The following is a 288358-nucleotide window of genomic DNA, read 5'->3' as shown; positions in this document are numbered from 1 at the left end:
TCAAGATATTTCGTTGTAATCAGTAGCCTATTTTAAATAAATTAAATAAATATGCATCTACGTTTTTGTTTTGTTTAGAATTTGTTTTGAATACATATTTTATAACAAATTAGCAGTTGCATTTGCAAGTCTGAAAAATCATGTAATAGCCTATAACGTAATAAAAGAATACTTAATGGAACTAAAATCCTTACATTCTTTACGATTCCCAGCTTTACTCTCCAAAGTTACCAAGCAACCTTCTTATTACCTAATTAATATTCATTGGCCAAGCCTTCGCCATAGTAGGATTCGCAATTTCAAAGATCCGTCAAGCAGTGAGATTCCGAGTCCATATCACTCCGCCGCAGATGCTCGCATCCCAAATTGAGCTGTGGATGTGCATTTTTTAAGCCTAAAATGACTCGGTCAGATCCTGAAACTGTGCTGCTTTTCAACAGAATATGCCGCTGGATGTTGTTGTTGATTATTGTGCAAGGTACTATTTTCATGTAGGGGGCAAGGATAAAGATGTAAAGGGGCAAAGCCGGAACAAGCCGCTTTTCGAGGCGTAGGCTGCATGTATTTTAAAGAGACAGAAATGCTTTAGTTGAACGTCAGGACAGGAGATCATGTGAATATGTTTGTTCATGCAGCTTATTTGCCTCTCTGTGAAATAAGAAATCTAATGAGTATATCTTGAAATGGTCCATAAAGGTTAATTTGCCTCAATTAGACAGAGCATCCTCATCATGTGAACCTACTGTCTTCCTCCACTTTAGCCAATGAAAGAATCCTTTGACTCTTTTGCAACCGTAAAGCTCAGTCCTCAGCACACTGGTGTTTTTTTCACGAGTGTGAATTCAAGCACACACTTTCTATTCCTGCTTTGAGATTCAATGTATTGTAGGCTACAGTAGGCTAGGTGCTCACAGAGAAAGCAAAAAGTAGGCCTATGTTATAAAATAATTTATATTCTATTTGATAAAACCCTGACAAAAGTAGCCTAATATTGTCTTTTTTATGCATATGTCTCCTGAACATATGCATTACAATTCTAATTGAGGATATTCATAAAGGTATTTTTGTGAAAAAATTGCATTCAAAGTCACAGTTTGCTCTTAAGACTGTCACCATGTTAACACATCTACCCTAATTCACTCACTTTTCATTTGTATTACAGAAAAACCCAAGTGAGGGAGACATTATTGATAAGGATATTGGCGACATCGTCTGGTCATAAAAAGACACTACATTCATATTGTACACATTTAAATGCGTTAATTAACCAATCAAACACTGTAGTGTGTAGATCATTTTGTCATTCGTATTTTACCGATATCTAAAATGCATAATATACTTATTTAAAATTCTTACTTATTTGCAATAATGAAAATATATTTTCCCCCACAAATAAGGTACAATAAAGGGCCCGAATCTCTTAATTGTAAAGGAGGCTTAAAAAATGTTGATCATTAACCTCAAGAGGTCAAGCCTAAAATTGTATGAGCTATTTTCTTATTTTCTGTCAAACATCTAACAAAATTAGTTTATTCATAGTTTTAACGAATCTCTCATATTTCAGTCCCACAGACTTTTTAAACCAACCTGGTCTCATTGTGAAAATGTACCTCTGGCAACGTTTTTGCGAACCGCCAAAATACGTACCAATAAGTACATATCTCTGCAGTTTCAAAGTGAAATGAACACTAGAGGCAGTAAAACAGCAAGCACTTTTCAATCGTTTTGTAAATGAATAAATTTTGGAGTTTGCGTCACTTAATCTGCTCCATATGCTCGGCTTTTTTTATATAATAAGTTTGCTCAGTAGCTCAGCTGGTACAGATGTGTACTTGTAATAATGAAAGCTCAGGTACAAATCCCGTGAAAGACAAGTCATGATAAAAGAGCTCAAAGATGAGTTCACACAAGCTAACAAGACATGGTTACTATTGTATTTTTGTCACATTTGCTTTTGTTAACACTATCGGTTAGGTTTAGGGTTTAGTGTAGGTGTACGTTAAAAAAACAATGTCACAAAACGTCAGATTGACGCTCATCTGTTCCGGGGAAAAAAACGAAGCTTTTGGCGGCACCCAGTGGACATATCACTTTGAAACTGCAGTGATTTGTACATATTGGTACGTATTTTGGGGTTTGCAAAAACGTTGCCAGAGGTACATTTTCGCAATGAGACCAGGCTGTTTTAAACTGGTGGTTCATCAAAATTAAATGTTAAAAGCTTTCCAAAATACTTTGGTATGTGAATTATAATGAATACAAATAAATATTGCATTTAATAATTTATAATAAAATAATGTATTATTCCCAGTGGAAATGGCCGAAATTCACTAGGCGGACTCTAGTTCTGTGTCAATAAAATTAAACATACATTGTGTGGGAATGTACATATTTAGTGCATGCACAGTTTGAGAGGTCAAAAAAACCTTCTAAACAAATTGTCCTCGGGTTAAAGAAAACTGTAGAATATTTTGGATGGTTACTTTACTTCTCAGTTTAGTGCTTTGAAAATTAACTATTACATTACACATGTAAAGGTGAATCTAAGGCAGAGGGAATAAGGAGACAAGAAGTTCTTCTCAAAGTGTATTGACACTTATCAGTAACAACAGAACATTTCAAGCAACACTAGATATTGCAAACTAGAAGATGAATATAATGCAACCATGAATTTCCATTAAAACTATGTGACAGGGTTATGGAACAAAAGCTTAAAATGTCCACCAAAGATAATGTCTGAAAAAAACATTTGAGGAATCTATCCAATATATGAACATTCAGATTTGTATATATTTATATATTGTATTAGTTAGGTTTAGTTGTAAATGGGTTAGAAAATATTTGTTTTTGTTTTATTTTTTTAATTATTTTTTTTTAATTTAGCATGATCCAGTTCCCTTTGTTCTCTCCCCAGTTTCTAAATATTGTAAATTTGCCGGTGTGTTTTGTTATTGCTTTGTGGAAATAATTTTTCTTTCTATCTCCCTTGTAAATAATTATTCTCTTTATATTTTTCTAGTTAATAAGTTATCATTGCCTGTCTATAAATAAACACAAGTTCACTTGTACATGCCTCGCACTTATATCCTACTTATCTTAATCATTTTCAGTGTTCAGTGGTGACAAATGGTCATGACTGACCTAATGTTTCCCTTATTCTCTAGACGTTTAATAGACAAAGAAGGGTTGTAACATGCAATAAATAATAGTCGCAATAAAAAAACGCATGATGGGGGGGGGGGGGGGGGGGTTAATTTGGAACATTTCAGACTTGTGTGGGAAAAGGTTACACAAACGAGGCTTTGTTACAGTAAAATTATTTTGAAATTCTAATTTTACATTATTTTCTGAATTACAGCGTATCTTTGGTTAGTTTAATGATATAGCCTATAAGCATCATTGATAACCCATTGTTATAAATAAAAAGCGGGAAATTATTAGTAATCCTCTCTAATAATGCAACTTTTTATTTAACAAAAATATCACATGCTTTATTAATGTTTTACTGTAAAGTTGTGCAGTTTAAGGGGGATTTATGGTAATTTTTTTTATTTATTTGCCTCAATTTGTAATAATTTAAATATATATATTTATATAAAATGGCAACATTTTATGTAAAATCTAGTTTAAAAAAAGATCTACATTTCTAATTTACATCACTCATTTATGGTCATTTATGGTGATAACATCTACTGGAAAACAAACACTTTTAAAATTAAAATATCAAAATTATTTACCTACAGTACTACTTAATGTTTTGTTTGTTTGTTTGTTTGTTTTATGTTAGACATTTCTAAAATCATTATTATGAGATTAAAAATGATTTATTTTCGGGGTGCGTGGTGAGATTTAAGCTAAACATTTAATATTTGACAATGGTTTACGATAGATGTATTCAACAACCCACATTAATAAAAAAGTGATGTAAAACGTTTTGCACATTTGACATAATAGTGAATGTGTGCATATTTTAAATAAATTACTATTTGCAAAGAATTTAGCCTAAATGGCTACAATTAGACTAGAACTTCTTTTACCATTCAAATTATTTGTTTTCTATCTCCCTTCATTTCCTTTTAATCCTTATTTAATTTTTTAAGGTATCACATGCTTGGCCTGTGTTTTCATTGCATTTACAGTTTTGAATAGCATGGGTCGCCATTTGTGTGTTTTGTGCATATCTCGCATGTATTTCTGGATTACAGTGTGCGTTTCTGGATCTGTTACTGTTTTCACTTAGCCTGGTTAAAACCAGACCATTCTCAGTACAGTAACTGAGTTATGGTCTGGCAAAGCTTCATAGACAAATCATTTCCAAAGGGGCCTCACCAACGGGTGTCGCTCAAATGCCTCTCAGCGCAATTGGATAGACCTAAAACCAATCAGAGCGATGAGGGAGATGACGTATGCAGAGCGGCAGAGAAACATCTGAGACTCTGGCCGTTTCTCATATGCGTTCTTGTCTGTACTTGTGTTCTCAATTAGGAAATGTCCCCGGTTTCCATTTCAGAAATCTGGTCACCTTACCTAAACCACGTATTAATGTTTAATATATTATTTTTTAAATGTAAACGAAAAGAGGCAGGGTGTTTTATACTTCGTTTTATTATAAATATATAAGATAATCAATGTAGGCCTAGCTACGCGTTGCCTGAACCACATTCGTGTGGCTATTATTATTATTATGTTTAATTTTTATTTTTTTATGAAATGAGGCAGTGGTGTTTTATGACATATTTCGTACGCGAACTTCTGACTTGCGTCCGTGACTTACCAAGTTTGACTCCGGAGAACTAACTCCCGAGGACGAGAGGACACTAGTCCGCCTACAATGCTCTTGACAGTATCACTCAGTATATATGTAGTGCAGGCAATGCATATTATCTTCAATGCATGTTTATAACAAAACTAAATATAAAAAACCCAGCCTCTTTTCGTTTACATTTAAAAACACACACACACACACACACACACACACACACACACACACACACACACACACACACACACACACACACACACACACACACACACACACACACACACACACACACACACACACACACACACAATATAGGCTATGATTATCACTGTAATAAATTAAATATGACACAAAACACAACCCAGTCTCTTTTTGTTAAATGTCAGTTTATGTGTGATCATCAATAGCAATTATAAAAGTATAAGTAAAAGGTATAAGAAGCTATACAATAAATAAAGCAATTCAGTCAAAGTCAGCGCTAGGAGACTACAACGGTAAGGTTTAATATCTTAAAAATATAAAGTTATGGAACTTCACTTTGCCCTCAGACAAAACGATCTGTCTAGGAACAAATTATAGATTAATGATTGCAAAGATCAGCCGTTAGATCTACACAAGACCAGACGGTTAACCACTACAGAGACATCAGAGCCAGCGGCAGACGGCAGAAGGACTGGCCGAGGAAAGGCGCCTCTCGGCGGGCTCAATGATCGATTGAGCGCCGCTGAACCACTGGAACTCACAACTCCGAAAACGGCAGATCAAATTTACAAAAAAAGGCGCTCTCTTTATAAATAAACCACAGATTTGAGCTTTAAACATCTTCATTCACTCCTGAAAAGGACTTAAAACTATATTTTGTAAAACATTAACACTACCAGAGGATAGTGATGGGACATCTGAAGCGAGGCTCCGGAGCTTGTGTCAAGCAAAAAGGGGCGTTCCAGATGAAGCCCCGATTCGAGGCTTGTATCGTTTCCGTGAAAATCACGTGACGATGACAAACGAGGCCTCGGTTTCTGTTGAATACGTCATTGCTTCATTCTGAGCCTATATCTAGTTGTAATACCTATAATACGTGTATGTATATATATATATATATATATATATATATATATATATATATATATATATATATATATATATATATATATATATATATATATATATATATTATTCATTTTATTTATAGGCGCCTTTCATGACACTCAAGGACACCTTACAAAGTTCACACAAAAGATAAAAGTTTCATCAAACAATAAAGACAATACAGATAGAAATATATATATATATATATATGTATAGCCTCCCAGTTCCATGCACTATTGCACTCCCAATCAGCACTGCACACACAATAATTTCTTTACAATCATTTGGGCCATTCACTGTCATCACTAACCCAAAGAACTACTGAATAGTTGAACACAAAGTTGTGTGTTTGTGTGAGTTGTGTGTGCATAGGTTAATACAAGCAGAGTAAAATACTTTATTTAATACACAGGCAATTGAAAAAGGGTGTGCCCACACTATGACAATTTGGTTGCTCAGGATGAATAGATTTGTGTGCGATACATTGCTTTGCACAGCAGGTGTCACTAGGGAGCACACTGTTTCATGAGGCTTCAGCTAAATGAACCTTTTGGTGAACCAATGGGCTGGAAAGCCTCAGTGGTTCAGAAAGCCTCATTTGGCCATCACTACCAGAGGACTCTCGCTAAGACCCATTCGTTTAGCCACCAAAGGGCCAAGCTGGTATCAGACTTTTGCCGAATCCAGTCGGTAAGACAGCGATAACATCTTTTTCAGATATAAAGGCTTCGAGTGTTGTTCTTTGCTCGGGTTTTAACGAAAATGAAAAGTTTAAATCGCTTAAAACAGACGCGAAAGCTGATTCGAACGAGTGATGCTCCACAGCAGCGGAAAATCTGCTTCAACGTCGCTGCGCTGTCGTCTACTACGTCGACTACTTGCAGAGCAAATCTAAATTTGCCGGAAGTTGTCTGGGTTTTCCCAGGCTAGTTTTCACTCGATATATAACGGAATTATGAAAGCACCCCACGTGTCATCGCTTACCTCTCTCCGCTATTCGCCCCCGCTGACCAATCACATCGCTCTCCAGACCAAACTGACATGTGACATACCCAATCAGAGCCTGGATAAACCCTACACTTTTAAAGTATGTTTTCAAAACACGCGAGGATTAGCCTAAACCTACACAATATAAAGTACACAAAATATAAACACAAAAGCAATATAAAGATAAACCTTGATGAAAATAAATAATTTATAGATTAATTTTTTTCTACAGGGGTACATAATGTTTTTCCATATTAATAGGTGAAGTGACATCTTCAGTTCAGCTGGAGTGTGAAGGCCGTCCTTTGTAACGTTACCAGTGTCAAAAGTTCTTCGAACGGAGAAAAGTCAGTTAAAGCGAAACGCTTGTACAGCTGGCCAAGCTTCAATCCAATCAGGGATGACACTGGCCAACCCATGGCTATCACATAGCTATGCCAATGGTAATGACCGAATGAGTGCGCTGCTGGGTATACATGCAGTCCTGATGCTCCGGTATTGAGTTGCAGGTGCGGTGATTAGAGCTATACGGTGATTGCGCGCGAGCTGTGTGTGAGGGTGGAAGGTGTGGAGAATCTGGTGTAGGCCTAGTTGTGACAATCCACACGCACTGTTGCAGTGATGTTGTGTAACGTTATGTCCGTGTTTAATCCATCGAAAGATATGGATAAGGTATAGAAGCTATTCCGGCATGCAGGTAATAAAAATAAAAAAAACTAAACAAGGTAATTGCGAGTTTATATCACTTCAATTTTTTTTTTAAAAGAGTCGCAATTACGGTTATTCACCCCCCAGTTGGAAATGAGCGTCCGAAAGCACTACTCCCGATCAGATAATAGGGTTTATGTTTATCGGTTTTGTCATCTGTTTTATCCTTGCTTCTGGTCAATTGAATTTACTTCTAAAGGATTTATGAACAGGTCAAAGCATAAACTGTTTCGTGGAGCAATGAAGGTCTATCAGATTGTACTGCTACTCTTCAGCTGCCAGTTCATTCACACTCTGGGTGAGCTTCTAATGTGATGTATAGGCTTATCCCAAAGTATTCATTGTAAAAGTATGTGTATTTGCAATCTCTTATTTTGCACCATGTGTTCACAGCTTTATACTGTGTGGATGTGTGTGGCACCCTGAAGCAGATAGACGCTGGGTCCGGTTCAGTGGTTGGAGTGAACAAGCAAAACGAAGCGTTTGTCCTAATTAATAATGTCTTCACAAGGATCCACACATCCCTAAAGCACCTCAGTGTTGGTCCTGCTGGTCAGCTCGGGGTGGATACAGCAGACAGGATCTACAGGCTGCAGGGTGACAGCTTTGTGCAGATTCCAGGTGAAGAGACTGACTGTGCAGAGCGCAAAATATACAGAATTCATAATGTTTATTGTCATAAATGCATGATTTTCTAATTTGTAGTGCTTGTTTTAAAGCCACATTCCCAATGACATCCATTTATTATTGTTCCAGTTACTCTAATCTGTCATCCAACCTGTTGTTTGCACGTTAGGCCTTCTCAAACAGGTGGATGCTGGAGGTGATCAGATCCCTGCAGGTGTCAATGTGAATGATGACATTTATTGTTCAAATATGGATGTTATCAACAAATGGCCAGTCAACGCTAGTCCTTGGGTTCAACTTTCTGAGAAGCTGAAGTATTACAGCTGTGGCCCGTACAGCTGTTGGGGGGTGAACAGCAATGACAAAATCTACATCATGAAGGTACTTGTGTCACAATGTTAAATACAAAGGCTTCAGTACAAGTTGAAATACACCAGGTTTTTAAAAGCACCACAATAGTGACCACAGAAGTTTTCCTCTTTTCCTGACCTTCCTAAAGAAACTGATGTGGAAGCAGCAAATGGTTTCTTGATGTGACTATGGTTTACTGGTTTGTTTCTTTGGGTCTTGCAGGATGTGTCTAATAATGCCTGTTCCGGGTCTGGCAAGTTTGAGAATATTGCCGGACTTCTGTCCATGATTGAAGTAGCAACTGATGGCAGTGTCTTTGGTGTCAACTCTCAAGGGGCTTTATACCAAAGGTGAACTGAACAGTCAACATATTAAACTTCGTATGAACAAAAGTAGATGAATGATCTGATGTAAACGTAAACCCAATTTTGTCTGTTGCAGAACTGGCATCACTCGATCCAACCCCGCTGGCTCCGACTGGACTGCTATCGTCGTCTGTCCCAATGGTCACAAGCATGTGAGCTTTGACTTGGGAACGCTGTGGGTCGTCTGTGTTGATGACTCCATCCGTAGATGTACTTTATAGTCTGTCATGAGTCACTGCAGTAACAGGAGCTCAATCATTAACAGAAACCTGTTTTCAGTCAATGTAAACTGAAATCTACAGCTAAAAGCTGTACTTTTTCTAGTTTTCTGTTGAATCAATAAAGCATTATGATGCCATCTTAACAGACTCTTTGTAGATTATTTGGTTCAGTGGATCTCAGAGTGCATCCTCGGGTGAACTGCAGCTTGACCTCGGAAATTAAAAAATGTATATATTCATATGGCTCGGTTTTTTTTTTTTAAAGACTAGAAATGCATGTTTATGACTATTGAATGACATAAAAAAATAACAGCCTGACTACCTTTTCTTCTAGTAATTAATCAGTTAAATGTCACAGACCACATGCTAGAACTGCCTGATCTTGCAGATTTGTACAGCATTGGGATGATCAGGCCATTCCTATTGGAGCATGCCACACAACTTGTCATCCAAGCTCTTGTTCCAGATTGGACTGTTGTAATGCTCTCTTGGCCACTGGCATTAAAGTCAAGGCACCGTTTTCTTCCAGAACAACAACTGGCTCTGCACCCCTACACAAACTCACTGCTTCAGATTTATATGCCCTCCAGAAGCTTGTGTTCTGAAGGTGAATGATGCATTGTGGTGCCATCCAAAGAGGCACAATCACTTTCACAGACCTTTTCCTGGACCATTTAATGCTAGTGGAATAACCTGACTAACTCCAACCATTTTCAGGAGACTGCGAAAGATGCATCTTTTTGTGAACATTTGACCCATTAAAACTAGCTCGTTTCTGATTAACTAAACTGTGCTAGACTAACTAGAATTTGTCACTGCACTTATTGCTGCTTCGAAACTCCTAATTTGTTCCTAAGTTGCTTTGGATAAAATGTAATTGTATATGTATAAAATAACTTCAATGTTATAGTATAAAGATATAAGCCTACAAATATATGTAAAGATAATCGTCTTTTAATGTAGATATTTTTGCATATTCTAAATGATATACTAAGCTTGTATTTCCTATAATTCAAGCAACTTAACATGTTGTGTACAATAATAACTAATACTGTGAATGTGCAGGTTCCTTTGATTAAATGTATTCTGTACAATATTTTATAAATGTAACAGAAATTGGCTGTAAAGGTTGCTATTTTTTATGTATAAGTACTTAATTTAGAGGTTGAGTGGTTCTGTAAAAAAAGATTAATACTGTAAATATGCAAACATTTGTTTTTGAATTTATGTGCTTATTGCATTTTTAAAAATAATTTATTAGTTATTGTACATGGAAAACGTCTCGGTTACGGATCCCTGAGTATGGAACGAGACACTGTGAACCGTCGCTATGGGAACACCTTCGGTGTGACAAACCAATTGATTTGCCAGTGACGCTTAGCACCACCCCGAGAATACATCACGTTTGCTTCATATCAGCCTGCTAGGTGTCATATCATCAAATTTTAAAGATGATGGAAGCTACTACTCAAAGATAGGGAATGGCCGGAATCTCAGTGTCGCGTTCCTTACTCAGGGAACCAAGGTTACATACGTAACCGAGAAGTTCCCTTTCATAGGTTCATTCAACACTGCGATCCGTTGCTATGGGAACGATATACCATAACGCCTTCTACATGGAGACTGTGGAAAGCGTCCGCTCAAGCAGATAACCTGGGAGCCAGGAGACGTCTTCACGTATTTAACAAAGGTGTTAACAGAGGACCAGCCTTCTGCAAAACAAATTTCCTCCAAAAGAATAGCCTCTTTAAAGGTCCCGTTCTTCGTGTTTTTTTGAAGCTTTGATTGTGTTTACAGTGTGCAATATAACATGTGTTCATGTTTCGCGTGTAAAAAAAACCTGTATTTTTAACACAATTTACTTATCTGTACACCGCTGTTTTCACTGTCCTACAAACGACTGAAGACTTCCTTTATTCTATGAAGTCCCTCCTTCAGAAACACGTAACGAGTTCTGATTGTGTCAGCGGTTCCCGTGTTGCGATTTGACAGCAGCTTAGCGAACGTAGCACGGTCCTGTGTTGTGATTCGACAGCAGCTTAGCGCACGTGGAAAGGTCACGTCTCTTAACGGGAGATATATACGCGCTTAATAATCTCTACAGCGTCCCTGGGAAAGCCAAACAAAGGTGATTTGACTCCGGGATGAAAATAACAGCGTCTCGACGACATGGCGACAAACACACTGAAACGCAGCACTTCCTTTTCTCCACGCGACGTCCTCTTCTTCTCCACGTGGGACAGCAACAAGACCACGCCCCCTTTTTTCGCGTTTTCTTGTGGGCGGAGGTTAATCTGTTCTACTGCTCTACTGACGTAATTAAAGCAGGAAATACCAGGATGTAGTCCTAACCAGCCGTTCGCTGTAGGCTTTGAAAGGGAACTTCTGTTAAGTAAAATATCTCGCTTGGCATTGAACTTTGAGCTTTATCATTTTACAGGTATTATTTATGCTCTAGCAGCAACATTACACACTAACTAAAGTTTGAACAATGGGATCACGAAGAACAGGACCTTTAAAGAGAGCCTTATGACGACACCATTCCTGTAGTTGAATGAGCGTGACACCTGGAGGCAAAGTGAAGCGACGCGAGTCATAGGCCACAGAATAGCCTCAATCACCCAATGAGACATTTTTGCTTGATGACGGCAGCTCTTTTGTTTACTGCCAATCACGCGAATAATTGTTTCAATCTATGCCACTGGGATGTACGGTTGACATAAATCTTCATCGCCCGCACCGGGCAAGACCAAGGGGTCGTACATTGCTCCCAATCTCTACCCCAGGAGAGGAAAAATCCTCCAAAACCACTGGCTGGGAATGAAAGGGCGTCAAAGCGACCTTGGGAACATAACCTGGCCTCGCAAGTTATTACAGTTGATGTGTTTTGTTGTTTAATCATAACGATCGCGTTATTGGAGCTGTTGAGAATCGAATCTATTGAATTTACAACACATCCACTTCTGCCAAAATACTACATGAAAGTAAGTGGCCGGTGAACTGGGAGAAGAATAGAGGAAACTTTAAAGTTACTTACACAATGTGTATCTGATATGAATAAACCTCGTTGTCTAAGTATAATGGAAAAAGGGTTGTTTTTACGGCTTTTATAGACATCGGCGTGTATTTTACAAACTCTACATCTGCATTGGTTTGCTGCTACTTATGTGTATTTAATAAATGTCTGAAACCTATAATAAACACGCGGTTGAAAACAGTGAATAGTTGTATATGTGACGAGCGTGCCTGTCGCTGGCCCAGCTGGCATTGAGTCAATGCGGCGCGAGAGAGCGTATGGATTTAGTAGTTGATCTTGTGGTGCGCTGACCGCTCTAACCACAACGGTGTGGGACCAGCCTCAAGACTAGTCGGACCTGTGTGGTAGTACATGCGAAAGAGTTGAACTAACTTCACAAAAGCTAAAGAATCTTTGTCCATTTTTCTGCTTCGTATTCGTTATCACTAGGTTTGCGCCAATAGCGAGGCTGCGTGTTTGCATAAGCCGCAACGCATTGTGGGTAATAGGACCGTTGTGGATTTAAAAACGGCATATTAAGCAAATAAACGTAGAATTTGCATTCGTGTTATGTTTCATATGTCTATATTTGATTGGTGCGAGTGTATCAAACGTGTAAAAGTCGCAGGTTAAATTGTATGTTACCGTCAAAGAGAAACAAAGCTATTTTCAGGGCTTTATATACTTGGCGAAAATACAATGTATTTTGGTAAGGGACTTTATGCAGATGCATCTGGACCCCACGATCTCCCTGCAAGCAAAAATGATTGGGATAGCGCAAATCTCGTTGCTTGTATGATGGATGATCTGGCCTGTCCTCTCCCTTACTTATGCATTTATATACATATGTATATTATATTTAATTAAATTAGCTATATTTTTAATTATTCTGGTTAGGGAGTTTATGTTGTTGCATTCGGGTTGTTGTCCCTCTCCCTTACATTTTTATTAACTCATAAATAAATACTGTGTTTTTAGCTTGCTGCCAAAGCAACATTTCTCATTTTAATTTAACTTGACGCGCTAAAACAGTGGTTCTCAAACTTTTTATACCAAGTACCACCTCACAAAATATTTGGCTCTCCAAGTACCACCATAATGACCGACATTACAATACAGTAGTGTAGTAGGCCTAACTATTCAGCTACAGCTCTGCACAGTTAAAAAACGAGGCAGTTTTTTCCTAATAGGAATATTTTTTTGTTGTCAGCCACTTTAACATTGTAAATACACAGTTTGTACATTAACACTGCACTGTGCTTACATACAGGTAAATCAAATAATTAAATAATGATTCAATTAAAATGTGTTAATCTAAAAGTTAAATTAAAACTGTAATGTACTTAAATGTAAAAAAAAAAACGACTTGAATAAAGATAAAATTAAAATGTATTGTTTTAACATTAATTTATATTTAAAGTCAAAATTCAATATTTGTTCTGAGTTTGTCACACCACAGAAAACATTTATTATTAAATGTGTGCCAAATTTTAATTATAGACACTGTCTGCACTGAAACTACGCCCACTAGCGGGAGAGCAGCAGTAAGAAGCACACAAGACAACTGGCCACTAGTGGCACGTACTGCAATGATGGCACCAGATGTTGGCGGGACGGGCGGATGAAGTTCTGTGTCAGTCCGGCAGTGGATTATCAGTGAATCCTAGTTGTCTCCGATGAACGTTTGTAAAACTATCCGGTGTAAAACGATCACTGCAGAGGCAGGTGTTTGGTAGGCATAACTAGCTAGCTAACTGTAGGCTGTAGTAACCAGAGGTGGGTAGTAACGAATTACATTTACTTGAGTAAATTTTTTGGGTAACTTGTACTTTTAGAGTATATCTAAAGATGGGTACTTTTACTCTTACTCAAGTAAATTTCTTGTGAAAAAACTGTACTTTCACTTAGTTACATTCGGTGGCGTTCCTCCGTTTCTGTCAAATGGTAATAATTATATTATATATTTCAAAATAAGTTAATATGACTTTCGCAAGTCTCGCGAAACGTTGGAGAGGCTGCTTCGCGAGAGGTGGCTACGCATCACCCGCTTATAATTAGCGCGCGTTTAGTCGGATGATGATGGCCGAAGCAGAGGAAGATGTGTGTGAGCTACCGGAGGCAGATCGCCCGTGGCCTCAAGTTCAGTCTATGTTTTCAGCAAGATGTCAAAAAGAATAGTTTCATAATGCGATGCATGTTGTGTGCACCAAAATGAACTGACATCTCAGCAGGGGTGCCGCTAGCAATTTTGGGCCCGATGAAAGAAAATGATTTTGGGCCCTCTACCGCACCAACCTAGCTATCCAAAATCTTTGTCTGCTATTTAATAATACTGACCATTAAGCTCCGCTCGCTCAACCCAGAATGCCCCAATTGGCTGATGAAACATTGATTAAAATTAAGATAAAATGTATACAAAATGAAATTAACTTTAAAGAAAGGCTTTCTACTAAACAAAACTTGATGAAGCTGTCAAAATCATCTGACCCACTCCGTGTCTTCTGGCATTGAGCATCTTACGATGTGTCCTTTCTCACTCATGCTATTCACTTTTCATAATCAACATAGATTGACAGATTGACAACATAGATAGACATAAAAAAAATAACATTATAATATTTAAACATAAATATAAAACAAAATACCTTTTCTTAATGGCTACAACAATATAGTAGCCTACAGTACCGAAACATTTCATGTCGGAGTGGGATTTGAGCAAATGTCGTTTTACCTGTGAGCGTTTCATGAGTGGAGTGTTTTGCTGGATTTTGCCGGAAATGCAGAAATAAGCCATAATTTTGTTATATTTGTACCTTTTTGGTAGATTATACATTTAAAATGTCTATTACTACTAGTACTGTTACTACTAATAAAACCAATCTCTGGGGGCCCCAAAAGTGCGTGGGCCCTTAGAATTGTCCCAACTTCCCCCCAAGCAGCGCCCCTGCCCATGGAATGTCCAACGCTATCTCACGACCAATTCGTTTTCAATTTGTACGTTTTGTCTAAACCCCAGTGACGGGTAGGTTTAGGGGCGGGGTTTGAGGTAGGTCATTCGTAAGAATTCATACGAATTTGTCAACTCGTCAAATATGTACGAATTAGCAAAAATCGTACACATTCGTACGAGTGAGGTCGTACAAATTCGTACGAATTAGCCACCTCGTAAAATATGTACGAATTGCCGTGAGATCGGGTTGGAATGTCACATAACCTGCTTTTTTTTTTTTTTTTTTTTTTTTTTTACAAAAATAGAGACACGATTTGTCTATGTTTAACTTCAGTCCCATAAAAATGTGAAAATAATCATAAATGTTAAATTTTCAGTTATTTAATTGTTATGAGAGACACATAAGCAGTAGATAGATGTTTGTTTTATAACAAGTTTTCAGTAAAATCCTTTTTAATCCTTGTTTAAATTTGAAAAAAAAAAGTAATAAAAGGTCTTTAATGCTTGAAGTGGGAAAATTATGATTTGTTGGAGGTTTGATATGATCTTAATAATATAGGGTTAAAATGTAGTTTAAAAAATGTTAATGTTTAAATATTACCGAATCCCAGGAATTAATATTTTAGAAAGGATTGAGAGTTTTATTTAAACACAAGAGGGCGCTCTTCGGCTATGGTGAGTAGTCTTTCATGTCAGTTTACTATGGTTCACTGGAGCACTTTACAGTGTTTACTCTGCAGCTCCTGCAAAGTGTTTGACAATCTTTAGTCTCTAGTCGTTTGGTGTAGTTTCCACTTCCCAGTCACAAAAAGAATATCTGGCAATGGGACATATAGTTGCCTTCTGTTTTGTGCATGCAGTTTTACTTAATCTTTAACCTTCATCCTATAACCTATAAACCTAAGAAATCATCTATTAAATGTGGAGGTTTTGTCTATATACACACCCATTCAATATCATGATTATTTCCACATTTTATGTTTGCATTAAAGTTTTTTATTTACTTGTTTGTCTAAAAAATGTTTCTCAATTAATCTGGACATTCAGGACTATGGGGCGCCATTTGTAAAGCGGCTCACGCTGAAAAGAACAGCAACGTTTTGTCACATTTAGCTTCAAACAATGTTTAAAAAACTGGTATGAATTTTTGACGGTCACTTTTTAGAGTTTTAGATAAATGTTAAATCTAAATCTAAATGTTAAAATCTAAATGTTAAATCTAAATGTTAAATCTATAGAAGCTAAATCTAATTCTAAATGTTAAATCTAATTCTAAATGTTAAATCTAAATCTAAATGTTAAATCTAAATGTTACATCTAAATCTAAATGTTGAATCTAAATGTTTCGCGTGAAACTAAATATTTACCTAATATGCAAATTCAAAATGCCGATAACCGGGAGTGCCAAAATAAAAGCTCGAGGAGGTCAGTAGTGTGTTTTTATAGCTGATGGATGACAGAGGCACAATGATAAAGACATTGAATTTAATGTGAATAAGCAGAGTCAGAGTGCATACTTTAAAAAAGCATAAAATGTATCTCTCTTTGTTTCCTTTGCCAATCTCAAACCTGTTTTTTGACTGCTGGGCATATAAACATTAAAGACACATTAAATATACAGAGTGATAACATGATGAGTGAGGACATAATATTCAGTCAAAGTGAGACCCGGTTATTATGGCTACAGGTCATAAGTCCCGCACTTTTCATAAAAGTGACACTAGCCTACTCTTCAAATACAGTTTCTCCAAACGTGTTTATTATTTTAGGTTGTTATTATCACAATAATCCATGTCTAAGAGTCAATTTCCTCGGATGAGATGGTTTTTATTTGTTACTTATTTGACAAGATGCTATAAACACACACTAACCTCCTCAAGCTTTTATTTTGGCACTTCCAGTTATCGGCATTTTGATTTTGCATATTAGTTAAATATTTAGTTTCACCCGAAACATTTAGATTCAACATTTATATTTTATTTAACATTGATATTTAACATTAAGATTTAGATTTAACATTTAGATTTAACATTTAGATTTAACATTTAGATTTAGATTTAACATTTAGCATTTAGATTTAACATTTAGGTTTAACATTTAATATTTAGATTTAACTATTTAAAATATCTCTAAGTTGACAAATATTGTTGTAAATGTGCTAAAAAGTGACCATCAAAAATTCATACCAGTTTTTTATCCCTTGTGTGGTGTTCATATTTTTGTTATTCAGCCAGTGTTCGTGGGTCTGGTGGACCCGCTGCATTTTTGGGTTCTTAATTCAACACAATCAAACTATTTTATGCTAAAATACCCTACAGATGTTTACTTCATCCCAATTACAAGCAATATAAACAACATATATGGTTTACATTTGCCCTTTACCGTTGTTAGATCACATTTATGTATTAAAGTGCTATTCGTTTTTTGGTTGTTTTTTTAATAAAAAAAGCAATTATTATCAAGATATTAGTGGAAAGAATTGAACAAATTTACAAATGAAGCAAGGTTTTTCATAACTATTGATTTTTATTTATTTGAACTTCATTAGAAATTTAACCCATTCAGGTAACACACACACACACACACACACACACACACACACACACACACACACACACACACACACACACACACACACACACACACACACACACACACACACACACACACACACACAATTACACACACACACACTCACACACGTACTAACTGCAGGTCCATACTGGAGTAGGACAGAGTGAAGGCAGAGTGAAGGCAGAGTGAAATGAAGCTCTTCTTCATTTTGGAACTAGCTGATGCTCAATCTCATCCTCTTCTTCAAAGTCACTGTCAGACTCTGAATTTTCAGAAATGTGATCCTCACATACTGAAAGCTCTTCCTCTACAGCAGGGGTGACAAACTCCGGTCCTGGATAGCCTCAGTCCTGCAGAGTTAATTTCCAACCCTGATAAAACTCACCTGCCTGTAGCTTTCTATGCTGCCTTCACGTGCCATCGGAATTATCGTAAATACGAGTTTCCTAGGTAAAAATTGCACATGAACGCCCTCTGATGTCGTGTTTACCACTGGGAAGTTCGGAAATAATTTTGATACCCCAATTCCCGAGATGGCCGTGTCATAAGCTTTAAACATGGTGGCGGGGAGAACTAGACTGCTGTGGCAGGTGTGGTTTTATTGTTTTCTTTTAGGTCGTCTTGTCTTGACATTAATGTAGTACATATTTACATGTAAGAGTAATCATATGAAGCGTGTTGTATGTTTGGTACACAGCGAAAATAGCCTGCATTTGACTGAAATTACAGAATCATCAGAAATCGGACTATCTGGAATGTTTATATGGTTGTCGGTGCATGGGAGACTACATATGATGTTGGTTTTAATAAGATTTTCCCAATAAATAGGCAAGAATGACCATGATTCCTGTTCACTCCGACAACAAAGCACTTGAATGCAACAAGCTCGTAATCACGACTTCTAAAGTGGGAATTAGGAAATTTCCGATAGCACGTGAAGGCAGCACTAGTAACCCTTCAGACCTTGATTAGCTTGTTCAGGTGTGTTTGATGAGGGTTGAAGCAAAACTATGCAGGATTGTGGTTCTCCACAATTGTGGACCGATGTTCGCCACCCCTGCTCTACATCATCAAACGCTTCACTCTCTTCCAAAATTAATTGCAAGGCCCTCAGAGCATCAAATCTTTTGGCCATCTTGATCAGTTGTGATAAGGAACCACACTGGCAAAGCTATATTTATTGTGTCCTGCTCCCAATTTGCAGCTGGGACAGAGTTTGAGAAAATAAAGATTGGTTCCCGCAAGACAGAGGGTAAACTGTGCGGGAAAGTGAGAGCAGACTGTGTTGGTGTTTGAACAACCTTGTGCGGGTACGGCAGGGGCAGAAACATAAAACACACTCAAACACACAAGTCTGGTTCACTATCTTTGTGGGGACTCTCCATAGACGTAATGGTTTTTATACTGTACAAACTGTATATTCTCTCTCCTTGAACTAACCCTACCCCTAAACCTACACACACATAAGGTGTTTCTCAATGTCAAGGATCCTTCCTCTGCAGGACTGATCCTTCCAAGTCACTTCCTTCAGAGGCTAGGCGAGGAGGTGGGAAACCCAAAACTACAGACATTTAAAAAAAACAAACATTTATAAGCTTGTTTCCTCATGGGGACCTCAATTTATGTCTTCACGGTGACATGGTGAGTCCCCATGGGTCAGTGTGCATTCAGGTTGAAGTCCCCACCAGGATAGAAAAGCATGAACACACACACACACACACACACACACACTAACATCAGGCCCTGGCCCATATTATGTGATGGTACAGGACAGGACCTACAATTTCATTCCCGAACATCCTGTATGTAATATAAATGTGTAGGGGGTGTACAGTGTGTGGTAATTGAAAATGTGTTCTGATGTATGTTCTTCACTTAAAATGAGCCAAGGCCAATGAGTCTGAGTTTGAAAAAATAATGAATAGCATAATTTTTCTTTTGATAAAAAAACGAAAACGGGTCCCACAGACCCGAACACCATACTTAAACATTGTTTGAAGCTAAATGTGACAAAATGTTGCTGTTATTTTCAGCGTAAGCCGCTTTACAAACGGCGCCCCATACTGGGCTCAGATATAAAAACATCAGAGAAAACTACATTTCAGTCTAAGATTTGAAATTTAATAGGTGAGTAAAAAGACCTCTCGTGACCACAACCACTTTCCAAACCCATTATACACCTGGAATACGATTTCCCTGACAATGTGTCATTATTGGCTAAGCAGAGGCATTCACAGCTGGACAAGAGATAATTATAGGGCTCCTCAAATCAGTTTGAGGACAGAATGTCACTGGAACGCTAATGACACACATCTACTGCGTTTGAAGACAGCTTTGAGGAAGTGAGTTTTACCTACAACCTGATTGGACAGAGAACACAACTTTACATTTGTTGTCTTGTCTAGATTGAAGGATGTACAGTAAATCCTTAGAACACATCTCTCTAATCCCATCTGATGGATTGGCCAAGCAATTTTTCCCCTTTAAACTCCATGAAGAGCTGTTGAGAGACTCTTTGCTATTAGTGGCCCTTGTGATTATATGAGGGCCCCTGGTTTTCTTGATCTTTTTCAGGTGGGAATGCGTCTGTTCCATAGGTTTATGCTTAAGCTGTTTTGGGTTAAAATAATGTTTACTTGCACGTTTTGTTCACAAAATAAATTAAGCCTATATACTCATACCTCTTAAAGGGATAGTTCATCTTCATTTACTCACACACCCTCAAGTTGTTCCAAACCTGTATAAATCTCTTTCTTCTGCTGAACACAAAAGTAGATTTTTTTAATATTGTCTGTAATCAAACAGTTGTTAGTTGTTACCCATTCATTGCTCAATGTTTATACTTTGGGGGAGATATACCCATGAATGTCATACAAAATAGTAGTCAATGAACAAAAAAACCCCAAATAAATCCAAAATAAAAGTTTGTGTTTGTTTACATAATATATGTGTGTTGTACTGTGTATAATTATTATGTAAATGCAAACCCATTCATGTATATATTTAAGAAATATTTGTAGGCCTACTGTGTTTAAAAAAAGTTGGTAATAAGTTGCTATACATTAATCAATCATGTAAACTCAAATGTGTGGTACTTGTTAGCAATTAAGTTTTAAAATGTGAGGTATGAAATGATGATGACTAGCTTATGATAATGTTGCTATGTTGCCGTGGTTGCAAAAAAGGTTAATGACCCATTTTACTCAAAAATCAAAAACTACTAGCCTAAAAACCCATAAGAAATTTCAGAGGGAACCTATGGCTATAAAATCACATACGGTCTAGTAGGTAGGTCTACTACATTTGCTAAGAAACACAGTTTGCGACTGTTAAAAAAGTATGTCTGAATTCGGAAAAGCATACTAGCATACTACTTATCTTCACCATCTTTCTATTGCAGGAAAAGTAAGAGTAGTATCTACAGTATGTGTATGAATAAAAACCCGGACATACTACAGCTACAATGTTGTCATTGTCATGTGACCTATAGTGTCAGACGTCACTTCAGTGGCTTTCACAAATCCTCTCCCGTGGCCTCATGGGATAGTAAAGTACCTACTGTTCAATGAATATTGTGAATTTGAACATACTACTCTTGTCACATACTGTTTTTCGCCAACTATATGGAAGTATGAATATTCAGACATAGGGTCTTTTGGACTGTGGCGTCTAACATTTCCGTCAACAAAAACTGTTAAACTGGGGTTAAACTGTTGCCATTCATCTGTCTTGTTTACAATGAGACACCTAAACATTGTTGGGGTTATGTGATTTTAAGAGCAGCTGATTATTTAGAGAATTCACTTCATTTCAAATCCTTTGTAGTGTGTACTTCATCTATGCTTTTAAACCATAGGTAGCTTTTGGAACAGAGTTATAGAGTGGACCTACAATTTTCAGAAAAACGTGAAATAATGGTTTATCCTGCACATCTGTCTAGACCGTGCTTATGTAAGGCTGTTATCATAGCATAAGCCTGTGCTAATCTTAGCGGTGGAGCTAATATCTCCAGTGGTTTTTAAAGGCTTAAAAGCTGTTTAGCAACAGTAATTTGTGGGGTTTGTGTATTATAGTCCTTATTCTGCATGTTGGTTTGACAGGGCAGTATGGATAGATGTTGGGGATTTCCCCCATAAAGTTCAGCACTTTCGATTATCAAACCATAATAGTCTTGACAAACACTGTTATTGTCTCATTTCAGGGCCGCAGGAAAGTTAATGATTACAGTCCCTGTTGCATCTCACCGGTACATGCTTGTGTCACGGTGAGTGATTTTATTTAACGCATATTAATTATGTTTGCTTCACTGGTTAGCCTGTCATTTATCTGTGGTCTTTATGACGTTTTTAATCAGCTGTGCTCACATACTAGCTAAATGTCTCTCTCACTCTTGCATATCATATTAAAAAAGAGTCATGGCACATATTGGCAGAAGTTCATACAAGCGAATTATACTAAACAAGTCGACTTAAGAAAAATTTGTGGCGTTTAGCATTATTAGCTGCCAACTTTTGAGTTTAGCTTAGGTTTGTAAAAAAAAAAACTTTGAAACAGAATTTCAAAGCACAGGTGGGCGGCAGTGACTCAGTGGTTCATGTAGGTTGTCTACAAACCGGAAGGTTGGTGGTTCAATCCCCAGTTCCACCTGACCAAGTGTCAAGGTGTCCATGAGCAAGATAAGCAAGACACCTAAATCCAGCTACTCCTGATTGCGCCATGGCTGACACCGCCGTCGGTGAATGAATGGCTGAATGTGAGGCAATATGTAAAGCGCTTTGGATGGCGATGGGTCCTTTGAAAGCGCTATATAAATGAAGTCCAGTCCAAGACGAAGCAGAAAAAGTGATAGAAGATTGCTTCCGCAAATGTAAAATAACACGATCAACAAACATTAAACACAATTAAGTTCTAAACTGCCTGATATTACCAAATTAAATGTCAAACCCATGAAGAATGAAGGACTTGATCTACTTCATATGTGTTTTGGTCACCATTCTGAATCCGATCCAGACATAGTCAGCGTTTTGTTTAAAAAGTAGCTTTTTTTATTGAACTTACCCATATTCAAGTAAATAAAAAACAAAAACAAATTAATACCTAAATAGGAACATAGTAGTATCACGCATTCCACGCACCGCCCCGCGTTGCGGGTATAAATAAGGAAGTGGAAGTGCCGCATAACCGTTTTCAACTGAGGAGCCGAGATAAGTGGCTCGGGCCTTCAGCTGAAGCACAGCACCTGGCGACGGGACTCCGCTACCTCCTTCAGGGAACGAGGGTTACATACGTAACCGAGACGTTCCCTTTCAGTCGGTCACGTTCGACGTACGTCGGAACTGACCGACGAATTGGGATCCCTACCAACACGCCAGGAGGCTGGCCCTTCCAGCGTCCTGCCTGAGCTCGCTGGACCACTCCTATGTTAGAGTGGGAGTCAGGGCTCCGGGCAGGGAAGGACAGTCACTGCTGTTCCTGCTCCCGTCTCGGGAGATGGTACGCTGCGGACCACATCCTTCAATGGAAGGAGAGGTGGAATACACATAAGGACTAACCTAACAGGGTAGTGCAACAAATGGCAGTCTCTGGAGTGGACCCAACCTGGTTCCAGGGGGGGAAGAACACAGCCAGAGACGACAGAGGAAGCTCTGTCGAGGGAAAGACACGGGGCTAGCCGAGTAGGGTAGCTGGTACCGTGGAAGATACACATATGGGGTAGCCTTGAGGGGACCGCAACATATGGAACCCAGCCTACACACACGTTCCACAAGCATACGGGTGCAGACCAGGCATCAGACGGCCGCCACCTCTGACACCGAAGTCTTGGGACTGGTAAGCCAAGACAATGGCATCCACTATCCAGTGGGCCAACCTCTGCTTGGAGACAGCCTTTCCCTTCTGCTGGCCTCCGTAACAGATGAAGAGCTGCTGTGAGGATCTGAAGCTCTGAGTCCGGTCAACGTAAGCGCGAAGAGCGCGGACGGGACATAACAAAGCTAGGGCTGGGTCTGCCTCCTCCGAAGGCAGCGCTTGTAGGTTCACCACCTGGTCCCGAAAGGGAGTGGTAGGAACCTTGGGCACGTATCCAGGCCGGGGTCTCAGGACAACGTGAGAGTTGGCCGGCCCGAATTCTAGGCACGATTTGTCGGCCGAGAGTGCATACAGGTCCCCTACCCTCTTGATTGAAGCCAATGCAATCAGGAGAACTGTCTTCATGGACAGGATTTTTAGCTCAACAGACTGCAAAGGCTCAAATGGGGGACCCTGATGTGCTCTGAGCACCAGGGCTAAGTCCCAAGAGGGTATCGAGGTAGAACGAGGAGGATTTAGTCTCCTCGCACCTCTGAGGAACCTGACGATTAAGTCGTGCTTACCTAAGGATTTACCATCTACTGCATCGCGATACGCCGCTATTGCTGCAACGTACACTTTGAGGGTGGAGGGAGACAGCCTTCGATCCAACCCATCCTGCAGGAAGTCAACTTTATTTTTTTTTTATTTATTGGAAGATATCTGAGAATATCTGGAAGGAAAGCACAACGTTAATCAAACACTTTCGGGGGTCTTCCCGGCGGGAAGAGCACCACTCGACGAACAGGTTCCACTTCAGAGAGTAGAGGTGCCTCGTAGAGGGGGCTCTAGCTGAAGCGATGGTGTCTACCACTGCTTGTGGTAGGCCACCTAGAACCTCCGCGTCCCGTCCAGGGACCAGACATGGAGATTCCAGAGGTCTGGACGCGGGTGCCATAGAGTGCCCCGCCCCTGAGAAAGCAGGTCCTTCCTCAGGGGGATCGGCCAGGGAGGGGCTGTCGCGAGGAGTGTGAGTTCTGGGAACCAGGTCCGGTTGGGCCAGTAGGGCGCAACTAACAAGACCTGCTCCTCGTCCTCCCTGACCTTGCACAGTGTCTGTGCGAGAAGGCTCACTGGGGGGAACGCATACTTGCGTAGGTCCCGGGGCCAGCTGTGCGCCAGTGCATCTATGCCTAACGTACCTCCGGTCAGGGAGTAGTACCACTGGCAATGGGTCGAGTCCGGAGAAGCGAACAGGTCTACCTGTGCAACCCGGAAGTGGTCCCATATCAGCTGGACGCTCCGGGGGTGGAGTCGCCATTCGCCCGGAGGTGTCGACTGGCGAGAGAGCTCGTCGGCTGTCTGGTTCAGCGCACCTGGGATGTGAATGGCACGAAGTGACCTCACAAACTTCTCACTCCACAGGAGGAGATGGCGGGCGAGCCGGAGCATGCAACGGGAGTGTAGACCACCCTGACGGTTGATGTACGCAACGGCCGCAGTGCTGTCCGAACGGACCAGTACGTGCTTGCCCCGAAGCGGTTTCTTGAACCGGGCCAGGGCAAGACGTACCGCCAGTAACTCTAGGCAATTGATATGCCAACGCAGTTGGGGTCCCATCCACAGACCCGAAACTGTGTGTCCGTTGTACGTGGCCCCCCAGCCCGTGGATGAGGCATCCGCGAAGACCACAGCTTGCCTCGACACCTGTTCTAGGGACACTCCGGCCCGGAGAAACGAGGGGTCTGACCACGGACTGAAGGTTTGGCGACAGTAAGGAGTAACTAGGACCCGGTACTGACCGCTCTGCCACGCCCATCTCGGGACTCGATCGTGCAACCAGCGTTGAAGCGGTCTCATATGAAGCAACCCGAGCGGCGTTACCGCGGCTGCAGATGCCATATGCCCCAGGAGCCTCTGAAATAATTTCAGTGGGACCGCTGTCCTGCCTTTGAACGTATTCAAGCAGTTCAACACTGACCGGACGCGCTCTGGAGTGAGGCGCGCTGTCCGGCTGACCGAATCCAGCTCCATACCGAGATAAGAGATCCTCTGCGCGGGGCAGGATGTCGGGGCAGGATGTTCTTGATGGCCTCCGTCTGCTTGTGTGCCACCGAGAACTGCTGGGCGAAGCTCTCAATGGCGTCGCCGAAGAGGCCGGCCTGACAGACAGGGGCGTTGAGGAACCGCACTTTGTCGGACTCACGCATATCTGCCAGGTTCAGCCATAGGTGGCGTTCCTGGACCACCAGAGTGGACATCGCCCGACCCAGGGTGCGTGCGGCAACTTTCGTCGCCCGGAGGGCGAGGTCCGTTGCGGTACGCAGTTCCTGCATAACCCCTGGGTCGGAACTACCCTCGTGCAACTCCTTGAGCTCTTTGGCCTGGTAGACCTGCAGGAGCGCCATGGCATGCAGAGAAGACGCGGCTTCTCCACAGGCTGTGTAGGTCTTGCCCGTTAGGCTGGACGAGAACCTACACGCCCGGGAGGGGAGACGCGGATGGCCCCGCCAGTCAGAGCCGGTCTTAGGACACAGTTGCATCGCAACCGACCGTTCCACTGGAGGGACCTCCACGTAACCCTTAGCCGCGCCTCCATCGAGGGTAGTGAGGACGGAGGAACTCGCTGATCGTGAACAAGCGCTGTAGGGCGCCGTCCACGACTTCGTGAGCTCCTGATGCACTTCCGGAAAGAAAGGCACTGGGGCGGGGCGCTGACAACCAGCACGGGCCGTCCCGAGATACCAATCGTCCAGCCGCGAGGGTTCGGGACACGGTGGAGGGTTCCACTCGAGCCCGACACTCGCGGCGGCCCGGGAAAGCATAGCCGTGAGCTCTGGATCAGACTCGGGCAACGGTGCCACACCCGAAGGGGGCAACGCAGCCGAATCCTCATCTCCAGAGTCCATTAGCTCGTCCCCCGATGCAGCTATCGATAACATGTCCTCAGCAGGAGCCCCGAAAGAAACGGGCGGCCCCCCATGGGAAGGACCACCGCGATCTTCGGGGAACTGCGCCGGCGCAGCGGAGGGGGGAGGGGCCCGAGCAGCCTGTTGACTGGGCGGGGGTGCCCTGACCGTCACCCTCAGATCTCCACCAAAGGCATCAGCCAAAGTAGCAGCCCTCTGCTTTGCAGCGGGAGGACCACTAGATCGGGGGATGCGCAATGGGACTCCACCCCTTTTGAGGTATTGGAGCCTAGACCGTAGCACTGCGATGGTCATGTTCGCACAGTGCGAACATGACTCATCCACGAAAGCCGCCTCTGCGTGCTGAACGCCCAAACATGAGAGACAGCGATCGTGTCAGTCAACTGGGGACAGAAACCGACGGCATCCAGTTTGAATGACATCTTGAAAAAGACGCAGGGTCAAACCTTGTTGCTCTTTTAGTGAGAGAGAAAAAGAACCGCTCCGACAGTGCCGAGGCACACAGGGGAAATGGCCGCGGCTCACAGCGGTTCAAAGGTGCAAGCCCGCTGTGAGCACTCAACGGGAAAAACGCCCAGCGAGCTGTGGAAACAGCTGTTGTTCTCCTTGGAGTCTCGCGACCACCGCTGCAAGGCACCGTCACACTGACACTGGACCGGAACAGGTAGGGATTTTTTCTCTCTCCGCTCGTAGACAGTTGAACTCTTCGTAGGAACACCAGGAATGTCTGAAATGCTCGGCTCCGAAGTTGAAAGCGGTATGCGGCGGTTCTTTGACTAAGGTGCTATATAGCACCTCTGAAGAACCGCTGAAGAACCACTGAAGCACCAAAATTGGTGCTATATAGCACTAAAAAAAGGTTCCCCTATGATTACGAGCCAAGAACCATTTTTGGTGCAATATAGAACCTTTTTTTTTTAGAGTGTACTAAACTAGTAGTTTACGAGTATACCTCAAAGTGTACTTTAATAAATTAAAAAAAAATGCTACAAGTATTTGACTAGTAAACTACCAGTATAACTATAAGTTCACTTGTGGTATAGTTGCTGTACAAACAAAAAATGTTGTTGTAAACTTGTTTAACTTAAAAGTATACTTTTATTCACTAAAAGTGGGCCAATTTAGTCCCAAATAGAATTAAAACAGTACATTTACAAGTATACTTTACATTGATATTTGTATACTTGCTACATAAAGTAGGAGTATACTTAAATCTTACTTAATTATGTTATAAATTAACTTAAAGTATACTTATTTATTTACAAGGGTTTGTTTCATATCAAAGTCTTGTCCTCTTTGCTTGTGATTTTTCACTGCGTGAGAAAGTGAATGTATGGCGTGAGAGCGTGAGAGCGTGAGAACAGTGTCAGTTGCATGAGTCGCAGCCCTATTATTACTGTTATTCAGGTCAGACTTCACTACCGAGTCAATCAATTGCTGAACAGACAGCATTTTAGTATGAAGGCATTTATTTAAGGAAACAGACTGCTTTCAAAGGCACCCAACCCAATCTCATGAGAAAACATAAGTATTTGTAGGATGATGATTTCGTATGAATTGGTACAGTGTGATCCGTACAAAAACAAGATCAAGTCCACCCCTAAACCTGACCATCATGAATGAGACTGTACAGATACAAATGAATTAGCCACCAATTTGCCAAAACGTAAAATGGTTACGAATTGCCACGAGAGTGCTGAAAACACCACATGGGGACCAAGTGAATTTCTCTGTAAATAAATGTTGAAGAAAAAAAACTCCACAGATTCAGATTCCTTGGATTATGGTGAGACACTTTGTGGTTTTAACTTCTGCCTTAATAATTCATCCTTCAGGTTTTTTTATATTTGTGCGCAACTCAATGAATATGATGGCGATCAAACAGGAAACAAAAAACATGGACCAAGTATTTTTTAAAGTCTTTTTTGCAGAAACACATTTGAGGCTTGCAATGTTTTCCCACCATCTTGAATTGATTTATGTACCATTTGTGGTGACAGTGGTGGCTGAATCTTCATCAAAACTGACTCATTTCAAGGTAGGAAGGCATCAAGGCACGTCCGGATCCAATGTTAGCTTCACTGTCTGCCTCCTGAGAGACCTTTATCTAATCGATTTTTGAAGGTAACATAGATGAACGACATGTTTCCTGGAAACAGTGTGCAATGGGGTTTGAGATACGTTTTCTCTTGTTTGGTGGGTGTGTCAAAAATGTCAGCCCAATCTGCAGCAACATGTATATAAACCACGTGGGATTAAAGAGACAGCTCGCACAATGGGTCCAAGTAAAGTAGTTTACAAATGTGTCTGCTGCAGCTCGGTAAACGCAACAATTGAAGATATTAGAAGACTAGTATGTCTTTTCATCCTGAAATGCGAGGCAAATGTTGGATCACAATAATTAAATTCCTTCACTCGATTGGGATGTTCTCTTTTATTCTGGATAGCAAGGGCAGTGACTGTAATATTGGGGGTATTTTGCAGTATTAAACACATAATTACACCGATTTCATTAGGCTCTGAAAATTCTTCAAAAAGAACACAAAGAATGGCCTTCTCAGCTGCCATAGTTGCAACTCTTGCGTCATCAGAACAGGGTGTTCAACGCACCACCGTTTCCGTTTTAAAAAACCTTTGTAACGTTTTGTCAGGGCTGAACGCAGCCATGATGAGCAAGGGAAACACGTGACAAACAGGAAACATGACCATGACCAAACTTCAAAATAAAAGACCTTAAAAAGAGAACATGAACAAAACTACAAAAAGAGATAAAAACATAAACTTGAACCAATATCAAATGTGACAATATATTATAATAACACAAAATTAGGGTGAAGTTCTCACTATTAATAACTAACTATTAACTACAACTCAATAAACTGCTAATTACTGCTTATTAATATGTAGTAAGGTAGTTTAGGTACTGGGTAGGATTAAGGGATATAGAATATGGTCATGCAGAATAAGGCATTCATATGTGCTTTATAAGTACTTATAAACCAATATCCTAATATCCTAAACCCATTATACTAATATTTGCTATTTTTCCTGTATTTTTTATCAAAAACATAAAAGTGAACATACAAGACTTTCAAAATTGTAATTATTCGAATCTTTTGAATGGGAGTGTATATACAGTATCAATGACATACAGAAATATCCACAAATTATATTACAGTGCCAGAAAAGTTACAATGTTTAACCCTCTGGTGCTCTTCGGTCATTTCTGACCGGAAAATGTCCTGTTTTGAAATGTTAAAAATCACAGCTTCATCAGAATGATATGAAACTTGGTGACTTTTCTATAGCATTAGGTATGTAAACACAAAAAAAAATTGGGGTCATGATTCGAGCATGCTAATTGGTCGTAAAAAAAAAAAAGTAGCGTGCATTGTCTCGGAAATGAATGGGAAATCGGCAAAAACACAAAAATTCACTGAATATTTGTGTGAACAATCTACAAATCGGCCACGATGCTGAAAAAAAGTACACAGCAGTAAAGGGGTGACACTCTAAAACAGGGGTCTCCACACTCTGTCCTGGAGGGCCACAGTCCTGCAGAGTTTAGCTCCAACCCCAATTAAACACACCTGAACCAGCTAATCAATGTCTAACTAGGGCCTTGTAAGACACTGATTAGCAGGTTCAGGTGTGTTTATTTGAGGTTGGAGCTAAACTCTGCAGGACAGCGGCCCTCCAGGACCGAGTGTGGAGACCCCTGCTCTAAAACATCAAGAGTGTGATATTGACACATCCACTCACACACACACACGCACACTTATACACACACACACACACACACACACCTATGAAAAACTGAACCTATGAACATAAAAATCACAGCTTCATCGGAATGATATGAAACTTGGTGACTTTTCTAGCATTAGGCATGTAAACACACCAAAAAATTGAGGACATGATTCGAGCATGTTAAGTGGTCGTAAAAAAAATACTCCCACTTGTGCTCTTCGGTCAAAAATGACAACATAGGAAATGAATGGGAAATCTGCAAAAACACAAATTCACAGAAAAAAATCTATATTTCTATCAAACAAAAAAATATCTAAAACTTTATAATAAATAGTCTTTGAGATTTTTTAAATATATATTCAAATCCATTAAAAAAATCATTAAATGTGTTCAAAAGAGAACTAGGGAATTCTCAAGCCTCTCCATAGAGACCTCTAGTGATTACACCCATGGTTGCATGATTTCTTAAATAATTCCAAAAGAGGGCGCTAATCTGCCTTCAAAAAAAATATTTTGAAAGACTAGTCTCTATTTTAACCTGAAATACTGCAATAATAATAATAATAAAAAAAAAAAATTGTATAATTTTCAATGGCAAAAATAGACCATAAATATTGCATAAATATTCAAAAATACCATCAAATCATCTCAAAATACAAAATTAAAAAGAAAAAATATTATTGAAGAAAAATAAATTGCATTGGTTTTACTGGGGTGGAGGAAGTTTAATTTTTTGGTGTCTGGTCACTTATGACCGGGAAGACAACCAATGCAACCCCTAAACGAAGAGCACCAGAGGGTTAAATAATAATAAATCCATTCATAGCCTTTCCCTAAAATCATAGTGGTGTGCTGTGACCATAAACATGTACTCAACCCATAATGTGTATGTCATTGATGTGCTTGGTTCTGTAATTGTTGCTTGCAGCTGTATTATTATGGCTGTACCTGTTTATTATGTTTTCATGCTTAACATTTTTGCATTTACACTTTTTCCCCGAAGTCTTCATAAAACGTCTGGAATCCAGTTGTGCCCTAAAGACATTGAATCCAGAAAGAATCTCGCATTGAGATATAGACTTTGAGGCTAATGACTTCAGACTGCAGGTGCTAGCTTTAGCATACAGATACATCAGTCTGAGCGAGACAGTTTCAAGAGACAACATGAAAAAGTCAGATTCAGCAGTGTCTCAGCAAAAATCCCAGCATTATTTAGAAAACTGGCAGGCTGTGTAAAGCTATTGAAGATGGAAAAGTTTGACAGATGTGTAAGTCAGCTTTTGTGGCATCATGCATGTCAGTTTGTATGTTTTAGGTTCAGGGTGTGTCAGGGGAAGTCATACATTCACTTTATTCCTACAAATCCCCCTCTTGAAGAATCATGTTTCAATGGATGTTTCATCAAAAGAAACAAGATAGTCTTTTTATCATGATTACATTGATCATTTTTGACCCTGATTAGTTTCCATAGAGACAGTGTCAGTGTGGGCAAAAACAAAATTGCTTTGAGTTGTAAGTGGTTAGTGAAATCCATGTTCTCAGCCATCATTGTGTCACGGCTGAACTGTTGGCTAACGTTCCCTGTCCTGTTTCCAATACATTTTTATTCTTTTTAGAGCGTTATTATGCTGCAAAACAATTTTTTTTTTACATTCACTGGGAAAGCAATTATTGGTGTTTTCCCATGTAAAACTCATCACTACAATGCTATAGTGTTTGCCAGGGTTTCTAAGGTGTTTGAAATGGTTTTGCACGTTGCTGTTTGGTTGCTAGGGTGTTTTGGGTGGTTGCTAGGTGGCTGCTGCCTACTGTCAAAAGAACTGATTTTTTTTTTTTGTATTGCCCACCAGAAGGAAAGATCAGCAAGCATTGCTAGTAAAATAAAAAGAGAATTTTGTGTGTATATATAATCAATTAATCGCAATTAATCACATCACATACACACACGCACATATATATATATATATATATATATATATATATATATATATATATATATATATATATATATATATAATATATATACATATGTAATACAAATGTTTTGTTACATGTGATTAATTGACAATACTAAAAATAATAAAAACATAAGTAAAAAAAACAAAACATAAATAATATAATAAAAGTTAAAAAATGTGTTGCTTACTGGCCAAAAGAACCAGTGCATTTTATTTATTTTATATAACAATAATTACGGTAATATAAATTACGTTATTAAAGTAAAAAGTAAAAAAAAAGGTATAAATAGAGGTAAAAAATTAAAACTAGAACAAGTCTATAAACAAACCCTCATGGATCTATAAGGCATTAAACATAGCACTTCAGTCTAGAATCCTATTGGATTCAGGACAGGTTTCTCAGGGCTTCTTAGTGAACATCCTCTTGTTCTGCACTGACAGATCAGTGCAGGGATCAGTTCACATTACTGAAGTCTCTAGACGGCCACAAATGCCAAACCGCTCTTCAATCCTCACCAGCCTATCCGATGCTGCGTTCACTGGCCAACAGACCAGATCATCTGAATGAGTCCATTTAGGTGAAGCTGAGGACAATCAGGATGGCGTCACCAATCAGGAAGGTTCTTCCACAGATCCAATTAACCATAATTCCCAAATTGTGCCATGTGAAAGAATAAGAACCCTGGAGCCATTTTATTTCTAGCTGTGTGACTCTGAGATCATTACTTAAAAATCTCTATAATACTCTACGAGTAAATATCAAGTCTAGTACAGTAAACTTTGATAGCCCAAAATGGATAGCTTTGTTGTCCTGATGTGAACCAACCACTTGATTTACATGTTTGCAAGTTTTTACATTCAAATCATATAATTCAAAAATGATTTTGGCTTGCAAAGTGAAAGTTCCCCGGAGGGCGCAGGTATTGCTACATCAAGGTATTTTCTAGTTTCATACTTGTTGTCACTGTATGTATTGTGTTATTATTTCTGTTATATGTTTATATTTTGTATTTGCCTAAATTATTTTTTCCTACCCTGCCATGCAAATCCATTTTCTACAGATGAAAGGCATGGGTAAACGTCAAATGACCAAAGAGGACTTGAATGAGACATTGCTCCCTTGTCTTGTCTTAAAGTTGCCCGCACTGTTAACCCCAGCATTAAAATTAACCAAATTAAATGAGTTTATTTCACTCAAATATTACAAAAAATTCCTTGTACTTAATAGAAAAAAGTTAAGTGAACTCAATATCTGATTATAGTAAAATGAATGAGTGCAGCAGTTACAAATCCCAGCATTTACCGTCCTCCCAACGCAACCCCACCAAAAAATGGTAAAAAGGAAACCGAAAAATGAGTCCTTAGAAAATGAGTCCTTAGAAAATGAGTCCTTAGAGTCCTATAGAAACTGATAAAACATAATGAACAATCCATCTAAAAATAAGTTATTGAAAAGTTGAAATCATTGCCACTGATATGGTCACTTTAAATATGATTAATGTTAATAGTGTTTCTGCAATTAACTGTATCCTGAAAATGGATGCAAATAAATTATACATTTAATTTAAAAACATTATTATCTGGTGTGCATATATGTGAATAAAGAGTAGTACAAAAGCAACTATAAGGCCATGGGTTCAATTCCCATGCACCGTATACTTTGGATAAAAGTCTTGTGAAAGTCATAAATGGTGCAACAAACGCAGTTTGCATGTAATGGTTTTATTATGGATAAAGAAGAAAGACAGATGACAGATAAGCAAACTCTAAAGGTAATACATTCTTCCTCACTCTACACTATTTGGAAATAAATATTGCATGCAGAAAGAATAAAGAGTTTTGGTCTGATAACTCCCTAAAAGCAATAACAGGAGCACTTGTTTCTTCTTCAGTTTCCGCTCTAATTCTGGTGGCTTTCCAGTCATTTCAGCTCTTTTGTTGCTTGAGAAAGGAAAGCTGATCTCTTTGAAAGACTGGGAATGAAACAAAACTCAGGGGCCCTGTGGGGCCCAAAGGTAATGCGGCTCCTAAATGGACAATAGATGCTTTTATATGGAGAATCAGACAGACAGTCTTGTTCTTGTTTTACTTCTTTGTCTCTTCAATCTGTTCAACTTCACTGGATTCGTCCACCACTTTACCATTGATCATGGTTTGCGTTACCACCTTCACTATCTTACGGGTACGGACGTCAGGCTCCTCTGTGGATAGAAATACAGAGAGAGAGAGAGATGTTAGCGATATGCCAGATTCCTTTCAAACAAACAGACACCGGACTGTACGCTCTGTGTTGCTGTGGACGGCTCTGTTAAGAGAGGTTGCTCTGTTTGGAAGTGTTTAATGTGTCATTAGTTTTCAGTCACAGCCGGTGTGGAGCCCAGGTGAGAGGACAAACGCACCCCCAGAACATTCCAGAGCCACGGTCTGATATCTGATGAATGTTTACCCAACAGTTCAAGCCAGCTTATACTTAAGCATCAGACTCGCTATCACGGTCTTTCTACTGTTCTGAATGCAGTTCTGTATAATTCAGGCTTTTTTCTTGTAATTGTGAGTTTATAGAAAAGTATTTTTTTCCTTTCTAACTCGCCATTGAGAGTTTGTCTCACAATTCTGAAGTTTTCTAAAAAAAAAAATTATATAAACGCAGTTCTGACTTTTTTCCCTCACAATTGCGAGTTTATATCCCGCAATTCTGAGAAAAAAAGTTGCAATTATCTTTTAAATTGTTTTACTCTTTGGAAGAAACAAGCTTCCATAAGTTTGTGTCTCTCATAAAAAAAACAAAAAAAAAACCCTTTACCAGTTTGATGCTGATGGAGACTTTATCATAGCCATTTTTAAAATGCAACAAAATTTTTGTAACTTTATTTTTATTGCTGCTTTATTTTATTTAACTTCTTGTTTTGGCAAATATGCACATTTTGATGAAAACAAAAACACTATCAAAAGTTTGGCGTTAGTAAGATTTTTGTTGTAAAGAAAGTATTACTTTTATTCTGCAAGGACACATTAAATTGATCAAAATTGATTTCTGTTTCAAATAAATGCTGCTCTTTTGAACTTCATCAAAGAAAAAAAATGTATCACAGTTTCCACAAAAATGTTAAGCAGCACAACAAACAAAAATAAGAAATACAGAATTATTAAAATGGAAATGATTTTTAATTGTAATATTTCACACCGTTTTTACTGTATTTTTGATCAAATGAAGCATTGGTGAGCATCAGAGACTTCTTTCTAAAAGATTCAAAAATCTTACTGACCCCAGACTTTTGAAAGGTATGTGTATATGTAAATAAAAGCTCACATTTTTCTTTATTTTCTGTATTTCCCCCATCCCCATCCAAGGTCTTCCCCCTTTTTTCTTTCGCCATTGCGTGTTTATATCTTGCAATTCTGACTTTATAACAAACAATTGCAAGTTTACATAAAAGTGTGTCTTTTTTTTCTCAGAATTGGTCTTTATAACTCGCCATTGAGAGTTTATCTATATCTTGCAGTTCTTACTTTATAACACACAAGTTTCCCCCCCATCCAAAGGTCTCCACCTTTTTATCACTCATCTTATATTTTGTGATGTTTGTCAATAGAGAACAATCCTAAAATGTCATCCTGTAACCATGATTTTCTATTGTAATCAACACCGCAGGTACAATTGCAAATTGCTCATAACAATTTTACACAAGATGTGCTACTGTCATGTGGTGTAAGAATTACTGTAATTTGAGATGATAACATCTGATTCTACCCTCTGTTATTATGGCAATATTTGTTAGAGCTATGCAAATTTTCTCAAATGTTTGTTGAATGCAAAATGAGTTTGTGCATATTTGTTGTAGTGTTTGCTGAATGTAGCGTGTGACAGTGCAGTACTCACTCTTGGGTGGTGGAGGAATCTCTTTAACCCTGTGAAATAAAACAAGAAACATGAATTATCAAAACAATCATTAAGATGCAAAAATCCCAGACACCAATATCATTGTCACAAAAAAAAAATACCAGCATACTGCTGACATTACAGTGAGTAAATAATAACAATTTTCTAATGTTGACAACGTGTTAGCAATTAATGCAGCATCCATTTTTTTCCTGACATCCTTTGGCGGCGTTACATTATATGATCACCCTATCAATTTAAGTGCTTTTAAACCATTCAAGTGTGATTAGATGTGAAAAAGAACTCAAACCTGTATTGGTGTGCGTCTTTGAAGCAGCTCTCTGTGAACACTAAAAGAGTTAAGCTAAAAGAATCCCTTGCACTTACGTTTCCTCGCCCTCCAGCAGCCTCCTGTAGGTAGCGATCTCCATCTCCAGGTTCTGCTTGATGCGCAGGAGCTGCTCGTAGTCCGTCTTGTTGCGCTGCATATCCAGGCGCAGCTGCGACAGGTTTTCCTCCAGCTGAGCCAGGGTAGCCTGCAGTCGCTCCATCTCCATGGTGTACTTCTGCCCCGTCTCACCCAGGTTACCCTCCAGAGCCGACACCTGTCAGAGAGGTTAAATGAGAATTAGTAAGCCTAACAAGAGTTGGTTAACACAGGGGTTTTCAAACTTTATGAAGCCAAGGACCCCCAAATTCAATGAATCTTTTATGAGGGACCCCAATCCTAATTTCCATCTATTTTTATGAAAAAAACATTTAAACTGTAAGATAAATTGTGTGACATTATAAATACAAAATATTGTTTCCAAACTTAATAAATTGGCTGTAATTAATATTGTATGTATAAACCTGAAGAAGAACATTTTTCACTTAACAATTATTTTTATAAGCAACTTTCACAATAAATGTATGTAAGCAGCTTACTGTGTTAAGAATACTGCCTTATACAACCCCAGTGAGCAAGATAAATGGGACTCAGTTGAAAGATACAAAGAAAACATACAATTCTGGAAAGTAGCCTATACGGCAAGAAAGGAGAGAAACTTTTAGAAATTAAACAGAATAATCGGTAGACTTTATCCATATTTGCTTTGTCTTTTTATTAGGGCTGTCAAAAGATTAATCGCGATTAATCACATCCAAAATAAAAGTTTGTGTTTACATAATATATGTGTGTGTACTCTGGTAATTATTATTTATATATAAATACACACACAAGCATGTATATATTTAAGAAAAAAATATTATTTTTATATATAAAACATTTATATTTATATATATTATAGATTATATAAATGTATATACAGTATATACATGCAAATATTTCTTAAAAATATACATGAATGTGTGTGTATTTATATATAAATAATAATAATAATTGCTGGGCAATCGATTAATCGCGATTAATTGCATCCAAAATAAAAGTTTGTGTTTACATAATTATTATTTTTAATTCATTTTTTTTATCTCACAATTCTAAAACAATTCTCAGAATTACGAAATATAAACTTTTAATTAGTTATTATTATTATTATTTTCGTTTTTAAATAATTAGCTTTACATTTTGATAAACTAGTTCGATTTTGAAAAAATGAATTGCTTGACAATAGAGGGAGGACGGAAAGTGTTTGGGAAAAGAGATGAAAACAGGATCCAGAATGTATTCCAATTCAAACTTGCATCTTCCACTTGAACACCATTGCTCCATGTGTTAATGTATGTGTTAACCCACACTGTAAAAAAAAAAAATCAGGTCTCCAATTGAACATTTTCTAGTTACTGATCACATCAAATTTTTTAGTTGACCAAATTGAATTTCTGTGAATTTATGTACATTTCTGTGAAATTCAATTTGGCCAACTGAAAAATGTTGAAAATTTAAATTTTTCATATATATATAATAACATATATATATATATATATATATATATATATATATATATATATATATATATATATATATATATATATATATATATATATATATATATATATATATATATATATATATATATATATATATATATATATATAACATATATATATATATATATATATATATATATATATATATATATATATATATATATATATATATATATATATATATATATATATATATATATATATATATATATATATATATATATATATATTGCTTAGCTGTATCCATTTGTAATGGTTTCAAAAGGAATTGTTGCATTATGTAAAATGTTACATCCCAAAATGCATGTAAATGTGGTTATGTGGGTGCGTGTTGAAAATTAGCATGGAAAGGAAGCCATCAGTACATACATCGATACTATTTATTTTACATGTAATCATGTTTAAACTACCAACCACCAGTTAGTGATAAGGTGAACCGTCCAGACAATGAGGCTTCTTTGACTTCTGCTCACATGCTGATGAGGAAGAAACCTTTAATACAAACACGTACAGGCCACTCTTCCTGCAAAAATTCAATACACTATCCGCTTTCGTTGTCCTTTTGTGTTCCACAGAGGAAAGAAAGTCCATACAGGTTTGGACAGAATTGAGGGCAGATGACAGAATTTGTATTATTAGGGCATTAAAAGGTACAATGGCTTTATGCACCTAATTTCACCCTCAAAATATAACAGTACCAGCATGGAAACTACGAAACAACCCCTATGTGAACTCACATCTTGGCTTATTTACACAAGTGTGACCTGTTGATATCTACTACTCACTCTGAGATGCTGGGAGTAATCTTGGACTGGCATGAGACTCAAAGGTCATGAAAACAAGCAAACTTGTTTCTGATTGAACGTTCTAATGGAAGAGTTCCTCTTTGGAGATCTAAGAGTGTACTACTTTTAGTAGGGTTTCAACATAATCCAACAACAAACTGTGTCTGTGCTTCTTTCAGTGCACATTTGACTTGTGAAAGTAAGTAATGGCATGTGATGGAGCATTTATGGCTTGGGTCATTCAAATAGCCTCGACATAAAGGGCAGGGTTTTACTTTCCAGTGGTAAGCTGTAACTGTATCTGCATTGGCCGCGGCTCTAGAAGTTCACTCAGGGAACAGAAATGGTTTTTAAAAGGTTCCTCCTGCCTGGTTCTGACCTGTTTGTGAAGGCTCTCCAGTTCCACTTCCAGTGTCTGCAGAAAGCGTTGCCTCTCGGTAAGTTCACTCTGAGCCCCTCTCAGGGCTTCATTACTCTCGCGCACCTGCATCTGCACCATCTCCAGCTATGCACACACATATACATTGAAGTGGGTTACTAAAATGTTCTGCATACAAGACCACCATGCAACAGTAGAAAGTAATATCCTGCTAAAGGTTACTGCAGCACCAATTCTTACATGACGATGGTATCAGTTATCATAACATGGAACCATTTACAATAAAGATGATTACCATATTCATTTTCAACATTTTTTTTTTTACATACATTCAAATAACACCATGGTATTATCATGGTTACATATCCAAACGTATTTGTGTACTATATACATATCTTGATAATGTCATAAAAACATGAATTTTAAAGCTACCTCATGTAAATTTCATGGATTCAATTACCAACAATACTATGGTATTACCATGGTTCTGTGTCCAAAAGTATTTGTTAAGTACTTTAACCATAAATCACTTGGTTTCACATACAAAAACATATCATGGTATCAGTTTCATGTCCAAAAAACATGTTAACACCACAGTATTTTTGAAGTACCTTGAAATAACTTGTAAATACTTTCAAGTATGTGAGTTCACATGCATTAAAAAACGTATTATTTTGGTTCCATATTTTAAAAAAGATGGTAATAACACAAAATGTTTTAAGCATCATATGTAAATTACATTACAATAGCTTTGTGTCCAAAAGTATCTTGGAAGTACCTTGAAGTACCATATAAATACCATTGTGTGTGTGTGTGAGCGTGTTTAAAAAAAATTATATTAAAGTGGCTCCCTATTCAAAAAAACATGGTAATACCACAGTATTTTTGAAGAACCTTCAAAACTGTGAATCGAAAATGTTTTGTCTTTGCATTTAGCCTCTAAATAAAGTATTTTTGTGAGAAATCTTCTATGTGTGCAAACCTTATATAAATTCCATGGTTTTGTTTTCCAAAAATATCATCATATTACCATGGTACTAAGTCCAAAGAACATGTTACTTTGGAGTAAAATGTAAATACCATGTTTTAGTGTACAAAAATACCATAAACCATTGTACAAAAGCACATGGTTGTACCAGGGTGTTTTTGTAAGTGAAATGTCATTTGGGTCTAGGAAACTCTAAATGGGAGCTGGCAGCCAAGGTACTATGACCCTGTTCCCCTGGGAGCACCAACCTTTTTACGGTACCAGTTCTCAGCTTCCTCCTTATTCTTCTGGACAATGCCTTCATACTGAAACCTGAGGTCGGAGAGAACCGTCCCCAGCTCTGGCCCACGGGCCGCATCCACCTCCACACTGACTTCCTCTTGAGCAACCCGGGCTCTCAGGCTGTCCAATTCCTGCAGAGACAGTGGCAAAACTAATGAGAAGGATGTGGTACAACTAAACAAAGTGTGTGCTATTCTGTGGAACTAATAAAAAAAAAAACTGTTAGTCTTTGACTAATGAGACATCTATCAAGTTTGTTTATGTTAAATGTGCGTGTATTTTGTGTTTGAACATTGGGTTGTGGTTTGTGTGGTGATTTGAGACTGCAGAGTGAATTTGGGGAATTTGATTCCACGTGGTGGCACACGGTAGGTGGAAGTTACTTCATTATTAAGTTCTTCTCAATTAATATTGAATAGAGTTGATCTTATGTTACTCACCAAGGAAGCATGCAATGTGCCTCTCACAAAAACAGGCAAACACTCCAGATATATTTTGAATATTCTACAACCATGACACCACACCCTTCTGTCCAAATATACCCAGAGTGTATGTGTGAGAAAGTATGAGAATGGTACTGTACTTCCTGAATATTATGTCTTTTTTTCTTACATGTTGTGGTTCGTCAATGCGCCAGTGACTATTAATGCTTAAAATTAACTCTATGCAAATACAACAAACACATATTATTTCCGAACGCAATTCACAGTGGCCATTATCACAGACTGCCTTTTAGTACTTTTCTTTTTCACGTCAACTATTGTCATTTCAGAGCTACACTTTGAAGAGCAAGTGAGCAAGTTAGTTAAACTAGACATATTCATAGCTAGCTACCTGAATACCTTAATCTGGTTTAATGACACAGACCTTTAATGGTAACTCTATTGCCCTCTTAAGTACTGGGAATTCAAGCATTTGTATTTATTCAGGTTTTTTACACTTGGAATTTGTTGGCCAAGCATTTGCATCTTTGTGTACTTGTGTGAAGCAAGTTTCTGGCCTAAAAATGCCAATCAGGATTTGACTTCAAGCCAGGAGGTTAGCTGCGAGGCACATATTAGATTTCATTTGACAAAAGAACCACATGGATTGGGTTACAAGTGATTCCAAGCATGGTCCTTGTCTATCCAATACGATATAGGTCACCACTTGACACTCTTCAAGGGTTTGACAAGCCAGTTACAATCCATTCCCCCATGAATATATGCAGAAAATGGGTATTACATTAACAGAAGTTTGGAAGGAATGAAAACCAATGAACTTTGGACTGGCTCACATCCTACTCTTAATGGACACTTACATGATACTTCTAACCAGTTTGTAGAATAAGGGAATGCTGCACTGGGGAGAAACAGTTGCTTCTCTACAAGGTGCAGCATTCGTCACTACATTTACACTTCCTTACCTCCTCATGATTCTTCTTCAGGAAGTAGAGTTCCTCTTTCAGGCTGTCCAGGTCACCACGGAGTGAGGCGATGATCTGGTCATGGTCTGACTTGGCTTTCTTTAGGGCCACACAGTCCCGCTCCACCGACTGACACATCGCGCTCTCCGTCTCCCATCTGCAAGCACACATCCAGTACATGCCTCCTAAATTTCCTCAACAGATGTTTCAAAGATGTTTTGAGAGGTGCGGGCACTCACTTGATTCTGAAATCATCTGCAGCCAGCTTGGCATTATCGATCTCAAGCATGATCCTAGCGTTCTCCAGGGTTTTCTTCCTTAACTGTAAGGTACAGCATGTAAAGATAAATGTCTTCATCTCAAACACATTGAAACCACAAATCAAATTATTATAGTGAGAGTAATTGATTATTGAAGACATCATTTTGCATGGCACAATTACAACCAGAGGTAACCAATCCTGCTCCTGGAAGGCCACCTTCATGCAGAGTTTGGGTGCTTCCCAATATTCAAATGGATGCTTCCTGGTTCCACAGTCCAGCCTGTGACCTGATCAAAGTTAGTCAATTTGAAGGACATCTCAATTGTTCAATTGCACCATGAGGAGGTGAGGAACGAAGACGCTTCGAAAGGAGCTATAAGCGAGGATTTACTGGTGTATCCCATTGCGAAGTCTTTCTTGTCAAAAAACCTGATGCATAAATGAATTCTCCACCCCCATCTGTTACAATTATTTGAATTTATGTTTCACCTTTACAGTTTAAATAAACCAACATCTCACATATTTCAACAGGGCATCTTGCTTTACTATTATTTATTATGAATTTCTTAACCTTAATTTTCTTAACCTTAAACATCATAAGGGAAGCGCAGCTGATGATGCTTTGAAGTGATGCTTGAGTGATCAAGAATATTCCAATATACAAATAAGCTTTCCTTCAATTAATGCATCCTCATTTTCTTTCCTTGCATCCCAAGGGGAGTGGAGTTAGGAAGTGAGGAAAGGAAGTGAGGATAATAAATGAGAAGGAACCATCGTCTCCACCCCTAATAAAACACAGCTAACCAGCTAATCAAGGTCTTTAGGATCACTCGAAACCTTCAGGCATGTGTGTTGGAGCACGTAGAAACAAAGCTCTGGGGGAAGGTGCCCCTCCAGGAGCAGGATTGGACAATCCTGTCATAGACAGCAACCATGGGAACCCGGGATTATGTTGTTTTTCTAAAGAGACACAATAGGAACTTAACTCATGGTGCTTTTTGAAATTAGTACCCTTGGGTAACCATTTGAGAGTTTCGACCATTAGACCCCTTCTACAGAGCTATTTATTCAGATTTAAGTATTACTTTCCTTCTTTGTTAAAAAGTAACTGTTTAGTCTGACGGTAGGTAATCATTTAACTAGTGTGTCTGCTATAGCTAATGATCAGAAACATTTCTGAGCACACTTTCAGAGCGTGTGTATATCTACACACCACGCGCCATGCTAATAAACTTTGTTTTCATGGAGTTCAAGGGCATTGACCACATACTTCCTGTTCTAGGGCATGGGCTTGGGCCATCATGGAATCGATATCGTGCCCTTTCGGCACACGGTCCAGCATCAGTTGTTTGATTTTCAGCTCCAGGTCAGCGTTGGACTTCTCCAGAGAGCGGACCTTGTCTAGGTAGTTGGCCAGTCGGCTGTTGAGGCTTTGCATGGCCTCTTTCTCATTGGTGCTGTTACCATGAAGGCCGTTGAGGGACAGGTTGCTCATGCCGTTCAGATCTGACATGCTCAGTGAGGAAGAGCGAGACAGGGGCTTGGAGGCAGCGAACGAGACAGAGGCTTTGGACCGGGCTCGTCCACTGTCCCTAAGAGACATGCTGGAGAAAGACGGCTGCCGGCCCAGAGAGAAACTCCGTACTGAGAAACTAGATGCCATGACCTCTGAGGACGGGAATGAAAGGAGAAGTATTTCAGTATGTCACAGCGGTATGCTCAGCATTTTTGATGAATATCACCAAAAGTTAAATAATATAATATATAACAAGAGCTCATATATACATTTAAGAAATGGATTGCACAACATTGCTATATTTAAAGATATACTACCACTATATCCAAATATACACTTGGGTATACAACAGTAAAAGTATTGTGTGCTTTTAGAAAAATTAAAATAAGCTTAAAACCTCCATCATAGCCACATATTGAGAAACCTTTTGCAGAGCAATACTAGTAACAACAATATGCAAAGAAAATCAAATTTGGTGTAAAAGAACATCCATCACACATCTCCACCTAGCCTCAAGACATCCTGCTTAAGATGCAAACTGACTTTTCAAAAGACGCTTTTCAAACCAAGAATTTTCCATTGCTCCCCCATGCTGCATTTTACATCTAGAAGTAAATGTCCAAACTCAGTAAAAAATGACTTCTCAACTCTGGGCTGCTTAACAGAGTTGGTTCACACCTTCCTAATCCATTTATCTCCTGCCATAAAGTGATAACCGTCTGACAGCCTGCTACTGTTAAAAAACTCTGGTCTGAAGGAGTTCTTTATGCTGATCTGGGACCAGAATCACAACTCTGACAGTGATGTCAGGGGTTATCCTGACAAAGAAATGTCCGGTTATATTTCACCAAAAAAAATCAAGCCTTATATAAGACCATTTTGCAATGTGACATTATTAGCATGACAATATATATATATATATATATATATATATATATATATATATATATATATATATATATATATATATATATATATATATATATATATATATATATATATATATATATATATATAGTCAGTCACTAATGTAAAAAAAAAAAGTAAATATAATAAATATAATAAAATAAAATAAATAAAAAAATATTGGTAACTCTTTAGTAATGGGAACACATATTCACTATTAACTATGACTTTTGCCTCAATAAACTCCTAATGTACAGCATAATATTAGTTAGTAAGATATTAGGTATTGTATAAGATTAAGGGATGTATAATAAGGTCATAGAGAATAGGGCATTAAAATGTGCTTTATATGTACTAATAAACAGCCAATATCCTAGTAATATGCATGCTAATAATTAGCTTCATGTTTTCTACTGTTTTCTAGTGAAATATTAAGGGCATCAGGCAATAACAAAACTTCAATGAACGATAAAGATCACATGACATGTAAATGGACACTGTATTGTTGGCACATCAAACAATGAACCTTCTTCTGATGTGAGGTTTGTTGTCTTGGATACTACGCTTCTTGACTACGATTTGAGTTACTCCAAAAAGACGATATGATTATTTTTTGGAGGTGCAACAACTTTAAAATCAGTTAACAGTCACTACAAAACACCTAGATATAAATTAAAAAGGAAGAATTTTCTCAAAGCCCCCAAGAATCCCTGTAATTTAAGTATATATAAGTGAATATTAATATTAGTACCAAAAATAATGTGAATCACAACAAATATAATTCCAAAGACATTTGATATTAAAAGTTGATTTATATGGTAAGAGAATAAGTTCCACAGAATGCATACCTGATGGATGGCTTCTGTGGTGAGGGATGTGTAGAAAGTTAACCTGTTGTCAGTTCCTAACGGTGCCTCATATAAAGCTCATGGCATTGGCAGGGCTTAAAGTACCTGTACATGTGGGTGGAGTCCATCTCTCTCTCTCTCTCTCTCTCTCTCTCTCTCTCTCTCTCTCTCTCTCTCTCTCTCTCTCTCTCTCTCTCTCTCTCTCTCTCTCTCTCTCTCTCTCTCTCTCTCTCTCTCTCTCTCTCAAAAAAAAAAACCCATCACTGTAACTCAAGACCCCAGAGATCATGGCATGAACTATTCAACAGGTTTCTGATGTAACATGAACAAAGAGTATGAAAAAAACAACGCCTGCTCTATGTGCCTGCAGGACAAGTTCTATGAGCCAGAACAGTGTTTACTATATTATACTATGCTTATTCTCTCTGAACTAGATCTGAAGGATGGATCTTTTCAGTAGTTTAGTTATTAAACTGGGCTCTACTGAACAAAAATGATTGTAGCCTGGCCTAATTTACTGAGGCTATATTCACACAGAAACAGTATATGGTTTATTGGTGTATTTGTGTGCTTAATGTTACATAACAGAAGGGACGGAGACAAGAGATACATGTAAATGGTGTTTATTGAACAACCAGAGGAGTTGACGGCAGTGCAGGTGAGTGAGCTTGGAATTGGTAAGAGTCTGATGAGGATAACTAAATGACATAGTCTTTGTACTTGCAGATGCAGCGAGCTGGAGACAGAACTGGAACGAAGGAGACTCTGGAGGATAACACAAGACGAGGGAACATGATGGTGACTTGGAGAAACACAGGAGACAGGTAAGTAGGTTTTGGCAGTCCTTAAGGTAAGCATGAAGGTAAGTTTCTTGGTGCTAACGAGACCGGACAAAGACTGAGTGCTTGAGTGTGTATTTTGTGCTGCTGGTGATTACTGTGCTGATGATGAGGTGCAGGTGTTAGTGATCAGTAGTCTGGTGAAGGAGTGCGCTGTGATTGGGTGATGGTGGAGTCTGGCATGTCTGTGACATCACCCGTCCCCCTCCCCCTCCACGGCACCGCTCCTGACGTCGTGGTGGTCGTCCTCTCCCCCGAGGCGCAGGTCTATTGGGATGAGTGGCGTGGAAAGTGTTGAGCAGGTTAGGGTCAAGAATGTCGTTTCTGGGTACCCATGAGCGTTCCTCGGGTAAGTAGCCCTCCCAGTCCACAAAGTATTGCAGAAAACCACCACGGCGCCAGGAGTCCAAGATATCATGCACCTGGTAAGCAGTACCGTCCTCTAAGATGAGTGAAAGGGGGGCTTCAGCGGCTGCACCAGGCTCTGTGGAGACAGAAACAGAGGGATAGTGAGGCTTCAACAGAGAGACATGGAAGGTTGGATGGATTCGGTACTGAGGAGGTAGCTGGAGTTGATAAATGACAGGGTTGATCTGCTTCACGATGGGGAAGGGACCAATGAACCTGGGACTTAGCTTCCTGCATTGCAGACGCAACCTGATGTCCCTGGTGGACATCCGGACCTTCTGTCCTGGTTGGTACGTGGGAGTGTTGGAATGCCGAAGGTCGGCTGTCATCTTGCGTCTGCGCAGGGCCTGTTGAAGCTGATGGTGTGCAGAGTCCCAGACCCTCTCGCTCTCTCGGAACCAGTAGTCGATCGCTGGAACATCCGACGGTTCCCCGGAACAGGGGAACAATCGGTGTTGGTAACCGAGCACGCACTGGAAGGGAGTAAGACCGGTGGTAGGTTGATGTAGGGAGTTCTGTGTGTACTCGGCCCAGCCGAGGAACTGGTTCCAAGAGTCCTGGTGGCCGTGACAGAAGGTACGGAGGAAGCGACCGATCTCTTATATCTTCCTCTCCGTCTGCCCGTTCGATTGTGGATGATACCCAGAGGAGAGGCTGACGGTCACACCTAGTAGTGAGAAGAAGGCCCTCCAAACCCTGGAAATGAATTGAGGCCCTCTATCCGACACAATGTCCTCCGGAATCCCGTAATATCTGACGATCTTGTTGAACATAAGTTCGGTAGTTTCCATGGCTGTAGGCAGTCCTTCCAAAGGAATCAGACGACATGACTTTGAGAATCTGTCAGTCACCACTAGGATACAGATGCATTTATCAGAAGCAGGGAGGTTGGTGATAAAGTCGACTCCTTGGTGTGACCAGGGTCTGTTGGGAACAGGCAGAGGATGGAGTTAACCGGAGGGAAGATGTCGAGGGCTCTTTCGGATGAGTGCACAGAGACACATTTTCTCACAGCGCGCGTGACTTCTCATTCGCGTCTTCTGGCACTACACCCGGGTGATGACAGTGAAAATGACTGGTCATATTCGAACATACGGCAGCACTTGCATGCATTGAACAACGTTTACAAAGAGAGAATTATTTGAAAAATATGAAGGAAAAATAATTATTTAAAGGACTTTTACACGGCACCCCTGCTCTCGTCAGTTTTTGTTTCTTTATTAGATTGTCATAGGTCACTCTGTGTTTAATTTTCAAGTGGTTAAACAAATTTGTGGTGTTCCCTTGCATTGCAGCCACTGCCATGTAGCAAATCTTGGACGTATACATGTTTCTGCTCGTCGTCTGATTCCTCGAAGCCAAACTGTTCCCAGACAACGAGTTGGTTTTGCCTTTTTTGCTCACCAAACGCTGCTGTAACTGCCCTCCTTCTGCCATCTTTACTCGCGCCGAGTTTTTAAATTCCAGTAGATGATATGCACACGAGTCACGACCTGAGAGAGTTTGTGGCTTCGGGAGGGGCGGATGTGCGCGTGCGCGTTTCATTCAGAACACAAGACAAAATAAGAGTGTTCTTGCAAAACAGAACATGGCAAAATAATAGTTTTTTCTCGATTGTACTATTTTGGTGATCGTTGGGATCGAAATCGAAATCGAAATTCAATTAATTGCACAGCCCTAGTGGACATGAGATGATACTGTAATCTTGGATGAATCAACGGTAGAAATGGGCAAATCCTAGAAATCTCTGGAGTTCTTTGATGGCTGTGGGCCAGTTCCTCTTGTCCATCCGGATGCCACTGCTGTCGATGTTGTAACCAAGGAACGGCACTGAGGGTTGGTGGAAAGAACACTTCTCGGCCTTTAAATACAGCTGGAACTCCCTCAGGCGTTGCAGGACCTCCGCAACGTGGTGGCGATGTTCGGCCATACTCCGGGAGTATATCAGGATGTCATCTATATACACCAAAACGGATCTGTGGAGGAACTCCCGGAGTACCTAATGAATGAAATCCTAGAATACGGAGGGGGCGTTGACCAGTCCATATGGCATGACAAGATATTCGTAGTGTTCAGTAGGGGTCACGAAGGCTGTCTTCCACTTGTCCCCCTCACGTATACGGATGAGGTTGTAGGCGCTGCGGAGGTCCAACTTGGTGAAGACAGTGGCACCACGGAGATGTGGATAACGGAATTTCACAGTAATTTTGTTGAGGGATCGGTAGTCATTACAGGGCCGCAAGCCTCCATCCTTCTTAGCCACAAAGAAAAAGCTGGAAGCAGCAGGGGAAGTAGACAAGCGGATGTAACCTTGATCTAGTGCCTCCTGGATGTATTCTTCCATGGCCTTCTCCTCTGGTAGACAGAGGGTATATCTTCCCATGGGGCACTGACTCACCCAGAAGCAGATCGATGGCACAGTCCCATGGCTGATGTGGAGGCAGCTTGGAGACTCGCTTGGGGCAGAAGACGTCGCTGAAGGGGGTGTAACATGGAGGAATATCTACTGAACGATTCTCTACCCGGCTCTCGATGGATGTTGTACACACTGACAGTTCCTCGGGACGTGGAGTGGAAGGAACAGGGAGAGCAGAGAAGCAGTTCGGGAAGCAGCTATTGCCCCACTTCAGGACCTCACCGGTCTTCCAGGAGATGACAAGAGATGAAACTTGAAAGAGACTGAATTATGGGGTTATTGTGGGTCCAAAGGGTTTCAGCCCATCGAAGCCCTTTGCCACTTAATTGTGAGAGAATGAATGCTACCTTGGAGCGATAGTCGGGGTACATGTGTGGTTGCATCTCCAGGACCAGCGAACACTGTAGAATAAATCCGTTGCAATCCTCCGCTGAACCAGAGAAGGGCGCCGGTTTGGCCATGGGACTGGCGTAAATGGGAAGGGAAGGAGAGGTGATGGTGTTTGCGGAAGTGCTCGCTGATGGAGGTGCTCGGCGGACAGCACCCACGAGAAAAGGGATCTTGAGTGCTCATTCTGGTGTTCAGCGGTATTGGTCCGGTCTTCTGTTACATAACAGAAGGGACGGAGACAAGAGATACAGGTAAATGGTGTTTATTGAACAACCAGAGGAGTTGACGGCAGTGCAGGTGAGTGAGCTTGGAATTGGTAAGAGTCTGATGAGGATAATGACACAGTCTTTGTACTTGCAGATGCAGCGGGCTGGAGACCGAACTGGAACGAAGGAGACTCTGGAGGATCACACAAGACAAGGGAACAGGGGCTGCTGGTGATTGCTGACGAAGTGTAGGTGTTAGTGATCAGTCTCTGGTGAAGGAGTCTACTGTGATTGGGTGATGGTGGAGCCTGGCGTGTCTGTGACACTAAAAGAATTAGTTCTGCATTTTTTCAGTTCAGAATTAAAAATTCTGTCATCATTTATTCAAACCTGAATGACTTTATACCTTCTGCTGAAACATAGAAGATATTTTGAAGAATGTTGGTAAGCAAACCATTTCAGTTACCATTGAATTCCACTGTATGGACAAAAAAGGCATTTCTCAAAATATCTTCTTTGGTTTGTACATTATTACAAAACTATGAAAGCTTGTTTCTGCCACAGAATAGAAAATAAAATAATTGCAACTTTTTATCTCGCATTTGCATTGACTTTATAACTCACAATTGTGACATTATATCACGCAATTCTGACTTTATAACTAGCAAATGCGACTGGGAATTTTTTATAAAGAGTTTTGAAAATGTACACCTTACTTGTGAAAATAGTACCAAAGCAAATAATAAATAAAAAAAAAACCAGTAGGATCAGTTGGATTAAATTACAGACAATTGTGTTAAACAAGATGCAAATCAAAAGTTTGATAGTAAGAGCTTTATGAAACATTTATAAAGATGAAACACTTATTTTGTGTAGTGAAGAGGATTCTTTGTGGTTTTGTGTATTGTACTAACACAATTGAAAATATGCTGAAATGTTTGAAAAAAGTGCACTTTTGATGATCTGTTGTGATATTAGCACTATGCATTTTGAAAATGTACACCTTGCTTGTGAAAATAGACCCAAAGCGAATAAAAAAACTGTAATGGTTAATCAATGAATCATTTGGTACACCTATAGATTTCTTTAGATATTTATTCTATACAAATAGTTTTTACTTTGTTTGCAATTTCCGATATGAACCATATGTAATTATTGTAATTAATTCATTATTTTTTACATTATAAGCAATTTATTTTAGATTATAACTACTATGTTCAAAGTGTGTGTGTGTGTGTGTGGCCTGGTAAACTCTACATTATGGGGACAAAATATCCCTATAAAGATGGCAATATCCTAAATCCTTGTCTTTGTGGGGACATTTTTTGGTCCCCATGAGGAAAAAAGCTGATAAATCATACAGAATTGAAAATGTAAAAATGCAGAAAGCTTTGTGTTATGGGTAGGTTTAGTGTAAGGGGAGAGAATATACAGTTTGTACAGTATAGAAACCATTATGCACTATGGGTGTGAGTGTGTGAGTGAACAGAGCAGAATAAAGTATAAGGGATGGATAAGACAGATGGCATCAAATACAGCATTTTACATTACAGTATGCCAAAGTGATAGGCTACTTTATATGATACGCACAATCCGATTAAGTCAAGCTGCTCTGGTTAACACCTTTTAAATGTTCACAACTCCAGTGTAATCCTTCACTCAAACTGTGTCATGGGAACAGGAGTTGAGTGGCAAACAGAGATCTTTTGTGTCAGCTCTTTAAACACAATGAAGTATCCAGATTCCCAAGGTTGCACTCTCAGAGCCGAAGCCAAACTAGATGGCACCACGGCGATTGATTCGATTCACAGATCCATGTGTTTCAGGTTACATGTTGTTGCCATGTCTATTTCCTACGTGCCTATGTAAACACACATTCTGACATGGCAGCTCACCGCAGTGACATTCCTAATCCTCTGCTCACTTTTGCTCACACTGAGGTTCAGTGTTTCTGAGCAATGGTGAAAGAGTATAAAGAAGTACTGGTTTAGTCAGTACAGTATAGATTTTTTGCATTGTCATGAGCAGTGCTGGGTGTAATTCATTACTAAGTAATCGAATTACTGTAATTGAATGAGTTTCCCCTTGAAAAAGTAAAGGGATTACTCTTAATCATTTAATAAAGTACTTCTCATGTATTGCATTAAATACTGTAAAGACTATAGACTAATCTATATTAAACAATAGGATTTAACATCAAGCTTTAATGTTAAAATGTTAATGTAACCGTTTACACATTTTCGTCAGTTCCAGAATAATTTATGCAATTTTATATTATTTATTTGAACTAATTAAAAGAGCAGTTTCATGTCTTGTTTTGTTCAACTGGTTGAAGTTGATATGGAATTTAGAAAGTTATTAGTAAGTAATCCAGTACTTTTTAGAGAGAGTAATTAGTACAGTAATCAAATTACACTGTTGAATATATAATTAGTAGCTATGGGTGGTGCACAAAACTGACGGTTCGGTACATACCTCGGTTTTGAAGTCATGGTTCTGTGGACACTGAATTATTACCTGAGTTAAATGTGATGCAACATGACATTGTTTAATTTACAAGCAGTTATTGACGTCTTTCCGCGGTTGAAACACTGATTGACCGATTACACCACATATGATACGTGACAGTAAGTTGTAATGTATCCAGTAAGTTGTAATGTATATGTTGATTACCATTCATGTTTATTCTTTAGGAAGCGATGATCTCACAACTCCACAAACACAAGATTATTTTTTTTTAAATAGGCGCTCTCTTTATAAATAAACCACAGATTTGAGCTTTAAACAACTACATTCTCACCTGAAAAAGTCTTAAAAATACATTTTGTGACACAATAGTAGTATTTTGAAATAACGCAGGGTTTCTCATCACGTCATTTTACCACGTGACCACGGCGAGCAGGTTCCTGATTGGTTAACGCGCCGCGAATTGACGCCAAAGTTCACATTTTTCAACTCGGGCGGCAGACGCGAATTCGCTTCAAATGCCTGAATGCACAAAAGCACCACTCGCGTTTAACGCGCGTATCGCGCAAGACGCTCAATTCGCGTCTGCCGCGCGAACTGGACTCGCGAATGAGGCGGATTTGCGTCCTTCGCGCCTTCCGCGCCACAGGACCTCCAGACATGCGTCAACGCGCCTTTCCATTGACTTAACATTGAAATCACTCGCACCAGACGCTCTATTCGTGTTTGATGTGAACGCAGCATTAGTATCTTGCTCAAAAATAATCAAGAGCTTTGAGCCGTCCCATGAGTGCAGTGGCACAATGATATTACACAGCGCCTGAAAATAGTCCCAGCGCTCCCTGTGTAAGCCGGCGGTTACGTTGGTTATGTTGACAGAAGTTAGCCTATTTTCAGGTGCTGCACTCATGGGACGGCTCACAGCTCTTGATTATTACGCAGGAATGAGAGTGTAGTTCCTAGCCATATTTGCCTAGAAAATCACAACTTCTCATTTTCCGTCGGTCTTAGTACACGATGGAACTACAGAAGAGTGAAGTTTTAAATAGGAAAAATATGGAAACTCTTTGGTCATTTTTGAGCGAGATGCTAACGATCTAATCAGATTCAATGATCTATGCTAAGCTATGCTAAAAGTGCTACCGCCAGACCCGGAGATCGGCTGAATGGATTCGAAAACGGTCAAACTCAACTGTTTAACTCTAGGGGAGTCGGAAAATGAGCCTATTTTCAAAAATAGTGGAGTGTTCCTTTAACAGTGCCGCCACTCCCACCACGGGCACCAAGTGGTCAGGGGGGCACCACAAGAAAATGCTCTCCCAACCTACACGCGTGCACCAAACCGAAAGCCCCGTACCGAAACGGTTCGGAACGAATACGTGTAGCTAGTAATTAATTACTTAATTACACATGGTCTTGAGAAGAAAATTCTTGCCGATGCAAAACTTGGCAATAAAAAAGGTTTTAATTTAATTATAATAATTTAGTTATTTATAATATTGTATTATAAATTATTATTTACTATTATAATTATATTGTTTATTATTTTATTCTTTTATATTATAATTTATCTTCATGCATTTATTACAATTTACTTCATGTAGTCCATAAAAAAACAAAAAAAATTTTTAAATATTTTTAAGTGGCTAAAACATTTTAAAAATTAAAATAAAAAAAAATCATTTTATATTATTATTTATTCACTTAATTATTTCATAATAATTATTAATAATTATTTAAAGTAATCACTATTTGATAATCTCTCTTACTTTTTTACGGCACTGTGGGTGGGCAAATAGATCCGATCCACAACATGAAGACACTGCAAGGGATGGAAAAGAAAGACAAATAAGCAGTAATTCATACAGTATATGAGCTTTTCGAGCAGCTCTGTTAGATCACAGGTCCTTTCTGTCTGAGTAATTACTCAACATATGTTTGCTCACATTCATCCCCGTGTCTTTGTTCTAGAATACCAGGAGCTTGAGTCATTTGTCATATTGAATCCTTTCCTACAACTTCCTAAAGGAACAGCTCACACAAAAAACACAGTTCTGTGAATTTTTGAAGAATATTCTGGCCACTCTTTTCCAGGCTGTGTCTGTCAGGCCAACCCATTCTCACTCCGTCAACAACTGCATGCCTTGCCCAAAGGGTTAGTTCACCACAAAATGAAAATTCTGTCATTAATTACTCACGCTCATACTGTTCCAAACACATAAGACCTTCGTTCATTTTTGGAACACAAATTAAGATATTTTTGATGAAATCTGAGAGCTTCCTGACCTCCAAAAGTCAAACGCAAAAAATAACGACTTTATTCAACCATTTCTTCTCTTCCATGCCAGTCTCCTACAATGTTCACGTAGTAAACACATAGACAGTAAAAGAAATGGACACAGCGACCCCATAGACTTCAACGCAGAAAAGTGAAGTCAATTGGAAGCACTCACTTCCTGATGGCTGAGCGTACTGCGCAGCCTCAGACTGAGCTTGATGGTGTAGATGTGACTTGAGTAACCTGTCTGACAGTTGTAAGTCTTCTAGTAGTTGTGCAAAGTGAAATCTGAATCACCGAATCTTGCAGAGACTGAGAGCGTGAGCAGGAGCAACTTTTGGTAAATATTCTGATGAATTATTTTGTCATTTTGCATAGTATTTATTTCTTTTAATAAATTGCCTCATAGACAGTAAAAGATTGCCTGCAAGCTTCTCCTCCTGTCTATACGGTAATTTCTCTACGGTGCGACAGAGAGTCGCATGGTTATGATGCAATCGTTAGCCTATTTTTACAAAAACGGCTTCTACGGGGCTATAGTGTAAGATACAAGGTAATGGAGCCTTTTATACATTGTCGTGTTTCTTTAGAAATAAACAATGGACAAATGGAGTCTTTAAACGCCTCAGATGTAAAGTTATTCGCTGTCAAAGTGACGGCAAAATGAATGGGAGTCAATGGAATGCTAACAGTGTGATGGCTTGGTTAGCAATGGCTGCCCCTATGGAAGGTACGCTTTCCGGCGCTTTCCGTTTTTGTAGTTTACATGGACACGTTAAAGGCATCGTTTTCAAAACCTTGTACTTTGAAATACGTTTCCAAAAATGTGCGTTTTCAGGACCCGAAAATGCTGTTTTTAAGTAAATCAATAACCAAAGCACAGAAAAACTGCATGGAACTGTTCCACTCAACGACAACGTTTTCAACTGAAAACAGAAAAAGTTCTCTTACGAGAGGTTCTCTCGTATTGCGTAAGTTCCTTACGCTACGGGAAAGTATTCTTTCTTCGAGATTTCTGAAAAACCCAAAATTATCCTTAATTTTGTAACATTGTCAACGCAGTGCGGCAGCCTGGCAGACCATAGCAGGCTATTCCAGCGTGCTATTGGCTGCTCTGCTGGCAACTGCAGCAGCCTATCGGTGAGCCCGCGTGACGTGGCGACCAATGAGGGCGCTTCGCGCCCACCTGGCTTCATTTGCCTACAGGTGGGGCGTGGCCACGTGTATATAAGCAGGGCTCACGGGCTGCATATTCGATTTTCTTTTCTTCAGCGAAGCCCTTCGCATCGCTGGATCTGGAACCCGCCGCCGTGACCGCGCAGACAAGCAAGCAGAGGACAGCGCCTGAGGAAGCCGGCAGCATCGCGCCACCTTCAGCCTTCCGTGCCTGCTCTGCTATCCGGCAGCCCCATATCCTTTTACGCTCAAAGTGTTGTCGCCGCTGCGTCACGCTTTTCACAAAAAGAGCCGAGCGTTGATACAAATGTCTCGTTCCACCTGCGGCTCGTGTCACGCGCAGCTCAGCTCCGGGGACCGCCATGTGATCTGCGCTCTCTGCCTGGGCCGTGATCACGCCGCCGCCGCACTCCACGCTGGCGGATGCCAAGAGTGCGAAGAACTGACGATGTCGACCCTGCGGGCTCGACTCGTCCTGTTCGAAGATGATATCCCTCCAGTCCCTGCCACGCCGCGCAAGAAGAAGCGCCGCTCGCAGCGGACTCCGGAGCTCGCAGAGAGAAGCTCGCCGGAACCTTTCCCGCCCGCTTCACTCTCGCCTTCCCCGCCCCCACCCCAGGCCGCCATTTCTGTTGCCGCCTCCGGGGATGAGGCGGATGCGGCCGCGGAACGCGCCGACAGCTGCTCCATCATGGCTTCCGACAGCGAGGACTGGTCTTCCGCGTCCTCTTCAGTCCGGGGCTCCGGACGCTCTCGAGCGGGTGAGGACGCCGAACTCTTGCGCCTTCTCACCCGGGCTGTCGAGCAGCTAGGCCTCGAATGGGCCCCGCCCAAGGTGGCAGCGCCGAACCGACTTGACGGATGCTTCCTAAACAGTCGCCGCCGTGCGCCCACCTCCAGGACTGCACCCTTTTTGCCGGAGCTTCACGAGGAGCTCGCAAAGTCCTGGAATGCGCCATTCTCCGCGAGGGTCTCGTCTCAGGCTTCTTCGACGCTCTCACAAGTTGACGGCGCGGCCGAGAAAGGCTACAACGCTATCCCTCCGGTGGAAGAGGCGGTCGCAGCGCACCTTTGCCCGCCTTCTGGTTGGCGCTCAAAGGCTGCCCTCCCGTCTAAGGCCTGCAGAGTGACGTCATCGCTGATCGGCCGCGCTTTCGCTGCCTCCGGTCAAGCTGCGTCCGCTCTGCACTCTATGGCCGTGCTGCAAATCCTCCAAGCTAATCTCCTCCGCGACATGGACGAGAAATGCTGTGACGCTGAGTTAATCACGGATTTGCGAAGCGCGACGGATCTCTCCCTTCGCGCCACCAAGACCGCAGCACAGGCCCTCGGACGCTCTATGGCCTCCCTCACGGTAGCTGAGCGCCACCTCTGGCTCACGCTCGCGGACATGCGAGAAACAGAGCGCGCGGCCTTCCTAAACGCCCCGCTCTCTCCGTCTGGGCTTTTCGGACCAGCGGTCAAGGGGATCGTCGACCGTTTCTCCGAAGTGCAGAAAACGACGCAGGCCATGAACCTTTTCCTGCCTCGACGCCCCGGCGCTAGCAATAGCTCCGCTGCTCGCCGTCCTCGTGACCAGCCAGCAACGAGCTCCGCGCAGCGCCCAGCGCGGCCCCCTTCATCTCAGAGAAGACCGAGCGGCCGCCCCAGATCGCGCTCTTCCAGCCGTGGTAAGCCGCCTCCACCTCGGGGCCCCCGGCCTAGGATCACGCTGAAGCCCGAGCCTCCAAAGTCCTCCTAGCAAGAGGCGAGAAACGACGGTTAAGTCCCGCCGCGGCCGGACCACCGTCAAAACTCTTTTTCCTGTCAGCCCCCACCACTGTGGCTGCTGCAGATGGATTTCACGCAGCCAACGAGCCGGCAAAAATGCCTTCTCGCCTGTCAATAACCGCCGTTTTTACGGCGAACCAGAGAAATCACAAAAGTTGCATTATTTCTGGTCGCACGGCTCGCGCCGTATGTGTTTCAAATGCAGTAAATGTGCCCACTTTTCTGTGTTCACCCCTGCACACAAGCACTATAAACCCTGTGTCCCCCACTCACATAAAGCGGCCACCGGCCGCTCGAGTGCTAGAGTTAGGTCACGTGTCCGCTTGTTTGCGTCCACGACTAACCACCACACGCGCTGTCACACAGCCACTCTTAACCGGTCATGTTCCACGCGTAAGAGTTGTGCCCGCTCAAACGCGCTCACACATTTGCGCGAACATTATGCCTCAGGCGCCACGCGCCACGCCACACACCATTTATTTTCCGCCCAGGGTGGCCGGAGCGATGAGTGTAGGGCCGCACACAAGCCACTCCCCGCTCGAAGCGGCAGAGATGCAGTGTGTAGGGCGGCCAGCCATCGCGAGCGATCGGCTGGCCCACAGCACAGAGAGCGCGCGCACTGCGCCCGCCCCTCCTATACGGGCCGTCAAACCCGCGAAGCGCGGCGTTTCGAGCCCGGAGGCCGTTCTATCCCGTGTGGCGCACGCGAGAGCGTGGGAAGCCATTCCAGGTGTATCAGAATGGGTGCTGAAAACAGTGAAGCACGGCTACACTCTGCAGTTCGCTCGCCGCCCTCCGCGCTTCTGTGCGCGTACAGAGACGAGAGTGAGCGAGGAAGTAGCACATCTACTTCGAGCAGAAATAGCCACGCTGCTGTGCAAAGGGGCTATAGAACCGGTTCCCCACTCTATGAGCGAGTCAGGCTTTTACAGCCGGTATTTTCTCGTGCCAAAAAGGGATGGGTCGCTCAGACCGATTCTGGATCTGAGGCGTCTGAACAAAGCTCTTATGAAAAGATCGTTCAAGATGCTCACGACCAAGCAGATCCTCGCGCATATTCGCCCGAGAGACTGGCTAATCTCCCTAGATTTGAAAGATGCATATTTTCAAATCAAGATAACGCCGCGTCACAGGCCATTCTTACGATTCGCCTTCGACGGCCAGGCTTATCAATACACCGTCCTTCCGTTCGGCCTGTCACTAGCACCCCGTACATTTACGAAGTGCATGGACGCGGCCCTCGCTCCTCTGAGAAATCGAGGGATGCGAGTATTGAACTATCTGGACGATTGGCTCATCCTGGCGCAGTCGGAGGCCGAGCTCCTCGCCCACAGGGCAATGCTGCTCAGCCATCTGGACAGCCTAGGGCTCACGGTCAATTGGACCAAGAGCTCATTAGTGCCCACGCAATCAACCTCATTTCTGGGTTTGAATCTGGACACTGTGGCAATGTCAGCCCGCCTGTCACCCCATCGCGCGCGCCAAGTTCGGCGCATGGCTGCGTACTTTCGGCCAGGCAAAATCGCACCTCTCAAGCTGTTTCAGAGGATGCTGGGACGTATGGCCTCAGCTGCAGCTGTGCTCCAGCTGGGCTTAATGCGCATGCGCCCGCTGCAATGCTGGTTAAACGCCCGAGTGCCTCACAGGGCCTGGGCGTCCGGTGGCTTCAGGATCAGAGTGACTCAGGGCTGCGTGTCAGCCCTAGAGCCCTGGTTAGTAGCCGACTGGTACCAGAGGGGAGTGACGATGGGAGCCATCTCACACCGCAAGGTCATCTCGACGGACGCCTCCACCACGGGTTGGGGCGCCGTTTTCGAGGGCAGATCAGCCTCGGGCCTTTGGTCGAGCGAGGAAAAACTCCTACACATAAACTGTTTGGAGATGATAGCGGTAGAGAACGCGCTCAAGCAGTTTCTCCCGCTTATACGAGGACACCATGTGTTAGTCCGGTCGGACAACACCACAGTGGTGTCCTACGTGAACCGGCAGGGCGGTGTCAGGTCCAGAGGTCTGGGCAATCTGACAGAACGCCTGCTCGTGTGGGCACACAGCTCGCTGCGCTCGTTGAGAGCTGCGCACGTGCCGGGCCACCTCAATGTGGGCCCGGACAAGCTGTCCAGGGGCCTCATTCTCCCAGGAGAATGGTCCCTGCACCCCCAGACAGTCCAGCTGGTATGGCGCCTGTTCGGCAGAGCGGAGCTCGACCTCTTTGCAACAAAAGAGAACGCCCGCTGCCCGACGTTTCTGTCCAAAAGCGAGGATGCGCTGTCCCAAACTTGGCCCAGCCTCCCGCTGTATGCTTTCCCGCCGATCTCCCTATTGCCCCAGGTCATAGCGAAAATCAGGGAAACGCGCCGTCCGGTGCTCCTTATAGCACCGCGCTGGGAGAACCAGATTTGGTACCCAGAGCTGGTGAAGCTGTCGCACTCACCCCCCTGGCCAGTTCCGCTGAGAGCAGACCTTCTCTCTCAAGCAGGAGGCTCAGTTTGGCATCCCCATCCAGAGCGATGGTCTCTGCATGTATGGGTGACCAACGGATACCCGTTGACCTGCCCGAAGGGGTTATGAACACGATTTCACACTCTAGAGCCCCCTCGACGAGGCGGTTATATAGTTCTAAGTGGTCGGTGTTCACTGAGTGGTGTGTTTCCAAGGGATTGGACCCACAGCAATGTGGGGTCCAGCGGGTGCTCTCCTTCCTCCAAGAGCTTTTGGAATCGGGCAGGTCCCCTTCCACGCTCAAAGTGTATGTGGCGGCTATAGCAGCGTTCGCTCAGACGACGCTAGGTAGCACGCTAGGAAGGAACGAGCTCATCGTCCGTTTCCTCAGAGGAGCCAGACGGATGAATCCCCCGCGGCCCCCGTCGGTTCCTATATGGGATCTGGCCTTGGTCCTAGAGGCCCTGAAGGCTCATCCCTTTGAACCGCTCGAGACTGTGGAACCAAGGTTCCTTTCGCTGAAAACCACGTTTCTGATAGCTCTGGCTTCAGTGAAACGCGTGGGGGATCTACACGCGCTCTCAGTGAGCCCGACGTGTATGGAGTTCGGTCCTAATGACTCTAAGGTCATTCTCAGACCGAGGCATGGTTATGTCCCCAAAGCGATCGGCACTCCCTTCAGGGCGCAGATTATCTCCCTCTCGGCTCTGCCAGCATCCGATGAGGGGGACGGTGGCAATTTCCTCTGCCCTGTCAGGGCATTGAGGGTTTATGTCACACGCTCCGCCGCCTTCAGGCGTTCTGAGCAGCTATTTGTTTCGTTTGGTGGGCGCACTAAAGGTCTCGCCTCCTCGAAACAGACCCTGTCCAGGTGGATAGTGGACGCGATTGCAACTGCATACGCTTCCAAACACCTGCAGTGCCCGCTAGGTGTCAGAGCACACTCCACCAGAGGCATGGCCTCTTCGTGGGCTTGGGCCAGAGGGATTTCCATCCACGATATCTGTATGGCGGCAGGCTGGGCCTCCCCGTCTACGTTCGTGAGATTTTACAATCTGGAAGTTCCTGCCTTACAGGCGAAAGTGTTATCAGTTCAATAGGGCCGTTGGTTCTGCCCAGTGATTCTGCGCAGACATAGCTCACATACTGGTAGTAAGTTCGGTACTAGGCTCATGTGAATTTGAAGGAGACCGGCGGTGCCGTTCCCTCATTTACGAGACGAGCTGTTGTGAGTTTGAAGGTGACCGGCGGTGCCGTTACCTCACTCATATAACAAGATATTGTGAATTTGAAGGTGACCGGCGTTGCCGCTCCCTCATTCATGAGACAAGGTGTGGTGAATTTGAAGGAGACCGGCAGGTGCCGTTCCCTCATTCATGGGACAGGGTGTTGTAACCACCCGTCGTAAACCACCCGTCAGTTCGAATGAAGTGTCTGTATATGTGGTGGCCCGTTTTTTCTTTACCGGCCACCCTGCCCGAGCAGTGTTATGGTCCCCGGTTCCCTGAGATACATATGCTGTATGCGAGGCGCGCACGGCGTTGACAATATGTTCCCGTAGCGTAAGGAACTTACGCAATACGAGAGAACCTCTCGTAAGAGAACGATACTCGGTTACTTAACGTAACCTCGGTTCTCTCTAGAAGAGGGAACGAGTATTGCGTTCCTTGCCGTGCGCCCCGCTGGCTTTTACGCTTCAGAACTAAGAAAACCGAATATGCAGCCCGTGAGCCCTGCTTATATACACGTGGCCACGCCCCACCTGTAGGCAAATGAAGCCAGGTGGGCGCGAAGCGCCCTCATTGGTCGCCACGTCATGCGGGCTCACCGATAGGCTGCTGCAGTTGCCAGCAGAGCAGCCAATAGCACGCTGGAATAGCCTGCTATGGTCTGCCAGGCTGCCGCACTGCGTTGACAATGTTACAAAATTAAGGATAATTTTGGGTTTTTCAGAAATCTCGAAGAAAGAATACTTTCCCGTAGCGTAAGGAACTTACGCAATACTCGTTCCCTCTTCTAGAGAGAACCGAGGTTACGTTAAGTAACCGAGTATCGTTTTATGCTATAGACGCGTAGTGTTTCTTTACAATGAGACATCACCAACTAGCCTACTGGTCTGGCAGCATAATACATCATTTTCACCGATCCATGTGAACGGTGAGCGTTTTGACAATGTTGTACAAAAACGTTTTAGTTTTTAATACATCGTTGTTGTGTAACCGTACCCTCAATTTTCAATTCATGAAGCGATCAAATCTTTTAAATGATTCAAAACTGGTCTGAATAATTTGTTCTTGAATTGAATTGATCCAGTTCTTGAGTTCAACTCACTGACTCAGAACAGTCGTTTAAACTAATTTATTGGTATGTTTATGGTGCTTTTCTGTCTTTCTATATAATAAAAGCTCCAGTCTCCATTCACTTTTATTATATAGAAAAGAGTGCCCAAGAATTTCTTTAGAAATTTACCTTTTGTGTTCCACGGAAAACAAGAACACAAGTTTGGAACGACACAAGCATGAGCGTAAATAGCTAGAGTTGTCATTTTTGGATGAGCTAATCCTTTAACACATAATTCACTCACGGTATCTCAACAAGAGATGGGACACGGCTTATGATGACAGGTTAAAGACAAACATGTGAGAGACAAGATAAAGCAAACTCAATAAAGAATTACCATAAAGAGTCGCCACAGAAGACAGCCTGAACACAGACACGCAAACAAAAACCGCTCTGTATGTCTGCACTTCTTTTTTAGGCATGTGCCTGTTATATTTGCCTCACATTTTGGGCACAGATTTCACATTTCTCTGAAAAAAGGACATGTGTTAGCCTGATGTACTGCTGGCTCAGTGTTGAGTTATGAACTGTCTGTCCACACCTCACATTTACATGTTTATCAGTGAAGTAGGCTACAAGAAAAAATGTAAATGATGTGGTTGGGTTGAGGAGTGGTGAACTGTTGAAGCAACGCTTTATGTTTTTAGTCTCAGCAGAAGGCAAACAGGATGAGTTTATAATAGAGGGGGTGTACAGACAGTGGAAGTCGGCGTTTAGAATGGAGGGGGCAACGATCACCTTGCTTTTCTAATATACCTGTCTCCAGTGTTAAATATCTGGCAAGAAGTCATACTACTATGCTAGTCTCTTTGCATGTCGCAGATGTCAGGTTATTGTGTAAAAGGAAACAGGATACAGTGGTTTTGGCAGCCAACAACTTTAATTTTAATATATTATTTTAAGATATACAATTTATGGGGTTTACACTAATGGGGTTTTGAAAAGTATCCACTAGAATAGAATAGAATAGAATAGAATAGAATAGAATAGAATAGAATAGAATAGAATAGAATAGAATAAAATAGAATGTGTGTACACAAGTAAATTGAATTGTGAAGAAATGCTCAGGGCAACATTGCCACCTTGTGGGGGAAATAAATAGTGCATTTCTATTTAGTGCGTTTTTAAGTGCCTGAACTAAGTATACATCGATCAGGCATAATATTATGACCACTGAGAGGTGAAGTGAATAACACTGATTATCTCTTCATCACGGCACCTGTTAGTTGGTGGCATATATTAGGCAGCAAGTGAACATTTTGTCCTCAAAGTTGATGTGATAGAAGCAGGAAAAATGGGCAAGCGTTAGGATTTAAGCGAGTTTGACAAGGGCCAAATTGTGATGGCTAGACGACTGGGTCAGAGCATCTCCAAAACTGCAGCTCTTGTGGGGTGTTCCCGATCTGCAGTGGTCAGTAGGCCTATCTATCAAAAGTGGTCCATGTAAGGAACAGTGGTGAACCGGCAAAAGAGTGGCCAAGGGTGGCCAAGGCTCATTGATGCACAAAGGGGGCAAAGGCTGGCCCGTGAAGTCCGATCAAGCAGACGAGTTACTGTAGCTCAAATTCAGCATTTTCGGGTCCTGAAAACGCACATTTCTGGAAATGGATTTCAAAGTAGGCTACAAGGTTTTGAAAACGATGCCTTTAACGTGTCCATGTAAACTACAAAAACGGAAGGCGCCCGGAAAGCGTACCTTTCCATAGGGGCAGCCATTGCTAACCATGCCATCACACTGTTAGCATTCCATTGACTCCCATTCATTTTGCCGTCACTTTGACAGCGAATAACATTACATCTGAGGCGTTTAAAGATTCCATTTGTCCATTGTTTATTTCTAAAGAAAAACGACAATGTATAAAAGGCTCAAGACGTTAATGCTGGTTCTGATAGAAATGTGTCAGAATTGGCTACACAGTGCATCGCAGTTTGTTGCGTATGGGGCTGCATAGCCCATGCTGACCCCTGTCCCCCGCCGAAAGTGCCAACAGTGGGCACATGAGCATCAGAACTGGACCATGGAGCGTGTGGCCTGGCGTGTGCGTCGCTTACCAGGGGAACCAGGTTTTGGCCGCAAAAGGGGGACCAAGCAACATAATATTAGGAAATAATGTTATGCCTGATCAGTGTATATTAACAATAGTCTAATTTGGTGGGTTCATTTTCAGAAGTATTAATATTACTTAATCTAATTTACTGTTTCGTTTTAGATAATTTAATTTTGTAAAACTACAACAGTTTGATGGCTATTGGTTTGTCATCTTTTGAGTAATATTATTATATCTTTACACATTCATTCATTAATTCATTCAGTGTGTGTGTGTGTGTGTGTGTGTGTGTGTGTGTGTGTGTGTGTGTGTGTGTGGGCATGTTTTCGTGAAATATCAGGACACAAATGTGTATAATGACATGGGTATGACATAGGTATTACAAAAAGAGGGTGAAATATGAGGACGTTCCCCATGTCCTCACTTTTCAAAATGCTTATAAATCACACAGAACAAGGTTTTTTTCACAGAAAGTGAACTGCACAGTCTCCTGTGAGGGTTAGGTTTAGGGGCAGGGGCAGTGTAAGGGGATAGAAAATACGGTTTGTACAGTATAAAAACCATTACGCCTATGGAATGTCCTCACATTTCACAAAAACAAACATGTGTGTGTGTGTGTGTGTGTGTGTGTGTGTGTGTGTGTGTGTGTGTGTGTGTGTGTGTGTGTGTGTGTGTGTGTGTGTGTGTGTGTGTGTGTGTGTGTGTGTGTGTGTGTGTGTGTGTGTGTGTGTGTGTGTGTGTGTGTGTTATAATCCCCTTCATGTAGGCAGAAAGCAGATATGTTTTGTTTCTTTTAGGAAAACTGAAGTGCTTTACTCAAAACACAGTGATGATTGGTTATTATGGTTCACGCCCAAATTTGCATAATAAGATCAAGACTCAAACTTTTCAAACCTTCTTCAAAGCATGTAGGCCTCTGTCCAATTATTTAATTGGGATTTGTTCATCAGTAGTATATTTAACTATTCAAAATAAGATTACTGTCAGTTATTAATAATTAAATACTTCTGGATTTGCAAGAGAAATGCTGTTTGACTTGAGACAATTGTTTTCTGATTTTCTAGACTTTGAGTTTAGGTTTCAGGAAATCGATTGTTTGTAATTACGATAAATTGATTGATGTTGTTTTAAAAATCCACATCTTGACCAGCAGGCATGTGTTGGTGCTGAAAAAGTAATAAAACGATGTTTTACCCACAATTAAAAATAAATAAATAAATAATCAATACCCAAGCAGAGCCAGCAGGGGTCACTGACGAGCTTCAGTCCGAAGCTAAAGACACTAGTGTTCATGTATCTGTCCTTTGTGCTGATCCAGCATCACTTCATTCTCTATCCTCAACTGTTCAACAGTCATATAGTTCATATATTTTCTAGATCAAAATATCTGTTCTCTTCCGACAAAAAGAAAAATTGGTTAATGATGTCTGCATTAGATAACAAAATATCAAACCATTTGCATTTATTTTAAAGAAAGACAGCACAAGCACCTTGGTTTGCTTGGTTTCAAATATAACAAACAAAAAATGCAGTCAAAAGATCAGGTTGTCGGATGTTCGTTAATGTGATGAACTATGAACTATGGATTTGAGGAGAGCTGACTTCATACATCCAGTAAAAATCACCTTGACAACAGCCGATTAAAGGTAATTGCAAAAAAGACTCAGAACATGTTTTAGAAAAAGCTCTAGTAGCATTTGTTTGCAGTTATTACTTTCCATTTTTATAATTCAATGATATTTAGATATGCTGAGTGTGACTTAAAGTGATAGTTCACCCAAAAATGAAAATTCTGTCATCATTTACTCACCCTCAAGTTGTTCCAAACCTGTATGAATTTCTTTCTTCTGTTGAACACAAAAGAAGATATTTTGAAGAATGTCGGTATCAAAGAGTTGATGGACCCCATTGACTTCCATAGCATTTTATTCTCCATACTATGGATGTCTATGGATGTCATCAACTGTTTGATTACCCATGTTCTTCCAAATATCTTCTTTCATGTTTCATACAGAAATTTGGAACTTGAGGATGAGTAAGTGGTGATAGAATTTTTATTTTTTGATGAACTAACCATTTAAGTGTCCAAATCCTTTCAACCTGATCTCACAGAAAAACGTAACTATTTTACTTCGAATAAATTCGTATGACGAGAACAGTACAAAAACGAACGTTTTTTGGAAAAAAGTAATCATGAAGGACCAGTCCTAACCCCACCTCTATACCCGTCACGGGAGTGTAAACAAATCTTACAAAAACTTACGAATGAGATCATACAAATTCATACATATTCACCAAAATGTAAAATAGTTACAAAATGCCAATAGATTGTGACATTTTCATAGGAGTGCTAAAACCCAAGCAGAAGCATTATTCCTGGTAGGTCGTGTCAAATAATGCCACCTAATAAAAGTGGAAATATTAAATATATAAAAGTGGGTCAGTGAAATCAGCTAAATCAATAATAGACTGATCAGTGAGTGCAAAGTCAGGATGCAGCCTTTGACCCCACTTGACCTCTGCTGACCTCTGTCACACTTGATTAGCCTGGACAGACCCCTGTAGCCTCCCTCTCACTTTCCAACACCATGCCAACCCCCTCTGACCAATAACAGTGGCGTGTTTACTTCAAATCAAGAGACTGGACATGAATAGTGATGAAATCTGAATGATGATTCAGAGGACTAAAATCCCCTTGGAAATTTCATTTAAAGATGAAGTTTTGGGATTTTGAACATATCTAAAATATTAAAAGTTACGATGTTTATGATTAATGAATTACAATATTGTGCTTAAAAAGTAACTTATTGTGTTACTTTTTATGAAAAGTAATGTGTTTTTTTGCTTCATTGCTTTTTTCACCTGGGCTGGGCTTGCTTGTTTTTTTTTATAACAAAAATGTTGAAGGAAATACAAATTCAGGCGCAGCTCAAACAAATCTTTCAACACTATAATCGTCCCCTTGAAGTGAAACCGGAGAACGAATTGATGTGACGTCATTTCGAATAAAATCAGCCCAAAACAAACTTTGTTTGGAGTTCATTTTGGGAGTTTGAAACAGCTTGCCAGTTAAACACGCTACCATTGGCCCATGCCGATTACTTAATAGGTAGGTGTGCGCGGAGGCTCCGCCTTCTTTCACATGGAAATCTTCTCTGGTTAATTTCTTCTGTTCATTCCGTCGAGTTCTGACGTCCGCGAGTGAAAACATGAACACACTGGAGAGCTGCTTAATAGCAGAAAATTCAGTTGTATATTTGATGAAACGAGATATTGACAAGGTTTTCATGTTTAATATGGTAACGCTGCTTGATTTTACGGAGTGCTATATAAATAAACGTGACGTGACTTTACTAGTGTGCCGAATTGCAGAGCTTGTGCAAACATATCCACGTTGATCAGATGCTTTTCTTATGCTTTATTAAAATGCTTGCTGTTTTCTCAATGTTGTTATGTTTATTTTGTTATTGAGAGGAAAGCACGCAGAACATATTTACACATTCAACTAAATGCAACTCTCAGCCGTGTGGGCGGCGTTGGATGTTCGCTAACAGTATATCGCTGCTCACGTATTTCAAACTTCCTTTTAACTCTATACGAAGAACAAAAAAGAACTTCGCTGTGAGTATATCAGGGCCTTTACACAGTTTCTACACCAGACGCGAGCGGTGCGACGAGATATGACAAATAGTTATAATCAGTGATGCCGTCAACACTGGATACGGCGTGATCCAAAGCGACACAACAAATTCCCAATAGTAAACTGATGTACTGCAATGGTCGCTTTGTCAGTGTCGCCCTGTGCAGACAGCCTCAAGGGGCGTTCACACAACACTTTATTCCACTGACTTCCATTCATACGCATGCAAATGCGTCAGACCCGGAAACGCAAGCTCGTGAGAAAAGTTTCCCATTCCGTTGAGTTGAAGTTTTGTGAGCACTGACCTGCGAATTTACATCACGTGAAGACGTGTCACCAGTACAAGATCGATATGTCATGGTGTGACCTGAATTAAAACACTGATTTAAAAGAATGCATATTTTTACATTTTCAATGTATTACTATTTGTTATCTGTTGAATTTATGTTTATAAAAGAAAGATTGTGATTATTTCACGACCGTTGCAGTGTCCGTAGAAATTTTGTTTGCTCATAGTCTAGTGTGACTGCGGCATCAAGGGAAAAAAAACACACAAATGTGATGCTTATCTAAAATAGTTTTTGCTTATTAGCAAGACATTGGTTAATAAAGTGAGATTAAATACATAAAGTACACTCACCTAAAGGATTATTAGGAACACCATACTAATACTGTGTTTGACCCCCTTTCGCCTTCAGAACTGCCTTAATTACGTGGCATTGATTCAACAAGGTGCTGAAAGCATTCTTTAGAAATGTTGGCCCATATTGATATGATAGCATCTTGCAGTTGATTTGTGGGATGCACATCCAGGGCACGAAGCTCCTGTTCCATCACATCCCAAAGATGCTCTATTGGGTGGATATCTGGTGACGGTGGGGGCCATTTTAGTACATTGAACTCATTGTCATGTTCAAGATACCAATTTAAAATGATTCGAGCTTTGTGACATGGTGCATTATCCTGCTGGAAGTAGCCATCAGAGGATGGGTACATGGTGCTCATAAAGGGATGAACATGGTCAGAAACAATGCTCAGGTAGGCCGTGGCATTTAAACGATGCCCAATTGACACTAAGGGGCCTAAAGTGTGCCAAGAAAACATCCCCCACACCCTTACACCACCACCACCAGCCTGCACAGTGGTAACAAGGCATGATGGATCCATGTTCTCATTCTGTTTACGCCAAATTCTGACTATACCATCTGAATGTCTCAACAGAAATCGAGACTCATCAGACCAGGCAACATTTTTCCAGTCTTCAACCGTCCAATTTTGGTGAGCTCGTGAAAATTGTAGCCTTTTTCCTATTTGTAGTGGAGATGAGTGGTACCCGGTGGGGTCTCCTGCTGTTGTAGCCCATCTGCCTCAAGGTTGTGCGTGTTGAGGCTTCACAAATGCTTTCCTTTAGGTGAGGGTATATTTGTATTATTGCAGGTTTGCATAATATTCTGAGTTTGCGTTTCACAGTTTTTAATCAATTTGAGGAATACTGAATCTGTAAGATGTGTAAATGCAACGCAAGGCCTCAGCACTTATGCTGCCTTCACGTGCTATCGGAATTATCGTAAATACTTTCCTAGGTAAAAATTGCACATGAACGCCCTCTGATGTCGTGTTTACCACTGGGAAGTTTGGAAATAATTTTGATACCCCAATTCCCGAGATGGGCGTGTCATAAGCTTTAAACATGGTGGCGGGGAGAACTGGACTGCTGTGGCAGGTCCAAAACAGCTTGGTCGTCTTGTCTTGACATTAACGTAGTACATATTTACATGTGAGTAATCATATGAAGTGTATTGTATGTTTGGTACACAGCGAAAATAGCCTGCATTTGACTGAAATTACAGAATCAGCAGAAAGCGGACTATGTGGAATGTTTATGGTTGTCGGTGCATGGACACTACAAATGATGATGGTTTTAATAAGACTTTCCCAATAAATAGGCAAGAATAACCTGGTGTCCACCATGATTCCTGTTCACTCCGACAACAAAGCACTTGAATGCAACAAGCTCGTAATCACGACTTCTAAAGTGGGAATTAGGACATTTCCGATAGCACGTGAAGGCAGCATTACTCACGATTTCTCCCAACATAGAGACAGGAGAGCTATCAGTCAATAATTGGGAAAACAAAGTAACTTGCACTACTTATTTGCGAAAGTAACTCACTTGATATTTTGTTGTAAATGTAATAATAACGCATTGCTTTACTAGTTTCTTGACAAAAGTAATCTGATTACATAACTCACATTATGCATTACTTAATGCATTACCCCCAACTCTGGTTAGGAATTGACATTAGACTGTTGGCATGTACCCTATACATGGAAAGCCTTATCAGCCTCTCTTCCACTCTCAATTTCGTGGCCAAACTGTTGTAGTTAGTGCGTTTTTTCTTATCTTTCCCCTCATTTTATCTTAAGTCATTCTTTCCTGTTTGACCGACTGCAGCGTCCCCGTGTTTACGCGCACAGATGCTGCCAGGGTGTTTACTGTTTGTCTTCCAAACTGCACACAGTGACCACTTAGCGGAATTAGTCTGCTGATATCCAGAGCCCATCTAGAGGGAAGTGGAAACGTTCAGAACACAGTTCAGGTCCTTTGAATAGCTGCCAGTGCATTCGGCCAGGAAGGCCCGAGCCAGAGACTGCAGTACATAGCTCAATTGAATCAATGATAAAGATCACTAGTGGTGAAATTGCAAACAGATACGAACAGATGTGTATTACACTGGGGGTCAGCACCTGCATCTGCCTTTCGCTCATTACTTTTTTTTTCTTCTTTTCAAGCAGTTTGTGTTTCCTCTCCCAAAGCACAGGTTGCTTTTGTGCTTCAAACGGCCCAACAGAGGCAGTCAAAATGTGAATGGACATGTCTGAGGGAGAGATCGCTATCTAGAGAGGGCCCGTGTGTGAACACTTTAACCGCTGGCCAGCTTACAGCGGCTTTTAAAACCACTGCTTTTAATATAATTTTCCATCCGTTCAGCGATGAGAACCCTGGGTACAAAAAACACAGGCGATGGTGAAAAGCTTAAAGGGAAATTGTTAAAAGACTAAGAGAGTTAATCAAAGGGAAGTATGTATGCCTTCAAAAATGTCCTTAAGTCAAAAGGAGAGAAATTGAGTTGCATAAAATGAGGCTATGGTTAATTGTAGGATTTTTAGCGTGATATGGTGTGGCCAAGTTATTCTTAGGCTTCAAAAGGTTCACATGCTTAGTTTGGCAGATGTTTGTTGTTTCAGTTAAGAATTTAAGCAAATGGCAATGCAATTATCTTTAGAGATGGTCATTTCTAAACTAATATCTATGACACTTATCTATTGATGCTGCCTTTAAAAAGCAGATTGGCTATATAACATTCAAAATCACTGTAATACGGTTTGTTGTTATAGGAAGAAGGAGGCGGGAAGTGGTGAAAGTTAAAAGGCTTTAATAAATAAATGAACACGGACGCGCGTACACACATAACAAAATATAAACAAAACAACGTTAAGTCCAGGCCTGGTCCTCTCTCGTCCTTCACTAGTGCCGCTCGTCCTTATATGCCTCCGGGCTTCCTCATGAGAGGACTCGAGACACTCATTCTCATTCACGCACCAGTCTTGCTCGCTCCTCCCACGACTCTCGCTCGTCAACCTCGCCACTATCACTCTATGCTAATAGATTACTGTGGAAATATAGAAGAACCTAGCCTGGTTAAAACCAGACCATTCTCAGTAGTAACTGAGTTATGGTCTGGCAAAGCTTCATAGACAAATCATTTCCAAAGGGGCGTCACCAACGGGCGTCACTCAAATGCCTCTCGGCGCAATTGGATAGACCTAAAACCAATCAGAGCGATGAGGGAGATGACGTATGCAGAGCGACGGAGAAACATCTGACACTCTGGCCGTTTCTCAATATGCGTTCTTGTCTGTACTTGTGTTCTCAAATAGGAAATGTCCCCGGGTTCCATTTCAGAAATCTGGTCACTTTACCTAAACCACATATTAATGTTTAATATATTATTTTTTAAAAGTAAACGAAAAGAGGCAGGGTGTTTTATACTTCCTTTTATTATAAATATATATACGATAATCAATGTAGGCCTAGCTACGCGTTTCCTGAACCACATTCGTGTGGCTATTATTATGTCTCATTTTTTTTTTTTTTTATGAAATGAGGCAGTGGTGTTTTATAACATATTTCGTACGTGAACTTCTGACTTGCGTCAGTTGTGACTTACCAAGTTTGACTCCGGAGAACGAACTCCCGAGGACGGGAGGACACTAGTCCGCCTACTCTGCTAATGGACAAGCAGCGTTCTTGACAGTATCACTCAGTATATATGTAGTGCAGGCAATGCATATTATCTTCAATGCATGTTTATAACAAAACTAAATATAAAAAACCCAGCCTCTTTTCGTTTACATTTAAAAAAACACACACATAATATAGGCTATGATTATCACTGTAATAAATTAAATATGACACAAAACACAACCCAGTCTCTTTTTGTTAATTGTCAGTTTATGTGTGATCATCAATAGCAATTATAAAAGTATAAGTAAAAGGTATAAGAAGCTATACAATAAATAAAGCAATTCAGTCAAAGTCAGCGCTAGGAGACTACAACGGTAAAGTTTAATATCTTAAAAATATAAAGTTATGAAACTTCACTTTGCCCTCAGACAAAACGATCTGTCTAGGAACAAATTATAGATTAATGAGAGCATAGATCAGCCGTTAGATCTACACAAGACGAGACGGTTTAACCACTACAGAGACATCAGAGCCAGCGGCAGACGGCAGAAGGACTGGCCGAGGAAAGGTGCCTCTCGGCGGGCTCAATGATCGATTGAGCGCCGCTGAACCACTGGAGCTCACAACTCCGAAAACGGCAGATCAAATTTAAAAAAATGCGCTCTCTTTATAAATAAACCACATATTTGAGCTTTAAACAACTACATTCACACCTGAAAAGGACTTAAAACTATATTTTGTAAAACATTAACACTACCAGAGGGCTCTCGCTAAGACCCATTCGTTTAGCCACCAAAGGGCCAAGCTGGTATCAGACTTTTGCCGAATCCAGTCGGTAAGACAGCGATAACATCTTTTTTAGATGTTAGCTTCGAGTGTTGTTCTTTGCTCGGGTTTTAACGAAAAGGAAAAGTTTAAATCGCTTAAAACAGACGCGATAGCTGATTCGAACGAGTGATGCTCCAAAGCGGCAAATCTGCTAACGTCGCTGCGCTGTCGTCATCGTGTAAAGCCCGCCCCAACGTTTCTAATTGGTGCCGCGATTTCTAGGGTTTAGAAATGGGTTTGAATGGGGTCTTTGCCAGACTACTTGCAGAGCAAATCTAAATTTGCCGGAAGTAGTCTGGGTTTTCCCAGGCTAAGAAGAACCACTTTTATTTTCCATAAAGGATTACTTCACTTTTAAATAAACTTTTGCTGATAATTTACTCACCCCCATGTTATCCAAGATGTCCATGTCTTTCTTTCTTCAGTCGAAAAGAAATTAAGGTTTTTGATGAAAACATTCCAGGATTTTTCTCCACATAATGGACTTCAATGGGCTCCAAACGATTCAAGGTCCAAATGACAGTTTCAGTGCAGCTTCAAAGGGCTTTAAACGATACCAGATGATGAATAAAGGTCTTATCTAGCAAAACGATCAAACTTAAAAAAAAGTTTAAGTTTCTCTGGGCATTTATTTCTAGCATTAATTCAAACTTAAAATGATTAATTAAAAGAAGTTATTACGCCACCGCCTGCGTGGAATCATTGTAGCAGTGAGTTACGTCATTGTACGGGAAACGCACCCCAGATTTCATAACAAACACAGTTAAAGCAGCAAAAGAAAGTCAAGAGTAAAACTGCCCAATTAAAACAAACACTGATCACAATGATGGTGACTACAAAACAAAACAAAACAAAACATTTTCAACCAAACATTAACATCTAAACCTAATTCTCAATAAGAACTTCTGTAGACGTCTGACAGAAATAAAGTTAATCTGGTTAGTAATGAGTAAAGCTGGTACATTTACATTTACATTTATGCATTTAGCAGACGCTTTTTTTGCATTTCGGATGGAGGTGGGAAGATCGTTCCACCAGCCGGGAACGGTGAATGAAAATGTGAAGGATTTCATGCCTCTCTGTGATGGTACCACAAGCCGTCGTTCCTTAGCTGAGCGAAGGCTTCTGGTGGGGGTGTAGACTCGTAGGAGCGAGTCGAAGTATGCGGGTGCTGAGCTTGTGGTGGATCCATAAGCAAGCGTCAAAGCCTTGAACTTGATGCAAGCAGCGAGTGGTAGCCAGTGCAGAGAGATGAAGAGAGGTGTGACATGGGCCCTTTTGGGCTCGTTGAAGACAAGACTGGTAATAAGTGTACTGCCATGCATTTCACCTTTTTTACTTTTTGTTGTTGTTGTTGTTGTTTGTTTGTTTATTCCAACCAAAATTCGACATCTGCTCAAGATTGGAGCTTGACGTCAAACAAACGTTGGATTTAGATGTCAAACCGACTTTCATTTTCAACCAAAATCCAATGTCTGACATTGGAATCTACATCCATCCGTTTGACATAAACATTGGATAACACTTTATTTTACAGTATCTTTGTTACGTTACATTTAGTTACTATAGTAATTACTATAAAGTGTGCTTAACTATGTGGAACTAACCATGTAGTTAAGTGGTGAATTGCCCTAAAGTGGGACACTGCCTAATGGGGGACACCTAAGGTCTAGTGTTTGTAGGTCCCCCCATAAATACATGAATGTCGGTGAAACTATGGGTTAGCCATAGCTGTGGTGTCAAGTGACCTCTCAAATGTCCAGTCATATATAAGGGTGTAGCCATCATCAAACAAGAAGCACCTCATGTGAAGTCCACCCACAGTTCAGTGACAGAGTTTTGACAAACTTGATATTAAGGAGTATAAATTAATTTTAAACAAATCGTGGTACTTTTTGGCCTAATGTGCTAATTAAATGTTTGTCCACAAAAAAATAACTTTGTTTGTATAAACTAAAAAAAAAAAAAAAAAAAAAAAAAAAAAAAAAAAAAAATGTAAAATGTGTACCTTCAATGCAATGTAAGTCGCTTTGGATAAAAGCGTCTGCCAAATGCATAAATGTAAATGTTAAAAAAGCTTTCCTGTAGCTCAAACAGTAGAGCATGGCGCTAGCAACGCCAAGGTCATGGGTTCGATTCCCAGGGAAAGCAAGAATTGACAAAATGTAAGATGTGTACCTTGAATGCAATGTAAGTCGCTTTGGATAAAAGCGTCTGCCAAATGCATAAATGTAAATGTAAACTATATATTTTATATATCTTTTAATAAAATTTCCTGTCCCACTTTAGGAAATGTGGTTGCGAAAAGTGGGACAGTATGATTAGCCTAATATGGGACAGTACTTTAGTCAGTCAAAACGTGTGGAGGGGCATGGTTTGTGGGACAAAAATCGTTATTTAGAGTTTTTTTTGTGATTTTATGCAATATTAGAACTGCAGTTCACAGCATGTTCATGAATTCTGACTCAAGGTTGAATCTAGCCTAAAGTTTGTTCAAGCTGTGGGTTTTTTTTTTTTTTTTTTTTGTGCAAGATTTTATATTTTGCCTAGGCTACGCCTGTTGTGATTGTATGTGTTTGTTGAATGGAATTCTGACTCTAACTCTACATAACATAACATAGGCCAATGATAATAGTTGCTTAATATCTTTATAATAAATGCATCAAAACTCATATTCTCTTATTTGTCAGATGATGTTCAATTATCCATGTTTCAAGCATCCATAACCAAGATAATTAATAAGTTAAGATTTTATTATTCTATGAATCAAGGTGATTTGGGCCTTTTATCATAGACTGTTCAGTGTCCCACATTAGGAAGATGCAGATTCTCTCAGACAACTTGCACGAAGAGCACTAATATGTCTATCATTTCTTTTATGAATGTGTTATCTGCATTTTCTCTTTTGATTTGATTAGGACACATCCTGTGTTTTTAAAATGGTATTAGCTGTAAATTTAATATTTTGACTATACACATTGCAATATATCACAGAAGTCTGAAATGCAAAAAAATGTCCCATATAGGGCGATTCACCTTACGTTATTACAATTGTTATAACTCAGTACTTAAATGTATAGCTAAACACAGTAAGATCGACACCTTAAAATAAAGTGTAACCAAAAATGGGTATCATTAAATGTAGACGTTGCCATATATGAATAACCAGTCAGCAATTACATTCATTTAGGTTTTATAAACACATAGGCACTTGGGCAGTAATGATAAGCCTACCTTGCACAGTTTGATGTTGATGTTAATTCAGGAACCGCTCACATTGATTCAGCGAGTTCATTTAGCGAATGATTCAGCCTGACAGAGTACTCAATTCTTTTTGAATGATTTGAATGAACTCTTCTTTTTTTGGCGGTGCACAGTCTTTTTTCTATCCCATTCAATGCTGACTACAAGCTCACAACTCTGGTAAAATGTGGTTTATTTTGCTATGTGCCCAGGAGATTCATCGAAGGGTGTGATGATGAATGTATGAAAGCAGACACTATATAAAAAAATCTCATTATGATATAACTGTAATTATAACCAACCACATTGTTTTAAAGCCTGTTCCCAACCTACAGAAGGCCACTCATTCTGACTCGTCTTGATTGCACAATGCGGCTCTTGGCAGCATTCACACTTTCCCACTGTTACTAAATGTTTCCTCGATCTATCCTTTCACATTTTCATATTGAATAGGCTGTAAATCAGATTCACTATGCAGGAAGCGACTTTGTGGTGTGGGACACAATCAGTGTATGTAAAGATTAACCATTGGTTTATTAAATTTTAATTACTCCGGAGGACATTAATAGGTTATGAGACTCGTTCAATGCCCGAGTAGCCTAAGTCAAAAAATAGGATTCCCTGCAAATTAATAGTCAAATCCAAATTATTTCTTTTTGTGAGCAATTTATAAAATGCATGAGTTGGTAAGATAGCCTACAGTTCTGAAGATAATAGTTAAGTTAATTATGCCTCAGCTACAAGCCGTTTGCTGTTATTAACTTATTTAGCTAGTAAATAAAATAGGCGAATTAACTGCTGCCAAATATAAGTAACTGAATGCAGGCTAATTGTGATAAGAGCATCAGTTGGGTCATACATATTTTATATTTAAACTCGTATTGTAATACAAATGCCTGGCGAATAACTGTTAATGTGTCGTGCAGATTTGGACTGAAATATTTCTGCTGCGCTTCCGAAATGTTGACCTGCAATGTGCTCATTAGAAGCCTATGGAAAAGAGCTGGAACTTAAATGCTGCATGAAACACGCTTTGTGGAATGCAAAAGTCTTGTTACCGCCAATTACGAACCCCAGGAGAAATACCTTCGACTTCCGACCAAAGAATTTTTCAAGTCCTTTCTAGCTGTTGGTGGGAGAGCTGAAGTTGTTGATCAATATGCAAAACAGGGTGATGAATATGCATGAAGGGGGGCCGGTAATTGCACGTCAGCGTGGCGGCACTGCTAATTTACGGCTCGGGATCCTGCAATCAGCGCGCTATTCATTAACACTGCAGCCGTTTCATCCGCGCGCACTCGAGTCTGCCAATCACCGCCGCAGACACAAAAGCCGAATAAAAAAAGTTTCAATTACCAGCCAACAACACTAAACACTATATTTACGCCGCTTTATGCTCTGAATGGCTGTTAACGCATTGTGGAAGAGAAGGGAGACGAACTTAATGAAACAACATAATCTTATGCATTTATATCACCTTTTTCCCTCGGCGGGCGCGTGCTCGTTAGAAGCCGCTTGTCTCGCGTGGAGAACAACAATTAGCCTACCTCTCCGTCATAATGGGAATATGAAAAATGTCAGATGGAAAGATATAGCAGGCTACAGAATGTATGGTAATTCCTGCAGCTTGTGTGAAGGGTGGACTTGAGTGTTTATCACTTGCTTTTTGCTCTTGGGGACCCCCTCACCTCACCCCAAAAAACATTTCTATCCTTAATGTCTACAATTCTATAGAAATAGGCTACAATTAGGAAGAACTTTTTAGATATAAATTTAGTACTGAAAGACATTTTCTGAAATGTGAGTAGCCTAATCACAAATCTACAGTGTGTGGGAGGTTGCTAGGGTGTTGCTAAGTGTTCTACATAAACGACACAAGGGTAACACTTTACAATGTGACCCCATTGGTTAACGATAGTTTATGCATGAACTAAAATTAACTAACAATGAGCAATACATTTGCTACAGTAGCCTATTTATTAATCTTTATTAACATTATTAAAATACATACAGCTGTTCATTGTTAGTCCATGTCAGCTGAGGTCCATTAAGTGACAACTTTAATAGTTCAAAGGAACAATAACTAGATGAATTTACAATAACTAGATTAATAAATGTTTTATAATTATGTTTAATTGATAGTTCACGTTAACTAATGTAGTTAACTAACATTGTAGGAAACTTATTGTACAGTTTTAAAGCAGAACTACACAATTTGTACATTTAAATCACACTTAAATGTATTAGTCAACTAAACCAAGTGCCATCTACAATTGATGCTAGAGCTTCACTTATGCTGTTACTTTTAACCAGCTGTGTTGCAGTGAATTTTAGTGGACATCAGTTCAGATGTGTTATATCAGAGTAACTTTGGGTGAGCTAATAACATATTCCACCAACTTTTGACAATTAGAAACGGTGCACACACTTTTTGTCTTCGTTTTGAAGTGTTGTTTTATCATTTAAACCCAATCTTTTTGTGAAATGTTTTACTTAAAGTGCATTTAGACTATCCCAAAAAGATTTGATATTTCATTTTCTAATGCAGTGACAAATTGAGAATTGCTTACTTTTTGGGGACCTGTAGTCTGTGTGCCAGTCAGTCCTGACATCTGACAGCAGGGGCGCTCTTGAGTGAAATCAGACACATTGCAGTGCCTGAGATGGGCGGTGCATCTCAATATCAAGAAATGGGCAGCAGGCCAGAATAGACAGGAACTCCAATGTCTCCACGTGGGGGCTGGTGAACCCATATATCAGTATGTGATGACCTACAGGCGTGTGCTGTCAGGTCTGCGGCAGACCCCCTGTCAGATGTTGATCTCTCTTTTCTCTGGGTCTCTCCTGCTCTCTCTGGCTTTTCTCGCCACTCTGTAGGAAGGGAGTTCCTGGCTAAGGGGAAAGAGCCCTGGTTAAAAGTAAGTGTCTGTCCTAGGGACATCACTGCTGTGTGAATCCCCTATTGTTCTCTTTGACACCCGTTTCTGTTTCCTCTGCAATAAATCTGCCCCTTCAGCCCTGGAACGTCCCTGCGCTGCCCCCCTATTGTCTCTCAAAGGAAACCTGCGCACGAGTGAGGCCTGGCTACGTCTTCACTCCATCCAGGGGCCACAGGGGCAGCAGAAGAAAGCGACAGGAGGGAAGATCTGCAGATGTTTGCAAGAGCAACAGCAACTATGAAAACAAAAAGAGTAGCATTTACTCAACCTTATGGCATTCCAAATCTGTTTGACTTTCTTAATTCGGTGTAAAACTAAGGGGAAAAACTCAGGCTTCTCTTTTCCATACAATGAAAGAACATAATGATCAAATGTCAAACTCCACAAATTGTTGCTCCAAGTCATAAACTACTTAATGATCATTTAAAAGACTACATAAAATATGGCAACACAAACCTCAAATGTCACAATGTGTTAGAACCAAAGTGGTTTACCGATAATTGATCATTGTTTGTATCGTCATTGTGTGCATTGTTGCATGTTTTGATCTGACTTGAGAGTGAATAAAGACGTACATTTTGCGCTGTTTTCTATACAAAATTATTATATGCTTCATATGATTGACTATACATTTGAGTACATATACTATATTGACAAAAGTATTGGGACACCCCTCCAAATCATTGAATTCAGGTTTTCCAATCACTTCCATGGCCATAGGTTTATAAAATTAAGCACCTAGGCATGCAGACTGCTTCTACAAACATTTTTGAAAGGATGTGTCGCTCTCAGGAGCTCAGTGAATTCTTAAGCGTGAAACCATGATAGGTTGCCACCTGTGCAAGTCCATTTGTGAAATTTCCTCACTACTAAATATTCCACGGTCAAGTGTTAGTGGTATTATAACTGAAACAATTGGGAACAACAGCAACTCAGCCATGAAGTGGTAGGCCACGTAAAATCACAGAGCGGGGTCAGCGCATGCTGAGGCGCACAGTGCACAGAAGTCGCCAACTTTCTGCAGAGCCAATAGCTACAGACCTCCAAAGTTCGTGTAGCCTTCAGATTAGCTCAAGAACAGTGCGTAGAGAGCTTCATGGAATGGGTTTCCATGGCCGAGCAGCTGCATCCAAGCCTTACATCACCAAGTGCAATGCAAAGCGTCAGATGCAGTGGTGTAAAGCACGCCGCCATTGGACTCTAGAGCAGTGGAGACATGTACTCTGGAGTGACGAATCACGCTTCTCTGTCTGGCAATCCGATGGATGAGTCTGGGTTTGGCAGTTGCCAGGAGAATGGTATGTGCCTGAGTGCATTGTGCCAAGTGTAAAGTTTGGTGGAGGGGGATTACGGTGTGGGATTGTTTTTCAGGGGTTGGGCTTGGCCCCTAAATTCCAGTGAAAGGAACTCTTAATGCTTCAGCATATCATGTCATTTTGGAAAATGTTATGCTCCCAACTTTGTGGGAACAGTTTGGGGATGGCCCCTTCTCTTTCAGGTCCATAAGGACATGGATGAGTGAGTTTGGTGTGGAGGAACTTGACTGGCCTGCACAGAGTCCTGACCTCAACCCGACAGAACACCTTTGGGATGAATTAGAGCGGAGACTGCAAGTCAGGCCTTCTCATCCAACATCATTGCCTGACCTCACAAATGCGCTTCTTAATTTTCTAAAAATTCCCATAAACACACTCCTAAACCTTGTGGAAAGCCTTCCCAAAAGAGTTGAAGCTGTTATAGCTGCAAAGGGTGGGCCAACTCCATATTAAACCCTACGGATTAAGAATGGGATGTCATTAAAGTTAATGTGCATGTAAAGGCAGGCATCCCAAAACTTTTGGCAATATAGTGTATATGGATTTTTTCCATACTATCTTAATGTCCTTAAGTTTTGGGTCTCATTGACTTTCATAACATGAACAAAACAGCTGAAACATTCATAAAATATATTCTTTTGCGTTTGGAACAACATGACGATGAGTAAGTGATGACAGAGTTTTCAATTTTAGGTGAAGAATCCCTTTAACACCTGACAAAACTCATGAGCCAATCACAGCTCTGGAAGCCATCAGCAGGGGCCATTCATCATGTCTTGTTCAACGTCACTCTGTTGTATTGGGGTCACCATGAAGAATAAGCAAACATACTGGATATCAACCATCAACCAGTAATGTCTGCAGTAGCTATGCTGAAAATAATTATCTCCAATGTCCACTCATCTGTGACGTCTTCCAATGTTAATCTGCAACAGATTAAAAAAAAGAGAAGCTGGTCAACAGAAACATCATTAAACTCACTATTTCATTGATTAAAGCTACAATATTTGTACACATGTTTATTTTAGTTTGAAAATGTGGTAAATGTGCATACTGTTTGCAGTCTTGCACATGTGAAACAGACTTCATGTTTAATGATAACTATTACTTTGCCATCAAGCTGCTGGTTGTAATGTAATGATCTCACTTCGGTAAAAGCGAAAAATAAATTATGTTTAAAGTTGTTTAATTACATCATTAAACATTGTTTAATTTTGTATGTATTCTAAAATACCTTTTTTCTATCCCAAAGACAACTGTAAGTGAGCCATTTGTAGGTTGATCTCCACCCAAAAGTGTAGCTGTGTCCCAATTCAGAGGCTGCATCCTTCGAAGTCTGCAAAGGTCGGACCGAGTGTTGTTAAGCGGTTAGTTCAAATTCTGTCATTAATTACTCACTCTTGTGTCTTTCCACATCTGTAAGACCTTTGTTCATCTTCAGAACACAAATTAAGATATTTTTCATGAAATCCGAGAGCTTTCGGTCTCTCCATAGAGATCCTATATACAATCGCATCTTAGTAAGATTTGTCAACATTTGAACAGCTTTAAAGTCTTTTTTGCACATTTGTATTGTTAGATATTTGAGTAAGCTGAAACTCTTTCATGTAAAAGTGTAATCCAGCATTTTCTCTAAAAAAAATCCAGTCATCACTGGTGCATGGTGAATCTTGGGCTAGGCTGCGTTCGAAGGAGCCTTTGAATTGGGACAGCCTTCGTTACGCCCAGGGGCGATTCTAGGATTTTCATTTTAGGGGGGCTCAGCCCCCAGTGAGGGTATGAAAAAAAAAATTTAGACTTTAGTTTAGGGTCCAATTCTCACTATTAACTAGTAGCTTATTAGTATGCATATTAGGATATTGGCTGTTTATTATTTTGTTTATTAAAATTTTGATTTCTTGATCTACATATGTGCATTTTAAGAATTTTTTTTGATAACAATAGCTTGAAAACCATGTCAGTGGGCAGATATGACTGAAAATTATGACTTTTCCATTTTTGTCAGTGAAGAAAGTAAACATGTTTAACTGATATTTATGTTTTATGAATCATTTTCGAAGGCTAACAGGAAGGCTAGGTAACTAAATGTATTAAATTAATTCACAATATGCACACATTCACTAATCTTATGCCCAATACAAGCTGAAAAAAGCTTAACTTTTTTATTTACTGAGAGCTACACATGAATGGCCCACATTCATTACTATTAATCTTATGCCTATTCTGAAGAAAACAGCTTTGTTAATATTTCTTGTTTGTTAATTATAAATGACATTAGGCTACATAGGCCTATTTCAAATCAAATTGGCGAAATTAGACAAAAGTTTATTAATTTGGCTGAATATTTTTGTCATTTGTTTAACTTTTCTGACTTAAAGAAGCAGCTGTCAAATATGAAACGTTTATTTTAGCTACATATCTCGCACTTGACGTCGAGTCCTGCTGCTAAAATTCGTGCTCAGCCTCAGCAGCTTCTGTGTGAACATAAAGCCCGCCTACTCTGATTTGATTGGTTTTCTCAAATATTTTGACATTGATGAGCAGTGACAGACCAATGAGGCTCAGATCAACGCACACACCTCTGCTTCTGACGTGCACTCTATTCGCCGCCACAGCGGATTAAAGAACACACTGATTAACACAGATTAAAAAACGGGACGAAGCCGAAGCCTCCCGCCTGTTTCATATGTTTGAAAGGTTAATCACACATTTCTTAGGGGGGCTGGACAGATTTTAGGCTGAAGCCCCCCTAAAAAGGGCCTAGTGACGCCCATGGTTACGGCGCTGTGACACATTCGGTCTTCAAATTCAGCCTCTGAATTGGGGCCCTGTCCCAAATGGCACACTTCTTGCAGTTTTGTGGACTTACCACAGGGTGTCCCATTTGTCATTTTAGGTTTCAGAAGGGTGCTCGCGAGTGCCCCCTTTGCATGCGATATGCACCCTCGACACACACTTTTGCAGAGCCCATAAGCTATTACTAACGACAGTCAAAGCGTCATTACGTCACGAAAGTGTGGACTCGGAGGAAGATCGCGAGGGCTTAGGGTTCCAATTTGGGACAGGGCCTGGGATGCAGCTCATTACTCACTTTCAAAACATTGCTCATTTTGGTTGTGCATCAGCATTGCAACAGTTGTTCAACCAATGGCGTGAGTTTGGGGTGGGGCCATCAGTTTTTCTGACCAATGGAAGATGGGGGGAGTATTAAGGAAACCTGTTTGGTATTATCTCCCTTTAAGTGGAGTTGGAAAAATGTCATATTTACAAATGGCTCAACGAAGTAGTATTTAGGAAAGTTGGAATTCTTGATGATACACAATTTGCAGAGGGGTGTGTCGATTTGAAACATGGTGGAAAGTTTTTTTAACATAGACACTATAATATCTATAATATATATAAATCAGTGAGCAAAAAGCAAGTCAGTAGTGAATAGTTTTAAATTTAGTGACTTTCATGTTGTACATCATTTATGTAACAATAATATTTAGTTGTGATGTATAAATAAGTGAGAGGAATGGATTTTTCATTATTTTGAATTCAGATTTAGTCATTTGGGTTTACTTCATAATTACTTACTTCATATTGAAATGGATGTTAATTCCTTGTTTTTGCGAATGCTTTTTAGAAAAATTCATTGCTATCTATGAATATCACACAAAAATAGCGTGTAGATTTGTATACGTCACTGACAAAGGAATTAAAGCTGTTGAAACTAAGTTGTTATCCTCTATCTCTCCGTACGGGACAGGAAAACAAATTGTGTGCAGGAGGTACAAGAGGTGAGGAAGAAAGCACAGAATTTATGACATTCCTCACAGTGTGTAACAAACCACAGGAAGGTGTGAACAGCACGCCTTCGATCCGCTACCTGGCAATGAATAGGACACTGTCGTCCACGGTCACTGCAGGAACCCTTGACGTGTCTTGACATTTGCCTGTCAATTCCAGTGGCTTAGTGGGTGGCGCTGGAGAAAGATTGTCCTATTTGACAGCAGCTATTTCACTAATCCAAAACAACAGCTGTAAGGTAAAAATGAGCAGGATGGGGGCTTAGAAGGGAAGGGTAAATTAAATCCTCATGTTGTCGAACAGAGATGGAAAATAGCACTCCAGATTAAAAAGAAAAAAAAGATTTGGGGGGAGAGTCAGAAAAAAGAATTTAATGTAGGCAGGACTGGTGACAGACTTTTCTCAGCTTGTCTACAAAAGAGGCGTAGCTCTGGGCCAATGACACATACGGAAATGAGGGTGAAGTTTGCGAGGTTCATGCGGTCTCCGAGGAGCAAAAGAGGGCCGCGGTGGGGCTTGCACATATTAGCATCTACACGGGAGACTGTCATAGGACAGGTGAAAATAATTACTACTACTAGCGCAGCGAAGCTCATTACACATCTGGTTGAGTTTTGGGGGAAACTAGTGTAGGGGTGGTCCTCTCACAACAAGGAGAATGCCCTGTTAGCACAACACGTTGCTAAATGTCCGCCCCCAGTATGCAAACCTAGTGTTAGCATCTTCCTGAATGTGGTTTCTCCTGCCAGAGAAGAACCCAGATCAAATTCCGTTGGTTGATCCAAAAGCGTCTTTCAATTGAGCTGTACTACTAATCAATGGAATGCCAGTAAAATTGATTAGTTCATTAGCCTTCATCAGGACTACAGAAGGTACTGTGCCAGTAGGAAACCACAGATGTACATCCTTGAGACAGACCTAGCTGCCAAAACTGATAAATCGGTTTTCGAGATGTTCCCTTGGTGACAGTATTGGCAGAGCCCAGAAGGGTTTTCCTGTGTGGAAGTGCATACATTTCAGTTCAAGAGTGGAAAGACGAAAGCACAGCTTGTGGATCTTGCCAAAAAGTAAATTAATAAGCTAACTGAGGCATCAGCTAAGTGAGCCAGTGTTGTCAAGCACAGATCTCGAATTCATTAGCCTGTCGATAGAGCCATTTGACAAAATGATCGTCTATAAAACAACTCCTCCTTTTAGACGGGATACATCTGTGATGTTCACTCTTAAAAATAAAGGTGCCAGGAAGAACCAAAAAGGGGTTTTCACAGCGATGCCATTGAAGAACCAATTTTGGTTCCCTGAAGAACCGTTTTGGGAAAGGTTCTTTAAAGAACCTTTTATTTTTCTAACCATTTTATAGTCTAAAGAACCTTTTGTGCAATGGAAGGGTTCTTTGGATATTTACGGTTCTTCATGGAACCATACGCCTCGCCAAAGAACCATTATTTTTAAGAGTGTTGTTGAAATGGTTAATACAACCAGGACATGTATTTATTTATTTATTTATTTTTCATTTTTTCACTTTGCTCAAATAGCAACAGAAAAACTCCACAACAGTGATTTCACAACTTTCAAAAAGAGGGAAAAATAGAGTGGGGATTGATAACGGCAGTGAAAAGAGAGAAAGATGTTAATTTTACCGTCACTCCCATAGACTCTGTATTAGAAACACCCTCACAGCAGCGTAACTGTTTTTTTTTGTAATTTGGTGCAAAACTAATATAATACAAAGTATTAGTGTTGTAAATGTACATAAAAATAAATAAAAAATTTAAATACAAAAAATTTGGCAGGATTTTACGATATTGATGACCGTTAAAACGCGTCATCACCGTCTGTTAAAAGGGTCCATTTATCATTGGAATATATAGTTGTTTTAAGTGTTATATTTGTTTTTGTCCCGTTTTTATGCTGCTGTAACACATAATTTCCCCTTGGGGATAAATACAGTTTTATCAAATCAAATCAAAGGTAAATACAACAAGAAAATGTGAGTAGTACTTGTGCAAATTTGCCATCACAATACTAAGGTGTTGCCAGGATGTTGCTATGTGGCTGGGTGTTCTGGGTGGTTTCCATGGTGTTGCTAGGTATTTTACATGTCAAATGATATTATGGTTTCTAGAAATTACTTAAGGTCCCTACTTCATTATAAGTGGGATTTTAAATGGCATATATTTGTATGTGTGTATATATATACAGTATATATATATATATATATATATATATATATATATATATATATATATATATATATATATATATATATATATATATATATATATATATATATATATATATATATATATATATATATATATATATATATATATATATATATATATGCGATGCTTACCTTAACATCAAATAAAAAAACACTGTATTAATGTCTCACAGAGGTTTCTCACAAGGAAACTTTAATTGAAATGTTTGTCTAGCCTTTTGTGACATTTTCAAGCAGTGCAGATCATCCAGGCACTCTTTTTAAATGTCTGTCTTTCTTCTTCTTAGAATTCCTATTTCATAATTTTATGTCATGTTTTCTTTTTTCATTCATGATGTCTTTTTAACCATTTTTGGTAAAACAGGATTTCTAAGAAAGGGACAGTTCACCCTAAAATGAAAATTCGATTCTATTTATTCACCCTCATGTTGTTGCAAACAATGACTTTCTTTCATCTATGGAGCACAAAAGGAGATACTTTGAATAATGTTAGAGAATTCTTTATTTTGTTCCATACATTGAAAGTCAATGGGGTCCAAAACAACACTGGAGCCCCATGGCTCTCATTGTATAGATTAATATTATCTATTTGCGTTCTGCAATAGAAAGAAATACATACACATTTTGAATGAATGAGGGTGAATACAATTTTTAATTGATCCCTTTATTAGTAAATATGCAGTGAAGTTGGACAGTTACATTCACATACCCAATCATCTGGCTTGACGGTCTCATGAGGTCTTTGAAGATGTGACCATTCAGAGGTGATTGTGCAGACATGGTTTCCCTGGCAACCAACACAAAGCAACGCATGCATCTTGGACATAAGTAGCAACAGATGCTGCGCTGACCTCAGCCACTTCCTGGAAACACAAATTTGTCAAAATACGAAAAATAAAGCAGTTAGATTAATGCAGAAGGTCCTTCACTCAGTGTTGGAGAGGAGTCAAAATTGTGTTGTAGTACTCCATGGTTTTACTAGATGTATACAAAACATTCCCCGCAAGATGAACGAATGAAGATGGACGAAAAAAATGGATTCAAAGAACTGTTTGGACGGAGTACTGAGTGAATGTAGTGGGACTGCGTAAGAGCCAGAAACTTGACTTGCCGGTTCCACCAAAGCAGTGATTCCTTCTGAAGCAAACCCTTTGAAGTCTTCATAGGTATTTATCAAATTATAATTTCTTTGGCTCGGAGGAAAGTTTACTTGTATAAAGCAACACTGTGTTCATGTGAAAGAGCCAACACGTGCACAAGAGCAACAGCTGGGCGTCCCTAGTCGAAATTTCCCCCTTGATTTTTGTCTTGAAAACATCTTGCAGGCCTTCAAGCTTAATTGTAGTCAAATTTCCTTGCCACGTAATGTTGATGGCAGACACCGCATACTCGCTGAGTCCATGTGGCCACAGTCCCAGCAGTTTGCAATAGTGATAACGGCTCACTTTGATAAGAGCAGTGGCGTAATGCCGCCATCTCGCTGCCCTGGCCACGGCGAAGGGAAGCAATCACTGTATCACAGGAAAACTCTGACCGCATGATATCACCTTCAAAATGGAGGAAACACGCACCGGCACACTCACATGTGATCAATTATTTCACAAAAACTTATGCAGGGAATTTCAGCCATTAGCTCCAAAGTGGGATCGTGGCCAGGGTAATGGCGGCTCCCAGAATAAACACATTTAGGTAATAGGTCACAAGGAACAGACTTGCTGTGAAGCCGGTTGTCGTTTTAGAACCGTTAAATGTCTGAGCGTGTGGCGGAGTTCGATGTTAAGCAGTCGTAATTGCTCGTAGGCCGGAGGGGCTTCCAATATCCTGATTGCCGTTGACCTTATGGCTTGGATAATTGAAACGAAGGTATCACCACAAACGCAGTGCCATCCCGATCCACCAATCCTGTACGTAATACACACAATGATGGATGATGAAACCCCTTAACAGCTGTGTGACGGGTTCCCGCTCTTGAAAGTCCTCGGCCGGCTGTGGTTTCATCCTGTTGTTGTGTTTATTCTTGCAGCGCAGCCAGGCCTTAGAGCCCAGAAGGTCTCGTTTCTCAAGCGCAAGTCAACTCTCCACAGAGCTGATATCAAAATAGTTTAAAAAGAAATCGTCTGATAGCTCCCAGCGAGCTAACCCACCAAACGCTTCCAGATTCCTCGGCTCTGACAGTATAAACAACAGCACACTGGGAACGACTTTGCACATTGTGTCAGACTAGAAGTGAGTAGAACAATGAGGGTGCAAATTTGCTGAATTCATTTTCCTAACCAATGCTTGTCAGTTTTGAAGGAGAAACTAAGTTGATTCGATGATTTTCCAAAAGCATGTTGCATGGTGGGTGGCTTCACTCCAAAGGATACATTTCAAGGTCTTTTGTGGGTGGCAATCCAAGAACTGGAACAATATGGAGAGATCAGAGCTGAAATAAAGCATGTAGTCCTCTTTGTAATTATGCAAAAACAATTACTAATTGCAAAAGAGCTTCATTTCAGAGCTCTGAAGAGCCATGAGGTAATATGGGCCCACTGGTTATGGGCAGGGGTGACTTGTGCAATGAACATTACCACTTATACGATTATCACCTGTCGGATGATAAAACAGGGCAAGTAATCCCATAGACCAACAATCTTTTTTTTACTTTTAGTCAGGGGCGGCGTTTACGTAGTTGCCATACCCTGGCGTTCAGACAAGCAGAGGAAATAAACAGCTCATGATGCTGCTCTTTAGTTACGTTGCAGCTTTGAAAAGCAAATTTAAACAGCCTTTTAAACATTTAAATTGAAACATCCTAACCACGGATTTTCAATCCAGACCATTCAAATCACAGCCAATCAGAAGAGCGTGTGGGCGGGCTCTCTGCAAGCGCAACGAAATTGATATGTACAATATCGAATTCCTAAATCATACACAATTTTAGCATTATTAAAATTGCATACTGAGGACTTTAAATCATAGAATACACTTGTTTGTTCACCTTGACAGTTTGAACATAGTTGCTTGAATTTATTTTCAAGATTTGAGGTGTCTATAAAGGTCACGAAAAATGATATTCAAACTCTTTAAATTCTTTTAACATTAAATAAAGCACATAATCTGCACTTGTCATACTTTGTATGTTGTTCCAGCCACAAAGCCGCAGAAATAAAAACAGTAAAATAAATATATTTTTTCTCACGTGTCGCGTTTGGTTAGGACACAGTGAAGGCTTCTGTGACTGTTTCAGTTCTTTTAGTGGATTTTTACCCACATTTTGTTTAGATTTAATGTGATTATTTGGGAATGTCGTTGTTGTACGGCCAGTGAGACTCATGCCATATGGCTATACCCTAGCTTTTTGTGAAACGCCGCCGCTGCTTTAAGTTGATCTCAGTAGCAAACATATGTTAACATGACAACTAAAGTCTGTGGTATAATTTTATACTAATGCTAAAGTAAGCCTGGCTTGTATCAGAGTGGTCCATGGAGGTTTGTCAGGTCCAGTGGGATGGTGTCACTGTTTGTATATATATACAGTATGTATAAATAGATTTCTAAAGGATCATGTGACACTGAAAACTGCCGTAAAATTGCTGAAAATTCAGCGTTGAGATTACAGGACTAAATTACATTTTAAAATATATATATAAATAGAAAACAATTATTTTATTTTATAATAATATGTTGCAATATTACCGTTTTTACAGTATTTTTGATCAAATAAATGCAGCCTTGCTGAGCATAAGAGACTTTCAAAAACATTAAATAAATATTTTAATATGTCCATTTAGAATATAATTATTAGTTTACAATTTTTAATGACACTCTGTTGTCAAACAAAGGTAAAAAAAACAGACAAAAGAAAAAAAAACTACTATATTTTTATTGATTAGAAGAATATTGTCTATTAAAATTGTCTATTATTATTATCCAAATATTAACATTGTATATAACATTAATCCACAAAATTAGGTATTAACCTGAGTGGTTTCAAACAAATCTGTTATTGAAATGTTAAAGATATCATTACTAACTAAGCAACTTTTAAATGTAATAAATGATGCAACCTGTTTACTAAAATTGTTTGAAATATATACATTTCTACATGTGCCAATTTTAGGGTGCATCACTGTGTCATTGCAAAATAAATGCCTCTGTACTCCTGTCCAGGTCTAAGGTTGTCTTTTCGTCTATTACTTGTCTCAAGCTGGACAATGCACAACAGGGGTCTCAGAGGTGAAGGCCAAGGACAAGCATAGGAACTTTCCACCATTTTCTCTCCCCTTATTTATTTTTGTCTGTGTTGTTTTCTCAGTATTGCAATGCATCACTTGACATTACCCAAGCAAGTTTGAGCTGCAGAGTATCAGCTGAAAGCAATTTGGTACCGAGCGCAGCTGCCAGGCGGATAAGACTCTCCCTCTTTCGTTTACTTTGAAATGCTGCTTTTTTTTAACATCCAAAATACACAAGGCAGCCAAATTGCTGACATGTGTGCGAGGAGCAGTGAAATCCTGCATTCTTTCATGCCCCTCTATGCAAAACTCCCCATTGTTTATTTAAAGAACACAGAACACTTTAGCACTATTAAGAAACATGTCATATAGTAAACTAAAGGTTTCCTCCCAGGAAAAATCCCCCGTCGTTTATTTTTCTTTGCAAAAAGTTATTTTACTAACTATTCGCAAACTCACCGCATACACAATTAAAGCCATGGTGGTTGTAATTGGGTTGTGTACGGCTGGACACTAACAGGCAAGGCAAACGTGGAAGTGAGGTGCTTATTTGTGTTCAGGAAGTTGGACGGGTGGACTGGACTTCATCTCTAATTCACATCACATCACATCAATGTTCACACAAAACACCCGAACCATGCAGTTGCCTGGCATGAACTGGGGACTTTTTTTTTAAGGTGCGGTTCTGCGTCAAACCTCAGCTACTGTCTGTGCCGCTCATGTCCCCAAACTGGTTAACTAATCTCACCTCAGAAGTGTGATTATATAGTCATTGATTGTATTGGCTAGTCACACGGATGCCCCATAGTGTGCATCAAAATTGAAAATGCGTAACCAAACCCACTGGGACAAAACACGGAAACAAAAATGCTCATTTGTAAAAAACTACAACTTTAAAATTATTATATTACAAATATTAAAGGGGCTATTGTCACAGTTCCCCTGTATGTGGTTCCCTCATACTCCATTCACACACAGCCATATCACTCAAAACTACAATTCCCAGGATTCCTCCTGCTCATCATCTGCACCTGATCAGCATGCTCATCACCACAGTATTTAAGCACACACACTCATTGGGTGCGTCTCAATCAGCTCCCTGGTTCAGTAGTCAGGGCACTGATCAGTTCAGGACATAAGTCAATGGGCTGACTCCCTGATCAGTGCCCTGACTACTGAACTAGGGATTGAGACGCACCCATTGCCTGATCTACTACTTGGACTACTGACAACTTATCTAATGTAAATCTCACTCCCCTGGCTTCTTAGCATGCTGGCGACTGGCTCTAAAGGCTATGGTTTTTAGTGTCCTTGTTAGTGCACATGCCTGCAACCGGTTCAAATCCCACTCAAAGCGGGTCGAGTAGGACCAGTCGCATTTGGTGCCGTGAGGGTGAGTTTATTGGGGTGAGTGTAATGTAAGTCAGTAAGAGCTGTGCGTGTAAACCTCACTCTCCTGAACTCAAGAGGCGTGCTAGCAACTGACGCTAGAGGCTGCGGTCTTTAGCGTCCTTGTTAGCACGCCAGCCTGCAACGCGGGAGAACCCGGTTCGAATTCCGCTCAGAGTGGGTCGAGTAGGACTGAGATACCTTCTAAGATTTCTTCAAGACCCTGTCTTCTAGTTCCCTCATCTGTTCTCCACCTCCACCGTTCCTGCAATCCCTGTAAGCAAAGACATTGTTTGTTATTCATCTGTTTGTAACTCACCTGCTATTGAAGAAACTGTTCAATAAAGACAATTCTAGGGAAACCAGGACATCTGTTAGAGGCGATTGTTTAGTTCAATTTAAGAAAACTGCATTTGGACAATCAGCTTTCATACAGAGCAGCAGAAAGATGGAATTCAGTGTCTGTTTATATTAGAGAGTGCACATAATTTAGTATTTTTTAAAACGGAACTTAAATTATGGTTTAAGAAAAATATATCATGTGATCATTATTTTCCCTCTTTTTTTTTCTTCTGTGTGATTCAATATCTGTGATATAATATTGTTATTTTCTTTCTTCTGGATTGTAATGGAATGCTGTAATTTTACGTATAACATCATCCTGCCCAGGGACCACAGATGCAAATGAGCTATTTAGCTAACTCTGGCACAACATTTGTGTTGTGTATGGTCCCTGTTAAATAAATTAAATAAGCTAAACTAAACTAAGTTTACGGTCGTGCAGTGTAGACGGAGATCATTTCTGAAACGCAATGGAAGGATGAGGATCGTTTACATTTTGAAACAAAAACGCACTAGTGTAAATGGGGCCTTAGTGTAAAATAAGTGTATTGACCAGGGCTGACAATGTTAAGACAATTAAACATTTTAAATGAACACATTTAATCATGCCCCATGAACCATCAAGCTACATGGCTATAAGACATTCGGAATTGTATGCAAGTAGCAAACAGGAAGCAGAATTGCCATTTGAATTCAAATGTATGGAATCATGGCTATTGCTGGGAATTCTGGGCCCCGTGAATTTATGTTGCTATTGGGCCCCTTATTCTCCGTCGGACTGGGTGTGGGGGGAGAGGAGGGGGTGCTTTAGTCCCCAAGAAGTAGTCCCACCATTCATTAGTGACAATCCTATAAGAAGGTAGAATTAAAATGAATTGAAAGTCATTCGTATGTGTAAGTTTGAACTAGGTAAATTCACTTTCAAATTCCTGTGGAGTGTGGCCAATTCAAATTCATACTTGTGAATTAAAAGAGAGCCAATTGTTCAATTCTGAACATCCCACCCCTAATGGCAGCTGGTGAGGTTTGTTTTTACTTTATTATAGAATATAGAAGTCTGCCGGTTTTTCCCTTGAATATTCTTGAATGAATTTGTGTCAAATATATGTTCATTTAGTTTCAGCAATTATGTCTATGAATAGACCATATGGGTCGACCACGCAAGTCAAGTTCTGTTAGTTGTTACGGCAAAGATCGCTATAAGATCTGTTGTCATTTGGCGTTAATCTAAATAGCTGGTGGAAGTGGAAAGGGTAGGAAGGTCACGGTAAACAAGAATGATGTCATGAGACCTGATGAATATGGTTGTAATCATGTCAAAAGCACTGACCTTTACATTGAGTGACAAAACTGAATTGGATTCAGGATCCTTCTACCAGCTAAACACTTCCAGCCTTCCTGTCACTGAATGAGGTCTGCAGTGTAAATATAATCTGAACCTTTAACACACCGACACACAGCGCGAGCATGAACTGATCCTCACATCCTTCTTTTGATTTCCAGGATGGCTGAGTGAATCCATCATAAACAGAGGAATTCATCCTTCATTACAGTGTGCAGAGGTCTCTGCAGACAATGCGCTGGAGAATCCAGATTCTTTCGCATTCTTATGTCAAGCGCCAAGACTATTGTGTCGTCCAACCAGTGACTAAGCGCTTGACTTCCCTGGATTTGCCTCTTGTTCCCAGTGAGCAGCTGCAGCAGTGTGGCTTTCAGCAGTAAACAGGATTCCTCCGACCCACACTATCCTGTGGTTACCTGGAAAAAACACACCTCCTTCGACTCCTTGGACGTCCAGCACACGGAAACACGGGGGTTCTGTTGAATGAAAGAACCACTAAATAATGTCGCAGAGCCAATACAGCTGGAAAACTCCACAGAAGCCCTGAATGACGTGGCGGTCAGGACCGTATGAGTCAATAAATCCTGGAAGTTATAGGCACAAAAAAGAAGAGGAGGAAAAGTGTATAAAATTAAAGGTTCTTTATGGGTCTTTGGAGCATTTTAGGTTCATCAGAGAATTCATGCAAGACCTGCAACAGTGGGGAAGATTTTCAGGGAAGAGCGTAAGAACTTTATTACGGTCTGGTTCAGTGCTGGTCTAGTTGGTTGACCAGCATGGTCTATCTGGTGAAACTGGTTAACCAAGGAACTTTGGATGGGTAGGATGCTTCCCACCAACTATGCTTGTTTCTTTTAATAAGTGTGATTAATTAATTAATTAATATAAAATTATGCTGTTTTCATCAGGGTGGAACTTTTGATAAATTTGATATATTTATTTATTTGTTTATTTTAATGAATTTGAACTAGTTTCTTTATAAATAAATGGTATGCTTATTAAGGTTCAACCCCTGCTAGAAAACTAATTTAAAATGAATTTATAAATAAAAATAAATTGCAAAAAATTAAGAATTAATCAAACAAATGTAATTAATTCTAAGATATTTATTATTTGATTCATAAATTATTATTATGATTTTTTTTTTTTAAAACAGGACAGTAAAGAAGTGACAGACCAAAGCTATTCCGTATCCCCATGAGCGCAACATGGAACCCTGTATTTTTTAAGAGTCTAATTGCAAAAAAATAAAACCATGACCATATATCTTACATGAATCATTTTGACACATACAGTCAAACCAAAAATTATTCAGACACCAGATATATAATTTTTTACTAGTGGGTGCAGGACACTATAGTTCAATTATGTAAGTGAGAATAGCAAAATAAATTAAAATCTGACATATTATACCCAAAAATTATTTATACGGTGGACTACCAATAAAACTGATAAAACATTTGGGACCAAAATTATTCAGACACTTTGACCTGGCCATAACATAAGGTTAACTTCAGTGATTATAATTATTCTTTAATTGCTAATGCGACCTTTTACACCAAAGACTGAACAAAATTAAGCATTGCTTGGTCAATGGTTGACCTAAATTGGTATTATCTAATTGTGTACTTAAATTTAACAGCTGATTGGTTGATTGTAATCCATTACATACCTTTCTATCAAAGTTATCTGACATTATCAAGATGAATTTGTTCCATGATGAGTTCTTGTCATATTTTATTACCCTTTTCTAAACTACAGCGAATAAACTGTGATAATGTGAGAAAATGTTGAAGGTGTGTGAATACATTTTGGTTTGACTGTACATATTAGTAAGTGAAGAGATGGATTGGAACCATGGTCAACTATTAAAACATTAGATAAAGAAAGTCATGAAAATGGACAATAGAAGGTGAAGGGTTTGGGACTCCCAGAGCTCAGCAGCGTGTGGATCAGATCCAAAGTTGGAGTGAGAGGTGGTCCAAAGTGACTGATGGCCCACCACGGCCCAAGAAACTCGAGTTGCAGGGAAAGCTTAACACACCTTGACATCCATAGGAAACTCAAGCCCAGCTCCGAGCAGAGTCAGATACGTACCACCAAAGGAGCTCGGCCGCACCGCTCAGCACAGCTTTTAACTCAATCTGTTTAGATGAGCGCACAGAAGAAGAATGTCTCCGTCCTGCACCTCCTCCCCTTCACCGCTCTCCCCAAAAGCCCTGAAACCACATACACAAATGCATTAAAATGACATGTAGGCAGATACGTATGGGAAATGAGCAACTGCCTTCAGGAAGTATTCAGTGCGGTGCCAACCAGGGAACTGACATGAGATCTTGCTGTGTACGTTTGCTTGGGAGCAGCAAATATATGTTGTTGCCTGCAAGACGGTGCCAAGATGTTTGGAGAAATCAAGGAAATAACCCTAAAGGAATGTGTCGGCATGGACAGAAAGACAGTGAATAGTTTGAATAAAAAACTGCAGAGGTTTATTTGATGATTGCATGCATTGGCTGGAGAGCCTGCATGATGTAACTCCATCTCAGAATGAAAAAGAAAATCAAAGGAGTGGATGGAAAAGATATAGTCCACAGGACTCTCTCAAGAGTATGGCGAGTTTAATTGCAATGCACCAAAAATAATTGATTATGTCATTATTCACTCATCATCATGTCGTTCCAAACCTGTATGCTGTTATTATTTTCTTGTGTAACCTAAAAAGAACATTTCAAACAAGAGTTTTCCAAAATGGAGAAAAATACCTTTAAAACACCATAAAAGTTATGACGTGCACTATATTCAAAATCTTTTCATAGTGGTGTCATGCACCACATTTTTTTTTTATTACTTAAAGGTGCAATATGTAAGATTTTTGCAGTAAAATATCCAAAAAACCACTAGGCCAGAGTTATTTGTATAATTGAGTACTTACAATATCCCAAATGTTTCCAACTATTTGTAAATCGTGAGAAAATTGCGATTTTAACCAAGAAACTGGGATGTGTGAGGGAGTCGTCTGTCAATGGCGTCATATCTGCGTTAATCTTGGTTTGCTTTTACTGACGTAGAAACCATGGCAACAGACGTTGACAACTGCGTAACGTCTAGCGGCACACTGTTGTAGTTTCGTTCAAACATTATTGACCATGGTAAGCAGACTTTGGAGCAAAATGAGAAATCAAAAGAGGACCAGTATCGACATGGCTTTTTCGAGATGGCGAGAGCTCTGCAACAAACTTCGACTTGACAGAGATGCCGTTCTTGCATGTGATTTATTAGGCAGGTGAGCAAATGTAGCTCCATAAAACGAATCAATATTATGTAGCTCAACACGATGATATATTAGAATATCATCAGTACGATGTTCTAATGTTGATGTAGCTTACTGCTAACTGCTAGTCTCATACAGCCAACAAACTAATACAGAGAATAACATTATAACTTTCAACACACTCAAATGCAGTTTAGATAGTGTTGACCAAGTGAAACAGCATTGCGTTTCCTCACAATTTTAATTTCGGCAAATAAACTGACCTGTATGAGTTGTAATTCAGCACTTGCGGGTAATGTAGTTCGGTAGAATGAAATGCCCTATTTTCTTTATATCCCCCGGGACTCGCACGTGTGGCGCTGATATCTGTCTCTTATTAGTAATCGCGCTCTGCTTCATACCACAGTCATGTTAAAAAACATGAATGCATTCACTCATCCATAAACACTATTAGATCCATCAGTATGACGACAAGTTCCATGATTCCACGCTCATTCACTGTGTCATCAATATACGCCTTTGTTATTGTTTTGAAGAGGTTAGCGACCCCTAGCAGCGAAAAATATATAGTGTAGCTTTAATTTTTTTTAATAAACCAAGCAAAATTAAACTTGACACCTGATCAGCAAGCATTTTTGTTGTATGAAAAAGAAGCTGTTTTCACATTTTAATAATTTATTTTGTGTTTTAAGTAGGCACTAGTCTGAAAATCCCAAATGGTGATTGAGATTTAAAGGCTGCAGTGGAGGGGACTATTTTCATTAAAAAACTCCTTCAATTTCTCATAATAATGTATGACTTCAGAAGACTTGGAATATAGTGCACAAGTAACATGAACAACTTTGTTCTTGGCTCCCTTTTTTCTTTTCTTTTTGAAGCTGACAGACGTGGTCACTAGGAACTGTCATTGTGTGAAAAAATGAAGTGGGAAAGAAATAGAACCAAGAAATAACAGCAATGACATGAGGGCGAATAAATGATGACAAGAAGTTTAATTTCTGGATGAACTATCCCCTGAACATCTCAGTTCATCATCGGCCAAGTCTTGCCTGGGGATACTGTGATTATTCTCCCTTCATTGAGCGAAACCAATGAATCGAGGTTGAAGTTTCAACAAACAATGCCATATATAACACTGCCCTTCTGACAAGAAATGGGGGTAAGGAGTGAGAGAGAAAAAAAGGAGAAAAGGATTTGGTGCTTGCACGAACCAGGGCTGTAAATAGTCCTGAAAGCTGTATCTCAGAAGGAGAAATGGGAGGCTGGTCACGAGCCAACACAAACACAGGGCTGGCCCAAGAGGATCTGCACCGCTGGGCCCGTTTTCCTCCTTTTCAAATCCTGAGCCCCATGCCCTCATCTGCTGCCCTACTCCACATCCCCTCGCAGCTGTCAACAGCTGGGCCTGTCATTCACTGGAACCTCTTTTAATGAGCAATCAATCACTCTGCTATTTGTTTATCTATCTATATACAATATGAAGCCAAGTATGGAGCCTCCAGCCAGGCTTGTTGCATTCAAAGCATGTACACGGTTATGTTGCCAAAGGGATACAGTGAATTTTTGGAAAAAGTGTGGCGACACCTGCAGGAAGGCCGAGATGCGTTTAGACGTCGCGTGTCATCACACACTTATGTATCGGTTTGTAAAAGATTTGAGACGCATCGACACTTTTCAAAAACGTTACCAGCCCAACGCAATTTCGCATTATGCAGCCAATTCGGAAAATAAACAAGCGTTCATGCGCTGACACCTTTGAATTTCAACATAATGGTTACTGCGAGAGTGCGCGATTGAAACACACAATTATGACCGTTTTCTGCCCTGGTCAGGATAGTGCACACTTGTGTTGTCTTGTCCAAGTTGTACCAGTTTTAGTTCAGTCAGGACCACTTTTGAGAATGAAATTTATTGACAATCTTTGATTTGGCGAAAGGCTTAGGCTCAAAGATGCTCGAGCTGCCATACAAGACAGCTTGAGATACATCCCTGAAACATAATCCCCAGCCTTCTTAATAACCAAAAGTTTCTTAGCACGTATTTACATAAAGAGATACAATGATGACAATAGATTTCTACACAGAATCCAATACTCTATAATAAAGATACTAGGAGGTGAAGGGGTGGAGGTGGGTGTAAATGTCTGTGCGACAGACTGAGGAACATGAGTTTGAATGAGCTTAAATACTATAGTTGATTAGAGTAGGTGGAGTAACAAATCAGCTGAGCGTCAGCTGACATCATTTAGCGATCAGTGGTCTGCCTGAACTACGCTTGAATTCCATTCGATCACTCAAGCTCCATTTGTAAAAAAAATAAAAAATAAAAATAAAAAAATAAAATAAAGTCGCTAATTTGGCTATAGCTCACTCGAAGATGTCACAAGCTTTTTCAAAACAGAAGCCTTCACACGCAGTGTAATGCAAAGAGCTAAGTGGCCTAAAGTTACAGTCATATCAGATATCTTAAATTGTAGCAAGGATACATGCTAAATCACCACGGGAGGTCGAAGGACAGTGCGCAAACACAAACGTGTCTGTCAGCTGACTTAAAGGGATAAGTTAGTTCACCCAAAAAATGAAAATAAACGTTACCCCATAATTTACTCACTTAAGCCATCCTAGGTGTATATGATATTCTTCTTTCAGACGAATACAATCGGAGTTACACACGGCTCCGGGGGGGTTAATAAAGGCCTTCTGAAGTGAATCGATGGGTTTGGGTATGGAAAATATCCATATTTAACAAGTTATAAAGTAAAATATCTTGCTTCCACCAGACTGCCTTCCATATTCAACTTACGAAAAAAGCGTAAGAGGCACGTTGTAGCCTATGACGTCAGATGTAGTGTAAGCGTTTTGAACTGCGAGAGGCGTTACACTTTCTTCATAAGTTGAATACAGAAGGTGGCCCACCAGAAGCTAGATATTTTACTTTAAAACGTGTTAAATATGGATTTTTTTCTTACACAAACCCATTGATTCATTTGGGAAGGCCTTTATTAAAGGTCCTGTTCTTCGTGATCCCATTTTTCAAACTTTAGTTAGTGTGTAATGTTGCTGTTAGAGCATATATAATACCTGTAAAATTATAAAGCTCAAAGTTCAATCCCAAGCGAGATATTTTATCAGAAGTTCCCTTTCAAAGCCTACAGCGAACGGCCGGTTTGGACTACATCCCTGTACATCCTGCTTTAATGACGTCAGTAGAACAGTTTGTCGACTAACCTCCGCCCACAAGAATACGCAAAAAAGGGGGCGTGGTCTTGTTGCTCTCCCATGTGGAGAAGAGGAAGTGTTGCGTTTGTAGTGTGTTTGTCGCCATGTCGTCGAGACGCTGTTATTTTCATCCCGGAGTCAAATCACCTTTCTTTGACCAAGGACGCTGTACTTTGAGCACATGCATCTCCCCGTTATGGTAAGAGGCGTGACCTTTCCGGGCAACGTGCGCTAAGCTGCTGTCGAATCACAACACGGGAACCGCTGGCACAATCAGAACTCGTTACGTATTTCTGAAGGAGGGACTTCATAGAACAGGGAAATCTTTCAAGCCGTTTTTAGGACAGTGAAAACAGCGGTATACAGATAAGTAAATTGTGTGAAAAATACTGTTTTTTTACACGCGAAACATGAACACATTTTATATTGCACACTGTAAACACAATCAAAGCTTCAAAAAAACAGGAAAAACGGGACCTTTAATCCCCCAGAGCCATGAGGATTACTTTTATAATGGATGGATGCACTTTTTTGGCCTTCAAATTTTGGGCTACCATTGACTGCCATTGCTTGGATAAGCCAGGACATTTTTTAAATATTACTCTGATTGTATTCGTCTGAAAGAAGAATCTCGGTAACACTTTAGAATAATGGTCATTAGTTAACATTAGTTAATGTATTATCTAACATGAACTAACCATGAGCAGTACATTTGTTACTGTATTTGTTCATCTTTGTTAACATTAGTTAATATAAATCCAGCTGTTCATGGTTTGTTCATGTTAGTTCACAGTGCATTAACTAATGTTAACAAGATTTTAATAATGTATTAGCAAATGTTGAAATTAACATTAACAAAGATAAATAAATGCTTTATAATTGCAGTTCATTATTAGTTCATGTTAACTAATGACCATTATTCTAAAGTGTTACCAGAATCTCATATACACCTAGGATGGCTTGAGGAGTAAATTATGTGATTTATTTGTGATTTACTTGTTAAACATGCACAACTACGTACATTCACTACAATGTAAATATCCATCCATATAGTAGAAGAGTGGCATATATATATAGTAAAAGTAGTATATTGTCTTAGATGTACGGAGCCCCACCATGACATGCAGGGGGGAAGTAGATATCATAGCCACAAATTAAGATTAATTCCACAATAATAATTAAACTATAACTATTATCACTATTACAACTTATTAACTTGTGGCCATGCATATTAATTAATTCCCTTGTTTTAAATCAATCGTGGCCATGTTGTACAACTTGAATTAAGTTGTGGGAACAAATCCTTTATTTGTGGCCACAATATCCTGTTTTTCCCCCTCATGTCATGTGCAGGGCTATGAAATTATCTGCAATATTTCCATGTTCTTTAGTAGGCCTACATGGTCCCATGGTCCATTGTTTTTGGACACTATAAAAAATATTCCCTCACAAAAATTACACTGGCTGCACCATGGTACAGTGACGATGGTACTTTGATGCGTATACCACTGCATTGAATTTACATTGTACTCCAAGAATACCATGGTACAACATGGTACATGTCCAAATATATGGTAGTGCCATGCAATCAAATTCGAAGATAACATGATATTTTGATAAATAATGTGGTACTGAATGATTACTATATTCATGTAAGCATTTCAAAATAATACGCTGTTATTAATGTAGATATCCAAAAATCCATGGTATCACCATGGTTCTTTTTTGTTTAGTGCACAATGTACCAATTAAGTACCATGTAAATACCATGCTATATGAATTTGGTAATCATATGGCACCATGGTATGAGCATCTTACTGTTGTACCTTATTACAGTCACAGCCCTTTTTTTGGTGGAGACTGTCAAGGTGTTCAGTGTGTTTCTTGTTTTCTGCCACTTGCCATTTGAGTTTGCATGTTTTCATGAGTAAAATCAGTCCGTCCTGTCAAACACATGACATTAATCCCATTAAAAAGCAGGGCCCATTATAGTTATGGTATGGATCAAGTGGTGCGTTATCCTGCAATATGCATGTATTGTTACACACAGTGACATCTGGAGCGCTAGTCTACAGACTGTGGCAGCCTGTGTATTTTACTTAGACCTGCATGCGAGTTCAAAGCCACTCGAGTGAGAGGCCATTTTAAGTGGAAACATGAAAGCGCCTCTCAACACGCCAAATCAGAGACAAGGAGAAAGCTTCAAGTAAACATATAACATGCAGTCTTGCTGTAAACAGACACAACAAGGAGTTAAATCTACAGTTAGCCGCATACACCAAGACAAAACCACAATCGATAGGTTGTTTCAGCATCACACAGGCGACAGGTCCTGGTTCTGGGGGGGCCTCCGAACAGGTCATAGCTCACGCTTCATAACATTGTGTCCCTTGGCTCGCATACATGTGGCCCGATGACTGAATGATAAGGTAACGCCAGGCAACAAGCGGTTTGTGCACATCACCACCTCAAATATTTATTTGATCCTGTCAAAGTCTGTGGCGAACAATAGGAATATTGACAGTATAGGGATGAGAATGAGCTAGTTTGTTTGAGTGTTTTAGCACCGTGGACTCCCGTGCGGGCTGTTGCTTTGTGAAAGCCCAGTATTGTATTTCTTTCCGCTGCCAAAGCGTGCTTCCTGCGCTGGGGCAGAGTCGACCAACACTGACCTCCATTTCCTTTGTTGAGGTCTGAACTAGCGCTGCCACGAGCCCTCAGGCCCTGCCTCCAGACTCCGGCGTCCCTGTGCGGACCTGCGAAGCGGCCCGGGTCACCATCACCGCTGCCGACGTTTCCTGCGGGAGCCCGTGGATCGGACCGCACCTATGGATATCTAGAGGGAATTTTGCAGTTAAGACACTTTTGGCTCAATGATAACAATGGTGATTGACTTGCTAGTCCTTAAAGGGATTATTAACCAAAAAAGACATTGTTCCAAAAACCTGTATGACTTCTGTGGAACAGAAAAGATGATATTTAGACAACCCCCCCCCCCCCCCCCCCCCCCCCCCCACACACACACACACATTGAATGGGGTCCAATGTTGTTTGCAACCTAATGTTCTTCATCCAGGTTTGGAACAACACAAGGGTGAGAGTATGGAAGAATTTAAATTTTTGGGTGAACTATCCTTTTCAAATTTTGTCATCATTTACTCACCCTCATGTTGTTCCAAACCTGTATGAGTTTCTTTCTTCTGATGAACACAAAATAAGATTTTTTTCAAAGAATGTTGGTAACCAGACAGTTGATGGACCCCATTGACTTCCATAGTAGGAAAAAAATACTATAAAAGTCAATAGGGTCCATCAACTGTTTGATTACAAACATTATTGTTTAGTTTTCTTGTAATATCTTCTTTTGTGTTCAGCAGAAGAAAGAGATTCATACCGGTTTGGAACAACTTGAGGCTGAGCAAATTATGACAGAATTGTCATTTTTGGGCAAACTATCATGTTAAAGGATTAGTTCACTTTTAAATAAACTTTTGCTGATAATTTACTCACCCCCATGTCATCCAAGATGTCCATGTCTTTCTTTCTGCAGTCAAAAAGAAATAAAGGTTTTTGGATGAAAACAGTCCAGGGTTTTTCTCCATATAATGGACTTCAATGGGTCCCAAATGGTTCAAGGTCCAAATGACAGTTTCAGTACAGCTTCAAAGGGCTTTAAACAATACCAAACGATGAATAAGGGTCTTATCTAGCGAAACGATCAGTTTCTGCGAGAAACCAAGCAGTATTTATGCTTTTCAGACGAACGTGATCATCTCTGAGATCAGCCATTACTTCCGCTAAGTGAGGTCAAAATACATGCGTGGTCATAGATGTATACGTAGATACCTCATTAGCGCTTGTGCGGATCAATAGAATTAGGGATCTACGATCGATATATCTATGACCAAGCTCGTATTTTGACCTCACTTAGCGGAATAAATGGCTGAGCTCAGAGATGATCACGTTTTTGTCTGAAAAGAGGTAAAATAATAGCATAAATACTGCTTGGTTTCTCGCAGAAACTGATCGTTTCGCTAGATAAGACCCTTATTAATCATTTGGTATCGTTTAAAGCCCTTTGAAGCTGCACTGAAACTGTCATTTGGACCTTGAACCGTTTGGGGCCCATTGAAGTCCATTATATGGAGAAAAACCCTGGGCTGTTTTCATCCAAAACCTTAATTTCTTTTCGACTGCAGAAAGAAAGACATGGACATTTTGGATGACATTGGGGTGAGTAAATTATCAGCAAAAGTTTATTTAAAAGTGAGCTAATCCTTTAAGTAGTAAACAATGTTACAAATAGATGTTCAGAGGACGAAATACCAAGCAAAATACATCACAGACAGGTCAATCAGGTCTGTTCTCTTGGTTTTAGAGTGGTTTTTAATGTACACTATAAGTGTACATTTGAATCTAAACCTCTAACTTAATTTGAAGGATTTGCAATGATTAAATCATAAACCCTTAGTTTGAGCAACAGTTTAGTAAAGCTTGCAAGTAATAATTGACATGCATTTGACCTAATTTGGAGTTCAAGAAGAAAAAATGGCCTTCAAGAATATGGCCAGGAAGAATATTTTGTTTAGTTTTTTGCTTTTGCAGCTCTGGTTAAGGGTGAAGTTTTAAATAATTGAATGAGTTCCTACATCTATCACTGTGTTCTTGGGTGAACACATTATAAATGCTTACGGCATGAAAACAGGGTAAAATGTGGACGAATGTGTCCATGAGCATGCAGTCCAATTAAAGGGATAGTTCACCAAAAAAATGAAAATTTACTCACCCTCAAGTTGTTCCAAACCAGTATACATTTTTTTGTTCTGCTGAACACAAAAGAAGATATTTTGAAGAATGTCGGTAACCAAACACTTGATGGACCCCATTGACTTCCATAGTATTTTTTTTCTCCCTACTATGGAAGTCAATGGGGTCCATCAACTGTTTAGTTCCCCATTTTCTTCAAAATATCTTCGTCTGTGTTCAGCAGAACAAATACATTCATACAGGTTTGGAACGACTTGAGGGTGAGTAAATGACATAATTTTCATTTTTGGGTGAACTATCCCTTTAGATGTCATATATTTTCCACTAAGTGAATCAATGTCACATATTAACCAACAAAGACTAAAGAAATAGCATCTATCTTCTGTTTCAATCTATTTCCATCTAACTTTTATATTTAAAAGTGACAGTTCCAACTCTCTATTCTGATTGGATTATCTGACGTTGAAGCCATAAACAGCTGATTTACACAGATGAGATACTTGTGATCGCAGTAGAATTCTGTATTAATTCGCCAAGTTATTGCCTTGCAACCAGCGATTCTACAATTAGGCCAAACCATATTATTTCAATTTATCAAATTTCTGTCACCGCTTCAAATCATATTTTCCATTAGCAGTAAAATCACTGCATTGGATGACCTCTCATGGCTTATTGTTTTATTTTATCTCAAATTAAAGTTTACGGTAAAGCATCATCATCAGTGATGAGCATTAGGGAGACCCCCAAAAAAATTGGTCCCAGGCCCTGGTAATTTTAGTGACTGCTGTAATATGAACATTTTCAAGGCAACATTATTGTACAAATCTTGTTAATATCAGTATAGTTGTTGTTTTGCCCCAGTGTTAACTGGTACTCTTATTATGTGTCATGATACCCACAGGGCTCATATCCCATAATTCCTCTGTTACTGGCACAAAGCTGGCCCTGCTCTATTCTGACTTTCAAGCCAAGAAAACGTCAGAGCAAATTCAGCTTTGCCTCTCAGGCAGCAATCTGACATCAGTTTACTTTTGTTCTTCAAAGAGTATGAGTTTCATCCAGAATGGCGTTTGACTTGTATGGGGCAAGAGGACTCTGGAGCTAAATTTGCACATATGAGGGAAAAAAAGAACAAATTTAGTTTCACAGTTTGATTAAATTTCACATGTGGGACCTCCCAGAAAACGCTCCACAATAGTTTATAGAAAATGAGCATCATTTTACCAGGACAGTAAGGGCCTTTTACCTGCATGTCATAAAGGTTAACATCGAAAACTTGCTGCAAAATTGAGCTTTGCACACAGGTTTATTTACTTAAGGCAGCAGTGCTGTTGCCTGTAGGGCCAATTGACCTGTGCTGCTCTGTGGCAGTGCACTACTGACTCTTTGAACTTGTAGTGTTGTTCAGACAGTCCTGCTCCAGGGGCTGGTAAGGAAGTGAGGAGGGAGCTCAGGGGGAAATTGGGCTTTACCCAAGGGGGCCGGGTCTCCAGCCCCTGAGGTCCATGACACTACACAGCCACAATCTGGTTTTAAAACACACACTGGATTAAGACAGGAGGTGGTGTCTGGCCAGAACAGCAGTCCAGGTGAGTGAAAGAAAGCACCTTTATAACAAGCTTTAAGGGTGGATACGTGACCAAACACAGAGCAAAAACACATACCGTGGAAGGTAGAGGTAAATTCATAATTGTATTTAATCTCCAGTATCAATAAAAGTGTATGCTATTTATGGCATGCTGTCGATTAGAACAGAATCATCTGTCACTTTATAAACCAACAGATTTTAATGGATTGAATGGAAGTCTATGGGTCCAGGCCTCACACTAAATAAACATTAAAATACACTGCCATTTTGAGCTTTTGTATTTTCAGATTGGCTAAAGATTACAATAAACAGCGTTAATACATTATTGAAAGAAGTCTCTTCTGCTCACCAAGACTGCATTTATTTAACCAAAAATACAGTAAAAACTGTAATATTGTTAAATATTATTCGAATTTAAAATTGTTTTCTATATTAATATATACAATTTTTTTAAATTAATTTCTTTGATAGTAAACCATAAATTTTAGGCATCATTTGCCACCCAAGAAACATTCTTGATTATTATTATCAATGTTGAAAACAGCTTTGACGAGAAACTTATGGTAAACTATATCAGGTTTTTAAAATCTGTTTTTGCTGAATACTCAAACTTGATTCACTATATAAAAAATATATTAAAAAGCTTCCATAATAGCCGAAACAGTAATAGCAAATTACTGTTTACATCATATGGAGCAAATTCTAACCACTGAAAACCAAAAACAAAAGAATTTTCCTAGAACAGTGGGTCTCAACCTTTTTGACTCGAAGGATATTACATTGTCGAACACAATATTTGTAAAACCCTCTCCATATATGCCACGTTTTTTTTGTATTTGTGATTAAATGATTAAAAAGCTTATTGTTTTCCATTTTCTTATTGATATACTGAATTATAGTATGATTGCTTTATATGAACAAGTTTAATTTAGGTTTTTATTCACATATAAACATTGATCAGCGAACATAACCAGAAGCTCAACCATACGTGAAGCACGAGAACAAACCTCATTGATTCTTGTGGAAGCTCAAACTTGCTGCGTAACATGAGAATGAACCTCATTGTTCTTGCAGAAGCTCAAATGTGCTGCGTAACACATGATAATGAACCTCATTGGTTCTTGCTGAAGCTCAAACGTGCTGCGTAACATGAGACTAAAACCGCATTGTTCTTGCAGAAGCTCAAATGTTCTACGTAACATGAGAATGAACCTCATTATTCTTGCAGAAGCTCAAATGTGCTGTGTAACACACGATAATGAACCTCATTGTTCTTGCTGAAGCTGAAACGTGCTGCGTAACACGAGAATTAACCTCATTGGTTCTTGCAGAAGCTCAAATGTGCTGCGTAACACATGATAATGAACCTCATTGGTTCTTGCTGAAGCTCAAACGTGCTCAAAACATGAGACTGAACCTCATTATTCTTGCTGAAGCTCAAATGTGCTGCATAACACATGATAATGAACCTCATTGGTTCTTGCTGAAGCTCAAACGTGCTGCGTAACATGAGACTGAAACCGCATTGTTCTTGCAGAAGCTCAAATGTGCTGCGTAACACGAGAATGAACCTCATTGGTTCTTGCAGAAGCTCAAACGTGCTGCGTAACACGAGAATGAACCTCATTGGTTCTTGCAGAAGCTCAAACGTGCTGCGTAACACGAGAATGAACCTCATTGGTTCTTGCAGAAGCTCAAACGTGCTGCGTAACACGAGAATTAACCTCATTGGTTCTTGCAGAAGCTCAAACGTGCTGCGTAAGATAAGAATGAACCTCATTGGTTCTTGCAGAAGCTCAAACGTGCTGTGTAACACGAGAATTAACCTCATTGGTTCTTGCAGAAGCTCAAACGTGCTGTGTAACACGAGAATTAACCTCATTGGTTCTTGTAGAAGCTCAAACGTGCTGCGTAACACGAGAATGAACCTCATTGGTTCTTGCAGAAGCTCAAAAGTGCTGCGTAACACAAGAATTAACCTCATTGGTTCTTGCAGAAGCTCAAACGTGCTGCGTAAGATAAGAATGAACCTCATTGGTTCTTGCAGAAGCTCAAACGTGCTGTGTAACACGAGAATTAACCTCATTGGTTCTTGCAGAAGCTCAAACGTGCTGTGTAACACGAGAATTAACCTCATTGGTTCTTGCAGAAGCTCAAACGTGCTGCGTAAGATAAGAATTAACCTCATTGGTTCTTGCAGAAGCTCAAACGTGCTGCTTAAGACGAGAATGAACCTCACTGGTTCTTGCAGAAGCTCAAATGTGATGCGCAACACAAGAATGAATTTCATTGGTTCTTGCAGAAGCTCAAATGTGATGCGTAACACAAGAATGAACCTCAATGGTTATTGCAGGAGCTCAATTGTGATGCGTAAGATGCGAATGAACCTCATTGGTTCTTGTGGAAGCTCAAACGTGCTGCGCAACATGAGAAGTCAAGCAAGCATGCTTAAGCTTCCTTTTACCATAACTGATGTGTGCGTCAATGAATGTTTACATGTGAATAAAAGCCTAAATTAAATCTGTTCATCATATCCACCTTATTTTTCAGGAAAGCATGGGTGTGGCATTTTGTCACTGTAATGTGTCTGGCATCCGGTGTTATTATATAACAGCCTGTTATGCTGATTGATATTGCAACCTGGTATTTATTACCATATTATTTTAATGTATTGTCTTAGTTATTAACACACTGTTTTGTAGCGCAAAAAGTTTCAGTTTACTGCACTTTGATATATTAATATATGATACTTTCCTGTAGCTCAAACAGTAGAGCATGGCGCTAGCAACGCCAAGGTCATGGGTTCGATTCCCAGGGAAAGCAAGAACTGACAAAGTGTAAAATGTGTACCTTGAATGCAATGTAAGTCGCTTTGGATAAAAGCGTCTGACAAATGCATAAATGTAAATGTAAATGTAAATGATTTCCCTATAGTGTGTAATCTTATAGTGCCTTATAGTGCCCTTCCCTAATATTGGCACCCTTGGTAAACATGGGCAAAGAAGGCTGCGAAAAAAAATCTGCATTGTTTATCCTTTTGACAAAATTCTAACCTTTCATTGAAGTAAAACAATTGAAAGTGGCGGGAAAATCACACATTTTGAAATAATGCATTTTTCTCCAATGCCTCCAGTTCCAGTCAACTAAAGATGTTACAAATCTGCCTGGAAGAGGACGCGTGTCTATATCGTCCTAATGCACGGAGAGGAGGAGAGTTTGAGTGGCCAAAGACTCTCCAAGGATCACAGATGGAGAATCGCAGATTAGTTGAGTCTTGGGATCAGAAAGATGATCAAACAGCCCCTACATCATTCACCACATGATGTTTGGGAGGGTTTCAAGAAAACTCCTCCTCGCTCATCCAAAAACAAACTCCAGCATATTCAGATGTCCGACATGACTAGAACTTCAAAAGGGACCAGGTTCTAGATTTTTTTTTAAAAGAGCTTTTGATGGGTTTGGTGCAAACGGATAAAAATTACCCCATGCCCACAGTTAAATATACCACTGTAACTTTAATGATGTGGGCCTATTTTTTGCTGAAGGTCCTGGACATCTTGTTCAGATACATGGTATCACGGATTCTAGCAAATACCAACAGATAAAAAAAATCAAAACTTGAAGGCCTCTGCTAGAAATCCTATAATGGGCCGTGGTTGGATTTTCCATCAGGACAATGGCCCAAAACAAACATCAAAATCAACACAAAAATGCTTCACTGAGCAAAAATTAAGTTTCTGCCATAGTCGTCCTAGTCCCCTGACCTGAATCCTATAGAAAATGAGTGGGGTGAACTGAAGACGAGATGCAACAACATGGAGCTGGAAATATGAAGGATCTGGAGAGATTCTGTATGGAGGAATGATCTCTGATCTCTTGTCAGGTGTTCTCCAAATTCATCAGGCATTTTAGAAGAAGACTCAGAGCGGTTATCTTGGGAAAAGGACATTGCAACAATTGAGTGCCAATAATTGTGGCCAACATGAAGAGAAAATTTGGGCAAAACCATTTAATTCACTTTTTTTACAATCTCTTCATGAACTCTTTGAAGCGACAAAGTGGACAAAAATCTCAGATTTAATTAAAAGATCTTCATTTGTGTTTAGAAGATGAACCAAAGTCTTACAGGTTTGGAACGACATGAGGGTGAGTAAATGATGATTTTCATTTTTGAGTGAACTATCCCTTTAAGGTGTACTGAACCCAGAACATTCTTAACAGTCGAAACGATATCAAGTACACAAAAAGCAACCTGAAGCCAAGTTTAAATTAAATCTTTTTTAATTTGATAACATGTTTCGAGTGCACAAAATTTATTAACATTTCTACACAATATTTTAGGATAACAGCGCAACCACTGGCAAACGGTCTCTGGTCAGGAGCATGGAGAAGAAGAACATGATATTTATAGGACAGCGATTGGCCCTTTTTACCAGTTCCAGAAGAACAAGCGGCTGCCATGCTTGGATGGCTGTAGCTCAGCCTCAATTGGAGGGTTGGGCTCAGGTCTAGGTCTTGAATGGTAGGGGTTTTCAGGCACGGGTCGAGAGGTTGCCACCTTGGTCACCTGAGGGAGAGGTCAAAGGCGTAAATTACAGGATATGGAGGAAGACCAAAATGACTTGAAAATCACTTCTGATAAAATAACAAAATAATTAATATTTGACCCACTTTGGACAGATCTCCTAGGTCAGGCCTCTCCCAGCCCAGCTTCTCCAACACACAGCTATCAAACTCCTTCTGCTGCTTACGGCAGTGGCGCAACTCAGCCAGGTTAGAGTAATCCAAACAGGTCCAGTACTCTGTGAAGGACTCTGCACAGTTTCCCTTTATCTGCCTGTAGGCCAAACAAAATGTGATTTTAAAAACTAATAACATACAAGTAGTGGGGTTCACACCATGTCCTAACCAGCCACGACGCAACTCCAACTGTCCATGCTGAAAGCAAAAAATGCGGAGGGATATAATAAAATGATATTTTGACCTTTTATTTTCATGACATCCACAGAACTTCTCCAGACAGCATGCTTTTTATGGTTGCCCTTGTTGTAAAATATCCAATAACACCTGAATAATGTTTTTTGTAAAATTTTCAAGTTTAAGAAAAATTAAGGGCTTGGGTTCAATAACTTTTCAGGAATGGATGATGCTGTCCGGCTTAATGCCACAGAACAGAAAGCAAGATGCCATTCAAAATGTAGCATTGCTTGTCGTTTCTTGTGTCACGCCTTGTAATTTGGCAGGCCAATATAGTATTTGCTATACTGCAAAGACAGATGTCCTATGTTTACAATGATTTTGATTCTATTTCTTGGAATAAGTTGATATATATCTCATCCCCATGGTCATATTTTGGTCATAAGCTTATCCATCTATAGACTTGCCCATTCCTGACAGAAAATGCCACTTTGCACTGTGTGCAGCTGCATTAAAATATGAAAATACAAGACTAAAAGTTTGAAGTTTGATTGACAGGTGATCTGACAAATCATAACGCCGAATCCGCCATCAGTATTGCTTTTTTTTATTAAACTTACCCACATTCAAGTGTTGATGATAAAAGAATGTATACATTTTATTTGTTTGTTTCGCTTAAAAGCAGAGGCTCACTTTGTTCTTTCTTTTGATATACCGCATGTTCAGATATTCATACATCTAAATATTCTAGGGGTCAAGAAACTTTCGTGAAAATGATCAAAAATGCTGGCAGAGAACAGCAACTTTAAAAAAAGAAAAGAAAAAAAAGAAAAACCCTGGCATATGAATATTCTTCTGTTCTATTTAACATCTCAGAATGGGTCACACCAATAAATTAGAATGATAAATACAGAGAAACAAAATCAGAAGGAATTGCTAGTTTGCTAAAAAAACATGACGTGTAAATTGCTTCACAATGATAAATATGCTCATAATAAAAACATGATCTATCTATAAAACTCTGAAGCCAAATCAGGACAAACAAGTGAAATTGTTGAGTACCTAAAGAAGTTGACTGCACACTCATTGACTTTCTTCCCTTCTTTGAGACACTTTCTAGGGTCCTTCTCCTCCCAGCGGCACAACATGAACTCTTTGTTGGCCTTGTCACATTGAGAGCCATAGTGATGAGCAGCCGCCTTCAGTACGGCTGATGATACAGTAACCTGCAGAAAAAACAGCAGAAAAAGTCCTGAGAACAAACATAATGTAGGAGAAAATTATTTGACTTTAAGTCGATGCATTATTTCCCCCAGCAAAAACAGTGTGTGACCCTGGACCACAAAACCAGTCATAAGTTGCACGGGTATATTTGTAGCAATAGCCAATACATTGTATGGGTCAAGATTATCGATTATAAATATAATTTATAATCGATAATCAAGATAAATATTATTATTTTTCTTATATGACAAAAATCATTAGAATATTAAGTAAAGCTCATGTTCCATGAAAACATTTTGTACATTTCCTACCGTAAATCTATCAACAATTTATTATTAGTAGTAATATGCATTTCTAAGGACTTTATTTGAACGATTTTCTCAATACTGAGATTTTTTTTACACCCTCAGATTCCAGATTTTCAAATAGTTGCATCATGGCCAAATATTGTCGTATCCTAACAAACCATACATCAATGAAAAGCTTATTTATTCAGCTTGATCAATAAATGATGAATTTAAAAAAATGTACCCTCATGACTGGTTTTGTGGTCCAGGGTCACATATGTATGACATTAGACAGATTTTGGATACTTGTGCAAAAAGTCTTGTTATTGAATTGGATATTAATAAGATCTAGAAAACAATAGGAATTGCGAAGCATGTCATTTCACCCATGTCTCTAATAAACTTGCTAAGAAAAAAAATGTTTTTTGTTACCCATTATATTGTTATTCTTAATAACACATTTGAAAATATGAAAACACTTAGCAAACTGCTAAAAACAAGACCAACGTAATCAACAAATCAGTTATCGAGTACTTTCAAATTCCTGCTTTCTTTTTGATCTTCAATAACCAGCATACACTTCAATGCTAGTTAAACACATTTAAATGAACTTAACAGGTTAACGTTAGCAGTGCGACTCCTGCTGCTTAAGGCTAACAACTGGTTGTGTTTTTCATTCTTTCAGACCTACCTCTTCGACGTTCAGTTCCTGCAACGTCGGAACCTCAACCACACCGGGCATGGTGCGAATTTTACTGCACAAAAATTAGCCAAAATTAGGTTGACAGTTCACACTACAACACAGCCCAATGTCCTCGTCTGCAGCAGGACGAGGCCCACGGAGAAGGTCAGATGACTGCGCATGCGCGAAACATTACAGGCGCATTTAGACAACGTCATGCGTGTGGAAACTGGGACGCTCTGGCGCCATTTTGGCTCCAAGCTCAACGCAAAGTTATGCGACTGCTTTTCTGCTGATTTCAGAACCTTTTCTTAATTCTGAGATTATTAAATATTAATTTAACACTTCATTTATTCATGACAGTTTGTTCTGTCTCAGAGGAGTGTTTTACCATTACAAGTAGAGTCTCGGCTGTGTTTCCATGGAAACAGTATCAACATGGAGCTCATGGGTAGCAGTTATGATGGAGATTACAAAAATGGCAGGTAATTTGATTACATGCATATGTACTACCAAATTGAATCGAATTTGTGAATGCCATATACTTGTGTTATGTAATATTTTATGTGTATGATGTGTTTAAGATGTGTCCAGTTCCTGATTAATGTATTCATGAGCAAAGCTAACGTTACTCATATAAAGGTCATCACAATCACATTCATAAAACAAAGTCATTAAAACAACAAATAACTGTAAATGACAGACCAGATTAGGCTGGAAATGTATTATACCAGGCACCTGGTATATTAAAATATTTTAATGTACAAAACGATATGAAGTTAAACTATTCCATATGATTTAATAAAATGTAAGGCTAGGGAATGGTGAAATTTATATGTGGTTTCCTGGATATTTTAGATCTATTTAATGACTGAAAAGTTAAAAATGACAATTTTTTTTCCTTGTAACAAAAAACAATAATGTAATAATTTTCCTTTTTTTCAATATGCTCATCACTCTTGAGATATTAAAGGTACAATCATTTTGATAAGTTATAAGTGAGGCAAGCCATCTCATTTCCTCTCATCGTGTTGTCTTTAACAGGATGGAGGGGGTGGGCGAATACACAATTCCCACTCACACTAGATATGTTGGAGAGATGAAAGACGGCATGTTCCATGGAAAAGGAGTGCTGCATTTCCCCAATGGAAGCAAATATGAGGGAACTTGGGAGAAAGGAATATCCAAACAGGTCTTTCTCTGCTCCTAATGTTAATCAAGCATAGCGTTAGTTCTGGCAGGTCACGTCAGTCAAGCTCACATCAGCTGATCCACGTCTACCAATAGGAATTTGACGCCTATCACAGCATCCATATATAAGATCTATCAGTATTATCAGGAGCTTATCGTGTTGCTCAGGAGTTAATTACCCCCCTCCATCCCCAGATCCTCCTCTCGTCCAGTCAGGACTTGGCATTCCGATTCCTCTTCAAAACATAATTCTTGAATTATGTTACATTCAATTATTGAACATGAATGATATTTGCAATACATTTATGCTGGTTCTGTTCTGTTTACCCTAAGTGGGGTTATCGCTGCTCTCCCTGCTCTTATCCATGCTAGGCTGCATGGATGGGCAGGGAGTTCTTGCCCAGAATAGAACCATACCGCCAATCCAAACTGTATGCTAATGTCAATTATCTTTGACGATAGTGGTCCTGATAGAAATAATACATGTCAAGCGCCACATATTGATATTTAACAAAATATCAGACATATACAGCAAGTGTCATATATTTTAAAGAAAGATAATATAAGCACACTTTACAATGATAAAATAATAGCTGTACTGATCAGAATGAAGACAAAGAGTATCGTGACACATTCTGGTTGTTAACATTTAAAGGCATAGTTCACCCATAAATGAAAATTATCCCATGATTTACTCTCCCTCAAGCCATTTTAGGTGTATATGGCTTTCTTCCTTCAGACGAACACAATATGAGTTATATTAAAAAATATCCTTGCTCTTCCAAGCTTTGAATAACGCTTCTGATTTTGAATTCCAAAAAAGTGCATCCATCCATCCATCCATCCATCCATCCATCCATCCATCCATCCATCATACAAGTAATTCATACTACTCCAGGGAATTAATAAAGGCCTTCTGAAGCGAAGTGATGGGTTTTTGTAAGAAAAATATGCATATTTAAAACTTTATAACCTAAACTAGCTTCCGGCAGACAGCCTACGCAAGTCGACTTGCGCCAAAAGAGTAACTTCTGACGCAATGTATGACGTAGAATGTAGGAGTAGTGTAAGCTTTGACGCCTCTCGCGGTTCAAACAAATAGAGCTGGGCAACAAACTCAAGCTCCTCTTCTCTTATATCAAAATACTCTGATATTTTTCTTTAAAAATTCTGTTTTTAGACTTCTAATTCGTGGCTGGTGTTTTGTTTTGCTTTATCCTCTGCGCTTCCGTATTTGTCAATGCGTCATGTCAGAGGTTACTCTTTTGGCGTAAGTCGATTTGCGTAGGCCTTCTGCTAGAAGCTAATTATTTTATGAGATTTATATATGGATATTTTCCTTACAGAAATGCATCGCTTTGCTTCTTAAAATTTTGGTGCTTCAGTGGTTCTTCAGCGGTTCTTCAGAGGTGCTATATAACACTTTAGTCAAAGAACCGGTGAAGAACCGCTGAAGCACCAAAATTGGTGCTATATAGCACTAAAAAAGGTTCCCCTATGATTACGAGCCAAGAACCATTTTTGGTGCCATATAGAACCTTTTTTTGCAAAGGTGAAAGACCATTGGCAGATAATTGAGCTTGTTTTAAGCAAAAACAAAATTTTGAAAACAAGAAAAAATATATTTTGTCATTTTGCTTATCTAGTAAATACAGAAACAAGACAAAAATACTAAGTAAGAAGAACATTTTTTGCAGTGCGATTACATTTAGATGAATAGCCTATGTGAATATGTGCTGCGCACTTATAAAAAAAAAAACACACAACAAATATGATCTATAAGAAATGTAGGCTATTAAAAACAGAAAGACGTAGCCTATCGTTTCAGACTTAAAGGCCGCGGAAACAGGCAGGTTTCGTTACGCACGTCAATCCATTCCCGACGTTCTTGGTTGGTTTGCTTCTTTATTGATTAAAGTAAAGATACAATTTAAACGAAACGAAATTCACTTTAAAGAAAGGCTTTCTGCAAAACAAATGTAATGATGTCAAAATCATGTCTGATCCATGTCCCCCGACATATTGGGCATCTTATGATATGGCTTATGATGTAGTGATCTTGCTCAAGCTGTTCACTTTTTAACATAGATGAAATAATAAAAAAAAATTATAATATAGGCTACTATTTAAACATAAATATGAAACTAAATAGGCTATACGTTTTCTTTAACCCTCTGGTTGATGAAGGCCGCGGAACATTCTGATGGATTTTTTTCCTAATGACAGCGGGAATAACTCACAATACTCCTTCATTTTTGGCCATACAGATAAATGTGCTTGTGAGACATAATTATAAATCATAGATTGTCTACTTTTATTTGTGTACACGCTCACAATAACGACAATGGTCGTCAGTAAGTGCGCCATTAATGCGCATTGTGCGTCACAAATCCTGCGGAGTCACTTCGTCGTTGTATTAACGGATTAGATTAGATTTAGTTAGATTAAGGTGTGTACACAGTCCCTCCGTTGGCCGTTTTGATGCCCTAAGCGCGATCACTTAGAGTCACTTAGGTAGAGAGAGCATTTTCTTGTGGTGCCCTACACGCAGCGTGTGATGCGCATGGTGGGAGCGGCAGCACTGTGTGTAGCTACATGTCTTTAACATAATGGCCTTTGATAAGGGCATTTCTCTCTCTGACTCCTCTTTCTTTTCTCCTTTTGGACCCCATCATAGACAGGGTTTCCTACCTGTACTCTGTATTCTTTATCAAAAAACGGTCCATCTGATTCTAAACTGCTTGGGGGGCTAAACCGGGGCTATTCAAAATTCTGACAGGGGCTGTAGCCCCCCCTAGTCCCAGTGTAGCGCCGTCACTGCAAAAGAAGATATTTTGGCAACCAGACTGTTGACCCCAGCCATTGGCTTAGTATTTTTTTCCTACTATGGAAGTCAATGGAGTCCATCAACTGTCTGATTACCAACATTCTTCAAAATATCTTCTTTTGTGTTTAACAGAAGAAAGAAATTCATACCGGTTTGGAACAAATGATGACAGAATTTTCATTTTTAGGTAAACTAACCCTTCAATGTGATGAACTACATCTTTTGTTATTTTGCTAGGTCACCTGCGTGATCTGTTGAGTGCATATGAACACAGATGACACTTGCTTTGATATTTTGTATTTAAAGGGTTAGTTCACCGAAAAATGAAAATTAGCCCATGATTTACTCACGTCATCCTAGGTGTATATGACATTCTTCTTTCAGACGAATAAAATCGGAGTTGTATTAAAAAAGTCCTGGCTCTTCCAAACTTTATAATGGCAGTGACTGTTGCTCTGTTTTTGAAGTCCATAAAAACTGCATCTGTCCGTCAAATAACGTGCTCCACGCGGCTCTGGGGTGTTAATGAAGGCCTTCTGAAGCGAATCGATGCATTTGTGTAAGAAAAATATCCATATTTAAGTAAAGTAAAGATTCGGCCGATCGCCTTCTGTATTTAATTTATGGAAAAAGTATTGAAAGGGCCTCTGCCGATCAAAAGGCTTATGCTACCAATTACGCTCGTCAGACGTCGCGTACGTATCTTGAAAAGGCAAGAGAAGGCACTTTCAACACTTTTCCACGGAAGGCGATCGGCTGGAACTTTATAAAGACTATTTAACTTTACTAAAGACTACTTTATAAAGTTTTAAATATGGGTATTTTTCTTACACAAACGCATTGATTCGCTTCAGAAGGCCTTTATTAACCCCCCAGAGCCGTGTGGAGCATGTTATTTGACGGACAGATGCATTTTTATGGCCTTTATGGACAAAAACAGAGCAACTATTACTGCTTTATAACTATTATAAAGCTTGGATTAGCCAGGACTTTTAATGAACTCCGATTTTATTCGTCTGAAAGAAGAATGTCATATACACCTAGGATGACTTGAGGGTGAGTAAATCATGGGCTAATTTTCATTTTTGGGTGAACTATCCTTTTAATACAATGACATTTTGAAATGTGTCTTGAGCGTCCAAATACTAAAAAAATTTGTTACACGTATAGGGAAAATACAAATTTTCTGATGGCCTGGAGTATAAAGAGACTGACTGGGATTACTGTGATGGCAAAGACAGGCGGTTCTACTCTGAGAGGTGTAATGGCCTCAAACCAGCAGGTATGGTCTGAAATTACTGGAATGACTATTGTGTGGGATTGATTTATAGCCTAGCGGCGTGATTCTCTAAAAATATAAGAAAGAAAACAAATCTCATCATGCATTTGAATAGGAGAATCTCAGTTAACTGATCAGGACCCCCCGCGGCTTATACCTGATGGTTGCTATGACAGCGGCGATGGCTTTTATGATCCCAACACCAGAGTCATCAAAGACTATGATGGCAATTTTCTCAGGAACGCAGGTAAGAGAAAGTGCAATAGCAAGTGAGTGTGTGTCTGTGTGTGTGTGCTACCAAGTCATTCACAATTTCTTACACCGTGTTCCATTAAATCCACAAAATCTCAATATATTTAGTCCAATCCTTTTCTCAGTCCATTATCTGAAGTACCTTTTAGTAAACATTTGCTTTTGGTCCTTCCACCTGGAACACATAAGACCACAAGCATTCGAGTGGCATAAATGGATTAGCTAAATGCATGTAGATAGTGTAGGGCTGAAGATTGAGCAGCGAGATTGTAAGATAACTCATCTGTAGGTCTTTTCTCTTAGCCAGACATGCCTCAGTTCTGTAGTCATTTGAATTGTTTTCAAGGAAAATGTAAAACACATTTTCCAGTGCCCGACGTGGGATCTTTGATTTGAGGTGAATTCATTATGTCAGCTTTATAGATAGGAGGCCAGAATCCCCCAAGCTGCGTCATTGATTAGACAAGGTTATGGAATTAATAATCCCTATGTTACCCAAATTATTTTATTGAATGTACAGTATGTATATGTATGTATGTTGGGGAAGCTATACGCTACTTATAATTGAATACAGTCTATTACTTAAAAAAAAAGTGGAGCTATTTAAAGGGGCCGGTGTTTAATTTTTTTTTATTATTAACTATACCACAAACATTTAAAAGTCAGAAAGACATTTTGTTTTCCAAATATAAGGTTTTCCACATATTTATAATGCTTTGACAAAAGATGTATTTTTCAAATAAATGTTTTTATTATTATTATTATTATCTTTCTATTCCTCAAATAATTCTGGGAAAGAAAATGTATGGTTTCCACAAAAATATTAAGCAGCACAACTGTTTTTAACATTTATAATGTAAAGAAGAAATGTTACTTGAGCACAAAATCATCAATCAATCAAAATCATCAGCTTTGACATCACAGGAATAAATTACATTTTAAAATATATTAAAATATAAAAGAGTTTTTTTAAATTGTAATACTATCTCCACAATATTACAATAATTTTTTTATCAAATAAATGCAGTGTTGGTGGGCATAAGAGACTTCTTTCAAAAACATTAAAAAGAAATTGAACAGTAGTGTAGAGTTTATCGTTTATTTTTGCAGGTGGACGATACATTATTCATTGTTAATTGTGAAAATATGATTATTATCATCAGTACAAAATGGTGGAATTACATTTGATAAATGTAATCTATAATAGTATATTTTAATAGCGCAATTTATTTTTTAATGTAATTGTAATAGAACCTAACCAGTCATACTGTATGTGTTAATATGCAATAACATAACCCAGGATACAGTTTTTAGGAAAATTAGCATGTTGATCTGTGAAGGACAATTTAAGATCTATGCAGATTTACATAGCTAGTTTTACTTGGGTTCATCTGCAGTAAGTATCAATACTTGAAGAAATATATTTATTGAGGAAATTTTTTTTTTTTTTTTAAGTGACAAAAACTACATCTGTTTGCATAGGACGTGTTCTTGTATTCCATCTATGCTATTTTTAATTATTGGTCTACAGATGTGTCAGACTTACATCTTTGGCTGTTTACACTCATTCTTTCCTAGTCCGTATCAAGGTATCTCTATTTAGAATGTTGCTTTGGAATTATTTGGCAGTTTGCTGTATTTTCCAGTATTGCGAGATGCATAATTTAGTAAACACTGTCTAGAGCAAATACATGCAACACGATCTGCAGCCCCACCTTTCGTCACAGTCTGATTGTGAGCTTGCATGTCTATTTCATACATCTACAGTTACTATAACATAGGAAGACAGACACATCCTGAACAGATGTCAAAATACTTGCGTATGGAGAAACATGCATAGATTTCGTAAATTGGAAGCTGTTTATTGGTATTGTTAGGAAACACAATCCGTGTGTGGGAAAGAAATAGTAGCAACGTGGTCTTTGAGCAGTTCTTTCTTTCTTCCTTATGTCAGTTTTTATCATTCATCAGCTGGAAAAGTTCTGAAAGTGATTCCAACAATTGCGTTATCATCATAGTTGAGTTGTGGTGTGGACAATTTTTAGAACTACATCTTTATCATTATCATTGTTGTGAACGAGCTTATAACACATTTCCTGCCCTTTGAGTGTTTGCGGCCACTCTATATCTATTAGTTTTGAGGCCAACTACATTGGTCAGAATATTGATATTGTAAAAAAAAACAAAAAAAAAACATCATGAGCTTAGCGCATTCTCAGTGCTGTGATATTATATGAACTTAAAGGTGCAGTGTGTAGTATTTATGAGGCAATATAATATACATAACTATGTTTTCAGTGGTGTACAAAGACCTTACATAATGAACTTTTATGTTTTTATTACCTTAGAATGAGCCATTTCTATCTACATACACCACGGGTCCCCTTACAATGAAATCGCCATTCTGCACCGTCATGTTTCTACAGTAGCCCTAAAAGGACAAACTTCTCTACAGAGCGCTAGTCACTCTCTGCTCTCTCTGACAACAACATTTTTGTCCTGTGTCGGCCCCCATAGCTTCTCTACTTCGAAAGGGAGTGGTGAGCAGTGGATGATTTCAACTCACAACCTCACCACTAGATGGCGCTAAAATTTACACACTGCACCTTTAAAACACTGTTCATATTGGACAGTTATTTGTGTTCCTAAATATTCATACACATTTCCATGTGTCAATCACACCATGCCTCTATTCAGGGTTTGCAAACACACTGTCACTTCTGCGTCAGTGTGGTATATGTTCAGTCTTCAGATCAGATCATTTCCAGGCCTCTGGGATTACATCCTTACCACATGCGGCTGGAAAGTGAGAGCAAACATCAGAGACTGAGACTTGCACAAGAGCGCAGACCTGTCACATTAAACCACATCCTGGTTGACTCCCAGAGCCAAAGCCCACCCGCTTCTACAAGAGTCCACATCACAGACTTCATTTGCATTTCCATTCATGTTCTAAGTAGAAGCTTTCTAACCAAAGCCACTTACAATAAAGTGGATATATCAAGTAAGTCGTAGTTACCAGTAGTGACTACTCGACATAGCAACATTGGCTCAACCTCAAGGGATAGTTTCCTCAAAAATGAAGGATAAGACTCCCGAGTCCTGGGTAAGGCTAGATGCGCTTCCTCCTTAATAACACATTTAAATAGAATGTCATAAAATAGTCCGTCATCATTATGTTCAGTTTAGCTTTGAGTTCATTTTTATGGACTTGTATACGTAAAAATGTTGTATCGTATCAGCGTTTCATCCAGACGGATCCAGCGTTTTAGGAGCCTGGTATTTTTTGAAACTGGGTCCCAGTGGATATATCTGAAACCGACACACTTGCTTTTTCGTGTGTACAGCCAATCAGTATATTTTGTGAAACGGTGAAACACCACGTCCCGCATAGTAAAAGGGATACAGCTACGGCCACTGGGCATGCGCAAATCAATATTGCATCATTTAATTACTGTATTTGCATTATTGTAAGGGTAGGTTTAGGGTTGGGGTAGGTGTAGGCGTTAATAAAACACAATCTGGTAAGTAGCAAATTTATTTATTGTTATTTTATCATGAGATTTTTACTCGCTTCCAACCGTTGCTGTACCCCTTCGAGGCACAACACTTCTCCGTTTTTAGTGTGTTTCTGTGGGAGAATTACAGCGCCACATACTGGTCTGGCATGTATACTACATCATTTTGAGTCGGTTTCCGTGGTTTCCTGTGTACATAGATATTTCTTGAGACGAGGGGAAAAATGTATTGGTTAGGGAAAGCTCTGGCTTCGTGTGGATGTGGCCTTAGTTTGTCATTTTTTGTTACCTGTTTCCTTAGTTCTAGTTTCCCACCACCTATCAGTTGTCATGGACATTCATTTAACTAGCACACCTGTCTGCATTTGGTTCATCAAGCATTGTGTATTTAAGTTCCTCATTAATTCTCAGTCTTTGGCCAGTATTGTTGTGTTTTACACACTGTTATGTTGACCATTCTCTTTTATTCCATTCTCTTCGATTACTTGTTTCTGTTTTATTTAATAAATACTTAATTTTATTGAACTTAATCGGATCCATCTTCCTCATCATTGGACCAGATTGTGACAGAATTATAGCAATGCACCAATATGACCATTTTGCCCAATGCCGATAATTCTTTATATTTGAAAGCGGATAACCAATTTATTAGCATATAAATCTAAATTCTAATTTTTATATAATTTTTGAGCCCGATTGTGCATATCTCAGTTGAAGGAAATATTCCATTATTTATCGGCTTTATTATATATCGGCCAAATTTTCTTATTGGACAGATAACGTAAAAAATGAAAATATATGAAATTGAGTAAGAAAATGGATATTGCAGCCCAGTTTATTGAACTTATTGAGTTTATTGAACCAAAAGAACCTCTCTACGTGAGTCCAGAGCAGAAAGTAACGCCCAGTCTGACCAGGTGTGTGTGCCGACTTCTACCTACGAGCCGGTGGAATATAGAGAAGAGCTTGAAGAGGATAACTGCCTCCCTCCACTGTTTCCAACGTATCCTAAGCCTACAATGCCGCTGGCTTGCCCAGCTTAAAGACTTCTATGCCGTTGATAATGCACCCACTAATTTTCTGTGGCTCTGCACTGCCCTCCAGGACCTCCGTTGTCGCCAGGTTCCTTTAGTCTCTCGGCTACGCCACTGGTCATCTGACCTCTAATTCGCCTTGGCTCCTCCGACCATCGATTCCACCATGGGCCTTTGTACCACCTGTGTTCTGGGCGTCCACCTTTTCCATTCTGCCATCGCCTCCTCCCTGGTTCCTTCCACTGTCAGATCCTCCATTGCTGTGTCCACCATCCGCTCCTCTAGGGGACCTTGCGCCAGTTCCTTATGCCTAGTTCTGGTTCTTCGCCAGCACCTTGTCCGCCTCCAGAGCCCCCAGAGCATTATGTTCACCGTTATATTCAGCCTAGCTTTGGTTTCGTTTTTATGGACTTTTAGTTTGTAATTTTTTTGTTACCTGTTTCCGTTGTCCTAGTTTCCTGCCACCTATCAGTTGTCATGGGCATTAATTTAACGAGCACACCTGTCTACATTTGGTTCATTAGCACTATGTATTTAATGCTGCGTTCAAGGCAGGTTTTGAGCCCGTAAATTACAACTTCAAACCACGACTCACGACTTTGTAGTGTTTCAGGCAAAGTCACGCCAAACTGCCTGAGCGCAAGGAATTGTGTGGTAGTTAGATGTAAACAAAGCATGGCGGACCGTACGGGGTGTATGCTCATTTACAATCATTTCTATCGCCAAAGGTGCTTACTCCTTGCTTATTTGAGGGAAACGGAGAAAAACGGCGCAGACGGCAAGAAAAGCTGTTATACCTTTTATTTTACGTTGTTTGTATATTTGTTTCATAAACACTGCATCCTTAGGGGGCTGCAATTGTTGCTTTGCGGGCTATGTGACGTCAAAACTCGTAACTGGGAGTACATCGATCTAGTACGAGTTCACGGGTGGGAAGTCACGGGTTTGGCTGCCGTTACAGTGCACTTTCACGGGTAGTAGGTTGGAAAAAAACGGGTTACGGGTTGCCTGGAACGCGGCATAAGTTCCTAATTTGTTCTCAGTCTTTGTCCGGTATTGTGTTTTACACGCTGTTACGATGACCATTCTCTTCTGGGGATTACTTGTTTCTGTTTTATTTAATAAATACTTTATTGAACTTATTAGGATCCGTCTTCCTTATCATTTGACCAGATTGTGACAGTTTGAAGTTGTCACCTAGCAACAACTTACACTTCCCAGTGTAAACGCTCTTGATAAATTATGTAATTAAAGCGGCTATGTTTTCAAACCACTATAATTTGAACAGAAAAGCAAGCATACTGTATGCATGATTTGATATGGCAGTAAATTTGAATAATAAATAACTATTGCCTTACCTAATGGATTATATATCAAGCACTCTCTTTATAATGACTAAAACACTGTCACTCATCTCAATTCATGGAGATCTCACAAAGTTTTGCCATAATCAATGACTGCACTATTAATCTCTTATTTAGCATAATGTCTACACATAAATTAACTTATAACGAGAGGATTTGCAAAAGTGCAGAAGTCAGCACTGAACGGATTTTTTTTTTTTTTTTTTAAATCTGCAGATGAAAGTCTTGGATGACATGATATAATTTTTGTGGGGTGAACAATCTATTTAAATCCCTGGTCCTTTTCTGATTTTTGCGGGTTGGTCCGACCAATGGCAATTAAGCATGTCATGTCTACCCTGTCTAATTCGTATGGAGCAGGGATTTTTCATACAGACTTCATAGTGGATTTCCCACTCAAACATACATCTGGCCTTTAAATCAACTGCATCTCTTATGTTGGAGCGTTTTATAACATGGAATATTGTGTATCCTATAGATCTATTTTTATCACCTGGAGGTGGCGGCACATTTGTCAAAATGGGTGTGAAGACAGAATTTATTGCCAGTAGCTTCCCTCCAGGATGGAGGATCACAGAGGGCGCAGATGCAGAAGAGGCAAACGAAGAGGAACCACATTCCCTGCAGGAGGATGTTTTTGGGAGGAGAGGAAAGAGGGACAAGTCCAACTACAGCTGTGGGGCTGAGTAACAGTAGGATCCAGGAGGCAGGCATGATAGGGGGTGGCAATCCCAAGCAGCAGCAGCCCAGGCTGGACAGGAAGGCCTGCGTAAATGCCCAGGCTGCAGGCCAACTCTGAAGCTGGTTAGAGAGCACAAGAAAAGCAGATGGGAGGAAGCCCTGAAGAATCTCAACATATTGGTCATTTGAAGTCAGGGAGGGTGGCAGCGTTTACTGGTGTATTTGTAGGACTGCCCCTTGAGATGGGCACAAGGCAGACTGAGTCCCCTCCATATGTCCTGTTCTGCCCCAGCTGACCAGCTTCTCCTCCTCTTTGTCTTGAATCCAAGCACACCAAAGCACAGTAACTGTGTACTCCAAGCAAAGTTTAAGCCATAAAATTATATGACCAAAAAAACAACAAGACAAAAACATTTAAATTACCAAAATAACAGTAAATTAAAGTTAGTGGTATTTACTCTTTTACTATTGTCTGATTTAAACCTCTAACCCCAAGTATTCAACATTGGTGTGTAACCACTTGTGGAGAGTAATTATACCTCAAATCCTTCAGCTTGTTGAAGAGAGGTGTGCTGTTACTTTTCTATGGCTAGAATATACATCTTGACTATTTTTGCCCTGATTTGCAGTCTGGCCGAGTCAATGCTAGTTGCCAAAAGTCAGAGCCAGTCAGAAGAGTTTGGGTTGTTGGAGTTATTACAGAAAATCGCGTAGTGTTTGATGGGAACACATACCAAATGTTTTAGCTTCAGACTATGATTCCATCCAGTCTATCAAAACGCCAATTTCAGAACATACATCATAGTGCATGACGTACCTTTTACACTGACTTCCAACTCCCTCAACTCCCACTGCTAATCTTACAATGTCTACCAACCCAAGGCTGCATCCAAATGAGCTTTGGCTAGTTTTTTCGCAACTCAGAGTCGCTACTGCAGTCAGTTCCTGTACATCCGTGTTTGTATTTATTACCACGCATCTCCTGTCAGGACTTGACAGAAGACTTGAAAGTCTGGTAGTGTGAGATCCTCAGTCGTGACTCATTTAGTGTATGATGCCCCGTATTTTACATTTAGTGTATGATGCCCCGTATTTTATTTTCAAATTTGGCAAGTGTATGATGCCTTGTTTTAAAATGTGTTAGTTGTGAATAGTATTCCAACCAAAAGTTATCTGACTTGGAGCTTTCATCTGCATAAAAAGAGGGACCTGAACCATAGGAATCAGAACAGCACAGAGACTTGGAAGGTGGGCTCTTTTGACTTAAACCAGAAAGTAACCAACTACCACCTTGAATCACTGTGGCATCTTTTGCACAGGCAAGCAACAACTCATGTTTGCTTCCGAAAATGTAAAAATAGTTTTAATTACAATACTCAAATCCCATGAGCACCTACTTGTCTCCTCTATAAGATTCTTGGAGAAAAGGGGAGGATAAAGTTTGCCTGAAAGAATGCTGTAAGAACATGCGATGATTCCTCTGTTTCCTTTCTGGCTGGAAAGGCTTTGAAACATGAGTGGGGGTGTCACTAAAGCCCCTGTCATTACACAGAACGTTTGTAATGAGCATTGCCTAGCAGAGGTAGCAGGATTAGAGGCTTTAGGGACTAGGGTTTCTAGGTTGCAGTAAACCTGAAGCCAGGCAGGCGTTTGGTTTACGTTGGGACTGGAAATCCTGTTTACAACCAGCTTTAATAACACTGTGTAAATGAGCAAGGGGGTTGATACACTCCATTTACAGTAATTAAATTTGATTGACCTGTCAAGACGTACTAATATATAGTCCATATTTCACCATTTATCACTCTTGTAGAAAACTACAAGTTACTTTTAGTACTATGAAAATAAACTTTGCTTATTTTGGGTGTTTTTTAGTACATTGCTATTTGGTTAATATGTGGTTACTGCTCCAAGTAAAAATTATCCACCTCCAAATTTCTATAATATTCTTGTCTCTAGATATAACACAGATCCCTTGCTCAGTGTGTCTATGGGAGTTGTTTATTGTCTCTTTCATGTCTGGAGGAGGACAAGTTAAAGTTCTGAATAGTTAGAATAAAGGATTTAGAACAAACAATATAACAAACAATACTAGTAATTCTTGGTTTAGCAAATATGTTGCTCTATCCTAAATATTTGGGGTTTTGAGTGTGATAATGCACTTTGAACTAGACTACTATTGACTTTTGTCTTACTTTAACGTCTGTTCCTTGGTAAGACATAACTTCACTTGAGCCAGGAGCTTTACTCCCATACGGTTTGCAGTGGTTTCCTGCTTCTATGATAATTGCTTAGGGTTCACATTTAAAAATCCCACCGGCAATAAAACAGCCAAGGCCTGAGCCCCTAGTCAGTAACATCAAACCTTGTCATGATCATCCACCTGGTGGGAATACACACACATAGCTCATCGAGCCTTGGAATAATCTCAGACGATAATCAGAGATCCTTAATCCATTAATGAAAAGTGCGGCTCTGTTTGGAAGGAAACACTTTTCCTTTTGATTATATTTTAGGGATTAACATAAACACCTCCTAACAAGGTACCATTACTGCTTCCCTTCTGACTCCTGGGCTTTGATCGTGGTATGTGTATCATATTCATTAGGCCACCTGAATGAGGGCTCAACGTGAACATGTGGAAAGGAGACTCGAGTGAAGTGAGGAAGGAAGAAAAAGTTTAATTTTGCGATTTGCACAAAATACAGGCATGGAGCTGAAATAAATTCAAGAAAAAAAGCAAATGTTGGGAAAGTAAAAAAAAAAAAAAAGCCAACGTGATTACTTTCTCATTAATACAAAATATATATTATACTACCACATAAACAAAAAAGACAAGGACAAAAGGGAATAAATTGATAAGGGGAACAATCAGAATAAAAAAGCCAAGAAAAAGAAACTAAACATTAGTAATGAAAACAAATAGACGGTTATATGGGTTACGGAAATTCAAGGAGATGAATTTCAGCAAAGTTTTTGGAAGTATGAGGGCTAAGACAGTTCTTTAAACAGCGTTCCCACAATGAATGTGCAATTGTGAATGACTTATGAATGAATGAGTATTCCAGTCATTTGTGGTTACTGGACAAGGATTTTTTTAGAAATCATTTTAGAGATTGCACTCAAAGAGACAAAAAGCTTACGTGAAAACAAATTCCAGGTATTTTATCATAACCGCATGAACCCCATCTAAACAAATGGACAAGAAGGACTTATACTGCTTGTGAATTTGTTGTTGTTCAAGAGAGCAACATGTGCTTGTTAAAAGATAGGCCTAGCCATTTTATTCTAGCTGGAGCCATATTTAGGCCTGAATGCATTTTGTTGTTGTGCTTGTTTCCACCCATTCACACGGTATATTATAAGCACTTTGCTTTTGTAAGCTTTACGACGGACTTACCTGTTACACAGTTCAATTTGAAGCACTATTGTCATGTAAATCGCATGTCAAAAGTAACTATTTGCAAGCCCTTTAAGCCCTCGACAACTGATACAGAGGAGAATTTATTTGAGGTAGATTTGATGTGAGTGACACGTCTGCTCTGAAATAGGATTGTATTAGCCTATGAATTTAGCAAGTGTATGAATGCCAGGCAAACAATAAGTACCGAGGTGCTAATTTCGTGCAAATATAACCGTGCGAACTCGGACCATTTACCGAAATGTAATTGTAGACCGATCCTGCCCATCAGCCATTGGTTGAAGCGTCCACGGAGGTATTAATTGGTTTAAAATAGTGATGAAATGTTCCTCTCGAGTGTGACCTCCATGTGGAGAGCGTGAGGTGGGAGCGACTGAATAAAGTGAGACGTTAGCATGCAGCTGTCGCAGAATGGACCGGTCGCGTGCTGGAAAAGTCTCAATTGCTGCGCGCGGGAAACAGGTAGAAGTGGCGGGAGGCGCGTGGAGAGGCCGTTTAGGGCCATCGCGTGCAATTATCGACAATCAGAGGAGAGCTTAAGACCTGTTCTCAACAATGGGCCCAGTTCGCCACGTTCATGGGGGTGAGCGCTCAAGTGCGTGCAGCTGCGCGCTCACATTCAGCACCAGCAGCAGAACTACCTCGCGCTCCGCAATTAGCAACTCCTTTCAGTTTTAACCATTTAAAAAAGCAGTATATTATCCACTGTTTTTGGTTGCGGAATCATCTCTGGGAAAGGGAACGAAAAAAGGGAGTGATTGATTGTCGCGTGAAGTAGGCTGCTGAGAGCGAATTTTCATAATTGTTGTCTTAATCCCGCACGTAAAAAATGTAAATTGCCTTTAACCGCATATGAATGAGTTTGACATGCCTTTTGGAGCTCGATTTTTGACCAAACAACCAGAAAGAAAGAAAAAAACACCACGTATCGCATTTACAAGTAGCCTGTGCTGTGCGCATGAATACATCATGCTTTTATTATCAATATAGAACTTATTTTCCTGATCATAATGAGTGAAATATGTATTATCTGCCCTTAGATGACCAAGAACACGAGTGGATTGTGCGGACATGCAGGAAGAGCCGGGATGAATTCATTGGCCACTGTCCAAGAAGCAGAACACAAGAGAATACGTGAGAATACTCACACACAGTTCATTGTGGATGTCATCTGAACATTAATGCAGCTTTGTAACATCAATTCGGTTTTTTTTTTCAATCCCGTTATACTTTCCAAAAATGATAGGCTATTTAAATTTAAACAGAGTTTCCCATTTAAAAAAGTGATTATCAGTATAGCCTACTGACAACTGTTAAATTGTAAACCCACAGAAACCCTCAGACTTTATGTATTAATGAATGACTACTGTTATGAATGCTAAAAATAAAACATGAGTTTGCATTAAGTGATGAGCATATCTACTGTATATTAAAAAATCAACTATTTATTGAGCAACCTTTAACACAATTAGCATTATTGTTTTTATTATTATTATCATAAGAAGTGACTTTTTGTCCAATCAGAAAAAAAGATCTCAACTGAACAGCTACATAAACCACGAAAGAATCAAATCAGAAGAATATAATTAAATGAGTTTAGGTTTTAAAGGTCATTGCATACAGTTTATTTTAAAGACGAATTCATGTTTGCCAAGAAAATTGTGGGGTTTGGGTACAAACTCGAGTGAGAAATGTTACATCATTGCTGTATTCTGTCCAAGTAAATGATCGGTTCTCTGCTGAATACTGACGTAAATGAGACAGATTCTTGCTCAGCTCGAAAGCAATGAGATGCAAAGTTTTCTTCACTTAAAAAAACTGCGTGTGCTTGAGTGCAGAGAGGATAGGTTATAGTCAAAGATTCTGTCTCAGTGTGTCTTTTGAAAGAGAACACGGGATACGAGATCAATCCTGTGATGTGGCCTGACAGGGAATTCCTGTGTGTGATGCTGATGGAATCAGTGATGGAGTCATTACTGCACACACTGACCCGTGAAGGGTCTGCCAGCTCCTCCATCAGCCTGTGATTGCTTCCTGCTACACTCGTGCACACACAGGCCCATATACCACAGTCAGAAATTAACCAGAGCTCAGGGCAACAACAACAAAAACAACCAAAAAAACCCTCTGAAAGTGACAAAAATCATCCAGATATTTGCCAGATATATTTTTTTAAATGATCTGTAATATTTCATACATGTCATAATATCCTAACCTGTCATAATAACTTGTAGCAGTCAGATATAAAATCTGCGTTTCATGTTATAAAAGAGTGTTTATAACATTTTATGACAAAATACTGTGCTGGTATAAGATGGTAATACCATGGTACTGAATGAAATATATTTACATATATATGTGTGTGTGTGTGTATATATATATATATATATATATAGGGCTGTCAAACGATTAATCGCATCCAAAATAAAGGTTTGTGTTTACATTATATGTGTGTGTACTGTGTATAATTATTATGTATATTTGAATACACACACATACATGTATGTATTTAAGAAATATTTGCATGTATATACTGTATATATATTTCTATAATTTACAATATATTTATTTATTTATAAAAAATGTCTTAAATACATTCATCCATGTGTGTAATAATTATACACAGTACACACACACACACACATATATATATATATATATGTATATATGTACGTACATATATACTTACACATACTTCAAGGAATACCATAAAAGCTAAGTAAAAAACAATATTTTTTATCAGTCAAGAAAATGTGGTATTGTATTTTAATATAATAGATATTCTGATTGAAATTGTAAATTAATTTGTTAAAGTATTTGCCATAAACACACAGAGAGGAGAGAGAGAGAGAGAGAGAGAGAGAGAGAGAGAGAGAGAGAGAGACTTCATGAAAATGTTATATGTAGAATAGATGAAAAGTTGTGGGAAAAAATCTAGCAATCTAATTTGCAAGAGCAAATTGTTATTTTTTTAAGGATTTCAATTAATTTCATTTATTTAAAAGAAAAACATTTATGATGCACAGCCATAGAAATAGTTAATTATTTTATTCTTTTTTTATTTTTTACAAAACAGACATGTGGAAGTGGGGGAAAGTGCTTACAGGCTACCTGTCATAATAAATACAAGAATGTAGAGGCCTTGTCCCTCATTCAGAACAGAACAAGTATTTCTCAAATTTAAGTTACAATTTCAGACTTTTCCCCCCGGTTTCAGACCTGTACACCTAACACTCCCGCTCTCTGGTCACAGCTGAGGCATATACGGCACACATGTATGAAGAAAACAATGAAACACAGACACATTCGTCTCAGGACACTGCTTAAATTAAAAATACATTACATGTACATTTTCTTTACATGTAGCTATCTTTACATTTTACTCAAGTGCTCTTTTAAGTCTCAGTCTTCCTCTTCCTTTCTATCTTTTGCACAAAAGATTGTTGTTTGTCTTTGAAAATCCCTTCTTGATCCTCATGTTTGATATTTTCGTTCTCTCGTAAAAATGTTGAGAGCACTGTTCAGATCAACGTTACTTGTAGTTTATGATTGGAGGTAAACTGGTAAGACAACAGTTATTGCAAAGCATTTTTGAAAATATTTCAATTAGGGAAGGTTTAGACATCCTCCTTGAAAAATGAAACCAGAAATTATTATTTAACGTGTCACTTGGATCTAAAATGAAACAATCAGTTTCTAACAAACTATCTACCTGCTTTCAAAACAACATGGCAGCAATTATTTATACAATTAAATGATGGGCTTAAAATTTAAGAACCATTTAAATTGAAGAAAAATCAACCCTGCTGGCTTTTTAGGCCATTGAAAACACGGATGCTTTGCATATGGGTGTAAGAACAAGACGGCAAGCAAAAGTGAAGTGAACTTAAGTTCTTTTAAGTAGCATAAATTCGTTTCACCTGACTTCCATGTTCAACCGTGGCGTGTTTCGGTGAGGAAAAAGAGATAAAAATATGTCTTACCACCTGGTCCTATGCCACTTATTTCCCATCCACATCTCTTGTGCTTTTCCCTTTTTCAACCTAAATGTTTAACACTGATGCTGGTAACTTTACATTCCTTTTGTTTGCATTCAGAGTCTCCAAACGCTGAATAAGAGTCGAGACTATCAGGAGAAGGGGTGAACCAAGAGCGCTAGTCTGTTACAGTGTGTGCTCGAGTCTTTTTTTTTTTTTTTGTCCAGAAGTCCAGATCCTGGTCTTGGTGACGCAAGTCCAAAATTCACAGGTCACATTATGCGGTTTCCCTTAACCGTGCGTGACTAGATGCAGATGAGTAAAATCCCGTCCAGCGAAACCAGAGAGGAAACAGTCTCTCTCCTTGCGAGTTCAGAGGTCAAGAGCAAGTGGGACCGTGACCTTCTCCTTCAGCCAGATCCGGCCTGTGGGGTCGGCGCAGGAGTGATTGGAAGTTTGGAGCAGGAGGTCAGGGTGAAGGGGTCAGGGGTCAGTGCGAGGTGGGGGCGTTAGCGGCTGAGAGGGAGCTGCGGCAACGTCATGGCCTGATGAGGGAGGCTCTGTGTAGTGAGCACCGAGAACGGATGACCTGCCATGCCAAAACACAATAAACAGATACTAATATTAATCTCGAAATATCTTCAGGTCAGAGAACACGCTAGATAAAAAAAGCGTACAATTTAGTGAAATATGCATGTACACTCTAAAAAATGCAGGGTTAAAAACAACCCAAGTTGGGTTGAAAATGGACTAACCCAGCAATTGGGTTGTTTTAACCCAGTGAATGGGTCGTTTTAACCCAGCGGTTGGGTTAAATGTTTGCTTAAAACAACCCACTCGCTGGGTTAAAACATTTTCCATTGTTAGTCCATTTTCAACCCAACTTGGGTTGTTTTCAGCATTTTTTAGAGTGTATATAACAGTAAAAAAGTTTGGAATAACTCATATTTTTAAAATGTTTTTGAAAGAAGTCTCTTATATGCTCACCAAGGTTGTATTTATTTGATCCATACAGTAAAAACAGTAATATTGTGAAATATTATTACAATTTAAAATGACTTTTCTTTTTGGATATATTTTAAAATATCCTGCGATGTAAAAGCTGTATTTTCAACATTGTTACTCCAGTCTTCTGTCACATGATTTTTCAGAAATTCTTCAAAAAATATATATGCATGTATGTATACACACACACACACACACACACACACACACACACACACACACACACACACACACATATATATTATATATATATATATATATATATATATATATATATATATATATATATATATATATATATATATATATATATATATATATATACCGTATACAGTCAAACCAAAATTTATTCAGACACCAACATTTTCTCACATTATCAGTTTATTCGCTATAATTTAGAAAATGGTAATAAAATATGACAAGAAGTTAAACTGTGTCAGAAACAAATTCATCTTGATAATATCAGATAACTTTGATAGAAATATATGTAATGGATTACAATCAACCAATCAGCTGTTAAATTTAAGTACACAATTAGATAATACCAATTTAGGTCAACCAATGACCAAGCAATGCTTCATTTTGTTCAGTCTGTGGTGTAAAAGGTCGCATGAGCAATTAAAGAAAAACACTTAAAATATGGTCAGGTCAAAGTGTCTGAATAATTTTGGTCTCAAATTTTTATCAATTTTACAGATTTTTGGGTATAATGCGTCACAGTTTACTTTATTTCGCTATCCTTGCTTACATAAATGACCTATAGTGTCCTGCGCCCACTAGTAAAAAATTATATATCTGGTGTCTGAATAATTTTTGGTTTGACTGTATATATAGTGCTTGGCTTGAGCAGCACTCGAGGAAACACTCACTTTCGATATACCCGTGCAGGGCCACCATGCGCGCTCTCTCAGGACTGCCGAAAGGGGAGTAATGCAGCTCGTCGGGCAGCGAGGGGGGCATGCGGGCCTGCGGGTGAGCTTGAGGTGGGCCGCTGTGCTGTGGAGTGTGCTTTTTATGTCTCGCTCTGCAGTTTTGAAACCAAACCTATGAAAATACAACCAATTGTCAAAACAAGCTGTCTCTATTTACTGAATTTAAACGGATCAAGCATTAAATGGGACAATAAGAGAGATTCATCACCTGTATGACTCGTCTACTCAATCCTGTCATGTCTGCCAACTTCTGCAGGGTCTGAGCGTCAGGGTTGTTGTCCTGTGCAAACTGCGCCTGCATTACCTGTGTATGAAACAAGTGTCATATTAACATTAGGTCATTTACTAGTGAGAATCGTCCATTTGTAAAGTTTTAATAAATCAAAATGATAAAATACATTTAAAAATATGGTAACAATTAACGTTAGTTGATATAAATCCAGCTGTTCATGGTTTGTTCATGTTAGTTCGCAGTGCATTAACTAATGTTAACAAGATTTTAATAATGCACTATAAATGTTGAAATTAACATTAACAAAAGATAAATAAATGCTTTATAAGTGCAGTTCATAATTAGTTCATGTTAACTAATGTTAACTAATGAACCTTATTGTAAAGTGTTAAAAAACATAATTAAAAATGATAAAAATCATCAATACAATATATATATATATATATATATATATATATATATATATATATATATATATATATATATATATATATATATATATAATTTATTTTTAATGTTTTTGAAAGATGCTCACTTATGACTAGAAAATATTACAATTTAAAATAACAGTTTTGTATTGTAATATATTTTAAAATGTAATTTATTTCTGGGATCGAAGCTGCCTTTTTAGCATCATTACTCCAGTGTCACATGATCCTTCAGAACTCATTCTAATATGATGATTTGAGGCTCAAGAAACATTTACTATTATTATCAATGTCGGAAAACATGATACATGTTTTTTTTTTTTCTTCAGGAAAAAAATAAACTTACCACAAACTTTTAAATGGTAGTGCATCAAGCTTTCCTTAAAACATGTTTAGCAGCACAACTATTTTCAAAAGTGATAATATTCATAAATGTTTCTATGAGCATCAAATCAGCATAATAGAATGATTTCTGAAGGATCATGTGACACTGAAGAATGTAATGATGCTGAAAATTCAGCTTTGATCACAGGAATAAATTACATTTTAAAATATATTCACATAGAAAACAGATTATTTAAATTTCAATAATGTTTCCCCAATATTACAGCTTTTTTGTTGTTGTTTTTGTTACTGTATTTTTTAAGCAGCCTTGATGAGCACGAGACTTCTTTCAAATATATTTAAAAGAAAAATCTTATTTTTTCCATTCCAAACTTTCTGTAGTGTATATTTACATTAATATCATAGTATCGGTTGCTTGCTGAAAGGTAAAATGCTGCTCCATATGCGTTTAACCCGGAAGCTTTGTAAACATTAAATGGAACTGAAAAATGAATTCATATTGGACAAAAGCAAAACCAAAAAGGTTGTTTTGCTTCCTCATCTCAGACATCCACATGCCACTGTGTGTTTGATCATCTTACCTGCAGTTGTTCCGCAGTAAAGGACGTTCGTGCCCTTTTGGCCGGTTTTGGTTGACTATCCTGTTCCGACGGCACCGCCCCCTCCAGAGTGAGTCCGCTTCCTGCGTGAAAACCCAGGAAAGGGTGGTTAGGAAATCTTTTCAGATCGATGAGACTTAAAGTGTAATGCATCCGAAACACACGCACCACTCTCCGCGGCCCGTTTCAGGTTCTCCACCATTGTGTCGTAATGGATCCGACAAAGTACTTTCTCCTCCACCAGCCCAAACTCCTCGCCTGTGGACAGCTGACGTTTGCAGGAGAAGCAGGCGAAGCAGGCCAGATGGTAGGCATTGCCCCTGGCTCGCCGTACCCAGTCGCTGGCGTAGATCTGCCGGCCACAGCGGGCACACTTTGTACCAAACCTACTGTGAGACAGAGAAGGGCTTGGGCATCAATACTCTTCCCATAAACAATACAGCATTTTATACATGTGCTTATCATTGCAACCCATACCCTATAATAACAGAAGCATTTTGGTGTAAATGATGTTGTTTTAAATTCATAGTGTAATGGTATAACATGCATTTCAGTGCAACAGGTATTTTCTCTCCCCGCAGAAAGCTCTCGCCAGCAGAAGACAGAATACAGATAGGCTGAACCGTGTCCAAAAGATAACCACTAAACGTGTCAGACACGGCAGTAAAACTCTCAGCACAAATAAACCACTAGTAATTCTCTGAGCCGCAGGTCGGCAGGAAATGTCTGCTGATAAACTGTGCTGATAGGATCCATAAACTCTTGATTTTATCCAACAAAGTGCGTAATGCATCTAAGACATCTATTTTTAAATCACCTCCACTTTTTTTGTGAGTCTGAAGAACTTCAAATATCATTTTTTGGTAACACTTTACAATAAGGTTGTATTAGTTAACATTAGGTAATGCATTAGTTAACATGAACAACTCCTGTTCAGCATTAGTTCATCTTTGTTAACGTTAGTTCATAAAGATCCAGCTGTTCATGGTTTGTTCATGTTAGTTCACAGTGCATTAACTAATGTTGACAAGATTTGAATAATGCATTAGTAAATGTTGAAATGAACATTAACAAAGATAAATAAATGCTTTATAAGTCCAGTTCATTATTAGTTCATGTTAACTAATGTAATAATGAACCTTATTGTAAAGTGTTACCAATTTTTTTCACACATCTAAATTAATGTAGGCAGGGTTGGGAAATATTACATTGTTTAATATATACTATACATAATTAAACAATATATTATAAATAATTGTTTTAATAATTCAAAATATATAATTAGTTTATAATAATAATAATAATAATATAATATATATTATATATATATATATATATATATATATATATATATATATATATATATATATATATATATATATATATATATATATATATATATATATATATATATATATATATTAGGGCTGTCAAAAGATTAATCGCGATTAATCGCATCCAAAATAAAAGTTTGTGTTTAAGTAATATATGTGTGTGTACTCTGTTAATTATTATTTATATATAAATACACACACAAGAATGTATATATTTAAGAAAAAAATATTATTTTTATATATAAAACATTTATATATATTATAGATTATATAAATGTATATACAGTATATACATGCAAATATTTCTTAAATATATACATGAATGTGTGTGTATTTATATATAAATAATAATTAACAGAGTACACACACATATATTATGTAAACACAAACTTTTATTTTGGATGCGATTAATCACGATCAATCTTTTGACAGCCCTAATATATATATATATATATATATATATATATATATATATATATATATATATATATATATATATATATATATATATATATATATATATATATATATGTGTGTGTGTGTGTGTGTATTTTCAGTTGAATATCAGATCAAAAAATTTCTGAAATATATATATATATATATATATATATATATATATATAGAGAGAGAGAGAGAGAGAGAGATAGAGAGAGAGTTTATAATAAATATAACTGTCTTTTCGGTTGATTTTACAGGTTAGTATTTATCAAACATTTCCTCCAATAAATGAATCTCAAACTGCTTAAATGTACACGCATAATCCAAACAGGGTTTAAAAAAAAAAAAAAGATAATTTCAGTCTTGTGTGTTTTTTCTTTTTTGATTTTATAAACTAGACTTTTTAAGATTATTTATATATTTATTTATTTATTCGTTCATTCATTCTTGCAGTGATCTGTCATTCTCCCTCTTTCGATTGGTTCTTTTTTTGCGTTTATTAGCATACCGCATAATAATTGGTCTTTTCTTTCTTGCGTATGCATAATTATTTCTAATCGTATAACACACTGCAACGCTGATGTTATGTGTTGATTCTCTTGTGCAGAAATGGAACTGCTGACGGTACATGTTAATCGTCAAATTCTCAGCCAACTATGATTTGTAAATGTCTACGCGTTCCATATTTAATTTAGCCCTGCATTTTCGGCAGCCATATGGCCGTGCAGTGGCTTAAAGCACCTCTTCTGTTATTCTGTGATCAACAGGACTTAATGAACAACCCTGCAGCGATACAAACCAACAGCAAATACACAGAGCCTGCTGTAATTAAGTGTTATTTTGACTGGACGGGGCTGACCATGCCGTGTGTTTTTGACCCAGACATCACATTCGGGTGACCAAAGAGGGTTCCAGTGTTGAGAGGACTAGGAGAGACTAATGCTCTGCAGATGGCCAGTCGCGGCCCTTTTTTGGCCTGAATCTGAGCCCCCCTTCCCTCCCTCCGCCACCACACCTCTGTCATTTGGAGCTCTTGTGTAAACAAAGTGTCATACACAACCTCCTCCGACTGCAAAGAAACACGGGATATCAAGATAGCCATGTTTTCCCTGTATACGCTACTGAAGAATGATGACACCGTCCCCTTGGGGGGTTCATCCACTGGAAATGACATCATAGCCCACCAGGGAGCCCCACGGGGCTCAACAAACCAGGGAACTTGTGTGCATGTATAATAATTTGTCTCTGCCAATCAGCACTCGAGCAGGATGAGCCAAGCAGCAAAAACAAACCTGAATCAAAAAATATTTACAGTCCACTTATGTGCAAAGTATCAATACATAAAACACGGCTCATGTATTAATGCCTGCAAAGCATGCAAAGGGGTTTCTGTGTACACTGCGCACCATATTCTGACAGCGTCATTCCAGACAAAGAATACAACGTTTTGAGTAATGATGCATTTCAGACGTGTGTTTAGAGGAGAAACATTGTGGAACGGAGCCGTAATCTGTCATGGCAGTTCATTTACCGCAAAACCTTTCAGAAAAGCCATAAAGATCTTAAGGGGGTTTTGTTTTTGTTCAGATCTGCCGCACGTCTGATTGTGCGTTGTTGTGCTTATACTGGATTTATTTCTGTCCAGCATATCATAACTCGCCGGGGAAAATTCCTGCAGCCGCAAAGCGTTTCCCTCAGTCCTGAAGAAATTCACCTTTGGCTGGAAAAGAGAAGCTTGTGGAAGCATAAATTCTGTTGATTAAATTCGATATACTCTTGGAGTTTTATAATCTGGGGGCTAATCTCCCTCTCTGAGAGACTTATTAGTGACGTTTGCTATGGCGAGCATCGCTATTACTATTGCTCATTGAGGTTTTTCCAAACCCTGAACCATGAGTATTACATTTGGTGTGTAACCAAACTGTTTGTGCTGTGGCCATATATGATACCGCCAATGGTGTGCTTTTCCATTCCTTAGTGATCGGAATGGCGATTCCTGGTGTGCGATAAATTGTTCAAGAAAAATAGTAGACCTATAGGTCTACTACTATGCCTACTTCCATACTATATATTAATCAAAAAGGCAAAGGAGTAGTATTTCCACATTTGTACACTGTACTTCAATTTTTAAGTACAATCAACTTGGACGTTTTAGTCATTTCAACTTAAATGACATTAAACTGACTTTAAAAATGAGTTGAATCTTGCATAGCTTAAAAAAGTAGAAAATTGCGTAACTTATCTCGATGAGTTGAAGCAATGTAAAAACATTTTGTCATAACTTGATGATGATATCATTTTTTACAGTGTAGTATTCGAAAAACAGTAGGTGAAAAGTACCCGGATCACTTCTTCGGAAGCCCGTATGATGGACACGACTATCCCATGAGGCCACGGGAGAGGATTTGTGAATGCAACTGACGCCGTGGGTCACATGACGATGACAACATGGTATTTAGTACGTGCAAACTTCATTCATATCAGTACGCGATTGCAGTCACAGAACTGGACTTTGATTGGTAACTAACAACCTAGCAACACCTTAGCACCCATTCAAGCAAATTATTTTGTAAACCGCACAACAAATATTTTCCTCTTCGTTGGGGCCTTTATTTTGATATGTCTTCTCTTAACTCATATAATTTCCCCCATTCTTCACCAAGTTGAGTTACACAAGCTCTGTTTACTTCTGTTTGCATTTAAACACGAGGAGTCTTGCACGCGCATATAGCCATTACAGTACGTCATCTCCTGCAAATCTACCGATCTCTGCTCCGCACAAACCCACTCGGGTTACCGCCTTACTCCATCACCCTGTCCTTATCCTTTGGTTGCTCTGATTAACAGCCTCCTCTGACTTCCTGTGTGGCCTGATGCTCGTGCCTTTGTGGCTGTTTCTCTTTAGTGTAGGTACAGTCTCCGCTCTGACCCTTACCGCCAAATCTACCTCTCTCCTCCACCCCCCCTACGGCACACAGAGCAAACCCACTTTGATTTCCTGTAATTACACTCTATTAGAGCAGCTGTCAATCTAGCCCAGATGAGAGACTAACGCAAATGAAACATATCTCCTATTTTGTTTTGCTTTCTTGCAAGAAATCAATGGAGATCCTTTGCCTTTCAAGCATATGATGGCTGTCCTCTAATGGTGTTGTGCAGCACCAGCGAAACAATCCAGCTGCCAAAGAACAAACATGGCATTGCGTTCATGAGCTTCAGGTACACACAACTCTCAACGTCACTACAGCCAGTCATCTGAGCATCAGAAAGAAATGGAAATTGAGTGTAATTTGACTGAGGCCAGTGCATGATATCTAACCGTAAAAAAATGATTTTGTTTCAAGTATGTCAACTTTCTACTGACTGTTAGAGGTCATGATCTCGACCTCTTTATATGAAAGATATAATCGGGTAAAAAGGCTCAAACAGACAAAAAAAAAGCTTGTATATGCATACCAAAAACACTTCTGTTTGCAGAAGTGAGACGTTTCAGTGCCACCAGAGAAAAAACACACATTCAGTCTACTTCAGATCTCTAAACTCGACTCCACAAGCTTGGAGTTATTTCTGTCTCTTTTACAGGGCAAACGTGAATACATTATAGAGTCATTCACTATTCCGCGTTCCTGTGATTCCATGTCAGAAAAAACATATACACCATCCTGATTAACTTGCATAAATAGGGAAAAAAGCAGAGGCTTTATTTTGTTATGCAGAGACCAACGTAAACCCCTATAGTTGCTGTTTTGACAAACAAAATTGTACGAAAACTGAATAAAATACAGTTTGAGAGCAATGTATAGCTATTTGAAATATCTGACAATTTTATTTATCTGAATTATTTATCCTTTTTATATAAATATTACAAATCACATGAAAATCACACTTCAAGAAATGTGAATATTGTTGGCATATTTATGATTTGTTTGTTTTTTTACTTTATGTTTATTGATGATTTTTCAACATTTTCCCATACAGCATTTGGAAAAACGGAAAAAAACAACAACAACAAAAAAATTTGAACGGGGTATACATTATGTTTTGAGGCAAGTAGGCCTATAGATTCACATAATACAGTCATGCAGTCCAATATTTTAGAAATATGTCCTTTTTAAATCTCAAAATAAAAGTAAATTCTTCCATATTATATATACATTTAGCAATTTCTATCCATTCACTAAATTAGGAGATGTCCTGCTTATATTTATAATATTTAATGCTAATAAAATAATACACATTAAATCACTGGTAAACCCTCATTTAACAGTCGTCAGTGAGCTTTTTCTCAAAGCCTTCCTCTCATTTCAGATTTCAATTGTACTGAACCACAACTCGCCATCTTCAGAAGATGCTTTCATCGAATAAGATCTATAACACCCTAAAAATCCATTTTGTGGCAGGCTTTCTTGCATTCATTCAAATGTCCTTCGCGCAACCTCTGTGCCAAAGTTTCCTCTTGAAATCTCTTGTGTGTAAACATCTCTACCAGCCACTGAGAGACTCGACCGAACCGCTGTTGCTCTCTGAAGATCAAGACATTGATGCACCATCTTGTGGAGCATCTCTTCAGATTATTGGGTTTAACGTAGAAAACAAACCCTCTCCTGCAGCATTGACTTTAAAGGGGCCAGTCATTCACATTGACGGGCAATAAGCAGGGAAGGCTGGCCAATATCATACTGCCATTCACAGGCCTCTCGTTGAGTGCTCTGCAATCATGCCATATCGCAGCCCTTGTACCCTCAGTGCAATTTCACAGCTTCCCTGTCGGATCTCCTAAACTCCATGCCTTCCCATCAGCTTATTACTGGATCTCAACCAGAGCTTTTTGAGATCTTGATTTCTTTAACTTGTGTTTGCTTTCTAACACTATTCAATTGCATACAAGGGAATAGTGGCAAATGTAACTCAACTAATAATCAAGTAATCAAGTTCTATTTAGACCTCTCATTATATTACTATTGGCATCATCTCCATTTGTGGGCCTTTTTATCATAATCCAAAAGTGCACAGCACAAAATGTGCTTCATGTGCTAACATCTCCGGTCAGAAATATTATTTTATACTGAATCATAAGCCACAACGTTATCTTGACCACAGATAAAATAATTTTTTATGCGTTATTATTAATCAGAAGACACGTATGGAATCTCTAACCGATGCATAAATTAGCTACAAAAACGAAATGCTTCTAATAAATCGATTGTCATGAATGTGAGATTATGATGCGAGAGGTATTTTTCACTGACTTCCTACAATTACAAACGGCGTCTTGTGTAAATATCTGCAGCCTATTTGTTTTGGTTTGAATTATATCGCTACTTTTTTATTATTTAAGAAATCATAGCCTATATTTAGCATTGAACCACATCACGCTACACTCACGCGACACATTTTCAACCACAAGCAAATAGTTAGGCAGTTTTTCGTTTATGCGACAACCTTATATTTTTGAGGACAGAAAGTGAAAAACTTACCCTACCTGAAATAATCCATTTTACAGAAGATTTCCTTATTTTTAATGTAGCAGCTGCTGTGTTGACGTAGTGAAGTCCTGCAAACGGAACATTCCAGACACCTCACGTGCCAGATCAGATTATTAACCTGTAACAAACAGAATAGCGAAAATTAAAATATAGTAATAATAATAATAATTGAAATGAATGAAATTAGGATATTTATTTAAAAAGGCTACATTTATGCAAAGTGGATGTCTTTTCTTTTTTTATTTAATTATTTTTGCATTTAGTAAAATTCGTAGTAGGCTACTGTAATGTCAATGTGCATTAAAATTATTAGGTCGAAGCAAACAGGTTTTTAATTAATCAATTCCAAAATCAATGCCTTATAAATATGTGATAGGCTACTAAATAAAACGTTTAAGTTGTGATTTAAAATAAGATTCTGTTTTTTTTTTTTTGCGTTGTATAGCCTACAATTTTTTTTAATTAGCTATAAATGTCGATGCACGCATGTTAAGTAGCCTAACCTATTTTTTTTATTACACGAGAAAATATATAGGCTATAATAATTCAATAATAATAATAATAATAATAATTTTACAATGCTAATGAAACCTGCAACATATTCCTTCTAGAAATGTGATTATTGATATTCTAAATCGGATTATTAATATTTTAAACCTAATTATTGATATTTAAAAAAAAAATTAAAATATATGATTTTAACCGTTTTCTTTGGAACATTTATGACAGGTGTAGCCTATCCAGACGGAAATGTTTATTTAAATATTCTGACGGGGGGGAAATGAAGAGCAAGGCTGGCGTTTAAAGGTTTTAAATGTTTTACTCGTTTGATGCATTTTCAGACCCTCAGACCTCGAGCTGAGAAAAGGGAAAACTTACACAGGCGGCGACTTAAGGTCGTTCATCCTGACTAAACTGTAATAAACTCACTGTAATAAACTTTATTAGTTTCCGCAGAAAAAGCAAAACATACGCAGACAGATTGTGCTCTAAAAGATCCTCGCGCGTAACACGCGCACTTCCTGAAAAACAAACAGGCCGAGAGCACATGCACGCGACGATACTGTCAACATCTTCACACACACACAAAAAGGCTATAAATGTTTACAGCCAACTATTATTCGTAAAAAAACGGCAAATAGCAGAAAAATCTAAATCTATTAGGCTATATGATGTAGGCTAATAATAATTAATTTCAAATTAACCTCTTTTTTTTACCATTTCCCCTTGACATTATTTTAACATGCTCCTGTGACCTAACTAAAACACTGTAGGAACATATTACAGAAACTTTAATCAAACTGTTATATCAAAGTAGACATGCATTGCTCATAAATATGGCTAGTTTAGTACGTTTCTGCTTGTGACCCCATGCAGCAAAAAACAAACAAACAAAAAACATAACAAGTAGGCCTATATATACAAAAACAAACCAAAAATTAGCATATTTACTCATGTTTTAAAATATTGTTTTTATTAGAGCGTTGTAGGCCTAACAAAATTCTGCTTAGAATCAGTTTTCACAAGATTACGAAAAATCATAATTGTTGAAGTAGGCCTATTTAGACAATCGTTGTTAAGTAGCTTATATGCTATAGTCGATCTATTAAATTGGCAGCGGTGTATCACATCCCAAACATGAGGGTTAAAATATACAGAAATCATTTCAATAATTAAAAACGAAGGCAACGATTATTTAGCCTACTAAATTATTCCAACCTACATAATGTTGTTAGCAAAAGTTTTAAAGAAACTCAAATTAAAAACAAAACATTAGCCTATATCACAGTCAGTTCACTCGTCACATGAGAACACACACACGCGCGCCCTCGTACCTTGAGCAGATATCTGTCCAGGATCTCGAGCCCGCAGCTCGCGCACACGTTCTTCCCGGTGGACGGCACGGACGAGACGGTGGACGTGGGCGAGCAGATGGACGGAGTTGAAGGCGGACTGGGCGAAGAGCGCGTGTCGTCTTTCTCCATATTAGATCTGTGAGATTCTCCGTCAGACTGTGACTGCAAGAGCGGCATTGAAAATAGCGCAATGAATATGGCATGATGTTTGGAAGGTTATTTAGCTGACAGGAATATTCTGAGAAAAATGATTCAACCCACTGAAACTGAAAACGTAAAAAAATAAATCACAGCCTGCAGCGATTTGCTTGCCTATTCAGAACATTTCGAATTTCAATAGACTAGTTATGAAGAAAAGTTGGAAAGCCTGAAATACTCGTGTAAACTTAAATGTACAAATGTAAAAAGCTTTTCCAAGAGCTAAAGTTGTTTACTAAAGTGAAATAGTCCAAGAACACACACACACACACACACACACACAAATGCATTATACCAGTAAAGAGTTTTGTATTCTGTGTGAAGGCCTTTTCTGCAAAAGCTCAACACAGAGACGCAATAAAGGAGCACGATCGCTCCGCGCGCTCACCATCGCGTGTCCGTGTTGCTCGTCCACGCAGCGCGACGCTCCCGGTGTGCTGTGCGAGTCTGGAGAGATCACCTACAACACAGTCAAGCCACAGTGCTCCATGTCAGGCATGTTCCCAGCTCTATATATGCGTCCAAAACAATAAAAACGCTTTTAACTGTGCATTGAGAGCCTCGCGACAAAAAGCCCCTATTTTAATGAAGCGATTTCAATTTGGATTGATTTTTTTCCCCACACTTAACCCGTGCCTCTTCCCATAATCGTATTTCCACGCAATCCAGAGAGCTGAAAAAAATAAACTACCTGCAATTACAAATAGCTTGAAATGCTCGCGATAAGAGGACCCCAGAGTGTCAATTTCAACTGCCAATCAGAGAAAGCAACGGGCCACCCAAAGAATTGCAAATTTGATTTTTAATGGCAGTAATTAAAATCTAATTTTTCCTCTGCAGACTTGGCATGTGAAGAGGATGGACCGCAAATCACACTATTCAGAATAGATCCTGATTCTCATGACATCACTTTAAGGTGAAGATGTTACAGGCTGCAGGAGATGATGATGATACACAGGACTTTCACATCCAGTGAAAACACCCGACTCTTTTCCATGCAGTTTGATAACAACAGCTGCATTACGGTGACACACACTTGAATACACGATACATGTCTTACCTGTTTTGAGGGAATTCCTTCGGAGAGAAACTGATTTCCCTCTGACAGAGGGGCCAAAGCCTCATTTTTCCAATACATTTGACGGTTTAACCTTCTCTTTAGATAGAAATTGCTTCAAGCGTTTTTTGTTGTTGTTGTTGTTGTTGATGTTAAATATTCCTTATCCCATGCGCCCTGCCCGGGAAAACTCGGTCTAATGTGAACCCTAATCGACGTTTCCTCTCGTATAGTCAATCAATAACGATCAATAATCTCGAGAAGAAAAAAAAAAACCGTGTAAAAGAAGTCTTCACATTCGTGTTAGGTCAGTAAACCAGGAGCAGACGCGCCGAGCGCGAGCGGTTCGTCGGGACGCCTTATTTAGAACGGTTTGCAGGATATTTCCTACTTTTCCCCTCTTTTGGGATGCAGTTGCTTGAGTACAGGAAGTGGAGAAAATTGAGGGGCTGGCAGGTTTTGCTCCTGCTCTCCTCATAGGCAGTCAGAGCACAGCCTACCTTCTGAAAGTTTACAGATCAGAGGGGAGGGAAGAGATGTGGCCTGAGTAGCTATGCATCGACATTTTGTGATGCTGTTTGGGCTTTAATTATCTGACAAATTAGCGATTAAAAAAAAAGAATAATACTGGGCTTAGAAATCAATATTTAACTGGGCTGTTATGGGTATCGAGCGTATTAACATTTACTTACAAATATATAAAATGTTTATTCTTTTAAATTTCAAATAATTGTACGTTTTTTTTATATATATATATTAGGCTATAGGCCTACATTTGATTCATACGTTGACCTATAAAATATGCATGGTGTTCCAGTTTATAGAACATAAAATAGGCTACCTACCAAACATTTATTATTCTTAATTTAAAAAAAAAAGTAATTAAAAAGCATTATTTGAACCGTTTTCTCTTTTAAACACCAGAATGCTCCAAATTAATATTTTGTTTGTATTTGTTATAGTAGTTGGATTGGTAATAATGCCTTGCAAGCTTTTGTGACAATATATTTTGACAGCGCACTGCAATTAATGCAATGTCCGAACGTATCATTTGATTATTTGTATTATTGAATTTGTTTGTAAATAAGTAGCCTACACTCAAGAAACAGGGCGTCGTAATCTGTCTTTTCTATTGCAACAACATTGTGTTAATGTATCGTTAAGCATAGCTATTTAAAAAACTAATACTACATAATAATCACCTTATTTTGATGCAGCTGACTCGATTGCAAACTTTGCATTCACAGTGCCATCTCTCCTTGAATTGGTTTTAAATGAACACGCGAGATAAAAATAAATAAATAAATAAATAAATAAATAAATGACCAAGCCTGAAACAGGCACGCTATTATTATGTGGGGGAGAAACGGGGAAGATGAAAATACATATCCATTAGGTATTCAGATATCCGGCGTTCCTCTTTTCCAACAGTTGCATTAGGGAAAAGAGATTGTCTGTATTCGCGTTGTAAAATGTAGGGTTGCATGCAAGATATTATAAAGGAAAGCGTTCAGGTTCAATGGGGACAACAGTTACAGAACCCAACTATTACTCTCCTTCATTTGAATTTGAACTTATTGTTTATCTTGGTCTGGAAACGTGACTAGCCTATATTAAACGACAGATTACACGGCGGAAACTTGCCTCGTTAGTCGATGTGACCGATACATTTTTGTATCACATAGGAAAAATGGTAGTGAACCCAGTACATTAAAAATAAACAAATAGGCTAACAAATTAAACAAAAAGCAGAATAAAATAAAATGGACAGGGGTCCGCTAATGACGTATGTTAATTCGAATTTAAAACCGGTTTTAATTCATTCAGACATTTTTTTTAGGGTTACATTTATATTTAAATAATTGAACTTATATGGCAAGATATTAACTACCGTAGTTATTCCTGTTCATAGGGCCTAATTGAAAACGGTCGCAGTCTTATAAACGTAATAAGACAACGGTGCTATTGTCACTATGTTAGGTATTATTAATTATCGATCATTACAGACAGTTCAAATCAACAAAAGCAACACACTCACACTCTGAAAGCACTAGAATCCAGTTTGGACATCTCATAGAAGGACCATTTAATTTATTTTTGGACACGACATGAGCAAAATCTATCAAAATACCTGGATATTTACACTTGAACCAAACTGTCTATGACATCCACTGTTGTGATGCCCCTCTCCGGATCATGTGATACAAGCCCTTATCACTTTAGACTTAAAAAGGCAAGATATTAATAGTTAAATAAACAATGCAGAATATTGTGCTTCCTTGACACATACGACTCCAACAGTGTAACAAAGAATGGTACGGTCTGAATAGTATGTAGATTTTGGATCATAAGACTCACACAACACGCAACAACACTTTCGCAAGCAGCACATGGGGTAGTTTATAAGTGGATAGAAAAACAAAAAAACAAACACTATATTCTGGAAGGATGTCAAGGAAGGGATGTAAATTGAGAGGTGCAAAACTCTTAAAGGGACAGTTCAGCCAAAAACTATTTATTCACCCTCATGATGTTCCAAACCTGTGACAAAAGAGTATATTTTGAAGAATGTTGGGGTTCAAACATTGGACCCCATTGACTTTCATTTTTATGAACATAAAAAAAAAAAAGAAAATCAATAAATTTATCAAAAAATTCCTGCCACAACATGACTGAACTATCCCTTTAGAGAACTGAAATTACTTAGGTAACATCAATATCCAAAAAAAACTTAAATTTCACTAGAATTTTGTGGTTAGGTTCTGCTTACATCAGCGGTCTTTCAAAGTAAAAAGACTCCTCCGCTGGCCGAGAAACAGAACAGCACTACTAATCAAAGGTGTTGGAGTCCCTCTTCTCATGACTTATCACAGTCTCACACTGGCCAAGAGACAAGAACAGCTTATCTCCACACATCTCACAGTCTGTTCGGTGCAGCGACACTTGGCCAGTCGTTGGAGAGGTCATCTCCTGAATTTGCGGAACTGCTTGCGGTAGGGCTGGGACCTCTTGTCTCTGTTATCGGGGGGCTTGTTGTAGATGTATGCAGAGGGTCCGGAATAGTCGTCGGGGTTTTCTTCCATCATCTGCAGCTTGGCCTCAATGGCACGGATCTTTGCATTAACACTTTAAACAGCAGAAGAAAAAGAAATGGAAACCTTCTTATCCAGTCCAAATGGGTCACTTTAATCAATTTGAGCATAAGGCCATTTGGAAAGGGAGCAGATGAGAACAATAACAGGAGGGAAACTAAAGGAGAAATTCAAAACCAGGAAGAAGAGAAATAGGGAAAATGAAAGGAAGCTTAGAGGTAATGTCCCAAACCTCAGTGTGGTTGGCATCTCCTCTGCTTCACTGGACGAAGGATCTAAACTGGCCGGCACATTTTTGTCTCCTCTGAAGGGTTCAAACCTCTGAAAGCCAACAAACACACACCAGAATGGATACAAGACAGTTTGTGAGACATTGAGACAACATGCACTGAGGGGTTGTTTAACTTAAACACATTTGGTTGCATTAGAGACCAGAACAACGAGAGTTGGCTGCTTATTAGTCATATGCTCCCTTGGAATATACTGTGGGAAAAGTTGGGCTACGCAACATCATAAACATTCATTCCACTCAAAAATGTCCCTCCAACCACCCTTGTGACCATGAGGATGATAGCAGCTCATGGGAATCTGTGGGGAATAAAAACAAAGAGTGATTAGAAAACGTTTTAAAATTTGTGATGGCACACATTCAGCCATTATATTTACATTTACATTTATGCATTTGGCAGACGCTTTTATCCAAAGCGACTTACATTGCATTGAAGGTACACATTTTTACACTGTCAGTTCTTGCTTTCCCTGGGAATCGAACCCATGACCTTGGCGTTGCTAGCGCCATGCTCTACTTTTTGAGCTACAGGAAAGCCTTATATGATTATATGTTATATGATTCAACTGACAAAATGACAAGAAAATATTTGTATGATCAACTAAAAAATCTTTGGATTGTATCAAAGTACAATAAAAGACGATGTGAAATTGCTTTCGCAATGCATTTAAGTTCCAAAACGTGACGCTAACCTGTTAAGTTAACCTGAATATTAACTGGCAAATGTGTGGGCTGGGACTTTATTTCTTTTTATCAATTTGTTTGGATCATGAAGAGTTAGCCAATGTTGATGCTATTAGAAGGGCTTGCTGTTCCAAACCTTAAATCCAAAGTAAACTTTGGCACGTAACTACTGTACATGCACAAATTATACTTCATCAAAACATTCATTTTGATCAGCGCTATTACTTTTCAAAGCAACCGGACCTGGTGGATGATAAAACAGGTGAAAAAAAAACATGGACTTTCACTGAATGACCACATCTAGGGACCAGAATATCAAATATATCAATATCACCCTCCTTGAAAGATAAATATAGCTATAAACCACGTACACACACACACACACACATTACAGAATTCAATAATTTAGCTTTAATTACATTTTTTACTAATAAACTGCTGTGAATAAACATTAATGTCATTTTTTACAGCTTTAAATTTTCTCAGAAAAAAATGTTTTTATTGATAAAAAAAACGAATGAAATTGTTTTTTAAATAACAAATTCTACAAATAAATGAAATGAATAGTCTTTTGTGTGAAAAAAAATCCAAGATTTAAGTTGTTATTCACTGAAAATGTTGTCCTCCTCCCATTCGAGACTGGCATGTATACAAGAAGGTTGCATGACAACGTACAAAAAAATATTGTTGGTTTAACTTTAAAAAGTAAGTAACCTGGTTGCCTTAAAATTTTGAGTTCAATGAAATAAAATTTTTTAGTTAATACAATGAAGGAAATTGGTTTAATAAATAGAAACTCAAAATATTATTGTATCTGAACCACATAAAAAAAATGTGATAAATCATGAAAATAGCACAATTTTGCATGTTTCACTGCATTATAAAAAATAAAACACACAACAATATGCTTACAAAATCTTTTAATAATATTTGAATAAGGGTGATGTTGATTCTCAAAAATGTTCATTGTATTAACTAAAATTTGTAATTTCAACTCATTTTTAAAATATTTTTTTACAGTGTACTTTGCACAGGCAAGCATAGTTTCCTCTAGAAAATGTAAAAGTAGTTTTTTCATTGGCTGTATAGCCTTGGTTTAAGCAGAAAATACATTGTGTAAATAATGTAATGAAATATTGCAATAAATAATGCATACTTATGAATCGTGAAATAAGACCAGGAACATCTTTCAAAGTAAACTTTGATTTCTTATCTTGTCAAATCACATCCTTTTTAATTGTTCCTTTTCGAATACAGAAAACCATAAAGCAACGTTCTTACAGTCTGTTTCTGATCTTATCCATTACATTAAGTAACAATCAGTTCATCATTTTCCTTTAGATCGCTATACACTCCACCCAAACAACTGAGCTCATGTATAAAGGGCAAACCATTTTTAATATACACCACATTATCAGACAGCTCCAGGAAACCAGGGGGCAAGCGCACGGCTGATACAAACACAGCGCTGAAGAATACACTGATACCCACACAGGTCCTGCTGTCAGTGAGATCGGCTCCAAACAGATCCACACAAACACTTTCACCAGCCTCACAATGAGCACAATGTTGGGTGGAGGTGGTCAGGAGGACCTGGAACTAGACCTGCCTGCTGCTACTTGTTGTCAACAACTCTGCACTGTTGACCTTGACCCCAGCCTGGTGTCCCTTTCCCCTCAGACGGGGAGGGGCAGAGGGGCGTGATTCTCAACCATACAGGATTTCCTCACTCCCAGCGGCATGCAGCTGCCTATTGTTAAGGAGCAGGGAAGCCCGAGGAGCCCCTCTCTATAGCTTAACTATAGGTGTGATTCATGATCTTTATGGTATATTCCATGGAACAACTATAGAAAACATAATAACTGACTGAAGTTACAGTACAGACTAGAAATTTACATTTCTGATGTAAAAAATGTGAGTGGTGCACATGTAAAATTGCCCGCCATGATGCAAAGGGGTTTTGGGTGGCTGTCAGGTAGTTGTTGTGGTTGCTAAGGTGCTCAGTGTTTTCAGCATGTTGCTAGGATGTTTTGAGTGGTTACTGGGTGGCCGTACTGGCTCAAGTCAAAACAGCCCACCCCCAGGTCTCGATGGCATTGTTCACACTTTTCTTGACTGACTGCTCAAATTGCAGGTTATATGCTAACCTGTTTAGGTTCACCATGCGTGAGACTTTAGCAATGGATGATGTGCCATTGATTATGCTTTTCATGAGTGCAGTATTTAAACTTAAACACAAAAAACTGGGAAATGTTGGGCTAAACAATGGTTGTTGCCGCTGTCACAGTAGGTACCACAGTTAAGCAAGGAATCCAGATCCAGGAAAAGGGAGGTGACTGGTGGGAAGGTTATTAGCATTAGCTGTGTTTTCATCCACTTATTTTTATGCGCATTTTGGGATATCGTATAAAATGCTGGATGGAAACGGCAAAATGCGCATAAATTCTAAAAATGCACATTAAAAACGTATGTGCTCAATTGAGTTGGATACATTTTTTATCCGGTAAGAAAACATGTGGATAAACTACGATGGAAACACATTTACTGAATATAAATTCCTTAATGCACATCGAAAGAGTCCCGTGACTTTGCGATGGGACAGTAGAACTGGTCCAACCAGCAGCCCGATCTCATTGCACAGAAGACTGTTACCAAAGTAGTTCAGTATAATTACGTCCCAGAACTGTCTTAAGGCCTGTTCACACCGGGATGATTTTTGCGCGCGTTTTTCGCCTCGTGACTAAACAAAGGGCACAAATGTGAGAGTGCACACCAACGTGCAAAACGGCAGGCGTAAAAGCGTCATTTAAAAAAAAAAAACGCCTCGGGTTCGTTTTTTTATTTTATTTTAAAAACTGGCCGACCAATGAGCTTTTGTTCACGTGCCTGGAGCTGCTTAAGTGACAGTAAAACACGACTTGGTGGCGCTCAAGCACAAAACGGTCTTGCCGAGCACATATTGATACGACGAAGAAAAAGTCTGTGAATGGTTTTGGCCATAGACATAATATGTCTATGGTTTTGGCAAGCACGTAAATACTGTCTCTCTTCTTCTTCTGTGTGACAAGCGAGTGTCGGAAGTGTAAAGTGCCGCAGCACCACCTTGTGTACCGGGAGCGCATCTACTGAATGTGCACGTTCACTCGGTGCATCGCCAGTGAAAATCGCTTGGGTGTGAACACTCTAGACGCGCCGAAAAACGCTGGCAATAAGCACGCGCAATATTCGTCCCGGTGTGTACAGGCCTTTACACGAATGTGTTCCCAAACAGCAGCATCTGCAGAAAGCAAGATAACTTCATTGGATTTCGTCTGTGCACTCTGAAGTGCAAGTCATTTATTATATACGAAAATTATTATATACAGTGGCTTCTACTGCAACAAGTTCCATTTTTCTTAGAGATATTTAGCGGCAGTTTATCAAGAAGTGACGATTTCATTCTCTTCGACTCATTGGATGAAAACGGTGCTTAATTCGCAAATGTTTTATGCAATATTCCAATTTTGCGCATATATTAAATTCAAAACTTTGGATGGAAAAATAGCTATTTATTTGGGGAAAAAAATGCAATTCCAGATTTACCAGATTACTGTTATTTACAATTTTACTATCTTTTTTACTATCTTTTTTGGGGTCAGCATTCTGACTTATTTACACTGTTGAAGAGTTGGATTCTCATGCTAAACATAGCCAAAATGTCAAAAATAAAACGTGTTGGACGCATGACGGAGTATTTCTGTGCCAAATACACTTTTTCAGGATTCAAATAATTTTCGGAACGTTTTTTTTTTTTCTCGAGGATGGCCCTGTATGAAAGGCCGGAATTTCTTGTATGGGCACTTCTCCCGGATGATCACGTGCACACATTCAAGCAGAGTGAGAGCAAGAGCGCGCCCATCAACGAGTTTCGTTCAGGTTACGGAAGCCGTCGGCAGCGCTGTCATTTTGTTTTTAGACCACGTGATCAACAATGTTACTAAAGAAGTGTGTTTTTGGTTGTGAGGGGAAGATAACCTTGTTCAGCTTCCCAAATAACCCAGCGTTAAGGAAACAGTGGATTCAGTTTTTCCGGAGCAGAAACTGCAAGTGTGTTTGTTCCCTGTCATGAATCAGGCCGTGAGTGAAACTGCATCAAATGTCTATCTTTTGTTGGCAATCGGCGCGTAATTGGATATGATGTAAACAAAACAAACGTATAGTGATACCATGATGTATTGTGTGTGTGTGTGTGTGTGTGCTCGTGACTCTTTAGCCCCACCCACTGCACACCACCACAAGCTTGGCTGTTTTCAGAAAGAATCGGTACATCGTATCTATCTTTTATAAATATGATAAAAACTAAAGATTCTTCTGAGATATGAAGGATGCAATACTACTCTATAGGTACTCAAGATTTACATGAGATTAGCAAAAACTGTGTGTTATGTACCCTTTAAGCATTCTTGCAATCTTGTGTTCTCGCACTAACTCATCATCAACCGTCGAAGTTCAATTCCAGTGCTCAAGAACGCAAGAACAGAGGACGCATGAAAGTACCCGGATGTGTTCTTGACATCAAGGAAGCATCAAATGCAGACTTGAGAGAACTGAACTGTTAGAAATCCCAGAAGATGCGGGTGGCCTATGTAGAGAAGCCTGTACGCTTTAAACTTCTCGTTCTCACTTAAGAGATTCCCGCTGCAAGCTCGCAAATATGTGACGGTAAAAGTGAAAGTAAACGTTTGTCATTTGGTTTAGCCTAATTTTGAATAAGTGATCAAGAGAAGACCTGGAGAAAGCCTGTGGTATTTAAATTGGCAAGGCAAAAGTAACATTAAACATATATACCCATTTTCAAAAATACACAAGGTAAAATAAAACGATATAAAATAGGCAAATGTCTATAATAATATGACATTTTTTAATAGGTTATGACATCTGTTTGTGATGTTGTATTTATTGTGCATTGGCCACTACTTATAATATGCTAGGACAGTCAGTTGAGCAACAAGATCACAGCACATCTCAAATCTGTCCTTGTGTCCTTCCGAGTTCATTCTTTCAAGGTAGCCTGGCAATATTTGTCTCCATGAGAATGCAAGTCTGTTCTTTGAATTGAGAAGATTTCTATATCAAATAAATGCTGTTCTTTTGAACTTTCTATTCATCACAAAACCCTGAAAAAAAGTCACGGTTTCCACAAAAATATTAAGCAGCACAACATTGATAATAATAAGAAAAGTTTCTTGAGCAGCACATCAGCATATTAGAATGATTTCTGAAGGATCATGTGACACTGAAAATTCATCTTAAAATCACAGGAATAAATAACATTAGAAAATATATTAAAATATGAAGTTATTTTAAAGTATAATAATGTTCCACTATATTACTTTTTTGACCGATCAACTAAATGTAGCCTTGGTGAGCAGAAGAGACTTCTTATAACGAAAACAATCTTACCATCCCTAAACTTTTAAATATTTTTAACAATTTCGTATTCTAAAAAATTAGGATTACAAAACAGACTCAATAAGTTATCAAAAGTATATCTTCTTTTTTCAAATGTCTTTATCAAGCTCAAATAATCAACAAACAAATTAAGCAAATATTAAATAAAATAAATGTTAATTTTATTTCAGCAATGTTATGCTATTTACTATATTTAAATTAAAGCATCAGCATCAGTCATTAAAATGGCAAACAACAATAGATGAAAAATCCGATCTGAACAATCCCCAAGACCCATGATATTCTGGCTTCTAGATATGGCCTTCCTTCAATATAAGTCTATTGGATTTTGTCCTGTTTTATCATCTGCAAAAATCAAAAGTCTGATCGCTTAGAAAATAAACACTTGACGTCATTCATTATGGAAAATGAGTGCAGAATGAGTAACTAAGGGTTTAAGATTTCAACGCACTACTAACCTATAGTATGAGTAACTTGTAATTAATAAAATAGTAATTGGGATTTGTGATACTCACCTTTACCTGAGCGTGAGCCCAGCGCACCACTAACTTCTTAGAAAGTGCCAATTTTCCATTCAGACATTGAATAGCCCGTTCAGCCTCCTGTGATGGACAGAAAACAAATTGTATGATTCTTGATGATCACAAACATACGTCACTATCACAATCTGACACTATCAGAATGAAAAGCGTGAATTTTCACGCCTGATCATCCATCTACATTTGAAATCCTCCATTCGTCCTGCTCAAAGACCGTCTCTGAAGAGTCTCTTCTGAAGTCTTTGGATTCCAAACCTTCCTGTGGGTTTGTCTGCTACTTTCGGCTGTTGCTGGAAGCATGGCGTAATGATAGGGAACAATAATGGCTGATGATGGATCACTAGTTTTCCAAGCTCTCATGAAGGGCGTGAATGAGATCTATAAACACACATTTCCCCTTCAACAACACCCTTGGGACTGCCTCACATTACACTGCTTATCTCATCAGCTGTCTGGGTGCCTCTTAAGGACTTGCATATCATTTCTGGATCAAAACGGACACTTCCTTTGGTATTTTGGGTTGTTAATTCTTAGACGTTGTAAAGAAGAACGAACAGAACCTCTTTGGTGTGGAAGTTGACAAAGCAGTATCCTCTTGGCTGGCCCTCCAGAGGTCCTGACTTATGGAACAGGAAGTCAAACTGCTTCACTTTGCCAAACTTCTCCAGGAGCTTCACTAGGTGGTACCTGCAGGAACACAAGAGTGAGGTATTTTTACTTTGAAGTCTATTTGCCTTTTTGCAAAACACCTCCATGATGAGATTACCAAGGACACTGGATTCCCGAGCAATTGTATTCATGATGCTTCCTTCAGCAAATGCCACAAATAACTGTACTGACCAAGAATAAAAAAATGAGTGATAACCATTATTAAACCCACAAGGGAATAATGCATGTCATGGAATCATAATTCTTAGTAAGCAAGGCTTGATCAGAATGACAGGTCTCTTTACACCTTTTTAGCTGCTGTAAATCTTTTATTCACACAATACAAAGGATACAGCAGGGGGACAATGAGGATATAAAAAAGCGGAAGACTGAATTCCCTCAAGAGTTTAATTTAAGACCAACAATTACGACGAGTGCAGCTTCTATAACTTCTGTCCGGTAATAGCCAATAGAAGACATGGGAAATAACTACCTTAAGCACCTTATTATTGCCAAAAAACAGTTACTGATTAAATTGTTCAAATGTTGTTTTGGACTCCATTGACTTTCACTTGATAAACACATTGGAAACATTCTTCAAAATATCTTTTGTTCCACTGAAGGAAAAAGAGATTGGGGATGACAGGGATGTAATTTTGAAATGTTGCAAGCCAGATTTAAATTCACAATACCCATATGATCACCATGGTTCAATGTGTCAGAACACGTCAACGTGATATGGCATTCGCATCTCATTCCACTTATGAAACGTGTCATTTTTTACAAGTGAGAGTGGGATGTGCATCCATCGGGAACTGATTTAATCGCGAAAAGTGAGTGTTGAATACCAGAATGGATCAGCCGACTGGGCACGGTCTCTATATGAATAAAAGATTTAAAAAATATATATAGACTTCGTGGCGCCTACTAAAAATGAAAGTCTATGAAAGAAAAGCAATTGGTCAGTTTTTTGATGCAGCTGCAAGTAGAAAGCGCTTGTAAAACCGGGATAAATGAATTTCTTTCCAAGAGAACTTCACGCTGAACCTGTGCTATTCAAACAAAGAGAGCACAAATAGGCTTCTTCAAACAACCATGTCCACAGCATTCGAGAGCAGTCTAGCATGCAGTCCACACATAAGACAGAACATTTGCAAGTACCCTTGCGTCATCCAAATCGTTAACATTTAATGTGACTTGACGCTGCATGAACACAACTCTATTTGCACCCAAAGTTTTTTCAGTATGTTGTCAAATCCAACATTTAAAGAATGCAATGTCAACAATGACATGACACTCTTTTTTTGTCTATTAATTTGTTCAAAAGCACATTTTAAAAACACACACAATGTTTTTCATTTATTTTTTAACTTTATGCCATAAAAAAGAGAGTATCTGGGTGAAGAAGAAAAGCCTCATTTGTGGGTTGAGGAGATTTCCCCATTCTATGTAAAGCGCTATATAAATGTAACAAATTATTATTCATTAAAAGGATAAAATTCTTGAAAAAAAAATCTAGTCGTTTTCTATTTTTTGTTATTACTTACAAAATCAAAAGCTGTGAAGCAGTTTTGTTGAATATTATAAGCATAAAACCTTCATATATCATGTAGTGCAACCAGTGTGCAGAAACATGAAGGGGGAAAAACAGGAAATTAAATCACCCTCATGACATTACAAAAAGGTCAGTAAGTTTTCATCTTGGCTGCTCTTACTTGCCATTTACCCTCAAGTAAATATGAATTATTTTGTCACTAGAGTTGACATTGTCTCCAATTATTCATTTTGACATATGGTGATGAATGTGGCATCCCCCAAACCAAATTCTAAAGATTCAGTAATGCAGCTCAGGAAGGCATCCAAGCATTTCCTTCAGCTGAGAAAAGTCTGGGAAAGCTACCGAACTGTGTGTAAGGAATGTGCAAAAGACGCGCTAAACAACAACACATTTGTTGAACTACAAGCTATATTGTTGTTCTTCTGGCATGACAGCCAGAGTGGTCTGGGAGTAGCCTCCTATACCAAGACAAGGTGATGCCTGGGATTTCTTTGTTTCGGGTGGCTGAGGTTATTTTTAATCCTGGAAAGGTAGGAATGCAGATAGAACTGGGGGTCCTGGCTTCAGTATTAATGTTTTCCCCTCCTCTCCCAGGAGCTTTTCTCCAAGTAGTATTTCGCACTTTCCCAGCCACCACCCTCTCATGCTTGGTCCATGGGATCTTCCTGACTTGCAGCAGATTGAAGAATCGATAGTGGCTCGACTCAAAGAGACAACCTGCTGATTTTTTTAAGACCACAATGCACATCCCTAGAGGGCCATAAAATGTGCTGTGGGGAGGAAGAAGGGGTCTGTCCAAGGAGCTTGGAGTATTTTGTGAAAGTGTTGACATGAGCCAAGCATGTCATCTGTTTGGGCCAAAGTTGTCGGAACGCTGCCCACCCACCTGCAACGTCTCCCGTTTCAGTATCGCCGCGCAGTGTGCAGTTGCAGACCTTGAGAAACGCAGCAGCATAGAATCAAGAAAACAGCACGGATATCAAGGTCAAGAAGCGATTCCAACAGACACGTGTCCATTTCAGATGACTGGAGGGTGTGGTCTAAGGCCAGTGCCGTTTTCCTCCTCGGCCGTCCCATCGGATAGGGCCTCCTGTTCCCTGCTGCCCACGTAACAGACAATGCAAAGCAGAGCTCCAAAAGCACAAACAACCTGCGGCACATGGTAGATCCATCACCGGCCCTAAATGGGCCCCAGCGGAGCATGGACAGGTCAATATGTCAGCCTGTTATTACGACAGCAGCCCCTGCTTTGTGTGAACGGTGCCGCGTCCGCCACACTACAGGCCTTTACTGTGGGAAACGAACCCTGAAAGAAAGAGTTTGTATGTTTCTGTCCGAGAGGCTGTGTATACGTGATGGGGTGGAGCTCTATAAATGTTGATGGATGTTTTCATTAGATGGAAATACGAAGAAACGCTGTCATCGCCGTCCTCATTATGGGTCATTAATCTTCAGCACCTGCTGTCAGAATGTCACTCAAACTGCAGGATTTAGGCCCCGATATACTTCAAGCTAAACTGAAGAACTGGTGTGATGTCATTTCTAACAAAGTTAGTTTGGAGTTTGTTTCGGAAGTTCGAAACAGCTTGCAAAAAGGAACTTTTTTTAGAAAAGTTTGCTCCGGCTGGTAAGCACCATTGGTCCATGGCGATTATGTAACAGTTGTGGCTCTGTGGCTCCGCCTTCATTGACATGGACATCTTCTCCGGTTCACTTCTTCTGTTCAGTCTATCGAGGTCAGACGCGGGTAAAAACATGAACACACTGGAGAGCTGCTTTATAGAAGAAATCAAAGTTAATTCTAATTAAAAGCACTTCTAATTAAAAACACTGACACTGTTTTTTCATATTTAATACTGTAAAGCTGCTTGCTTTAACCCTCTGGTGCTCTTCGTTTAGGGGTTGCATTGGTTGTCATAAGTGACCGGACACCTAAAAATGAAACTTCCTCCACCCCAGTAAAACCAATGCAATTTATTTTTCTTCAATAATATTTTTTCTTTTTCATTTTGTATTTTGAGATGATTTGATAGTATTTTTTTATATTTATGCAATAATTATGGTCTATTTTTGCCATTGAAAATTATACAGATTATAATTTTTTTTAATTATTGCAGTATTTCAGGTTAAAATAGAGACTAGGCCTTCAAAATATATTTTTTTGAAGGCAGATTAGCGCCCTCTTTTGGAATTATTTAAGAAATCATGCAACCATGGGTGTAATCACTAGAGGTCTCTATGGAGAGGCTTGAGAATTCCCTAGTTCTCTTTTGAACACATTTAATGATTTTTTTGTTTTGATGGATGTGAATATATATTTAAATGATCTCAAAGACTATTAATTATAAAGTTTAAGTTTTTGTTTTGTTTTGTTAGAAATATAGATTTTTTTTCTGTGAATTTTTGTTTTAGCAGATTTCCCATTCATTTCCTATGGTGGTCATTTTTGACAGAAGAGCACAAGTGGGAGTATTTTTTTTGACCACTTAGCATGCTTGAATCATGCCCTCAATTTTTTTGTGTGTTTACATACCTAATGCTAGAAAAGTCACCAGGTTTAATATCATTCTGATGAAGCTGTGATTTTTTAAAATTCAAAATGTGTTTCATAGGTTCCGTTTTTCATAGGTGTGTGTGTGTGTGTGTGTGTGTGTGTATAAGTGTGTGTGTGTGTGTGTGTGTGTGTGTGTGTGAGTGTATGTGTCAATATCACACTCTTGATGTTTTAGAGTGTCACCCCTTTACTGCTGTGTACTTTTTTTCAGCATCGTGGCTGATATGTAGATTGTACATTGTTTTTGCCGATTTCCCATTCATTTCCTATGGTCGGTCATTTATGACCGAAGACAATGAACTCTACTTTTTTTTTTTACGACCAATTAGCATGCTCGAATTATGACCCCAATTTTTTGGTGTTTACATACCTAATGCTAGAAAAGTCTCCAAGTTTCATATCATTCCGATGAAGCAGTGATTTTTAAAATTTAAAAACAGGAAATTTTCCGGTCAGAAATGACCAAAGAGCACCAAAGGGTTAAAGCAATCTATTGTATAAAGTATAAATAGAAAAGCCTGACAATATCTGTAACGGAACGGTGTGTATTCAAACGCACAACGAAGAGATAGAGCCGAAAACAGGATTTCAATAACAAAACTCAGGAGATACCAGGATAATACATTTACACACACACTATACATAGACGATACAGGACAAAGAACTAACACAAACTGAGGGCTTACATACACAAACTAAAGCCCCGTTTTCACCGAAATTACCCGGAACAATTTATCCCAGGAACTTTCCCCCGACCTGCTGCTGTCTGCGTTTCCATCGCGGTCTAAAGTATTCACGAAGTTTAGTCCGGTGACGTAGGACTGCGCGCAACTTTCCAGTTCCCACTGGATTCCGTCCTCCGCATATAAGCTTATATAAAGCCTGAACCTCGTCGTCGGATAATCAGTCGTATTTTTCAACTCCATAGTTGATTCGAATAGTAAACAACTCTTAAATGCACCGCAACAGACTTTTAGGTTGAAATAAAATGCTGCGTGAACCAATCAGCATGCTCAGTGCCCAAGTCCCATCCCCGAAAGTTCCTGAACTTTGAAAAAGTACTACCTCGCGAGCAGGGCCGTTTTGAGGGGGATATTTTTACCCTGAACTTTATTTAGACCCCGGTTCCTGCGGTCGAAACACACCATGTACCACCCCAAAGTCCCTAGTTACTGGGAAAAGTTCCCGCGGTGGAAACACAGCTTTAGGAGCTGATTAACAAGGCACACCTGAACTGAGGAACCTAATCAAATCAGTGACTATGGAGATAAAAACCAACCCGATCTCATGGCAATTCGTGCAATTTTACGAGGTGGCTAATTCGTACAAATTTGTACGAGCTCACTCATATGAATTTGTACTATTTTTGCTATCGTACGTATTTGACGAGTTGCCCAATTCGTATGATTTCGTACATATGACCTAACCTCAAACTACCTGTCATTGTGGTTTAGAAAAATCATTAAAATTCAAGGTCGTACGAATAAGCCACCTCGTACAAATACGTACGAATTGGTCATGAGATGGCGTTGGACAAACAGGTGGAAACGAGGATAACTGAACTAATAGAACAAACTAAGAAGCTAACTAGAAACACAACACAAAGAAAACCAAATGAAAACAGTACATGAGTCAAGATGAGTCAAGATGGCGCCGAGGACGGCCGCAACGTCGCAAGCTCTGCTGAAGCATTGTAGTTTTTTTGTTTGTTCTGTTTATAGTTTTTGTGTTTTTTGTCTTGGATGTTGTCTGCCTTACTACGTACGACAGACAGACACTTTTGGACATTGGTTCGGCAATCGCACACCGAAAACCGGACTTTAAATTCATCAACGACGACACGCCGTTTACAAACACAGCAGCGGAACCCTTTGTCTGGGTGGCCCGGCCGCGGAGACGCGGCCGGAGAAGGGGCTGTAGAGCTGGCGTACTCGTCAGATTAAGACGCCGCGCAAACCGACCCCCGCTTCCCAGTATTTTACTGGCAAATGTTCAGTCTCTGGACAATAAACTCTGCGAGCTGAGAGCGCGGATCTCTTTCCAACGAGACACGAGGGACTGCTGCATCATCTGCCTTACAGAAACTTGGATGTCCGCTGAGATTCCAGACTCAGCCATCGAAACCACGGGGTTCTCCGTGCATCGGATGGACAGAGAAAAAGATCTCTCCGGGAAAAGCAAAGGCGGGGGTGTGTGTTTTATGATCAACCGATCCTGGTGTGATCAGAGGAACGTACACTCTATCAAGTCTTTCTGCTCTCCTGATCTGGAATTTCTCATGGTTCTGTGCCGACCATTCTGGCTACCGAGAGAATTCACCGCGGTCATCATCACAGCGGTGTATATTCCCCCACAAGCCGACACAGACCGGGCACTAAAGGAACTGTATAGGTCAGTGAGTGAGCAGGAAACCGCGCATCCTGAGGCTGCGTTTATTGTGACCGGGGACTTTAACAAAGCCAACTTCAAGCGCATCGCACCCAAATACCACCAACATGTTAGCATCAACACGCGAGGGAACCGTGTTTTAGACCACTGCTACTCCCCCTTCAAGGAGGGTTACAAGTCCCTCCCTCGCCCACCATTCGGCAAATCAGATCACGCGTCCATTCTACTTTTGCCCGCTTACAGGCAGAGACTGAAACAGGAAGCACCCGCCCTCAGAACCATCCAGTGCTGGTCGGACCAATCGGACTCTATGCTACAGGACTGTTTTGATCACGCGGACTGGGAGATGTTCCGGTCGGCCTCTGATGACGACATCGAGGTCTACGCTGATAGCGTAACGTGTTTCATCAGGAAGTGCGTAGATGACGTTGTTCCGACCAAAACAATTCGGCTGTACCCAAACCAGAAGCCGTGGATAAATGGGGATGTTCGCGCGGCACTCAATGCGCGGACCTTCACTTTTAACTCTGGTAATGCGGAGGAGCATAAACAAGCAAGTTATGCCCTCCGGAAAACAATCAAAGCAGCAAAACGCCAGTACAGGGACAAGATTGAAGGACAGTTCAACACCACCGACTCCAGAAGCATGTGGAGGGGAATTAACACCATCACAGACTATAAAGGGAACACAAACTCCACCGTGAACACCGCTGCCTCTCTCCCGGACGAGCTCAACACCTTTTATGCTCGCTTTGAGGGAAATAACACCGCCCTCGCGGAGAGAGAGCTCGCGGCTGAAGATACAGAGGTTAGTGCACTCTCCGTATCTGAAGCGGATGTAACCCGATCCTTCCGGCGGGTGAACGTCCGTAAAGCTGCGGGTCCAGACGGGATTCCCGGCCGCGTCATCAGAGCGTGCGCGCGCCAACTGGCTGGAGTTTTCACGGACATTTTTAACCTGTCCCTCTCCCTGTCTGTGGTCCCCACATGCTTCAAAACGTCCACCATTGTTCCTGTACCTAAGCAGTCAAAAACACTCTGCTTAAACGACTGGCGTCCTGTTGCTCTGACCCCCATCATCAGCAAATGCTTTGAGAGACTAGTCAGAAACCACATCTGCTCTGTTCTCCCCCCCTCACTGGACCCACTGCAGTTTGCATACCGCAAAAACCGCTCCACTGATGATGCCATTTCATCAACAATTCACACTGCTCTCTCCCACCTGGAAAAGAGGAACACATATGTGAGAATGCTGTTTGTAGACTACAGCTCAGCATTCAACACCATTGTGCCCTCCATACTTGACATTAAACTCCGGGCTCTCGGCTTAAACAGCTTGTTATGCAGCTGGATCCTGGACTTCCTGTCAAACAGACGCCAGGTGGTCAGAATGGGCAGTAACATCTCCTCACCACTGACTCTCAACACTGGAGCCCCTCAGGGCTGTGTTCTCAGCCCACTCCTGTACTCTTTGTACACACATGACTGTGTGGCAACCCACAGCTCCAACACCATCATCAAGTTTGCTGACGATACGACGGTGGTAGGTCTCATCACTGACAATGATGAAACGGCCTACAGAGAGGAGGTGCACACTCTGACACGGTGGTGTCAGGAGCACAACCTCTCCCTCAACGTCAGCAAGACCAAGGAGCTGGTGGTCGACTTCAGGAGGAATGAGAGAGAACACCGCCCCATCACCATCGATGGAGCACCGGTGGAGAGAGTCAGCAGCTTCAAGTTCCTCGGTGTCCACATCACAGAGGAACTCTCATGGTCCGTCCACACCGAGGCCGTTGTGAAGAAGGCTCATCAGCGCCTTTTCTTCCTGCGACGGCTGAGGAGGTTTGGAATGAGCCGCCACATCCTCACACGGTTCTACACCTGCACCATAGAGAGCCTGCTGACTGGCTGCATCACCACCTGGTACGGCAACAGTACCGCCCGCAGCCGCAAAGCCCTGCAAAGGGTAGTGCGCACGGCCAGCTGCATCATCGGAGGTGAGCTTCCCTCCCTCCAGGACATTTATGTCAGGCGGTGTGTGAAGAGAGCTCAGAGGATCATCAGAGACTCTAGCCACCCGAGCCATGGGCTGCTCTCACTGATGCCATCAGGCAGACGGTACCGCAGCATCAGATCACGCACCAGCCGACTCCAGAACAGCTTCTTCCCACAAACAATCAGACTCCTTAACTCTTGACCCATCAGGATCATAACACACACTGGACAGAATATCACTCAGCACAACCCACTGTAGATAAACACACATTATATACACATTTATTTATCATACAGCATCTATTGCACTTTGGATTTCAATTTTTCAATCTGTGAATAATATTTTATACTGTACATTGTATATTATTATTACTATTATAGCGTAATGTATATTGTTTAGTGTATGTTTAGTGTATATTGTTTAAAGTATATGTATATTGTAAGTATGTGTATATTGTTTAAAGCTGTGAGAACTACACTCACATTGTGTAAATTATTTATTGTTTATTGTAGAGTTTACTGTGCTGTGAGTAATTGTGGGCGCATCAGTGTAATCTGATGCTGCTTTAAATGTTGTACATGTCATGTCATGACTACCATGTTGCTCGGAACTGCACCTAAGAATTTCACCTACTGTTGCACTTGTGCATATGTAGAGTGACAAATAAAGTGATTTGATTTGATTTGATTTGATTTGACATACATGTAACAATATCACTGCTAAATACATTTAAGCACTGTGGTATTCCGCCATGTTTCTCACTGACACACCCCCAACTCGTAAAGCTCGGGGCTTAAAGAAATTCCTGAGCTTCCCAGTTCCCACTCGTATTTCAGCATTGTGGTGGCGATCATATGCGTTTAACTCGTAATAAATACGATCTTTTCGACTTGAATGCACCATTAAACCCTACTCTGAAGTAGGAGCTAAATTAGTTCCCCAAAAGGAGTTCTTAGAACTAAAATCGTTCCTAGTCCCTGGCCTGCGGTGCGAATATGCCAAAATCCGGGTAATTCAGCCATTAGTTCTAGGAACTATGAAAAGGTTTCTCCGGTGAGAAAGCCTCTATAGATACAGATATTGAATGTCTCATTAAACTTCCAAGTTCCCTATGATCTGAAACTCTTGATATCGGGACACTGATAACTAGGTGAGACAATGAGACCACTCTAGAGGTGTCTGATTCCTCTGGAAGTGTACACTAGTGGATTGAGACACATCCTAGACTAAGAGTTTGAGCAGGGCTGATTCAACAGGTGGAAAGTATGAGACTTGTGCAATTTAAGCAATGCGACTTGTCATTGTGCCCAAGCACTGACTATCAGCATCATACATTTATAACACGTTTCAATGGAAAAGAAACGAGAGGAATTGAGCAACTGCTCATACGTGTCCAGAAACCGTAATTTTCCATCTAGCTACAGCTTGTGATTAATGTAATGATGATGGTGAAACTTACAGTCAGTAAGGTAGATGGATTAGCACTCAGAAGAGACTGTTTACACTGAAAGAACAGAATGATTTTCTTTTTGTCTGACTGAAATTTGTTGGTGACTATTTGCAGAACTGTAAATGTGAACTATACCGGCTTTACCAAACCTGTGATGTATTGAGATAAATCATATTAAATAAATAAGGCTGTTTGTAAAGTGGTATGATGGAATGAATGACAAAAAAGTTTTTTCAAACAAATTACTATTACATCAGAATCTAAGCATGAAGGCTCACAGCTGACGTTTTCTATATTTTAATTTCCAAAATGTTACTTTAGCTAGCAAATTTAGAGCAAACTGACAGATGATAATTGTTTGCATATATATAACATAAGAGAGACAAATGGAGGGTTCATATTGTGCTTTTGTTTTCAATCCCAAAAACTACTGGGGAAATCTCACAAAAACTGTCAAGACGTCATATTTCACACAAATATTTTGCATTTAGAAATTAAGCTTGTATTTTAGGCCACAAAATAATTTTTTGCACTGTGACATAATTTTTTATTATAATTAAGCACCCGTCCTGCACAATTATAGGTTACTGTAAAGTAAAAAATAATCGTTTGCGGTCATGCAAATATGCAAAAAATCTTAATGGTCCTTTTTGACTTTATTTTTTTAGGTTTTTCTTTAGATTTTTGGTTTGGGGTTAGTATTGTACAGCCTATGAGATCTGACATATTGAGCTGTGGTGTTCATGTCGGCAACATGAGTTTGATCTCCTTCCGCTGCTTTCTGCCTTCTTTTCCTGTCCTCTCACTGCTATCGACTATACAAAAACAAACACTGCATGTGAATGGGGTTGGCTAAGGTCCTGTTTACACCTGGATAAAAACATCTGCCAGATGTATACGTATAAAAATAACATCTATCTGTAGTGGAAGTCTGTATGTGTTTGGGATTTTCCAAATGTTTTAATCAAACTGGTATTTTCTTTTTAAACTTTTGAAACTCTTATGTTAGAGCACTGGTTGACTGACAGGTGATTAGGCGGTCCTTCATTGTCTGAGATGCATTAGGACCAAGCGGCAACCTCCCCACAGTTTCTCTTGAAGCCAACACAGAAGTGACTTAAACTGCTATTCATCGACTGGCCGCTAGAGACAGGCTCCAAAAGGGAGCAGAATCTCATTGAGCCCTATGTTAAAATGCCCAACTTCACAGCAGAAAAAAAAACATGTTTACAGCTGGGTACAAATGGTGTTTTTGTCTATATAGCTAATTTTGCCCTTCATGACAACTGTGAGAGGGGTGAATTTTTTTTTATAACTCATTTGTTTAAATTATATTACGCCTTAAAGTTCTGCATAATTAAGGGTGTGGCCACTTTGAGTGACAGGTGGATTGCCGTTTGTCTGCTGTCTGTTAGACATCACGTCACCTCAGCTCCAGCCATGTCCCGCCTCTTTGCCCATTTTCAGTTATCCGGGAGTGACGTGCAGCTAAGATGGCAACGGCCGACTCTAGGCTTCAAAACTGCTCTTCAGAAACCTACGGGTGACGTCACAGACACTACGTCCATTTTTTTTTTCCAGTCTATGATTAGGACAGATTAGAACACTCCAAAAGCAATGTGGTTACAATGTGGCTACTTTATTTACACCTGTATTGACAACCGACGATAAGTTTTTCTGTTTGGCCTATAATTGTCTGAGGTTGCTTTTATTTTGACAGCGATGGGAATCTTATCTTGAAAGCAGCAAGAAAGGCAGTGCCTGCCCTAAACTTTAATTTCTTGATTTCAAACTATGCTGTGCTATATCTAGTTGGCCACTATGTCATATTCATTTCATTTTCACTGTGTGCCGTATGTAAAATTAGCATTACCTGGTCTTTATTTGAGAAAATATGATTCCAGTACTCACACATTTACCAGATTACTGTTGGTTAGTTACTTGCTTTTTATGTTTCAAATATTTCTTTATTTGTGAAAAATAACATAATAGGATTACAGAATCAAGTTACTAAAGCATAAATCTGTTTATAATATTTGATCAAGTTCAACTTTTGTATATACAGGGAGTGCAGAATTATTAGGCACGTTGATTTTCTGATCATATTTTTTTCCAGGCACATTTGACCAATTTCAAACCACAGTAATCCTAATAACTACTATTGATTTAGTATTTAATAATGTATAAGTGATATATAATTGTTCATGAAGGCTGGAAATGAAAATCACCTTATATTCAGGTGTGCAGAATTATTAGACATGTTTTCTTTTACAGATAAATTGAGCCAAAAAAGAGATTTAACTCAGACTGAAAAGTCAAAAAGTATTAAATGCCCATGAGAAGGATGCAATACTAATGCAATACTAGACATTGCAGTTAAGGCGTGACCATTGGACAGTGAAATGCTCGTTGGGTCAGCAGGGTCAGACAAAAACAGGTGGTGAAGAAAAGACACCTGTTAACTGCAAAAGAATTAAGAATTAAGGTGAAGAATTAAGGGTGAAACCATCAGGAACCCTTTAGTCTCCAGCGCCACCATTTTCCAAAGCTGCAACCTACCTGGAGTCTCCAGAAGTTCAAGGTGTCAGGATTTCAGAGACTTCAGTTAGGTAAAGAATCCTAAAAAATGATCCCCACTAGATAAGAATCACAAGCTGAAGTGTTGTAAAATACATGAAGAAGGTTTTTTTATAGGCTTTATGGACAGATAGGTTGAGAGTGACTCTTGAAGGACCAGCACCACATCCTCTAGTACCACTGTTTGAAGAATTCATCTTCCAGAATCTGGCAGTACGTTTTGGGAGTTCATTTTTAGTCCATCTCTGCAAAACGGACTTCAGGATGGACTAAAAATGAACTCCCAAAACGTACTGCCAGATTCTGGAAGATGAATTCTTCAAACAGTGGTACTAGAGGATGTGGTGCTGGTCCTTCAAGAGTCACTCTCAACCTATCTGTCCATAAAGCCTATAAAAAAACCTTCTTCATGTATTTTACAACACTTCAGCTTGTGATTCTTATCTAGTGGGGATCATTTTTTAGGATTCTTTACCTAACTGAAGTCTCTGAAATCCTGACACCTTGAACTTCTGGAGACTCCAGGTAGGTTGCAGCTTTGGAAAATGGTGGCGCTGGAGACTAAAGGGTTCCTGATGGTTTCACCCTTAATTCTTCACCTTAATTCTTAATTCTTTTGCAGTTAACAGGTGTCTTTTCTTCACCACCTGTTTTTGTCAGATCCTGCTGACCCAACGAGCATTTCACTGTCCAATGGTCATGCCTTAACTGCAATGTCTAGTATTGCATTAGTATTGCATCCTTCTCATGGGCATTTAATACTTTTTGACTTTTCAGTCTGAGTTAAATCTCTTTTTTGGCTCAATTTATCTGTAAAAGAAAACATTTTTCATTTCCAGCCTTCATGAACAATTATATATCACTTATACATTATTAAATACTAAATCAATAGTAGTTATTAGGATTACTGTGGTTTGGAATTGGTCAAATGTGCCTGGAAAAAAAATATGATCAGAAAATCAACGTGCCTAATAATTCTGCACTCCCTGTATATTGATTAATTTTACAGTGAATTATCTCTAATTTAGTAAATTGCAGCCATTTTTATGCATGCTATTTAAATAAAATGTTTAAATATCATATGTATCGGCCACCCTTCTCTCTAAGAAATTGGTATCGGCCATGAAAAAATGCGTTGTTAACAGGTGTAAACAAATCCAAAATGCCAAACTGTTGTAAAAGATTGTTGTGTTATAACCAGTTGATCCATCGCCATGAATACCTCAAAGCTTTTACCTCCTTGGTTTCTTCATAAATCTCTCTGATGATCCATCCACAGCTGCTACAGTGCAATACCTAAAGTACACTTTTACCTCCCAACTCAATTACTACTCTCAATTATCCACTTACTTGGAAACCCCAGGAAAAAATTGCCTTTGGGTGAACGCTGACCTCACATAGCAGGACTTTACCACTGTGTGTCTGCGTGTGTGTGTGCGCGCAGGATCTGCAGGACCCTGAAGTGGAACTCGCTACTACAAACACTCCCAGCATGTGAACTAATTAATCTTCCCAATCACCAGCCTGTGGGCATCACGGCTGTTTTCATTCAAGCAGGTTATTTAAAGAAAAACAGAGGAGCGAGAGGGAAGGAAACGCCTGTCTAGACACCAGCCCAGGCAAGCCGTACATTTTCCAGGGGCACTCTCGCAACGTGTGCTATTTCTCTCGCGCTTCCCTTCCGTGTCACCCAGCCACCCCCTCTCCACCTTGAGCAGCCGCTACAGGTTCACAAAGTAAACACGCCAGGTGAATGAGAAATGATGGCAGCCCCTCAGCAAAACAGGTCTCCACGGCCGAGCGGCTCTCTTTAACACGCCTTGTCGTCATCTGCTCATTCTCCAGCACAAAGACACACTTGGCTAATCAATCACCCGGGCAGGTCCGCAGGTCTGCCTCAGAGGCAGTGCAGCACTGGTTTTCTGCGCAGGCAAACACTCACTCTGTGATTTTGGGGTCAATGTTGCCGATCCAGAGCCGATGACCGTCCTGTGCCGAGCCACCTGACAGGATGGAGGCATTCTCCACAGTCTCTGAGGCAGACTGCATTAGGGGCCTGAGAAAAGTCAGAGAGCTATTTCAGTCACATTCAGGTGAGTGTGTGTGTGTGTGTGTGTGTGTGTGTGTGTGTGTGTGTGTGTGTGTGTGTGTGTGTGTGTGTGTGTGTGTGTGTGTGTGTGTGTGTGTGTGTGTGTGTGTGTGTGTGTGTGTGTCTATCTGACTGACTGTCTGCCTATCTATCTGAATTTGTGTGTCTATCTGACTTTATCTATCTCTGTTTCTATCTATCTATCTATCTATCTATCTATCTGTCTATGTATCTATCTATGTCTATCTAACTGTGTATATCTATCTATCTATCTATCTATCTATCTATCTATCTATCTATCTATCTATCTATCTATCTATCTATCTATCTATCTATATATCTGACTTTCTATATATCTATCTATTTGAGTGTATCTATATATCTATCTGACTGTGTCTGTTTATCTATCTATCTATCTATCTATCTATCTATCTATCTATCTATCTATCTATCTATCTATCTGACTGTGTCTGTGTGTCTATCTATCTAGCTGAGTGTAGGCCTATCTATCTATCTATCTATCTATCTATCTATCTATCTATCTATCTATCTATCTATCTATCTATCTGAGTGTATCTATCTATCTATTTATCTGTCTATCTATCTATCTATCTATCTATCTATCTATCTATCTATCTATCTATCTATCTATCTATCTGAATTTGTGTGCGTCAATCTGACTGTCTATCTATCTATTTATCTATCTATCAGACTGTGTCTGCCAATGTATCTATCTATCTATCTATCTGACTGACCATTTAAATGCAAAATGAACACGACAATAATGCAAATATGATATTTTACAAATCATTTGTCGATTAGAAACAAGCACAAACACTGTTAGAAACAAAATTATACTGATAAACAATATAAATCGAGTCGAAAAATAATTAGTTATACACATCATTGGCTGTTGGGCTAACAACTAGCAAGCAATGTTAATAGATTACATACGTTAGCAAAACACTCACCCTCCTCTCGTATTCCTCTCCTCTGCTCACTAAAACTAAACTAAAGATGCTATGTACAAAACGTGGTGGCACTGCCTCAAAACCTAATATTCATCTCGTATATATGCCACACGAACGAGTCAGACAAAAACATTGAATGCAGCCAGTTAGCTTAGCATCCCTAACATCAACAACGGCGCCCTAGAGTGACGTTAACAGCATATTCTGATGACGCAAAACACTAAAATGCGATAACATGTGCCCTTGAGCTGCTCATGTTGTCAAAAAGTGACTGTATTGCAAGCCATGCCTGCTAGGACACCTTTTTCTACGTGAGAAAAAGTAGGTATGTGTGAATTACACTTATATTGTTTATCACATTAGATGGCTTAATGCACTCCGTGTGTGTGTTTGATTTCTGTACTGCTTATAATGTAGCTAGTAGCATCATGGCACTGCTGTGTGTTTTTCACTTAAGTCTCCGTCAGCTGAGCTGACAGATGCTGGAGTACATTTGTCATGTACTTCAGTGTGTGGTAATGCACACTTACGTAAAACATTTTCTTCTGTGCTGAAGAAAAATCATGGAAAATTCGTATTCCTTGTAAATTATTCCTTGGGTAATGCCTGGAAACATTTTTATTAATGACAGCCACACAGGGCATACGTTGAAGGCAAAGTAAAGCACGTGCTGTTTTTTGTTTCAGAATATGATATCCATATATCATTGGTAAGTGTTGTTTTAGGTTGCCCTACCAGATGAAGAATTATTTCACTTTTACTAGTAACAGTCTTCTGTTCTTTAAATGTTCCCTTTTAAACACTTTCCTCTCATATATGATGGATCATAAACTTAAAACGACTCACTTCTCATCACTGTGTGTAAAATAGAATAATATTTAATTAGCTAGAGATTTTATGTAGGAAAACAAACTGATTGCACTGGGTAAATGTTAGAAAAGTGAAATAAATGCATAAATCAATGGCACTATTTATTCACCTTGGCTTCTATTTTAATTTGTTTAATAACTAAATGTATTTCTTTTAAAATAAATGAATGTTTAATAACAATCATATTATTCAAAAATACATTAAAATACAGTTCATAAATACAGTGACTTCAATAAACCTTTTGACAAAAATATTTTTGGAGCATAAATATATCATGCTATATATCATAATAAAAAAATAAAAACTCATTTTGTGATATTTTTATATTAAAAGCATAGCTCACCCAAAAAGCAATATTGTGTAATTTTTATACACCCTCAATTATCCACATTCATTGTGTCCGTTAAACACACAAGGAGATGTTAAGAAGAATGTCCATGCTGCTCTTCTCCATACAATGCAAGTGAATGTTGACCAAGGGTTTTTAAAGGGGTACTTAGCTCGAAAATAAAAATTCTGTCATCACCTCATGGCTTTCAAACCTGTATGACTTTCTTTCGTCTGTGGAACATAAAAGAAGATTTTATCAATAGGCTCTAATATTTCCAACATTCTTCAAAATATCTTTGTTTTCCGCAGACGAAAGTACCTCATACAGTAAATTATGACAGAATGAACATTTTTGAGTGAAGTATCCCTTTAAAGGGAACCTATTATGACTTTTTTCAAAGTCTTGATTTTGTTTTTGAGCTCTATTAATGCTAGATTTTTTTTTGCCATAAATTACGTCCACCGGCCTCGCTCCGTTTCCACAGCTCTCGGCCATGCCCTGCTTGCCACAACGTAAATTACATTTATATATATTCAAAATAAAAGATATAGATTTTACAGAATGTCAGCTTGCTTATTTTGCTGAAAATAAGGATTTATTAAAGGAATAGTTCACCCAAAAATTTTAATTATCCTATAATTTACTCACCCTCAAGCCATCCTAGATGTATATGACATCCTTCTTTCAGACAAATACAACCGGAGATATATTAAAAACTTAAAACAGTGGCTTCTAGAAAACCAGATGTACTCACTTTTAACTGTTACACATTTATCACCCATACACTTTCACTGTTTAATTGAATGCAGTAGGTGGATGAACAATGTCTTTGCCATTATGTATTTTTGTTTTGTTGTCTGTTTTATCAAATATGTCATTATTATGTGTATCTTGTAATTTATAGTGAATTAATGTTGTATGATTGTTGGCTGTCTTCTTGTTAGTCTTATGTTACCTGCCTAGATGCAGATGAAAAGTAGTTATTTTTACTAATTCTGGCATATTTACATGGTGTATTTTTATACAAAAATGTTCGTGAATATGCATGGTCCCTTTCAAATAAACCAATAAATAAAAATAATTCAAGCATTATAATGGCAGTAAATGGCAGCCCAAAATTTGAAGCCTAAAAAAGTGCATCCATCCATTATAAAAGTGCTCCACACGGCTCTGGGGGGTTAATAAAGGCCTTCTGAAGGACACCTTTATATAGTGAAATATCTAGCTTCTGGCGGACCGCCTTCCCTATTCAACTTATGAAGAAAGTGTAACGCCTTTCCATTCAAAACACTTCCAAAAACCAATCGATTCGCTTCAGAAGGTGTGGATTACCTTTATAATGGATGGATGCACTTTTTTGGGCTTCAAATTTTGGGCTGCCATTTACTGCGTGGACTAGTTTAACTATGTGATTGGTCAAATGTTACCCTTACTATAACCGCAAGTTTCAACACACTAACAACACACTAACGCAACTCAACCAGACTTTATTTTGCGTTTACTTCTGGCGGGAATGATTTAAATGAGGAATATTGTGACATGTTTGTTCCCGGAAGAAAACTCAAGACTATATATAGCACTGATATAGAAAATAACTCCCTTTAGAGTGACTTTGTGATTTGTAACTTTGCAAACCTTTTTCTTGCTCAAACAGCAATATTACACACTAAAGTTGAGCATGTCAAAAAGCATAATAAGATCCCTTTAACAACCCCTGGTTACAATTAATTTAATTTGTATGGAAAAGAGCAGCATGATTATTCTGTTAAACATCTCTTGTGTGTTAAATGGAAAAAAATGAGGAGGAGGAGGAGGAGGAGGAGGGTGTTATGCCTTGAAATACAGTTGCATAACATCAATTGCGAGCCACACTCTCTTTTAAGCTGGTGTAAAAGCAGTGGGCAATACATCATGAAATCCAACCACCGGTTTACATTACCTCAACCAAGCCAATATGCTACACTGTCTCAGTTTTTACAGTAAGGACTTTAACAGTTCACACTGTAAACATTTCTTTCATGAGGTGAGCTCACGCAATGAGGGTAATGCCAACCGTTCTCATTCCTACTGGTATAAATCAAACGGCAGAGCACTGTAACCCACAGACCACCTGTGCAACAGTTTTTCTGCTTGACGGCCCCTCTAAAACCTGCCATCGGCTCTTCTCCATCCACACCCCTTGGACCAAAACACCCGTGTCGGACAACTCCCATCTCCCAAGGATGACAAGAAGAGTCACGCTTTTCTTTTTCTTTTTTGAGCTGCATCTAACCATAACAGCTGCGACTCCCATTGAACCTGCAACATGCATCATCAAGGGCTGATAAAAATCGCGGCTCGTGTGTGTTTGGGGAAAAGCTGTAGCGGCTGCTATCAGACCCGTGCCATCGAGTTATCTTTATCACAGCAACTGTAAAAACACACGACCAAACTTTTTTCACTCGCTGTCCTTTGGAGAAGCAGAAGCCAGGCTGTATTTTGACTAGTGTATACCTCACACTAGCCATAACAAAGAAGCACTGACAGAGGCGCAAGCAACCCGTGAGGTAGCTCTTTCCAGAGCACCTGCGCTGTTGTTACAGTCCACGCTGATAAACAACCTCCATTTGAAGATTTATGCTACTAAACTGGGGAAATAAAGCACCAGCAACACACACATTGCAGGACTTGCAGTCTCCACTAATGAGCTGATGAGTTGAATCAGATGTGTTCGATTAAGGAGACAGTGTTGGGGGACCTCCAGGACCAGGATTGAGGACCACTGCCCTAACCCTGAGAATTAAACTCAGCACTGTTTGTGCTACGGACATGAATGATACGTCAAATCGCGCAGCTAGAGGGGAGTTGCGCTATTACTTTTCTAAGCCATCAGACTTACAATTTTCACCTGGCGGAGTGTAAACAAGTTGGAAAATGTATAAACTTACATTGAAGGAAAGTCCTGAGACATATCAAGGGACTAAAATCATAGAAACTTAGGGGAGGATTTTTTTTTTTTTTTACTTGAGCCAACTAAGAAACCACCCAGAACACCCTTGCAACATCATAAAACATGCTAAAATGACGTTGTGGTGATGACGTTTGCACACACATTTCTTCTGAAAATGTTTATGTTTATGTATAATTATGTTATAAAGTATAGGCCTATATACATTTTTTAATGGATATATATATTAATGTGTTGTATTTAAAATCTAGTTTGGAACAAAAATATAATCTTTAAAAAAACATTAAAAGTACAATTCATAGATGCAATGACTTGAATAAACCGTATTGTATGATACATTTGTTTTTAATTTCTGGATCAAAATTCATCTTGATACTTTTGTGACACAAATGTCATACTATATATATTATACTTTCAAAGAATGAAATTCTTGTGGAAAAAAAAAAACTTGGCATAATATTTTTAATATTATAATAAGCAGTGATGTGGTAAAAATTTTATAAACATTGTAAAAACATTTCTCTGCCAAAACAGAGTCATGTGGTTTGACTAACATTCAGAATCTGACAAAAAAGAAGAAAAGAAAAACAGGAAATGATGTAATGTAGATGGCTCCTGCTGCCCCTCATACCTGTCTGTCAAGGTCAATAAAGAATTAAAAAAACTGATAATTTGACCTTTTTATGACAATAAAATAGTAATATATATTTACTTCTGTTAAGAATTATACACGTTTTATCAACCATGTAAAACCAACATAAATACACCAACTTTGCTCATGCATTTTAACTTGGATGTTTAAAAAATAGATATATATATTTCATTTTATTTTTTATCTTGGACACTCTGTCATGTATCAACTTGCTGTTAGATGTATTTGTACTAAAACAACAATGACACTATTTTAGAAACTATAGCTATGCTTTTTTCTTCAGTTTTTGTCCGTTTGATGAAATTGGTGTGCTTTCCTGTCTCTGTGTCTGCTTTCACGATTTTATAAATGGATAGTTCACCCAAAATTGAAAATTCTGTCATCATTTACTCACCCTCATATTGTTCCAAACCTGTATGCATTTCTTTCTTCTGCTGAACACAAAAGAAGAATCTGTGTAACCAAACAGTTGATGGACCCCATTGACTTAGAATGGGAAAAAATACTATGGAAGTCAATGGGGACCATCAACTGTTTGGCTACCGACATTCTTCAAAATATCATCTTTTATGTTCAACAGAAGAAAGAAACTCAGGTTTGGAACATCTTGAGGGTGAGTAAATGATGACAGAATTTAAATTTTTGGGTGAACTATCCCTTTAAATCCCTCCCTGTTCTTGCTTGAACTAGATGATGTTTGTATTGCTAGCACTTGTCTCTTTAAGACTCGCTTGTTGTATTCCACTTTTGGATAAATCCTCTGCTAAATCTAAATGTGAATGTCTCTGTACTGGTCTTTTTAGATTTTCGAGATGCCCCCTGGTGGAAGTTTGAATCTTAGCCAGTGGCCAATATCCAGTTGTTGTGTTTTTAACAGATCTCAAAATATGTTTGATTTAAAGTTGCTCTAAACGTTTAACATCCTTGCATTAAATAGTTTCCTTTCCATGTTTTAGTATAGCAACCACAGGCATGGCGTTGAGTCATCTGAACCTCCTGCGGCCAGTATTGTGCAGATGTGTGACTTCTGTTGTGAGGACCCCGCTGGTGACTAGATCAAGAGTCCCCTTTCTGCCCCAAGCGAGCTGTCCCGTGGTCCTGCCGAATTATGCCCGTCATTATGCCACAAAGAAGAGTAAAGGTGAGTGGAGGACTGCAGCTTCTTATCCCTCACAGAGCCACAACAAAGAACGTCCAGCATAGGGGTAGGAGTGGATGTTGTATTTGTTTTCTATAGCAGTGCTTGTTTAGCTTCACTCAAGTGGGCTTTGAGCCCATATGAAGGGAGGAGAAATTCCCTCTTTTCCCTGTCTTACCTCCAAATCCTGCTTTCATTTGTAATTGCTGAAACAATCAGCCAGCATGCTGGTCACAGTCTTTCATTTCCATGTGCAGCTCTTCTTTTGAAGCCATCAGTGATGAAGACATTAATGTTTCTTTCTTCTTTGTTGCTTTTTTATATGTTAGCAAAGGCAGCAAAAGGGCAGACAGCTAAAGTGAACATCAAGGCAGCATTGGTGGAGGATATTATTAGCCTGGAGGAGGTGAAGGAAGACATGGCTGCTGTCCTGACTACCCTGAAAGACGATTTCAGCCGCAGCCTCAGCATTCGCACATCACCAGGTCAGGACCTAGCAAGACATTGACACGCAGGCTACGCTGTCCCTTTAACCTGAAGCTCTGCTGCTTGGGTCATGGTTTGACTAGTTAGCCCCTGCTGGTGGATGTTATTACTACACCACCAGGCTGCGTCTTTGATCATTGAAAGCCATTAAAACATTCTGAAATGTGCCTATTCTGAAGAATTACATTTAACATTTAAAAAATGCACATTTCATTAAATCATAGTAGATTTCTTATTAGCATTCCGCTATATTTTGGAGACCACTGAACTGGCATTGGCAAGACTTCACAGAATTTGAAATAGAATATAGAATAATTATAGAATTATAGAAAATATAGAATAATTCTATACAGTCACACAACACAGGATTTACATAATTAATTTTGACTAATTTATTCTCTGTTATTTAGATTACATATACTTCTCAACAAGTTCAATACTCTCAAAGCATGAAAACCATGAAATTATAAAATTTATTAATTTGATGTATGATAATGTATGTTGACATGTTTATGGGTAATTTATGCTTAAAATAAAAATAAATAAATTATTTTTTGTAGTACCGTTATACCTTTTTTTTCACTTCCTTAAATTCAAATAGCAATTCTGTTACTGCAATTTACATTCAGTTAAGATAGGAAAGAGACAATTAAATGGATGAAAAAAATCTGTGGTAGGTGAAATCACCTCAAAGAATGTTCAGGCCTTCAAGAAGAGACTAAACAAACACCTACTCAGCTAAAAAACTAAAATCTTTTGATGATATCTACTATATTTTTCTATTCATGTATTTGCTCTGATATAGCTTTTATTTTTAATCAAAATTACTTTGAAAGCAGTTTTTCACTAAATTAACACAGGAATGATATTTCATTATTTTCAGTCTTTTTTTTAAATAAAAAGTTCTAATATATGAAATACCACATTGAGACTTCCATGGACTTTTTTGAAATGGCAAAGCAAGCAAACGATACAATCAGAGACAGTTTGAACCGATTCACAGAAATAAAAAGGACTTCTAAGAAGCTTTATTCACTGAAAATCTTCCCCCAGACGATCACATTTTCCTATACACACTACTTTTGTATAAACCTTGTACACCACAATAATTTACGAGACTCAAGGTCCAATGGTGTTTGGTGTCATTGGCCCTCATTTATCAATCTTGCGTAGAAACGGGCGTATATATTGGCGTAACATTATGCTTACACTCCTCTCACCGCCTGATTTATGAAGCTGTGCGTACCTCTGAAATCCAGGCGTACGCAATACCTGCCCTTGATAAATGCCGCGGCTGAAAACGATCGTCATTAGATTAACACGCCCCTATATATTCAAGTCTCCGCCTCCCCCACGCCCTCATTTTACGCCATGGACATACGGAAGACGGCAAAGAAGCGAAACTTCTCTGAAGTAGAGATCGAGACCATCACCAGGGAAGTGGAAAAAAACAAAATTGTTTTATTTGGAAGTTTAAAGAGTGGGATTAAAGGTGCCCACAAAAAGGTGTACGGTGGAAATCCAGTTTAAATAGCTGTTTGGATGAGAAATTACCTATCACAATTCATTATTTTACAGCACGTGTTTTGAAATAATATGTGTACAATAGTGATGATGATGTGATGTGGAGTACCATTCATTCACATTAATATAATTGCATGACAATTTGTAAGATTAATATTATGATTTGTATTATTAATGACGCTTATTGTTATTTAGAAGAATGTCATTATTATCATTATTATTATTTATTTTATTATTATTTAAAAGAAGAAGAATGTCATTTTTATTATTTTGTCAGTCTGAATTATTTTCAGTCCAGTCCGTGCGCAGCTGCCGGGCCTAACCAACATCAGGTAAAGCGCACAGGCTCGCAACTGGACGAATACATGCCTACAAATCAAATGCTTTGGTAAAGTCACACAAATTGAAGTTCATGTTGCACAAAAATAAACACTGAAGTTTATAATTACTTATTCGCACGGGATTATTAGTATATGCGGGGACCTCTGGTGATTTGTAGGCTAATAATCGCAGATAATGTCTGTGATCTTAATCCCGTGCGAATCGGCCATGTCTGTAATATGTAGGCCTAAAGTAAAAATTCCCCCGCAAATGACCTACCATATTTCGCCGAACACCGAGGTGATATTATTAGTCCCGTGCGAATCGGCATCTATTTGGCCGGGATTAGGCCGATCGTATATAATTTTTGCAAGGTTTTCGTGTCCTGTGAGCATTTCTATCTTTATCTTTCACGAAGAATGGCGCTAGACTGCATATGTGCACCGTTATGACTTCATGAGCGGCCGCGCGGATTATAGGCTACCACTTTCACTTTAGAATGAGCACAAATTGGGAGTAAATTGCTTGAATGGTGTGTTTAATATTATTCTTAATGAAAAACACAAAAACAGAACAGTACAATGACAACTCGCTTAAATGGGCACTTTTACATTTAGCTTTGAAACTGAATCTTCCGCCGTGTTATTATAGGCTATATTGCTTAGTTACGTTTTTAATTGCGTCTGTTCTCTAACTGAACGAAATTATTTGTATTACTATAAAACAATCAAAATGATATCGATACGACTGTTTATAATTTCATACAGCTATATAACGAAAAAACATTTTCAAGTAACATCATATCCAGGAGATAAGTCAGTAAATTCGAGTAAAATCACAGCTTATCCCGTGCGAATGCGCCACGCAAAATTCAGATGTGGGGGAGTAATTTCTAAATCACACGAGGTCCCCAGATAATAGCCTAGCCTACTTATCCCGTGCAAATAGGGCTTTATTTGTTGTTGTTGTTGTTGTTGTTGTTTTTGTTTTTTTTACAGTGGGTCATAATATAGCATATCTTTGTCAGTGCGTTTTGTGGTGTTAGGAATTGTTTTTCTGCGCATTTTCGCACTAACTCAAAACGTGCGTACACCACCTCCTGAGCTGGCGTAGGATTTGAGCGTGCCGTACGCCAACGTCCATATTGATAAATCTCAAAGTCACCGTGGTTTTGGGTGTACGCCAGGTGTACGCTGGAAATTTGGTGTACGCACTTTTGATAAATGAGGGCCATTGACTTTAACCCACATCATCTACATCAGGACCCATGTCATCTACTTCAACTCCAGTCCTGGAGGGCCAGTGTCCTGCAGACTTTTATGTAATTAAAACTACCTGTTTGAACACCTTTATTAGCTTTGTCCGGGTGTGTTTGGTTAGGGTTAGAGCTAAACTCAACAGGACACTGGCCCTCCAGGACTGGAGTTTAAGAACCCTGATCAACATTATCAGTGTCACCGAGGTTACACAAGGCTAAAAGAGTATTGTGTTGCCTCGTCCTCCCATGAGGATCAATGCACAGTGATCCACCTTTGCACATGTTCTGGCCATGACCATTGTTCCACAAGGTGGGGTCACCCTGTTTGTAATCCTACTTCCTGAAGTACATCCAGGTCGACCCCGTTCACTCCAGCCCAATCCCTAAAGACCCAACAGTTGGGCATTTGGGACATGTGGTTGTGGAGTCCATGTTCTTCACTTTCACCTCCTGACCTTTGCCAGTCCTTCTCCTTGATCCAGCATGGACTTGGTTCCATGGAACGAATATGGAAAATCAGAGAGATGGCATGACGTTCTTTTAAGCAAATGATCGAATCATCTGGATTTAATTAAGCAGCGAGTTTATTATGAAGGACAGGAGAATCACCTTGGCCGAGGGAAGGAGGTTGCGGAGTGCAGGATTAATGTGGTGACCCGGTGTCTGGGCACACTACACGAGGATTACGACCTGTCTGTCTGTCATCTGTAGGATAGACCACTGGTGCTTGGATCTCCGCAAATGTACATTCTCTTATTCCAGATAAATCTGCTGTCAGAGGACATCGCTTCACAAAAGCGTTTGTATTTTCCAAACACTTCATCTCAAGGACAGGAGTTTGGTGGTTCCAACAGAAGGCTCAAACAGTCATCGTATGATGGTTTTTCAGCAAGCAAGTGAATCTAACATCAAGCCAGTTTGCTTCTGAATATTGACTAACCTTTAGGTTCTTGAAACGGAGAGGGCAACAATTGGTACCATGACCAGGAAGAGCCCATTTGGCTAATAACTTCCCTGTTAAACTTCAAGGTTTTTTAGTGGAGGAAACAGCAATATGTTCCATGGAAGCATTAGCAGATGTGAACGCTTCTAGGTAGCACACACACTATCTCAGTTGGGTTCCGTGGCCAGATATCTTAATACCTTTGCTCATGATAAGATGTTGGTCGCAGTTTGGTCAAAGTCCCATCAGAAATTGGACAGAAACTGCTTTTCAAGTTTCGCATAGTAGGATCTTCTTAGATGTTACTGTTCAACAAGCTGATGACAAAATGGTACACATATGGATAATTTGAAGTTCTTGAGTGTTTTCTTTGGGCAAAATGCACATGCAGGTTCTCTCGTGAAAGATCAAAGTGCAGTGCAGTGCGTCTCAGCTGTTCTCCAGCCTCTCAGAAATGTGTGGGATAAAGTAAGGTTAGACCAGGGACAAAGGGTGGGAGACAGAAACATAGCTGTGTGAGGTAAGACAGATGAGGGAAGGAGACATGCTGGCGAAATGTTCTGGTTTTCTGTCTGGAGAGAAAGGAGTGGGTGCTTTCATCCCTCAAGGAGAGCGAGACGTGTCGTCACAACAGTCATCCAAAGGTGCCTCTTCTTTTGCAACCTTTCATTTTTTTGAGACAGGTTGGGAAAGGATACAGAATGCAGGCAAATGTCTAGTTGTCTGAGAGAGCGAGGGTAGTTATTCCATTGTTTTTCTTGAAGGGATAGTTCACCCAAGAATGAAAGTTCTACCTCAAACAAGTATCACATTATTTCTTCTGTGGAACAGAAAACCATTTCAGCTTTTTTATCTACAATGGTGTTGGTTTGGATCCCAATGACTTTTATTGTATCAGTTGCAACATTCTTCAGTTCAGAAACACACATTTCCTGGGAGTCGAACCCATGACCTTGGTGTTGCTAGTGCCATGCTTTACTGTTCAAGCGTCAGGAATGCCCCTCAAACAAGTTTTTGGCCAAGCTAGCTGGAACTGTCAGCAGCATTCACAAGACGTCTTGTTGGTTACTTGTGTTCCATTTTTTGTTGTGACCAGTGGCGGCTGGTCAATAGGCCCTCTATGGGGCGCCGCCCCCATCAAAATTCCAGAAATATACATGTATACAAAAAATTATATAAAAGTGAAATAAAAATAAAATAGTTTACTCATACGACGTGCCGGCTGTTAGTAAGAGCCTCAGCATTTAATAAAAACTGGCTTTGATCGGTTAACTATTTTATATGTTCTTCAAAATGTTTCATGGGCGAGGGACGCCGGACAAATGGATGTCTATCTGAGTCCAAAAATCTAAAGCTGGTGACCTGAAGCTGGTCTCTAATTGGTTTCTTAAAGATCCTCCTCCGGACGCAGGTCGCTGCGTCCCTGGCGAATCAGATTGGAGACATGTTATTTTATCCAATCTGATCTGGTTCTATTCACCTGTCATTCAACTTCACGCTCTTGGCCACTAAAGCGAAAGTGCGCGGGCGACATCGTCACTCCAAAACCTTGTTAGGATGATCACTTTCGTAGAGATGGCAGCAGTTAAACCAAATTCTTTCACAAGGCGTTCGTTGGAAGAAAAAATAGGATAAAGGATCCCGAACCGGACCAACGCGATTTACAAATCCAGCAGCAGGCCAGTGACAGAGGACGAAGCTGCACTCGGAGCTTCACACTCTTGTTATGAGAAACGTAGGTGGCTGGCTGGATGTGTTGTTAGCAATGCCCTTTATTGCTTTCCCTGTCTTTTATTTCAAAGTGTCGGTACTGAAGTTTTGGGGACAACAATGGGGGTAAGAGACCTCAAATATCTAAATGAACAATGCAAACGTCATGACACTACTGAGATGACTGACTTTAATCAGAGAGTCATTGAGAAATTTGCTGGCCAGAAAGAAAGGAGAGCAAAACTCAAGTAGTCAAGTAGTCAACAAGCTAGTCTGTTGTTGCGGTTTTCTTTTGCGTTTCCTTTCCTCATTCAATTATATGTGGGAAATGAATGTGTAAAAAGATAAAAGTGAAGACACTGTTCTCTCTTTAATGCTTGAACTTAGTCAACATGCATCTTGATACTGCAACGCCCCCCAAAAATAATTATCACCAGCCGCCACTGGTTGTGACTCACTCATTACTCAAGTATCTCATGGCAAGTAATTGCATATCGAACATCACATCTTCTCTGGTCTTTTTTTTTTTATTTGGATACATTTTGCTTTCACTGAGGAGAGAAAAATAACTTTTCCCATCACATCTAGTAAGAAGTATTCTTTATGATGTTTTAACTGGCATATTACAAGTTTATTTCCTGTATTTTTTGCTTTTTTTTGTGCCAAATGCTTGAATAGCTCACTGAGTAATTGTGGAGAAAACCACTGGTTAACAAAGGATTGTGTTATTATGTGTTCAGGTGCGCTTGACCACATTATAGTCACCACAAAGGATGGCAAGTTTCCGCTCAACCAGCTGGGCCAGATATCCATGAAGTCTCCTCAGCTACTTGTGGTCAACATGACTGGCTTCCCAGAGGTATGGAACCAAGCTACAGCTTCCTAGCAGAACTTCTCAGTTAATACTGCTGCATGCAAAGTCAAGTACACACACACCAAAAACACACTCTTTCTCCTACTGAAACCTGAGTGTGATGGACTCTTTCCAGCCTGGTTTCAGAGAAATTGATTGATTGTTGGGGGAAGCCCTTTGTTCTTGGAGAACGATTGAAACGTAGGCCAAGAGTCTGTGGTTAGCTGTCAGGCCAGGAAATGACCGCAAAGTGCCCTCTGGAACTTAGACCTGAGTTAATGTGTGATATCTCTCTCTCTCTTTTTGCCTCGCCACACATTATAAGATGCTGTCTTTCTGTTTTCCCTCTCTTCTTTCTCCCGTCAGCACACTCTCCGCTGATATATACGAGTTCTTTCTGCGTGATGTTCAGATAACCCTAATGAGATTAATGCTCTCTCCTCTTGGCCTATGTCCACTCAATACCAAAGGCTCTGGTTTCCTGGTGGCTCTAAAACCCACCAATCTACCTTCGTCATCCATCCTGGGAGGCTTCAAGCCAAAGCATGCATGTAAGGGATAATGTACAGTCAGCCAACCATTATTTCAAAATACACCTTGAAAGGCTGATCAAAACCAAAGCACACCCTGAAGGTGATACATGGAACCTTGATAAATAGATATTTATTTATGTATTTGAATTTAAACAAATTTGTTTATCTCACTCGTAGCTTTAGCTTAAATCTTCTGTTAATGGTCCATTACAACATATTTGCCAATCAATAACAGTCCATGAATATTACATTGTTAACTGATTGCATTACATTTGTTGTCATGAGTAGAGTGAAATGTACAGTTACTGTAAGTAGTCATTATACAAACATTTTGAACTGCTGAATGCAGCAATTGTCCATGTCATAAATGTAATAAATCCAGAAATACGAGCAAATTTATCTTTCCTTATATTAACAGCGGCCGGGGTGACACATTATGTTATTGATATAATAATTAACCATTTGCAAATGGATTTGCCTCTATTCATCACCTCTATATTAATATAATACTAAAAAAGACCCTGCACAGTTTCAGGCTTGGATGACCATAATGCCAGATGCGGCCGTTTAGGGTGTCAGGAAAAACTGGCCATTACCTAACAGGCCTGCAAAAAACAACACAGAGGTGACTGGCCCGGCCCGAAAGTAAACAGCTTCATAATTGTTCTAATCCATTACACGCTCTTTGAGAAGACGCCGTTGTTTTCCATTCATTCATTAGAGGGCCAGAGAAGGTCCAGTCTTGTTGAGAAACCCCAGTGGCTGTTGTGTGGTGTGGTGCAGACAGCCGTCATTAGCTTTCGATCTCTGTGTGCCTGTGTGGTATCCAGAATCATTAAGAAAGCTGAGTGTTTTTTTTAGCCCACAGTTTCTCAAGCTGACTTTGAACTGTCTTGTTTTTTTTGTTTTTTGTTTTAGTACAGAGGGTAACTGGGCTTTTTTTTAAACTTCCTAACCAGAACAATTCTGGTTTTACCGTAAAATTCTGAACCACCAGGAAGTAATGATGGATTGCTTTCAGAGAGGAATCACACGCACACCGCGGCTGTGAGTCACTGAGTCAGACTCCACAAGAAATGCATTTAACATAAGAGCAATGTGTGTACAGCTTTCTTTAAAATGTGTGTGTGAACGAGCGAGTGTATGTGTGTGCATGCGTGCGTGCGTGTGTGCGTGCGCGAGCGAGTGTGCACGTGTGCGACTGAGTGTGCAAGTGAGTGTGCGAGTGAGTGTGCGAGTGAGCGAGCGAGTGAGTGTGCGTGCGACTGAGCGAACGAGTGTGAGTCAGACCTCACAAGAAATGCATTTAACATAAGAGCAATGTGTGTACAGCTTTCTTTAAAAATTGTGTGTGAACGAGCGAGTGTGGGTGTGAATGTGAGCGAGTTTGTGTGCGTGCGAGCGAGTGTGCGTGCGTGCGTGCGACTGAGTGAGTGACTGAGTGTGTGTAAGTGAGTGTGCAACTGACTGAGTGAGAGATTGTGCGACTGGGTTAGTGTGCGACTGAGCGTGCGTGCGACTGGGCGAACGAGTGTGAGTCAGACCTCACAAGAAATGCATTTAACATAAGAGCAATATGTGTACAGCTTTCTTTAAAGTGTGTGTGTGTGTGTGTGTGTGTGTGTGTGTGTGAATGAGTGAGTGCGTGTGAGCGAGTGTGCGTGCGAGCGGCTGAGTGTGTGCAAGTGAGTGTGCGACTGATTGAGTGAGCGAGTGAGTCAGACCTCACAGGAAATGCATTTAACATAAGAGCAATGTGTGTACAGCTTTCTTTAGAAAGTGTGTGTGTGTGCAAGTGAGTGTGAAATTTATGCCCATGAGTGAGATTGTGTGAGTTTGTTCTTTAATCAGACAACACTTGCTCGCACTGTTGTGTGCACCGTAACAAGGTGATATGTGCAAAACTGAACAAAAAGCTTTGCAGACTTTGGCCAATGAAGCATTTTATTTATTCAATTATTTAATTAAATTTCAATCATATACTGTGCAGTAGTATTCCTCATCAGTGAAACCGGGCGGCCACCATGATGTACACATGCTAGACTGCCTGCACACAAGTTCAGAGTGTAATCTTAGGCTAGTCTGGCCACAGGAGTTGTTATAGGTTATGAGGTGAACAGGCAGAAACCCCCGACACAGGGTCACGTGGGTCAATGCCCTGCACTGCAACCTCTCAGCTCCATCCCATGGGATCTGGCGCTGACAGCGCCCCACGGCGCTTCCTACACCACAGACTCCACCCCTCTCTCTGGAGCTCCATCATGGAGAGATGCTGCCCAGCTCCTTCTGGATCAAAGGGCCTGGGGTCAGGGTACTCCACTGATCTGAAAGGGGGTGGTCTAGTGAGATATGGGGGCTGGAGAGATGCAAAGGGTGCATGAAGGTTTTCAGCAGGTACCATAAGCCCAGCTGGCTGTCATTAGCTCTGATGTGTATGTGTGTGTTTGTGCTATGTGTCCTCAGGCCACGGCAGCCGTCACCCGTGCCTTGCAAGACAGCAGCATGGGACTCAACCCAGACGTGGAGGGCACCATCATCAGGGTGCCTGTTCCCAAGTGAGTGCTTTACCGCCCAGGGCCTGAATCCTCATGACCACTCTCACCTTTCCTTTTAACATCACTTCCTACAAGCTATGTTTGCTTTCACTTCAGTTCTCACTCGCTTCCTGTTTGTCTGTGCAATGCTATTTTCCCAGTGCTAATGTTGTTTGCCTTTTTAACTTAAGGCAAGCTTCACAATTGCTATTGAGCATTATAGTTTAAGAGGGGTTTTGCACACTTTTCAGTTGATCATCTAGAGCAACTGAAACCCTGCTTGATCAGGCTGGGATACCAGCTTAGGTCATAGCTTTTTTTCCCCATCAAGGGCCTCTTTTCACTTGGGGCACTAGCAACAGTCATCTAGCATAGTAACACCCTAACAACCACCCAAAATACCTTATCAACCTGCATAGGAACTCCTTAGTAACCACCCAGAACACTGGGTTGCATGAGTTTCTTGAAGTTCATGTTTCTTTCATTTCAATCAAATCCTATTCTTTTTAGTCTGATATATGTATGTAATCAAAAAAATCTGTTGTCTGTTCTGTTCGTGTTTAAGATAACTTTGTATTGTTATTTTTCATGTTCCCTTCTGTGCTTCATACACTCTATTATATCTGATACAAAGAAGAAAACTCAGTGGTCTTCAAACTCTGACCACCGCTCCTCTTCCCTGCCAAGCCAAATAGTCTCGCCGCACGGCCTTCATTCTACAAACCACAAAACTCTTTGATTACGAGGCCGCGCTACAGCTACAGCAGCAGGTGCTTGTCTGGCAGCGCGTACGGAGGGGCCGAACGTCTCGCCCGTAATCAGCGCAGCCTCGTCGCATGCATTTGCATTTCTAAAGAGAGCCGGATGCTTGATTGGCTCGGAATCAGTAATTATGAACATTGTTTGCAGTAAACAGACACTACTCTTGGACTGTTTGCAAATGGCTGGTAGCAAAATGCCAATTATAAGATGGGGAAACTTCTACACCTACATCAGAATTTTTGGCGAGAACAACAGTTTGTTGATTGTCAAACTTTTTTGTTTTTATTTTAAAAAAGCGATTGGCTTAAAACTGTATCATAAACACACATTGTCTGTCATGAGCGTTATAATATCAACGTGTAGATAACAGTCTGGACAATCACATTTTCTCTCTGCGTCATTTGGTCTAAAAATATAAGTCTACAAGACTTTTCTTCAGAAAATTATGATGATCTAAAATGAGTCATGCACAGTTTAACTGTGTATTTGTCTTCCAGGGTGACGCGAGAACACCGGGAGAATCTGGTGAAACTGGCAAAGCAGTTCAGTAACAAGGCCAAGGACTCGCTGAGGAGAGTACGGTCTAACACCATCAGTCAACTGAAGAAGTCCAAAGAGGGCGTCTCTGATGATACCATTCACTTGATCGAAAAACAGGTCATACAAATGAGGATCAACAGAACCTTTTTTTGGGGGGGGGGGGGGGGGGGGGGGGGGGGGTTTATCAGTTGGAGTAGTGATGGAGTATTTAGAAACTGTTGTAGAATAACAGCAAAATTGCAGAAATTCACCAGTGTTAAATAAATAAATATTGATTATGAATATTATTGGTTGTATTAATAATACAAATAATAATTGTTTTAATTAGTAATAAATACATATTAAGTTGAAAGTACAGTAGTAGAAATTACAGAAATTCAATAGACACCAGTGTTTAAATTATTATTATTATTTTATTAGTAGTAGTAGTAGTACTAGTAATAAATAATCCAATTAAAATATTAGTTTTTATTAATAAATAAATATTAATTTAAAAGAACTGTTTGATAATTAAATATTAATTGAATTATGATCACGGAGGGAAAGTTTGTTATTGAATAACTGTTTAATAATTAAATATTAATTATAAATTATTAGTAGTAGTAGAAGTAATAATAGTAGTAGTATTAATAATAAATAAAAGTAATATAATATTTTATGTATATTATTACTAGCAGTAGAAGTAATTGTATTAATAAAAATAAATTCCAATATTATTAATAAATAATAGTGCTGTCAAAACCATTAATCGTATTTAACATTAGTTTCGAAGTGTGTGTGTATACATGTACACAGAAACACACGAACATAATAAAAAAACATAATATATAATGAAATATTATCAATAGTAGTAGTATTAATAATAATTATAATAAAAAATATAATTAATAATTGTTGTTGTATAATAAATAAATAACTACCCACAAGGTATTTTTGTTGTTACGTGAATGTATGAATATTTTAATGTAAGTAAGTATGTACAACGAATCACAATATACATTTGTTCTGTCCAATATCACCAGGTTCAACAAATGGCAGACGCTTACGTGGCAGACATTGACAAACAGCTGGCCACTAAAACCAAGGAGTTACTTGGATGACAACAAGGCCTTCCAAACTGACGCCCCTGACCCGTTTGTCTTGCTAACATCAGGTCAAAGGCAGTCTGCTGTTCTTGACTGGAACAAAAATCCCCCAAACAGAAAAACAGTTAATGATGGTGGTGATGGAAGTGCTGAAGGTGGTGTTTTGGGTGGTGTTTGGGTGTTTTTCTCATGCGTAAACAAATGTTGGCGTGGCACGCCAGTGGCTTATGGTGCTCCTTGTGTTCACATCTCCAAACAAACAAACGGAGGACAAATGAAGTTTTAATGTGATTTAGGGTACACCTCCTAATCAAAGCGATGCCACAAACAGGGTGTTTATGTAAAAAGTACCGCACTGAATGTAAACTCTGTGGTCTTCACAGGAGGGTGAAAGTCACACAGGGTGGAGAACGAGTGCACACGGCAACATGCTGCCAACATTTGTTAACATTTGTAAACTGAATAAAATGCATTGGTTGGTATTCTGGTGCTGTAGCCCACTCTGTGTGCTTGTGCGTGTGCGTGTGCACACCGCGTGCGCGTATGATTTTCTATCCCGGTGGGGACTTCAACCTGAATGCACACTGACTCATGGGGACATCAAGTGTCACCGTGGGGACCTAAATTGAGGCCCCCATGAGAAAACAAGCTTCTAAATCATACAGAATGAGCTTTTTTGAAAAATTTCTGTGATGGGTAAGTTAGGGTTAGTGTAGAGTATACAGTTTGTACAGTATAAAAACCATTATGTCTATGGAGAGTCCCCACAATACCAGTGTGCGTGTGTGCGCTCGTTTTGTCTTTTGAATCATATTTCCACATCCCCTGTTTTTTGTTTATTAATGTTGTAACGTAATGCCTAAGATTATTCTAGAATGGCCGTTTAAAATATACCTTCTTTTCCTACAACAATTCTGAATTCTCAATGCTGAATTATTGATTTGTTTGACGAATATTCCAAGGTGTTTCGGCTTAAAGGGTTAGTTCACCCAAAAATGAAAATAATGTCATTACTTACTCACCCTCATGCCGTTCCACATCCGTAAGACCTCCGTTCATCTTCCGAACACGAATGAAGATATTTTAGTTGAAATCCGAAGGCTCAGTGAGGCCTCCATAGAGACCAAAGCAATTTATTCTCTCAAGATCCATTAATGTACTAAAAACATATTTAAAGCAGTCCATGCGAGTACAGTGGTTCAATATTAATATTAGTGACGAGAATATTTTTGGTGCGCCAAAAAAAAAGAAATAACGACTTATATAGTGATAACCGATTTCAATGCTTCATGAAGCTTCGGAGTGTATCGAATTAGCGAGTCGATTCAGTGGTTCGGATCGCGTGTCAAACCACCAAACTGCTGAAATCACATGATTTTGCCGCTCCGAGTCACTGAATCCACTCGCTGATTCGATACACTCCGAAGCTTCATGCAGCAGTTTTTTTTAAATCGGTCTTTTTTTAATCACTATATGAGTCGTTATTTAGTTTTTTTTTGGCGCACCAAAAATATTCTCGGCGCTAATATTAATATTAAACCACTGTACTCACATGGACTGCTTTAAGTATGTTTTTAGTACATTAATGGATCTTGAGAAAATAAATTCCTTTGGTCTCTATGGAGGCCTCACTGAGCCTTTGGATTTCAACAAAAATTGCGGATTGCAATCATTATTATTATTTTTTTTGCTAAAGGGCGTTTGTCCTTCACAGGAGCACTTTGTAAACATGGGGGCGGTACTTCTGTCTACGTCTAGTGTGACCTTTCTGACGTGTTTACGTCATCCCTAGCACCTCGCAGATCTGCACAAGATTAACAATTTAGGTTAAAAAGTATGTTAATTTTTTTGAAAATGACCAATCGTTTCGCTAGATAAGACCCTATTCCTATTGAAAACCATTATATGATGAAAAATCCTGGAATGTTTTCTTCAAAAAACTTAATTTCTTATCGACTGAAGAAAGAAAGACATGAACATCTTGGATGGCATTGGGGTGAGTAAATTGTCAGGAAATTTTCATTTTAGGGTGAACTAATCCTTTAAGAACCTTTTTTGTGAGAATGATAAACATTTTAATAACCTAAAGACCCTTTATCCCCTATAAAGAACCTTTTATGCGATCAAAGGTTCTTCATGGAATTGTAGATATCAATAAAGAAGCTTTATTCTTTTTTCAGACTGATCTTTCCGAAATCGTTACGGTTTAAAGTAGAGGTCTGCGCGGGACTGTTTTTTAAGTCCCGCTCCCGCTGAGGTTATATTCCGCTCCCACCCGTTACCGATACACTCTTTGTTCAACCACTGTCACTCATTACAAGCAAAATATGTAGGCTTCCATCGCGAAATGAAATCACTTTTTAACCGAACAATTTAACATCCCTGTGAAGAATGTCCCGACGTCGATTTTAACGTCTCCCCTACAAAAGAAAATATATAAATTCAACAATAACTAATAATAAATTAACGTCTCAAAATTGTAGGCAATATATGAAATGAACGAAAACCGTTTACTTACTTGGCAAAATCAGCTTTTTCCAAACTATTTGAAATATCCATGCAAGAGAATGTCACTGACTGTTTCAATTCCGAACGTTTTTCCTCGGGTGGTCGATAAGATTAAATAAAGCGAAGATATGCTGTTCTGAAAGGACGTTGGGAACGTGATATTGAATGACCGACCGTTCAAATTAATTCGAGTTACCGACCGCTGACGTGTTTTAGTCGGAAATTTAATCCCGCGGCGCAAAATATCTGGTCGGGTCCTGCGGTTCATCCGCGGGAATGCAGACCTCTAGTTTAAAGTCACCATGAAATCAATATGGTCAAGTCTTATTTTTTGACGGAATATTGCAGTACCCTCATAATCTTTAAAAGGTCCAGTTTTTCGTGTTTTTTTGAAGCTTTGATTGTGTTTACAGTGTGCAATATAACATGTGTTCATGTTTCATGTGTAAAAAACACAGTATTTTTCACACAATTTACATATCTGTATACTGCTGTTTTCACTGTCCTCAAAACGGCTTGAAAGATTTCCCTGTTCTATGAAGTCCCTCCTTCAGAAACACGTAATGAGTTCTGATTGTGCCAGCGGTTCCCGTGTTGTGATTCGACAGCAGCTTAGCGCACATTGCCCGGAAAGGTCACGCCTCTTACCATAACGGGGAGATGAACGCGCTCAAACTACAGCCCCTGAAGGCCAAACAAAGGTGATTTGACTCCGGGATGGAAATAACAGCGTCTGAACGACATGGCGACAAATGCAACCGAACCGAACCGAACGCAACACTTCCTCTTCTCCACGAGGGAGCAACAAGACCACGCCCCCTTTTTCGCGTATTCTTCAGGGCGGAGTTTAGTCATCAAACTGTTCTACTGACGTAATTAAAGCAGGATGTACAGGGATGTAGTCCAAACTGGCCGTTCACTGTAGTCTTTGAAAGGGAAAGAAAAAGAAAAAACCTGTAAAATCCTGTAAAATTATAAAGCTCAAAGTTCAATTTCAAGCGAGATATTTTATTTAACAGAAGTTAAATAAAATATCTCGCTTGAAATTGAACTTTGAGCTTTATAATTTTACAGGTATTATATATGCTCTAACAGCAACATTACACACTAACTAAAGTTTGAAAAATGGGATCACGAAGAACGGGACCTTTAAATAAAATATCTTGCCCTCCTCTTGCAGCAACTTCTCTGATGATGTGTCTATTGGCGCAAGGGCGGGGCAACCTGTCACTCACATGAGATTGACCAATTGCAAACCACAACCAATAAAGAACACGTGTTCAAGAAGGAGTTTTTACATTTTACAGTTTTTTCTTTTTCTTCAGTTGCTGGGTGAAGGCAAAAATTGAAAAACGAGAGTAGTAAACAGGAAATGCGGCTGTTTCTAATTAGTAAGGAAATTAACTCGCACTTGTGGTCTAACAGCTTCGTGGTAGCAGCATTATCACCTCCTGGCCGCATTCGTTTTTAAAAGTAGGCTACAACATTCCGTCGTCAGTTATTCCTTACATATCCAACAGTATTCCTTGAATGTCAGTGCCGGTAACCGAAAAGCATTGTCTCTAATGGATGAAAACATGGGGTCACTAAATAAACACAAGTTTAGAGGAGCTAGTTCGCAGACAGAGGAAATGGGCAGGTTTCCCCCGGTCCATATGTCAGCAATTTGGGGGCATTGTATACCTTGGCCTGAGAGAGAGGCTCATGATCGATGGAGGGGTGAAAATCCCGAGTCTCTGGCTCCGCGCGTTGCCCCGAAAATTGCTTTCAGCTGATAGCTTCATTTCACTTGACATTTATCAAGTGGATTACTGTGTGTTTCTCTGTTTACCACTACCATGATGGAGAGGATTGCGATAGCAGCGGGGAGACCAAATGTTTTTCCTTCTGTGTCACTGGAAATATATACATGTAAATTGGCTCTGTAAACTCTTGAATTGACAGTAAACTCGCATTGCAGAAATATATACTTACGTTTTGTGGACCGTCACCTCTTGACCTGCTGCGTCAGAAAGGGGTCAGTGTAGGCGCAAAATCAAAACAACAATGTATCTGCTAATAGCTGACTTAAAAGTGTCCAGCGGCCTTTTCTGCCTTGCGTTGTGGAAATGTGTGAAAACCGTGCACATTTCCTGCCTAGTTTGCATGCAAATGATTTAGGGCTGCACTGCATTATTCATCCTCTCACTCTTGTGACAATGCTAGAACACTGATATGCTGGTTAGGTGGGAATATGAGCACTTTACAGACAACGGGGTCTCCAGGAGCAGCGCAGCGCTATTATACTTTCCCTGTCCGCGTGCGCTGATTACGGTCCACGCACGCATCCGTACGCGGAGATAGTTACCGGGGACCTCGAGAGCGCGTTTAATCACTTCAGCGGCACCGAATTGGCTCCCGCGCGCTCGACGCGTCCTCGCCTGAAGTGCGCGAGCCACCCCGACCGCCTCATCAAGAATCCAATCAGTTTAAGCGCGAGATGCACTTCGCTGGAGATGAAAAGAGCTTTTCCGTCGGGATGTCGGTGCCATAAGGGCATGATCACTGCATATGCAAAGTGGAAGGGAAATTAGCGCGGATTCTCTTTCTTCTGATAGTCATGCATATATCAGGGGAGCGCAAGGAGTTCACAACGAAGCCTTTTCTGGCGAATGCATTATTCATTCTTGATCTCAGGTCAATCTGAGCGCTTTTTAAAGAATTACACAACTTAATATGTGGCTTGGTTGTGAAATGCATTGAAATGTAGGCATGATGATAGCCTGCGTGAACGCGCGGTTCGATTTAACCGCTGCATGCTCATGTCACTTCACACTTGAATTGGACTTCGAGGTTGCTGCTGTTATTCGATATCAGCCTAACAAACTTTCCCTCCGTGATCATTTATTATGCTGCCTGCCTGCGATGAAGCACAGTGGAGAAATCCCTCTTACTTAATTATTTGTCCATGTTTTCTCCAGTTTTCTGCAATTAAACTCGAATGTCTTAACGGGTCTCCCATCATTTTGTGGATATTTTCAGCCATGTGTGTTTTTTTTTTTTTGTTTTTTGAGAAATTTAAGCATTCATGTGCCCTCTTAATCTTTAATTAAAATAACTCACCCTCCCTCTTGCAGAGACATATCTTGATCTCTGATGATGTGTTTACTGGTGCGAGGGCGGGGCAACCTGTCACTCACATGGGATCCACCAATAGCAAGGAGTGGTCCAGGGATGACATCGGAACCCGGAAGTCTAATTCACCGCTAGTGGCTAATACCATAGATATACATAATAAAGGCTAAGTAAGTGGATAAAGTGGACTGCGAAGTGGACTTCAGAGGGTATTCCGCCATCTTAAGTGTGATTCCAATCCAAAGAGAGCGAACATGTTCAGTTCGAAGGGTACTGCGAACGGCGTAGGGAAGAAGGGAACATCGATACATCACTTCACAGGAAGAGGAGAGTGAAAATCACCCAACTGTCATTGCGCGTCGCATCACCTGTCTGAACTAACAATGAAACAGAGCCGTTTGAAGAGTTTTTAAACAGCTCTGCGATGGAGAAGTTTACGTAAGCATTTGAATATTCATAGTTATTATACAAACTAGAGTATTTATGAATGGTTACATTCGCATATTTTATTTTATGAATATGTAAACAAATTAAAAGTGTTGAGAAGCAGCTGACGGCTGTCTTATATTTTACTTTATTTACCTCAGGAATGTTTACTTTGCAGTTGCGTTTGGGAAAGAAAGCGTAAGAGATTAGACCGCTACAAAGACCTAGATTAAGAATAAGAATACATTTATAGCTAGCCTAGAAATCTAGACGCACCCTAGCGGCAGAACATTTATTTTGCCGCGAGTGTAGTCTAGCAACTCTTGGTAGACCTAAGAGCTGGAAAAATCAAACTCTGGTCAGGCCAATCACAGCGTGTGTAGAGTCGGTGGGCGGGCTTAAAGCTACACTGTGTGATATTTCCCCCCATCTAGTGGTGAAAAGGTATATGACCATCCAGTGAATTTTAGTTTCTGTTCCTCTCAATTCCGATTTCGTTTTAACTCCTACGGTGGCCGATTTAGTCCAAGATTAACATGGCTTCCAGTTCGACCTCGTCCACATTCGACACGGTGCCTGTGGGATATTCTGTGCGCAGTGGGATGGTTGGAACTCAACTGGCCTAATTACTCGGCTAGAAAGAACTGCAGCTAATCCAGAGTGAACTTTGATGATAGTAATGTTTATTCAGTCATCCAATTGCAAGGCATAAACAGGTTTGCGTGGATATGTACATAAATGTGGTTTCTGTGAGAGAACAAATAAGGATGGTAAATATACATACACAGTTAAGAACTGTATAACTATACTTATAAGTTACATTTGTATAATGTAACCGTAAACCAGAGCTTATTGTACCATATATAGGCGCTAAATGCAGCTGCATTAAAAGGAGCGGAGCTGCCACTGCTGCTGCTAACAAGCGGTGTCCGGTTACAAAAGTGTGTGCGCCACTTTAACTTTAGCACTGCAGTGCGCTCTGTATAACAATTGTTAATATGCCGATCAAACCTGATACATATTTCCATCAACATACATTACAAGCAAATATTTTCTATAAACGAATAAACATTGTTGATAACAAAATAACTGAATGATTATTCAAATAGGTGAGCATTACGCTATTGTGTGTTGACACAAAAATACTTCTGAGGTGACATCAACTGAATTACGCGATGACACACTCTGAAACACATCCACAATGACAATAACTAATATTACTTACGGAGTTATTAACGCACAGAAATACCACACAAGGAAAAACAGACTTTTGAGGAATAAACAAGAGAGGAAAACTCCGTATAACTCTGTTACTGGACGCTGCTGAGATGAAAACGCGAAATGCGAAGCTTGAATTTACAGGTATGTCCCTCTTTGGCTAATGTTCTTTCAAGATGGAGGGGCAACATGGCGACCACCGTTAGATCCCATTACCTTATGTATTTTCAATGGCATATTATAAACTTACGAGAATACTTTATTACTTGAAAGAAGTAAATATACATTTATGAGCACATATATTTTTGAAAGAACTAATTGTTTTTAGCTAAGAATAGACTAAAAAAGTTACACAGTGTAGCTTTAACATAATGACGGCACGTCACAGCAGAGTTGCAGAGGTTCCGCGTGCTACTCGTAAACAAAGAAGCTGACGAGCAGCGGTCTTTTGAATCGACTTTGGCCGGGACTCTGGAAGACTTGGAGTTAAGCTTTTCTTTGAGAAAAGAACAAAGAACGGCACTGAAGTCATTCTTAAGAAAAGAAGATATGTTCGAAGTTGTGCCGACCGGATACGGTGAAAGTCTATCAACTAACGTTAGCTCGGCTTCACCTTCTTCTTTGCTTTGGTTGGTTGTGGCGCTCATGGTGCTATCCAATTGCGTGCATAGGGAATTTGAAAGACAACCGTTTATCCCGCCCCTCGGACTGAGCCCTGTCAATGTTGAGTTTCCAGACCCAACATCTTGATGTGGGTCTGGCTTGTCAGGCTAATTTATAGCTACATAGTTAACCAAATCAGATGTATTTTCATATTGAATGACAGGTTCAGCTTCAAATCTGTTCATAGTCAAAACAGGTATATGTAAACTAATAAAACTAATGGACAATGTTTTGATTATATTTTTTAGATTCATACTGTGTGTTTTGTAAATGTATATGCTTATTATATGGTTTTACATTTCAAAGTAAAGTAAATGACAATATTAATTTATATCATAATCTGTGCGACCCCGTCTTTGCGTCTTTGCCTTTCTTTGATGACGTTGCAGGGCGTCCCGAATGAGCGATTATTGTCAGCGAAGTTCACTTCAATTGATATACCGTGCTCAGGGAGTAGGGAGCAGTGAACAGTGCGTAGGGACCCTGTCGAATGGAACGCACCCTAGATGTCTCGTCCGTGCTGCTGGCCAATGGAGGTCGCCGTCCGCACCTGGCGGCCATCTTGTCACAGCTCGCTCACTCGTAACATTGTTTTAATGGTGCATGTACTTTTTAAATAACCATAACTTGCTCAATTTTCTACCGATTTTCAAACTGTTTGGTTTGTTATAAACGTCAGAGATGTAGTTATGACAATGCATACTTATGAACAATTATTCATAATTTGTTCAAGCATCCAGAATTATAGCCACATTGATAACGTTTGTAAGAAACCAAACCATTTGTAAATCCGTCAAGATTTCAGCGAGATAAGAGTATTTGTGTTCGTGCAGATCACTCAACTTACATCAGTTACCACAGAGCCCGCCAGGTATCGAACGACATGAGGGTAAGTAATTAATGACAGAATTTTCATTTTTGGGTGAACTAACCCTTTAAGCCAGGGGTCTCCACACTCGGTCCTGGAGGGCCACTGTCCTGCACAGTTTAGCTCCAACCCCAAATAAACACACCTGAACCAGCTAATCAGTGTTTTACAAGGCCCTAGTAAGACACTGATTAGCTGGTTCAGGTGTGTTTAATTGGGGTTGGAGCTAAACTGTGCAGGACAGCGGCCCTCCAGGACCGAGTTTGGAGACCCCTGCTTTAAGCCTTCGTTTCGCGTCCTTCATTCGGCCTGTTTTGTAGGATGCATCGGATGTAAACGTCAAAGTATTATACGTCAAGTTATGTTTACCACAGGCTTCATTCTGCACATAAATCGGCAAACCCCATCATAAAACCCCATAGGAAAATTTTGAAGGAACCTGCAGCTATTTATTTGTCTGGGTTCTGACATCATACCTGCACCACTCTATTCCCCATGGACAAAATCAAGTCCTGCCCTATACATTTTTTTTGTTCGAGAAGCCGTTTCACTTGAATATACATCATGATATGGAAGAAAAGACTTACATTTCATGCTAATTTTAAGGTTCCAATTAAATTATTTGTCGAGTTTTCCCAGTTGAAATCGGAAGTTGACACGGGACATATTGAAGGAATTATCCCATTTTATATATATATATATATATATACAGTGAGGAAAATAAGTATTTGAACACACTGCTATTTTGCAAGTTCTCCCACTTAGAAATAATGGAGGGGTCTGAAATTGTCATCGTAGGTGCATGTCTACTGTGAGAGACATAATCTAAAAAAAAATCCAGAAATCACAATGTATGATTTTTTAACTATTTCTTTGCATGATACAGCTGCAAATAAGTATTTGAACACCTGTCTATCAGCTAGAATTCTGACCCTCAAAGACCTGTTAGTCTGCCTTTAAAATGTCCACCTCCACTCCATTTATTATCCTAAATTAGATGCACCTGTTTGAGGTTGTTAGCTGCATAAAGACACCTGTCCACCCCATACAATCAGTAAGAATCCAACTACTAACATGGCCAAGACCAAAGAGCTGTCCAAAGACACTAGAGACAAAATTGTACACCTTCACAAGGCTGGAAAGAGCTACGGGGAAATTGCCAAGCAGCTTGGGAGAAAAAAGGTCCACTGTTGGAGTAATCATTAGAAAATGGAAGAAGCTAAACATGACTGTCAATCTCCCTCGGACTGGGGCTCCATGCAAGATCTCACCTCGTGGGGTCTCAATGATCCTAAGAAAGGTGAGAAATCAGCCCAGAACTAAATGGGAGGAGCTGGTCAATGACCTGAAAAGAGCTGGGACCGCCATTTCCAAGGTTACTGTTGGTAATACACTAAGACGTCATGGTTTGAAATCATGCATGGCACGGAAGGTTCCCCTGCTTAAACCAGCACATGTCCAGGCCCGTCTTAAGTTTGCCAGTGACCATTTGGATGATCCAGAGGAGTCATGGGAGAAAGTCATGTGGTCAGATGAGACCAAAATATAACTTTTTGGTCATAATTCCACTAAACGTGTTTGGAGGAAGAAGAATGTGAGTACCATCCCAAGAACACCATCCCTACTGTGAAGCATGGGGGTGGTAGCATCATGCTTTGGGGGTGTTTTTCTGCACATGGGACAGGGCGACTGCACTGTATTAAGGAGAGGATGACCGGGGCCATGTATTGCGAGATTTTGGGGAACAACCTCCTTCCCTCAGTTAGAGCATTGAAGATGGGTCGAGGCTGGGTCTTCCAGCATGACAATGACCCGAAGCACACAGCCAGGATAACCAAGGAGTGGCTCTGTAAGAAGCATATCAAGGTTCTGGCGTGGCCTAGCCAGTCTCCAGACTTAAACCCAATAGAGAATCTTTGGAGGGAGCTCAAACACAGTGTTTCTCAGCGACAGGCCAGAAACCTGACTGATCTAGAGAATATCTGTGTGGAGGAGTGGGCCAAAATCCCTCCTGCAGTGTGTGCAAACCTGGTGAAAAACTACAGGAAACGTTTGACCTCTGTAATTGCAAACAAAGGCTACGGTACCAAATATTAACATTGATTTTCTCAGGTGTTCAAATACTTATTTGCAGCTGTATCATACAAATAAATAGTTCAAAAATCATACATTGTGATTTCTGTTTTTTTTTTTTTTAGATTATGTCTCTCACAGTGGACATGCACCTACGATGACAATTTCAGACCCCTCCATGATTTCGAAGTGGGAGAACTTGCAAAATAGCAGGGTGTTCAAATACTTTTTTTCCTCACTGTATATATATATATAAGTCAGTAGCCACAGCTATAAACCATGATTTGCTGCTTGCTATTGCTAATCAGCTTCAGGTTGTATTAGGGGGAGTGTCATGTTCCTTTTGCACGCATCTTATTGGACAAAATGAGTCCTCACTATTTTGGTATGTTTTCCAGGAAGTGGAAATAGCCTTTTGATTTTTAAAAATGTATTTAGTTTACTTCAACTTCAACTTTTTGCTGTCTTGCCCTACAAATGCAAATCTAGTAAAAAAAAAAAAAAAAAGAAGAAATCTGTTGGTTGGGAATTTATTCTGTGGAAATAGCTTCCTTCCGGTTGCCCTCCATCCAACCTGAACGACCTAAACCTGCGCTATATGTGCAATTACATCCCGGCACTGGGTGCGCTCATTAGATGAATCCTATTGAACAGAAACGTCTTTGAGTTTGAAGTGGTTAAACTGTCATTTCAAATCGTCTGGACCTTGTGATTACCGGCACGGGAGGAATTATATATTTAGCTTTAAGTCCGTAGCGATTTCCTGCCCCTGTCTTGATCCTAAGTGACTGGAGCACTAGATACCCCCATCTCCACGGAGTCGTGATATCCCCCCGGGAGGACTGTAATCAACGGCTCAAAGAATGGAGAGACGCAAGATGAGGCGAGTGTGGGTCAAGGCATACATGTGCACATGCACAAAGCTGTCTGTGCTGCTGAGCGCAAATTATTCATAAGTCTTTACTGCATAAACGAGAAGGGAGGCACCTGCCATGCAAGTTAGTTAGAGGGACACGCGACTGGGGTGAGAGGCCTCGCGCTGAGCCTGTGATCACAAGTGACACTGGAAGGGAATGAAAGTGGACTGCAGTTCTGTGTCACGAACAGATCTAAAGATTGGGTTGCGGTGTGACCGCCATCTAATAAGACGCCATTCACACAGAACGTGTTTTTGCACTTCACTGCGCTACCTTTCCATTATTTTTATATGTAAACATGCGATATAGATGGATGCGTTTGACCGTTGCGCTCGGTCTTTTGCAGCGTTTTGCGCGTAACCCGGCATTCTAAAAACGTTGCACTCAAGTTAAAACAGTTTTTAAAATATAGACATTCACTGCATCCGAAATTGAATACTTTGCTAACTATATAGTATGCGAAAAACAGGACGCCAGAGTATGTCCGAATAAAACAGTAGGCGAAAAGTCCCCGGATGCCCTACTTCATGCAAGAGTCTGTCCCATCAGAGTTTACTGTCCCATGAGGCTATGGGAGAGGATTTATGAATGGAGGTGAAGGGACGCAACAGAAGATTGTAGGTCACATGATAAGGACAACATGGCGGATGCAGTACATCTGGATTACATTCATACTACACGCATTCATACTATACATAATTTTTTAACAGTTGCGAAGTAAGTTCAAATTCAAATGTAGCACCTAATCAGACAGTACGCGATTTTTGGACGCACCACTTCTGCTTTCTGTCTTGCATTTGAATTAATTTGAATGAGATTTCTCAATCAGTCCCTTATGAAAATGAACCATGGTTTTATTATAGTAAAAGTGTAGTAACCATGTTTTTTTTGGCTAATTGATTACCATTTATAACCACAGTTTTACCACAAATACCATGGTTAAACCATGGTTAATTTGTGGTTACCGTGATTTAACTATAATAACAATGTTTTTTTTCTATTTGTAGTAGGCTAAAACCATGGTTCATTTTCGAAAGGGGTGGCATATAGGGTGGTTTGCATTCGTTGCGTAGGCCTACTGTCTAAGTATGTACTACATTTGAATTTACTTCACTATCATTAAAGATGTACACTGTGAATATGGGTACTAGTATGAATTAAATTTGAATATACTACATCCGCCATGTTGTCGCTGTCATGTGAACCATCAGTGTCAGTCAATTGTGTCGCTTCACTGTCCATCGAACACTTCAGAATCTCGGTGTAGTAGGTCATCCAGGTACTTTTCGCCTATACTGTTTTTCGAATCTTCTTTTGGTGTACTGTGTTTCGCATACTATGGGGAAGTATTACATTTTGGACACAGCATTTGTACCTTATTCTGGTCAATTCTGCCCATTTACACAAAAGCAGGCAAAGCAACATTTGTTTATGTGTCTTTCAGGGGAGATTCATCTGAAATGCGCCTAAATGCCATGAAAATAATTGACTGCATGTGTGGAGAAATTCAAAATATGGTGTGGTACTAATGTTTGTACAGAAGAAATTGGCACAAATGTGTAGATCTTGCAAGCAAAATGTCTGTCTGGAAAGGTCTTTTAAAAGTCAAGTTTAAAACACGTGGCAAATTCTTAATGTATATCATTTTTGTATTTATGTTGGTTTCATATGGTTTTGAAAAAACTAAATTAAGAAAAGTTCCAATGTAATGACTTGACATATCTTAATCATTATTTAACTAAATGTTTTTCATGGTAAAAAAAAAATCATATCGTCAAATTAATTATTAATTTTTGTTCAAATAGTAGTTTTTCTTCATTATGATATGCATCACCCTGACCCCAACCCCCCCCCCCCCCCCCCAAAAAAAGACTTGATAAATAAATTTATCAATAGAACAAAAAAATGCTATATGCTAATGAGTTATGTGCCCCTCAAAGGTAAATGACATCAGAAAGCAGACTCATGATGTGTTACAGAGCCCCTCTTATCAAACGTTAAGTCACAAAAAAGGATTAATGCATCTGCGTCGAATACATGATAAGCTTCATTAAAAAGGATTGTCTTTTCGAGGGTAAATGCATGGAGTGGACAGGAAGTCTACTAATCTGTAACCTGATGCGCAAGGAAGGAAGGACTCAGGAACCAGCCTTCAGAGCTTTCACCAATCATATTCATCACAGAACCCAGTCCAGCCTCATTAGACCACAGCGCTGCACTTAACTAAACATCTTTTCCATAAAATAAATGCTTCCAGGTTACCCTCTGCGCAGGTCGCCCTCGCATCTGATCTCAATTATCGTCGTGCAGCGGTCGAGGATCGAGCCCAGCCAATGGCGGTGATGTTGGACCTCTGAATTCACCGGCTGAAAGCGTCAACTGAGGCGTACATACGTCCTGTATGTCACATTAAACAATGGGGGTTGGGGGTCTTATTGAATAATTGGTTCCTCATGGGTTCTTTCTTGAGGAATATTAATTACGGGATGATTAAAACCTTTTTGGGGTCTTTGGGTGAGCGTTCCGAGGGGAAGGAAGGCCTAGTGCTGGACGGTGTACCGTTTGATGGGTTTAACTGTCATTTTGGGAGGAGATCGGACATTTGGTTTGTAGTTCAAGAGGAGGCATTTCTCGTCTAGAGAATTTCATGTGGACTGAGGTTTTGGCAGTGTTTCCCGAATTAATAGACTCTTTCAGCATCTAATTTTTCATACGGTCGCTGGAAACGAAGAAAAGAAAAGCACAATGAAGAAAGCTGCGCCACATCTGCTCACACAGAAAAATAACCTACTTGTTTTTTTTTTTCTCAGACAAGATGCCAAAAAAACCAGTGGAAAGAGTTTGTTTGTCTATCTCTCCTGTGGTCCTTGGATCCTTAAAGACACATATCAATCTTCTATCTTTTTAGTCTAGCTGTGGTTAGTCTTAAAGGCAGATTCATTTTAATGTGTTTATTGGGACTGAGCATGTAGCATAGGCCTATACTTAATTTCATCTAATTGCACTTTCTCCTGAATTAGACAAGACTCCACCATGTGGCAGCATGTAGGACAACAGCCTGGTGTGGTTCAAAACCTCAGTTTATAGCTATAGGATATTATCAATTCATCATAGCGTAGCCTATGGCACAGATTAACGCTGCCTTCACGTGATATCGGAAATGTCCAACTTCCCACTTCTTAAATCGTGATTACGAACTCGTCGCATTCAAGTGCTTTGTTGTCGGTTTAAGATTTAAGAAAATCTTATTAAAGCCAAAATTATATTTAGCGTCCCATTCATTGACAACCATACACATTCATCACGTTATCTAGTCAGCTTGCTGACGATTCTGGAATTTCAAAAACAGGCTATTTTCCTTGTGTATAAAACACATATAAAACATGCAGTGCTCTTCAAATGATTATTTTGAAGAGCATAATTTAACGACTGTACGAGGTGATGTAGCTGTTGTTTATTTAATATTTATATAAATTAAATATTTATTTAAATATTTGATTTATTTATTGTTAATTTGCTTACATCAATGTTAAGAAATGATTAACAGCAGGTACATGGGGCTAGTTGTCACACTTTGTAGCAGTTCATATTTTGGGGAAGTTGTTTACTCAACGTCATTTACACGCACCTTAAAGTTTTGATTGCAAAATTGCTAATGAACATTTTCACTGTCATTGCCCATAAAAAACAAAGCAGTTTATTTAATACACATTATAATCACGAAACAGACTTTTAAGCGAAACTTTTTAGCTAAACACATTAAACCAATTTAAAAGCAAAATACCAAACCACTGTTTAGTCATAAAGATATTGTAACTAATGCATTTAAAACAATTTTTTAATAAAAATATAAAACGTATGTGACTACTTGACCATGACATGACATTTATGAAAAATAATCTAATACAGTTAGTAAAACAACCTTCAGTTAAAATCTGTCATTTATGGTTTTATCATTATATACTTTATACCTTCTCAATAATAAAGTATGTTATATGAAAACATAAAAAAAAATTGTCACATTTTGTATGCTCAAAACAGATAATGACATGAAAATATGTCAATTTCTCTAGATATTCCATTGTTCTCACTTTATTCAGTTAAAAAAGTAAGTAAAAAATAAAGAAAATTCTATATACCATATTTCATATATGTAGCCTAAGTAATTGAATCTGGATTCTGTATTTGTATGCATATCGTGTTTAGTGATCTTCTCAGAGCACAAAGCTCCATGGTCTCTCTGACTTGGTATCCCACAGTGTTCTGGAGCAATCTGCACTTAAGACGTTATTCCGGCTTGGATCATCCGCTGCTTCCTTCAACCCACAATTTGCTCAAGTGTGCTGCAGTGGAGATTCAACTATAGATAAAAGAGGGCCGGTGTTTTACATACACTCAGCTGGCCTCTCGTGAAATTGAAATATTAATGTATCTATACAGCAGTGATGTGGAGAACAGGTGATTTACTGAGGTTGTAAACCTCAACAGCTCTTGACAAATGAGAGCTGAATCAAAAAACCTCGACTTTCATCAAGCTCTTTGGTTTTCACACTTTCTCTGTTTCTCAATCTCTGGAAATTCCACGAGGGCAGGGCTTTCAAAAATAAAGCTAATTTTGTATTTTGCACGGGGACGACCAGCAGAGGGAGACAGCAGACAGTATTACCTGCTAGAAGCCGCTATGATGCAAGATATGGGGCTGTCACAGGGGCTGTAGGCTAACTCAGTCAGAGAGTGAGTAAAAGTCTCTCTCTCTCTCTCTCTCTCTCTCACACACACACACACACACACACAAATTATCGTTTTTAACCTACACTGTAAACCTTTTTTGCGTAAAGATTTTTATTTTGTACTCGTTGTATACATTGAATTGCTCGTAACTACAGCTAATTCATAAATGTACCTATCAACTTAAAATATTTTTAGTTGTGGAAACTTGGCTAGCTTTAACCAGCTAATTCAATAAATGCTACCTTGCTAATTGGTAACACTTGATAGCAGGGCCGGCCCTGACCAATTTGCTGCCCTAGGCAAGATTTTACTTGGTGCCCCTTAAAGGTTTAGCACTACATGTTATCAGTCTAAGTTGTGGAAACACTGGTACGGTTTTATTTTTGTAATGCATTGATGTTTTTTTTTTAATTTTTTTTTAATTTTTTTATATGATGTCCAGTCCATTCTATCCCATAATTATGTTCATGATATTATAAGTATTTTTTAAAAGGCTGATTATAGTTAAACTATACAAAAAGAGCACCTACGCCACATTACAGCCTAAACACAAATAGCAAGAGTACTTGCATCTAAAATTCATGCACAAACTATTCATTGAGAACTAGCAAGTGTTTGTTTTCCAGTAGATGGCAGCAATCTTCCACTAAACTATGCTCATTCATGTTTTCACCATGAATTCAACTGAGAAATTTAGATATTTAAAGGTAAACTATGTAGGATTTTTGCAGTAAAACATCCAGAAATCACTAGGCCAGTGTTATATATTTTGTTCAGTTGAGTACTTAGAATATCCCAAATGTTTTCAACTATTTGTAAATCGTGAGAAAATTGCTATTTTAACCAAGGAGCCGGGACGTGTGAGCTATGCGTGTGAGGGAGTCGCCTGTCGATTGCGTCATATCTGCGTCACCCTCGGTCTCCGGTTTTATTCAGTGAAACACTTTACTCTCACTGCAGTGTGAACAAGTGTCATAGCAGCCGCCGAGCGAACGTCATAACTTCCTTTTCAACACACTCAGATATATCTAATACGATAAACAGAGTTGTGTTACCTCACACTCAGCACTGGAGAAGAGGAAGTGCCGCCGGCAACCGTGTCATAATAAAAGTCCCGCCAGCGACTATGCCATAATAACAGTCCCGCTCTTCAATCGCTCCTGCGGCCTTGCTCAGCTCCACAACACTCGCTCCTGCTCTGCTTCAGACTACAGTAATGTTAATAATCGCATCCATGAACATGATTTCTGCCCGAGTCCTATCCTGACTGTTTCCCACCGGCTGTGAGGTGAAGACCACATGTCCCAAGATTCTGCGCTCAAACGTGGCGTCATCAAACTACGCCTTTGTTTTGAACAGGCGACCTCTAGTGGACGGAAAAGTTACATAGTGTAGCTTTAATGTGAATTTTACATAAAATGTTGCTATTTTAAATAACCTGTATATAAATATCATTGCTAATTTCGGCAAATACATTTTAAAATTGCCATACTGCACAACTGTAGAGTAAAAACATTAGGCTATTAAAAAAAGGTTAAATATTTAATGCAGTTAGATAAACTGTTCATTCATTAGTCTATATCACTTTACCTGGCCAAATATCTAAAACTTCTTAAATCAAGATGCATTTAATAAAATTACATATTTTTTCTTGTTTCCTGGGGGAAAAAAAATCTAAATGAAGTGAGTTTTTGCTTAAAACAAGCAAAATTATCTGCCAATGGGGTGAGAAAAATAATCGTATTTCTGTTTGGGACAGAAACAAGATTTCAATCAGAAACAAGATTATTTTTTTCTCACCCCATTGGCAGATAATTTTGCCTGTTTTAAGCAAAAACTCATTTCATTTTGATTTTATTTTCAAGAAAACAAGAAAAAATATCTTATGTAATTTTACTTATCTAAATGCATCTTAATTTAAGAATTTTTTTAAATTTAGACTAGAAACAAGATACTAAGAAAGAAGAATACCAAGTAAGAAGAGCGTTTTTTTTGCAGTGTAGCCTATCCCTTATCTTCCCTGCATCAGAGGGCTTCTGTCTTTTTTGACACTACAACTCGGCCATCCGTCATAAATAAACAGGCAACTTTCACTGTCTACACCTGGCGCGAGCGGCCAAGCACCCTAAAAAATGAAAGCAATCCTGTCTACGTTGGCTGCGGCGAGAGGCGACGCGACACAAAAAAAATCCCAACGTTAAACTGATCGTGCGTTATATTTCTGACGCACTTCAAGTGGCTCGGCGGGGGAGATTGATGAGGTGGACCGAGAAGAGGCGGGGAATATAACGAATTATCGAATAGAATATCGAATTAATATGAATAAATGGTAACAGTAGCCTAATAAATTTTGCCGCCCCTATGGATGAGTGGCGCCCCTAGCATTTGCCTATTCCGCCTATGCCACGGGCCGGCCCTGCTTGATAGCATTAGCATAGCTTAGCTCTTACTGAATTTCAAACTAAGCTCATGCTCCAATCGTCACCATGATGGCATCCATAGAATTCGCAACCTCACCGCTAGATGCTGCTAAAATTTACAAAGTGCACCTTTAAAGGTCCCATGGCATGGCATTTTTCTATTATTTTATAATGTTTCCTGAGGTGTACTTATATTGTTAGTATGACTTTTACATCATAAAATGTCATAATTTAGAAATAAAGGCATTTTTTCTATACTGCTGTTTGCCCTGTGGCTGAATGCCCTGCTTCAAGAGGCGTGTCTGCTGTGAGACTTCAGTAAAAACGCCCACTGTTGTGATTGGCTGACATCTTTGCATTTTAAATGAGCGGAGGGGGCGTGGTTTAACGAGGTCTACGAGGCACGAGCAGGCACGAGCTGCTGCCAGAGAGACGGATGGACCTGAGTTCACTTCACATCAGTTCTCAGCATGTCTGAACTGTTGTAGTTACAGCATATACTTCAGGTTATTAGTCTATTTCTAGTCGGAGGGATTGTCACTCATGTCAGAAAGTTAGTAACTTTACTAAATTATGGATCAGCGCTGACTGGAGACGCAAACCGTTTAGAACGATTCAGTCCGATTTGGTGAACTGATTCGGTTCACTAAAAAGAACTGGTTCAAAAGAAAGATCGTTCTCGAACCGGACATCACTAATGTACCAGAGACGGAGCTAAGCGATTGCTAACAAAGTTATTTATAGTAACTACTGAGTTATGAGAGCGCTGTCAGTCAGCGCGAGTTTATTGTGTTTGTATTTGAGAGTTCTGAATAAACACGAGTCCCAGTCACACCGAGTCCGTCTTCATCATTATTACCAACTTTGTAACACATGCAAAGTACCATTACAGCTTTCGAGATGAACGAGTTAAAAGTAAGTGTTGATAATAGCATTATTTTTTAAATAAAATAAAAGCGTCAGTGACGCGCGTTGAGTACACAGCGCAAACAAAGACACAACAGCAGTAATCGAATGTAATCCAGTTTATTGTGGGGCTAGGCTGGCTAGCCCGGATATGCTCACGCTTACCCCCCTTCTGCTTAATCTCACGCTGCGTTTGGTGCCTCCGCTGTCGGCCAGATGCAGTAACTTACTGGGGGTCGGGATGTTGAAGGCCACCGGCCAGTGCAGCCCGAGCTTCGGCGTGTGTGAGGCTGATGTTGAGCAGAAACTCATGACTGTATGCACATTTTAGAACCGATAGACACGACGAGGACGTACAAAAACACTGACTCACAAGATAGAAAACACGAAAACACCGTTCTGTCTGGAGAGAGAGAAGCCGCATTGTGTGCACGAATAATAAATAATTAGCTACACATCAGAAATCACTGATCACAGATCAGAAGGAACTGAAAAAAGACTTCTGTTTTCATTTGTACATCCAAACACTGAGAAACTGCCAGCATTCACTCGTTCACAAGCAATGATCTCTCGAGCGTTTGCATGGGCGTGCCAGATTCTCTGGGTGGAGGAAAGGGAGGTAACCGTTCCTGCTTGGACGTGAAACCAGGAGACTTCAGGATTGGCTCGTCTGGCCTGTCATTTTCTCAAAGGCAGAGAAAGACAGCCAGAACTCGGTTTTACACCGATCAACATTTCTATCCACTTGGGGACAATATTCAGGCTAGGGGAACTCATATTAATGTTGAAAAACCTCATAAAATGAAAATTTCATGCCATGGGACCTTTAAGAATGTGTTTAATGTTTCAAAAATGTATCTTTCTCAAATGAGTGTCAATAAACTGGAGGTTCCCATTGTGTCAACTTTCCCTGGTGTAACTATATCCTTTTTTCCTGAGCAATAATTGCACACGTTCAATAGGTTGTAGCTAAGACCGTATAAACCCATTGTTTGGTATATACAGAACCCCTGTTATGTTTCAGCTCTCAGCAGTATATAATGCTGTTATGGTAGTTTGACGGATGCAAACCTGTCATGTGTATATTTCCTATATACGTGTGAATGTGAATTGGGTGTCGCTTTATTTTGATGGTCCTCTTAAGACATTCAGTTGACTATTGCAACTACATGTCAACTAACTCTCATTAGAGTATTAGTAATCTGTTAGGTTAGAGTTAGGATTAGTATAACATGTACTTGTAAAATTACTTGTAGCCAGTAGAGAGCATCAAACTTAAGTGTTAGCAGATAATAAGCAGACAGTCTACTGTAATAATACTTAGTTGACATAGGTGCAACGTTACTCAACAGAATGTCTATAGGGGACCATCAAAATACCGTGAATTGAGTTGTGCTCCCCATAAATAATGGTTTGTTTTTGTAAGTGCTCATCTTTTATTACTCCCTCATTTCTTATCTATGATGTTGAAGTGACTTTTCCAACCCTCGATATCAGTTACCTCACTTTCCATGTCTACTTTTCCTTGTGGAGTCAGAATGCAGATGGATGGTAACCTGCTGTCGTTTGTTCTGTATGGAACGGTCATATGGTCAGTGGTTTCTGTGTATCTTCTCATCTGTCTCTACCTGCTCTGCACTTTACGCTGTAGGATTCAAAAAGAGGAGAGTGACTTGGAAAACACAGACTTTGGAGACATCTTATAACGTAATGTATTTTGCTAACATATAGTTTGTTGGGCTTGTAAAAATCATGGTGTGTTGGCTACTGTTGGGGATTGTTTCTTACAAATATTTACTGTATTATAAAATGTATTAAAAAAATTATATTTTCTTTATTAGGGTTTTATACAATATAGTTTTATAGGACGTGTGATGTATATCTTCAATGCAGGACATGGCATAACTTACACAACTAAACTGGATATGAAAGGACTAGTGAAGTGGATTATATGTTTTATTGTATGGCTGAATATGACTAAATTGTGCAGTTGTAAGTCAAAAATTTGACCAGATTATAACTCCCCAAGATCCAGCACTTCATTAAATGTATTAAAATATTGTACTCATGAAACAGTAACATTCATTTAGCTCATATATAAACATATTTATATTTGATGTTTCAGATTATGGTTTTATAACTGTGTTTATGAACAGCTCCTGGCAGAAGATTTATTAATAAAACAATCAGTCAACTTCCTTATTTGCATAGGAAATTATGAAATGCAGTTTAATTTGAGTTACGGTCATAAAACTAACCGGATATGATGTTTCTTGCTCATTTTGGCATAAATGTACAGCTCCCACGAGCCACGACTCATTAATCTCATAGATTAATAATCTTTGAAAGTGTTGTCCTGGGACCATGAACATTTTTAATAAGCCGATTTATTTATTTAGTATATATGACAAGAAAATGATAAGAAAATAAATGTGTAGCCTGCTGGGAAATTAAATGTTATTTAAAACCAAACACAATTTAAAACAAAGAAACATGATTCTGTTAAAAGAAGAAGATTTAAGATGCTGCAATTTTCAATAGAATCCTAATTTATGGTGAAAATACAACTTATAATAGAAGGCACTAGGCATATGTATATTTAAAGGGATAGTTCACCCAAAAATGAAAATTAGCCCATGATTTACTCCCCCTCAATTCATCCTAGGTGTATATGACATTCTTCTTTCAGACAAATACAATCAGATATTAAAAAATGTCCTGGCTCTTCCAAGCTTTATAATGGCAATAAATGGCTGTTTCTGTTTTGAAGTCCATAAAAGTGCATGTATCCATCATAAAAGTGCTCCACACGGCTCTGGTGGGTTAATAAAGACCTTCTGAAGCACCTTAATAAAGACCTTATGATCTCTAACTTCTGCTAACTGTCGTATGCGTGTTCACAAGAGACTGGCGTTCTCTGGTGAGAATATGCTAGTTCTTGCAAGAACCAAGTTTTGTTTTGCTCCATCCTCTGCGCTTCCACGTTCGTCACCGGAACTTACGCTACACCTGCCTCCTACGTCATACGCTGGAACTCCAGTCTCTCGTGAACACGGGTACGACAGTTAGCAGAAGTTAAGTTTGTAAAGTTTTAAATCTGGACATTTTTCTTACACAAACGCATCGCTTTGCTTCAGAAGGCCTTTTTTAACCCCCCAGAGCCGTGTGGAGCACTTTTATGATGGATAGATGCACTTTTATGGACTTCAAAACAGAAACAGCCATTCACTGCCATTATAAAGCTTGGAAGAGCCAGGACATTTTTAATATAGGGGAGCGCAGGGCACTGAACATTTATTTAACCAGGGCTCGACATTAACGCTTGTCCGGGACAAGTGGATTTTTTGAAGGGGCAAGTGAAAGAGAATTTTACTTGCCCGACGGACAAGTAGCCTGATAAAACGTCATTAACAAAAATAACTAGGGAATCACCCAAATGCAAGAATGATTCTGCATTCATTACTGTAAGTGGCGATTGACAGTGAATGATAATAATGTATAATGAACTGACGGTAACGCACTGTTGATGCTCGCGCAGCCTCTGGAGGAGAAATCGAAACATATGTGCACCGCTCACACAGAGAAACTCAGTTAACACACTTACGTAAAAATTTAGAAATGTGGAGTTTATTTATATTTATAACATGATACAGTTGCAATGTCACATTACCAAGAGTGCTGTTTTCCTGAATAACATCACGACTGAAAAGGACACTGATTTCAAATGACAGCTCCATAAACAATTATTAACATTAAGTCACTTACATTTTGATGCAATATTGAGTGTTTTTGTTCTATTTCAGCAGCGAAAATAGTTCCAAAAGATCGCAGCAGAACGAGTGTCACAGCAACAACGATGATTCAGCGTTTTGAATGAATCGATAGAATCAAAGATTCAATGAACTATTCGTAAACGACCGCCTCCTTCTTGAATGAATCAGCGTTTGAACAAATCGACTCAATGACTCACTCATTCAGACGTCACCTGCTGCCACCTACTGGTGGTTTAGTTTCATCTTGCCAACATTTCTTATTTGTATAGGCTATTCAAAAAATATTTAAAAAAAATCTCATAACATTATTTAATGCAGTTGTAATTTTTCAGTGTAAATTATTTAATTTGACTGGTAACAGCCAGTGTCGTCTTCTAATTTAATTTATTGATCCAATTTAAGAATATAAAAGGAAATCTGAATCATATTTAATAAGATTAGGGGAAAATGCCCTTTATAAAATGTAAAAATATCACAAATATGCATATGTCAAAGCTGATTGAACACTGGTGAGAATATTGCTTCAGAATAAATTTTATTTACAACACACAATTTTTTTTTTTTTCCCGGACAAGTGGATGACAGATTTATGTGAACATGCTTAATGTCGAGCCCTGATTTAACCATAGCAATAGTAAATTTCTTACGTTTAGTTTTCATCTCAGTTTTTTGTGTTTATTTTAAATAAGACAAATACGATATTATTTTAATCTTATATCTGTTATTTAACAGTTGAGATAGTTCTTTAATGCTGAACTAACTAGTAGAAGACACAAGCCGCGATTTAAGGGGGGGGGGGGGGGTGGGGGGGTGCGTTGTAACACTGCGTTACAATGAGCCCCTATTAGAAATATGCCATTATATTCTATACTTTTATGAATTCTTTCGAGAAACCATGAGAAAAGGGTGAATAATGAGTCAATGTTCAGAAATTATTCATTATTATTATGTCATTAATTTATATGTAAATGCCATTTTATTTTAAAATGTTAATAATTGTATTTTGTTGACAAAATATTTTAGTTTGTCTTGGATATTTTTTTTTATTATATCAGGTAACATTATAAGCTGTCATTTGGTCATGTTACATTGTGCCCCTCACATGTTACAATGTACCCCATGCACCTATGGGGCATGTTGTCACATTTCACTTCCATTCTTTCGGGGTAAATCAAGAAAAAAAGTATACACTGTATTAATGAAACAAAACCACAATTACTAGACATGTGTGAAATTAATGTGGGGAAAAGACGAATACTCTGAACCCCAAGTGGATTTACACAAACTGAGAAAGAAAAAAAAGCGTTAGGTTGTGCCCTGCTCTCCCCTTACTCTGATTGTATTCATGTAAAAGAAGAATGTCATAGGCCTATACACCTAGGATGACTTGAGGGAGAGTAAATTATGCGCTAATTTTCATTTTTTGGTGAACTACCCCTTTAACATAGCCTACAGGCGGTGTATTTTAACAATAGCCTACTGCATTGGGGAAAAATGCAGTTCATATTATGAGCTGAAACATTTGGACCCCACCGCACATTTATCATTTAGGCTATGTGATTTTTGGCTCTCGGTTGTGACCACGTAGCCTATGTAAAACTGGCGTGAAACACGCATTCAGGCCGAACTTATGATCTCATATCCTCTAGTGTTTGGGTGTTGTCACAGTCGTAAAAGGTGTGGCTTGCAGTGGACACACAGAGACGCTCTAGCAAAGGTAAAGTTTAAAGTTTTGTTGCGATGTCTATTGAAATCGGTGTTTATGCTAAACGTGCAGTTCCCGGCATAGTCGATGTTGATGTTGTGGTGTGTTTGATGTTTTTGTGTGTTGCCAAGTATTCGTGTGTAAAATATGCGAGAATCATCACGTTTTGTTAGGTTTGCTCTCAGAGAGCACTAACGGGGTTTGTCATGTCGTGAATCGCTTACAAAATTGCATAGAGCATAAACTTTGCCGTGATACTTACGTGGTCGGGATGTAATCCTCCATTTTGACCAAATTCATCATTAATGCGTAAAGATACGCAGCATTAGGATAATGCAGCTTTATGCTTTTGAAAACATTATCCAAGCTTTGATAGTGACTTAAAACTTTAAATAAATATAGAATGTAATTAATTCACATTTATGTACGTTACAATATCTAATATAACTGATATCTGGTTTCAGAACTAAGACCACCCACAAACAGCAGGAATGACTTCTGTATGGGTCAGTACAGTTTATTTCCTTTTTTCTTCAACCGTTTCAGGATAGATTCACACTACATGTACTTTTATTCTTCTGAAAGTGTTATTTAAGGAAGATAGTAGTTTATTCAGAAGATTTTATACTTTGTATGTTACTTTCAGGATGATTTGGATCTTCTCCTGGAGTCCCCCTCCTCTTTGACTGTTAATGTAAGATTGCCATTGTATATTAATAGTTTCATACAGTCAATATTGTATTTGAGCTTAATTATTTAGTTATCAGCATGATCTGTTTTAAGTCAACAGCACGTGGCACCGTTAAGGAGAAGCCTGGCTTTAATCCTGCAGAAGATGCTGCTGCTTTAAGGAAAGCCATTGAAGGCATTGGTAAGGAACTAACCTGGGTGTGGACTTTTAGTGAATTTAAACTGCACACATTCAACAGAGATGTTGAAATCCTGTTGATTTCCATTTGTTTGCTGTCATTGACCTTATGTCACAATGAGGAACTGTGTGTGTAATTGTGCATGTTTGCATTTGCAATTCCCCAGGCACTACTGAAAAGACTATTATTGACATTCTGACTCAAAGAAGCAATGCCCAGCGCCAACTGATCTGTAAAGCATATCAGGACGCCACTGGAAAGGTAAAACACCATCGCTGACACACTTTCCCTGTGCAAATGTTGCAAATAACTGTCAGATGTTTGAAACATGCATATGTTTGTTTCATCTCAGACTCTTTGTGATGACTTGGAAGGTGATACTCATGGAGATTTTGAAGATGCTTTGGTGGGCCTGATCACTCCTCCTGCTAAGTTTGACTGCCAAGAGTTCATGCGTGCTATAAAAGTACACAAACTTTTTTTTCTGTTTGACTGCTAACATTTAAAATGTCTTTATTTGGACTTTATCTTTAATTTAACCAAGATAAAGTAATTAGCCATGTTTCCATTCACCTTTTTTTATGCAAATTTTGGAGAAGGGTCTGTCTGCATACTACAAACCATCCTCCTGCAAATTACCTTCAGCAAACAAACAGTCTTTTGAAGTAAATTATGTTTTATGTATGAAATGTTTATAAGACTATCTTATATTGCTTTTGAATCTCATGAAGCAGGAAATAACAGCTAGTAAAACATAACTTGTACAAAAATCGAATTAATACAGATTCATGGTAATAATAGCGCCTTAAACCTTAAGGCCACAATATAATCACGGCAAAGTTCTTTTTCGTTCTTCATAGGGGTAAAAAGAAGTTTGAAATACGTGAGCAGCGATATACTGTTAGCAAACATCAGACGCCGCCCACACTGCTGAGAGCGTTTAGATGAATTTGTAAATATGTGCTGTGTGCTCCATAGCAAGGTTGGTATGTTTGCACAAGCTCTGCAATTCGGCACTCTAGTAAAGTCACTTCAAGTTTATTTATATAGCACTTTATTCACTCACCTAAAGGATTATTAGGAACACCTGTTCAATTTCTCATTAATGCAATTATCTAATCAACCAATCACATGGCAGTTGCTTCAATGCATTTAGGGGTGTGGTCCTGGTCAAGACAATCCCCTGAACTCCAAACTGAATGTCAGAATGGGAAAGAAAGGTGATTTAAGCAATTTTGAGCGTGGCATGGTTGTTGGTGCCAGACGGGCCGGTCTGAGTATTTCACAATCTGCTCAGTTACTGGGATTTTCACGCACAACCATTTCTAGGGTTTACAAAGACTGGTGGGAAAAGGGAAAAACATCCAGTATGCGGCAGTCCTGTGGGCGAAAATGCCTTGTTGATGCCAGAGGTCAGAGGCGAATGGGCCGACTGATTCAAGCTGATAGAAGAGCAACTTTGACTGAAATAACCACTCGTTACAACCGAGGTATGCAGCAAAGCATTTGTGAAGCCACAACACGCACAACCTTGCGGTGGATGGGCTACAACAGCAGAAGACCCCACCGGGTACCACTCATCTCCACTACAAATAGGAAAAAGAGGCTACAATTTGCACAAGCTCACCAAAATTGGACAGTTGAAGACTGGAAAAATGTTGCCTGGTCTGATGAGTCTCGATTTCTTTTAACACATTCAGATGGTAGAGTCAGAATTTGGCGTAAACAGAATGAGAACATGGATCCATCATGCCTTGTTACCACTGTGCAGGCTGGTGGTGCTGGTGTAATGGTGTGGGGGATGTTTTCTTGGCACACTTTAGGCCCCTTAGTGCCAATTGGGCATCGTTTAAATGCCACAGCCTACCTGAGCATTGTTTCTGACCATGTCCATCCCTTTATGACCACCATGTACCCATCCTCTGATGGCTACTTCCAGCAGGATAATGCACCATGTCACAAAGCTTGAATCACTTCAAATTGGTTTCTTGAACATGACAATGAGTTCACTGTACTAAAATGGCCCCCAAAGTCACCAGATCTCAACCTAATAGAGCATCTTTGGGATGTGGTGGAACGGGAGCTTCGTGCAATGGATGTGCATCCCACAAATCTCCATCAACTGCAAGATGCTATCCTATCAATATGGGCCAACATTTCTAAAGAATGCTTTCAGCACCTTGTTGAATCAATGCCACGTAGAATTAAGGCAGTTCTGAAGGCGAAAGGGGGTCAAACACAGTATTAGTATGGTGTTCCTAATAATCCTTTAGGTGAGTGTACAACAGATTACTTAAAATCAAGGAGCGTTACCGTATTAAACATGAAAACAGTGTCAGTGTCTCTTTTAATCTGAAGTACAAATACATTTTCTACTATAAAGTAGCTCTCCAGTGTGTTCATATCTACATTCGCGGACGTCTGACCTGGACGGCCTGAACAGGAGAAATTAACCAGAAAAGATTTCCATGTGAAAGAAGGCGGAGCCTCTGCACATACCTATTACGTAATCACCACGGACCAATGGTAGTACAAAGGTGTTTACCAGCCACAGTGAACTTTTTCGGAAAGTTCTGGTGATCTATGCGTTCTGTATGCCTTATCACTAGGTGGCGATAGTGAAGCTTATGTAGGGAGGAAAGTGAAGTTGAAGGAGAGCAGTCGTGACTCTGATCACAGATACACATAATAAAGGCTAGATATCTCGTCCGCGCTGCTGGCCAATGGAGGTCGACGTTTGCACCTGGCGGCCATTTTGTCACAGGCAGCTCGCTCACTCGTAACATTGTTTTCATGGTGCTTGCACTTTTTAAATAACCATAACTTGCTAAATTTTCTACTGATTTTTTTAACTGTTTGGTTTGTTATAAACGTCAGAGATGTAGTTATGACACTGCATACTTATGAAAAATTATTCATAATTTGTTCAAGCATCCGTAATTATAGCCACGTTAATAACATTTGTAAGAAACCAAACCATTTGTAAATCCGTCTAGATTTCAGTGAGATAAGAGTATTTGTGTTCATGCAGATCACTCGCCTTAAATCAGGTACCACAGAGCCCTGCCTGTGACAAGATGGCCGCCGGTGATGACGTTAGAGACTCCGCCGTAAGACATCTAGCCTTTATTATGTATATCTATGGCTCTGATGACATCCCATGCTGCGCTCCACTCCACTTTTAGACACGCACTTGCAAACTTCCCTAAGCACTTCCCCTCAGGGGAATCCCTGCCGCCATTTTGAAGTGCGTGGGAAGTTTATATGGACAGACCCTCGCTCCCTTGATTTTGACCGAGGGAGCGAGTCTACTTCATGTGTACACTTCAGGCAGCTTCATATACCACAATGCAACACGAATGTGACGTCACCGCATATCGTGTTTAATTTACCCCACCACAAACAACTCAATTTTTTTTTTAAACATTTAAAACAACCCAAACACACCTATATACATATAGAATGCTGCTTTAAACAATTTCGTAAGGGAATTTCTTTTATAATAAATAATATCCATAGTGGATTCCAAGTGATCAAGGGCTTAGGACGTTCCAGTTCAGCCCATTGCAAAGGTTCCGCCAGTAGTGGGCACTCATGCAATGAGTGAACGAGATGGAGGGAAGTTAGCAAGTAAAGGGCATAATAAAAACGAACTGGAACGCAACACCAAATTGCTTTTTCCTTGTAGGGGCATGGTATGTAGTACTGCGGGACACAGTCGGACACACTTGTGATTTTGGGATACCGCATAATAAACGCTGGATGTAAATGGCAAGATGGATATCAATTCCAAACATGCGTATACATCGAATTCTAAAAACATATGCACTCATTTGAGACGGATTTTATTTATCCAATGAGAAGACATGCGCATAAACTACTAATAAATCCCTCGATGTACAACAAAAAACTCAAGTAACTTTGCATCAACAAATCATGTGAGATGGCATAACTGGACTAACCAGTTGGTTTGGTCATTCTGAAATGCCTGAGGCAAAGTATATCATTAAAATGTTTTGGTATAATGACCTCCCAAGATTGCATTACCAAACACCAGGCATCCGCCCCGAACGTAAGATAACATGGCAGCGTTTATCGTGTTTTATCTGTGTGCTCAGAGGCGCAAGTAATTTATGATGTAGGAAAATAGAGTCAAAGTGACTTCCCCAATTGCTGCAACTTCCATTTTTATTACAGATATTTTGTGCCAATTTGCCAGGAAGTGATGATTTTGTTCTCTTGAGGGACGAAACCATGCTTCCTTTTTTCAGCAAATGTTTTATGCGAAATTCCAATGTGGCGGATAAGTTAAATTTGCAGCTTTGCATGGAAACATAGCTAAGTTCAGTGCTAACAGATTGAGTTTCATCACAGGGTGCCGGTACAGATGAAAGCGTTTTGATAGAACTATTTGCATCACGCTCCAACCATCAGATCAAAGCGCTGTGTGGAGCATATTTGGCTGGTTTGTATCTTTTTATGTTACTTATTTCATTTTTTCACCCAATTTTTCATTAAAAATGTATTAATTTGACCCTTAGATCTCATTAAAATTTCTTTTTTTTTTCAGAAACTGGAAAATCTCTGATTCACGACCTGAAATCTGAGGTGTCGGGGGACTTTGAACAAACATTGTTGATCCTCGCTGAGGTTCAGTCAAATAATTTGACAATCCTGCATCATATTTAAATTCATTCAAATGAGTTAGGCAGTTGTCACGCTTACGATTGGTTTGTCTTTCTAACTAAAAGGGCAAGAGGGATGAAAGTACGAATGTGGACGTGGCAAAAGCTAAAGAGGATGCTAAGGTGAATGAATACACTATTGCTGATCTTTTGTCTGTTAACCCCAGCTAAATGAATCAAATGAAAAACCAAAATGTCCCAAGACTGTGTTCTGCCTTTCAAAATGGCGGAAACCATGTGGCTATTTTCTGTTATATCTACACTTGTTTTTTTTTGTGCAGATCTTGTACGAGGCAGGAGAGAAAAAGTGGGGAACAGACGAGAGCAAGTTTATCGACATACTCTGCCACAGAAGCGTTCCTCAGCTCAGACAAAGTAACTGCAAACTAAATGTGAAAAAGAGATAAATTGATTTGAATGGAATACTGTAGTTTCAGAATCACCCACTGATCAGCAGTATTCGTGTTTACTTTCAGCAGTGTGAAATGTCTTTAAATCTTTTTCTGTCAGCTCTGGTTGAGTATAAGAGTTTGAGCGGAAAGACCCTTCAGGAAAGCATTGAAAAGGAGATGTCTGGAAGACTCAAGGATATTCTGGTGGCTATAGGTGACATTATAAAAAAGTTTTTTTTAGTGGTGTTTGTTAAGGCACTGTTAGGGGCCGTTCACACAGAACGCGTTTCCATTCCAGTGCACTACTAGACGGACATCTTTACCTGCTGCACTGACGTCTCGCGGGTGACACTGCATTCTAAAAACATGGCGCTCAAGTTAAGCCGCCTTTCCACCGCAAAAAAAGTATTATTAAAAGTATTAATTATTCTCACACCCATCTGATTGGAATACGTCCCGCATTTTCCATTGTTTTTCATTGTAAACACACACTAGATGATGGGTTTGATCGTTGCACTTGCATCTTTTGCAGTGTCTCATGCATGACACCAAAGACTATAGATATACAAAGACTGTTTATTACTTATGAATGGGAGAAACGGCAATGTGTAATATGGCGGAATACGCAGCTGCAGTTAGAAGCTCCGGTTCCCATAGAACCCTGAGACTCACTCTAAAGACTGCATATTGGCTTGTCTAGCCTGAAAAATGTATGCTTTTTTAATGCTATTTGAGTTCATGTTAGATTTTGTTGCTGATTTGAAATATCTTATTTAATTTTGCCAAGCAGATTTTGAGTGATTCCAGGATTCCCCAATTTCAAATAGATAAGAATTGGTCTTGGATGCCAGAAATAGACCTTATTCAGAGCGGCGCCACGGGTATGAAAGCGAGGCTACGAGGGATAGACTTGCCGCATTTTCAATGACATCTGCTGTATATAGCTCCTAGATCAGTTGTCATTTTCCACAGCTCATGTTGTCTGGGGTTTTTTGTCTACTGAAATTTCTTGGAAAGACATTTTCCCAGTGTTTCGTCTGTATAACAATCCAAAAACACATTAAATAAAAGTACAATCCACTGAAGAGATGTATGTCAATCCCTCACAGTCTCGCCAAAGATGGCGCTGCTGTGAATAAGGTCTATAGCTGCCTGGAAAGGGACTTTGATGACATGGCGTTGTAAAAACGTGGGGCTCAAGTTAAAATAAGTTCAACTTAAAAAAAAAAAAAAAGCTATACTGCCCTGAAACTTGTGTAAATGGCCCCTTACTCTTCCTTATGTAATGCATGCGTATTTGAATTGATTTCAATTAGTATATATTTTTAATTTACATTTTATTTTATTGCTATATGCTGTAATTTTTACATTTAAAAAATATAACTGAAAATGTCTCCGCTTTAGTGAAATGTGTGAAGAGCGTTCCAGCATACCTCGCCGAGCGTCTTCATAAAGGCATTAAGGTTAGAACTGGCTTTCTGTATTTGCTTTCCCTTTTTTTACCACATTAATTGAAATGTCTAAAACTGTGAAACATGATTTTGTAATGACTACAACAAAACGAGAAAGCAAACTTTTTAAATAGAAAGTTTTATATATATATATATATATATATATATATATATATATATATCTTTCTATTCAAAAAGTCTACTTTTCCGTTTTGATTACAAAAAAAAACATGATTACAAAATCATGTTTCATAGTGTGTATATATATATATATATTATATATTTTATATATATAACAAATAGTTCTTGTTTTCAGGGTGCTGGTACCACTGAATCCACCTTAACTAGAATCATAGTGAGCCGTTCAGAGGTCGACCTGCAGGACATCAAGACAGAATATAAGAAGATGTTTGGCTCCTCCTTATACTCTGCAATTGAGGTAAGAGGCATTAAATGAGCGTATAATTTCCGAAATCCTTTCTTGCTCCTAATAATGTGATTGTAACCATTTTGTTCCTTCACTTAAAGGGATAGTTCACCCAAAAATGAAAATTAGCCCATGATTTACTCACCCTCAAGTCATCCTAGGTGTATATGACATTCTTCTTATAGACGAATACAATCGGAGTTATATTAAAAAAGTCCAGGCTAATCCAAGCATTACAAAAGCAGTAATAGTTGCTCTGTTTTTGAAGTCCATAAAAAAAAATGCATCTGTCCGTCAAATAACGTGCTTCACATGGCTCTGGGGGTTAATAAAGGCCTTCTGAAGCAAATCAATGCGTTTGTGTAAGAAAAATATCCATATTTAAAACTTTACAAAGTAAAGTTTCGACCGACAAATTTTTAGGTGAACTATCTCTTTAAATGCTGAGAATTTAATTACTCCTTTAGTAACATGTGAATGGCTCGCTTGACCAGTGCCTGAAGACGATTTGCAGAGGAAATTATCCCATCCTCAGTGGGAGGGACTGGTGTTCAGTCCCGCTCTAAACATAGGGTCCTGTGTGGGTTTTCTCAATTGTGGGTATCTGCTTGTCTGAGTAAGGGGTGTGCCGAAAGTAGCGAGTGTGCTGAAGGGTCTTTACAATTGGTCACGAAAGCTGGGGTTAGTTTCTGTTTTAGCATTGTGTTCAGGGGTTGGACAATGAAACTGAAACACTGGCCAATATAGTGTTGGAGGTTTCACACCTATAAATGCATGGCCTGGTGCCCTATCTTCACTGATTTTACATTCATAGAACAGCTATACAAAACATTGCATTCCACACAACACAATGGGAGACATATGACAGTTCAAAAGAGGTCAAATGGTTGGTGTGCATCTCACTGGCTCATCTGTGACCAAGACAGCAAGAGTTTGTGGTGTATCGAGAGCTATGGTATCCATAATTCGGCATACCTCCACGTAGGACAAACCACATCCAACAGGAGTAACTGTCGACGCAAGAGGAAGCTGTCTGAAAGGGATGTCCAGGTATCCAAAAAACATAAAACCACAGCTGCTCAACTCACAGCAGAATTAAATGTGCACCTCGATTCTCCTGTTTCCATTGAAACTGTTCGTCAGGAGCTCCACAGACTCAGTTTTCATTGTCAGGCTGCTATAGTCAAACCTTTAATCACTCGTGCCAATGCCAAATTGTCAGACCAACAGTGCAAATCTTGGGCTGTGGACAACGTGAAACACGTATTGTTCTCTGTTGAGTCCACCTTCACTGTCTTTCTCACATCCATCCTACACCTGGACTGTTGCTGCCCAGAGTGAACCACAGGGGTGGATCAGTGATGGTATGGGCCGCAATATCATGGCAATCCCTAGTGTGCTTGATGTGTGACTGCCAAGGACTAACGGACCATTCTGGAGGTCCATGTGCAGAGGTGGACAAAGTACACAACTCCATTACTTGAGGAAATGTAAAAGTACTATTGGTTAAATATTACTCCATTACAAGTGAAAGTTGTAGAGATAGATTTTTACTTAAAGGGTTAGTTCACCCAAAAATGAAAATTCTGTCATTAATTACTTACCCTCATGTCGTTCGACACCCGTCAGACCTTAAGAAATTAAGATATTTTAGTTGAAATCTGATGCCTCTGAAAGTCCTCCATTGGCTCAATGGTACTCTACACTCTCAAGACCCTTAAAAGGTACTAAAGACGTCGTTACAAAGTCCATCTTACTACAGTGGTTTTAAAATAACTTTATGAATCGGCGACAATAGTTTTTGTGCGCAAAAAAACCCTAAATAACGACTTGCATAGTGATGACGATTTCAAAGCATCATGAAGCTTCGAAGCGTTATGAATCACTGAGTCGATTCAGCGGTTTGAATCGCCAAATTTCAGCGGTTTGGCGGTTTGACACGCGATCCGAATCATCATTCGGCTCAGTGATTCATAACGCTTCGAAGCTTCATGATGCTTTGTTTTGAAATCGTCATCACTATGTAAGTCGTTATTTAGGGTTTTTTTGCGCACAAAAACTATTGTCGCCGATTCATAAAGTTATTTTAGAACCACTGTAGTGAGATGGACTTTGTAACGACGTCTTTAGTACCGTTTAAGGGTCTTGAGAGTGTAGAGTACCATTGAGCCAATGGAGGACTTTCAGAGGCATCAGATTTCAACTAAAATATCTTCATTTCTGTTCCGAAGATGAACGGAGGTCTGACGGGTGTCGAACGACATGAGGGTAAGTAATTAATGACAGAATTTTCATTTTTGGGTGAACTAACCCTTTTTAGTAAAAGTACAGAAGCTTTTAAAAGTACTTAAGTATCAAAAGTAAAAGTAAACACATTATTTTATTATTGTTGCATTGTTGTATGAATGCACGCTGTTCCATCATGGTGGTTTAAGCCAGTCATGCTCCATCTGACATGCTAGCATATCTTGAACCTTCTTGAAGTTACAAAGCTCTTATCAAAGTCAAAATCATACTAGAAAATAAAGGTTTCTACATTGTGTTTATTTGACAGGATTATGTAAAAACATATTTCTGAAAGGACTTCAGTTAACATTATTAGCCCAACTACGTTTTTGTATGCTAACTAACATCATTCTTGAATGATACCTATGGGTTAGCACTGTATCCACAAGGCTATGGCAACTTGGCGGGTAAATCTATAAAAATCATTTGACCAGTCTTAATTTTGACAGCAAATTTTGACTATAACATTTTAGGCATCTAAATTGTTTTAGTCTAGTTTTAATTGACTATAATAAGATTTTAGTAGATTCAATAGACTAAAATTCAGTACTTGTGGTCTGGCGTCTGAGAGGCAGCTTTCTGTGTGCACTTTTGTGTAGTTGCACTTTTTTAGACTTATCCACGTCTGCTCTTCTGAATTTTAACTTTTAAGTATGACTATGGTTGCGTGCACTGCATCTGGGAATTGCTGCCTTCTATTTTGCCGTCACTTGATTGGTGTTCAAAAAATACTTGGAAATCATTTAACTTCATGTGATCCAAGAGTGATTACTGATGGGCTGTCTGCAAAAAAAAATAATCACGTTTTAAAGAAGAAAACAAAGCGGCTAAGACTTTCTACTTCGAGGGCCTTGATAGAAATGTAATGGAGTAAAAAGTACGATATTTGTCTTTCAAATGTAGTGAAGTAAAAGTCATAAGTTTCCAGAAAAAATACTACTCAAGTAAAGTACAGATACTCAAAAAGTGTACTTAAGTACAGTACTCAAGTAAATGTCCTTAGTTACTGTCCACCTCTGTCCAAGACTACGACTTAACATGTAAAGTAGGAACTTCCCAGAGGACTTGAAGGCAGCATTGTAGCTGAGCATCTTGAAGAGGTTCATAAATTGAATTTGTTAATTCAATTGACTGCACGAAAACATCTTAAGCCATGTTGTTTTCACTGAGGTTCAGTGTAAAACCTCATGTGACTTTAACATGGTACTGCAGTGTTCTTTCAGCAGATTTGACCAGCATGTGTGCCTCTACATACCCTCTGTTAGACCATCAAACACGCTTTGCACTGCGACCTGACATCCCCATTGTAATCACAAATCTCTTTGCATTAAAGCATCCACACGTTTCAATTGTTTATTTTACTTTACTACAAAGTTGCTATTACCCTCCAGCTTGCCTGTACCACTCCAAAACCCATGATTTTAAACAGAGATCCTAACCGTACACTATATTGCCAAAAGTTATGGGACGCCTGCCTTTACATGCACATTAACTTTAATGGCATTCTTAATCCATAGGGTTTAATATGGAGTTGGCCCACCCTTTGCAGCTATAACAGCTTCTACTCTTCTGGGAAGGCTTTCCACAAGGTTTAGGAGTGTGTTTATGGGAATTTTGACCATTCTTCTAGAAGCGCATTTGTGAGGTCAGACACTGATGTTGAACGAGAAGGCCTGGCTTGCAGTCTCCGCTCTAATTCATCCCAAAGATATCGGGTTGATTTCAGGACTCTGCAGGCCAGTCAAATTCCTCCACACCAAACTCATTCATCCATGTCTTTATGGACCTTGCTATTTGGCCATCCCCAAACTGTTCCCACAAAGTTGGGAGCATGAAATTATCCAAAATGTATTGGTATGCTTCAGCAATAAGAGTTCATTTCACTGGAACTAAGGGGCCAAGCCCAACCCCTGCAAAACAACCCCACACCATAATCCCCCATCCACCAAACTTAACACTTGGCACAATGCAGTCAGGCAAGTACCGTTCTCCTGGTAACCACAAAACCCAGACTCGTCCATTGGATTGCCAGACAGAGAAGCGTGATTCGTCACTCCGGAGAACACGTCTCCACTGCTCTAGAGTCCAGTGGCGGCGTGCTTTACACCACTACATCTGACGCTTTGCATTGCACTTGAAGTAAGGCTTGGATGCAGCTGCTCGGCCATGGAAACCCATTCCATGAAGCTCTCTACGCACTGTTCTTGAGCTAATCTGAAGGCCACACAAAGTTTGGAGGTCTGTAGCTATTGGCTCTGCAGAAAGTTGGCGGCTTCTGCGCACTGTGTGCCTCAGCGTGCGCTGACCCCGCTGTGATTTTACGTGGCTTACCACTTTGTGGCTGAGTTGCTGGTGTTCCCAATTGCTTCCACTTTGTTTTAATACCACTAACAGTTGACGGTTGAATATTTAGTAGGTCGGAAATTTCACGAATGGATAGCACAGGTGGCAACCTATCTATCACGGTACCACGCTTGAATTCACTGAGCTCCTGAGAGCGACCCATTCTTTCACAAATGTTTGTAGAAGCAGTCTGCATGCCTAGGTGCTTGATTTTATACAGCTTTGACCATGGAAGTGATTGAAACACCTGAATTCAATGATTTGGAGGGGTGTCCCATTACTTTTGGCAATATCGTGTATTTCTAAATAATAAAGGTTCTAAATGTTAAGTGAGTCCAGTATAATGTTTAATGTCAGTAGTCACATAAATGATGATCTCATCATTTTTTTTTATTGTAGTCTGATACAGCAGGGGATTTCCGTCAAACCCTGCTGAAGATCTGTGGTGAAGATGGCAAATGAAGGTATCCAACACAAACCCTTCATAACCAAAGACATCACCGCTGAAGTGCTATGACATGGAAGAATGTCCAAATATATGACTTATTAAAATACTATCAATAAAAAAGAGCTTTATGAAATGTATTACTTGTACTAACTTGATTGATTATAATCATAGATAACGTGTATACTTTGTTTAAGAATAACCTTAATATAACACAAATGACAGATTAAGTATCAGAATCTATATTTTGATTAGTCAGAACTTGATTACAGTTTGTTCCTGCATTGTGAATGAATAGCTAACAGTGACTGAAGAATAAACAATTTTTGAAATGCCATTTTGTGTTTGAATTATTGTCTTCAATGTGTAGTTTTGTCCTTGATCCAGCAGGTGGCAGTGAAGTACATGTATATGGTAGCCTAGTGGTCAACAATTAAAATATTCTGGGCTTCCATGAATAGGAAGAGCATTTAAGTGAAAAGACTGCTCATTTTGCCTTGTCACTCACTCATAACATAAGTACATAAAACTACAATTAGGATGACATTTGGTCTCCATTCTGTTGCTGGAATTAGACTTTCCTCTTGATTTGGGGATTATTAATATCTAATCCCTCAAAACCATGAAGATTGTCATGAGAAAGTTATGTTTGCAGATGCTGGTAAATGGGTAAAACCCACAAAAGATTCTTAGCCCCTTTTTCCAATAAGGTTTTAATTTGCTGTAGAGCATCTGTGAGGTCAGAACGACAGATTGTGGAATGAATGGGAGGCCCAAAATAATGATTTTGTATTAGGAAAATGAGATATAGTTTACATCAGTGCTAATGTTACATTTTGGGATAAAGAATGTGAGCAGTAAAGAAATGTTCATGCAATGGAAACTTAATTAGGCCTACCGTGATTCAGTCTTTTATTGCAGTTCATCTGATATGTCCAAATTAACACGAGCATGTGTGCAGTCTGCAGTCAGAAGTGAAAAATCACAGCTTATCTTCATTACTGTTCATAATCTGCAGCTGTTCAGTAAAACGCTGACCTAAACCACATTCTCTCTTTTCAATTAGTCTTCAGACAGCAAAAGAACAATGCCCTGGAAAATCACTAATGCCACTGGAATAGGACAAAAAAACTCGGATTACAACAGATTTCAAAATACGATTAAGACAATTTAGCCCTCTTTTATTATGTCAAATCTCCATATAATGTAAGACATTTGATGGTATCAACAAGGGATTATAGACAGACCATGCCACAAGGTCAACTTTAAAGTCGCCTACAGAATAACATTCATTGTTCTGAAGGATTATATAGCAATAATAACTCACGGGCTAACGTTACAGTTGTAAATTACAGTACTGAATTACTGTTTTGATATTCAGTTCTACGTAGCAAGTCGGATTAGTTCTTTTGAGTCTGTTGAACCGTTGTGTTCACGAATGAACGATTCTTTGATGAGTTTGACTGAATAGTTCCTTCCGGGCGTTTTTTTTTTCTTGCTTCAACTGCAGCATTTGTACTTTTTGCTCTCTAGCGGTTAATAAACAGAACTGCATGCGTCTTGCGGAAGAACATTGCAGCCGGAACTACTTCTCTCTATTTATGTCTATGACGAGTCACGCAGGGACAGTGCTCCTCCGCAGCGGTTCCTAGCAGACCGGTCTGAAATAGTCCCAATATAAACACTTTTTGGAACATGGATTCATGTTGTACATTCTCAATAAATAATTTTTATAAATCTTGAACACAAAAAAAGTTACGGACAGCATCTTAAGGTACAAAAAGTTACTTGTACAGTAGAACATGTCAGAAATATTACCGTTTTAATTGTACTGGAAATTATGTCTTGTATTACAGTTTATCTAATATTTATGTGATTATATATTTTATAAAAACATGCAAACGTGCACGGAATGAGACCACATGATAATCTTTTTATTTTTAAACACTTTTTTAATCAATTGAGTCAGATCGATATCCGTCCGTTCAGCACATTGATAATAACGTAGGCTGAGCGAGTTTTATTTTACAGTTCAATAAATAAGCTATTATTTAAAAAATGTCATTTCAGATGCAAAGCTACTAAGGTCTTTGTTTACTTTTATTTCGACAAAAAAATAAAATAAAGCCTGCAAATCAAATTAGTGGACCGGAAATTACTGCTGGCAGTAAACCATGGAGGATTTACTTTATATATGGCAACTCAAATACACACAACAGCAACAAACAAGGCTTTTTATTCAGTTTCATCATTTAGATATTCATTCAGCATTTGATATCTTTTCCCAAAGATTAATCAAGAAAATCAAACAGCTAACACAAAGTTAAAAAGGATGAGGAGAAACAGTCACTTCTGTAGCGGCTGTCTCGATACATATTCAAGATCAACTCAGTGCAAGTATTTTTGACCCATTGTTCACATAAAGTACAGAAGATGCTTGCTTGGTCATTTAAATTCCCAGAGTCCAGTGCTGCTATACATGAACTCAGTGTGTTTAATACATCAAAACAACTCCCTTTCCCAAAGAATAAAAAAAGTCACAGTATATTAACTTCTAACATACAATTCACCAGACACAAAACAGAGATAGTTAAGGTAACTTAAATGATGGACATTCCAGAAAAGTGAGGCAACGTGTATAGTTTCACAACCCTGTGATGATCCCATGGGCAAAGGCTCAATAGAAATCAAAATACAAAAAGTAACAGACAAAGATAATGTATATCCAGCAGAGAATGTGTATGAAACATTTCTTCAGGCAGATAAACTCAACTGATTGCACGAAACATGATATTCATTGCACGTAACTATGATACGTTGTTCAAAGGCAGATGAGAGGTAAAGTTTCCTTGTTCGATTATGTTAGCATAACTTAAAATAATGCCAAAGAAAATGGCTCAGATGATTTTGTAATCATGTTTAACCACTGCTGCAGGGCTGATTGTGTCTGTAGTTCATGATGTAGACAGCAGTCTGGTGCCACCAGTAGAACATGACGACCACCAGCACGTGCCAGAGCTGGTGACTGGCACCAAGATAGTTCAGCTGGCCTGTGAGGACAGAAAACAAACATCATTTTCAATTTGTTTCTTGACTAATTTAGTCATGGTTTGGTTTGATTAGATTATCATTTACAGGAATTTAACAGAAAAAAATAACCTGGGAAGTATCGTTCTGGGATTTTACTGACGTAGAAAAGGAACGCTGAGGCAGCGATCACATACATGATCATGACACGAGGAAAAAACATCTGTAAAGAGAGGAAGTGCTTGTCATGAATCAAGTCATGTAAATATTTAAATTAACTCTTTCCCCGCCAGTGTTTCTGAAAAAAGTTCCCAGCCAGCACCAGCATTTATCATTTTTAAGTTTCATGGCCCACAGAATATTTTGTTGTATAGATATCTGAACATGCAATATCAAATTTTTTTTTTATTATTATAGCTTAATGCATTCTTTTTTTTATCAACATTTGAATGTGGGTAAGTTTCATTTAAAAAAAAAAAAAGCAACATTTTGAGCAAAAAGCTGAGAAAATCGTGTTTTTGTCAAACTACATCCAGATCGGATTGAGAACGATGATCAAAACATAGATGGAGTAGATTGAGTCCATCAACACCCCCAAAGCTTGCTGTCCTATAGCTCGTCCTGGATCGACATTTTATTCAGAAACATTACACAGTTTTGATTAATATGCCGTTTAAAGTGCCCCCTGCCCCTATTATGGATTATTGAAAATTACCTTTCATGTAGTGTGTAACATACAGTGGGGAGAACAAGTATTTGATACACTGCCGATTTTGCAGGTTTGCCCACTTACAAAGCATTTAGAAGTCTGTAATTTTTATCAAAGGTACTCTTCAACTGTGAGTGACGGAATCTAAAACAAAAATCCAGATCGCATTGTATGATTTTTAAGTAATTAATTAGCATTTTATTGCATGAAATAAGTATTTGATACATCAGAAAAGCAGAACTTAATATTTGGTACAGAAACCTTTGTTTGCAATTACATAGATCATACGTTTCCTGTAGTTCTTGACCAGGTTTGAACACACTGCAGCAGGGATTTTGGCCCACTCCTCCATACAGACCTTCTCCAGATCCTTCAGGTTTCGGGGCTGTCGCTGGGCAATACGGACTTTCAGTTCCCTCCAAAGATTTTCTATTGGGTTCAGGTCTGGAGACTGGCTAGGCCACTCCAGGACCTTGAGATGCTTCTTACGGAGCCACTCCTTAGTTGCCCTGGCTGTGTGTTTCGGGTTATTGTCATGCTGGAAGACCCAGCCACGACCCATCTTCAATGCTCTTACTGAGGGAAGGAGGTTGTTGGCCAAGATCTCGCGATACATGGCCCCATCCATCCTGCAGAAAAGCATCCCCAAAGAATGATGTATCCACCTCCATGCTTCACGGTCAGGGTTGTACTCATCCTTCTTCTTCCTCCAAAAACAGCGAGTGGAGTTTAGACAAAAAAGCTCTATTTCGGTCTCAACAGACCACATGACCTTCTCCCATTCCTCCTCTGGATCATCCAGATGGTCATTGACAAACTTCAGACGGGTCTGGACATGCGCTGGCTTGAGCAGGAGAACCTTGCGTGCCCTGCAGGATTTTAATCCATGACGGCGTAGTGTGTTACTAATGGTTTTCTTTGAGACTGTGGTGCCAGCTCTCTTCAGGTCATTGACCAGGTCCTGCCGTGTAGATCTGGGATGATCCATCACCTTCCTCATGATCATTGATGCCCCATGGAGGTGAGATCTTGGATGGTGCCCCAGACCGAGGGAGATCGACCATCATCTTGAACTTCTTCCATTTTCTAATAATTGCGCCAGTTGTTGCCTTCTCACCAAGCTGCTTGCCTGTTGTCCTGTAGCCCATCCCAGCCTTGTGCAGGTCTACAATTGTATCCCTGATGTCCTTACACAGCTCTCTGGTCTTGGCCATTGTGGAGAGGTTGGAGTCTGTTTGATTGAGTGTGTGGACAGGTGTCTTTTATACAGGTAACGAGTTCAAACAGGTGCAGTTAATACTAATGAGTGGAGAACAGGAGGGCTTCTTAAAGAAAAACGAACAGGTCTGTGAGAGCCGGAATTCTTACTGGTTGGTACGTGATTAAATACTCATGTCATGCAATAAAATGCAAATTAATTATTTAAGAATCATACAATGTGATTTTCTGGAATTCTGGAATTGTTTTAGATTCCGTCATTCACAGTTGAAGAGTACCTCTGATAAAAACTACAGACTTCTAAATGCTTTGCAAGTAGGAAAACCTGCAAAATCGGCAGTGTATCAAATACTTGTTTTCCCCACTGTAGTTCTAAGTAAATGAAAACATCCTGCAAAGTTTTAAATAAGTGCACCGTATGTAAAGTTATTGTCTCTCAAAAGTAAGAGTCGACTCTGAGCCAATTAAACAAATAGTTTTTTGAACGAATCACAAGCCGTTTCGTTGTGACGTCAAGATGAAACATTAGCATATTGTCCATCCACTTTTTGCGCGCGCAGACACCATGGAAACCTTGATCCACCTCAAACACTGCAGCAGATACTGGACAGCATCATGTCGAGAAGACACTGTGTTCTACAATGTGTTTATTGTGTTTCATATTGTGTAGGTATCTGGCCAACCGGCTAACTCACATTATTAATGTCTTACTGAAATACTACTGTAAATCAGATGTGTGCTGCAGTATTACCTAAAACTGAGTCTATTCATGCAGATTGTCTGTAATTCTTACTACTTTGAGTAAAGATAAAGGACGGAGCAAGATTTGTTTTGCATCAGTCATTCACGTTAGTGCTCAGCTAACGTATGTGCTGTTATTGAGACAGTTCCCGCATGTGCACCGCAATAAATTAAAAACACACACACACAGGTTTGTTGATGGACGCACACTTGTTAATGCTTATGGTGAGGAATTACAGTTAAAAAATCTCAATGTACCTCAAACTGAGTAGCATCACTGAGAAATGCTGGGATTTGTGTAAAATCGACATCCTTGTTACTGTCTTTACAGTGTGTACTATCGACGGAGCTGGAGTTTAGTTATGGTATTGGGCGTTTGTTTCCGAAATACGTGCTGTACACGGTAGACCAATCACAACAGACTGGGCCATCTGACCAATCAGAGTAGAGTAGGCTCAGTGAAAGGAGGGATTTAGAGAGACTGATTCATCCATTGAGTCGTTTGAGAATCATTAAACATTGTTTTGATGTGCAATGTATATTATGAGAAAATAATTTGTTTTTTACCTTTGATGCATGTAAACCTGTTGTTGGAGACCTCCAAAACTAAATGAGGAAACTTTAAAATAGCATAATACGGGCACTTTAATGTTGATGATGGAGTTATTTTACATATGCATCTGCTTACATATTATATCGCTTGTTTCTGCTTATTTTTCGCCTGTGTTTTGATCCGAATATTCTGTACTCTTTTAGTAGATGTGTCACAGTGAAAACACGGAAAACCATCAATTTAACTTAGGGAAAGAGTTAATTATAGAACAATCTCTATAGTTTCCTCAAAATATTGTCTCCAATACATGACAAGCAAATATATCACCTTTACGATTTCAGAGTCAAATCCTCCGTTGAGCCAGACCCAGTGGCAGGCTGGGATAATGCCGTATCCAGCCACCGAGCAGAACATGACAGAGCGCAGTTTCTTCCAGTGCTGTGTGAGATAGAGCGGATGAATCTGAGCCGCAAACACAGCCAAGATGAGAGCCAGCACCGTCAGCAGGTACACCTGCCTCCAAAACTGAAACGAACATCATGCGTTGTTATAACCGTAGTGGATATCAAAAAGTTGAGCAGTACTCATTTGTGCTTGAATTAATCAGATAACTACGGAGCCCCTAAAGGGACGTGGTGAAAGAAATATGATGGAAGGAACAAATATATTTTAAAAAATTAGCATTTTCCCAAGAACTCAAGTTTTGCGAGCGAATGGAACGTTTCTTGGGGGAACGCAAAACATTTGCGAGAGAATGGAAAAGCATTGACATGTAAATCATGTAAATGCCCCCTAAATTGTATGACAAGAGCGTTTTGGGAGCTTGAAAACTTGTACAAGTTTTAGAAAACGATACCGTTAATTATCGCTGCATAAACTACAAAAACACAAATTTGAAAAAATGGTGACGTCATGTGCATGAATATTACATGTTCGTAGTTTTCCTTTACAAAATTACATCGCCATCTACTGGCGTGGCATGAATAATACAGTGTATTTAGTCCTTTTCATGGATTCATGTGAACAGGGTCATTTTGACAACGTTGTCGTCTGTACGTGAAACTTCTCAAAAACACAAAGAAAAAACCTTTCGGTTTTTACTACATCGTTGTCATGTAAACTTACACTTATTCCTCCCATCTCATATTTTGTTCCATCATCATGTCCCTTTAGGGGCTACGTAGAAAAACTTTACATAGACTAAGGTTTTAAAGTTTTTTGCAAGTAACGCATGATTTCAAAGCATCAAAAAGAGTTTGAATTATTTCTTTAAGGTCTTTACTTAAAGTCAGCATGAAATAAAAAGCCAAATCTATTTTCTAAAATCATGTTATAGATCTTATAACAATTCTTCTGTGTATGTTTCTTTTTTCTTTCTTTCTTTTTTTAAATTATTAATTTGACCTTGTCAAGCTTAATCAAAATGTCATAACTGAACTTCAGGTGAAGCTCACATTCTTCTGCATCGCCCCACATTTTTTCTTTTTCGATAATCAGTTTCGCTCAAATATATGACAATATGGGGGAAAAGAGATTTGTTGTTACTTCCATTTCATTGTGACTTTATGTAAAAAAAATAAAAATAATAATTAATAACATATATGATAACACATATACATACACGTGTGTGTGTGTGTGTGTGTGTGTGTGTGTGTGTGTGTGTATATATATATATATATATATACACATACACACGTGTATGTATATGTATATATATAAAATTCAATATAAATAATACAAATAAAATAATGAAAATAATAATACATTTATAATAAAAAATAAATCAACGCTGGAAAAAAGAAACCATGCATCCTGGGACTTGAAGGCGACTCATTTAAAACACATCTGTCATACACTGTTGCAGTAGAAGGCATAGAAGACTCCAGGCACATAACATCCCAAAATCCCCACGGATATTCCAGCGTAGTCCAGAGCAAGCCAGCGGCGACATGTCTTCTCCGAGCGATGACAACAGAACAAGTGGTATCCCACAGAGCACAGCATGCAAACCTAACCATAGAATAAAACCCATAAATGGAAAAATGCTTATTTGTCCTTGTGCATTCTAGGTACTTTATAGAAAATACAAAATAGTTAATTTTCCCACATTTTATGCATTACCTGAAAACAAAACAGTCCTATTGAATAAATCACATAGTCCTCACGTGACGCCCCCGCAGCCGGCAGGACTGTGGCCATGTCATATACTCCCAGCGAGAAGAACAGCAGGAACCCAAGAAGATGACTCCAGATGTTCACAGTCTCATTGGACAGAATGAATATACTGTGGGATATGAGAAATAAAGAGTAAACAAGTGGCAACACATCCACAGTATCAAAAAGGGAAAGAAACGCACCTCTTGAGGCACAGTTTTGATGGAAGGTGTGCTCTGTATCCATCTGTGATGTATGGATTCTCCTTCAGAAACACTGGGATCTGTTCATAGGTGTACAAGCGGATCCCTCTGGGCACGAGCACGGGCCAGTACTGATAACTGCCCAGCTCGATGTAATGAGTGCTTTTGAGGGGGTTCTGAGGCATCTTGGTGCAAGTGGCTGGAGGAACATGGAAGATCAATAAAAAAAGAAAAAAGAAAAGACACTGCTTGGAACTTGGAGAGTTTAATATATCTGTACGTCCCATTTGTTTCAATAACACACAAAACAGAACACTGAAAACGGTGCAGCATCTTTGACGCCCGAAAAATTTGCTCAGCAAGATAACTATTAAGCATTTAAACTGAGACAAAATATGCTACCGTTCAAATAACTTTGTCTTTGTATGTGTTACTTTTTTGCTACTTAGATAACATTCACATTTAAAAGTCTAATTTTTTTCCTGAAAGCTAATATTTCATAAAACAAACACAAAAACTCATTATAACTCAAATATCTAACATTTGCATAAACGTTTTGTTTGCGCCGCTAGAATGAAACAGCAGCCGTGAGCTGCTGCAGGCTAACAACTGCGCTTCAATGAGGATTAGATTAGGCTTTTTAATCCATTAGATCTCGTTGTAATTACAGCAAACCTCTCACCTCCACGTGAAGACCTGCCGTCTATCCCATTCAGCCCGGTATATTCCTTAATTTCTGTTTAATAACAGAATATGAGCGTCATGTTGATAACCGGCAGCTAGCCGTGCAGCTAAAGGCTACAGAAACCAGAAACAAGTGCGTGACATTAAAATCCTGCGACAGACACACAATGCGACAGCACTCTCGCTTAATGAATGGTTTTATTTTTAGCATGTATATGCAAAGGAAAAAAAATTATAAAGAGGTTTTACATATAATTCTCTTAGATTTTTAGAATAACATTTTAGATTGTTTAAAAATAGATACAAATATTTTAGGTTTCGGCCAAATTTAGTTTTAGACTCTTTTTATCGCTTACAATTATAAATGTGAAATCAAATAATAATATCATATTAATTTTATGTCAGCATATCCCAGCCATTATTTTTTTCAGGTTGTCCCACATATGGAGATGTAGTAAAAAAAAAAAAAAAAAAAAACATGTTTATGTTATAAAATTATGCATTTAACATTAATTGTGTTCATGACAGTGATTTAAATTAGACTTATTTCGTTTTCATATTTAAATAACGTGTCTGTTTCTCAATCACAAATGTACTTGCCAAAATAATCTCTCATAATATAAAAGATTAGGATTATCATTTTGAATATGCAGACATTCTAACATGCTATAATCAAACATTAAACAGTCTTTTGATTATGCTTCACATTAATCCCTGATTACCTAAATAACTGCTCTGTCTGCCGAGCTGTGAGCTTTCACTATATAATCACATAATCGGGAATAACATCAAGAATTCAGTGTTCACTGTATCAACTCATAAATTAACCATTTTAAGATATTACAAGCTTTTACATTTCATCATAAATGTATTTATTACATCATAAATCACACCCTCACAATTGAACTGTATTTTAATTTATTGTAATGCATTTGAAATTCCATTTACATAATTATAAAATAATATCACACATGTTATCTATTGATTAAATCAAATTATAAATAGAAACAAGAACAAATAATTAAATAAACATCTCTACTGATTAACTGGAAAATTGACATCTTTAATAATAATAATGAAAAATAATCATTTACATTTTCTTTCCTTTACAAACCCATTCATAATACACTCACAAGAAGGCACTGTATTGATTTGTACCTAGAAAACCTTAGAAAATTAATAGTTATAAAAGCAGTGATTTCAACCATATACAAAGACATGCAGGAAAAATCAGCAGGATAGATTTTTACATGTACAAATTAAAATCCAAAAGATTTAATTCAGAAGTACAGCTTTGCACACTGTATCCATACTTGTGTGAATTCCCCAATCCTTCTTAAAATTGATCAGAACTCACTTTAAAGTAAAGGACACATTGTGTTTGGTCAGTGACTTTGAACCCGGGTGAATTTGAGACAGCGCCCCTGAAAGAAAAAAACCCAACAAAAGCAGGTTGTTACACATGGAGAATGGAGGACCGACTATCCCACCACCCCCTCTTAAAATCAAACTCATCTCCACCATCTCTTTACCCCATTATCTCTTATAAATGTGAAATATGACAAATCAAATCTCCTATGTCTCTGCCTCATGTTACAAGCTATGCCCTCATTCACTGATTATATATCACATTAACTTTACTGATGCTAAATCATCCACACTGCATGTTTTAAATGCATCTCATATGGTAAAAAATAATTGTTTCGACAATGTTTTTGTCACACTGACATCTACGATAATTTGAAGTAATTGAGAGGGATTTGATTTTAATTGGTGGTAAGGAAGCAGCAATGATGGAGGTCAGGCCGGTTGATCAAGCAACACTAATGCTTGACAAACCCTGTTTGGACAGATCTGGTACCATGAGTGCAGAACAGGTACCAGTATTGAAAATTAAGGCCTATTTATAGCAAATCTTTGACATGAAAAAATCATATTTATTTAAAAAAAAAAAATTATTTGCTTCAGACTTGGTATGAACATTCCTTAACCTCCTAAGACCCAGGGAAACAAAGTCTTTTGAATCTAGTACTTTGTCATGTCGTTTAGAGCATGAGAAACAAATGGAATTTTTATTTTTTCCTTTTTTTGAAAAATTATATTGTATTTATATGTTATGCTATGTCCTCATAAGTGGACACCGGGACTCAGTTGTTAATTTTTTTAATAAATAAATTACACGAAATGGCATGACATGACATGTAAAGGCAAAAACAATGGGATTTTTATTATCATTCACCAATCAATTTTCAGGTTTCAGGATTTTTGTTTTTAACCAAACTTTGTTTAAAGATGATTCTCAGCTATGTTATGAAAGATATAACGGAATTAATTGATATACCATTTTACTTTATGCAAAATGTGGTTATGTGTTTTCCCATTCAATGCAACGTATCTATACACTGGATCTAATTTGCATATTAATGTGTTCTTAACATGTAGTGCAAAAAGTAGTGTAATAATAGGAGTAATAGTTGGCAACATTTTCATAATAATATCTAATATTTTATAGGAACATTGATATGTAATTTCTTTCCCTATTCACTTGTTGTGTCTCCCAAAATGCCTGATAAACGTGCTTTAAGTGCTGAAATCAATGCCCTGTTTTGTAACAGAAAGTCATATTTTGATTAGAAACCCCATAACATTTTCCTGAGATGTTGATTTATAACAAACTATTTGAAAATTTGTCCAAAAGAGTGCTAAATTTGACCATTCAGCCATTTTTAAAGACAGAGAAGTTGTTGTCCTCTGGTATCGCTGAAAAGCCCTGATTGTGCTCTTTACAGGACATCTAAAACTGTGACATGTATGTTGTCAGAGAAATTCACTAAAATATAATGTCATCGTATGAGGACAGTGGCACCCAGGAGGTTAAACGCTCCCAACTCTAACTCTCAAAGACAAGTAAACAGGAAATTATATGAGAAAAAACATGAAAATTGTATATATTCCCATGATTAATATTTCCATTTTCTATTTTTATCTCATTTTCTCTTGTCTTAAGAATTTTTTTTAGGCATTTAAGTGAGAGATTTAAATGAAATGTTTTCCAAGAGTCTACTCGTGCAAAGATATACTGTTGCCCACAGACTGTCAAACAGTTCAACAACATTCACATTGTGCCAAAGAAGGACATTCGGTTAAACTCAAACTGAGCGTGACAGTGAAATCAGCGAGAGGTCAGAGGTCACTCTCGGTAGAGAAGTGTCAGACGAGGGCAGCATCAATGACAACCTGAACTCTGACATTCAGGTCAGCCTAATGATTGTAATCCTGACGACTCGTCGTCTGTGATGAGTGTGTGTTTGAGGGTCAGTTCATGACCAGTCGGAACACCATAACGAGATATATGACGGGAGTGCGTGTGTGTGTGCGATCTGGTCTGTCTGTGACAGGACTGTCAGCTTCATTTGTGCAGCTTATTAGTGCTAATGAGCCTTTTCAGCAGACCAGATGAGGGACTAAGCAGTTGCATTAGCTCTGTTCCAAAGCCTAGTGAGCCGTATACACACAGTAAGCCGTGTTTTAAGGCATCATAGGCTCCTGTTCTAAAAGGTAGGCAGAAACATTATGCTACCTTCTAAAAATCATAGAATGCTTAACAAAAAGAGCAATCCCACAATGCACTGCGACGAGCTCACATGAAAAAAAAACATTTGAGAGAAATGACCATTCAAATATATTATGTACTTTGTTCAAAACACTGCAAAGCATCAACAAAAAAGATCAAATTCAAATATGAAATTTGTGTGCGTTATGCATGTTTATTATAAATTAACTATAATTAATCACAGATTTTCTTTAATAAACCACGTTTAATTACACCTAACAGATCGCACCTAATAAATGGATGTTAGTCCTGTCCGAATCAGTACATAAAATCAGAGATGTCAGGTCATAAGAATTGTAACTCAAACAAATGGCCAATTTTATTTCACCAGAAAGTTTTTGGAATAAAGCTAAGTAATGACTAGTGTGTATATATAATATTAAAAATAGGTTCCTTCATACAGTTTTGCAAAGAAAAAGCACATAGACTGGCAACTGTACCTTGTCATTTGCTGTAGGTCTCATGATGGCAACTCTGTCGTATTGTCTACGCAGCAATGCTAACACAGCATCAAAACGACTCTACAAATGCAAATTACACAAACATACACAAAAGCACATTGCTCAATACATACTGTACATCACCCAGTAACGAAAATTCCAATGTGTTGACAGAACACTTACTTTAATTGGAGTGTACCATTTGTCTGGGACTGGGTCATGATATATTGGTGGTGGTCTGGGTGGGGGTCTTATTACAGGCTCTTCAAACTCCTCCTCTGGCAATTTGACCACAGCATTTTTGGCTTTGGTTAACCGCGCCCCTTCCTCTGTAGAGCCCGTTTCACCCCAGCGAACCTGTCAATGTTGTAAACTTTAGCGTATATCCATAGAACTTTTGTTTTTGCCGTCAGTGGATTGCTTTGGATGGTTGTGTTACCTCCATGCGTGTAATACCACCAGGCCCTCTGCCACCATAATAAGATGCATCCACTGTGGGCCATTTCTTCTTCGGCAGAGGGTCCACCTCAGGCTCCTATAAGATCATACCAAGCATTTCAAGGCATTGCCAATTCAGCTGATTCAAATATATTTCAAGTCCCAATACCTACAGATATTGGACGTGGAGGCGGCGGACGAGATGGGGGTGGATCCCTGATAACCTGCCATAGGAGGAGAGAAACAGCCCCCATGAATATTAATATCTCATTAATATACACAAGTGTGTGGGAAAGAACAAACCTTGTGCTCACCACAGTGCAGCAGAGAGGCCAGAACCACCAGAGCACAATTAAACCCACCAGCACCAACAGCACCAGGATCACAATGACCATCACTATCCCATCAGACTATGAGAAATGAAAAGATGATTGTTACAATAAATCAAATCAAAAATGTATGCATGCATGTATATAGATATACTGTATGTATGTATATATATATATATATACACTGATCAGGCATAACATTATGACCGGTAAAATTAATAACTCTTCATTACGGCACCTGTTAGTGGGTGGGATCTATTGGGCAGCAAGTGAACATTTTGTCCTCAAAGTTGATGTGTTAGAAGAAGGAAAAATGGGCAAGCATAAGGATTTGAGCGAGTTTGACAAGGGCCAAATTGTGATGGCTAGACGACTGGGTCAGAGCATCTCCAAAACGGCAGCTCTTGTTGGGTGTTCCCGGTCTAGAGTGGTCAGTATCTATCAAAAGTGGTCCAAGGCAGGAACAGTAGTGAACCAGCGACAGGGTCAAGGGTGGCCAAGGCTCATTGATGCACGTGGGGTGCGAAGGCTGGCCTGTGTGGTCCGATCAAACAGACGAGCTACTGTAGCTCGTTTTCTTTTAAATTACTTTGATGGCCGGGTGCGTGTGTGTTGCCCACCTGGGGAACACATGGCACCAGGATGCACTATGGGAAGAAGGCAAGCCAGCAGAGGCGGTGTGATGCTTTGGGCAATGTTCTGCTGGGAAACCTTGGGTCCTGCCATCCATGTGCATGTTACTTTGACACGTATCACTTATAAGCATTGTTGCAGACCATGTACACCCTTTCATGGAAACGATATTCCCTGGTGTCTGTGGCATTTTTCAGCAGTATAATGTGCCCTACCACAAAGCAAAAATGGTTCAGGAATGGTTTGAGGAGCACAACAACGGGTTTGAGTTGTTGACTTGGCGCGTGTCCAAATTCCCCAGATCTCAATCCAATCGAGCATTTGTGGGATGTGCTTAACAAACAAGTCCGATCCATGGAGGCCCCACCTCACAACTTACAGGACTTAAAGGATTTGCTGCTAACATCTTGGTGCCAGACACCACAGCAAACCTACATGGGTCTAGTGGAGTCCATGCCTCGACAGGTCAGGGCTGTTTTGGCAGCAAAAGGGGGACTAACACAATATTGTGTAACACAATATTGGTCATAATGTTATGCCTGATCATATATACCGGTATATATATATATATATATATATATATATATATATATATATATATATATATATACACTGTATCAAAAATACAGTAATAACAAAATACAGTAAAGTTTTCTATTTTAATTTACATTAAAATATTATTTATGCAAAGCTGAATTTTCATCAGCCATTATGCCAGTCTTCTGGTAACATATTTATATAAACTAAAAATAAATAATAGTTGAAAAATGTAAAAAAAAATGAGAAATGTAACAAAATTAATAAAACTTCACCTAACATTAAAATGGAAAATATTTTTTAAAAATATTTTACAAATATTACAAAAGTATTATAATAGTATTTATATTTCAGGGGAACATGTGCTAACCTCTACAACAAAGCTCAAATAAAAATTGGTTTAATTTGCTTCCTATAACCAGAGTGTTCACTGTGATATTTTCTGACCTTTTTAGCAAATTTCTGTATTATTATAGTTAATACATTTATTTAAAAAATTTATTGAGCACTTACACATGTAGTGGCGTATACTGTGATTGGACTTGAAATGAAAGACTGGCCATTATTTAGACTAATGAGCACATCGATTGAGCTGTTGAGAGAGGGAAAGTCCGTTATTACATGATTTAGTGGAAGAGGCGGAGCATAGTTTGTCATTGTGAGGCCAACAGCGCTATGCTAAAGTATTCTTTATAAAACAACAAGATGAATGAAGTTGTTCGATTTGGGAAAAATCCCTTTCATCTGTACAAAACAAACTTGGCAATGACGAAAGGCAAACGGTGGGTCATTCAGCGCTTCTCTTTAGCTGGCAAACAAAAATGTGCTGTCGTCACACACGCTGCTTTGTTTCAGCCCTGCACCGGGCCTGCCGCTTATCAGTTGTCTATTAGCTAAGCTATAAACAGAAACTGAGATAGAAACCGCCGGGAAAAGATGATGAACTCGTTCCCTTTGCATGTCGGCTTGTAACAGCTGTAGCTCTGAATGGAGAGCCACTGTTCTCCAACAGAAGCTGGTCGAATGCCACTTACTGTCCAACCTCGGTCAACACTGGAGCAGGACACAGCACGTAATTATCCTTCACTATACTCGGCCTCTCATCTAGAAGGAAGAGAGAGCAGCATGAGATTGCCGTAAAATGCCAAATACAGGCTGAAACACAGAGGCCTTATTTAAGGATGTATCTGCATGCAACTTCCCCATCGGCTAAAAAGACAGAGAGGCCATGCGGATTTTGCGATCACAAAAAAAATAATAATAGCATTGTGGCTTACCATGCCACTTATTCATTTGCTGAATGTGGAGTTGAATTATATGCCTTGTTTTATGAGGAGTATCTTTGTGGATAGGGCGTCTTGTTTTGTTTTATAATAGACGGAATGCATTGAATGGCTTACTGTAAGGATCCTGTTTATTGACAGATAATGTGCAGACCACACCCTCTGAGGTTCTTCCCTGCGTGAAGCCCCTTCCTCTCAAAACAATGTTGAACGATTCTAAAACACAATGTTTACACTGAAATAAGTCATGATCGGGAGTCCAAAAATGTTTAAAATCTAGTATACATGGGACTTTTTAGACGTACCATTCACGCAAATGCTGGAGGGCTCAAGGTTAAAAATCTCTACACAGGATTTCTTTAAAATCTGTAAACACAAATACAACTTAATTAGAAGGCAGCATAAAAACCGCATGTAATAAATGTAATTTTTGCTTACATTAAACCTCACCGAATTTACGATGTTTTTTAGGGCATGGAATCCATCCAGGACAGGAAACACTTGGTCTTTGCTGTCTGCAATATCTATAAGCTGATTATGAACACATATTAAAAACTGGCATATCATGTCAGAAATTAGCTTTTTTTCAGGAGCACACATCTCTGTGTGTGCCAGTTCTTGAAGGCATCTTGCTACCATTTCCCATGCCAGAATCAATATCTTGCTAATGTAAAATGAGCCGGATATGTGCTCTGCAGAATCCAATTATACTCAGCATCATCCTGCCTGGACAAGCACATCCACCACAGTCAATATAAAGGATGCCTCTGTTACACTAATGCTGTTACTAATGCACATAGAAAAACAATATCGCCATGACAACAACATTCCCATGACAGCAATTACAAGCGATACACCAACAACTGATGGACTACAATAGATTCAGACAAAAGAGAAATGTCAAAAACTGAATTTTTACATTTTCTGTAGAAAATGTTGCTTTGCTGTGTGAAATACACCACCATGATGCTAGTGTTGTTTGGGTGGTTGCCAAGGCGTTTCTATGGGGTTGCTGAGGTGTTCATGGTTGCTATGATGTTTGGGGTGGTTGCCAAGCTGTTATGTGGTTGTTCTGAGTGGGTAATAGTCAAAGACTTTACATATAAGAAGATGGTGCACTCCAATTACTTATGAATGGGATTACTTATGAAGTGCAACACCCAATATGGTGAATAAGCCCACCTTCTAAATGAATGAGCCCATCGTTGATTAGTAAAGTCGTTGCTATAGAAACAGGCAGTGTTACGCACGTTTAGGATTGCGCAGGCGCATTTGCTTTGTCCAAGCTGAAAAATGTAGCTTTTTGTCACGATGTGAGCGTTTAGAAACACCAAATTTATGAGACAGTTGTAAGAATTAATTGGTGATTTTAAATATTAAATTTAATCGTAAGCTTGGCGAACAGTTTTGGAGAATTCAATGTTTCCCCATTCAAAAAGATAGGAGCTGCTTGCACAGGCAGCGTGCTAGCTGGGGACTATTTTCAGGCGCTGCGTAATATCATTGCGCCGCTGCACCCATGGTACGTCGTTAGAGTATAGTTCCTAGCCATATTGGTCAAGAAAATCGCAACTTTAAATTTTCTGCTAGTCTTAGTACACCATGTAACTATAGAAGAGACAAGTTTTAAAAAGAAAAAATGTCTAAAGTTTTTGGTCATTTTTGAGCGAGATCCTAACGGTCTAATCAGATTCAATGACCTACGCTAAGCTATGCTAAAAGTTCTATTGCCAGATTCGGAGATCGGAGTTGAAAAATGAGCCTATTTTGAAGAAAAAGCGGAGTGTTCCTTTAAACTTAAAATAAGAAAGTATACTTTCAGTCTACTTTTTATACTCTACTTATACTGACAGAAAAGTCGAAGTATATTTGGCCTGTACTTGTACTCTTTCGTAGATATAAAGTATAATTAAGTATTCTAAGTATACTTGGCTTGTGGTTGTGTTTAATCTTTTGATGGATTAGCCAATTAAATATACTTTTTCACATAGTTTTACATTTTTAAAGAGAACAGATATGTTCCTAATTCAGATAATTCAGATAATCTGAATTTTTGTGTAGGCTAGTCATATAGAATCCATGATTGAAATGAATGAATGAGTCCCCATAGTATAAATAGGAATTTACTTCAAATCTATTTTACTCTTTCCACGCCACTGACTGAATTTTCGAGAAGTCCGACTATCCATGTTTTCACTGTTATACGGTAGGGGGCGCTATGACACATCTTCTAGTACAGAATCTCCGGATCAAAACACAGACAAAGAAGCCGAATCAAGTGATAAAAGATAGCTCAAGCAAATGTACAATACATGATCATCAAACATTAAACAGCATGTAAATCAAAACTGCCTAACATTACTGAATGAAATGTCAATCCCATGAAGAGGAAACGACTGTGAAGTTTTGGGGGACTTTGGTTTAAAATTTTGCCTTTTTAATGAAATTTACCCACATTCAACTGTTGATAAAAAGGATGCATGAAGCTATACTTCAATGTTTTTAAAATTAAAGTACAGTTAAATGTAGGCTATTTTTCAACTATAAAATAATTATACTTAAATAGGAACATAGTAGCTTAGTATACTTACAGTGCAAAAATAATATAAAAATAGTAAACTATAAGTATGATGTTTACCTAAAGAAAACTTACAAGTAAACTTGCAGTATAAAACTACTAAACTAGTAGTTTACTGAGTATACACATTTATAAACTAAACATTTAAATATTAAAATAATAATATACTTATGCAGTACAAATGAGAAACGTAGTTGTGAACTTGTGCTCTTAAATTTTAGTATTGTTACTTATAGTATACTTGAATGTATACTTTTTATATACTACATTTTGGCCAATTTAGTCCCAAGCAGTATAGAAATAGTACACTTACAAGTTTATTAGTACATCGATATTAGTATAGTACTTACTACATAAAGTATACTTCATAAAATAAACTTGAGTTATAGTTATTTTTCTTAAGGGGCTGGGTGGTCGCCAGGCTGCTTTGTGGTCGCTTAGATATTCAGAGTGTTTATAAGATTGCTTATATATAAACAATATAGCAGCTGTTCTGGTGGTTGCTAGTCAAGAGTCCACTCCCAAGTTTGTGTGATATTGTGGTCACTATATGGCTCAGATCCCTCCTTCAATGTACTTCTATGGGATTTTTCATCTCTTTTAGTATCCATAGGGTGAAAAAATGTACGTCTTTAATATTAAGTGTGTTTTAATAGTATATTCCACAGCAGGTTTTATCATTTGCTGAAAAGTCTTACTTGGTTCGCATCAAAGTCCTTCACGCCAACACAATAAACCCGTGCACCAAACTGCCTCGCCTGATCAGCCTGAGGAAGCACACAGGGAATTCATTACTTCATTATTAAATATTTTATTTAAAAAAATGAATGTGCATAATATTTATATAAATGCTAAACATGTCAACATTTAACAATTGTATTGGACTGATTTTATCTCAGTACACCATTTTCATGTAAGTGCTTCCATAGGTTATGCAACATAAATATTCCATATACGTGTTGTGCCGCTTTACCTCTTTCACGGCAAGGTCATGCGGATAGAGCTCCAGCTTCCCATCAGTGAGTGCAATGATGATGCTAGATGCTCTTCCACCCTGCGTATTCATCTGTTCTAATGCCTAAAATGTTTTTATTTATGACATTTGACATACATATAGAAACAAGATATGCAATATATGCATTTGAGAATAAGCTATTTACCTTTATTAAGCCCTCATGCATGAAGGTATCACCAGCAGGTCTGATCTCGCTCAACTTCTGCAAACCATTATCAATAGCTGCCCTAAATGCCCAGGAAAAACATCAGTTATATGCTTTTGATCTGTAGGATTTATCTTAACAATACTACAGTATGACTCACAATAGACTAAATGAAATCGCACCTGTCTCCAGTGAGAGGTAACACAACTTCTGCACTAGAGGAAAACACTATGAAGGACACCCTCATTTTCGGGCTAAAGGAAGTAGAAACAATTATGAAATGTGGTTACGACAAAATGATCTGTTTTCTTAAATATACATACTATTTAATAGTGCAGTAATTGGTGTACTGTGACACTATTTGAGGTTGACCACTGTGCCCTCATGCCCAAACACGCATTAACTAGGTCACCATACCACACACTAATCCAAACACACATTTTACACAGGCTAAAGTTAAACATAGTAATATAAAATTAAGTTTATATTTAGTTCCACACATGTGCAAGAGTCTGAGACTCAAACAAGTGGTTTGAACCAGGCAACACTTGAGTGTGGTAGTCCTGAAACTCTATAACCCATCTGATAGCTTTAGTTAGCCTATTTGTTAGTTGATTATAAAAAAGTAACTAATAAAGAGAGTTTAACTTATCGTTTCTTACCTTACAAAACGATTAGTAAGTTGTTCCACAAATGTATATATCTCCAGCCAGTTGTCAGACACACTGCCTGACCTAGAATGATGGAGAACAGTGAGTGCTTTAGAAGAGAAACGGGCCATATAAGGGCTCCTGGGAGCTTTTAGGAAAAACATTAACTGTAGGCTAACGTTACCTAAAAATACCAGGACTAATAATAAGCTCACTGGAGTTATTAATGTTATTGATAATATTTCAGTCAGGTGAGCACAGAGAGAGGTGCGCATGTGTGTTTGCACGTTTTATAAACACAGCCTATAAAAAATATAGACATATATACAATCGATTAAATGCTGTGAAACTCACCGATCCAACACAAAATACAAATCAAAGGCTCCATGGCAAGACCCATCTTCTCCTTTCCCAGATGAAGTCAGGAGAGAGATGCAGAAAAGTTGGAGGACCCAAGTGGCTTTAATGGCATGATCGCTGTCTCCTCTCGTTCCTGTCATGTACTGCATGTCGTTGTTAAGGGGAACACATCAAATCTAGTAGTAGAAATGCAGTTGACGCGCGTGGACGGAGCGAGCAGTTATTTTACTCCTGCATGACAGCGCGCGCTCACCATCGAACAATATAAAATCACTCTTTAAAAGCCACTCCTGCCGCGGCCTTAGGGAATTGTTATTCGTTCTCTCCCGTTTTCAAAGATCCATCTCCTCCACTCGAGATTAATTTCATTCCGTGAAGTTTTTTTCTATTCCATTCACAGCGGGTCCGGTTTGCATTGCACAGGAACACATGATTCAGTGCGCATGCGCTGAATGTGCTGTTGCGCTCGTACAAGAGCGTGTGATCAGATTTGAGAGCACCAAATGCCTTTGGCAACAATATAGTAGGCTTATATATAGGACATTTTCACGATTTATACATTTATGTCTATTGACTGTTATCACACAGGCTAGATCATATTCATATGCTGTATTAAGGTGTATAGCGGTTGCATAAGCATTATGTGCACGTGTCTTAAGCCAATGTCTAGGATCAGCACTAGTCAAGGGGCATTCAGCCTTACTTTTCGGCATCAAATTAGGCCAGTCTAAGTTTTTATGTAACTGATTTTAAAACTAAACAGTTTTTAGTTTTTTTAATGAAAAAAACGTATGTCTTAACGTATAGCCTACAACCGTCCCGTGTTAAGTGGTCAACAACTAAAAAAAGAAGTAGCTAGGTCATTTGATTAGAGCGAATAACCAAGCCACCCGTCAGACCACCAACCCCACCCACACCACACACTTCGGCCTATAGGCTATAGCCTACTCGAGTCGGCAGCGGGGCCATGGGCGCTGATCCCGTGGGTGCTCGGGGGTTCCAGCACCTACGGAAATGGTCGAGCACCTACGAAAAAACACGAGATATATTCTCCATTCAATTTAACCAACAACAAAAAAGAAAGAAAGAAAAAAAGATTGCAGCTTTCACACAAAACTTTCTTTTCATTTTTATAGGCCTAGTTAATTTGACAAATGTCAAGAGCGCATTTGTGAATCTTTTTGCTATTGGCTATATATAAAGTGGCTGCATTACTGAATAGGCATATATATATATATATATATATATATATATATATATATATATATATATATATATATATATATATATATATATATATATATATATATATATATATATATATATATATATATATATATATATATATACAGTGAGGATAAGTATTTGAACACCCTGCTATTTTGCAAGTTAGAAATCATGGAGGGGTCTGAAATTGTCATCGTAGGTGCATGTCCACTGTGAGAGACATCTAAAAAATCCAGAAATCACAATGTATGATTTATTTGTATGATACAGCTGCAAATAAGTATTTGAACACCTGAGACAATCAATGTTAATATTTGGTACAGTAGCCTTTGTTTGCAATTACAGAGGTCAAACATTTCCTGTTTTTCACCAGGTTTGCACACACTGCAGGAGGGATTTTGGCCCACTCCTCCACACAGATCTTCTCTAGATCAGTCAGGTTTCTGGCCTGTCGCTGAGAAACACAGAGTTTGAGCTAATTTAAATGGTTTTAATTACTAATACTGTGTTTGACCCCCTTTCGCCTTCAGAACTGCCTTAATTCTACGTGGCTGAAAGCATTCTTTATAAATGTTGGCCCATATTGATAGGATAGCATCTTGCAGTTGATGGAGACTTGTCTGATGCACATCCAGGGCAAGAAGCTCCCGTTCCACCACATCCCAAAGATGCTCTATTGGGTTGAGATCTGGTGACTGTGGGGGCCATTTTAGTACAGTGAACTCATTGTCATGTTCAAGAAACCAATTTGAAATTATTCGAGCTTTGTGACATGGTGCATTATCCTGCTGGAAGTAGCCATCAGAGGATGGGTATGGTGCTCATAAAGGGATGGACATGGTCAGAAACAATGCTCAGATAGGCCGTGGCATTTAAACGATACTCAATTGACACTAAGGGGCCTAAAGTGTGCCAAGAAAACATCCCTCACACCATTACACCACCACCACCAGCAGCCTGCACAGTGGTAACAAGGCATGATGGATCCATGTTCTCATTCTGTTTACGTCAAATTCTGACTCTACCATCTGAATGTCTCAACAGAAATCGAGACTCATCAGACCAGGCAACATTTTTCCAGTCTTCAACTGTCCAATTTTGGTGAGCTCGTACAAATTGTAGCCTCTTTTTCCTATTTGTAGTGGAGATGAGTGGTACCCGGTGGGGTCTTCTGCTGTTGTAGCCCATCCGCCTCAAGGTTGTGCGTGTTGTAGCTTCACAAATGCTTTGCTGCATACCTCGGTTGTAACGAGTGGTTATTTCAGCCAAAGTTGCTCTTCTATCAGCTTGAATCAGTCGGCCCATTCTCCTCTGACCTCTAGCATCAACAAGGCATTTTCGCCCACACGACTGCCGCATACTGGATGTTTTTCCCTTTTCACACCATTCTTTGTAAACCCTAGAAATGGTTGTGCGTGAGGAAAATCCCAGTAACTGAGCAGATTGTGAAATACTCAGACCGGCCCGTCTGGCACCAACAACCATGCCACGCTCAAAATTGCTTAAATCACCTTTCTTTCCCATTCTGACATTCAGTTTGGAGTTCAGGAGATTGTCTTGACCAGGACCACCCTAAATGCATTGAAGCAACTGCCATGTGATTGGTTGATTAGATAATCGCATTAATGAGAAATTTAACAGGTGTTCCTAATAATCCTTTAGGTGAGTGTATATACTATAGTTTTCCTGCGGATAGGCCAATATGGTGCTTTTAAATGGAAATACAAATATATATTTATACTAGAGAGATTTAAAGATATTCACTCATATAGCCTATACATTAGAGTAAAAGGTTCACCATTTGTGTTGCTTAGATAGATAGATAGATAGATAGATAGATAGATAGATAGATAGATAGATAGATAGATAGATAGATCGATAGATAGATAGATAGATAGATAGATAGATAGATAGATAGATAGAGCACCTTGATCTGTATCTGAATGTGAATAATAGCCTGCAGCCATAAGAGATCATTAACGGCTGAGCGCACTGCTGTTAAATATGACAGTAATGAGCTCATCTCAGCGATGTCAGGTTAGACGTTTGAGCAAAAGATCATGCACACACATCCATAAGCGACACTGACCCAGAACGACTCGTATTACGGATAAGAGCACAGAGAGACCAGAGGTCAGAAGGATCGGGGCGGAGTCATTGTTTCCCGCAGATAAATGATTGCGCTTATAATTTAAGAATCATCGCTCAGAGCATCCAGCAGGATCAGGAGTCAGGACTTACTCCAAGACATTCAGCGGAGAGGATTTTATCTGTGCTGTGGATTAAAATGGTAAGATGCGTTTATGACAACAACAAAAAAAAAACTATCTATAAAAAAATATACAGAAAATGAATTTGGTTTTAAAAGCAGGCTTATTGTCTCAGGGTCCAGAGGAAAGTGCGCGTTTTCTGCATGCTAAGCGCTGGATTAGAAGCGCGCTGAGCAGCATCATCACCCCTCGAGCTGTACCTGCAGGAGCTGTGTTCGGTCCTTGTGCTGTAACACACACCTCTCTGTGTGACAGCATCGCGTTCATCGCCAGCAAGTGCTCGGACAGACGCGCGACTGCCTACGTGCTCCAGGTAAATTGCGCATTTCAATTTAGTAATTTAGGCTACCGTCACTCTTGTTACGCTTTTACACAGTGAACATTTCTAAGGATGAAAACATATTTATGTATGTATTTCCACCATTATTAGGAAAAAGTTAACACATGGGAACCTCTAGTTTTATATTTGAAAACTTAACTAACAGGTATTTTAAAAACAAATGTTAAAAACTGTTGTAATCAGAAATATATATATATATACAAAAATGATCATGTCATTTAGCCTACTCACCATTTGTCGTTCCAAAACTGTGAGTTTCTTTCTTCTGTTGAAGAACATATTTTAAAGAATGTTGGTAACAGTTGACTTTGACTTCCATAGTGTTTCCTACTATGGAAATCAATGGCTACAGTCAACTGTCTGGTTACCAACATTCTTCACAGATTTGGATAATTTGAATGTGAGTAAATATGAACAATCCCTTTAATAAGTGAACAACCGTCAGTAAAACAAGTATTTTTGTAATTACATATAAAACACACACAAAAAGGATTCTTTCTCATAACTAAAAAAGAGAGAGATTATCCTACTGCTCATAAAACATTCACTACTGAGCTATAACCAGGAAAGAATCTCAAGCTGACGACATTTCTGTAACTACCATAAATAGACACTTCCTTGAAAATAAATTCCAGATCAGCGCTACAACAACCATAATGAAATGACCCTGAAATAACAATAGATAATGCAATTTACTGTGAAAACCATCATGTCTTGTCTAAAATATAAACACTTATAATAGGCTTACCATAGTGAATCAGGGTAAGACAAAAACACGTTTCATTATTAAAATTTTGAACAAAAAAAGTTAACGTACATAATTTTGAATCAATGTACAAAACCACTGCTAGAGAAAATCAGGATTTGTGTAATTGCAATTTGGAAAGAAAACCTTAAAGTTTCTGAGATATATATAGCCCTTATAGCCTCTTCACCATGTGACCGATCTATACCCTATTGGATGTAATTTTTTGGTATTACAAATAGTAAATGCATGAATTTTCAGTTCTTAAGGACATGTTCTTTTGCATTGACAGATCGACCCATCAGCGGCCAGCGAAAGTCTGCAGATGATTCAGTCGGCTAGGAATGCAGAGGAACAAAATCTAGAGGCATATATGAAGAACGGACATCTATGTTTCAGAGCCATAAAGGATATTCCTGAAAACACTGAGCTTTTAGCTTGGTATGGGAGAGATCTAGCCAAACTGCTTGGTCTCAGCAACGAGCAAAAGAACCCAAAAGGTTTGAATACATTATATATTTAGTCTTTGGTTTCAGAATGAATCAGTGTTTTTTGAACAAATCGGTTAAGTGAATGATTCAGTGACTATCTCATAAAGAGAAAGTCACTTGTTTTGTTAAAGGCACAATATGTAAGATTTTGGGATTCAAATATCCAAAAACCACTAGAACAATGTTATATATTTTGTTGACTTGTGTACTCACATTATCCCAAATGTTTCCTAGTTTAAATCCAGAGAAATAAGCAATTTTAACCAGGACACAGACCGTGTCCGTGCTTCGCCTATCAATGACATCATACCCGCGTTACCCTCGATTTCCGGTTTTATTTTGTAGTAACCATGGAAACACCAAAAACACCTTAATATATTATGTTTTATTAGACAGGTGAGCAACTGTTTGGAGACATTCATCGACAGAAAACGAATCATTGTTCTACAGCTCAACACAGTTAGTCTAGTGTTTAAATCTTGTTTTCTTGATTTACCGAGATGTTTTACCATGCCTAATATCTATCTAGCTTACTGTAGTGTGAAACAAGTGTCTCATAGCAGCCACCGAGCAAACACACAGAGTAGCATTATGACATAACTTTCAACACACTCAAATAATGTATAAAATATGACAAAACAGCACTTCGCACGCATGACCGGAAGAAGCGGAAGCGGTAGTGCGGCATAATAAAAGCTCTGCGAAATCCAGGCGTCATCAAGCTACGCCTTTGTTTTGAATAAGAGACCTCTAGTGGCAAAAAATTACATATTGTGGCTTTAAAGGGTTAGTTCACCTAAAAATTTAAATTGTGTAATTAATTACTTACCTTCATGTCGTTCGACACCCGTAAGACCTCCTTTCATCTTCGGAACACAAATGAAGATATTTTAGTTGAAATCCGATGGCTCGGAAAGGTCTCCATTGGATGCACTGTACACTCTCAAGACCCATAAAAGGTACTAAAGACGTCGTCCATCTCACTACAGTGGTTCTACAATAACTTTATGACGCGACGAGAATAGTTTTTGTGTGCAAAAAAAACCCTAAATAACAACTTATATAGTGATGACCGATTTCAAAACACTGCATCATGAAGCTTCGAAGCGTTATGAATCAGTGAGTCGAATCATGATCACTCACTGATTCATAGCGCTTCGAAGCTTCATGATGCCGTGTTTTGAAATCGGTCATCACTATATAAGTCGTTATTTAGGTTTTTTTTGCGCACAAAAACTATTCTCGTCGCTTCATAAAGTTATTGTAGAACCACTGTAGTGAGATGGACTTTGTAACGACGTCTTTAGTATCTTTTATGGGTCTTGAGAGTGTACAGTGCATTGTGCCAATGGAGGCCTTTCTGAGCCATCGGATTTCAACTAAAATATCTTCATTTGTCTTCCGAAGATGAACGAAGGTCTTACGGGTGTCGAACGACATGAGCGTAAGTAATTAATGACAGAATTTTCATTTTTGGGTGAACTTACCCTTTAATGAATGCGTCAATGTTTTTGAATGAATCAGTTGAATTAACGATTAAATGACTCACTCACAAGCTTGTTTGATTTCTAAATAAATCAGTGTTTTTGAAAGAAATGGTTAAATGAAACGATTCAATGACTTGTCACCACCTACTGTTAATTTCTAAATGCTTCGTTGTATATTGACTTTTTATCTGTCTTTCTCTTTTTAAGGTTTCATATGCTCTGCATGCAAACAGAGTTTTCTCTTTGAATTCCCTTTATTGGCTCACCAGAGATTTTTCTGCATAGAGAAACCTACATGTCTTTCGAAGAAACTCACCATCCCAGAAATCCATTCACTGAGTAGCAAACCTACCACAGACTTCCACAATTTAGCACGAGAGCTGGAGAACTGCAGGAAAAATCGACCCGCAGATGCAAAGAGCACTAAAAGAAGACGTTCTCTTGAATCAGACACAGATGAGAGTGATGGCGAACCGTCGTCTTTTGACACCCATGGAGATGAAAAGGTGTCCGTTAAAAGGTTTTGTTTTAATGGAGTGAATAGACATTCGTCTGCCAGCAAAAAGTCTTTCAGCAAGGGCCGAAATTCTCAGTGCAGCCCAACACAAAGCCATGACAACAGCACAACAGACTCAGAGAGGCAGGATTTGAAACCTATTACAATAGCGGCCAAGCGTGCGTTCACCAGTAGAGGGTTATATGATGTTCCAGATGAAAAGGACAGGAAGAGCGCGTTCACGCAACCTCCACGTATCACGCCCCATATCCCACTGATGTCAGCCAGTCTTACCAATGACACCACCCCTAACCGGACAGCTATCCTCCCCAGCATTCTACCACTCAACTTCCAGGGCTCTGCTTTGCTATATAAGGACCTTCCCAAACAGTTACCTCTTCTTCCCAGCGCAAACCTTTGGCCCAAGACCTCCCGAGGGCTGCAGCAACAGCGCTCTACTCCTTTGCAGTCGCTACTGCCTCCCTCTCTGTCTCCTCTCAGTCTACCTATGCAGAACTGGTGCGCTAAATGTAACATTTCTTTCCATATGACATCAGATCTGGTGCAACACATGAGGTCCCACCACAAGAGGGCGATGTCAGATGAGAAGCAGCCGAGGCACAGGGATGAGAGGCTGAAGTGTCCGATTTGTAAGGAAGCATTCAGAGAGCGTCATCACCTGTCACGTCACATGACCTCTCATGCATAAACTCATGCTAAACAAAAATATTCACCTCCTACCTAGTTCCTCATATCTAAATAAGCATTTAAAAAAATATTTTTGAAGAATATATTAAATGTCAACCTCAGATTGAAATGTTATTCATTAAGTTTGAAACATTGTTATATATTTTAGCAGTGGTCAATGCCATCATCAGGGATTAGGGAATGTGAATGAGGTCCACTAGGTCCAGTGTACTCATTTTGTTCTAAGGTCAATGAATTTCAGTGAAAACTTTGGTCGGCACTTACCCAGGGGCATTACTCACTAAAAATATTAAAGGAATAGTTCACCCAAAACTGAAAATTCTGTCATAATTTAGTCACCCTCAAGTTCTTCCAAACCTGTATGAATTTCTTTGTTCTGCCAAACACAAAGGGAGATATTTGGAAGAATGTTTGTAACCAAGCAGATCTCGGCAGCCATTGCCTACCATAGTTGGGAAAAAAATACTATGGTAGTCAATGGCTGCCGAGTGTTCAACAGAACAAAGAAATTCATACAGATTTGGAACAACTTAAGGTAATGATAGCATTTTAATTTTGGGGGGAACTATCCCTTTAAGATGTATGTTTATAGACCTTATGCTGCAGAGAAACACAGCCATCTTTTTATTATTTTGTTTGAACTTCCGTGTTAGCGGTAGCTCTGTATATTTACATGGTGTCGCTGTGTTTAGCATTTGACGTGGATTTACTTATTGTAGAGTTAACGAAAGTTATCATGAGCATTGTAATGTTTGAAGTGGATGTCTTAAATGTCAGTAGACCAGGAAGACTCATTCATAAATCCGCAAGCTCTTACCTTCATGCTGTGTAAAAAAAAAAAAAACGTAAGACGGAACACAACGGCGAGCACAGCGCTAAAAAGGGGCGGGGTTACATAAGGTCTTATTATTAAATGCAAGTTTTTTTTAATGGTTTGAAATTTATTTATGAATTGCTTATTCCCATTTAACATTCAGTGCCCCTTTGTGTTGTTAACCAATTTATTTAGTGAAAGAAGCTACATAAATGTCATTTGAATGCATCAATGGTACCATGAATTCGTTCTGTCAGAAAACAATCCAATGTCATCACTGTTTTATTGTACTTCCAAATAAAATGTTTTGCTTTTTGCAAATATTTGTATAATATAACAGTATTAAACTTGAAATTCTTTGTGAAAGAAGGCACTAACAGATTCATATCATTGTATGCGTGTTTGGTTTAAACTTTGAGGTTTTAACAATCCAAGCGCATGACTATAACGCCGGGTGCATGGTCCAAAATGGTTCTTTCTACTCTCTTAAAGAGTCATGGGTTTGTTTTGGGTATAATGTGCATTAAAACCAATCAGAGTATCATGTCCCAAAAGCCACCATGGCTGATTCACTATTTACATGGTGGAATTTGCGAGCGGAAAGACTGAATCCTTTTATTTTTAATATTTAAAAATGTTTGTGTGCTGCTGCACGTCCCTGTGTGTGTAATAAGCAGAGTGTACACACGCTGTGTACCCACCTATAGGCACATACTACTAACGTATCCTTTAAAAAAAAATATATATATACTGCAATATTGACTTAAGACCAGGTTTTTGTTGGTCAATGGCACGGTCGTTTTCACTTGCCTCAAAATAGAAACACGCCAACAATACGCCTCAACACACCTCTTTTTCAGACCAGCATGCCCATGGGGGCGAACAGATGGGTGAGTGCGCATTTGACGTGGTGCTGGACGTGAAAATGATAACTGTGTTGGGCTGAAACTAGCAAAAACTCGCATTGTGCTAGGTGTTTGATAGGGCCCTAGAAGTTCATCTAAATAAGCTACCACCACAAGTTGTTGCAGCAATAGTGTTGGACACTAGGTGGCGCACGAGTACTTGTTTACTTGCTAGAATAATGCCTACATATGCATAAACTAAACAAAATAAAGAAATACGATAAAATAAATAATAAAAAAAGCTGTATGAGTGAAAAGAGAAAAAAAAAAAATAGTGACCACCCAAGAATCATTTTAATTCAGAGATCCTTTATAGGGAAACATGTACACTGATCACATGAAACTACAATACACACAAAAATATATTTTCATATTGTAACAAATATGTTCACAACTATTAATACCACTTAGCACAAACAAACAAAAACAATGTAATAGAACAGGTCAGCCAGCGACATGCTCTTAATTCACCCAGGAGATCTATAGCATGTTTAGAACACATTTCATTAAGGTACTTGAGGTAAATGAGATGAATACGTTTCCTTTAGCATTGTGTTACTGTTACAATGAGAATCCAGCCTCAATTTCAGCGATGAAACCACAGAAAAGTGTAATGATTATAAAAGTCCTTCAAAGTCTTCAGTGCCATCAGTCCTTGTTTTAGGACACAATCCCAAATTCGCCGTTCACATTCTACTAAGGGACGACCTAGAGCAATGGGAAACAAAAGCCAAATTAATTTGTGCCTTCACATACACTAGTGGCAGGTCATTGTTGGTTAAATATGACAACTGAAAGTCTGGAACAAGCTTTTATAGACAAGAGTTCAGACCTGAGCGAACGGCGAGTGTCCCTCTCCAGGTTGTTTTCAGGACCTTCACTCTCATAGGAAGCCAGTTGGAGCTCTGTAACACAACACAAATACATTAATTCCGCAAGCTCAAATACTGCACCCAAAAACATATTTATTACAGAAGTATGTGATATTGTAATATTTGCATACTGACTAGCAATTTTAACACTTTTCTTGTATTTATTTGCATATTGGTGTGTGTTTGGCCTTTTCTTTTTGCAAATCACCTACAGACATTTCACCATCAAGTACAACCCTTAAAAGTGCAGTAAGCGATTTCTGAGAACCACTGTTGATATTTAAAAATCAGCCCAAAACAAACACACCCCTCCCTTTATTGCTCCACCCCTAAAATGCACTAAGTGGATGTCTCTAAATCATAGCTGAAGTGAAGCAAAATAATGCTTCACAAAAAATAAAGCAGAGAAAATGATACACAACAAAAGAGTTTGTTAGTCATCAGTAGCACACCAGCTCCAGACAAACAATGACACTCCAGGGATTGACGCTTTTCTTCCCCACCTGTGCTCCTAAGATGAAAATTTAGGGGCTCAACTAACGATTTCTCCATTTATTTATTTATTAAATTATATAATATATATATATATATATATATATAAAAACGCACTGTAACAGATTCTGCCATACTAGTAGTATTTTTGTATCACTGAGATACTATGAAACTAAATAACATTTTAGTTTAATTTCAACTAAATGAAAAAAAATTAAAGCTTTTCTATTTTATTTTATCAGTTAACATTTATTTACTTGAATTAAAGAGATTTATGGTTTTAGTTTTTGTTAACTATAATAACACTGTTACTAGTAAAATCTCTATATTTAATAATGTGTGTCAAATAATGTCTTTCCTTCCTGTGATGGGGCATCCCAGATAGAAGCCAAAATAGTTTACTTTAAATTAAATAGAACATACATGACAGAGTTTGTGTAACCAAATAATAGCCGGGGTGGAAATTGGACACACTGCGTGACTTATTTAACAAACAAGCCTGACATACACAAGGACTCTTTTTTTAAAAATGTCTATGCTTTATTATTGCAGGACGCTCATTCAAATTCATATGAGAGAGATAAAATATGTTGTATACAGTTGTAAGAATGCATATTACAATATGAACACCATAAAGTAAACATTGTTTATGAAATAATGCTGATCAATTATGACAATCGCTTGGCACAAATGTGCGCTATTCATAGATTGCAAACTGCTCTGAAGCCCGAGCCTGTAGAACCCACAACAGCGCCACATTCAGGCATTGAAACGTAAAGCACTCACATTTATTTATTGAAATCAAAGCCTTTTGAAGTTTAATAAATCACATTTGGCAGTACTGGTATTTATGTTTTTCCATCCCCAAAATATCGGATGCCTTAAATGGTATGAAAAGCTTCTTAATAATAATAATAATAATAATAATAATAATAATTTGTTACATTTATATAGCGCTTTTCTAGGCACTCAAAGCGCTTTACATAGAAGGGGGGAATCTCCTCAACCACCACCAATGTGCAGCATCCACCTGGATGATGCGACGGCAGCCATATTGCGCCAGTACGCCCACCACACACCAGCTGATTGGTGGAGAGGAGACTGAGGGATGATACCAATCGTATATATATATGGGGATGATTAGGAGGCCATGATGGACAGGGGCCAATGGGCAAATTTGGCCAGGATGCCGGGGTTACACCCCTACTCTTTATCGAAGGACATCCTGGGATTTTTAATGACCACAGAGAGTCAGGACCTCGGTTGAACGTCTCATCCGAAGGACGGTGCTTGTTACAGTATAGTGTCCCGATCACTATACTGGGGTGTTAGGACCCACACAGACCACAGGGTGAGCACCCCCTGCTGGCCTCACTAACACCTCTCCCAGCAGCAACCTAGTTTTCCCAGTTGGTCTCCCATCCAGGTACTAACCAGGCTCAGCCCTGCTTAGCTTCAGTGGGAAACCAGTCTTGGGCTACAGGGTGATATGGCTGCTGGTGCTTAATGATAATTTTAAGGTATTGAAGACTTCTAGAAAACTGATCCGCAGGGATTTTTTATTTGCACACGTGCTCCAAAATACATTGTACATTTCGCACACATCTATGTCACACTGTCGGGCCCTGCACTCATGCTGTTGTTGTAATGTTAGCTATAGTAACATATCTTGGCTCTGTGAAACCTAGCAAAACTAATGTTTCTCGCGTATGGAGCAGAAACAACGCAACCTCTCCGTCCGTATTCAGGCCTTCTCGCTTAGGGCTCTCCAGTGCTGGAAAGCTTTTCTAATATTAACGCAGGTCCTAAAGCTCTTGCCTGATCATTACCCTTCTTTTTCCAGTGATATTCCTCACCAGTGAGGAAGTTTCTTCAAGTCTCCCTCTTGCTCACTCCCTGTCCTCATGAGTGGACACGCCCCCTACTGCTGATTGGCTACAAGTGTTGTCCTGCTCAGTCCAATTCACTTTCAACAGCTCTTCTCAGAAATCATTTACTGTACCTTTAAGTCCAAGGTAAGAAAGAGTGACTGCTCACCATCTTCATTGAACACTGGTGCACTCATGAGATACTGCAGGGTTTTCCTGTCCCTCTCAAAAGGACAGATCACCTGCCTCCAGGACAGAAACTCGCTCACTTGCTTGGCCAACTCCCAAAATTTCTGTAAAATGAGTAAAGGAAAGTTATTATTATTAAAGCAACAGGGAAACAACTGATATAGTATTAGCATAACATGCCAACTTGCCTCAAAATTGATGTGGCCATTAGGTAATCTATTGACACAGCCTTCATTAAGGAAGTGGATGTCCTTTATGAACAAGCTGAAGAATGGAATTACGATCTAAAATACAAGAAGGGCGAGTTCACATTACATTCTCATTTATTTCAAATGTAATTTGTGAAAACGGGAAATTTTAAACACAAAATTACCATTTCTTGGCTTGTGTGTGCTGTACTACACCTCTGAGTTGCTCCACGCAGGGCAGTGCGGTAGCTGTAGAAGTTGCTAGATGGGTCCATTTGATGCTAAGACAACAAAACAAACAGAAAAATGAACTGTGTACACACAAAACAAATCGGTATAGTTTAAGGTCTTGAGACCACTTATGAAAAGGCTTCAATTTTTCACACAGTCATTGTGACAAACTTGCTTATTCGATAAGTGATCATGAAAGAGTGCGGTTTCTTAAAGGAGACCTATTATGCACTTTTCCAATGTCTTGATTTTGTTTTTGGGGTCTACTACAATAGAATTTCATGCTTGAATATTAAAAAAAAAACCCACATGATTTTTCACATATTTGACATGTCTGTTTAGTTCCCATCTCTATGAAGCCCCTCCTTCTGAAAAGCACACTCTACTCTGATTGGTTGGCTGGGCCAGAGTGTTCATCGTGATGTGATTGGACAACCATTTCCAGTGTGTTTGGGAAATGTCACGCCCCTTACCATAACTGGCAAGTTTCAACACACTACCAACTCAACCAGGCCTTACCCCTTTATTCTTCTTAATATTGTGACATGTTCGTTCCCTATAAAAAAAAACTTAAGACTACAATGGAGGCGTTTGACGGAGTTCAGAAACAGTGTGCACTGATATAGAGAACAACTCTTTTTTTTTTTTTTTTACTTTGCAGACCTTTTCATGCTCAAACAGCAAGATTACACACTAAAGAAAGTTGAACATGTCAAAAAGCATAATAGGTCCTCTTTAAATACATATTTTCTGTCCCTATAGTGTATATTTCTCTCTTCCTCATAGCAGTTTCCTTACCACCAGGATGTCAAACTTGTCTGTGTTGACTTTATTCCAGGTTTTCTTCAGTCTGGATACAGGGTTCATGTTCATCCCAGCTACACAGTAAAACATTGATAATAATGTAAAGTCACTTCAATGCAAATCAAGACTGTGCTTATAAAATGGCTAATTGAAAATGAATAAATATATAACTCAATACATGTACTCACTAATAATGGCCATTAAGGAGTTGAAGTTGCCGATGTTGAAGCATTCCTGTGCCACATCTATGAAGAACTCCAGCACTCTTGCTCTGTGCTTCTTCTTCACCGGCTGAAGACGAACCAGCAGAGAGCAGCATAATGTCAAAGATATCCAACCATACAATCAACTACATACAGCAGTGTGTTCTCAACTGGCTTTGCTTGAGGATGCAGATTTTGCATTGGAAATCAAGGGGCAATCCAACACAATTGGATCATTCAAAAGTAATAAAATGAACTGCACAGGTCCAAGATATACAGAATAATTAATGTGGCAGTAGCTGCACAACCTTTGACGTCAACAGCGAAAGATTTTTGCCTGCTAGCTTTGGTTGGCTTTTTCCCCCAAAATAGATTAGTGTACTCACCATGCAAATTTCTGTGGCTATCAGGTAGGTCAGTCTGTTGAACCATTCAACATAAGCCTCCAGGTTGCTTGATTTTCTTTTGCTGAAGAAACTCTGAAGAATAAAAGTTAAATTGTCATTGAAAGTAATTAAGCGCCTTCCCTATCTGTGGCCATTCTGTTTCCAACTATTTACAGTGTTTTGCATAATTTTTAAAGGGCTAGTTAACCCAAAAATGAAATTTCTGTAATCAATTACTCAATACTCACCCTCATGTCGTTCCAAACCCGCAAGACCTTCGTTCTTCTTTGGAACACAAATTAAGATATTTTTTTATGAAATCGGAGCAATTTCTATCCCTCCATTGACAGCTACGCAACTACCACTTTGACTCGTCTAACAGTTCATAAAGTGATTTTAAAACTGATCCATATGAATCGAGAGGTTTAGTCCAAATTTACTTAAAGAGACTCGATCGCTTTATATGATGAACAGATTGAATTTAGACTTTTATTCACATATAAACTATGATCACAGAACAAACAGAAGCTCAACTGTACTTCCTTTGACATTGAAAACAAACCTCATTGGTTCTTATGGAAGCTCAAATGTGCTGAGCAACACAAGAATGAACCTCATATGGATTAGTTTTAGGATCTCTTTAGGAACTTTTTGAAGCGCCAAAGTGGTAGTTGCGTAGCGGTCAATGGAGGGACAGAAAGCTCTCAGATTTCATTTAAAAGATTCTTCATTTGTATTCCGAAGATAAGCGGAAGTCTTACAGGTCTGGAAGGACATGAGGGTCAGTAAATGATGACAATTTTCATTTTTGGTTGAACGAACCCTTTAACTACAGATGTGTGACCGGCTTACCTTATGGTTGTCTGAGGGTCTTTTCTGAGCAAACGCTCGAACAAATTCTTCAGGGCCAATAAAGCTGAGTCTCTCCTACATGTGGAAAACATGAGAGCAGCTTGAAGACTGAATCCATAAAGTACAGAGACTGATATTACATCAATACTGACAGCCTATCAGATTAAAGCTGGCCGTCACTCACCATCTCGATGTGTGTCAGCTGTTGGGCGAAAATGAAAGGGTCATCGCACAGGTTCAAAACGCACTCGTCTCTGCGTACTAACTGCTGCTTGGACTTGAGGGCGACCGGTCGGTCCATGGCGGCGGCGGTGGTGCTGGATGTCGCCAGTGACTCTTCATACTGTCCGAGGGAGGTCAGCTTACGTAAGAGGCGCTGAATGAGTCTCTGCATGGCCCTCCGTGAGAGCTAGTCAAAAACAACAGAACAGTTTCCAATGTCAGCATTATGATATCCATTCATGTCTCTACAGCCAAAAATAACATTTGGTAACTGTAAGCCGTGTTGTTGATATCACAGCTTGTGCAAAAAGGAAATACGTTAGAGGGTTTGGAGCCAAATGACGTACATGCAAATCCAATATGATGCGCAAACGCATTTGCATTTGGCTCTAAACCCATGTCATGTTGCCGTCCAATATATCGATATATTCATACAAAAGCCATTTAGAATTTAGTCATATTTCATTATTCATTTAGTCCAAATTCAATTCAGTTGAAAGACAATAACATGAAGCAATCATCAGTATGACATCATCTCAGCTGACCTCGTCTCCGAAGGCAAGACGGTGGGTTATCTCTTTGAGGCTGCGCATCATGCGCTCATCCCTGAAGTCGTACGGAAAGGTCTCGGTCCATTCTGTGAGCAGCTGCACGATTTTCGGGGCTATTTCCCGTATTCTTTTCTGTGGAGTAAAGCAGGACAATATTAGAAACAGTTTGCTGATAATAGCTACTAAATACTTATCAATAATAATCAAGCGGCATTTATTTTAGTAAAGTGCACATGCACAGGTGTGTATGTCAAAGAAGGGCTGGGTGGTATGATGGTATATAGCGTGCAACAGTTGAAATTTTTTAATCAGTAGAGGTTCTGCTTTCCTTTTATACTTTGGTGCATCTATGGAGTAATTCGATTTGTGTATGCATGTGCACACATACTTAGTTTCAGGAGAGCTTGTTTTCTTCATGCAACAAAATTTGTTTTACTTATGACTTGTGAATCATTTGAACTGTTTAATAAATAAGGTTTTTAAATACATCGCAATTCTGTAGTATATATGATAATATAATAGTACGTCAACAATTTTCTAGCTTGCCTCAGGGTGGGAAGCCCCTCACGTTACATTCTTAACTTACTTTCTGGTGCAACAAACAGTCTGATGTAGTTTGTCGGTTTCTTTTTCTAGCCTAAGATACACTAAAGAAAGTGTTTAAATGATTTAACAAAAAGGCATTTAAAAAAAAATATGAATGAATACCTATTCAATATGGAAAAAAAATTATATTGAAATAAAAACCAGAGAACTGAATGCTTTTGCTATGAACCAGTGTTATTTTAGTATTATAGAGATATGATTATAGTTTTTATTTAAATTCAATTTTATTTTTATATTTTCTTGTGTGTTTTTGTGTTAAAGCTGCTGTCTGTAACTTTTCTTTGTGTTCAAGATTTACAAAAAAAATGCACAACATGAATCCATTTTTCAAACCGTGTTTTTGTCTTACCCTGAATCATTATCGTACACTTATAATAAGTGTTTATATTGGGACTATTTCAGACCAGACTGGTAGGAACCGCAGCGGAACAGCACTCTCCCTGCGTGACTCGCCATAGACATAAACTGAGAGAAGTGGTTCTGGCTGCAATGTTCTTCTGCAAGACGCATGCAGATCTGTTTATTAACCACTAGAGCGCAAAAAGTTACGGACTGCAGCTTAAAATAAAAAATAAAAATACATCAAGCCTGCCACACGAGTCCTGAAAAGCGGCACATCTCGATCGCCCCCAGGTGACTGGAAGTAGTAGAGGTCATAAAGCCCGCCCTCTCCATGAAATGTAATGGAACATACACTATCTATGTAAAAAATTTATTTGAAGTGTAATTTGTTCAGTTTGTCTAAGTCATTTTAGTTTTTATCACGTTGGTGTTAGTTCAAGTGTTCGTTCTTTAAATAAGTTTGGTTTTAGTAAGTTAATAGAAAAGTTATTACTATATAAAGGGGGGGGGGTGACGTCATGATTGACAGCTTCTCTGAGTAGTAGTCTCTGAGGCACTAACAGACATTTTTCGGGAACTTCGGGAGGAGATTGGAACAAAAAGTTGTTGATTATGCGATGCGGGAGTGTGAGCGGGACCTTGATATAGTGGCTCAACTTCGCAGACTCTGGCTCCAAGTTGCTACTGCGCAGACTCGAGACCCAAGATGTCAGCGCCATATTTGAACACTGGCGGCTTCAGTTACGTCAACGGAAGAGGTTCGGACCAAATTTTTTTGCTGCACTATTTAATTCATTTGAATTATTTATTTTTTTAAATCAGTTTGAATGAAGGATTCATGACTCTCAAAGACTTCAGTTGTTTCATTACTGGATGAATGACTCAATGACGAATACATTTTTAACAGCCACTTGTCGCCATCTACTGGTGTAATGAAGCATTGTTACTTTCAAAAGGTGATTTGCTCCATTTTGATCGCTACCGTAAACATCAGTGTTAATATGCAAACTATAAACATTTATCCCAGTACTTCTGTGTAGGGATGGGCATTTCAAACAAAAATAATATTCGAAGATCGCTGGGAATTATTCAATTTTTATTCGAAAATCGCAACTCCTCCCCCGCATGCACGCATGTAAAGGCTACACACATATAAACAGAGAGAGAGAGACCATTCACACTCTCAATCTGTATGATAACAAACTGTTTAATTCATTAGCGAATAGGCTATATCAACTCAGTCATGTTTCAGCATGTTACAATAATTATATGGCTTGTTATTTGACATCACCCCAAGTTACCGCAACTGATAAATGCCACAAGTCTACAGTGTGCGCATGAGACGATGTGTTCTTCTTCTGTTGTCTCAGGGTGTTTTTACTCTGGCAGTTTAGTTCGAAATGGAGCACGGTTCGAATGAAAAATTGCTAAAGTGAAAGCTTACATAAAGAGCTTGGTGTGCACTGAGGTACCGACCCCGAGAACACACAACCGGAGTTACATGAACGTGTCACACCACAACATCAGCACCAAAAACATGGGGATTTTTTTCTGGACGATAATCTCACAAACTATTCGATATTCTATAATTAAATCAACTAATCGAATTCGAAAATCGCAACCCATCCCTACTTCTGTGATAACCTAAATTATTGTAACACATAAATAAATACGGTGTGGTTGAAAAGACTGTTTGTGACGCTGTTTCACATGACAACTGCTCTGCCTGGATCAGCGGCAGCGCTAACACAGATCTGAATGTTCACTGTGATTGGACTTGTCAAAGGGTTAATAGACAGTGAACCACTGTCATATAGGGATAAGACGTGTGTGTGTTTGAATCGAGATTGCGGCCTTTTCATGATTAACCCTGCAGCTCTACTATACAGACTTTATTTTCTTTGTTTTAGTACATCAACTAAATGAAAATGAGAAATGTTGCCTTTGCAACTAGCCGAGAAAGTTACTTTTTAAAGAAAAAAAATAATTATTTCAAGCAACACTTTTTTTTATTTTTATAGTTTTAGTTTCAGTTAACTATAATAACAACCCTACTATGAATGCTAATATTCACACACCTAATGGGACTGGTTTAGTTTCGAAGCATCATGTCACTCCTTGTGCTTGCGATTTGGCATATTATAGAACTGATTCAGGAGTTGTCATGCTGTCACATGCATGTGTGTATCAGCTATATTAAAAATGGTTCACACGTGGCTGCTTTATTATGCATGACTCTTTTGAATCTTTTGTTTAAGTGTTACATAACGTGCTGCTGTTTTTGCGCTGATGCCAGACTTATTCGTTCACTTGTTATGAATAGTCTTATCTTTTGGTTCGCGTCCATCAAGTACCTTTCACTTGTGAAGTTTGTTTAATTCACTGGATTATCCAAAACCAGACATTACCACATGGTTATGCAATACATCTGAGTTGCATTTCCAGCAAAGATAACAATATGGTGATGTAAAAATACTCATGTGGTGATATAACATCTTGGTCATACTGCCCACTCCTATGATTACAGCACGTACCTTATCCGTCTGTGGGTCGCCAACCCTGTGATGGTCCACACAAAGGTAACAAACACGAGACATGAGCTCAAACGGATGCAGGAAGAGACGGGAGCTTAGTAGGAAGGTAAAAATGTACGATCTCTGAAACACATGAAAAACTCAAGCGTCAATCAAACTTGACATTTACCGTGCAAGGAGAGATTATAATAATTATCATAGGGAAGTAAAAAGGCTGTATATGCTTACGTCAGGGTAATAGTCCACAGTAGGGACTAAGAGCTGTATCAGGGCTTCCAGAGAGCCAGACACAAGCTTATTATCACGATAGTGCAAACCTCCATAGTTCTCCTCCACAGGCTGCCGGTGACTGTAAGTAGTACTAGGATTGAATTTGCTTGAATATGGAGTTGTTTGTGGCATGTTGGACCTGTGGAAGAAAACATTAGTCAGTCAGTAAGAAAGTTGGAATGCAGCATCTCTCTGAAAGGTGTGAAATTAACACCCACCACCAGATGAATGCTGGTACATGCAAGCAGTTTATCTACTAATTTCCACCAACACAGTGACAGCAAACATTTTTTTGTGTGCCACAATTTCTTTATTAAACATTTCACTGTCAGCTTAAAACAAATAATAAAACATCCAGCTAGAATTTTACTTTGGTGACTTATTTTACTAGGAATTATCACAGAAAACCATGTTTAAAGTTCAGTTGCTGGTTGTTAAGACAAACATAAGCTTGTGTCCACCATGGAATAAAAAAAATAATTCTAATATTTTTCTCTTCTCAGAATTGCGAGGATATATCCAACAGTTCTGAGAAAAAGTTTATCACAAGCCTGACAAACTCGCAATTCTGACTTTTCCCAATATTCTCCTTGTTATTTGAAGAGTAGAACAGAACTCAATCGAAATATGTATACAACATTGCAAAAATATATATCTCTTCCCACCTTACATTACATTGTTATCACCCCCTTCCCTCCCAAATACAGAAAAAAAGGGTATCACAGGTGCTGTGATGTATAGGTTATAACACTTTTATTTCTAATGATAAAATCTTGGATGGAAACCGTAAAATGAAACTTTTTAAATAATCAACTCGCAATGAAGGATCAAGCTCAGCTCAGACTTTTTCCTCACTATTCTGAGTTTAGATACAAACTTGGAATTGCGAGAAATAGTCAATTGTGAGATAAAAAGTTAATTACCTTTTTATTTTATTTTTTTTATCTGTGGCAGAAACAAGCTTCCAAAGAAACATGCGCTTGGTCAACATAAGTCAAGGCAATGACACACTACAAGATAATCGGGTCAATTTTAGGCTCAATGGACCCTTTAAGGCTGTGTTGACACGTTTTAACAGCATCGTAAATCCTGCAACATACACACACATGTCTTTTTTAATAAAAGTACTAGTGAATAGATTAATCACATCCAAAATAAAAGCTTGTGTGTTTATTTATATATATATATATATATATATATATATATATATATATATATATATATATATATATATATAAATAAAAAACACACACACGCATGTATACATTTAAGAAAATGTGTTATATTCATATATAAAATATATGCATGTGTGTGTACTCAAATATACATAACTGTACACGCATAAACATACTTTTATTTTGGATGCGATTAATTGATTTTACAGCACTAGTATGTACATTTATAATACTATACTTTGTATTTTATTACCTTTGCATCAAATTACAAAAACACCTGACTGCTGTTATCAATCTCTCTTTATTTTCTTCCTCTTTTTGAAAGTTGTGAAAACACTATTGTGGAGTTTTTTGTTTGCTATTTGAGCAAAAGGGAACACAAAAAATATATATATTTAATGTATTCTCTCATTCACCACTATAGAAGTTTACCCATCGATGACGACTTCCGCTTCTGAGAAAACCAGAAATGTGAAAAAGGTCAATTCTCCCCTTCCGACAAACCTAGGTAAAAGTCCTGATCATATTGATGATTCTACAGATTATCTTATCAGATTTTCCTGTGGTGTGTGAGGTGTGTTAAGAGTGATCGACTCATCAGGGCTGCACCGATCTAAAATTGTAAATCCAACATCTGGAATATTAATTATTAAATTAAAAAACCTGTTGTGTGTGGGAACCCCATGGACAAACACACTCTGTAGAGCATCACGTGGAATGAAATGATAACCAATCAGAAAGTGAGCTGACGGAAGACGGAAGCATAATCTCCATGACTTCATCCAATCTTCAAAATCTTTTAGTGTGGTCCAGCCTTAGGGAAGTGACAACAAAACACCAATAGGGAAAGTGACACTCCTGTCAACTGGCCCTAAGGTTGGACCCCAGGGCCCTCATGTCAAAAACGTTCCTAAAAGTGCCCAAGATATTGACAAAATGCCCCTATATGGCATTACATATGTTTCACAAGACTATTGTAGGCCTACAAAAGCTGTAATCCAACATACAGACAAACAAGCAAAAGTTAATTTGTGATATTTCAAGTAATTTTCTATATTTGAATTGGGAGAAAAAAACTAACTAGCAAAAAAAGGCATTTACCAGCCACAGTAGATGGTGCACTAAAAAGTTCATTTCCCATCCTGCTCTGCATTCTCTAAAGCTCCTGCCTACTATAGGTGTATTCTTAACTCTAAACACTGTTATTGGATTAAGGAAGAGTCCTGCGGTCAAGCAGGTTTAATGGCAGGAGTCTTTTCTTGAACCACTGATCTCCTTTACCGAGTTCAACATTTACAATGCATCCTATATGACAGGGCGACTGTTATTTTCTACTAGATTAGAAAAAACACAGTACAGAAGGGAGAATTGCTTGTTTATTTATAAGATAAAGCAAGTCAAATGAAACCTGAAATGCTTGAGATTAAAAGAAACCGTTCTAAATTCTAAACGTACCAAAAATATCTAATTTGACCGATACTTCGATGACAACAGTGACTCAATGACCAATCACGCTGCGTGCGAATCTTCCCTGTTGAACGAGTCTCGTGCTTTTCCTGGTTGCTTATTCATCGATCATTAGAGGAATAGATCACTCAAATGACAATTCTGTCATCATTTACTCATCCTCATTCTGTTTCAAACATGTATGACTGTAAACAAGATATTATACAGAACAGTCACCATCCACTTTCATTGTATGGAAAAAGATAAAATGAAAGTGAATGCTGACTGAGACATTCTTTTAACACAAAGGAAATAATATATGTTTGGAACAACATGAGGACTATGAAGTACTGACTATAATTATATTTTTGAACGAAATACTCCTATAAATGTGACACTTCCCAAGAGAAATATAGTAAATAACGTTGTTATTGCAACTTCTCTGAAACGGGTCACATCCAGGGATAGAAATGCAGAAACGTGACATCAGAAATAGACAAAATACACGTAGTTCATCATAAAAATTTGGAAGGAGATGGTAAACAGACGGTGCAGTAGTCAGTGTAATTACACGAATCTACCCTTCACTAACTACCACTGACTGACTCATCAGACTAGACTGAAAATCACAGATGGACCTGTGTGTGCAATCACATTTACACAAGTATGAGCAACACAAGCGAACGAAAACAAGTTCAAACAGACCGATTCGAAGAGAAAACACTTTTGACACCTGAAAAGTGATATTAATGAATAGTTGAATTAAATATGAACACTGTACACATGCAGTAAACTCAATGTGTTTTTAAGCAACCCGAAAAACTCGGTTTTAGAAGGAAGGTTTAAGAAAGTATTGTTTGATTGCACATATTCAGTAAGTAAACAAAACAAGAGTTATTAAGCAAAAGGGCAGCATGACAGTCATTTTTTTTAAAGTTTTTGAATAACCGTGATTTAAAGAACTTACCACAAAATTAAAACGCCAGGTTTAAAAGAATGTTGACGATAGAGTTATCCAAGGAAGTCCAACAAAAAGCCTCCAAAACGCGTGCACACCCCAGATCAAGTTGCTTTCCTACAATGAAAGGTCGCAGATTAAGGGCTTCTTATCTTTCTTTTGCGTGCGTTACAAATAATCACTTCATTGTTTTCGTAACACAAACGGTTACTTCGTGATGATCGATGGTCTCCATTGTTTTACTAATAATCCAGATCGCGAACATGAGAGAGAAACTAATATCGAATTCCTGTAACACCGAGAGCATTAAGAAGGAAAACCGGAAAATGCGGTCTCGCCCACAAGGAAAGACTAGCCAATCAGAAGCAGGAAGCAACAAATTGAAATTTTCGACTGATCTCATTGGCCAATACGATGTCCATCAACTTCCTAGACGCGCACAAACCACTGACAAATAAAAACAGTTGGTTGTTTTGAAGGTTTAAGTTTGCAAAGACTGCCTGTACACACCCTTCACTTGTTTTTATTTTCAAAAATGCATATTCGTTCATTGTAGCTCGGTGAATCGCTATAAATTATATACAGGGTAATATTATATAATTTAGAGCATAAACTGCCTTATGTGTGAGGTAATTTCTGCGCCAATAGTGTCATCAAATGAGGATGCACAAATACGCAGTACGCCTATTCATGACACAATATGTAAACAATAACTGGAAGGCATACTTACTGCATTTACTGAGATTTACACTTTATAAGTGAGCAAAACTTTGCATTCTCCTGAAGAGAGCCGAAGAGCCAGAAGTTCAAAAACAGAAAAAGGTAAGTGTTACCAAGTACTTTTTGGTTAAATTGCGTTTGTTTAACTCTTGAGTAAATTGTTTGGCAACATGGTGGATGTACTATGCCTGAAAATGTATTTATAATACAGTATGTTAAATCATATTGTATTAAGTATTATGAGAATAGAGTGCTGCAGGGAAGAAGTAGCCTATTTTAGTAGGCCAACCTAGAAGTTAGCATCACCCCAGTCTCAGCCTCAGACGTGACGCCCACGGACCTTTTGCTGAACGTCTGATGCATATGGGACAGGGACACGTATCTGGAAACACTTCAGGAGTTTCGAAGTCGTCATCTGATTGGTTGAATTCTACAGGATGTCCACAAGACATGTGTGTTGCGGTGTGTTTACAACTGTGACAATGAGCGCTTACCAGGATCAACTAAACGCTGGATTTTGTTAAGTTGTGGCTCAATTGTTGCAGTAAACTTGCACATCATTTTTGAATGAATAATTTATAGATGCATGCCGGTCTGTTATTGCAGGGACATCGAATTTACATTTTCACGCCCCTAAACATGACGCGAAACAAATCGAACTGTGATTGGTTGCGTTACATGTCAGTCAAATGAACGCCCTCTTGGGCAACGAAAGCTGTGAAAGAGTCCAGACCTTCTGCCGTCAGTCTGAAGGTCCGGCTACACGAGACTAGCATCACTTTCACCCTGGTTCCCTTGACAAACCCATAGCATTTTCCATAGGCTTTAAATATATATAAAAAAGATGTGACCGACAAAAGTTTATACTTACACATTTTGTTCATTATGATCATCTTCACAAATGAACATTTGAAGCCTAAATACAATAGGCAGAAATAAAACGCTAAACTTAGGCTATAAACGAATTACACCACGGTCACATGACTTAAACGTCACCATCACTAAGCTATAACTATTTCTGTCTTTATTTAAAACACATTTTCCCTGAAAAAGTATGAGTTAAGGCCTTTGCACACTGAAGGCCTTTGCACACTGAGTCCGAAATTTTCGCATGCGTTTTTTTCGTATTCGTGATCCGAAAAATTTGTCACGCACAGAGACCTTGCACACTAAGTCCGATGCGTATTAATGAATGCGTTACGAAAAAACCAGCAAAACAACACAAAATGCCGTCTTCCACCTCCTTATCAAGGAGCTGCGGATTATCCAGACCAATTCAAAGTTAAATGTCAGTGGCTCCGTTTTATGCTTTGCTAGCGATACTGGAGGCACATATTAAAAAGAAGATCACCAATTTCCAATCCTGAACAGAGACTGGCAGTATGTCCACGCGCGCGCACACACACACACACACACACGGTTTACAGGGAGTTGGTGTGCTATAATTATAGCTGTGATATTGTAGTATTTTTGATACAATAATATTTGTATATATAATTGTTGGTATCTGAGCACTGGCGATTCATTACCAGCAGTTTTAGGTTGGACATCAGCACTGTAGATGGGAAAAACGGATGCGAAAAACGTAGAAAATCGAACCTGTTCCGATTTTTTTTTTTTGACGGACGAAAGTTTCGGAGGCAGTGTGCAAGCGTAATTGACATAACGTGAGGTCGAATTTATTTTTTGACGTGCGAAAATTTCGCATGCAAATTTCGGACTCAGTGTGCAAAGGCCTTTAGAATAGCACAAGTATGAACACAATGAGGCTGTGAAAGCAGACTAATTCGGGTTGTTTTCGTGATGTTTAAAGGAACACGCCGACGTTTTGGGACTTTAGCTTATTCACCGTATCCCCCAGAGTTAGATAAGTCCATACATACCATTCTCATCTCTGTGCGTGCCAAAACTCTGTCTGGCGCACCCACCGCTAGCCTAGCTTAGCACAAAGACTGGAGGTAAATGGCTCCAGCTAGCCTACTGCTCAATAAGTGACAAAATAACGCCAACATTTTCCTATTTACATGTTGTGATGTGTGTAGTTGCATCGTGTACTAAGACCGACGGAAAATGAAAAGTTGTGATTTTCTAGACCGATACGGCTAGGATCTATTCTCTCATTCCTGCGTAATGATCAAGGAACTTTGTGCCGTACCATGAGTGCAGTGGCGCAATGATATTACTCAGCACCTGAAAATAGGCTAACTGCCGTCAACATAACCAACGTGACAACCTGCTTACACAGGGGGCGTGCTGGGACTATTTTCAGGTGCTGTGTAATATCATACTTGATTATTACTCAGGAATGAGAGTATAGTTCCTAGCCATATCGGCCTAGAAAATCACAACTTTTCATTTTCCGTCCATCTTAGTACACGATGCAACTACACACATCACAACATGTAAATAGGAAAATGTTGGCGTTATTTTGTCACTTATTGAGCAGTAGGCTAGCTGGAGCCATTTACCTCCAGTCTTTGTGCTAAGCTAGGCTAGCGGTGGGTGCGCCAGACAGAGTTTTGGCACGCACGGAGATGAGAATGGTATGTATGGACTTATCTAACTCTGGGGTATACGGTGAATAAGCTAAAGTTCCAAAAAGTCGGCGTGTTCCTTTAATGTCCTCAACAACCTCTGTGGTCCAATTTAGCATCTTGTTAGCTTATTAGCAACTGCATTTTCCCACAGACCTTATTTAAGGCATTTCACCAAAAACCCATTCAAAAAATTAAATTCTGAATGCAGCTATTAGTTTCAAACAGGTTTCCTTTAAACTCTCCTGGTCTGCCATTGCTCAAAGCTAGTCCAGCCCTAAAATGTACATCATTGGTTAGGCAAATGTTGCTGTGTGCAGTATTCCCATGGTAAACACTGCCATCCCACTCTTTCCAGAACAGCATATTTTTTATTTCTGTGGGTGTGGTCGACTCTAAGTGGGAGTTTTGTGTTATATAAACCTTGTATTACATCAATGCAGAGGTAGGCAAGTCTCATTTTATAAGTAGGTGGATTTCATTTCGAGCTCATACCTCTCCAGCTCCACTCAACAAAGTGTCTGTAAGAATAATTCACCCCTGCGAGGCCCTCACTGAATGATGTGCTTCGCCCACACCGTTAAGAGGCACCTAATGGTGAGAGTTTGACTTGAGCTCAGTAATAGTGCTTCAAGCTGAAGCCTGTGTTGGATTCCACCCACGGCACTGAAGCCCGGAAACCTTCTGGCCCCTGCAGGGCTTCAGCTACAGAAGGACGGTGTTATCACATGTGGTAAACACACAACTTCAGCTTACACCCACAAAGACTCAACCAACAGAGCAGAACCCTTTGGGAGCTCCAGTCTTTTATATCTCCAAGCTAGCTATGATGTTGTTGTTCTTTATAGACTGGAGTTACATAACCAGATCTACGTCAGCACATGCTTCACAAGAAAGTTTCCTTTGCTATTTTTTCTGCAAAACATATACGACAGCAATGTTCTGACCTTTTAGCTGCATATTAAGTTTCCTGTTAAATAAGCATTTTGGCTGCTTCCTATGACTTTCACAGCAATACAGTCAAAGGATCTGTATGAGTAAAATACAATATAAGTAAAGCTTAGGAATATGGTAGTTGTCATCTGCTTGCTCTGCTATACCAACACACAATGAAAACAAGAAAAATGCTAAACATTCACTAAAGGGAAATTCCATCTGACAATGGAAATGAAACCTGCAAGCCATTGAGGATGAGTGCAATAACATCTGTTGGGTCGACAATGGATACGCTTGAATAAGGGGGGTGGGAGTGTGACTCACTGCTTTCCAGTAAGAAAGTGATTCAGCCCCCTGGTTCACTGACCTTCAAACATGGTGCCCTCTGTGTGCGACAGAATAGTTCAGTCCCTCCCTCAGCTGTCCCCATGTCCATGATGACGTCATCACCGCAAGTGTTAATGACCCTCATCTCACATGCACGATTATGAAGGTGAGCTATTCATGTCTGGTTCGGCCTCTGAAATAGTTTTCCGATGAACAAATTTCTAAAATTGTCCCCTCTCTTTTCCTGTAAATGTACATATGTGTGAATTATTGAGAAAAATAGCATGAAGTTACAGTAGACATGATTTGAGGTCTGTGGTAATTTTGATGATGACTAATCACAATGTGTTTCATGATCACTCCAAACCTTTATTCGCAACAAGTACTGCTCTGTTGGAACAAACCCCTTTTTTTATATCTGCTTTGTCTGCTAACTGATAATTGTTTATGATTTTAACATTTCTAGCTACCCCTTCAACTCTGCAACTAAATTCCTGACTTATTTACATTCCCAGAACTAAAGGTTTAGAAAGAACAAATCTTTTAATAACACCAATTCCTGTAAAACCGAAATGATAAAACAGATGGTTCTGGTTTTTGATTCTGACTGCTTGGGCTACGTTTGAAGCCAATGTAAATTATTCTGCAAACATACACCTGTGAACTCGTTACAAAATAAATATTAAAATAAATATTTTATAAAAACTAAAAGCCCTGGGAAGCCGTGGTTTACAGTGAATTTAGAACCGCTAAAGGGGTCTCTACTCTGTACCTAACAGCGCCGCTTAGGTTGTGTTCACACTTGGCATGTTTGGTTCGATTAAAGGGTTAGTTCACCCAAAAATTAAAATTAGCCCATAATTTACTCACCCTCAAGTCATCCTAGGTGTATATGACATTCTTCTTTCAGACGAATAAAATCTTTATTATATTATATATTATAATCTTTATTATATAGTTATATTACAAAAGTCCAGGCTAATTGGATTCATAGTTGCTCTGTTTTTGAAGTCCATAAAAAGTGCAAACTTTTGGCCGACCGCCTTCCCTGTTCAATTTATGGAAAAATTGTTGAAAGTTCCCCTGCCGATTGAAAGACTAACGTGACCAGGTACGCTCGACATGACGTCACGTACGCATCTTGAGTTTCACTTTCAACATTCAACACTTTTCCACGGAAGGCGGTCGGCCGAAAGTTTATTTGATAAAGTTTTAAATATTAATATTTTTCTTACACAAACACATCGATTCGCTTCAGAAGGCCTTTATTGACACCCCGGAGCCACTTGGAGCACGTTATTTGACGGACAGATGCACTTTTATGGACTTCAAAAACAGAGCAAATATGAATCAAATTCGAATGCTTGGATTAGCCTGGGCTTTTGTAATATAACTCCGATTTTATTCGTCTGAAAGAAGAATGTCATACACAACTAGGATGACTTGAGGGTGAGTAAATTATGGGCTAATTTTCATTTCTGGGTGAACTATCCCTTTAAAATTTACCTTGGAACGTGGGTCTCGGCCCACTTTCAAATGAACTCTGGTGCGGTTTGATGGAAATATGAACACAACACGGAACAAAGACATGTAAACAAACCAAAAACAGGACATGATGTTACAAGATGCGACCCTAAAAATGTCTGAAAAGTACCAAAAATACCTGTTTTTTGTCATCATAGTGGCAATATGTTGTGTGTGACGGAGGGATTCTTACGGCTGTTTTGACTTTGAAGCTCTTCACGAGTTCTCAGCTAGTCAAAATACCATCATATATGCTATACAAATGCAACAAGTGTATTTAGCCCAGCACACAGTATTGTTTTGGATGTTTGGTAAGTTCCATCACGAAATATATGTAATAAAAGCCAACCAATCATGTTGTGAACATGTTCCCTATGCCTTTAGGTTCGGTATCTTTAGATTCTGTGTTCGATTCTAAAATTCTGTGTAAACGTTAAGTGGACCAAGCGAACCAAACTACAAGTGTGTGAACACGCCCTTAGTTGTTCTAAATCGACAGCCATTGGCACAGATCCTCTGCAAAGACCACAAGAACCAGACAGACTTATGACCAGCTTTCGGCTCCATTCTAGCGTGATGAATCCGATCTTCAAGTATGGAATGGAACTGGATTATATTTGAATGCTACCAATCCAAAATCGGATTCTGACTTGTGATGTAGCCTGAAAGCACACTGTGTTTGTTCATTGGCCAGAGGAGATCTCGCCCCCCGGCTGAGCCTGGAGTCTCCCAAGGTTTTTTTTGCTATTCTGCCACCTGATGGAGTTTGGGTTCCTTGTCACTTTTGCCACTGGCTTGATTAATTGGGCTTCACGGGGCTTATAGCTTTAATAAAGTATGTATTTATAACATAAAAGTAGATGTTTTGAAGAATGCTCATGCTGCTCTTTTCCATAATGAGTATAAACTTTCCATAGTGTAAATACTCATAAGAAAATATATAGGCCTTTTTAGAAATATAACAAAAAAAAAATGTTGTATTACATTTTAAGATGTTAATAGATGAAAATGAATAGATATTGTAATGAACTTGACATGTGTTTATTATTTATATTCAGAGCTGCAGGTGCTTGGAAGAGTCCTTAGAGGGGAAGGTGAAAAAAATCCTACAAACAGGATGTGCTGCAACATGGCTGTGTCCGTTACATTTCATGGCCGTTGAGAATCTCCTTCTACATCCCCTTCATGATCCAAATTTGTTTACCACTTTCTTTGAAGAGCGAATAGTTCGAATGTAACATTCCAACAGTGCCTCATTGTGCAGCCATGAAGACAGATCTGTTCATTATGAGCACGTGTGTATGTGTGTGTGTGTGCTCAAGGGAAAGGGAGTGGATAAGGGTGCAACTCTTCAAACTCACATACATGCACACAAATTGGGAACAGTAAGTACAGCTGGCCAGGAAAAACAACAGGGTAGAGGGGGGGACTTTCAGGAAGAGAGGGAAACTGAAGGAGAACAACCTCAACCAGACAGGATCTCATTCCCACAGTTTGCTCTCTCTCTCCCTCTGTCTCATTCTCGCAGTCTCTTTCCAAAATGATCAAAGTAAGAAAACAGTACAGCGCCCCTGCATCACAGCTTGTAAAAAAGTGTCACACCACGTCACAGTGAACAGTCACAGAAGACACCATCGCTGTTTTGAGATGTTTGTACAGTAGTGTTATCTGTATAAATTATAGCTAATTTTACCTTCCAAAATTAAATTACTCCCTTGTGTATTGTGGTCGCCTCTGTATTGTTGCCCAAAAAGCATAAACAAATATTCCCCACAAACAACCTGTGTGAATCCCCATCCCCCATTAACATTACCATAATGCAGTGATTTTAAATGTATACAGATTGAATAATTAAAATACGTAATTAGTATTTCTTAATGTGCTGAAACGATTTAATTTAATATTCATATTAAAAGTTAACCGTTCATTGATTCCAGATAAAAGTGTAACTGTGCCTGTTTCATTATAAAAACATGATTCTGTTTAAGCATCCCCGAACCAGCCCAACAACATGGCAAAACCTGCTATACCAATAGCATGAGTTTGGGGCGGAACTATCTGCTTGTTGTCCTATGACAAACAGAGGCAGTGTTTGTGAGAATTTGCTATTCAGTTTGGTACAGAAATTAAACACTTCAGCTTTAACTTGTAGAGTGTTAGTAAATCCTTGTAGTTTCTCTTGTACTGCTTTTGATTTATATTCATTAAAAAAATATTTTGAAATCGGGCTTTTTATTATTTGAAAACATTGTAAAATTGTGAGGAAATGCAATGCTATTTCTCTTGGTCAACATTATCTAAACTGCATTTGAGTGTGTTGAAAGTTATAATGTTATTCTGTGTGTTAGTTTGTTGGCTGTATGAGACTAGTAGTTAGCAGTAAGCTACATCAACATTAGAACATCATACTGATGATATTCTAATATTAAATTGTATAATAATTGTGTGTTTATTTGTCGTGTATTGATTCATTTTATGTACATTTGCTCGCCTGTCATCTAATAAAGCACATGCAAGAACGACATCTCTGTCGAGTCGAAGTTTGCTGCGAAGCTCTCGCCATCTCGAAAACGCCACGTCGATACTGGTCCTCTTTTGATTTCTTATTTTGTTCCAAAGTCTGCTTGCCATGGTCTATAATGTTTGAACGAAACTACAACAGCGTGCCGCTAGACCTTACCCAGTTGTCCACGTCTGTTGCTATGGTTTCTACGGCAGTAAAAGCGGAAACCGAGGGTAACCCGGATATGACGGCATTGACAGGAGACTCCCTCACACGTCCCGGTTCCTTGGTTAAAATCGCAATTTTGTCACGATTTACAAATACAAATAGTTGGAATCATTTAAGTACTCAACTGAACAAAATATATAACACTGTTTTTTGGATATTTTACTGCAAAAATCCTACATATTGCACCTTTAACATATTTTTGTGAAATTCTCATTTGAATTTAATTATGTAGTTAATCAAGATTTCTACAGTGAGCTCTTTGCTTTTCTAGTAGGCTTTGAAATCTCGTCCTCTCATCAAGACAAACAGTCTGGTAGCCTTATGTGGGCCTCAGCAGTACAATCACAGAAGCTGTGAGAGCGTCTACCGTAGAGCGCTCCTGCCAGCCAATTCACCAGAAAAACAAACAATCTCCTGAGATGGCCTCAACCTTACAAAGAAGAAAAACAGCAGATGACCTCACATGGCAGAGAATGGCTACATTCCCTTTTTGCTTATTCAGCCGCAGCACTTGATGTCCGCTAACGTAAAGCAATGCTAATGGCTTTGTTATAGCAATGTGCTACTTCATTAATAGAAGGTTGTGCTGATAAAGGTATGCTAGCTTATTCTGGTGTCCTCTGTTTACATTAGAGGCTCTGTATGTTTTTGAAAAGGCTTGTTAAAAGCAGCCCGCCTTGAGAGGTGGAAATGGGGCCAAAGTGGTAAACACAGCTGTGACAGACCTCTATTGTTTCAGCCACTCATACAGGGCTTCACAAGGAGCACGGAAAAAAGAAAACACAAACACTAACTGGATTGTCAACATAATGCAAGGTAATACTAGTTACGGTTAAAACGATTTGATTGCAATGTTTCTAGAAAAAAGGATGTTGAAAATGTTTTAGGAAGTGCGGTTTCCAGGTGGTGGTTATCACAATATGGCGTTTGTTCCCGTACGGTTGTCAAACACTCCCTTCCTGTCTTCCCTTTCTGTTTTCTGCTTCACTAAAGTCTGCCTGGTTCTCGATCTAGGAAGACCCAGGGCATCAATCAGTGTTTGACCTGATTTTGGATGACAAAAGACACACACACACACACACACACACACACACACACACACACACACACACACACACACACACACACACACACACACACACACACACACACACACACACACACACACACACACACACACACACACACACACACACTCATTTGATGAGATAAAGAGCTTGGATCATCTCTTGCTCAGTGTTCCAGACAGACTGTTTTGCTGTGTGTCTATGTCTATGTCTATGGCTATGTCTATGTCCAAGTCCAAAACCAGCACAGCAGAGATTATGCTCACTAAATATCCCTCCACATCCTCTCAGCTTGGCTAAACTGCTTATAATATCAGAAAAGCATTTATAATTGTTAGTATTCTATAATATATGATGGTTTGGCATTAACATATCGTGCTGTCTACACAGTTTTGCTACCACTTAAGTTCAGAAATGTCTCTTATTTAGGGTTCATGAGTTGTTATATGTTAGTTCTGTGAAAGTCCCCATTAAATCAAAATTGACTTTTTTTGGCTTTTACTATGAAGATGTAAGCCTTACTGTTATCTGTAAGCTAGTGTGCTCCAAAACAATGACAACATTCGCATTTAGAAGATATAAGCATTCAAAACTTATAGTCTCTCACTTCCGCTAATATGGATCAATGATTTTGATGATCACTCTGCACTTCAGCTTCTCATCAGATTTATTGTCCAATCAAATCCTGGTCCCGCCCCCTACATTCTAAATAGACTGTGGATCATGAAATCATCACTTGGTCACACAATTACTATTTTTTACAACCCCAAATCAGAAAAAGTTGGGACAGTATGGAAAACGCAAAAAAAAGTAAAGGACAAGGGCGCAAGCCTAAGCTGAACTACCGTGATCTCCGATCCCTCAGGCGGCACTGCATCAAGAATCGTCATTCATCTATAAGCGATATCACCACAGGGGCTCAGGACTACTTTGGCAAACCTTTGTCAAGTACCAAAATACGTAGTTACATCCACAAATGCCAGTTAAAACTGTACTGTGCCAAAAGGAAGCCCTATGTTAACAGTTTCCAGAAGCGCCGTCGACTTATCTGGGCTCGGAGGCATCTGGGATGGACCATCACACAGTGGAAACGTGTACTGTTGTCAGATGAATCAGTATTTGAGGTTTTTTTTGGGAGGAATGGACGCTGTGTGCTCCGGACCAAAGAAGAAAAGGATCATCCAGACTGTTACCAGCAACAAGTCCAAAAGCCAGGGTCTGTCATGCTATGGGGTTGTGTCAGTGCCCTTGGCAAAAGTAACTTGGACTTCTGTGAAGGCACCATTAAAGCTGAAAAGTACATAGAGATTTAGGAGCATAATATGCTGCCTTCAAGAAGACATCTTTTCCAGGGACAATGCAAAACCACATTCTGCACACATTACAAAGTCCTGGCTGCGGAGGAAGAGGGTACGGGTACTTGACTGGCCTGCCTGCAGTCCCGACCTGTCTCCAATAGAGAATGTGTGGCGCATTTTGAAGAGCAAAATGCGACAACGAAGACCCCGTACTGTTGCCCACCTTAAGACTTGTTTGCAGGAAGAATGGGACAAAATTACACCTGAAACACTTCATCACTTAGTGTCTTCAGTCCCTAAACGTCTTTTAAGTGTTGTGAAAAGGAATGGCAACATTACAAAGTGGTAAATGCTTTACTGTCCCAACTTTTTTTGAAATGTGTTGCAGGTCTGAATGACAGGAAAGGATGCATATTTACAAATGACATGAAGTTGACCAGACAAAACATGAAATATTTTTTGTTCATATTGTCTGCAATGAAATACAAGTCAAAGTAAATTTAGAAATCACTTCTTTTTTTTTTTTTTTGTGTTTTCCATACTGTTCCAACTTTTTCTGATTTGGGGTTGTACATGGTGAATGGCGCATAGTGCACTACATTGGGGATAAGGAACCATTCGGACAGTGTAAATATGCTTTCCATTGGGGTGAATGAAGTCTAGTTTCACATAGTGTCACACGAACCAACGCAGCGTGCACACAGTCTGCTCCGGTCCAAAGACGCAATAGCACAGAGTGGATCATATGTGTGAGTTCAGCTTACCACAAAATGTATCAGACACATTTGAATTACACAGAATTCTATATTTTACAGAGATATGGAGGAGATTAGGAGGACAAACGGTTAGAGAATAAGAGGAAACTGTGGCTTTACAGAGCTCAAAGGTTCAGGCCAAGCTGTGACATAAACAAAACGCTATTGGCTATTTAAAAAAAGGGGAGGGGCTGCTTAATATGTCCCATCCTGCCTATGTACCTTAAGGTACTACTATGAACCTTATTGTGGTAAAAAGGTACAAAGATGTCCTTTTAAGGGTACTGCCCCAGCGACAAGCTGTTGTTTTTACCGCGCTCCGAGTGCCCCAGAGTGGTTGGGAGCATTTCCGTTGTGTTGTGGCTTGATTTCGTTGTGTTGTGGCTTGTTTCCGTTCTGTTGTGGCTTTTTTGTTGTGTTGTGGCTTGTTTCCGTTGTGTTGTGGCATGATTCCGTTGTGTTGTGGCTTGATTTCTTTGTGTTGTGGCTTGATTTCTTTGTGTTGTGGCTTGTTTTCGTTGTGTTGTGGCATGTTTTCGTTGTGTTGTGAACTTATGTTTGCTTTTTATATTGCGTTGTGTTGTGCACTACTGGGCCACAGAAACTCCTATCAATGTCCAACTGAACATTAAACACTAACATTAACTAACAACATATTTAAAAATATGAAAAAACTGTTTTGCAGTCCCTTGCAAAGCATGTTGGGAATTACAGATCCACTGCCCAGTTAGTTATGTCAACAAAAATGATTCATGTAGTTTTAACACAAGTTATTTAAGTAAACTTCAATTTTAAATATATCAGGTTGATTGAACACAATTGAATTAAGTTGTGACAAAATGTTAAAAAAACTGTTACTTCAGCTCATTTTAATTAAACTGAAGAAGAGGCAAAAAAAAAATCATTTTATGAGTGTACGGTAACAATCAAAATTTTGCCTTTTGAAAGTAACTTGACGCTTCAAATAAAGTGTAAACTGTTGATTTTTTTTTATCATTGAATAATTCAAGAGATTTGTTCAAAAATGCTGATTCATCCAGTAATGAAACAAATTAAGTATTTATGAGTGAGTCATTGAATCATTCATTCAAAATGTTTGTTAAATTTATTCAGATTAATTAAACATTTTAAATAGACTGCATCCTTTTATTACATGTTATTTTGTTTCTCTTCAGAATCGTGTAGAGTCGTGAACTCTGTGTGAAACTTGTGAAAAATTGTGATTCTCAATTTATCCAGAATCATGCCGCTCCCAAGACATAGATCTTCTTTAATGTAAGTCTACATCATTTGTATTATATATATTTTTTATTTTATATTTTAAAGCTTGTTGTAAATCAGATAGCTTAGAAAAGTTGTAGCCCACTTCTTTTCATGCTGGAGGAAATTATGAGCTGAAGTTTAATACTTTTAGTAATAATAGCAATAGTAATAGCGCCTCTGCACCTTGAATATGCCTCAGGATCTAACCTGTTATTGCCTCTTGTGCCTTTCTTTCAGTCTAAACAGTGTAATTGCCTCTGCCCCT

General features: G+C 39.1%; 12 protein-coding genes across 18 annotated transcripts; 5 read left to right on the top strand and 7 right to left on the bottom strand.

The window, feature by feature from the left end:
• Positions 1-6372: 6372 nt before the first annotated feature.
• LOC307118558 (fish-egg lectin-like) lies at positions 6373-9251 on the top strand. 2 transcript variants are annotated; one of them, XM_079804212.1, is made up of 6 exons: positions 6373-6541; positions 7759-7844; positions 7940-8167; positions 8343-8554; positions 8747-8874; positions 8966-9251. In XM_079804212.1, the coding sequence occupies exons 1-6, from the start codon at positions 6393-6395 to the stop codon at positions 9108-9110; spliced, it is 948 nt and encodes a 315-aa protein (XP_079660338.1). In that variant the 5' UTR covers positions 6373-6392; the 3' UTR covers positions 9111-9251. The 2 variants fall into 2 exon arrangements, with proteins under 2 accessions (XP_079660338.1, XP_079660339.1); XM_079804213.1 differs by lacking the exon at positions 6373-6541 and adding an exon at positions 7079-7281.
• A 24533-nt stretch (positions 9252-33784) lies between these two features.
• On the bottom strand, positions 33785-45328 carry LOC307118703 (keratin, type I cytoskeletal 18). The gene is made up of 9 exons (XM_079804425.1): positions 45256-45328; positions 43256-43653; positions 41963-42045; positions 41724-41880; positions 40285-40449; positions 39049-39174; positions 36343-36560; positions 35956-35984; positions 33785-34276 (listed from the first exon to the last, which is right to left on the bottom strand). Exons 2-9 carry the CDS (start codon positions 43646-43648, stop codon positions 34161-34163), a joined length of 1287 nt encoding a protein of 428 aa, XP_079660551.1. The 5' UTR covers positions 43649-43653; positions 45256-45328; the 3' UTR covers positions 33785-34160.
• Positions 45329-109836: 64508 nt separating this feature from the next.
• Positions 109837-113684, bottom strand: ndufa8 (NADH:ubiquinone oxidoreductase subunit A8). The gene is made up of 4 exons (XM_079804666.1): positions 113516-113684; positions 112376-112539; positions 111068-111233; positions 109837-110963 (listed from the first exon to the last, which is right to left on the bottom strand). Exons 1-4 carry the CDS (start codon positions 113564-113566, stop codon positions 110826-110828), a joined length of 519 nt encoding a protein of 172 aa, XP_079660792.1. The 5' UTR covers positions 113567-113684; the 3' UTR covers positions 109837-110825.
• Positions 113685-113929: 245 nt separating this feature from the next.
• Positions 113930-130211, top strand: morn5 (MORN repeat containing 5; the record flags this gene model as incomplete). The annotated part of the gene is made up of 5 exons (XM_079805258.1): positions 113930-113991; positions 114551-114698; positions 118695-118806; positions 118919-119050; positions 130114-130211. The coding sequence occupies exons 1-5, from the start codon at positions 113945-113947 to the stop codon at positions 130209-130211; spliced, it is 537 nt and encodes a 178-aa protein (XP_079661384.1). The 5' UTR covers positions 113930-113944.
• A 1929-nt stretch (positions 130212-132140) lies between these two features.
• lhx6a (LIM homeobox 6a) lies at positions 132141-147384 on the bottom strand. 2 transcript variants are annotated; one of them, XM_079804390.1, is made up of 9 exons: positions 146964-147384; positions 146292-146363; positions 145685-145867; positions 143846-143967; positions 136760-136980; positions 136574-136674; positions 135196-135291; positions 134925-135099; positions 132141-133639 (listed from the first exon to the last, which is right to left on the bottom strand). In XM_079804390.1, the coding sequence occupies exons 1-9, from the start codon at positions 147039-147041 to the stop codon at positions 133560-133562; spliced, it is 1128 nt and encodes a 375-aa protein (XP_079660516.1). In that variant the 5' UTR covers positions 147042-147384; the 3' UTR covers positions 132141-133559. The 2 variants fall into 2 exon arrangements, with proteins under 2 accessions (XP_079660516.1, XP_079660517.1); XM_079804391.1 differs by having other exon boundaries at positions 136760-136977; positions 146964-147091.
• Positions 147385-148927: 1543 nt separating this feature from the next.
• Positions 148928-173468, bottom strand: rbm18 (RNA binding motif protein 18). Its single transcript, XM_079804501.1, has 6 exons — positions 173250-173468; positions 172132-172245; positions 157576-157702; positions 156998-157078; positions 150285-150373; positions 148928-150086 (listed from the first exon to the last, which is right to left on the bottom strand). Exons 2-6 carry the CDS (start codon positions 172236-172238, stop codon positions 149924-149926), a joined length of 567 nt encoding a protein of 188 aa, XP_079660627.1. The 5' UTR covers positions 172239-172245; positions 173250-173468; the 3' UTR covers positions 148928-149923.
• Positions 173449-193909, top strand: mrrf (mitochondrial ribosome recycling factor). Of its 3 annotated transcripts, none has more exons than XM_079804498.1 (7): positions 173449-173570; positions 179006-179190; positions 179517-179672; positions 186170-186288; positions 189279-189370; positions 190609-190768; positions 191674-193909. In XM_079804498.1, exons 2-7 carry the CDS (start codon positions 179022-179024, stop codon positions 191749-191751), a joined length of 774 nt encoding a protein of 257 aa, XP_079660624.1. In that variant the 5' UTR covers positions 173449-173570; positions 179006-179021; the 3' UTR covers positions 191752-193909. The 3 variants fall into 3 exon arrangements, with proteins under 3 accessions (XP_079660624.1, XP_079660625.1, XP_079660626.1); XM_079804499.1 differs by having other exon boundaries at positions 173456-173574; XM_079804500.1 differs by having other exon boundaries at positions 173459-173570; positions 179011-179190.
• Positions 193910-216640: 22731 nt separating this feature from the next.
• Positions 216641-230293, top strand: anxa3b (annexin A3b). Its single transcript, XM_079805444.1, has 14 exons — positions 216641-217070; positions 217523-217564; positions 217705-217752; positions 217842-217929; positions 218094-218188; positions 218280-218393; positions 222302-222392; positions 222498-222577; positions 222679-222735; positions 222894-222987; positions 223123-223218; positions 224409-224467; positions 224772-224894; positions 229911-230293. The coding sequence occupies exons 2-14, from the start codon at positions 217550-217552 to the stop codon at positions 229971-229973; spliced, it is 1023 nt and encodes a 340-aa protein (XP_079661570.1). The 5' UTR covers positions 216641-217070; positions 217523-217549; the 3' UTR covers positions 229974-230293.
• Positions 230294-232176: 1883 nt separating this feature from the next.
• paqr3b (progestin and adipoQ receptor family member IIIb) lies at positions 232177-239403 on the bottom strand. The gene is made up of 7 exons (XM_079804175.1): positions 239244-239403; positions 238562-238760; positions 238326-238488; positions 238059-238214; positions 236532-236729; positions 233116-233206; positions 232177-233006 (listed from the first exon to the last, which is right to left on the bottom strand). The coding sequence occupies exons 2-7, from the start codon at positions 238744-238746 to the stop codon at positions 232876-232878; spliced, it is 924 nt and encodes a 307-aa protein (XP_079660301.1). The 5' UTR covers positions 238747-238760; positions 239244-239403; the 3' UTR covers positions 232177-232875.
• A 694-nt stretch (positions 239404-240097) lies between these two features.
• antxr2b (ANTXR cell adhesion molecule 2b) lies at positions 240098-251720 on the bottom strand. 2 transcript variants are annotated; one of them, XR_013815545.1, is made up of 17 exons: positions 251261-251720; positions 250919-250990; positions 250439-250510; positions 250257-250338; positions 250070-250174; positions 249795-249863; positions 246969-247049; positions 246824-246884; positions 246636-246734; positions 246270-246339; positions 245749-245827; positions 244040-244146; positions 243910-243960; positions 243738-243833; positions 243482-243655; positions 243299-243379; positions 240098-240669 (listed from the first exon to the last, which is right to left on the bottom strand). XR_013815545.1 is itself a non-coding variant. In XM_079804051.1 (17 exons), the coding sequence occupies exons 1-17, from the start codon at positions 251413-251415 to the stop codon at positions 240631-240633; spliced, it is 1482 nt and encodes a 493-aa protein (XP_079660177.1). In that variant the 5' UTR covers positions 251416-251713; the 3' UTR covers positions 240098-240630. The 2 variants fall into 2 exon arrangements, 1 of the variants encoding a protein (XP_079660177.1); XM_079804051.1 differs by having other exon boundaries at positions 244051-244146; positions 251261-251713.
• A 3122-nt stretch (positions 251721-254842) lies between these two features.
• Positions 254843-260207, top strand: prdm8a (PR/SET domain 8a; the record flags this gene model as incomplete). Its single annotated transcript, XM_079805257.1, has 3 exons — positions 254843-255076; positions 256141-256348; positions 258034-260207. 3 exons carry the CDS (start codon positions 254843-254845, stop codon positions 259029-259031), a joined length of 1440 nt encoding a protein of 479 aa, XP_079661383.1. The 3' UTR covers positions 259032-260207.
• Positions 260208-261022: 815 nt separating this feature from the next.
• On the bottom strand, positions 261023-275436 carry rasgef1bb (RasGEF domain family, member 1Bb). Of its 2 annotated transcripts, XM_079805443.1 has the most exons (15): positions 275150-275259; positions 274948-275055; positions 271318-271498; positions 271090-271212; positions 267602-267739; positions 267019-267243; positions 266835-266909; positions 265983-266075; positions 265582-265684; positions 265388-265467; positions 264544-264639; positions 264359-264454; positions 264151-264274; positions 261582-261654; positions 261044-261457 (listed from the first exon to the last, which is right to left on the bottom strand). In XM_079805443.1, exons 3-15 carry the CDS (start codon positions 271489-271491, stop codon positions 261436-261438), a joined length of 1422 nt encoding a protein of 473 aa, XP_079661569.1. In that variant the 5' UTR covers positions 271492-271498; positions 274948-275055; positions 275150-275259; the 3' UTR covers positions 261044-261435. The 2 variants fall into 2 exon arrangements, with proteins under 2 accessions (XP_079661568.1, XP_079661569.1); XM_079805442.1 differs by having other exon boundaries at positions 261023-261457; positions 274948-275436.
• Positions 275437-288358: the final 12922 nt, after the last annotated feature.

This window comes from Gobio gobio (genome assembly GCF_949357685.1).
Source record: "Gobio gobio genome assembly, chromosome: 22".
NCBI classification, from domain to species: domain Eukaryota; kingdom Metazoa; phylum Chordata; class Actinopteri; order Cypriniformes; family Gobionidae; genus Gobio; species Gobio gobio.
Note: the sequence above shows the minus strand (reverse complement) of the source record. Positions and strands in the feature narration are given on the sequence as shown.

Bases quoted from the DNA above. Each gene is read 5' to 3' on its own strand.
- LOC307118558 (XM_079804212.1), top strand. From the start codon at position 6,393: ATGAACCTTTTGGTGAACCAATGGGCTGGAAAGCCTCAGTGGTTCAGA. The intron at 6,542-7,758 runs GTAAGACAGCGA...ATTTATGAACAG, and splicing joins ACTTTTGCCGAATCCAGTCG to GTCAAAGCATAAACTGTTTC. The intron at 7,845-7,939 runs GTGAGCTTCTAA...ATGTGTTCACAG, and splicing joins CCAGTTCATTCACACTCTGG to CTTTATACTGTGTGGATGTG.
- LOC307118703 (XM_079804425.1), bottom strand. From the start codon at position 43,648: ATGGCATCTAGTTTCTCAGTACGGAGTTTCTCTCTGGGCCGGCAGCCG. The intron at 41,881-41,962 runs GTGAGTGCCCGC...GTGTGCTTGCAG, and splicing joins GCAGATGATTTCAGAATCAA to ATGGGAGACGGAGAGCGCGA. The intron at 34,277-35,955 runs GTGAGTACTGCA...TTCTATCCACAG, and splicing joins GATTCCTCCACCACCCAAGA to AGGAGCCTGACGTCCGTACC.
- ndufa8 (XM_079804666.1), bottom strand. From the start codon at position 113,566: ATGCCCGGTGTGGTTGAGGTTCCGACGTTGCAGGAACTGAACGTCGAA. The intron at 111,234-112,375 runs GTACTCAACAAT...TTTGGCCTACAG, and splicing joins TGTGCAGTCAACTTCTTTAG to GCAGATAAAGGGAAACTGTG. The intron at 110,964-111,067 runs GTGGGTCAAATA...CCTCTCCCTCAG, and splicing joins ACCTAGGAGATCTGTCCAAA to GTGACCAAGGTGGCAACCTC.
- lhx6a (XM_079804390.1), bottom strand. From the start codon at position 147,041: ATGTATTGGAAAAATGAGGCTTTGGCCCCTCTGTCAGAGGGAAATCAG. The intron at 145,868-146,291 runs GTGAGCGCGCGG...CCGCTCTTGCAG, and splicing joins AGCAACACGGACACGCGATG to TCACAGTCTGACGGAGAATC. The intron at 135,292-136,573 runs GTAAGATGATCA...TTTCATACACAG, and splicing joins TTACTGCGGAACAACTGCAG to GTAATGCAGGCGCAGTTTGC.
- rbm18 (XM_079804501.1), bottom strand. From the start codon at position 172,238: ATGCAGTCTGCCTCAGAGACTGTGGAGAATGCCTCCATCCTGTCAGGT. The intron at 157,703-172,131 runs GTGAGTGTTTGC...GTGTTCCTGCAG, and splicing joins ATTGACCCCAAAATCACAGA to GTACCACCTAGTGAAGCTCC. The intron at 157,079-157,575 runs GTTCTGTTCGTT...TGTCCATCACAG, and splicing joins TCAACTTCCACACCAAAGAG to GAGGCTGAACGGGCTATTCA.
- mrrf (XM_079804498.1), top strand. From the start codon at position 179,022: ATGGCGTTGAGTCATCTGAACCTCCTGCGGCCAGTATTGTGCAGATGT. The intron at 179,191-179,516 runs GTGAGTGGAGGA...TTTATATGTTAG, and splicing joins TGCCACAAAGAAGAGTAAAG to CAAAGGCAGCAAAAGGGCAG. The intron at 186,289-189,278 runs GTATGGAACCAA...ATGTGTCCTCAG, and splicing joins ACATGACTGGCTTCCCAGAG to GCCACGGCAGCCGTCACCCG.
- anxa3b (XM_079805444.1), top strand. The intron at 218,189-218,279 runs GTAAAACACCAT...GTTTCATCTCAG, and splicing joins ATCAGGACGCCACTGGAAAG to ACTCTTTGTGATGACTTGGA. The intron at 222,578-222,678 runs GTTCAGTCAAAT...TCTAACTAAAAG, and splicing joins CATTGTTGATCCTCGCTGAG to GGCAAGAGGGATGAAAGTAC.
- paqr3b (XM_079804175.1), bottom strand. From the start codon at position 238,746: ATGCCTCAGAACCCCCTCAAAAGCACTCATTACATCGAGCTGGGCAGT. The intron at 236,730-238,058 runs GTATGACAGATG...TGTTCGTTTCAG, and splicing joins ATGCCTTCTACTGCAACAGT to TTTTGGAGGCAGGTGTACCT. The intron at 233,007-233,115 runs GTTATTTTTTTC...CTGTCCTCACAG, and splicing joins CCCAGAACGATACTTCCCAG to GCCAGCTGAACTATCTTGGT.
- antxr2b (XM_079804051.1), bottom strand. From the start codon at position 251,415: ATGCAGTACATGACAGGAACGAGAGGAGACAGCGATCATGCCATTAAA. The intron at 246,885-246,968 runs GTGAGGTTTAAT...TTGTGTTTACAG, and splicing joins TAAAAAACATCGTAAATTCG to ATTTTAAAGAAATCCTGTGT. The intron at 246,340-246,635 runs GTAAGCCATTCA...TCTTCCTTCTAG, and splicing joins CAATAAACAGGATCCTTACA to ATGAGAGGCCGAGTATAGTG.
- rasgef1bb (XM_079805442.1), bottom strand. From the start codon at position 271,491: ATGCCACAAACAACTCCATATTCAAGCAAATTCAATCCTAGTACTACT. The intron at 267,740-271,089 runs GTACGTGCTGTA...TTTACTCCACAG, and splicing joins GCGACCCACAGACGGATAAG to AAAAGAATACGGGAAATAGC. The intron at 267,244-267,601 runs GTCAGCTGAGAT...GTTTTTGACTAG, and splicing joins GTCTTGCCTTCGGAGACGAG to CTCTCACGGAGGGCCATGCA.